The following is a 288358-nucleotide window of genomic DNA, read 5'->3' as shown; positions in this document are numbered from 1 at the left end:
CCAAATATTTAAATTAGATGTTTATCTGTTACCCCCAGGGCATCCAGGTGTATGTGACTTTGTTTCTTCAGTAGAACACAAACCAAGAATTTTAACACAAACCGTTGCAGTCTGTCAGTTTTATAATGCAAGTGGATTGGAATCACACATTGATGTGTAAAGACATATAAAGATCATTCTGTGTAATAAACTGAACACTATATGTATTTTACCTTTGAGTCACGCAATTTCCATTCACAACAGCAGGTGCATGAGACGTTGTCTTCTTCTTCTTGCTTTACAGCGGATTGCAGAATTATAAGTGCATTACCACCACCTATCTCTCAAGTGGGACACTCTATCTACAATCTCAATTAGAAGTGCCAATGGTTCACTTGAGAGACAGGTGGCATTAATGCACTTATAAGTCCGATCCACCATAAAGCAAGAAGAATTTGCCTCAAGCGTGAATCAGAGGTAGAAACAAATATATAAAAATGTATCAGTTTCTTGCACAGATCGATCGTTTTGGTGTCTTTAAACATCAATGTATTATCATGAACCGCAGGGTTTAATTTGGTTTTGTTTGTGTATGTCTTTTTTATTTGTTTTATTGTATGTTTTAGCCATGATTCCCATCCACTTACATAATAAGATGATAAACTGCAATTGTTTGAGCTAAATGTAAATCTATTGTTACATAATTTGTCATTACTGTTACTTATGATAAATCTAATGTGTCCTTGATTAAATATATATATATATATATATATATATATATATATATATATATATATATATATATATATAAAGCAGAAAAACTGTTTTCAACATTAATTATGATAAATAATTATTGAGCACCAAAATCTGAATAAGAAACAAGAAGAAACAAAGTCACCTACATCTTGGATGCCCTGGGGGTATGCAGATTATCATCAAATTAGCTTTTTTGGTTGAACTATCCCTTTAAACTAAAAGCTACTTTTCTAATATTAAAGGGGGGGTGAAATGCTATTTCATGCATACTGAGTTTTTTACACTGTTAAAGAGTTAGATTCCCATGCTAAACATGGACAAAGTTTCAAAAATTAAGTTGTACGTTTGAAGGAGTATTTCTGTTCCAAAAATACTACTTCCGGTTTGTCACAAGTTTCGGAAAGTTTTTTTTCGAGTATGGCTCTGTGTGACGTTAGATGGAGCGGAATTTCCTTATATGGGTCCTGAGGGCACTTCTGCCGGAAGAGCGCGCGCTCCCATATAGCACAGCACTGAGAGCACAACAGACTTCACTGATCAGAGCTAGAGCGTCGCGAAATGTCACAAAAGGAGTGTGTTTTTGGTTGCAAGGGCAAGACAACCCTGCACAGATTACCAAAAGAGAAACAGCATTAAGGGACCAGTGGATGGAGTTTATTTTTACAGAGCATCAACTGAGTTGTGCAAGTGTTTGTGTTTGTTCCCCTGCATTTCGAAGATGCTTGTTTTACAAACAAGGTCCCGTTTGACGCCGGATTTGCACATCGCTTATTTCATAAGCATAATGCAGTCCCAACGAAAAAGGGTCATGATCGTGTGTTGGAACCGCATGCGGTGAGTAAAACTGCTTCAAATATCTCTGTGTTATTAACTTAACTATCGGCGTGTAAGCACATCAAGTAAACAACATGCAATGTTGTCATCAAACTGCACTTTCCACATGTACAGCTTAAAAAAAAAAAAAGACGACAAAGTGGAACTTAGTCATTTTCCAAAACCGCTAAGCAAATATATACAGTTTCAGTACATACCACATAGAGACTGATTGCTCTTGTTCAATTTCAGCCTCTGGATCTGATTCTGGATCATAAATATATGCTGAATCTGACTGTTAGCCATGGTTTGTTTTGGTTGGTTTTGTCCTCACGGTGTCACAGCTTCCAGACCCGCTCAACGCAAAAGCCTACTGGCGCTCGTGATTATTTAGCTCCGCCCACACGTCACGCCTCCAGCCACTCATGTTTTTTCCGGGAAAAATCGGTACGGAATATCTTTCTCTTATGAATATAATAAAACTAAAGACTTTTTGGAGTTATGAAGCATGCAGTACTAATCTATAGGTACTCAAGATTAACAGGATATGTGAAAACGAGCATTTCACCCCCCAAAATATATATATATATTTTTTTTTTGGTTTAATATTGGTAAATATTAAAGTGTTAATCAGATTCACAATAGCACTTTTTGCCTACTGTTTTATTATTGTGAATTTGCTCTGTTCACACACTGTTTTTTGCCTGCTATATAATATGGAACTATGCGATTTCAGATGCAGCCATTGACTTCAACTATAAAGCTACTAAATGACTGTTTAATCATTCATATTACTAAATACTTAGCATGTACCTGTGCATATTACCTGTGCAGTTCAAATTATTTAAAAATGCTTCATACTGGTGTTAAAACTAGTGCCCCTCTTATATTTTACAACATTTATTTACAACATTTACAACATAATTTAATGTGTTACTTGACTTTCTTTGTAATTATTTGGGAGGATTATTAGCAATTTATATGTGAAAACTGTTTTAAAGTATTTTTTCTAATGTAGGAAATGTCTACTGTTAAACGTATGCATAATTTTAAGCCACCTGTAATAGAGACATAACAGCTAATAGGTTCGGATTCGCCACATATCTTCCTTGTAACCTGATGTTACCTTCTATGTCCTTTTAAACTCACTGCCTGCTTTAAACATTCACTGTCTGCATTGATGGATTGAGTCAAATGGAGGGTGACAGGCCAAAGTGAAAAAAGACTGATGCAGGGGAAAGACTTGAGGTTACACTGAACTTTGGGAACAGCACAGAGTTTCAAATGACAATGGTTTGAACTGATGCAATCAGGAGAAGGAGATGTGTGTGTGTGTGTGTGTCAACTATGTGCTTTATCTCTATTAATTAGGTCTATCCATAACAGGCTGAAGCTTTGCCTTCCTGTTGGATACAATATTTAACACAGAATAAAAAGACCATACAGCTTTCAGAATGAAACAATCCTTAAAATATGGATGAACAGTTGACGAAATGTCCATGATTTCTGGATGAAATGTCCATCATCTTGTTTTTCTCAATCAATTCACTGAACTAAGATTAATGGTCTTAAAACCATTCTAACCATATATAAGCTATTTAACCAGATTCATTGAGAAATGGGAAACTCTAAATAATAAAATGCAGTAATTGTTCATATAGTTAGGGAAGCCAAAGAAATAAGCTTATTAATAAATACATAGTTTTGTTCGACCAATCAAAATAGTTCGGAACACTGAAATAATATATATTTCTTATTAACATTTTACAGTTTTAAAACCTGTAACGTCTCGGTTACTTATGGTAACCCTCGTTCCCTGAAGGAGGAAACGGAGACGCCACGTCGGTGACCGAAGCAAAATGGGATATCAATTCGATAGACATATCTACTTCAAGTGTAAACTAAACGAGCCAATGCACATTGGCATGCAATTATTGAATCCAGCTACCGTTGATCACTGCGTGAGTATAAGAAGGCAGCAGGTGCAATGCATACAAGGTTTTTGCTGAGGAGCCGAGCAGGAGACCTGGCAGCTCAGCAGCGGTACAGCTCAGCAGCGGTACAGCTCAGCGGCGGTACAGCAACCTTGGCGACGGGACGTGGCGTCTCCGTTCCCTCCTTCAGGGAACGAGGGTTACCATACGTAACAGAGACGTTCCCTTTCAGTCAGTCACCCTTGACGCCACGTTGGTGACCGACGCAAAATGGGATCCCTACCAAAGCGCCATGGTTGCTGCCCCTTCCACCCCTATAAGGTATAGGCAGGGGCTCGGAACAAGTAGTTCCACTCACCATTGTCAAAGCACTACCTCATTGGGTGAGATTGGATAACACTGGGAAAACATACGCTGGGGAAGCCCCATCCTTCCCGAATGAGGTCTCGGGAGCAAATACACATATAGCATCCATTTAGGAGTATATGGAGAAATTTGAGATGATTAAAACCCTCTTGGAAAGGCAGAAGTCTGCCGGGGAAACATGGGCTCTAAGGCTATACCGTGGACTATGCACATATGATTACCGCTTAGGTCTTAATATGGAACCCAGCCTTCCATGGTTCCCATCGATTCATCATGAAGGCCTGGTGCCAGACGTTCCGCCGCATCCAGCTGCCTAGGGTGATGGAGGATCTCAACAGAGTTTACAGTACGGACAATCTGGAGCAGTTTAAGCAAGCTGACACTAACCGGGGCCTCGGAGTCCCACTACCCGTTTGAGGTGAAAACACTGGAGAATACCGGCTCTACACAAAGGCTATAGAACCTAGTGAATGTGTTAGGGGTCGCCCAGCCCACAGCTCTACAAATATCTGTCAGTGAGGTGCCACGAGCCAGTTCCCAGGAGGACGCAAAACTTCTAGTTGAGTGAGCTTGCAACCTGAAGGGGCAGGGCACACCCTGAGCCTGATAAGCCAGGGTTATGGCATCCACAATCCAGCGGGCCATCCTCTGCTTTGAGATGGCACTCCCCTTCTGATGGCCTCCATAACAGACAAAGAGCTGGTCTGAGGTCCTGAAGCTTTGTGTCCGGTCTACGTAGCACCTTAATGCTTGGACAGGACAGAGCAAAGCCAGGGCTGGGTCTGCCTCCTCCAGGGGCACCGCTAGCATGTTCAACACTTGGTCTTTGAAGGGTGTAGTAGGGCAAAGACCTGTTAAAACTGAAATGGAAGTTGCGATAGTCTTTTCTTCCCTATTGTGATTAACAATAAATAGACAATGTAGGCTGTGATTTAGGATGTATTCACACAAGTCCTCTAGATCACTTGCTTTGGCCGGACCAAATACAATGTTTTTTTTTTTTTTTATGTATTTATTTATTTTTTGGTGCGGTTCGCTTTCACACTGCCCTTTTTGCAAGTGAACCAGAAACTGCTAACAGAACCACATGTGTGCTTAAGGTCATCCATTCATTGGTTCATCCATTCATCTGTACCAGAGTTTGTTTAGAAACATTCCCCTGAATATCTCAAATCTCATTCCCCATTTTAAACTGGCATGCAATGTTTTATTGTGGCAAGTGAGAAAGAATTTCTTGAATTGGATTATTTCTTGAATGGATGTAAATTACATTGGCTGACAATGCCTATCATTCAACTTCAGAAGATTGGAATGTAATAAGCAAGTCTCATAACGAATTGGCCGTAACTTAGCATTTACCATGACCAATGCCAAGAGTGACAGTCAAGTGAAAGCTTCAACTAATGCAGGCAGAGTGAACATGGAGAATTTTGGGAACTCTTGCATACAATTATTATAGTTTTATTTAAATCATGCACTAACACTATCAGCACTAACCTCAACCCAGGTTTATACTGAGTTATTCAACCCAGTATCAGTTTATTCACCTGACAGCATGGCCAACTGTCACCTCTGTCACCACTCACAGCACGGAATGATGGGAAGACACCATTCCACCTTATTTATATCAGGACTGAGACAAGTGACTGTTGAATGATAAATAAATAATATTTGTTCTTCTGGCCGGTCGGCATAAGCAGAAATTTCAGTAAATTTCTATTCTGGCCCTTCTATATAGAATGTGCAAAACTCCACAAACTGGTTATCTGAACAAGTAGATGTCCAGTCAGTTTTAAGGAAGTCCTGCTGTGTAATTGGGTTTGCATATTAGTCAGTCATGTCCATTTTAAATTCACCTGGGATGCTACAAAACTAGAAAACTACGCTTTAAGTAGCCAAATGCATCTTATAACGTTTACAAATTAATAATCTACAGAGGTGGGTAGTAACGAGTTACATTTACTTTGTTACATTTACTTGAGTAATTTTTTAGGGGGTAACTAATACTTTTGGAGTATATTTAAATATGGGTACTTTTTTTACTCTTGAGTAATTTTTTTGGGAAAATATGTACTTTTACTTCGTTACTGTGGTCGACGCACCTCTCGTTACTTTATCTTAATGCAATTTGTTATAAATGCTTCAGTTTATTCCAAACAAGTTGTCTACTTTACTCTGGGCAATGAGCGATGCCCATTCGAGAAGGATTCATTCTTTTGAGTCAGTTCTGTTCAAAGGCTTGATCAAACCAGTTCGCCAATCAGTTTGAATGATTCGTTTCAGTTGCCTGCCACGCGCTCTGATCTTTGTCTGAAGCAGTTCACCCAGAGTTGTAGCAGAAAGTTTAAGAACATCAAGAGCATTGAAGACGAGGCTTTGGATCTGCACTGAATTGAAAGCAAATCTGCAAAGGCTATTTTTTGCTAGCGATGATGATCATTATTAGATGAACACCGAGTGTGCTGTCTACGGTTCGCCAGGTATAACTTAGGGTACATTCGATTACAGTACACAACGTTAGTTTGTTGTACGTGTAACTTATAACAGAGGGGACCCAAGTTGAGTGCAGCTTCCAAGAAAACATAGCAGATTAATATTTTCTATATTTGAAATCACACCGGCGTGAGAATGTTCAGCGAGTGTATCATCAGTTGCTAAGTTGCTAATGTTTCAAATAAAAATAAAAAAATGTAATAATGCTTAATAATAATTTGCCAAATGCTCTTTTGGCTGCTGTATATATATATATATATATATATATATATATATATATATATATATATATATATATATATATATATATATATATATATATATATATATATATATATATATAAAGTAACTAGTAACTAACTACTTGAGTTTTTTTTTTTTTATCCGATACTTTTTTACTCTTACTCAAGTAACTATTCAGACTAGTACTCTTACTTTTACTTGAATACAATTTTTGGGTACTCTACCCTCCTCTGATAATCTATAATAATCTATGAATTATATATTAATACTCTGTATTATATTGCTGCTTATTGTAGGCAAATTAATAGACTTTAATTGTCTTGAAACTTGTTGAAGGCAGTGAATTTCTATCAGAACCTGGGTTTTCTCATTTGAGCTAGTAATTAGGGCTGTAATTAGCCATCTTACATTTGTGCAGGATTAAAATTCTACATGTATCACATTTAATGTCCAACAACAAATATTTTAGTGGATTGTATATTTTATTCAGAATTATTTTATTCTGCTCCATCTGTTTAGTGCGCATGCTGGTACCAGCATTCACTCGCTCGCATAAGCCTCACCCACTCCTGACAGCAAAATTGATATACAGTATTTGCATGACTTTGTAACATTTACAGATGAAAAATATACCTGTGATGTGTCATTTATGCACTTAGGAAAACACAATATTTTTTACACACAAATGCATTAAACAGCACAAATATTCGCTGGTGGATCGATTTGCTCCATGATCGACAATAAGGAATAAGCATGCACATCAAATTGTCATTGAACCTGGATCTAATTAGTGAGATTGTGTCAATTTAAATGGTCATTTATTAAACTATTTTGTCTAATGGTTCAATAAACTGCCAGATTTTCTGACTATTATTTCATGTCAGTCTTTACAGGGTAAGTAATCTGAAGGAAACAGTGTGAATGTTTTACGATTTTGTCATTTCTTATCAGAATCATTAACTTGCATTGCAGATAATAGACATGATTTCATAAGCTCCATATTACATGACTACACCAAATCATATCAGCATTCAATTTAAGAATACTGCAAAAAATCTAAATCCAGCATAATTTATTGGGGTGGGGGGTCTCTTTCTTTTCTGCTTTTTTGAAAATTATCCTTGCTTCAAAAAATTTTGTGTCAAGACTCATTTAAGCACAATTAAAGGCAATCTGATTAGTAACAAGAGTGCTGAAAAGAAGAACTGCTGTAAGTCAAGGTTTCTGCTAAATTAGCCCATCAAGCTGTAAAGCCAAAAGAGCCCTGTTCCTTTTAATTGCCTTTCTGACTGAAGTCTCTGCTTTGAAATACAAAACGAAATATAGCATTATTTATTTTTAGTATGTTCTTGGTTTGCAGGCGAATGTTGATGAATAGATTTTGCAGACCTAAAAATAAAAAGGTTGATGATTTTAGAGACTTTCAGTTGTCAACATGCAAAATCGCTTGTGTGTTTGAATATGTGTAAGAATGCTATATTGCCACCCCATCATTATTTTAAGAGCATTTATTAGTTTTCTTCTCTCTGAGTTTGAGGCTTGCAGATAGTTCTGTCACCCCAGAAGGGAATGTATTTTGGAAGGAAATGTATTGTCTTTGCAATCCCTTCTCCCTTCTTACTCGTTCTCTTCCATAGATGTTTCCTTTTAAGGTTTGGTGTGAGTGTTGTTGTCCTCTTTCTTACTACTGCCCTCCCTTTCTGTCTCCTTGTTTTTCTCCCTCCTCCCATCTGTGCTTTCTCTCTTTATTATCTAATCTTATGTCTCTTTATCTCAGTGTATATCCGCATGCACAGATGATACAAAATGTATAAAATTAAATCGGTGAAGAGTGGTGGAGGATCCTTTTGGGCCCAGGTTGTTGAGTTCAGTACATCCTTTACTGAAAGTTGGAATGTTCCATGTCTATACTGTTCCTTATATGTCTAGCATTTTCTGAAGACATGGGCGTAGGTTTAGGGGGGGGGGACGCTAGGTACTAGTCCCTATCAATATTTTGAGATGACAAATTTGTCCCCACAAATTTGGCCACGACGACAGTACAAGAAACGCTGTAATTTGATTAGCTCCGGGGTATCTGACAGGCTACACGCGCAGGCCGGGACTACTTTTGTGCTTGCACTAGCAGCGAGCGGGTGGTGTGTGTGTATACGCGCACACATGTTGACGACTACCGACGGTAAGTTACCAGGGCTGTCTCTGTGCCACATGCAAAGGCCAGTAAAAAAAAAAAAAAAAACAGATTTATTCTACTGTGGAAAATAGAATGCTACGTTAGCAAGTAACTGAATGTCAATAAGCCTGTGCCTTGACTTGGAATCTTGCAGTCAACATAAACGTGAGTGTACTGGAGGGTAAATAGTGTTTATAATAGAAAAGGGTTATTATATTTATTTATTTAGATTTGTTTCCTTGTGGCAGAGTATTTTTTGTTAGTTTAAATACTAATGTACATAATAATTCATGTTAATAAAACGTTTGGTTGTTCAGCATTACACAGTCTCAGGTTTTTATTTTTATTTTTTGAGAGTGCATTTTTGAGATTATACAGTTATACTAGCTCTTTAGGAACAGTATACATGGTATATGGGGGTCAGGATACAATATAATGAGATGAAGTAGATTCACTTCTAAATTGTGCTATTTTGGGTGGGTGGGGGGGGGGGTGTTTCCCGGGGTGTCCCCACCAAAGCTGAGACCAAACCTACGCCCATGGCTGAAGGTATGCTTACCTCAGACATAACGTTGTTTTGGCTTATACTCAACACATATGTAATCTATATCCTATTGGTTTAAAAAATTGTTCCACCCTTTTTTTTGTCCTATATAAAGTCAGTGTAAAACAATAAAAGATTGGAAGTGAAGGTATATTCAGATTTTGAGTCTGCTGTGCCTTTTCTTTCCACGGCCGTGAACACTTCAAAAGGACTGAGAAAACTTGTGGTGGCAGCGATGTAGAATGGGACCATTCTAATACTTATAGTATTTTAACAAGTACATAATCATCCCTCAATGGCTTGCTATAAGTCTATGAATATCACAATGAACAGAATATGCCAGATTAAAAAAGAAAATCTGTAAAAAGGTTGGAATGCACGACATGACAAAAAAATAAAATAAAAATAAAACCTTACCATGAAATTAAATCTAAACACATTTTTAAAACATTGCACATAATAGCTACTAAAAATGACTAACTTTATACTGAAAAAAAAAAAAAAAAAACATGATACATACACTAAACGACTAAGAATCACACACTACTAGACTTTCATGTCATCGAAAAACTAAAAAACTAAAAAATAAATCTTGCATAGAAATGCTAGGACTAGAAAGTGTATGACAAATTAATAAATAAATGTATTTTAAAATCGACCCAAAGTATCAAATATGTTTGAAATCATGGCCAGAACTAAACCAGTACAAACAAGTTCAATGGTGGATAAGCTTAAAATGCAAGCTGATCTAAACTATGATTTCCCCCATTATGTATTTGGTGTAAGACACATTTTCAGTCTCTGCCTCACACTCACACTATCAAACGAACACAAAATAATTGCTAAATCTCTTCACTGAATTTTCTGACTAACTCTTGACTGGTTTGTTCAACCACAGATGTTATTTAAAATTTAAAAGAAAAATAGATGCTTTAGCCATATCAAAATCTCATTTCGGGCAAACAAAGTTTTTAATTCTGCCTAAATTCAAAACCGTAATTTGGCTTAGTGTATTGCAAATGAATATGCTTATATCAGTCTGGATAAGGCTAGTTGTAAACCCATTGTAAATACATCTCCTACATTCACATGTAAACATAATATCCAACAGAGTCTCATTCAGCTAAACTTGCAAATACAGTACTTAATTGAAATACCAACATTATAAACAGAACTTTTTTGAAAATGTTAGCTTTCTTAGGTAATGGATTTCGCAAAACATTACCCCATTATGTTAATTATGTTATTGCAATTCACACACATTCGCTTTAAAGCTGCAGTAGGTAACTTTTGTAAAAATATATATTTTTTTACATATTTGTTAAACCTGTCTTTATGTCCTGACAGTAGAATATGAGACAGATAATCTGTGAAAAAATCAAGCTCCTCTGGCTCCTCCCAGTGTCCTATTGCCATTTGAAGTTACTGAAAGAAAACAACCAATCAGAGCTGCGGTCCGTAACTTTGTTTGTGTTCAAAATGTAGAAAAAATTATATAATAAGCAAGTACACCATGAATCCATTTTCCAAACTGTGTCTTTAGCTTGTACTGAATCACTAGGGTGCACCTATAATAAGTGTTTATATCCGGACTATTTTAGATTGCTTCGGGGATACCGCGGCGGAGTAACCCACTACCTTTGTGATTCTTCATAGACATAAACAGAGAGAAGTAGTTCCGGCTACGATGTTCTTCCGCAAGACGCAAGCAGTTCTGTTTATTAACCGCTAGAGCGTCAAAAGTTACCTACTGCAGCTTTAAGACAACAGCTAAGTGTCTCCTGTATTTATAGCAATCGTTAATTTTCAGAATTTGTTTTGGCAACAGATGGCAAATTGGCCACTTTGAACTATATCAATCATTATAGGGGATTGTATTTTTTATCTTTTTGTAGTTAAATAGAATCCCTGCAAATTGGAACAAATGCAATGGTCAAAAAAGAAAACCTTTTCAGACTATCTTGCACTTCTCTTGCCTCTGAGCACAGTTACCAGAGATGAAAGGTGTGTTAGATCCTCCTTTGGTGTATCCAGAGCTAGAAAACTAAAATTTTAATTGGTTCTTTTGTGTTCCTCACAAAGAGTCAACGTTTGACTGGTTATAGTAACCCATTTAGCTTTTTACCATTACGTGTAAATGTAATATATAGGCAATTTGATATATATATATATATATATATATATATATATATATATATATATATATATATATATATATATATATATATATATATATATGATAAAAGTAATATGATTAAACATAGGTTATTCATGACTAACATTCATTTTAAAATAATTACAAAATATTTAATCATATTGTAGTAGGCCTAGATGCTTTAACAATTTTTGTATGTGTCTCTGTGTACACCTTTTAAGACAATAGAATAGACTTAAATTTTGACCAGTATATGGGGCCTTTCCCAGCGCTCGATAGAAAGTGAAGGGTTTTGAACTGTCCGGTAATAAACAGTAACAAAACATAAATTAAAAAGAGAACGTAATTTCACTTCAATTTGGCATCCTTATATATTTATTTAAAGTTTAATAATGTGGATAAGATCAATTATAAAGGGATCAACATGAGTAAATATAAAATATAAGTAAATATTTGTTATATAAACGGAGAAACCAAAATAAAGATATATAAGATTGTACGAACCCCTGTTATAAGATGCTCGTTGAGAAAGGGGTCCACAACATAAAAGGAGACGTGATGCCAACTGCAATTTAACCATTTATTATAGGACTAATAAATGATTACCCAAACTCACATCTCTCATCATCTCAACTCTCCACATGTAACAATAATACTTAAACTATACCAAAGTCAAATAATATACTGAACATACACTGACAAATAGTTCCAAAAACCCAAAAAAATAAACATCAAATAGAACACAGCTTTCTTCAACGGCTGGCTGGACATCATGATGCGCACGGAATTCACCGCTGCATGATCTCATTCTGGTTCACTCTTCTCTTATATACTTTAGTTTGAGCCATCGGAGCAACAGGACACATGTGTGTAGGGGTGGAGCCTAACACTCAGAAGACAAAAGACTAATCAGATCACAAACAAATACACACAAAATACAGATACAACACTCAGAAAGGCTTAGGCCGTAACAAAGTTAAACGCAGGTATATAAAATATATGCAAAGCAGTGCTAGCTTACCATTTTGAATATCCGTAACAGTGATAACTTGAACAATTTTATGCAGCTCATGTTGTTATGAAAACATTGGAACATTGAATTGGAATGCTTGGGTAAGATCATGTCACATGATGAAAAAAGCCATTTGCCTTCATTTACTTTTCCGTTTTAATCACTTTCACTTTAAAGGGGTCATATAATGCGATTTCAACTTTTCCTTTCTCTTTGGAGTGTTACAAGCTCTTGGTGCATGGAGCAGATCTGTGAAGTTGCACAGACTAAAGTTTGAAATCCAAAGAGATATTCTTTATCAAAATTATGATGGCTCATTCAAACTCCCCCACATCTACCTCACTATGTAAAAAAAAAAAAATTGCGTAATGCCGCCCGAATGTTCACAAAGAAAGAAGGCGTGGTTTCAGTAACCACAGTTTGTGTTGAAGCTGTCAACACAAGGAGATGCTGTGTGTATCTAGGCGAAAGCAAGAGCACTTTATTTGGCCTTTCGAAAGTAGATTAATTTCTTTAAGATTACTTAAAACAGAACAGCAACTCATTTTATGGACAACTTTTTCGTGAATTTAGGAGAAGAGGTCATTCTGACTTTAGAACAATCTGGAACTTCTGAATCAGCTACTGTAAATATGTTTTGTTATTAGTTGAAGTATTTGCTTTATTAACTGTTCAAATGTGGAGTTTTGTGCATCGCACGTGTGTGTGTGTGTGTGTGTGCGTGTGTGTGTGTGTGTGTGTGAAAGAGAGAGAGACAGGGTCACACATTGGAGTCATCTGCCTTAACCGTCTGTCGCTTGCAAACACATACAAGCTTCATCACTGAGTCTGTCACACCACTCTGTTACCCTTTCAGGCTTGAACTGAAGGTAAAACAAAGTAAATTTTTACCTGTCTTAACATTTATTTTTAAAGATTAAGCTCGCGATTATGAAAGGGGCGTTTCATTAACGACAAGTGCTTGTGGTGTTCTGCAATGTAAAAAAAGTCCATAAAAATACAGTACAATATACTGTAATAATTTAACAGAATTGTCTATTTTCTTTTTACAGGCGTTTCTCCGTATTTTTTAATTATTATTAGTACAAGAAGCTCAGCCGACAATCAGCGTGAAACCAGTGCTTGAGCAGGCGCCATTACTCACGGAGATAGTCTCGGTCAAAATCAAATTTTAAAGTCGGATTTAGGATTTTGAGAATGGTTTTTACACTTCCTTTATAAACTATTTTATTGTTAAATGTAACAAACTGTATCGTTAACTTAGTTGCTGCCTGGCTTGTTTGGTGAATGAGTGACGTAGCCATCGCATTCAACATTTTCAGCATACCGTCACATCTTAACGTTACTCGACATGGAGGTACGTGTTACAGTGCTCACTTTTAGTTTTAGAAATAAAGGTTTATTAACTTTTTATTGTTGTTGTTGTGGTGGTGTAAAATATTTGTTAATGAGTGTGTCGTAAAGCATCCGGAATAGTAACTTTTCTGAGGCGACTGTTTTTAGCAGCTGTTAACGTTAAATCTGAATTGCTTTACAACTGTGTTTAGAGCGCTTTATGCCTTCAACAGGAGCTGGCAGACTAATTGTCAAGAAAAGAAGACACCATTAACATTACGACTTTTTATTTAAAGAGATTATACGACTAGGTGAAGATCTGACATCACGGAGTTCTTCAAGGATTACACACCTTTTCTGCCATACGAGGTAGGTGTAGACATTTCATCAGCTTTTTTATGTTAAACACACACACGCACGATAAGTTAATTCTGTAACTTTACTGGCACACTGTATGTGAACCCACACATGTCATGCACACGCAGAGAATGCCGCTTCATACAAGTTCTCTCACTCTTACACAGACAAAAGCACACACAATTGTCAAAATTAAATTTTTTGGCGAGTGAGAGCCTCAAATAAGTTAATAAGTCTTGACTGATGTAAATATTAGGGATGTATTAGATGTCCGTTGATGTGAGTCATGTTTTAAAGGGACAGTATTTCATGACATTGATGGTGTTTCTGTTTCTTTTCATTTTCTTTTCTAATGGCAGGTCATAATTGCTGCTGTACTTTGCATCCCAAGCAGCCCCTTCATTCTTATCATGGGTTTGTATTCTGTATTATTTATTAAGTTTTTATTAATGAAAGCATATGTGTAGGAAAATTGAATTAGAAATGTAATATGCAAAATGGCAATGTAATATGTAAAACGGCAACGTGCAGGGACTTTTAACCCTATGTCATACACTTCTTGTCAAATATATTGATTGATTGATTGTGTTAAATCTGTCATGGAATAAAATGACATTGTTAGCATATGCTACACTGAGATTCTGTTATTGCACTTACTAAAATGACAGTTACTAAGGGCAGTATATTATAGATGTATGTTTAGAACACTCATTACAAAATATTACAAAATGTACACAAAAGTAAACGTTTTACTCACCCTGAAAAAGAACTTTGCACTAAATAAAAATATCAGTGGCATCAACAAACAAATGCTGAGACCTAACAAACTTATTTTCATTAAATATTTAGCTTTATTTTTAAAAATGCCACTTTAATACATCGATACATTTGTATAATGTAAAGACATTTAAAAAAATTATTTATTTCATTTGTGCCGATTTACTATTTTTATTATTATTTTTTTATTTTTATTTTTTTCATATGTTTTTGTTTTGTTTTGTCAGTGCTGAATCAACGTGTTATGAGACACCAGATTATCTGTGGAGAACTACCTGAAATGAACTGGACAGGCTCTGTTGGGTCTCTCAGATCACACTGTTCCCACAGGAGACGTCTTGTCATGTCTTTGAGATGAACTAAGCTTCATCACTGAGGAACACACTGGAGTGCTCTCTCAAACTGACTTACATGCTCATGTGAGTGTGACATGTTGAGGGATTATCCAGCCTCCCAGAATTCATGACTGAGAGGAAGCCAGATTCACACAGACAAAATGGGCAATATGAAGAGCCGAGAAACAGAATGGATTGTTTTTAGAGCAATGTGAGCATGAGGTGAGACGCTGATGTGTACTGGTGTTTTCTTTGAAGCTGCTTCTTATGTGTGTAATCCGTGCAGTGAGGATGTCACTGCAGAGAGTCATAATCATTTTTTTTTTCTCATTTTATGATGAGGATTTGCATGATCAATAAGAGTTGCTTTAAACGATGTTGTCATGCATAATGCCATGCTTTGATTAACTTTTTTATTATTATTATTATTATTATTATTATTAATCGCATAAACTCATCAAGATTTGCAGATTGACTAAGGCTTAACAGTACTTAAATCTAAATCATATCACATGATTGCTTTGTGTTTAATTCAATGTTAAATGGGTATTTTTCTTTGTGTGTGTTTACTAGAATTACTGTCTGCGGAATTTTTCATAAATCTACTCTATCTTCCTGAATATTGTTAATCCATCCCACACATTTAACTGAGTCTCCTTGAACACAGTTTTCACCACCACAGCGTTCCTCAATTCAAATTATCATGAAACCATGTGAAACACTTTCGGATAAAAGTGGCTCTGTTTCAAAACATAATGAGTGGCAAAGTAGGTGGCATTTTAAGGTGTCCGCATTGTGCTCCTAAACATGAAGGATATCCAAAAAGTAGGCAGCATGATTTTGCTGCCTATTAAGATATGTAATTTTGGCTTATTTGGGAGTAGCATTGTATGTATTTTTCATGCAAGCAATAAAAGTATGCATTTTGATAAGCTCAGTGAAAAATCAGTTCAAAATGGAGGAAAAGTATTTATATAAATATGACTGACTCAGCAAGTAATTTGAGTTTGGTCCATAACTGTCTGTTTACCCAATCAAAATTTTAATGTAAGCCTGCAGAATCAATGGCAAGCATTCTTTCTTGCACCTTCATCCACTGATATTCACAGTAGTTTCAAGGGTTTGTGATTTGATTCGATTTGAGAGCAAGAGTGTGACTGAAACAGGCATTGTAAAATTCAGAGAAATTTGAAGAAAAACAGCAGATATGTTTAGTTGGCAGTGAAGACAGTGTTCATATGGCCCTCTTTAGGCCACAGCACAAACATGTCCTTTATTAATTTATAGCAACTGAAAAATCACCTAATCAGCTTATTGTGCATAGTAATGTAATTAAAATTATACAGCCTAAATGTAGAAACACGAGTAATTAGAAATATAAGAAAAATAGTTAATATTGTCATAATGAAGCTTATTCAGACAAATTGACATGCTTTCTGTAGACATCATCATTAAGAGTTATTCCTGCCTAAAATTAGTGAAGCATAACATAATAATTATTCATCATCAGAAACATTTTTCCCCTTTTCTTTTTTCTCCCCAATTTTGCCATCACATTTATCATGGTCTCTGAACAAATTCTCACTTGCTTTTCATTTATTTGTATCATTTTACTATTATTCTTATTTATTTATTTAATTAATTTTTATTTTTTGCAACATTGTACAAAAGCATACCAATAATTGCAATTACAGTTTGCAAAAGAAAATCCACTTTCTCTCTAGTTGTTATGGCAGTTGTGAATTCCTCTCATTAATTCAGCACTGAAGTATAAGAAACTTATATATAGTAGGCAAAATAATAAAGTATGAAGTCCCAGTAAAAAACAAACAAACAAAAAAACAATTAAATTGCTTATACAGATATATACAGCCTAAATGTTTTATCGTGTTTATATATGGCACCAAAATAAATATTTGCTGCTTACCCAGTGTAAAATGGCCCTTTATGTTTCCCACTGATGAACTGCTTTCACATTAGTCTCCATTTGTATGTTGCTTTAGGTAAAAGCATAAGATAAATAACTAAATGTAACATGCTAAGTAATAGTGATGCTTTATTATTTAATGAATGTGTGTCGTTCAAAAGAAATAAAAATAAACTTATTTGCAGAACGTCTTGGTTACGTATGTAACCCTCGTTCCCTGAAGGAGGGAACGGAGACGTTACGAATGGGATCTCGCCCGAGAGCCCAATCACCTTCGAGTGGTACAAAACGAGCCAATGGTACACAAAGTACCTTGGTCTGCGGAATTTGCATCGCGAGCTCCGCCCCGCAGAGCGGGTATATAAGGAGCAACGCGAGCAACTCGCATTCAAGTCTTCGCTGAGGAGCCGAGCCAGTGACCCGGCCGTTCAGCGGAACAGCGATGTGGCAAGGGGACGTAACGTCTCCGTTCCCTCCTTCAGGGAACGAGGGTTACATACGTAACCAAGACGTTCCCTTTCAGTCGGTCACGTTCGACGTTACGAATGGGGTCCCTTACAAAACGCCACATGGCTGTCTTCCAGCGACCCGTGTGAGTGATAGCACCCTGTCGTGAGGCCAGCACGAGTGAGGGCCTACAGCTCGCACAGAATACGCTGGGTAGCACATTCCAGCTGGACATATGCTAGCAGGCTGCCTGCCCGTGGGAGGACTTACAGAAGTAGGTATCTACCAAGGTGGTGATACATAAGAACTCTGAGGTACCCAGCCCGCAGGGTGGAATTTTCAACGACAGAGCTGGCAAGGGCTTGCCAAGGGAAAGACACATGCTGCGGAGAGACTTACTGTGGACATACACACGTGGGATTACCCAGAAGGGGAATCACGACACATGGAGGCACCTAGTCCCACACATGGCTGACCAAGGGGCATGTACGCAAGTGTTGGACATCAACAGTGCTGGAGGAACCCAGGGTTCTGACTGAGGAACTCACCTGAGGGGAATAGCGCACGCATCCAGTCCGCGGAGTGGAATGGCGCAGCAAGCGGATTGACACCGAGCAGGTCCTTACTGGCCCGAAGGGGCGAGTATCTGGGAGGACACGGGCTCTACACGGAGATTATAAAATCTTGCGAATGTGTTAGGTGTCGCCCAGCCCGCAGCTCTACAGATGTCTGCTAGCGAGGCGCCATGCGCCAACGCCCAGGAGGAAGCTACGCTCCTAGTTGAGTGAGCTCTCACCCCTAGGGGGCATGGCAGGTCTCGAGCCTGATAAGCCAGGACAATAGCATCCACTATCCAGTGGGATAACCTCTGCTTGGAGACAGCCTTTCCCTTCTGCTGGCCTCCGTAACAGACAAAGAGCTGGTCTGAGGTCCTAAGGCACCGAGTTCTGTCCACGTAGGTGCGGAGCGCACGTACTGGACAGAGCAGCGCCAGGGCTGGGTCTGCCTCCTCCAGGGGCAGCGCTTGCAAGTTCACCACCTGATCCCTAAAAGGAGTGGTGGGAACTTTGGGCACGTACCCAGGCCGGGGTCTCAAGATAACGTGAGAGTTAGCCGGCCCGAATTCCAGGCACGCTTCGTCAACTGAAAATGCCTGCAGGTCCCCGACCCTCTTCACCGAAGCCAAAGCCGTCAGGAGCGCAGTTTTCAAAGATAAAAACTTTAGCTCTACTGAGAGCAAGGGTTCGAAGGGAGCTCTCTGCAGTGCTGATAGAACCACTGCGAGGTCCCAAGAGGGGACTTGCTGAGGGCGAGGCGGATTGAGCCTCCTTGCTCCTCTCAGGAACCTGATGATCAGATCGTGCCTTCCAAGAGACTTACCTTCAACAGGGTCATGGTGAGCCGAAATGGCAGCCACATAGACCTTGAGGGTGGAAGGAGACAGCCTACGTTCCAACCCCTCCTGAAGAAAGGAAAGCACTGACCCAATCGGGCACTTCCAGGGGTCCTCACGCCGTGAAGAACACCAAGTGACGAAGAGGTTCCACTTCAAGGCATAGGCATGTCTGGTGGACATGGCTCTAGCTGAAGTGATGGTAGCTACCACCTGTGGTGGCAAGGTACCTAAACCTTCCGTGACCCGTCCAGAACCCACACATGTAGGTTCCATAGATCGGGACGTGGGTGCCAGAGGGTGCCCCGTCTCTGAGAAAGAAGGTCCCTCCTCAGAGGAATTGGCCAGGGAGGGGCTGTCGCGAGGAGTACAAGTTCGGGGAACCAGGTCCGGCCGGGCCAAAAAGGCGCAACCATGAGGACCTGCTCCTCGTCCTCCCTGATCTTGCACAACGTCTGTGCAAGAAGGCTCACTGGGGGAAACGCATACTTGCGCAGGCCCAGCGGCCAGCTGTGTGCCAGGGCGTCCGTGCCGAGGGTGCCCTCGGTCAGGGAGTAAAACAACTGGCAGTGGGAATTTTCTGGAGAGGCAAACAGGTCTACCTGGGCGTCTCCGAAGTGTTCCCAAATCAGCTGAACCGACTGGGGGTGGAGTCTCCATTCCCCGGGGCGAGACTGCTGTCGTGAGAGCTCGTCGGCTGCACGATTGAGCCTGCCTGGAATGTGAATGGCACGAAGCGACCTCAGATGCTTGTGACTCCACAGGAGGAGATGGCGAGCGAGTTGCGACATGCGGCGGGAGCGTAGACCACCCTGACGGTTGATGTACGCTACGGTCGCCGTGTTGTCCGTACGAACCAGAACGTGCTTGTCCTTCAGCAGGGCCCTGAAGCGGTGCAGAGCAAGACGTACTGCTAGCAACTCGAGGCAATTGACATGCCACTGAAGTCGGGGTCCTGGCCAGGAGCCTGACGCAGCATGCCCATTGCACATGGCACCCCAGCCCGTGGCAGAGGCATCTGTTGACACAACAACATGTCTGGACACCGGTTCTAGGGGCACGCCGGCCCGTAGAAACGAGGGGTCCAACCACGGGGTGAAGTATCGACGGCAGGCCGGAGTGATGGTCACTCGGAGCGTGCCCTGTTGCCATGCCCATCTCGGGACTCGGTCGTGAAGCCAGTGCTGAAGCGGTCTCATATGGAGTAGCCCGAGCGGTATGACTGCCGCCGCGGACGCCATATGCCCCAGGAGCCTCTGAAACAGTTTCAGTGGAACCGCTCTCTTGCCCTCGAATTGTCTCAGGCAACTCAGCAGTGACTGCGCGCGCTCGTTTGTAAGCTGCGCGAACATGGCGACCGAGTCTATTTCCATACCGAGAAAAGAGATCCTCTGCACAGGGGAGAGTTTGCTCTTTTCCCAGTTGACCTGAAGACCCAGTCGGGCGAGGTGTCTGAGCACCAGATCCCTGTGCTCGCACAACCGCTCTCGAGAGTGAGCTAGGATCAGCCAGTCGTCGAGGTAGTTGAGGATACGGACACCCTGTTCCCTGAGAGGAGCCAGGGCCCCCTCCGCAACCTTCGTAAAGACGCGGGGAGAGAGGGCCAACCCGAATGGGAGAACCTTGTACTGATATGCCTGCCCCTCGAAAGCAAACCGAAGAAACGGTCTGTGTCGAGGAAGAATGGAGACATGAAAGTACGCGTCCTTCAGGTCGATCGCTGCAAACCAATCCATCGGACGAATGCATTCGAAAATGCGCTTGGGCGTTAGCATCTTGAACGGGAGTCTGTGTAGAGCTCGGTTCAAGGCACGCAGGTCCAGGATTGGCCGTAACCCACCTGTCTTCTTGGGTACTATGAAGTAAGGGCTGTAAAAGCCGGACTTCATGTCGGCTGGAGGGACCGGCTCTATCGCGCCCTTTGCCAGCAGGGTCGCGACCTCCGCGCGCATGACAGGGGCATCTTTGCCCACCATCGTCGCGTGGACACCCCGAAACCTGGGGGGACGCCGGGCGAACTGAATCGCGTAGCCGAGCCTGAGCGTCCGGATGAGCCAGCGGGAAGGCCTGGGGAGCTCTAGCCAGGCTCCCAGGAACCGAACCAGCGGGGTCAAGGGGACTACAGGCGTACCCACAGTGGGGCAGCGTGGTGGAGCAGACAGCCCCGGCATGGGAGGCATAGCGTCCCTTAGCGGGGGCGGAGTGCGGGCACTCGTCTGACTCCAAGTGGCAAAGAGGGCATGAGAAGGCGAAGCGTTCTTGAGCCGTCTTTGCATGGAAATTGGCAAGGGGAGAGGGGAACGAGAGCGGCGAGGAAGCACGTCGCCAGCTGTCATTCGTGGCCTCTTGGGACCCGGAGGTAGAGGAAACAGCTCTTTTAGTGAAGATATGGGTACCACTGGCCGCAGGGCCAGTGGCGGAACAAAAGGAAAACGAGAACAAAGGATTCTCCCCCGGCCCTCCTCCGGGGGAAGGAGTGGTCCTGCTACCATCTCCTGATGAGCTGACGTCTCCAACTCCAGGTCGCCCGTCTCAGGAACGCCGCTTGGCCTGGCGTTTGGCAGGTTTAGGGGCAGAGACGGGTTGCGCCGCCCTTCTGCGGCCGTCTCCTCGCTGCGGCCGGGGTGAAGGCTGCTGCTGTGGCCGAGCGGGAGTGGAGGAGGCCGCAGGGGGGCGCCCTCGGCGACGAGCAGGCTGAGGTTGCGCCGGCGGCGGGGTGGAAGCAGCAGAGGGCCGCCGGGGCAGGATGTGTCTGAAGGCCTCAGACTGCTTCTGGGCGGCAGAGAACTGCTGGGCAAAGCTCTCTACCGCGTCGCCGAAGAGGCCATCCTGGGAGACCGGGGAGTTGAGGAGCTGAGCCCGATCAGACTCCCTCATGTCTGCCAGGTTCAGCCATAGGTGGCGCTCCTGGACCACCAAAGTGGACATCACCTGACCCAAGGAGCGCGCAGTGACCTTCGTCGCCCGGAGAGCGAGGTCGGTTGCAGTGCGCGCCTCCTGCAAAACCCCTGGGTCAGCACTGCCCTCGTGCAGCTGCCGGAGCAGCTTGGCCTGATAGACCTGCAGAGAGGCCATGGCATGCAGGGCAGAAGCGGCCTGGCCCGCAGCTCTGTAAGCCTTGGCCACAAGCGTGGATGAGAACTTACAGGCTTTGGAGGGCAGCTTGGGACCACCACGCCAAGCGGAGGCGCTCTGTGGACACAGTTGCATCGCAACAGAGCGCTCCACCGGGGGAATCCCAACATACCCCTTGGCCGCCCCGCCATCGAGGGCAGTGAAGGCGGAGGAAGAACCAGAACGGTTTCGGGCAGTTAAAGGTGCCCTCCATGAACTAGTTACTTCCTGGTGCACTTCCGGGAAGAAAGGAACCAGAGGGGGGTGCTGGCGATCCGCACGAGCAGCCCCCAGGAACCAATCATCCAGCCTCGAGCGCTCAGGACAGGGCGGAGGATTCCACTCAAGCCCGATGCTCTCCGCTGCCCGGGAAAGCACGGCCGTCAGCTCGGGATCAGACTCGGACAACGCTGGCACTCCCGAGGGAGGCAACGCAGCCGAACCCTCATCTCCCGAGGACTCAAGCCCGCCTTGTGATGCGGCGATCGACATACGGTCCTCTTCGCGAGCCCCGAATGAGATGTCAGGAGCCTGAGAGGGTCCAGCAAACTCATCCGGGAACTCAACCGGCTGCGGCGTATGTGAGGGGGGTGTGGCCCGAGGAGGTTCGCTCGTCGGGGAAGCCCACACGGTAACCCTCAGATCACCCTGGCCACCAGCCGAAGTAGCTCTCTTACGAGAAGAAGAGCTAGAACGGGGTGTGGCAGAGGGGACTCTATACCTTTTAAGGTAATCGAGTCTCGATCTCAACGCCGAGATGGTCATGTCCCCGCAATGAGAACATGAGCCATCCACGAACGCAGTCTCAGCGTGCTGGAAGCCCAGACACGTGACACAGCGATCGTGACCGTCACGAGGAGCGATATATCGACCGCACCCAGAAACACACGGGCGAAATGACATCTTTAAAAAGACGCAAATCGGCCCGTAACTCTTTTGTGAGAGAAATTTGTCTCTTTTAGAGGTGTTGAAGCGCTCAGGGGAACGCGGGAGCTGTCGCAGGAAACCCAGACGAACCGCTGAATCGCGCCGTCACACCAACACCAGCTCTTGTTTGTAAACACTCCGGTGATTGCAGCAAGCGATGTGCTCGGCTCCGAAGCGAAAGCTTGAATGCGAGTTGCTCGCGTTGCTCCTTATATACCCGCTCTGCGGGGCGGAGCTCGCGATGCAAATTCCGCAGACCAAGGTACTTTGTGTACCATTGGCTCGTTTTGTACCACTCGAAGGTGATTGGGCTCTCGGGCGAGATCCCATTCGTAACGTCGAACGTGACCGACTGAAAGGGAACAATAATGTCCACTGCATTAATTCAGGGTGAATTCAGCCAAGTGTGGCCTACTTGTACTTTTTGAACTAACATTCAGCAATGTTAACATGCTCTGGTTGTATTATGAAAATCTAAATAGAAGCTCTCTCATATTACAGAAGTTACAGTTACATTTTACATTTACAGTTGTGCCTGCATATATATTCATGTCAGAGTGAAGTGTGAAATGTCTACAGCTGCAACTGACCCCTATGAAAACGTGTATCAGATATCTCAAGGTTGGCAATTAAGAAGCAGTTTTTATTATTATTTGTTTGAGTAATGGAACCAAACATATTCATTATTCTCTAACAGCTGAATGCTGAATCTGCAGCGTTATGGTGAAGGAGCAATGTTTTAGCCAATTTGTGTGTTCAGAACTATATGCAGTCAGATATATTGTTTTATTAAATAAACCGTTTTTACTGAAGGAACAGTTTTATTAAATGTTTTTATTCACATAGAAGATGAAATAACCGTTTATTGTATTAAATTCTATGTTTTAAAATAATATTAATAAAATGATAAGGAAAGAATCTAAATTAAAATGTGTTCTAATGAGCATAAGAATAATGATGAAGACACAGACTTGGGTCAGATCAGTCACAGTCCCTCATGCTGTGACAGACAGACACATACTGTGTTGCAAACACACTTCATTCATAGTTTGGTAAATTATCTAATTTGTGGCACATCTATTTCTGAGATTAAACTTTTTCCAGATGATAATGCAGCTCTTATTTTTGCTTTGATGGCAGTAAGTAATTGTTAAGGAACACACACTCACAAAACGTTGGGAAACATCTGAGGGTGAGTAAATGATGACAGTTTTCCAAAAAACAGTCACTGTCACAACTCTAACTTTCTTGCATCTGTACACATAGTATCAACTATCAATTTGAAGACTTTTCATTCATATGAATTGCTGGCCATCAGTCAACCACAGGAAGGGCACCTGAAAGAAATCTTAATTTCAGCTGTAGCTGAGGTCAGTGAACTGGTGTGTTGGTGATGGCTCTCCGATTGCTTTGTCAGCTGTCAGCTAGTTCCCTCAGCCTAAGAGAAGCTTTGCACATGGTTGTCTGCTCTCATTAGACTCAACTGCTGAAAGTCTTTCCCAAATCGTCACTGTGCCTCTGACAATTCCTCGTCCCACTAGCTATGAAACCTCTGCCAAACAGACCCTATTTCTCAAGCATACAGACACAGCTGATCTCTGGGTATAAGACAGTGGCCCTAAAGACATTAGGAAATTTCATTGTATTATATAACAATATCACACCAAATGGTGTTTATTTTACAAAAAAAAAAAAAAAAAAAAAAAGGTTTCTTCTTTCTTTTTTCAGGTTTAGAATTCTAAAATATTTGTTTTGGAGAGTGTAGCTGCCTCTGGGTATGAAGTCTCTGTAACAGCTGGTCAAAGTTTCTTCCCAGTTTCAGGCATCAAAGCTTTCAGTTTATCCACACCATAATATTGACATTCTGACATTTTTTCTCCTAGATGCAGATGTTCTGGGCTCTGGGATGGCAATTCTAAGATCTTCATTTTCTTTTGATTAAAGCTGGTGTGCTTTGGTTCTCCTTCTGATGGTTCTGTCACCTGGATTTTTATTTTTATTTATTTTTTGCAACAAAAAAAAGATAAATAATAATAATAAAATAATAATAATAATAATAATAATAATTAGGTAAACATATGCATAGAAACACACTTGCATACCTGTTATTCACTTCATTAGGGGACACAATGTCCCCAAAAATATAGTAATACCAGTTAATTTTGACCTAGTGTTGATATTTTTTGCTTATAAGTCATACAAAATGAAATGTTTTGAATATCTGTCTACAGTATGTACACACACACACACACACACACACACACACACACACCAACACACATATATATATATATATATATATATATATATATATATATATATATATATATATATATATATATATATAATATATATATTATATATAATATTATTATTATTATTAATAAACAAGTATTATTTGGTAAGACTGTTTCCATGTATCCATCGACTTTGAACTTCATGCAAAATTTGTGCTATATATATATATATATATATATATATATATATATATATATATATATATATATATTTATTTATATATATATATATATATATATATATATATATATATATATATATATATATATATATATATATATATATACAGGATTGTCACATAGTAACTCATCTATATGAAGAAAGAGTTAGCAATGATTGTATTTGGACACAGCATTGACCCATGTAGGTTAAATTTGGCCTTAACTTGCTAAACTCAAATGATATCCCAAGAAGAACAAAAAGTATGTGGTTTTTATACTTTGATTACCATTCATGGCAGAATTTAGTGAACTTTTTCGATACACATACATCATAATGCATATCCTTGTCAGTGCAAACTTTTGTGAATGCAAAGTAGCTGTATTTGCATTTCAGAACTGCTGCGAGACAAGATCACCTGATGCAAATTTGGTGAGGGCTGCACAAAATGAGGAAAGTTTTTGATTTAGACAATAGACAATATTGCCAACTCTGGAAAAACAACAATTATATCAGGCCAAAGGAATCTTAATAGAGCAAAAAGAATGACTCAGATGCTTAGAGGATGGTGACATCTGCACAGATTCATTTCAACACTCCAAAGCATTGCCAAGATACAGCATTGCTTCCTGTTCATCATCTGTGTTATTCGTCAGCACTTTAATAGCTGTCAAATAACAATAATCTGTTCTGTCTCCTTAATAGTCAGTGTTATTTGCCGGATGTAATTAAGATTGCACTAAAGTTATAGTCTGCTGCATCCCAACTTAGAATCAACCTCAGAGATCAAGATTTTTGGCATGTAAACTCTAGTCTGGTGCTTAAAACAGCACAGCCAACTTGTGCACATACTCACACAGTAAAAAAAAAAAAAAAAAAAAAAAAAAAATTATATATATATATATATATATATATATATGTTTTCACATCATAACTCATCAAATTGATATAAACAATATCCACTTACAGTAGACACTGTAAAAAAATTAATTTGATTTAATTCAGTTTGACTTATGCAGAACTTTTTGCTCTTGTCACAGGTCATCGTGTAAAGTTCTTCTGCAAATTTCATCCAGATTTTCATATTCTTCAAGCAAATGAATGCTTTTCTCCACATTAATCTCCCTCACTAGCCACATGTATTGATCTTACTTCAAATGAAGTCTTTGCCATTTTCTCCTGCTTCTTATTGTTTTGCCCAATTATTCTATACTGTCTGGTGGTCTTTCTTAGTCCAGATACGTTTTGAGGCCACTGTATGTTTATATCCACGGGAGGTTTCTAAACTGAAGGATCTCAGATTATACAGACTGACAAACTCAGTCACTCAAGATCACTAAAAGACTTCTATTCCACAATGACATACAAATATATTGACATCTAAAGACACTTTTTATATGTCCTGTGTTTTGATATTCCACAGTAATATTTTCAATTGATCAAATTCTAAGCAAATATCTGTATATGTGACTTGACTGATTCATCAAATAAGACAATGTACTGCAGTTTTTATGTACATTAACTGTTCCTACAGACAGCAAGCTTTAAGATGTACACAATAATGAATTGTCTTTAACTACTCGCTTTCAGTCACAGAAACATGCTTTTTTGTTGTTGTTGTTGTTGTTGTTACATCAACAGCACTCCACTTTCAGCCAAAACAGAGAACAAACAGAGATGATTTGCTTTCAATCACAATTCTATTAATGTATCATAAATATGGAGCCAGAAGAGTCTCAATAAAGATAAATGCACACACTACAGTCACATATGCACACATAGGATTCATACATGCACACACATAATTCATAAATACACACACAGGATACACAATTGCACACAAAATTCACAAATGCACACACAAAATTTAAAAAGCAGATTTACAAATGCATACAAAATTCAGAAATGCACACAAAAATCAGAAATACACACACAATTTAGAAATGCAAACAACATTTACAAATGCACTCAAGATTCACAAATGCACAGGACAAGATTCAGAAATGTATTTCTGATGCACACACACATATATCTTGATTTACAAACTGCTTGTGGTCTGTGAACTTCACTGCACTTCACTTTTTTTAAACAGGGAATGATCTGCAACCAATCAGATATCTCCCTTGTTTTAGCCAATCACAAGAATGCACCCCACGTGGGGGATTGTTTACTTATAAGCCAATCAGCGAACGACTCACTTTCCTCACGCAGCGAACGACTCACTTTCCTCAGCGAACGACTCACTTACCTCACACAGCCGGCGACTCACTTTGCGCAGCCAGCGACCCACTTTGCGCAGCGAACGACTCACTATCCTCATGAGTCACGCAGCGAACGACTCACTTTCCTCACCCAGCGAGCGACTCACTTACCTCACGAGACACGCAGCGAACGACTCACTTTCCTCACCCAGCGAGCGACTCACTTTCCTCAGCGAACGATTCACTTTCCTCACGAGTCACGCAGCGAACGACTCACTTTCCTCAGCGAACGATTCACTTTCCTCACGAGTCACGCAGCGAACGACTCACTTTCCTCAGCGAGCGATTCACTTTCCTCACGAGTCACGCAGCGAACGACTCACTTTCCTCACCCAGCGAGCGACTCACTTTCCTCAGCGAACGATTCACTTTCCTCACGAGTCACGCAGCGAACGACTCACTTTCCTCACCCAGCGAGCGACTCACTTTCCTCAGCGAACGATTCACTTTCCTCAAGCAGCGAAGTTGAGCGAACGATTCACTTTCCTCACGCAGCGATCAACTCACTTTCCTAAGCGAACGACAGCCGGAGACCCACTTTTCGCAGCCAGAGAGCCAGTTTCCTCTCGCAGCGGACCACTGACTCTCTCTTCATGTAGGGACTGAATATTATAATTAAAGTGACTTCTATATTGCATCCAAAAGTATATTTAGATATATTTAAATATTCATAAAGGTTTAAACATTTTTATTTTTTTTTTACTTTCATTAAAATATTTCAATAAAATGAAATAATTGCCTATTGCAAATTTATGAATCCATGGTTAACTTTTTTTCTGCAGTCACTGGGCTATATGTATTGAGACATTTTTAAATTTATATTTAGTAAAAAATAATAAAAAATAAACCTGAATTGTAATCTAAACATCTGTATTTTCATACAATTTAATACAATTGCTGTGTGAACACGTTCATGTGATTGGCTTATAAGTAAACAATCCCCCCACATGGGGTGCATTCTTGTGATTGGCTAAAAGAAGGGAGATATCTGATTGGTTGCTGATCATTCCCTGTTTAAAAAAAAGCATTTGTGTGTTGAGCCAAGTCAGGGGAGTCTCAAAATTCACACACAAATGCAGTGAAGTTCACAGACCGCAAGCAGTTTGTGAATCAAGATATATGTGTGTGTGCATCAGAAATACATTTCTGAATCTTGTCCTGTGCATTTGTGAATCTTGTCCTGTGCATTTGTGAATCTTGAGTGCATTTGTAAATGTTGTTTGCATTTCTGAATTGTGTGTATTTCTGATTTTTGTGTGCATTTCTGAATTTTGTATGCATTTGTGAATCTTCTGTGCTTTTTAAATTTTGTGTGTGCATTTGTGAATTTTGTGCATAGTTGTGCATCTTGTGTGTGTATTTATGAATCATGTGTGTGCATCTATGAATCCTGTGTGTGCATATGTGAATGTAGTGTGTGCATTTATCTTTATTGAGACTCTTCTGGCTCCATACATAAATGTGACAGGCCACTTCACCAGCGAAAGCACCTGCATTGTTCTTTTGAAATCAATAACACTTGCTCACTTTGCATTGGCAAAACTGTAGAGTTAACTTTATACTTCATGTTGAAAAAAAAAATGTTGCCGGCAGATTTCTTTCATAAACACAAGTAAAACTGATAATTTAGTAAATAATTTGTGCTTACACATTGTGTCATTGTTACAGTGTAATTATACATTTAAGTACTGAATAATATTAATTAACTACATGTACAGTACATCTACAGGTAAAGTGTTACCTAATTTCTAATAAATAAGTAAACACATGATGGTTGCATCACAATGCATATGCTTCTTTTTTCTGATGTAGTAAACTTGCTCTGTAGCTCACCTGGTAAGGCATTGAACTTTTCAATGCAAAGTCCCTTGAAAACAATAAAATAAATAAAAGAGCTCAAATACATAAAATATCTTTGATACTTTAGCAAATGGGCTTTTATAAAGTGTACCAAGCACATTCTGAAAAGTGCAGACATAATTTGGATTAGCTCCCTTGTGGCTGGCTGCAGTATATGTCAAACCCAGAATTCTCCATGTAAAGAAAATTGTGCAGCAGGCATACTAAAAACTACTGTGCAAAATGATAGTGGCCGGTTCTGGGACACTTTGGCTTTATTTGTCTGCAGTGGAAGGAAATACATAATCCATTATTGTACAGTCTATGGTTTTATTTTCAAATGTGATATTTTTGGAAACTTCCTTTTTTCCACTTCTAAAGTTATAATTACGAGTTTGTCATGTTGTCATTGACCACAGACTTTTGCCTGTTTCTTGGGTAAAGGTTATTAAAGCCAAAAGGTATGGAAAAAATTTAGAGTAACATTTTTTGAGTAAAACCTGTTGAGCTAACCTAAAGTTTCACAGTGCAATCTAGATATTCAGCTGGTTGAAGATTCCTAATTTTTATTTGCATCAAATGGTTATTTATTTACGTCAATATGCATGATTGTAATGGCAGGGAAAACAAAGCAAAAGCTATGTTTCTCTCCGTCACCATGTTCAAAGTTATCAGAAACTGTAGTATCAAAATTATCTTTGAGCTTCCAATTTGTAAATATGTAAATATATTAATAAGCATTTATTCATTTTGTAGTATTTTATTTCATTTAGAGTGCTTTGGCCCCCTATAGAATCACCCCTGGATCACTCTCGGATCACAGCTTGAGAGCATTACTTATTCACATCCGCATCGCCAAAGTAAATTGTGGCAGTTAATTGATTAGAGCATTTTTATTTATAAAGCACATAGGGGAAACCTCATGTGTTTCATATGTGTATGTGCTGAAGACGAAGATCAAGGTGAAATGGAAGTGAGCGTGAATCCTCTTGGAGCCATGGCCTGGCAGGCTGGCACAGTGAGTGGCATCTCTGTGTGTGTCCACTGAGACGGACTGTTGAAATGAGCTCTGGTGCTCAGGGTCTGGCATCATCTCTCTCCTCCACCTCCCTCCAGTAGCATCAACCCACAAAACCCAACAGCATCTGCAAGCCAACACAGCTCTGCCAGACCCCCTCCAACTACTCTTACAATAGAAAGACATAATAATAATACAGGAGGAAAAGAAAAATACAGATAACAATTTTTGTTTAAAATAATTAATTGAAAAATGAACATGAATGCTATGCCGTTAATTAAATTTAATTAAACCAATCCTCATAATATTAGTCAACAGTCTTTGCAATTTTATGTAAACTGTAAAAAGTTAAAAGTTGCAAATACAAAATAGGATTATTGGGGTATGTTTAATAAGAAAAAAAAAAAAAAAACGTCTCCAGGTTATATATGTAACGAGACGCTGCGTTGAAAAATGCTTTGGGAATGTCCCTACATGACCACGTTCTGAAGTACATGTAAAACAGCCCAATGGAGCAGCTAGACATCATGAGCAGGGTGACATGAGTAACCATGAAGTATAAAATCGCATTCAGCAGTCACGCAAGTTCGCTTCGATGAAGTAGCGCAGGGAGTATAACAAAGAGACGCAGCGTCTCGTTCAATCTGAGAACCATTGTTAAATACGTAACCTGGAGACGATCCCCTTCAAGAACTCAAGCTGCATCGAGAAACGCTTTGAGAAAGAGAATACCCACTGTGCCATACAAGCAAGTCCCTGTCTTTGTGTATTTCTTGAGCACATCACGATAAGAGAACTTTGGACCCTGGAGTAGATACCAATTCTAGGTTATAAAAGTGGTCAAAAGTGTGCAAAGAGGACCAACCCGCTGCAGCACAAATGTCCTGCAAGGCTACACCCAAGTTGAAAGCCTTGGATGCTGCCCTACTCCTGGTGCAGTACGCTCTGACCCCCATAGGGGATGGAAAGCCAGAGTCCTCATATGCCTCATAGGCCTCATAAGCAGATTAAGCCTTTCATGGCCTACTTCCTGGAACGGAGTAGAACAGAATGCCTGAAGTACTATGGGCCCTGGTGAAGAAGAGGGCACCTTAGGGACATACCCGACCTTCAGATAAAGGAATGCCCTAACCATGTCTGGAGCAAATTCCAGGAGTGCCTGGAGATCCCCAATCCTTTTAATAAGTGAGGAAATAGCGAGGATAAAAACAGTCTTGAAAGTGAGAAACTTGACTGGAACTTCTTCTATGGGTTCAAAGGGGCGATGCACAAGCCCTCCAGAACCACAGCCGGTTCCCATGTAGGCACATTACTGCACTGTACTGGCCTCAGCCTTAGGGAGCCACATAGGAAACGAGTGACAAATGGGTGTCTTAACAATGATTGACCACCCAGAAGGGTGTAGTAAGCAGCTAATGCCGCCAAATTTATCTTCAGAGTGGAGGGAGATAACACTGCAGAGAATCGCTCCTGCAAAAACTCCAGAACTCTATCAACTTGGCAGTTAACTAGGTCTTCCAGTCATTCTCAGCACCAAGAAGTAAACACTTTCCACTTTAAGGCATACAGTTTCCTTGTAGATGGAGATCTGGTTTGGAGAATGGTCTCGACAGCCTCAGTTGAGAGACCAGATGCTAGGAGCTGTGCCCACAGGTTCCACAGCTCCAGTGGGGGTGGACAATGGTGGCCCCCATCTGAGAGAGGAGGTTCCACCTGATTGGAATTTCCAGCGGAGAGCTACTAGCAGCAGAAGAACCCCATCCCTGTGTAAAATCTCCAGAAATCCTGGGAGCAGATTGATCAGGGAAAAGCATACAGATGAAGCTTCAGACACGTCTGTACCATGGCATCCAGCCCAAGTGGAGCTGCATGCATGAGGGAGAACCAGGGTGGACAGTGTGTCATTTCCTGAGATGCAAATAGATCTCTTTCCGCCTTGCCAAACTCCTTCCAAAGGATTAACTCGATACGAGCAGGAAACAATGTGCCTGCATCGTGGTTGAATCCCACACCACACCTTAATAAGTGGTTCTCTTTAGTGGAGAAAGCACACTTTTCTTGATGTTTAGTCTTTACCTCAGCTCTCTCATATGAACGAGGATGACATTTTGATTAATGAGCTGACATCTGCTCCAATTGAGCTACTAACCGATCACCTAAGGGAATAACTCAATATTGGTATGATTTGCCCCCGAAAGCAAACCTCAAGAACTTACAATGTTGAGGAAGGATGGAAACATGGAAATAAGCATCTTTGAGATCTAACGTAACAAACCAGTCCTCGGACTGGATATGAGATACTATCTGCCTGATAGTGAGCATCTTGTAGCCATTTTGACATTTGATAGCACAGTTTAGAAGACGGAGATATAAGATTGGATGAAACCCTCCATCCTTCTTTGGAACGATGATGTAACGGCTGTAAAACCTGGATGCGGAAGACGATCTATGGCCCCTTTCCTCAAGAGAGTATTTACTTCTTGTTCCGTTACCAGAGCCTGTTTGGAGCCTACTAGTATGGGTCCTGATTGATCCTGTTGTAATGAGAACCCAACTGGATTCTGTAACCTTTCTCTACAAAATGTTTCTACCCTGCCAAAAAATCTACAAAGGGAACCAACCTCTCGAGGCTGGCCTCTGGTTTTTATTAGAGGAGCCAGTTCGGTGCCCTGAAGCAGATGACCGGCAGGGAATGACCAACCTGACTGCTGTAGCACCCTCCCTCTAGGGGACGAGCCCTCCCATGCTGTACCACCGCCGGGCAGTTGCTGGGAATTTAACTCATCGGAGCTCAAGGTCCGCAGATTTCAGTCTAAAAGACCCCAACTGAGAGCGTCGCCCTGAAAATCGTTCTTTCTGTGGAGGGATGCGGGTTGCAACACTCTGCTTTTGAGACTGGCAAATCTGTGGCCCAACGCAGTTTGGCTACTATGTTGGATTCCTCCTCCCCCCGTCATCCAGGTCCCTGTGCAGGTCAGCCTGGTATGCTTGTAACACCACCATGATGTTTAAAAATGCTCCAACCTGACCTGCTGTCATATAAGCTTACCCAACCAGACTTGATGTCTAATGGGCCTGGTGGGAAGAGGATGGGGAGAGATAGCTCGCAAGCGTCTGCTTCACCATTGGTATCGCCCCATATCCCTTATCATTCAGCCCCACGATGTTGGAATAATTTGAGACTGTGGGGCTGTAAATATGGGATGAGTACGGTTTCTCCCACAATCTTGACACCTCAGCATGGAGATGGGGGGAGAAACGTAAGGCCCCGTCATGAAGGCTGTGATCTGGATCTCAGAAAACTCTCATCTAATTTATTCTTTGGATGAGTGATATTTAAATTGGCTACAGAACGAGTAACAACCTCCACGAGTTCCCCATACGTGAGGGACTGTGGTGGTGGGTCCACAGTTTCCTCTGTCTCAACACTCATAATATCCACCTCCTCAGAGAAGGATAAACATAGTACTTGGCTCTCTCTAGTGGGGGAAGAAACCTCAATGCGGGCTTCCAATCCATGATAGGGAGCAGTGGATCTGGATTCTTGGAGAAATGAGAAAAGCAAGAGGCCATCTAGGATCCCCCCACCAATGATTTCTTATTTGTTTTAGACATATTGAATGAATGCTTGTGACTGACAGACAAGAGTAAAGAAGACTGACACATACATAGAGCGCTACTGAAGAGCAGAAGCTAACTTGCGAGATTGCTTTTATACTTCCTGGTTACTCACGTCACCCCTCTCATGACGTCTCACTGCTCCATTGAGCTGTTTTAAATGTACTTCAGAACGTGGTCACGCAGGGGCGTTCACAAAGCATTTTTTGAGACAGCTGGAGTTCCTTAAGGGGAACTATTAAATACCAAATGTCATACTTAATTCAATTATTTATTTTAATTTATTTATTTTTATTTTTTTTTGTGAAATTGGCAATTTCTGAGTGAAAATAGTTTCTACACCAAATATGTAGCTGTTCATAAAGAGGAGTTTACAGAAGGGTTCACTAAAGCATAACGTTGATATGATGGCTCTAGTGTAGCAGAAAACAAGAAGTGTTCTAACTCAGGCAGTAAATTAATGCAACAGTGATGACTTTAAAATCAGATGTTGTGAAAGGCGTCAGCGATGTGCAGGAATCATAAATCAGGAATGTCGGTTAGCTTTGTGACAACCCTTCATTTGTCAAGGAGTCCTCCCATCATATGAACAACCTTACAACGTAATTGCAGAAAACAAGTCTGATTGGTATGCATTAGATCGAGTCTTTGGAATACCATTAGGAGTGAGCTTTTAACCTCATGCTGAACCCTGGTTTGTAATTAAAACTGTGATTAATGCTACTTATTATCAGGTCACTTTCACCACCATATGCCAGTGACAGCAGTACCATTCTCAGAGAGAGAGTGCAGTGTGGATGTTCAATAGACTGCTAAAGTAACCACGCACTTTTTCACCAGCTTTAGTGCTAGATTTTTTTTTATTTTTATTACCCCATTTAAGTTTACCAAATGGATTTAAAAATTGTAAGACCAAAGCAATCAAGGCTTTCTTGCTAAAAAGATTTAAGAATTAAATAGATCATAGAAGCCTTTGGTGCTGGTGATCTCTACCAGTGTATTTTTAATTTAATTAAATTTTTTATGTTAAGGCCCCTTGTTTTCCAAATCAATATCTAAAGAATTAGTGTCATTTCAGGATTCCAGAAGTTATAAGAGTTGAATGTTCTTTAGGTTTTGTATTCTTTTCTAACCAAGGAATTTACTTGTCCACCATTCGTGATTTACAGGAATTTCAAAAACATTTTATAATCACTATTTCAATACAATAAATATTTTAAAGCTTGGCATAACTACAAAAATGCACATGGAATTTATATTTATACTATATTAATTTATTGATAATTTACTATCTGTACACTGTACAAGAAAAGAAAAGAAAAGAAAAGAAAAGAAAAGAAAAGAAAAGATATAGTGCATGGCAATTAACAATTTTTTGTTAATTGCAACGCTACTAACAAGTACAATATGTTTTAATGACATACAAAAACACAAGTTGTTTGAAAGTGTTTAGAAGCATAAATCATCACATAACATCAGAGCTTATAGTTGGTCTGTTTTGAAGTGTTTATTAACATTATTAATATAATCAAATGCTTTTTTTTTTTTTTTTTGAGAAAACTGAGATTTTTATTTCCGGAGCGCTACTGTTATTCTAATAGTGTATTCATTTGTTACAATCAATAAAGATATGGTTATTTGGGTTACTAGGAATTAGTCACAAAACATTCCCATGCTACTGATTTGGTCTTATCCAACAGAGTGGATGGATACAATTATTTCGGTTCTGTATGTAATCCAGGCCTTTTCTGATACATAATAATTGGTTTATTCTGAATGTTGCCATGTGAGCCAGTTAATCTAATCATTGTGGTTTTACTTTGATGTGATTCCATGACAACATATAAATAGAATGCATTGGGTGATCTTGGAATTGAATCAAGTTGAAGTTCTGGGCAATTTCACAACAGTTGCACCATTTCTGAGTGAGGTTCTTATTTACTCAATCCATCATAAATTGAAACTAAATGCACAAGTAAAGCACAATCCACCTGATCAAATGAAAGATAAAAGCATTATAACTAGACATATATCCATTAAAATGCACTTTTGACATTTTAAAGAGTAATTCCAGGTGTTTGAACAACAGTAGTGAACCAATGCTGTGTCACTTGAATGACATCTTTGATAATAAAGATGACACCGATGATTTCTGGCATTTAATTTAAACATGAAAATAAACTATATTATATTCCAGAGCTCATTTTATTTATTTAATTTATTAAAATGAATAATTAAACCATATTAAAAATTATCCTACAGACCTTATCCCCTTCACCCCTTTTCAGCGCCGCGCCAGTATTTTCACAGAATGAAATTACGTTTGTACGAGTTTTAAAATCTTCCCAGGCTATTCTGACACTTGTTATGGCATCCACTTCAAACATTACAGTGCATATGATAATGTTTGTGAACACTATAATAACTAAATCCACTTCAACGGCTAATAACACTTCAAAAGTGATGCAATAGAGAAACCGCAAAAATTGAAGTTCAAAGATAAAAAACCCTAAAGATGGCTGTGCATTTGTTTCAGATGCATAATATCCATGTAGTGTACTCGTGGTGACATTCTTTATCGTTCTTCACTTAGGGGTAAAAAGAAGTTTGAGTTACCTGATTAGCGACATACTTTTAGCAAACATCCCGACTCTGCCCGCATTGCTGATATGTAGCTTCCTGGGGCATTTATACAAACATGTAAATATGTGCTGCTTTGAAAGCAGTGAGAAATGTGCAAAAAAAAAAAAAAAAAGCCAAACAACAGACATTAATTAATTGCAAACTACTACTGGTCTTTTCGAATTTCTCAGATTTTTATACCATTTAAATTATTTGTCACAATGTACATATAAACATTAACGTAACATTTTTCAGCAGACATGAGATTTAACATATCTTTATAGGCTTTCTTACATAATTTCACAAAAAAATGCTTAAAAATGTATAAAATATTGTTCCCTTTCAGTCGCTCACTCTCTATGTCACATCGGTGACCGACAAACTGGTATCTCGCTTCGAGAGACTAATTTACTTTGAGTGTAAACTAAATGAGCGAATGCATATTAGCATTCAGTTATTGCATCCAGCTGCAGCTGATCACAACGTGAGCATAAAAAGGCATTAGGTGCAGTGCATACCAGCTTTTTGCTTGGCAGCCGAGCAACAACACCGTTCTGCTCCATCCAATATCTTAAGTGAGCTATGAGTTCAACTCGCTCTTGGAAGCTTTTGGCATTTGCGACATGACACTTCAGTGGTGGTCATTCCTGTGTCGAGTGGGTTGCGCACTTCAGGTTGCACTACCCCCTGTTGTGCTGCAAGTGACATTCCCCTGTGCGCCTCAGCACTAAAAGAGCATTTTCCTGAAAGAGTGATTCCTCTTAAAGAGCTCACACGGGTGGGTATTTGTAAAGACAACGGATAGCCTTTTCTGGATGTGGTCGTTACCTGGCGCCAGGTGATGGTAATGGCTGTGCCTGGTCGATATGAGGGACGCAGACAAAGTTCAGTTCCTTAATGCCCCGGGTGTCCCAGACCGGCCTCTTCGGTGATGCAGACAAGAGCCTAGGACAGAAGCTCTCAGCTGCAGAGAAGCAGACTGAGGCGGTTCATTACACCCTGCCCCGGTGGGCAGCTGCTGCCTCCACCCGGCCACCAGCTGTAGCACCCCAGCCTGCTAGTCTCTGAGGGTGGCCCCCTGCATCCACCCGCATTCCCGCACCACATCCATGGCAGACTTCAGCAAGCAGCTGGAAGTAGGCAGGCCACCCTACCCATCCTGGACCTCGTCAAACTCGTCAATGCTGCTCTTTGGGGGATGGTGAAGAGTGATGTGAGAGTGGTTTCTGTATCCAAAGGAGATTCACGGATGGCCCATTACTCACTCATCCTCCTCCTTCACCAACTAGCAGCAGCAGGCAGTTCGAGAGTGACAACAAAGGCCCTATTCATGCACCCTCTACCAATCTGTGGAACCAGATAAGCATTGCACCACACACTCAGACCCCTCTTCAGTCTCCTCACAAGCCGTCCGAGTTTGGTCTCTGTGTTCCACCTCACTGCCCCACTGTGGGTATGGTCAATGTCAATGTCAATTTTATTTATATAGTACTATTAAACATAACCACTTGTTGACCAATGTGCTAAACAACAACAATAAAAAAAATTCAATAAGACAAAACATAATAATCCTATAAAACAATGCATTAGAAAATTCTCAGTTTTAAAACGCTAAATCAAAAATGTATGTTTTCAACATAGATTTAAAGACAGATGGTGAAGGTGCAGATCTAATACAAAGGGGTATTGCATTCCACAATATAGGGGCAGCTACCGAGACCTGTTTGTCTCTCCATAGACGCGGTCACCCCTACATTTCAGCCTCGACTTGGGGATGTATAATAATCTCTGGTTGGGCGACCGGAGAGACAAGAGAGGTGGGTGTTCAGTCAATAATTCAGAAAGATAAGTAGGGGCAAGACCATTTAATGATTTAAACACTAAAAGTAGAATTTTAAAAGTATAGTGGTGGCTCCATTGATCATGCTTGCACGGTATCTGAGTGCTTGGCTAGAGTTAACCGGCCATCTCGCTGGCTTCTGCAGACCATCTGCCTCAGCTATGTGATTCAGTTCACCTGGCATCCCCCCAAGTTCAGTGCCATCCGCTCCATGAGAGTAATTTTTATTCAGGATTCAGGATGTGATAGAGCCGGTCCCTCCAGCTGATATGCGGATGGGGTTTTACAGCTCCTACTTCTTTATACCCAAGAAAGGCAGTGGGTTACAACCAATCTTGGACGTGAGTGTCCTGAACCCAGGCCTTCACCGGTTACCATTCAAGGTGTTGATGCAGAAACGCATTTTTCGGGTCAGTCCATCCCCAAGATTGGTTTGCAGTGACCGTGACCATTTCTGCGGTTTGCATTCGAAGGACAGGCATATATGTACAAGGTCTTGATCTTTGGGCTGTCCCTATCTCCCCATGTCTTCACGAAAGTCATGGAGGTGGCGTTTGTTCCTTCTACTAGCATAGTCTTGGGATCAGTAGTGCGAGCACAGGGACCTGGACCTAGAGTTGTTAAAAGGGTGCCTTGCCTTGAACCCTCTCAAGGTGAACTTACGAGGCAAGCAAATGCTGGTCAGAAATGGACAACACAGTGACCAATGCATACATCTACTGACAAGGTGGTCCGCTCTACTGTTGCATGTCAGAACTCAGCCGCCACCTCCTCCTTTGGAGTCAGAAGGTTCTGAGGTCACTTCTTGCCATTCACATTCCATGCCTGCTCAACCGTATGCCCGATGAGCTACACTCCTGGGAAAGTTGCGACTCCATCCTCAGAGATTCCAGCTGATTTGGAGAACTTTCGTGGCCACTCAGGTAGACCTGTCTGTCTCTCCATAGACCACTCACTGCAAGTTGTTCTACTGACTAAGGAAACACATGTTATGGACATACTGGCACACAGCTGGCCATTTCCCCCAGTGAGCCTTCTCATACAGATGCTGTGTAAGGTCATGGAGGATGAGGAGCAGGTCTTACTTGTAGTGCCGTATTGTCCTACTCTGACCTGGTACCCCAAACTAGTGCTCATTGTGACAGCCACTGCCTGGCATATTCCTCTGAGGAAGGGTCTGCTGACTCAGAGACAGGGTACCCTGTGGCACCTGTGTCCAGACATCTATGGAAACTTCATGTCTGATCCCTGGATGGGACGCAGAGGTTCTTGGTGACCTACCCCAAGAGGTAGTGGACACCATCACTTCAGCGAGAGCACCGTCTACAAGAAACGCTTGTGCCTTGAAGTGGAACCTATTCCTTGAGTGGTGTTCTTCTCATCAAGAAGACCTCCGGAGATGCCTGATCGAGGTTTTGCTTTCTTTTTTGCAGCAAGGGCTGGAGCGAAGGCTGTCTCTCTCCACCCTTAAAGTCTATGTCTCTGCGATCGCTGCTAACCAAGACCCAATAGAAGGGAAGTCGGTATATAAGCATGACCTGGTCATCAGGTTCGTTAGGGGGACTGAAGGATAAATCCTTCCTGGCCCCCCTCCATACCCTCTTGGGACCTTTTTCTAGTGCTTGAATTTGAGCCTTTGCACTCAGTCGAGCTAAAGTTTTGTTCATTGAAAACTCTGCTCCTGCTTGCACTGACCTCCATTGAGAGGGTAAGGGACCTGTATGCATTTTCAGTGAACAATTCATGCCTAGAGTTTGGGCCGGCTGACTCCCAGGTAATCCTGAGGCCCCGGCCCAGCTATGTGCCCACGGTTCCCACTACTCCCTTCAGGGATCAGGTGTTGAGCCTGCAAGAACTGCCCCCAGAAGAGGCAGGCCCAGCCCTAGCTTTGCTCTGTCCCGTCGGTTCACTGAGATGCTACGTTGACTCGACACAAAGCATTAGGACCTCAGACCAGCTCTTTGTCTGTTATGTAGGCCAACAGAAGGGGAAGGCTGTCTCTAAGCAGAGGATGGCCCACTGGATTGTGGATGCCATCCCCCTAGCTTATCAGGCACAGGGTGTGCCCTGCCCGTTCAGGTTGCAGCACACTCTACTAGGAGGGGTTCATTCTCCTGGGCACTAGCTCATGGCGCCTCACTGACTAATATTTGTAGAGCTGTGGGCTGGGCGACCTCCAAAACATTCGCTAGATTGTATAGCCTTTGTATGAAGTTGGTATCCTGATAGGCCCCATTTAGTGTTGGCTTGCTAAAACTACACCAGAGTGTCCATAATGTAGCCCCTGTCGAGCTTCTCCATCCCCTCAGCAGATACTGTGGAATGTCCTGAGCTAGTCCTTCACTCTTTGAATCCTTGAGAACATGATCAAAAGTTTTAAATAATAAAGGCTTTTTATTTCTTTATTTATTTGAAAGAAGGCTGCAATTATTTGATCAAAAACATAGGTAAAAAAGTAATATTATGAAATATGACACTAAAATAGTGGTTCTCAGTTAACGAACAGCCTTTATTTGAAATATAAGTACTTTGTAATAAGTATTAATATCTTTCCTTTCACTTAAATCAATTTAATGCAACCTTGTTGAAGAAAAGCCACGATCATATTTTGTGCATGTTTTTCGCAGCTTGTAAGTGAACAACGGCTCTGTGTAGTAAATGCTGCTCCATGTTAAAGCATGCATGTGATGGAGATTTACCGCTGATTACAGAACCGGCTTTACTGACAAGATGCGCATCAAATACCGCATGCAATTTATTGTGCAGCCCTTCTTGCTTCCATTGTGTTGTGACTGGTTTCCGCTGTATTGTAATTTGTTTTCCGTTGTGTTGGGGCTTGTCTCCATTGTGTTGCAAATTGTCTCCACTATGTTGCAACTTGTGACTTGATTTTCACTTGCTGACAGTTTTCAGGATATAGCAAAAAAAAATTTAAAGCTTAGGCAGCTGACTTGATGCCTTGCTGTATTTGCTTACAAAGGTACCTCACATAACTGATTTCAGACAGACTTCTGAGGCAGCATAATGGTTTAATGATCTTGTCGGAAACTGTGGTGACATGCAACCATAGCTTATTACTTCTGCCAGTTGTATTCAGGCTTTAAAATTCATAAAGTTTGTGCTCATTTGTGAGGATTATCATGATGAACCAAACTTGTAAGAATCATAAACTTGTATTGATCACAGAGCTAATTTCTGCAGTAATCCAAAAGCCAATGGAAAAATCCTGTTAGTTTTTTGTAGAGAGAGCCAGTGTGATCGTAGCTTGGTTGGTCTATAAAAACACATCATCATTGCAGCAGAAATAATTACCCAAGTGAGATCTCAACAGTGCATTTTTGCCAGATTGAGAAGTATTACGTCAGTTTACATGTTTTTGTGAAAGTGCGTTAAGCATTTTAATCAAGTTAAATTATTTGGATATATTTTTTTACATTATTTATAAAGCCATTTTAATATGATCGGACAATCTGTTTGACCATCAGGCATTTTTCCTATGGTCTAAAACAGCTCAAAATAAAAATAAAATCACACAAAAAAAAAGACAAGGAAAAGGGAGTGTGATACATTTTTCATTCTTTCCCCAAGACACTGCTACTTTGTCAAAGAGAATATCTTAATTTTTCACTCAGGTCAGTGGAAGATTTCTTCTTACCCTATCTCATTCTGCTCCATCATGTATGGTCCATGCCCTCTCCGCAGACAGGAGTTTATCCTGGAATTGAGATGCAACCCCCTATCGTTTGTGATCAGTTTTTACCACCCTCTGACCTGGAGTATTGTAGGTAAGTTAGCCCTTGTATGAGGAGGACAAGCGCTTGTTAGAACCAAATGCTGTTGGGTAAGATAGGCCTGAGATGGGTAACCGTCAGCCAGGCCTGGGGCTGTATGACATGATGCTCATTTATTTTAAACATTCAGCAATCTTGATATGATCACACTCGACAGGAATACGAGAGAGCTGAGAAACACATGGAGCCAAATTTGAATTTCACACGTCATTATATTGCCTGTAGTATATTGTACAGAAGCCTGTGAACTATTTGGATCTGCTATACTCATATTGAAAATTGCCTTAATAATGCAAGGTGAAATAAAAAAATGACATGATGACAAAGTAAAAATGAAAAAAAGGTCATTCTGATAATGTCAAATGTGTGCGATATAAAGTTACACTTTTATCTTTTTTTCACTTCTCAAGACATCAAGTGGTGGACTGGAGTCACACTGATTACTTGTGGATTATTGTGGTGCTTTTATCAGCTGTTTGGACTCTCATTATGACAGCACCCATTCACTGCAGGGGATCCATTGTTGACAATTGATGTAATTCTTAATTTAACTCATCTGCATCTTGGATGGCCTGAGGGTGGGTAAAGTCTTTTTCCCTCAGAATTGCATGTTTAATTCATTGTGTTATTTGCCATTTCTTTGTAATTATACAATATAATACAATACAGTCAGTGTTGCCATGGACACATGCATTATTATTGTACCGCTATGTGCTACAGTTGGTCAATCAGAAAATAACAAGCCAAGTCTGGTGTCTCTAGATATTGTTCAATAAAAGTGTAGTGATATAAACTTTTGCTGTAAAGGCCGTTCAGTATATAGTTCAGATCAGTTAACTGTACCATTTACATTTTTGTTGTAACATGCTAGACTGCATGACTGCTGAAAAATAGCAAATCTTGGTGCTCATGTTAAGTGATCATTACTGAAACTAAAATATGTAACTGGCAAGAAGAGTTTATTCCTGTAGTGTGAAGAGACATGGATGGAGTTAACTGTGATTACATACTGATCACTGTACTATTATCCAGCATAATATCAGCTCATGCATTCACTGGGAATATACATTTACGAAAGTTGTAATTTGCTCTTATTCAGAATTCAGTTTTCAATATGTTTTCAACAAGTGAAGCATCAGAATAAAAGCATATTGTAGTCATATTAGCACCATGTTCTGACTATTATGTAATAATTGTTGTGTTTTCTTTATGATGATTATATATATATATATATATATATATATATATATATATATATATATATATATATATGACGAGTCTTGATGCACGCATAATCAGCTTTAGCCTATAGCTTTTCTTTATTAAACAATTCTCAGCCATGCAACATGAGTGCTAACTCCTCAGCAGCGAACTCACAACCAAACCTCTGATTAATTTGCACTACCTATACTGACATGTGATACAGCCAATAGAAACAGAGTATACATGCTTTTGACACATGATTGGTTGAGCAAAACATAAGAATACTACATCTCCCTTCTTATAAAATAATACAATAAGGTACAAAATACTGAATAACATATTAAGTAAAAGAAGGAATTATTTCATATAATTTTTCAAATCATATGCACAAACTAGTATGTTAATATACTATTAATATACACCCTTGTAGAATCACAGAGCCAGAACGACTCTGGGTTTTATCTGTTCTCCATATCTGGTTCTGTAAGTAGTGCATATGGGCAGCCCATCAGTGTGGTCTACTGTTGGTTGATGTTGCACATAGTTCAGCACCCTCATTCCTTACTGATACGTCAGAACTGTCCATTTGAGATTCATGTGTGTCCAGGAGGTGGTGTCTGTTTCGTCAGTTCTCCTGTCCATCAGCAGTATGCAGATGATATGATCTCTCAGTGTTGGCTGCTCTGATGATAACAGCTGGCTTCCAGTATCCTTGCTCCTGCACTCTAACTGCCTGTCCATTCTTGAATTGAGACAAAAGTCTTGCCGATCTGTCATAGTTTCTCTTTTTGGTGTTGTTGCTTGTGCAGCCTCTTTGCTTTGACATACTTGAAGGTGACAACCTTAGGAAGAAGCTGCTGATTGGTGTTGGGTAAGGTTGACCGCAGACGGCGACGCATTAACAGTTGAGTTGGGTACTTGAATCCAGCAACTGGGCTATTACGATACTCCAGGAGACTAAGGTATGGATCACTTTTGTCAGCTTTGGCTTTTTCCGGTAACATCTTTGCAGTGGGCACAGATTTCTCTGCTAACCCATTAATTTGTGGGTAGTATGGGCTTGTGGTAATATGTGTAAATTCCCATGTTTTTGCAAATGATTCAAACTCACCAGAGCTGTACAGGGGGCCGTTGGCTGAGATGACAGCTTCGGGCATGCTATCCTGTGCAAAAGAAGCTTTTATCACAGCAGCAGGGGTTGTACAGTGGAGTTTGTCCAGCTCAACATATCTGCTGTAATAATCAACTGTCACAAAGTAGTCCTCATTGTTCCAGGTGTACAAATCAGTAGCCGCTACTTGACATGGCCTTTTCTGGGATTTTGTGACTGATCATGGGCTCCTTTGTGTCAGAGGGGCGATATGTGAGGCAGACGGAACACTTTCTGATGATGTTCTCAATTTCTTCCCCCATCCCAGGCCAGAACATGATGTCATGGGCCCTCTGTTTGCTCTTATCGATGCATAGGTGACTGTATGCATGACAGCATGTCTGAACGAAGGCTTGTGGGAACAAAAATCTTCTCACGTTTGAATATTTTTCCATGCAGGTATGAAAACCCATCACGGTGGTTCCAGAATTTAGACACACTCAAGGGACACTTTCTTTTCTCTTCAGGCCAACCTCTTTGTATGACTACTGCGGGTCCTTTTTGGTTTGAACTCTGATTTCCTCCAATTTTGAATCACTTACAGGAAGGCTGCTGTACACTGTGTGCACCAGAATATCCATACCTTAACTAAGGCTCGTATCCTGGTCAGATCATGATTTTCTGGATAGTGTGTCTGCGACAGGGATGTCCTTGCCTGATTGATGTATAATGGTGAAGTTATACTTCTGGAGCTGAAGGATCATCCTCTGAAGCCTCAGGGGAACTGATGCCAGAGGCTTCTGCATTATTGACTCAAGGGGCTTGAGGTCACTCTCAACAACACCTTGGTGGCCATAGATGTATTGATGGAAACGCTTACAGCCAAACAGTATAGGAAAGAGTTCTTTCTCTATCTGAACATAATTGATTTCGCTCTCAGAAAGTGACTTTGATGAGTATGCGATAGGTCTTCCATTCTGCATCAGTACTGCCCCAAACCCATACTTGGAAGCATCATCCTGTAATCTGAACTCTTTGCGAGGATCAAAATAGGCTAAGACTGGGCCTGGTTCACATGTGAGTAGCTCTTTCATCTTCTTGAAAGCTTTGTCATGTTGGAAATCCCAAACAAACTCACTTGACTTCTTAAGAAGGCCAGGTGCAAATTTGGAGAGGTAATTGATCATACATAGCTCTGTCTCGAGTTCTCCTTTGTCTTTAGTCTCTCACAGCAGTGACTTTGGCTGGGTCTGGTTTTACCCCTTCTGCAGTAAGAAGATGCCCAAAATATCTCACTTCTGTAGCACAGATTGCGCTTTCTTCTGGATTAAGCTTAACTCATCTTTCTATTGAACACTGAAGCATGGCCAGGGGCGTTGGACTGGGGGTGAAACCAGTACTGATTACCAGGGCCCCAAAGGAAGAGAGGGCCCTTGAAAAGTCTGGAATATATATTTTCAGGGGGGGACATTAGGACTGCCTATGCATAGGGCCCAGGATCTTGTGCAGTGCACCTGAGCATGGCATGGAGGTTTTCACCATGTTCTGCTTTGGTCTTTCCATAAATGAGAATGTCGTTGACTATGGCCATGACCCTATTCAAAGCTTCATATGTTTCATAATTTTTTTTACTGGAACTCATCTTGGGCTGAAATCAGTCAGAAGGGGAGGCATAAGAAAAGTTCATAGTCAAAAGTTGACTATGAACTTTCAACACAAAGACCGTGTTGAAAGTTCATAGTCCTGATGACTCCTCAGTGAGCTTAATGGCCCAATAACCCGATCTGTCATCTAGAATGCTAAAATATCGGGCACCAGAGAGTGTGGATTTTATATCTTCAAGAGTGGGTAGAAGGTAGTGAGGTCACTTAATGGCCTTGTCAAGGTCCCTTGGATCCAGGCACACCCTCAGCTGACCTGTGCGTGGTTTTTCTGCTACAACCATGGATATAACAAATTCGGTTGGCTCTATGACTTTAACAATAATATTCTTTATTTCCATGCTCTCAAGCTCCTCTTTAAATGGTTAGTTCACCCAATGATCAAAATTATGTAATTAATAACTCACCCTCATGTCGTTCCAAACCCGTGAGACCTCTGTTTATCTTCGGAACACAGTTTTAGATATTTTAGATTTAGTCAGAGAGCTCTCAGTCCCTCCATTGAAACAGTGTGTATGGTCTACTGTCCATGTCCAGAAAGGTAAGAAAAACATCATCAAAATACTCCATGTATCATCAGAGGGTCAGTTAGAATTTTTTGAAGCATCGAAAATACATATGAAAATACATTGGTCCAAAAAAAAGCAAATTCAGCATTTTCCTCTCTTCCGTGTCTGTTGTGAGAGTGTTTAAAACAAAGCAGTTTGTGATATTTGGTTCGCGAACGAATTCGATGTAACCGGATCTTTTTGAACCAGTTCACCAAAAGAGAAGACAATGCTGAATAAAGTTGTAGTTTTTGCTATTTTCGGACCAAAATGTATTTTCGATGCTTCAAAAAATTCTAACTGACCCTCTGATGTCACATGGACTACTTTGATTATGTTTTTCTTACCTTTCTGGACATGTAAAGTAGACTGTACTCACAGCTTCAATGGAGGGACAGAGCTCTCGGACTAAATCTAAAATATCTTAAACTGTGTTCCGAAGATAAATGGAGGTCTCACTGGTTTGGAACGACATGAGGGTGATTTATTAATGACATAATTTTGATTATTGAGTAAACTAACCCTTTAAGAAGGCTGTGTAATGCAAGAGGAATGTGTCTGGGTGGATGAACTACTGTGGATGAACTACTGGGGTTGCATGTGGGTCAAAGTTTATGGTACACTCACCTGGAAACAGTCCAATCCCTTTGAAAACATCTTCAAACTTCTCCAAGGCTGGCACCTCCTTCTGTGTTTCTGTAACTGACAGTACCATCTTAATGAGGCCAAAATCCTTTTAGCCCTAGGGCAGGGAGTGCATTTGTGCCGAGTACATAAAATGTCATAACCATCTCAATGTTTTTGTGGTTAAAATTTGGGTTAAATGATTTCTTATTTGCTAGTAAAGAGACTGAAAGAAAGGCTTTGGGTGTAACAGACTTCACAAACTAAGCTGTGTGATATGGTGACATTTTGGAATCTAATATGAAATAAAAAATATTACTGCACATTAAATAGGGTCATAGGGTCATATTTAAAGCACTATATAAATAAAGGTGATTGATTGATTGATTGATAGCATTAATAAAACATACATACTTTATCTGAACTTTTGGCCACATAAGGTAATTTTAACATTTACAGAGGCTATTCTGTGATTTCATTGCCATTCAGATCCAAAACGTCTGTGTTTTTCTCCCATCTCCCCTGTAAAAATCTTTTTCCCTTTTTTTTTTTGACAAACCCCAAGGTTGTGTGTTCAGTTAATTGCATGAATCTGAATCCACATCTGTGAATTTATAAGAAGGGATCATTCCTAAGTAATTTTGAACGTCCTTACTGGCCACTGCCAAGACAAATTTCCAAACAGGTTCAAGCTTTGAAGTCACTGCTCCACAACAGCTAAAATAAATTAAAAGAAAATAAAATCAAACCTTTTATAATAGGCATTACATATTTTAGAAATGTATGATATGCATTTATATAAATTAGTGCTTGCACAACTAATCATTTTACTAGCTGAACAAGTAGCTGGGTCAATGTTTACAATGTCATCAACATGAAACTGCTTTGGATTGGTTTTAAAAGTGGCTCATTCAATGATTCAGTGTGTATGTTTTCTTTTGAGTCAATAATTTTATGCACTAACAATAACAGACATTTTGTTTACATCTAAACATCTGACTGAACATTTGATCAGTGCATTCCTGGGTTCGGAGGATCACAGAACTCACTCATCTATCATGAATAGAACAAATACATGACTTTTAATCACTGAGCCATGCAAATGTATTATTAAAGATGTCCCCATGAGAAACTATTTCTGTCTGAATAGGGCTCATATTAGTACTTTGTCTTTTTTTTGTTGCAAAAACAGTCATAATCTATAATGTGACCCTTAGAAAATGTTTTATCTTTTGCTGCTGTGCCTTATATATGTACTTGTTTTATTTTTTTATTAACTTGTAACATTCTTTTTGGCCCACAGCTAATTTTTCAGCAAGGCTGGAGCTCTGGCACTGTTGAAAGCTATTTCAAAGCCAAAGAATTAACTTTTCATTGCCAAATGCAAGGCAGCGCTCCACAAGACCAAAGGGAAGTCCTGATGTCTGACTACCCTACAGCCTGTCCAGATGAAGAGGTCTAGCTATGTTGTGAATGGCTGTTACAGAGCTCTAAATATACCCAAAATTTGAGTTTTTATCCACTGAAAATGCTATAGCATGTTAAAATCATGTATTTATTGTCACAATCAGTAAGGAAATTCAAGAACCAGTGGGGTTTGGTTTTCATTGCTGTCAAACCTGCCATCATATTGATCTGTATTTTCCAATATAAAGGTCAATAAGAGGATTTTGTGTGTGTTCAGTTTTTGGGTTTTGTTAGAAAATTAGACTTTGAATCACCCCATTGTCATATTAAACACATACTTTAAATTGGCTGAGATAACCCAACCTGAACTGGGCAGAAGGTGAAATACAATATGTATGACTTGGTTCTGTTTTAAATCTTCTAGGTTGGCTAGCACTGGTCACTATAGAGTTTCATTTTACTGGAAGGAGAAATGTCAGCATTCTTCAAAATATGGCTTCAGAGGAAGAAATAAAGTCACTAATTAATTATTTTAACCGCAATTAACAGTACAGAGGAAAATATATTGTTCTGTTTACCTGATGAAGCATCTGGGTTTCTAATGAACAAAAAGCTGTTTGAGGCAAAATTTGCTGTCTGCCCCAAGGAATGTTAAGTCAAGTCAAGTCCCCTTTATTTATATAGCGCTTTAACCTGTTGACCAGACCCCACATTATGGGACTCACAGCTGAAAGTGCCCTACCGAACTTAAAATTGCAACAGTTCCTTACTTCAGTGTGTTATACACATAATTTTGATGTCTTTGGAAAGAAGACCCTTTAGGCTTTACTTCTGATAAATCAGAGCTGATAATGCTTAAAAATATTAAAAGTTATAGACACTGAAGTGCCTTGAAAAAATTGTACCACACTGTTTATTTTTTATTTGATCTATAAATATATTAAATCAGTTCTGGAGCAATCTAGGAAAGGAATGGGTTGAAAGTCACATGTCTCATGAGTTTCTACTTCAAATCTGAAGAAGATACCATGAAAAATTTGATTCCTGCAACCATTTTTCTGAGATTATATAAAAAACATTTACCAACTGTATTGAAGGGTTATACAAACTATTTTCGTCATTAAACATACCACTGCATAGTTTTTCAATAATGAAACAATAGACTAATGAAACTAACTAACCATAATAAAAATAAATAAGATAAATAAAAAAGATTTAATGTATGCCAATTATAGTACATCATGCGATTGCTAGACATTCAGTATTTACAATGATTTCTGCTTATATAGTCACTTATTACGTGATGACGTGCTGATGGCCAGTTATAGAGATGGTTATCACACAAATGCACCATAAAGTCAATAATCACACTCTATTCAAATAGACAGCATTCACATTGATAGCTGTGATAACACAGTAATATCATGCTGATTTGCACTCAAACAGATGGTAATCATGCCGATACAGACACATTCCCCACAAAACACATTCACACATATATGAAAAATAGTGGGGGGGGGGGGGGCAAACAAACAAAAACAAAGAAAAAATGATCGCTAAGTTACTCCTCCATCAGATGACTTGGATTCAGATGAGGTTCAGTTGGTGGAGTTGGGTTTGGAGGAGGGAGTTAATTGCAAGCAGCGATGCGATGGAAGAGACGCTGAAGAATGGGAATTTAAATAGACCGCAGGTAAAAGGTGTCAAGACTGGATTGGTACAAATCAGGAACAGCTGACTGTCAGCTGATGCAAGCGTGACTAACGTGGCCTGACTCAACTAACGCGATGCTCAATTTCAGTGAGATTGTGTCAGATTGTGTCAAAGCAACTGAACAACATTAATTAGGAAAACAGTGTGTCAATAATGTAAAATGAAAGTTAAAGGCAGTTCCTCATTGAATTCGGTGATTTAATCATACAGCTTAGTTCAGTTTAAATACTATCTGTGCAATTATTTGCAATCAAGTCAACGATATCGCTGTAAAGGAAGTGTCCCCAACTAAGCAAGCCAGAGGCGATAGCGGCAAGGAACCAAAACTCCTTGAAATCCTTGGGAGAAACCAGGTTCAGTCAGGGGGCCAGTTGTCCTTTGGCCAGACAAAACCAGAAGTTCAGTTCCAGGCTGCAGCAAAGGCAGATTATGCGAAAGATTCATCTGTTTCGAGTGGTCTTGTCCCTGTGGTCATCTTATACAAGGTCTTTACAGGGGATCTGTATCTGGAGCACATCTAGTTGTCCTGGTCTCCGCTGTCTTTCAGGGCTGTAGAGGTGCTGATCCACCATCTGGGCTGGATACATACTGGATCCGGGTGACTGCAGTGACCATCTGATCTGGATACAGACTCGATCTGGTGGCTACGGTGACCTCAGAATAAGACAGAAACAGACTAATATTAGCGTAGATGCCATTCTTCTAACGATGTAGCAAGTACATTGGGTGTTATTGGGTGTTTTCCCATTTCCCATTTACCTTATTAATGCAGCCTAAAAATCCTCTAACGGATTTGTATATTAGAGGTGTTTTATGTCTAAGCCAGGTTAAAGAGATGGGTCTTTAATCTAGATTTAATCTGCAAGAGCGTGTCTGCCTTCCGAACAATGTTAGGTAGGTTTTCCAGAGTTTAGGCGCTAAATAGGAAAAGGATCTGCCACCCATAGTTGATTTTGATATTCTAGGTATTATCAAATTGCCTGAGTTTTGAGAATGCAGCGAACGTGGGGGACTATAATGTAACAAAAGCTCATTCAAATACTAAGGTGTTAACCATTCAGGGCTTTATAAGTAATAAGCAAGGTTTTAAAATCTATACAATGTTTAATAGGTAGCCAGTGCAGTGTTGACAGAACCGGGCTAATATGCCAGCTGGACCAGCTGGAGTTTGTTTATTAACCATGCAGAACAACAACCCAATAAATTTTTATATCGACTATGCATTCCGCTACTTTTTCAAATGTGTATGTTTTGCTGGGCCACGAAGAAATATAGAGCTGAATATCATCAGCATAACAGTGAAAGGTAACACTGTGTTTCCTGATGATATCTCCCAAGGGTAACATGTAAAGCATGAAGAGTAACTGCCCTAGTACTGAGCCTTGAAGTACTCCATACTACACTTGTGATCAATATGATACCTCTTCATTCACTGCTATGAATTGAAGGTGGTCATATAAGTACGATTTAAACCATATGCATATGCACTTCCATTAATGCCCATAAAGTTTTCTAGTCTATGCTAAGGAATGTTGTGGTCAATAGGGGCGAACGCAGCACTAAGATCCAATAGGACTAATAGAGAGATACAACCACGATCAGATGATAAGAGCAGGTAATTTGTAAGTCTATTTAGAGCAGTATCAGTACTGTGATACGGTCAAAATCCCGACTGGAAATCCTCACAGATACCCTTTTTCCCTAAAAAGGAATATAATTTCCCTAAAAGGAATATAATTGTGAAAATACTACCTTTTCTAGTATCTTGGACAGAAAAGGGAGATTCGAGATCGTTCTGTAATTAACTAGTTCTTTGGGGTCAAGTTATGTTTTTTTTTTTTTTTTTTTTTTTTTGATAAGAGGCTCAATAACAGCCAGTTTGAAGGTTTTGAATTTGAATTTTGAATTAATAATAGTCAGAAGAGGATATATGATTGTATCTGTAATAGTATCGATCTTAGAAGTAAATTAGTTCATAAAGTAATGCTTGCTGTGCTCTTGGGAAATGTTAACACTTGTTGATGCTTTACTCTTCATTAAAGTGGGGGGGGGGGTGAAATGCTAGTTTTCGGTTCCAACACACGATCGTGACCCTTTTTCGTTGGGACTGCATTATCCTTAAGAAATAAATTATATGCAAATTTTTGGTAATCTGTGCAGGGTTGTCTTGCCCTGGCAACCAAAAACACACTTCTTTAGTGCATTTCGCTCTCTCGTTCTGAATGTCTCTGCTCTGCTCTGCTCTACGGGAGCACGCGATCTTCCGGGAGAAGTGCCCTTAGGACCCATATAAGGAAATTCTGCTCTATCTAACGTCACACAGACCCATACTCGAAAAAAACTTTCCGAAACTTGTGACAAACCGGAAGGAGTATTTTTGGAACAAAAATACTCCTTCAAACGTACAACTTAATTTTTGAAACTTTGTCCATGTTTAGCATGGGAATCCAACTCTTTAACAGTGTAAAAAACTCAGTATGCATGAAATAGCATTTCACCCCCCCTTTAATTTAGCCACTGTATTGAATACATACCTGGGGTTATGTTTGTTTTCTTCTAAAAGAGACAAAAAGTAATCAGATCTAGCAGTTTTTAATGCTTTTCTGTAGGATAGGTTACTTTCCCACCAAGCAATATGAAATACATCTAGTTTTGTTTCCTCCAGCTGCACTCCATTTTCTGGGCTGCTCTCTTTAGGGTGCAAGTGTGCTCATTATACCATGGTGTCAGACTGTTTTCCTTAATCTTCCTTAAGCGTAAAGGAGCAACATTATTTAAAATGCTCCATACTCCTGTTACATAATCAAGTTGTTCTTAGGTTTTGAATAAGCTAAGGAAATGGGATACATCAGGAAGATTACTCACAAAGCAGTCTTTTGTGGTAGAAGTGATGGTTCTACCGTACTTTAAACAAGAAGTAAAATTTACAGTTTTAGCTATATGAAGTTTGCACAAAACTAAATAATGGGTCTCTGATATATCATCGCTTCACTGCATAATTTCAAACCATTAACATCAATTCCATGTGACAATATGAAATCTAGAGTATGATTATCAAACCCCAATAGAGTTCAGAATGTCTATAAATGTTGATCCCAATGCATCTTTTTCATTATCAACATGGATATTAAAATCTGCAGCCAGCACTAACTTGGATATAAAATCAGCTAATTCTTTAATAAAGTCTGTATGGTGCCATGGTGGCCTGTATACAGTAGCTAGTACAAGCATCACAGGGGATTTATCATTAACACTTGTTTCTCTGGATAATGTTATATGAAGCACCATTACTTCAAATGAGTTATACTTGAAGCCTGCCCTCTGAGAAATACCAAAAACATTATTATAAATTGAAGCAACACCTCCCCCTTAACCTTTTGGAAACAGCTCATGTTTATAACAGTAATCTTGGGGGGTAGACTCATTTAAAATAATGTAATCATCAGATTTTAGCCAGGTTTCTGTCAAACAGAGCACATCTAGGTTATGATCAGTGATCATATAATTTACAAAAAGTGCTTTCGTAGAAAGGGACCTGATGATCAGTAAGCTAAGCCTTATCATTTGTTTATCTGTATTGCATCTGTTTTTTATTTGTTGAACCTCAATTAAATTGTTACTCTTAAATTGGTTTGGAATTTGTTTGTATTTTCTAGTTCGTGGAACATACACACTCTCCATAGAGTGATTTTTAGGTGAAAGAGTGTTTATGTGCTGAGAATTAACTGACTTCCGTCATGTGAGGCAGCTAGCAGATGGTCGGTTTAGCCAGTCTGTCTGCTTCCTGACCTGGGCCCCAGTCAGTCAAGTACAAACTCTAAGACTATGTGCCATATTTCTAGAGAAAAGAGCGGCAACACCCCAGGAGGGATGAAGACCATCTCTTTTCAACAGGTCAGGTCTGCCCTAAAAGCTTATCCAATTGTCTATGAAACCTATGTTTTTCATATTAAGATGAGCAGATTATCCCCTGCGGTGTTGATTACATCAAGAGGAGGGTAAATGGGCGGATCCCTCTGTTGGCGTCAAAACACAGGTGGGAGGGCTAAAGTCATCATGCACTCATCATCTCATCTCAATGAGGTATTGCGTTTACAGTAGGAGTCGTCAAGTTGTCTCTGTACTTCGTTTTCTGCCCACACAGAGATGAGGCACCTGGTCTCACTGGATGTCCAGCCACGAGGATCCATTGTTTCTTTTTTGTGTTCTCAGAAAATAATACTTCTGATTCGGCCTGTTAATGTTTAAATCCTGTCTAATAAGTGCACATCTTTGTGAGTCTCGCAATGATTACATGTCCATTAGGTCAGTAGGCGCTCTTTTGTGGCTGCTCGAATACATTCGACCGCATCAGTGTCTAACACCACGAAAGCAATCCGATCAAATGGTTTTGACTACCTCTGAAAGTGGTCAAAAGTGGACGACCTCAAAACATTTCAAACCTCATTTACACCTGTATTTAGCATTGTCCACTTGTGATCCAATCGACCAAAATGCATCTTAATACCAATTGTAAACACGCCCTTAGCTCTATTGTTGACAATGTTCATATGATCAATGTAGGCTTTTGGGAAATGACCCCCTGGTATTTTGTCTATGTAGATCCTTCATTTTTAAGTCTACTCTTCCCAGATTTAAAATTTAGTTCAACTGTTGTTGTTGTTGTTTTTCTGAAGTCACATTCGGTCAAAACTGTCTTATCCCACATGGAAAGAACCTATATGTGGATATATGCGCATATATGAAACCTATATGCAGTGTATATGCACAAATATGCTGCATATATGCACATATATGATAATGTATGCCACATATAGGCAAAATTGAGGTGCATATATGTGCATATACAGGAAATATAGGTCACCTGCATTGCTTCTTCATATCCACATATAAGCCCTATTCATACAAGATATGTCTTCTATATAGCTAATGGCAGGATATGGTCATTTTGTAGCTCATATCTCATTTTTGACTGTCATACATGATGCCTAGCTCATATTTTTCTATTATCAAGGCAAAAACTAAGAATTAACGAAAAAAAATTATGCAAGAACTTCTGTATGTGCGAACACGTGAAATTGGTATCACATGTAATTGGCATGTTATGGATTTTAACGATGGCAATATATTAACAGGATATACAGAGCCGGACAGTAACAGAGTACTTTACTCGAGTATAATTTTGGGGGGAGTACTCATGACTTTACTCAAGTAAATTTGAGAGGCAAATATTGTACTCTTTACTCCACTACATTTCTATCCATAACCGTCAGTACCCGTTACTTCTTCGTCCCCGTCCACACGGAGACGGACCCCGATTTTTTTCCCTTGTCTCAAGAAATAATCAGAGTCCACACAAAACCGATGTAGTATGCATGCCTGACCAGCATGTGGCGCTGTAATTCTGCCACAGAGATACACTTAAAACGGAGAAGAAGACATGGATTTGCTGATAAACCTTGCGTGTGGTACACAAACAAACAAGGAACAATACATTTATTAATCCGTGTTAATGTTAGTTAATAAAAAATACAATCGTTCAGTGTTTGTTCATCTTTTTGTTGCTGTTACGTGATGTAGTGGTGTTTGACTAGGGGCGAGACACGGGCTGATGACGTTATATTTTCAGAAAATGTACGGATTCGCCGTCCAGACGAAACGCAAAGACGGTGTTTTTCCAAATATATCCCCTTTGGACGCGGTTTCAAAACATCGGTTTCACTCTTCCAAAATGCTAGATCCGTGTGGACGAAAATGCCTATCCGCTAAAAAATTTGTGTTCCAAAAAAAAAAAAAAAGGAAAAATAAAAATCTCGGACATCCAATCAAACGTCATTGGATAGTGCAGGAAGGAAGAGGAAGAGGAAGATGAGGAGGCGGCGGAGGAGGATGATGAGGCGTGTTATGACAGAACTTCAAAGAATAATAAAGATATTTTTTTTTTTCTGTTCAGTTTTTTGTCTTATTTTTGTTTTTGTACTATTTGATTGTTCTTGTAAACACATAATGTACATTTCTATATTTGGGACTTTTATTTATGTTGCCTAGCAGGTTTTTTGTCTTTTTTTTTTTTTTTTTTTTTTTTTTTTGTTCTTGTACTATAATTTTTGTTTGTACTATTTGATTGATCTTGAGTAAATAAATAATGTACATTTCTACATTTTGGACTTTTATTTATGTTGCCTAGCAGCTATGGATTTTAATTTTACTATTATAGGTGAACATATAGGTGCATATATACTGTACATGCATATATGGGTATATGTATGTGTGCATATATGTACATATATGTACATATATGTACATATAATATAGGAAAACGGCCAATTTTATATATGTCACATATATTAAAAACCTACATCAAAACCTATATTGAAACATATATGTTTAGATATTTTTTTTCCATGTGGGATTTGCTGGGCCATGTTCTTGGAATCATGGAACAGCTTATTGTTTTTCTCTTTTGTCAAGAAAAAAAGATACATTTTATTGTGAGCATATTGGAGAGGTAAGGCAAAAATAGGCAGGCAGGTTTGAGAAATGACACAAACCAGATTTGAACGTGAATCACCCACAAGCAGCATTGTGCAATGTGTCAGAATCATATCACCAGGCCTTTGAATTTAAACCTATTACTGTCAGTGTGCTTTTCTGTGAGCTTTGCTTCATGTGCCCAAAAGCAGAAGAGTAGCACAGTCAGAGAACACTGCCCACATGAATGAGATCTGACAGTCACCAAATTATCTTCCCATGAAGTGTCCCTGGGGTAAGATGGGTCTCCTTGGACCCTACCTCATTCGTTCTCAGCATCATGAGAGCTGGCTCCATTTGAGCTGTACTTCATCAGATGAACATGTTCCCACTGGATTCTGAAGTCGTTTTCATATCTGCGTTTGTGCACTTTGCATTGAACTTGTGGTGTAAATCAAATGCTGCTCAATAGATAATTAATTATACTGGTGGGTTTATGAATTTACACTACAACACTACAAAATTCATTTTCAGGAAGTCATCGAACAGTTTAAAATGTGACACATCCCCACCCCCAACATTATGATACCCAGATTGTAAATTAAATTTCTGGGATTTTTCTCAGTAAATAGTCAAGGATTCTCAGAGGAGTTTATTGTGCCTATGAACCTGGCAGGAAGCCCACAGGTTGTGCTGAAAAGAACTGTGGGGTGAGTATAAGCCATAAATGATTATACAAATAAAAAAAAATAAAAAAAAATAAGTACATAAAAGATACATAAAAACACATATTTAAAAAAATCCATTAAGAACAAATTTTAGAAAAAAAAACCTGATTATTAAATTACTCTTCACACTAAGAAAAAAAAAAAAAAATTATATATATGTATATATATATATATATATATATATATATATATATATATATATATATATATATATATATATATATATATTTTTTTTTTTTTTTTTTTTATTATTATTATTATTATTATTATTATTGTTTATAAAAGAACATAATATTTTTTAGATGCAAAAATGGTGCTTCACTCTTTAAAACTAAGGTTTTTTTAGAGTCTGTCATTTTAAAAATGGGATATCCAGGCCTTGAAAAATTATATAGTAAATATCAATTGTTGTAGGTATACTCTGCTTAAAAAAAAATAATAATAATAATAATAATAATAAATGTAAAAAACTGATTGGCGAGAAATTGCTCTTTGTGAATGCAATTTCGAAATTACACACATTGTCAAGTGTGTAATAACACACTTGACAATGATACTTCAAGTACTTCTGGAAAAGAGGTGTTTTGGATTACAGCAAATATGTCTGTATGTGTGGTTGAAAGAGTTTCATCAGGATCAGCATGTGACGAATATGTGTGGGTTCACAGTCCCAATTCATCAATATTACCATGTACATTACCAATCGTCATTACTGATGTTGTAATAAGAACCTTTCTTTTTTCATAATTATTATTATTATTTTTTTACTTTAAACATGTCAGGCTATTATACCTCTGAAAACATATGTATATAATCAAAAATATGATGTTTGTTCGTTTGAAACCATACATGAAACTTTATAATAATGTAAATTAACATAAGCATATATTTTAATACTGTATAATGATTATCAGCTCAAATCTGCTTCTATGAAGAACCTGCAAACATATAGTTCATGATAATTTCATACTACTTGAAGTTCATCAAAATTAAGATGTTTTTCAAAATAAATGTCTTATACTCACCAAGTTTGCACTTAACCAAAAATACAGTGAAACGGTAATATTGTAAAACATTATTACAATGTAAAATATCTGTTTTCTATTTGATATATTTGATGGCAATGCTCAATTTTTAGCATCATATCTCCAGTGACATGATCCTTCAGAAATCATTCTAAAATGCTGAGGAAGTATCTTTTTGGGGGCAAAACTTTAACTTTTGCCCCCAAACTTTAACTGAATAACGTCTCTTTGATTTCATTTGAAGTTTGTAGTGGCTTTCATCTGCTTAACCATGGTGCCTATTATGAACAATTTCTCTGTTCTTCAAAGACATCTCGATACTCAAGATGATGCCTCATGTTGGTTGCATGTATTTTTAGATTCTCAGCGTGGCCTCTGCCTTACGTGACGCTAAATTAAGATTCTATGGTCTCGCCCGGGTAAAATCAAGGTTGGGCCTGAGGTGGTGAGGCAGGAAGCCGGAGGTGAAGTGTGTTCTGGAAGCACGAGCAACTCCCACACATCTGACATCACGCTGAGCCCTGGTTCCTTTGACTGCTCTTCGTCAACACGTCACCCTGCTGGTTTCAAAACAGCAGCAGACAGGAGAGATCATAGTTATAGACTTCTGCAACAAACGTGCATGGTGACAATGGGAAGTTGTTCTGTACCAATGAAGGAAAGAAAGTAGTAAAGAATCATTTTACTTGTTCCTAATTTAAAAAATGGGATTTAAATTGTTTTAGTTCAGACCAGAAAAGAAAACTTGAAGTGAGTGATGGATATTTGAAAGTAATTTGAAACGTCTTGAAAAGTTTGGATTAATTAAGATATTTGTTTTTTAAAAGAAGTATGTCAGCTCACCATGGCTATATTTACTTCCCAAATACAGTACATAAAACACATATTAAAAAATAAAATTTCTTTATTGGCGTCCATGGTTCCATGAAGAACAAATTTTAACATCCATGGAAATATTCAGCTCCACACAAGGTTCTTTATAGTGAGAAAAAAAATATATATATATATATTATAAAATGTTCTTCACACTAAAATTTTTTAAAAGAGTACCTATTATTTTACATTTTGAACTTGCTTTAGTGTGTAGAGTTGCTGTCTGAGGGAGTTATTCTCTATAGCAATAAGCGCTGTTTGGACATTCAAACAATAAAACCTCTTCTAGTAGACTCCAAAAACAAAATCAAGACTTTTTAAAAGAACATAATATTTTGGGGATGCAAAAATGGTGCTTCACTCTTAAAAATTAAGGTTCTTCATTTGCATTTATGGCTCCATGAAGGATATATATTAATATATATATTATATATTATAATATATATTAATATTCATGGAAGCTTTAAATTCCACACAAGGCTCTTTATAGCAAAAAAAAAAAAAAAATTGGCTATATTTACTTCCAAAATACAGTAAAAACAATAATATTGTGAAATATTATTCTATTTAAAAGAACAGTTGTAATGTATTTTAAAATGACATTTATTCCTGTCATTTATTTCCTGTCTAAAAGTTTTTGCTGCTTAATAATTTTTATAAAAAAAAAAAAACCATGATACACAACCATTCAAAAGTTTAGAGGAAGTTACAAAAGATTTCTATAAAAAAAAAAAAAAGTATTTTTGATTCATCAAAGAATTTAAACAAAAAAAAAAAAATGGGGGGTGAGTTTAACCCTAATCTTAAAAAATCATAAGAATTGATAATAACTTACTAAATCAGCATATTAGCATTATTTGTGAAATAAGTGACACTGAGGACTGTAGTAAAGATATTTAAAATGCACAGGATTAAATTAAATTGTATAAAATATATTCAAATAAAAAATATTTAATATTATTTAAAATAATTGCTGCTTTTGCAGTATTTCTGATCAAAATAAATGCATCCTTTGTGATCACAACATATATTTTTGTTTAAAAGTTGTTTCAAACTTTTGACTGGAAGTCTACATGAAGCAGACACAAAGCTGAGTTATTGTGAGCCTTATCTCTGACATTTGTAGCAGTGTTCTTTTTCATTAGTGAGGTTTAGCTGTTGGATGACAGCATCCCCTATAAAGCACAAATGCTACAGTCTTACAAATTGAAATGGACACCTTTGGCTCTCACATATCACACTGTTTTTTGAGTGGCCCACTTTAAATTCCCAACTGACACTGTAGACATGCACATGCAGACAGATATCTGGCCCCATCTGATATTGGTGAAACATATTTGGCAAACGCTCCCATGTATATTTGCGTTCTGAAGAGTGTCAAATATTCAGTCACTGCACCACTCAAAACTTAGAGTTTTTGCCAAGTTCAGATTCTTGTGCAGTGCAGAGAGCTTCATTAATTAACAGAACCTTGTGAGGTTGTGATGAACTGAAGTGAATGACAGGCAGGATTATAAAGTGCAAAGAGTAATTGACAACTTTTACTGATAGTAGAGTGATGCTCTTTGTGCACTTTCTAGGCTCTAAAATCCTTTCTGACTGCCTCAGAATGGATATATTTACCTCAGAGAAGTATTGTGTTTCGAGTCATTATTTTATTTGTCTTGATGTTTCAAAATTACTTGCTTGTGTGCTTTTCCTATGCGCACATGTGAGAACTGGTCTGCACTCTTACATATGCACAGACACCACTGTATGCCTTCAGAACACTTGGGATATGGAATATGGGATAATTTTATATTTTAATCCTTTATGTAAAAAGATTGAAGAAGGATACAATTAATTAAATGGACAAGTGCAAGCATTGCTTTATTATGTCTTCTTTTAAATGAAAAAAGGTACTTTATGTGGCTTTAGAAGAGCAGCAGGTTGACTCAATTATTTACTTAAGTTGTGAAGTGATAAATAAACTACAAATTATGAGAGAGAGTGCGAGAAAAAAAAAAAAAAGGTTTACGTATAAAAGAGCACATAGTTATTGTGTTGGGGCCCCAAATACCTGAAATTTGCTTTTTGCTCTCCTTTTAAGGAGATCCTGATTTGTAAAAACTGTATAAAAATATAACAAATATAAATTTGGGTGTGTGTGTGTTTGTTGTCACTGACAATTCTTCAGAAATTACAGGTCAGAATATTTCTTTCTTTCTTTCTTTCTTTCTTTCTTTCTTTCTTTCTTTCTTTCTTTCTTTCTTTCTTTCTTTCTTTTCTTTTCTTTTCTTTCCTTTCTTTTCTGGGAAGTTGTGGCCTAGTGGTTAGAGAGTTTGAGTCTAGGGTTAGGTCTAACCCTAGGGTTGTGGGTTCAAATCTTGGGCTGACAATACCACGATTTAGATGCCCTTGAGCAAGGCACTGAACCCCCAACTGCTCCCTGGGCGCTGCAGCATAAATGGCTGCCCACTGCTCTGGGTGTGTGTGTGCACTTTGGATGGGTTGAATTAAGAGCACGAATTCTGAGTATGGGTCACCATACTTGGCTGAATGTCATTTCACTTTCACTTAAAACTACAAGCTTTTTAATGTCAAAATGGAAGCAAGCAGATGAGCTTGTTACTGTTTAAAATAATTTGAATGGTGTTAAACATATTTAAATTCTGTGTAACCCAATTAATTGTATTTAGAATGGAAATAAAATAAAAAAAAATAGATTAATGGATTGCAAGAATTTAATATTGTATGAAAGGATTTGTTAATGTGTCACTTCAGCTCTGTCTGATTGCCTCCCTCCAGCTCTCGCCTGATAAATAGGCACTGTACTGAAAACTACAGTCCATCTGTTCTCTGGATGTATTGTTTGCTTTCTCTACAATTTGTGGATATTGTATTTACTGTTCAATTCATCAAGAACTAACTGCACCAAGGTCACAGAAGAAAGAAGTAGAAATACAAAAAAGTACATGACATCTAACTTCCAACTGTCAAAGTGAGTGTTCCCATCACTTTATATTTCAATTAAGACATTTGAGCAGATTTCCAAAGTGCCAGCACTTGTAATTGGATATTCCTTATGCTGTAAGAAGATGATAGTGTGTGTGAGTTCTTGAAGTTCTTGAAGTAATATTTAATATAAGGTGAGCAAGACTTGGTCATCTTTTGGAGGGAGAATAATAATAATTGAGGAACTTTAAAGCCAGTTGTTTGATGGAAAAAAAGAAAGAAACAACTTGGATATTACCTTTTTCTTATTGTCGAACTAAATGTGTAACATATCAGTTTAATATAATATTTGCCCATGCTACAGCTGGTAATCTCAATATTTTCAAATACAAACGAATACTAAATATTGTACTGTAGCACAGAAAAACAATCATGTGAAATAGACAGAGTATATATAATAATGAAGCATATTTCTAGAAAAGTTCTATGTTCTATTTGAATAACTTCCCTGCATGCACGCATTTATCAAACATTCCTATCAAGAACTGACCCGCGCTGCTTTATTGAGAGTTCATGAACTCTTTATTAAAAATATTTTGAATAGATTTTTATTTACAATCTCAAGGGAGCAGTACATGCACTGATGACATGGTTCAGAACAGACTGTCAGATGTTCATAGAGCCTCAAAGTCATCATTAGCGTTTTAACATTTTTGATCTCTGTTTGTGGTGCTTTTTCAAAGAACCAGCATGACTCTATTTGGTACAACAGATGCGATTACACCCTTGACATTTTATTGTTTGTTTTTCTTTAAATGTTTTAATTTGTAATTTTTCCACCTATTCATATGAAGTATTTCATTATGATAAAAAAAGAGCTGCTAAAATCTCAGAGCTGCTACTACTGATAAAATGCTTGAGCTGTGCCCTTTTCATTCAGCATCTAATGTGGTCAAACCAAAATATCAAATGTTGCTCTTTAATAACTTTGCCATGAAATTGTGCAAATGTATTGTATTAGAATTGTTTGTTAATAATTGATTATTAATATTTTATAGCATCAGTTTGACTCAATTATTTACTTAAGTTTTGAAGGGGTAGATAAACTGTAAAACAGTGGTTCTCATACCTATCCTGGAGTACCCCCAGCCCTGCACATTGTGTATGTATCCCTCATCTATCACACCTGATTCAACTCATCAGCTCATTAGTGGAGACTGCAAGACCTGAAGTGGGTGTGTCAGATAAAGGGAGACATACAAAATGTACAGTGCTGGGGGTTCATGGAGAGGTTAAAAGAAAAACAACTGGCATTCTCAGTGGGGGGAAGAAACCACGGGGCAAGCTTTCGATCTCTGAGAGGGAGCAGTGGATCTAGAAAAGATCTATTTGAAAACAATTGGTAAATCTAACAAGCTCAAATTAATATTCCAAATGTAGGTTTTTGCAGTGATGTCATATATTAACCTTTCAGTGAACAGTTCTTATTTTTTTTTCTTCTTCTTCTTCTTAGTGTGAAGAAAGTTTGAACAATCTAAATAATTTTATCACACTATCTGTCCATATTTTGTGCACTGAAAAATGTAATGGATATTGATGGTTCTTCAGAAGACAATAAATGGCAATAAAGAACCTGCTGATCTGAGCTTCTCTGAGGAACAGTGGTTCATGACTTCTGACTCAAATCTGAGGCCTAAGGTCCAATCACAGCTAAATTCTGGTTGGTGTGTAAATCTTAATAATGTTAAATTATAATTAATAATGTTAAATTATAATAAATGTCAGTTTTGTGTGTGTGTGTGTGTGTGTGTGTGTATGTGTTTCAACTACAGAAATTGTGTTGTATGTATTGCTTCTGGTTAATAGAATAAAAAGTCTCTAGGTTATGTATGTAACCCTAGTTCCTCGAGGGAACGATACGCTGTGTCAATGCGCTTTGGGGAACGCGCCCAGCGTGCGCGACTCTGAATATCGTGTGAAATCAGACCAATGGAAGAGCGTGACGTCACCGGCAGAGTGACGTAAGCGACCAGGAAGCTATAAAAGCACGTGCCACGCAGCTGGCGTCAGCCTCGAGTACCAGAAAGCGCCGGCAGGGGTGCCGGGGGTATGGCTCCAAGACGCAGCATCTCGTTCCCTCGAGGAACTAGGGTTACATACGTAACCTAGAGACGTTCCTTTTCAGGAACTCAAGCTGCGTTTTGGGGAATGAGTACCAACGCCGCCAGACTACCAAACCCCTGCCTAGTGTGTATCCGAAGAGCACAGCTTAGGACAGGAGGACAGAAGCGCCTGGAGTGACTGGCATGTCTAGGCGATAGAATTTAACAAACGTAGAGGGCGTGGACCATCCCGCAGCATTGCAGATTCCAGCATGGATATACCTGCTAAGAAGGCCTTGGAGGCCGCCATACCCCGAGTAGAGTGAGCCTTGGCTCCCGACAGCGGGGGATGACCAGAGGACTCATAGGATGCGTTGACAGCCTCGACTATCCAACGACTAATAGTCTGCTTAGAAGCAGGAGAACCCCTCTTGGGGGGACCGTAGCATACAAGCAATTGATCTGTCTTTCTCCACAGGGCAGCTCTGTGGACGTATGCGTCCAGCGCTCGAACTGGACACATACAATTTAGCTTCACCTGGTCGGGCTCCCGAAAGGGAGGAGGACAGAAGGCCTGCAGCACTACAGGTTGTGGTGTAACAGAGGGAACCTTAGGAACATATCCCGCTCGAGGGTATATGAACGCTTTAGTCATGCCTTGTGCAAACTCAAGATAAGTAGGGGCTCTGGATTGGAGAAGGTTGTGCCCCCTCAGGGGCCACACCCACAGCTTCCACAACTCCGGGCGAGGGTGAATTATCATACCCTGTGCCTGCGAGAGTAGGTCTGTCCTGATCGGTATCTCCTACGAAGAGCCGTCGAGGAGCGAGACTAGATCTGAGAACCATACTTGGCCCGGCCAGAACGGGGCTACTAACAACAGACGGACCCCATCCCGGCGCACTCTCGCCAGAACTCCCGGGAGCAGAGCGATAGGGGGAAATGCGTACAGACGAAGCTTCGGCCAGGTCTGTACCATAGCGTCCAGTCCCAGAGGAGCTGGATGAACTAGAGAGAACCAAAGGGGGCATTGTGACGTCTCTTGAGATGCAAATAGGTCTACTTGAGCCCTGCCAAATACTCTCCATATCTGCTTCACTACTTCTGGGTGAAGTCTCCATTCCCCGGGCCTCGGCCCCTGCCTCGACAGTATGTCTGCTCCCATATTTTGTTTCCCAGGAATATATACTGCTCTTAATGAGAGGTGTTTGCTCTGGGACCACACCAGGATCTGGTGTGCCAGCTTGTACAAAGGGGCGCGAACGCAGACCTCCCTGGTGGTTGATGTAAGAGACCACCGATGTGTTGTCAGTGCGCACCAACACATGTTGACCCCTTAGGTCTGGGAGGAAGTGCTTCAGTGCACGATAAACTGCTAGCATTTCTAGACAATTGATATGCCATGTTAGATGGCGATCGCTCCCCAGACCATGGGCAGGGTGGCCACTCATGACTGCACCCCAGGCGGTGAGGGATGCATCCGTCGCTAGTGTTACACGGCGACAAGGAGCTCCCAACACCGGGCCCTGTTTCAAGAACCAAGGTTTCTTCCACATGTCTAAGGCACGGAGGCAGTGCCGCACTGCGTGACCTTGATAGTGCGAAGTAGATTGCCCCTCTGGGAAAATCCCTTGGTCTTGAGCCACCACTGTAGGGGTCTCATGTACAGCAGGCCAAGAGGTATCACGTTGGACGCAGCAGCCATCAGACCCAACAATCTCTGAAATTGTTTGACAGTGAGTGACTGGCCTTCTTTGACTCTCTCGACTGAGATGCGGATCGACTCGATACGGACGCAACCCCCCATCCTTCTTTGGAACTATGAAATACCGGCTGTAAAATCCGGACTCCCTGTCCTGAGGAGGGACCACCTCGATGGCCTCATTCTCTAATAGGGTTTTCACTTCCTGTTCCATAACCAGACCCTGCCTGGGGCCGACTATCGTCTGAACGACCCCGTTGAATACTGGCGGCACGGAGCCGAACTGAATACGGTAGCCTTTTTCTACTGTGTGCAGGACCCATCGAGATACATTTGGCAGTAGTTTCCACGTTGCTAAATAATCTACTAAGGGAATCAGTCTCTCGAGACTGATCTCTGGTGTAAGAGGCCCCCGCAGGGGCGGCGAGCGTCTCAGCCCCGCTACGCGCACAGGCGGAAGATACTGAGAGTGATGCTCGCTGGGACCTGCTGCGCCCTGGAACACTGGCAGGGTTGGCAGACCGGCCCCCAGAGGGCGCTGAGGTGAGATGGGCACCGTGTACTGCGGTGTGTACCGCTCTGCCCCAGCAGAGGCTGCCCTCTGAAACCCTGGGCTCTTGGCGTCAGGGTTTCTTGGCCGAGGACTTCTTAGCTTCGATAACTGCCCTAAGATCTTGTTTGGGCTGGGAAGTCCTCGGCCGAGAGCGTCGTCGAGACTCTCGTTCCCGACGCGGAGGAGCACTGGAGAGGCTCTGTTTTTGGGCCTTGCGGTACGAGGAGCTAGGGTGTGGCTGGGGCATCTCACGCCCAGATGCCCCAAGGGAGCAACGAGGGAGGAACTTATAGAACGCCGCCACTTGTTTGCGGGCCTCCTGAAACCTGTCCACGACAGAATTGACTGCGTCCAGGCCAGTCGGCTGGATCGGGGCGTCCATGAGGCAGACCCTGTCCCACTCTTTCATGTCGGACAGGGTCAACCATAAGTGCCTCTCCGCGGCCACAATAGCTGCCATGGACCGCCCAATCGCTCGAATGGTCTCCTTGGTGGCGCGGAGGGAGAGATCAGCGGTCCTTCTTAGCTCTGATATATTGTGGGACTTGATCTCCTCTCCCTCATCTAGCTCCTTCAGCAGGTCGGATTGGTACGCCTGTAACACCGCCATGGTGTGGAGACACGCACCAGCCTGACCTGCAGCCGCATACCCTTTGCCCACCAAAGCCGATGTTGCTCTGAGTGCAATGCCGGGGCCTTTAGAGACGATGCCACACCAGGGGACAGATAGCTCTCGAGCGTCTGTTCCACCCGGGGCATCGCTCTATAACCGTGCTCTCCCATCCTACGTTTCCATAGTAGTCTGACAAGGGGATGTAGAGGCGGGCAGAGAATGGACGCTTCCACGACCTGGCGATCTCTTCGTGCAGGTCGGGAAAGAATGGCAGGCCCCAGCTGGGAGGTGGCTGACTTGCGCGCAGGAAGCTCTCATCGAGCTTGCTTCTCTGCGGTTCAGTTGTTTTCTCGGCGGGCCAATCAATGCGTAATTTGGCCACCGCGTGAGTAACCACCTCCAAGAGCTCCTCATACTGCAGCGAGTGGGGTTGCGAATCCCTGTCGATTGACTCCACGTCAACCTCCTCGGAGGAAGAGAGGCGGAGCGTCGACCCCTCTCCCTGAGTGGAAGGAACCGCTGAGCGTGCTTCTGACTCTAGGGATTGGGTGCCAGATCTGGCAGAAGTGGAAGGAGATAGGGACTGGCCCGTCTCCATTCCCTCCACCAGATCCACTTGCAAACCCCACGAGTGCAGCCGCCGTTCTGCCTCAGCAGAAGCGGGACCATCAACGCGGGGAACGCTGGCGAATGCCCCCTCCTCGAAGAGGGACCTCCGGGAACGAAGCAGCCGCACCAACATACGTTCACAGTGCGGGCAGTCGGCCCCCTCGAGAGCCGACTCAGTGTGCTTCGAACCCAGGCAAACCACGCAAAGGCTGTGTGTATCCCCACCCGTTATATATCTCGGGCAGGGAGGAACACACAACCTATAGCGCGATTTGGAATCGCCATCAGTGTGTTTGACTTTCGCCTTGCTCTTTGGCATGTCTGGGAGCTCTAAACTGGACAGACAACAGTAAATAAGACTCACAAAACAAACAGTTTGACATTCACACACAGAGCGCTTGCTGAAAGACGCGAAGCTGACGCCAGCTGCGTGGGACGTGCTTTTATAGCTTCCTGGTCGCTTACGTCACTCTGCCGGTGATGTCACGCTCTTCCATTGGTCTGATTTCACACGATATTCAGAGTCGCGCACACTGGGCGTGTTCCCCAAAGCGCATTGATGCAGCTTGAGTTCCTGAAGAGGAACTACTTTCTCAAAAAACAATTATCATCATGAATAATATCATGATTCACTTTTAATCATGTAAAGCCTAACAAATGGAATGGTAAAATTTAGTTTTTTTTTCTTCTTCTTTTAAATTAAACTGCTTATTTAAAGGTGCAATATAATTGTCTTCAGAAACATTTTTGCTATACCATTATTTGTCTTCATACCTGTTTTTATTGGCTAGAGATTTGATAAATCAAGCTTTTATGGCTCATATAGTATTATATATTAAGAATATGAAGCTCATGTTCAAGGAGGAAAAAAAATTACTTGAATTTAATTATAAATATATATATTGGTGTCGTTGCTAATATTTTTATAACCAAAAAGTAATATTTATGATGCCTTAGCACTCTAAAAAATGCTGGGTAATTTTTTTTAACCCAAATGCTGAGTTGAGACAGCTGGGTAGTAAAGTAGGTTGTTTTAACCCAAGTTTTAACCCATAACCCAGAGACACTCAAGGTTGGGACCGCAGACGTGAAAGAGAGCACGCACAGCACATTCACATCCTATATGACACCAGTGCGAGCAGCCGCCATTTTCTCACCTTAAAAGAAGCGAGAAGTGAATGAAAGACATTATGGTAAATAAAGTTTCAAAATGTAAAGTTATCATTCATTGTTTATGTCCGGGGAGTATTTTGAGGTTTCATGAAAGATGGAAATAAAAGAGCTTATACTGAAAAAAAAAAACACTTATGCAGTCTTTGCATCAGACATGGAGGTCTTAATGGCCTCTTTTACTGAACGGAAGACTAGGTGACGTCACTTTTAATATAATGTCCGTGAATGTCGTATGTCATATTTACATAAGATTTTACAATATCTGCACTTTTTGAGGTGTTAATAGATGGTTATGGTTACAGTTACATGCATGTGTCACAGCCACACCTTCTACACTCCCGGAATCGGACACTTACGCCACACCCACTCGTCCCCAATCACCCGAATTCTGAACTCCTGTGCATCATCACCAGAACCACATATAAAGCCATCAGTCACCATCACTCATCGTCTGGTCTTGCACCGATCTCCTCACTTGCCTGAACGCCATTATTAAACCTACCTGAACTCTTGAACCCTCTTCATCCTCGTCAGTCTTCCTGTCCCCATCGTCTTCATCTGAGCACCATCTGGATCACCGTTCACCATTAGGGAAGTTGTGTTGTCACCGTTCTATCCACGTGTCAAGATTCACCTGTGTCTGAAACCTCTGATTCACATTAAACTACCTTATCACTGAATCCTCTGTGTCCTCGTCTGTGTCTGACAGCATGTTAATTTGTTATCTTATTTTTCGCGGTTAAACTGAATGTACATTAGTTTCCTAAAGGAAATGGCGTTGAAAATTATTTTGAGGCTGTTGAAGTGGTAATTGTTAAAAGTAATGTTTTGCATGTATTATTTCAGACTTGTTGAGCTTGTGTCTTCACAACACAAATGAATATATTTTTTATTTTTTCATAATTTTTTTGTTAATCCATTGAGAGTCTAGATAATCTGTATTTTCAAGCCTCATAAATACAGAGTTATTGTAGAAGTAATCCATTCCAATGTTTAAATATTAATAAATCTTAAATTATATGATAGAGAACATGCATGTTCAAAAGAAAATTTTGGTCTCCCTGACTTGCAATGGAGGACAAAAATTAAGAGAATATTAAAAATATTTATTTGTTTTCCAAAAAATTAGCAGAGTTTGTATGGGTCTGGAACAACATGGGGGAGTGTAAATTATGACCATTTAAATTTTGGGGTAAACTAACCTTTTGAAGAGCAGCCCTCCACGTATGAAAATTTGTGAGGTATGTGAATGTCATGTCTGTTTTAATATTTCAGTAAATAAGTAGCGTTCTGAAAGAAATATATTAATTCAAACAATATTACATGCCCTCACACTAGTGCTGCCATTATAGAATTCTGGAGCGCTGTGGTACACAGAGACATTAAACAACCACATGAAGTGTTGAAACTATAAAACAGATTATTTACCTGTCCTTACTGATGTGAATACACCTCCACCTGAATATAGATAGAGTTTAATTAAATGTTTTCTTTTTTTCAATTGTGTCTCTCTTTTTAGTTCACTGATGAAGAGCAGGCGGTGACTGGGATGAATGCTGGTCAAAGAAAAGAATGTCCTTTCCTCTAAACTGATGCAACAGTGGTTTTAAAGGAGGACGCTGTCCTGGATGATGTAAAAAATGTCACATGTGCTGATGGAGCTTCTTCATGACTACATCAATTATGCTAAAGAGATTATGAAAACTGACAATGCATGATCTGTATTCATGAACTATGAAACAAGTGTATAATTTGTACAAAACAAAATGTTAATACCTCAATACTTGAGCTTGCTTGTAGTTAGTTCAGGTCGTGAAACTTCTCTGGGAAAGATTTAATGGCAAATGTATTAATTAAATAAATCCAGATGGGACATTTAAGAAAAGTCATTTGCACTCGTTTTGCATTTAAATGTCATAGGAAGTCCAATTTTAAATATCATCCAAAAACAAATGCATAACCATTAGCAAAGATATTAATAAAAAGACACTGCATTCAAACCTCAGTTTGATCATTGTATTTAATTATTATGCATGCATCCCTTACGAATTCATATAAACACATTTCATATAGGCCTATATTTAATCCAAAAACTTGATGTTCATTTAAAAACAATAATCATACATATATTATAAATCAACTCATTTCTTGTAAGGTGGAAGAAGTTTTATGCATGTGGGCCACATATTTAATACCAGTAAAACTAAATCTATAAAATCTCTTGGAGTTACAAATTGGATTAAACATTTAATTAAATACAGGCCTAGGTCTGAGAGTGAAAGGATTCAGAGAAAATCTAGTTAATGCTTCTCGAGATAAGTAGCAAGTGCTTTTATTCCCTAACTCTGCTGTTTTGATCTGTCCAACTCAGTGTACATCCTCCTAGACAGTGAAGCCATTAAGTGGAAATGAGATGGTGGGCTATCTGAAGCTAGGACACATAGCTGTTCTGTCCCTTCTGTGTGCTTTATATGTGACCCCGGACCACAAATCCAGTCCTAAGTCACCCAGGTATATTTGTAGCAATAGCCAACAATAAATTGTATGGGTCAAAATGATAGATTTTTCGGTTGCACTTTATTTTACAGTACGTGTACTAACATGTACTTACAGTGTACTTACATTGTATTTATCTAAGAAGGTTCTGGTAATACAGGGTAACTACATGGGGTAGGGTTAGGTTTAGGGGTTGGTTCAGGGTTAGTACCTAGTTATTACATAGTTATTGTAATTACTATAATAAGTACATAGTATGTACATGAGGAACAGGACTGTAAAATAAAGTGCTACCGATTTTTCTTTTATTCCAAAAATCATTAGGAAGCAAAGATCATGTTCCATGAAGATATTTAGTAAATTTCCTACTGTAAATATATCAAAACTTAATTTATGATTAGTAATATGCATTGCTAAGAACTTAATTTAGCCAACTTTATAGTTGATTTTATCGATATTTATTATACATAGTTGTGTCTTGGCCAAATAGTGTCCTATTCTAACAAACCATACATCAATGGAAAGCTTATTTATCTAAATTTGTCAAATTTACCCTTATGACATGTTTTTTTTGGTCTTGGGTCATATATATATGGCAAAACACAATAGAATTATTAAAACGTAAAAAAAAAAAAAAAAAAAAAAAAAAAAATCTGTTATTTCCTTTGCTAAAGTTATAGATTTTTCAATTTGTTTGAGTCCAACCAACAAATGTTTTACTTTCGATATTTTATTATATGAATATATTTTGTCTGCTCTGTCTCAGTGGTGCATCTTGGTACCCAGCCAGTCAAGATTCAAGATTAAAGGGGATCAATTGGTGAATGCGTACAGCCATTATATGGGCAATAGCTCTTTATCCCAATAATTCTACTTTAATTGCTAGTTAGCTCAGTGGTGAAACTTCTCAAAGAAAGATTCATTGACAGATGTATTAATAAATTATCCAAATGGGTTATTTAAGAAAACTAAAGTCATTTGCACTCTTTTTTATTGCTAATAAATACAATTAATGAGCATAAAACTATTTGGTTAAATAATTTTAGAAGAAAATGCATCACGTTTTTATTTTAAAAAATATATTCAAAATAGGTGACCATGCTCAAACAAAAATTCAAATGCAACCTTTTTATCCCTGTCAAGTCTGAAGGTTGATCTCCAGGATCTGTATTGAGAACTGCAAGGTTATGAATTTGTACAGAATGACAACTTTATGAATATAAACAGGCAGTGTAAGCTGAAAATAATTTGCCCCTTCCCTCAGGTGTTGTTCTTCCTTTGTGACTCATTTCACCCTCCATTTTAACAAATGCCAGTGCCTCCACTTAGTAGTATAAAAGGCTTTGATTACCCTGCTAAACTCTACTAAATCTATGAACTTAAATGCACTCAATTCAATTACCACATGAGATATGCTATTAAATGAAATAACTTCTTACCAAAATTTTGAAATATCATGGTGTCAAATGTCATCAGTAAAAATTAGTTTAAATGTTTTTTTTATTTTTTTATTTTTTTATACTTTCCCAAAATCAAGTGCTTTGCACTTTCTGCACGAAAAACACAAGTGACAAATGCATTCACAGATATATATTCACACAAAACACACACATTCTGAGGTAAAATAATTACAATAAAATTAAAATACTACATTATCTTATTCACCTTTTAAAGGGGAAAATTAATAAAATAAACATTAAATAAATAGGTGCTCACAACATGAGGTGTTAAATATCTGACTGATATAAAAATACATCAAAAACATTTTAAACTGTCACTTCTACCCACTGGTCAGGAAAATCCAAAATTCATTTTTTAGACTGTCCTCGCTTGTAAACAGGGCTTGATCTGAGTATATTTTTCTCCTGAGGTGAGATGAGACATGAATAAAGAACTCATATTTTAGCGAGATGCAAAAGTTTGAAGGTAAAAATGCCTTAATGATGAATTTGTTTTTTTACAAACATGAAGCTTTTCGCTCCACAAAACGTTAACTGATGGACTGGAGTCTTGTGATTATTTGGGGGATTATTGTGATGTTTTTATCAGCTATATGGAATCTCATTCTGACGGCAGAGAATCCACTGGTGAGCAACTGATGTAATGCTGCATTTCTCCAAATCTGTTCTGATGAAAAACAAACTTATCTCATCTTGGATGGCAAAAGAATGATTAAACCATTTTTGTAAACTATTCCTTTAAAGATGTGTACTTGTCTTAAGTGGTGAAGATAACCTCTATGGGATGCTTCTGTGGATTGAGATGGTAACCACACTTACAGCTGCATTTCCAGGTCTGTTCGCCTTCAGTCACCAAAGAATATGTGTTTTCAGCTCCTGAATTGGAGGAGTTTTTGAGTCCAGCAGTAGGATGTGGGCATATATTCAGCTTTTAATGTTAATTAGATAATGATCATTAAGTATGCATAATGCACACAGCCATATGCACATGCTCAAAAAGCCATAGAGATGTTCTTACTTGCAGTTATGGTCTAGTCTGCAGAAAAGAGGAGGAGATGAGGGAGAGAGTTGGAGGATGGCTATTGCGGAAATGCTGCTGTAATTTCTGAATTGTGTCCAGCAACCTGATTGAAACATCACTGTGATCTCTCCCAGTGGACCCAGAAGAGATGTGTACCTTGTGTAAAAAAAATAAATAATAATAATTAAATAAATTACCACAGAGTTGACAAAAAATGCAAATAGCATGTCCAAAATAGTTTATTTTTGTTGATTGTTTAATTTGTTATTATGATTTAGACAAAAAATCTGCATATTAACAACCAAGCTGTTAAAGGGTTAGTTCACCCAAAAATGAAAATTGGATGTTTATCTGCTTACTCCCAGGGCATCCAAGATGTAGTTGACTTTGTTTCTTCAGTTGAATACAAACCAAGATTTTTGACTCAAACCGTTGCAGTCTATCAGTCTTATAATATATAAGTGGATGGGAATCACGGCTAAAACATATAATAAAAAAAATGTAAAATAAAAAAACATACACAAACAATACCAAATTAAACCCTGCAGCTTGTGACAATACATTGATGTGTAAAGACACAAAATGATCGGTCTGTGCTAGAAACTGAACTGTATTTATATGGTTTTTTTTTTTTTTTTTTTTACCTCTGCTTCACGCAATGTCAGAACTGTTCAAACTCTCCTGAGCATGTCCTCCTGTGTGCGTTCTCAGCAGCAGGCACATGAGGGGTCTACTTCTTCCTGCTTTGTGGCGGATTGCAGACTTATTAGTGCATTACCACCAGCTATCTCTCAAATGCACCATTGACACTTTATCTACAATTTCAATTAGGAGTGTCAATAGTCCACTTGAGAGATAGGTGGCTGTGTATGGTTTATTAGTGGTGCTTGCCGGAGGCAAAGCATCACTATTATTATCTCACATACTTATTATTAGTGGTGCTTGCCGGAGGCAAAGCACTACTACTATTATCTCACATACTTATTATTATTAGTGGTGCTTGCCGGAGGCAAGGCAACACTATTACTATCTCACATACTTATTATTATTATTAGTGGTGCTTGCCGGAGGCAAAGCATCACTATTATTATCTCACATACTTATTATTATTCTTCTTACTTCTTCCGTACAAAACTTCGGCGCGTAACTCGTCCCGCAGTTTTTGTCACAGACCAACGAAACAGGCGTCAAATCGTGCGGCCTATTGAGGAGAGGTGTGCTATGACTTTTATAAGCGATCGGGCGTACGATGTTCGTACAGCGGGCGAAAAATCGGCCGAAAAACGTCCCATAGGAAATGCATTACAAAAAAATTTAACGGAGCATAGCTCTGAGAGAGAATTTCGCAGAAACATGTGAATCACCACATTTGGAGAGGCTATAAGGCTGTGCGAGAACATACCTCGCAGAGGGGTACAAGTTGTACCCCTGGGGCGCTAGAGACCCCCAAAGTTGCCCCATAGACATACAATGGTGCGGGATCGCCCATGAAACACTGTGTTTTTCCTACAATGGGAAATTACATAGGGATATTGTATTGAACATAACTCGGCATCACAGTGTCATAGAGACAAGGGGGTGGGCTCATTTGAATCAAGCAACCAATCAGACTCTCAGGATCATTATGAAGCTATCAAGCCACGCCCTAGCAACCATATAGAGCACCATAGCAACAAGCCCCATAGACTTCCATTGAAAACGATCAAATGAATAACTTTGGATAGAAGTGTCATAGAAATATGAGGGTGGGCTCCTTTGACTCGAGCAGCAAACGGCCAATCACGTATCACCTTCAAGACTTCCTAGCCACGCCCTAGCGACCATTAAGAGCTACCTAGCAACCTAAATCCAAAGATAGATATCTTAACATCTGAAAGACATAGAAGCATGGGGGTTGGTTTATATTGTCAAGCAGACTTTGAAGTATCATCATTGGCAGCTGCCAGGCCACTCCCTAGCAACCAAACACAGTACCCTAGCAACCGTTTTGCAAGATCTATATCTCTGCATCAGAACATCGTAGAGGCATGGGGGTTGGTTTATATTGGCGAGCAGCCTTTGGAGTATCACCATTGGCAGCTGCCAAGCCGCTCCATAGCAACCAAATGGAGTACCCTAGCAACCGTTTTGCACGACCTATATCTCTTCATCAGAACATCGTACAGACATGGCGGTTGGATTTTTTGACTCATGCTAGCACACTGGACTTCCAACATGCTAGTCATGCTAGCAGTGATTAGCTACATGCTAATAGTGATTAGCTAAGTGCTCAAATGGGCTAAGAACTCTATAATAACTACATAGTGACCATCTGTGACAACAGCCAACCACCTAGTAACATCATAGCAACCACCCAGGAGACCATAGCAACTGCCTAGCAACCAGCCAAAACACCCTAGCAACCGCCTAGCAACACCTTAGCAACCACCCCAAGTACCGTAGCAACTGCCTAGCAACCACCCAGGTTACCATAGCAACCGCCCTAGCAACCACCCCGGGTACCCTAGCAACCACATAGCAACACCCTAGCAACCGCCCCGATTACCCTAGCAACCACCCCGGGTACCTTAGCAACGGCCCTAGCAACCATCATGGGGACCCTAGCAACCGCCCTAGCAACCACCCGGGTACCCTAGCAACCGCATAGCAACACCCTAGCAACCGCCCCGATTACCCTAGCAACCACCCTGGGTACCTTAGCAACGGCCCTAGCAACCATCATAGGGACCCTAGCAACCGCCCTAGCAACCACCCCGGGTACCCTAGCAACCGCATAGCAACACCCTAGCAACCACCCCGATTACCCTAGCAACGGCCCTAGCAACCAATATGGGGACCCTAGCAACCGCCCTAGCAACCACCCCGAGTACCCTAGCAACCACATAGCAACACCCTAGCAACCTACCCGATTACCCTAGCAACCACCCTGTGTACCTTAGCAACGGCCCTAGCAACCATTACGGGGACCCTAGCAACCACCCAGATTACCCTAGCAACCACCCTTGGTACCTTAGCAACCATCATGTGGACCCTAGCAACCACCCAGGGTACCCTAGTAACCACTATAGCAACCTCATTGCAACACCCTAGCAACAGAGGGGCGAGTTTTGCCACTGCAAGCACCACTCACATTTTCTTCAGGAAATGTACCTTCTAGTTCTTATTCTTATTCTTCTTCCGCCAAAATTTCGGCGCGTAACTAGTCCCGCAGTTTTTGACACAGACCAACGAAACAGGCGTCAAATCGTGCGGCCTAATCGGGAATGGTGTGCTATGACTTTTATAAGCGATCGGGCGTACGATGTTCGTACACCGTGCGAAATAACGGCCGAAAAATCGCATAGACAATGCATTACGGCCAACTTTGACGGATCGTAGCTCCGAGAGAGAAATTCGCAGAAACATGTGAATCACCACATTTGGAGAGGCTATCAGGCTGTGCGAGAACATACCTCGCAGAGGGGTACAAGTTGTACCCCTGGGGCGCTAGAGACCCCCAAAGTTGCCCCATACTAAGTCAATGGTGAGGGATCGCCCATGAAACAATGTATTTTTCCTACTGTGGGAAATTACATAGGGATATTGCATTGAGCAAAACTATGGATCACATAGTCATAGAGACAAGGGGGTGGGCTCATTTGAATCAGGCAACCAATCAGACTCTCGTGATCATTATGAAGCTATCAAGCCACGCCCTAGCAACCATATAGAGCACCATAGCAACAAGCTCCATAGACTTCCATTGAAAAATAAAAAATTAATAACTTTGGATAGAAGTGTCATAGAAACATGAGGGTGGGCTCGTTTGACTCAGGCAGCAAACGGCCAATCATGTATCTCCTTCAAGACAACCTAGCCACGCCCTAGCAACCATTAAGAGCTACCTAGCAACCCACAGTATAGAGAGATATCTTAACATCTGAAAGACATAGAAGCATGGGGGTTGGTTTATATTAGCAAGCAACCATTGGAGTATCATCATTGGCAGCTGTCAGGCCACTCCCTAGCAACCAAACACAGTACCCTAGCAACCGTTTTGCAAGATCTATATCTCCGCATCAGAACATCGTAGAGGCATGGGGGTTGGTTTATATTGGCGAGCAGCCTTTGGAGTATCACCATTGGCAGCTGTCAAGCCACTCCATAGCAACCAAATGGAGTACCCTAGCAACCGTTTTGCACGACCTATATCTCTGCATCAGAACATCGTACAGACATGGCGGTTGGATTTTTTGACTCATGCTAGCACACTGGACTTCCAACATGCTAGTCATGCTAGCAGTGATTAGCTACATGCTAATAGTGATTAGCTAAGTGCTCAAATGGGCTAAGAACTCTATAATAACTACATAGTGACCATCTGTGACAACTACCAACCACCTAGTAACATCATAGCAACCACCCAGGAGACCATAGCAACTGCCTAGCAACCAGCCAAAACACCCTAGCAACCGCCTAGCAACACCTTAGCAACCACCCCAAGTACCGTAGCAACTGCCTAGCAACCACCCAGGTTACCATAGCAACCACCCTAGCAACCACCCCGGGTACCCTAGCAACCACATAGCAACACCCTAGCAACCGCCCCGATTACCCTAGCAACCACCCTGGGTACCTTAGCAACGGCCCTAGCAACCATCATGGGGACCCTAGCAACCGCCCTAGCAACCACCCCGGGTACCCTAGCAACCACATAGCAACACCCTAGCAACCACCCCGATTACCCTAGCAACCACCCTGGGTACCCTAGCAACGGCCCTAGCAACCATCATGGGGACCCTAGCAACCACCCTAGCAACCACCCCTGGTACCCTAGCAACCACATAGCAACACCCTAGCAACCACCCCGATTACCCTAGCAACCACCCTGGGTACCCTAGCAACGGCCCTAGCAACCATCATAGGGACCCTAGCAACCGCCCTAGCAACCACCCCGGGTACCCTAGCAACCACACCCTAGCAACAGAGGGGCGAGTTTTGCCACTGCAAGCACCACTCACATTTTCTTCAGGAAATGTACCTTCTAGTTATTATTACTATTGTTTTTTTTAGCCCAGATTCCCATCCACTTGCACTATACGACTGATAGACTGCAATGTTTTGATTTAAAAATGTTGGTTTGTCTTCTACTGAAGAAACAAAGTCACCTACATCTTGGATGCCCTTCGGGTAAGCAGATAAACATCAAATTTTTATTTTTGATTGAACTATTCCTGTAAGGCTTACAAAATATTTGATTTTATGAATCTCACATTACCAGTGCTGTTTTAGTATCATTAATATGCTATTATAGTTTTGTTATGATTTTGAACTATGTGTTTGTTTTGTGTTTGTTTATATTTAAAATTGGATATAAAAGTTATAGAGATTTTGTTGTGTGCTTTTGTCACTTTTTATCAGTTTTTCAATGTCTGTATACTTTTTATATATTAATATTAAGTTTTACTTTATTTCGTTTTAGATATTTTATTACTTTAAATTATATATATAACTAAATAAATCTACTTAAATCACAAAAAATACTTTTTAGAGTTTTCAACAGCCTACTGTTATTTTGTTGTGTTTTGCCCCTATCTTTGTTCCTGGATTGTTTTCCTTGTGGTCTTTTTCCTGTCCTTGTTTAGTTTAATTATGATTCCTGGCACCTGTGTTTGTTAATTATCTCCAGTATTTAAGTCCTTGCCTTTGCGTTCTACAGTATGTTTCTGTTCTACTTGTTATGTTTGAGTGTTTCCTGCTGTCTCCAGTGTGGATGTACCCTGTATTTCTTGGATTAAAGAATTTACTCATGCCTCCTGCGTGCTTCCTAAATAGCCAATTGTGACAGAAGATCTGACCGAAACTGTTTCTTCTGTGTCTACGTGCCGTTTTTTGTTATTGTACAGTGTTTTTATTTTTATTTTTTTTTATTATTATTTTTTTTTATATACGGACCCCTTCGCCCGCCCTGCATACATCTCTCAAGGGTCATGTGTTTTGCCGCCTTTGTTCCTGGTTTTCACTTTTTCTGTCCTTGTTAAGTATTATTATTATTCCTGTAGTTCCTTTAGTTTAACTATGATCCCCAGTATTTAAGTCCTTGCCTTTGCTGTAAGTGTCAGCAAACGGTGACACACACATTTTCGAAACTTTGCTTCTTTTTTTTTTTTACTTTACACAGCCATGTCAGTAGATCCTTCCTCTGAGGATTCTGCCAGGTAGGGGCTGTCACAAGGAGCATTAGTTCCGGAAATCAATAAGGCACCACAAGCAGGACCTCCTACTTGCCCTCCATGATAATAATAATTAATATTAATTAATTCATTACATTTATATAGTGCTTTTCTGGGCACTCAAAGTGCTTTACATAGAAAAGGGAATCTCCTCAACCACCAGTGTGCAGCATCCACCTGGATGATGCAACGGCAGCCATATTGTGCTAGAATGCCCACCACACACCAGCTTATTGCTGGAGAGGAGAAGGAGTAATAAAGCCAATCAGAATATGGGGATTATTAGAAGGCCAATGGGTGAATTTGGCTAGGATGCCGAAGTCACACCTCTGCTGTTTTCGAAAGACATTGTGGGATTTTTTAATAACCACAGAGAGTCAGGACAGTTTAAAATATCATCTGAAAGACAGTGCTTTTTGACAGTATAGTGTGCCTACACTGGGGGGTTGGGGCCCAATTATTATTATTTTTTGTCCTTTGTTTTTTTGTGGCATTCCAAAGAAAGTGTGTGATCTGAGAAATTTGATATTTTACAAGACAGGCTTATTTTAAAAGAAATGTGATTTATATTGAATGTGACAATACATTTAATGTGCTTTATGTTCTTACAAAAATAAACAAACAAATTCTGCTCTATGTGTTATAATATTTCAGTCTGTGGTCTTTTCAACCCACTTCAAAAACCCATCTAATCCTCTATTCTGCTGCTTGTTCTGAATCTGTACAGATGCAAGAAGTTCAATCTTTGAGTCATGTTGAACAAATGAAAATCTGCTCACTAGAAAAGAAAAAGAACAGGAAAGAGGAAGTGAAGCTAAAATTACAGAATATTTCTGAGAAAGGCCAGTTTATAAAACCTGATTTGTTGCATTAACATGAATTGAGAAGTAAAGTTTTAGCACTCCAAATGTTCATTTATACAGAGCCCCTGGTGATGGAAAAAATATGTGATGGGAGAAAAAATTATATGTCAGTGACAGTTCCCAAAGAAACTTTGCATTCACTTGCAAAAAGTATTGTGTTCACCCAAAAAAACTTTGCATTGAAATATAGTTTCATATCTGCAAGTTTCCTTAGAGAATGCCAAATATTTGTTGCACTGAAATAAATTGTTTTCTTCTCATCACATTTATGTCCCTTATTATGGAGCCCCTAAAGGTTTCCATCCACCTCTTATTTATATCACCAGTTTTGCATTCCACGCAAAGTTTCTCAAAGGAGCGAAAAAGTTTTGTGAGCAAACAGCTTTAGAGAAATATTTACATAAAATTACACCCTCGGGACATCCCAGATGTAAATTAGTTTGTTACTTCATCTGATAAAAACATAACAATGAAACATAAAAAGACTCCAATGCATCAATTAACGCATTATTGAAGTAAAAAAGCGTCTCTAGGTTACGTATGTAACCCTAGTTCCTCGAGGGAACGAGACGCTGCGTCGAAACGCTTTGGGGAACGCGTTTAGCGTGAGCGACTCTGAATATGATATCTAATCTGTCTTATAGAAGAGTGTGACGTCACGGGCGAGGTGACGTAAGCGACCAGGAAGCTATAAAGGCACGAGCCGCACAGCTGGCTTCAGCTTCGAGTACCAGCAAGCGCCGGCAGGGGTGCCGGGGGTATGGCCTCGAGACGCAGCGTCTCGTTCCCTCGAGGAACTAGGGTTACATACGTAACCTAGAGACGTTCCTCTTCAGGAACTCGAGCTGCGTCGAAACGCTTTGGGGAACGAGTACCAACGCTGCCAGACTACCAAACCCCTGCCTAGTGTGTATCCGAAGAGCACAGCTTAGGACGAGGGGAATGAAGTGCCTGGAGTGACTGGCATGTCTAAGCCATAGAATCTTTCAAAAGTAGAAGGCGTGGAAACCCCGTAGCATTGCAGATGTCCAGCATGGACGCACCTGCTAGAAAAGGCCTTGGAGGCCGCCATACCCCATGTAGAGTGAACATTGGCTCCCGACAGCGGGGGATGACCAGAGGGCTCAGAGTGGCGTTGATAGTCTCAACTATCCAACAACTAGTAGTCTGCTTAGAAGCAGGGAAACCCCTCTTGGGGGGACCACAGCATGCAAGCAATTGGTCCATTTTTCTCCACAGGGCAGCTCTGTGGGCGTATGCATCCAGCGCTCGAGCTGGACACACACAATTTAGCTTCTCTTGGTCGGGCTCCCGAAAGGGAGGAGGACAGAAGGCCTGCAGCACTACAGGTTGTGGTGTGATAGAGGGCACCTTAGGAACATATCCCGCTCGAGGGTATATGAACACATTGGTCATGCCAGGTGCAAAATCAAAATAGGTAGGGGCCACTGAGAGGGCCTGTAAATCTCCTACTCTCCTCAGAGAGGTAATGGCCAACAGAAAGGCAGTTTTAAGAGTCAGATGTCTATCTGAGATATCTTGAATCGGTTGAATGGAGATTTGTAAAGAGCCTCTAACACCACACCCAAGTCCCACGGGGGAATACGGGACCGTACTGGAGGTTTCAGCCTCAGCGCACCGCGGAGGAAACGTGTAACTAGGGGGTGTCTTCCCAAAGACTGGCCATCAAGAAGGGCGTGGTAGGCCGCAATAGCCGCCACGTGGACCTTCAACGTGGAGTGGGTCAACCCTGCAGAGAGCCTAGCCTGTAGAAACTCCAGAACTGTACCAACCGGGCAGTTTGCTGGGTCTAACTGGCGGTCTCTGCACCATGAGGCGAGGAGTTTCGACCTCAGGGCATACAGTTTCCTCGTTGAGGGAGCTCTGGATTGGAGAAGGGTCTCAACAACCTCGGTTGAGAGACCGGCTGCTAACAGTTGCGCTCCCCCTCAGGGGCCACACCCACAGCTTCCACAACTCCGGGCGAGGGTGAATTATCGTACCCTGCGCCTGCGAGAGTAGGTCTGTCCTGATCGGTATCTCCCACGGAGAGCCGTCGAGGAGTGAGACTAGATCTGAGAACCATACTCGGCCCGGCCAGAACGGGGCTACTAACAACAGACGGACCCCGTCCCGGCGTACTCTCGCCAGAACTCCCGGGAGCAGAGCGATAGGGGGAAATGCGTACAGACGAAGCCTCGGCCAAGTCTGTACCATGGCGTCCAGTCCCAGAGGAGCTGGATGAATTAGAGAGAACAAAAGGGGGCATTGTTCTACTTGAGCCCTGCCAAATACTCTCCATATCTGCTTCACTACTTCTGGGTGAAGACTCCATTCCCCGGGCCTCAGCCCCTGCCTCGACAGTATGTCTGCTCCCGTATTTTGTTTCCCAGGAATATATACTGCTCTTAATGAGAGGAGTTTGCTTCTGGGACCACACCAGGATCTGGTGCGCCAGCTTGTACAAAGGGCGCGAACGCAGACCTCCCTGGTGGTTGGTATAAGAGACCACCGATGTGCTGTCGGTGCGCACCAACACATGGTGACCCCTTAGGTCTGGGAGGAAGTGCTTCAGTGCACGATAAACTGCTAGCATTTCTAGACAATTGATATGCCATGTTAGATGGCGATCGCTCCGCAGACCACGGGCAGGGTGGCCACTCATGACTGCACCCCAGCCGGTGAGGGATGCGTCCGTCGCTAGTGTTACACGGCGACAAGGAGCTCCCAGCGCCGGGCCCTGTTTCAAGAACCAAGGTTTCTTTCACATGTCTAAGGCACGTAGGCAGCGCCGCGTGACCTTGATACTGCAAAGTAGATTGCCCCTCGGGGAAAATCCCTTGGTCTTGAGCCACCACTGTAGGGGTCTCATGTAAAGCAGGCCAAGAGGTATCACGTTGGACGCAGCTGCCATCAAACCCAACAACCTCTGAGATTGTTTGACAGTGAGTGACTGGCCTTCTTTGCCTCTCTCGACTGAGATGGGATCGACTCGATACGAGCAGGGGACAATCGTGCCTGCATCGTGGTCGAATCCCATACTACGCCTAGATAGGTGGTTCTCTGAACCGGAGAAAGCACACTCTTCTTGGCGTTCAGTCTCAAACCCAGCTCCCCCATATGTGCGAGAACGACACCTCGATGCCGAGCCGCAACCTGCTCTTGACTGAGCTTAACTCAACCAGTCGTCGATGTGGTTGAGAATGTGGATGCCCTGCATGTGCAGGGGGACCAGAGCCGCGTCTACACATCTTGTGGACATGCGGGGTGAGAGTGCAAGGCCGAAGGGAAGTACTCGATATTGGTAGGCTTTGCCCCCGAAAGCGAACCTCAGAAACTTCCCATGTGGAAGGATGGAAATGGGGAAGAATGCATCTTTGAGATATATTGTGACAGACCAGTCCTCGGACCTGATCTGATCTACAACATGCTTAATTGTGAGCATTTTGAACTTCAATCTCATAACTGAACGATTTAAGACCCTCAAGTCTATAATCGGACGCAACCCCCCATCCTTCTTTGGAACTGTGAAATACCAGCTGTAGAACCTGGACTCCCTGTCTTGAGAAGGGACCACCTCGATGGCCTCCTTCTCTAATAGGGTTTCACTTCCTGTTCCATAACCAGACCCTGCCCGGGGCCGACCATCGTCGGAATGACCCCGTTAAATATCGGCGGTACAGAGCCGAACTGAATACAGTAGCTTTTTCTACTGTGTGCAGGACCCATTGAGATACATTTGGCAGTAGTTTTCACGCTGCTAAATAATCTACTAAGGGAATCAGTCTCTCGAGACTGACCTCTGGTGCAATAGGCCCCCGCAGGGGCAAGCGAGCGTCTCAGCTCCGCTACGCGCACGGGCGGAAAATACTGAGAATGATGCTCGCTGGGGACCGCTGCGCCCTGGAACACTGGCAGGGTTGGCAGACCGGCCCCCAGAGGGCGCTGAGGCGAGACGGGAACCGTGTAATGCGGTGTACGCCGCTCCACCCCAGTAGGGGCCGCCCTCTGCAGTCGTGACCGAAACGTGTCAGGACTTCTTAACCGAGGGCCTCACAGCCTGAAGTACGGCCCTCAGATCCGCCTTCGGCTGGAAAAAAAAAACCCTGGTTCAGAGCGTTGCTTCAGCCTCCGGTCCCGACGCAGGGGGAGCGCGGGTGGCGACGCTCTGACTACAGACTGGGAGGGCTGCTCTCGCCCAACAGCCCCTCCAGTATATATACTTTCTCAGAGTGAGATAAGTGTCATTATATTCCTCAGAATTTAATGCAAACAAACAATCAGACGAGTAAACACGGTCTGCATTGTTAATATAATTCATATCTAACCTCTCATAGTCAGATAGATACTGAATTTAATTCCTCAGAATTAATGCAGTTAACCAATCAGACGAGTAAAGACGGTCTGGATTTGGTAAGATTTACATCAAAACTGAAAATGATGTAGTACACGCGCTGCCTCGGCAACACGCGAGCCGCATAGTCACACAAACAATATAAATCTCCTCAGAGATAAGTAGCTGCAGCTGCGAGTTCACAGAGGGGGAAGGAACCGTTTCGCGTGCTTCCGAACCTCGATGAACTCTAAATCTAGGGAATACGGGTGGAGATAGGCAGAGCCGTCTTCGATCCGTCCTAGATATGCGAGAAGCACAGTCAGCCCCCTTATTTTTATTTATATTTCGAGAGCTGGCTGCGTGAGCTGCGCTCCTCATTAATGCTGCTCGTTATACAGTTAGGCATAATATGTTTGTGAAACTGATGCTTGTGTAACTGTTTGTCTGTGCAGCTGATGTTTATGCAGCTTATGTTTGTGCAACTGCGAGCTCATCGACGCCCTCCGTTTTAATCTCCTCGGAGAAAAAAAGGCGGTGCGTCACGGCCGTCACTCGGGGGGAAGGACCGAGCACTCGGGCTTCCGCACCCGGAGATCGGGCAGATCTGGCGGGTGAGGTAGGAGATAGGGACGCTCCCGTCTCCCTAACCTCCAGCAGATCTATCTGCGAACCCAGCGAGTGCAGGCGCCGCTCCGCCTCGGCGAAAGCAGGACCGACACCGCGAGGAACGCTGGCGAAGACTCCCCCTCGAGAGAGTCCTCCGGGATCGAAGCGTCCACACTGGCTTGTACCAGTGCAGGCAGTCGGCTCGCTCAAGAGCCGAAACAGCGTGCCTCAATCCCAGGCAGACCGCGCACAGACCGTGTATTCTCACTCGTGATGAACACACAATCTGAAACGCGATCTGGATTCGCCTTTCATATGTCTCGTCTTAGCTTTGCTCTTTGACTATTGCTTACTTTTCAAGGAGCTAATAGTGACAAACAACAATAAATAAGACTGACAAGACAGAATGACATGCATACACAGAGCGCTTGCTGAAAACGCAGAAGCTGAAGCCAGCTGTGCGGCTCGTGCCTTTATAGCTTCCTGGTCGCTTACGTCACCTCGCCCGTGACGTCACACTCTTCTATAAGACAGATTAGATATCATATTCAGAGTCGCTCACGCTAAACGCGTTCCCCAAAGCGTTTCGACGCAGCTCGAGTTCCTGAAGAGGAACTGGATGTTTGTAAGAAACAAACCCAACAGTAATAAGCTTTTAACTTCTAATTGTTGCTTACAGCTGAAATATGTCCTTTATCACTAATATTGCTTTTATCCTTTAATAAACAGGCCTATTCTAATGTATATTAGTGATATGACACTGAAGCTTCGAAGCGTGTATCGAGTAAGCAGCACACTTTCTCACGATGCTCTGTGCCGGAACACATATTGTTTTCAGAGAATCACGTGATCAAGGAAAAACTAAGCCTCACGTTCTGTCCAATCACGCACAGGTGTCGGAACGTTTGAACCCACAGATCTTACTTTACGAGTAAGTTTTCATGCAGGCTTATTCAGGCTCAAACTGCTACGTGAAGCAGGTTGATGGCTGGCTTGGCTCTGGGTCTAACATACTTTAACCAAAATAAAAATTTACAAAATTAAAAAACAAAACGCAGGAACACACAACTCAGACTTTTACTTTCAGGTCTTCTGTCACAGCTAAAGTAAATTAAATGCATGAAGACAATGAACAATGCAGATAGTCTTTAATACCACAATAGGCCAAATATAGGACGGACAGGCAGGATCACACCTAGGGGCGTAATAGACCGGAGAGGGAACACAGGACTGAACACAACTTTAATACATTGGTACTGTAAATGAGGATAATAATCAAGATACACCTGAACCAAATGACAAACAGATATAGACGGAAAACTGTGTCACACAGAGCACAAAGGGGATGAAGACACAACAAACAGTCTTGGGGTGTGACAATATGAAAGATAAGCTGATAACACTAAAGAACAAAAATAAATTAACTGATCAAAGATCAGAAACTATGACAAAAAAATTTAAGATCAAGAAACAGACATTAGAAAAAAAATAATAAATAACGTTTTTTGTCATGATCCAATTTCTTTTTCTCTCTCTAGAGCCCTGTTCTGACAGTAAGTATTGCTGTTTTTTTTCTGCTGATTCGTCTTTTCCTTATTGAAGGCTTGTACAATCAGGTGTGTAGCCAGAAACAAACTTCTCTCCCTTAGTAACAATACCCTTATAAATATAACTGCATGTTTTCTTATATTTTGGTTTTTGCAGCTGGATACTTAATCTTGAGATTTCAGGGAGGATTTGTTACATCTTGCCATCAGGTCTGACTCCATGAGCCATGAGTTGATGGTCTTGTTTTTGCTCAGCATTAGCTGTACTGTACATGATGCTCTCTGTGTTATTCTGTAGGTCTTGGGGGGGTGGGACAGATGCTTCTGGTGACATGATCAAAATCATAATAGTGAGGAAACACAGATAAAGAGAGCTGGTCAGCTGATTTTGAGAACATCGCCAGCTCTCTAAGGAATTCTGTCCACATTGACCTGTGATCTGTGCAAAAAAAAAAAAAAAAAAGAAAAAGAAAAAAAAAAGAAAGATAAACCTCACAGATCCAACAAAACCTCCTCTGCCGCATCACTTTTCTGGCTCGTGTTACATGGGTTATTCAACTATCATCCTTGCTAAGATACTTGCTTGGTAACATTAGTTAGTGTGCTAATAATTCAGTAATAGTCATATTTGCTTAAAAAAATTATAATAATAATAAATAAACTTTATGGATTTTTAAGAATAACCAATTATGTATTTTATTGCAATTATACACTAGAGATTTTTTTATGTTTTTGAAATAAGTCTTATAGTCACCAAGTCTATCTTTTTAAATCAAAAATACAGTAAAACAGAAATGTTTTTGAAATATTATTACAATTTAAAAGAACTGTTTTCTATTATGTTAACTTGCTGCTCAAAAACAACTCATATTTCAAATAAAAACTGTTCTTTTGACATTTTTATTCCTCAAAAAATGCTGAACAAAAATATGAAGCAGCAAAAAGTCTTTTCAATATTGAAAATTATGAGAAATATTTCTTGAGCACAAAATCAGCTAAATCTTAAATTTTTAGATATGGGTAACACTTTAAAACAAGGTTGTATAGTTAACGTTAGTTAATGCATTAGTTAAGATGAACTAACAATGATCAACAAATCTGTTAAACATGACCTAATTTTTGTTCATGTTAACTTATTCATATACTAATGTTTTAGTTAATACATTAGTTAATATGAACTAACAATGAACTATGCCTGTGGATAGCTTTATTTAATAAGCTTTATTTAATTATTGTCATGTTCATTAGCTGGGGTGCCCATGATCTCCAGTAGAGGGCACTCCACTCAGAATTTTTGTATTTGGTGTCCATTTCCATTCCCAACTCCATTTCCCAAAATCCCGTGCTTAGGGCTAATCACCACCAGGAGTTCCGCATTACTACTCCCCTTTATATACTGTATTTGGACTCTATGATTGCGAAGTTTTGTTTAGCCCTTTCTAGCATTTCCAAGAGTTTTCCTAGTGTTTGTTCTTCCCGTGTCTGATTTTGGATTGTGTATACCGCCTTTGATTCTCTGCCGCCTTCCCCGACCTCTGCCTGGTACTGTTACTGATTTTGGATATTCCTTTACACACTTGATGCTGCTGTTGGGTTACTGTCTGTTTGACACTCTATAAAAACTACTGCATATGGATCTGACCGTTTCTGACTCCATGATACAATTATAATACAGTATGTACACATACATTTATTTAGCAGCTAACACACACAATGGATAAACAATACCAACTCTCCATTTGGACACTGATTTGGGCTATTGGTAAACTTGGAAACCATCTAAACATCAACTAATAATGCTTCTCATGTTTGTAGACTGTTTATTAACATGACTTATTACTAACAAAGGATTATTTAAAGGAATTAATTTGTGAAACTTATTGTAAATTTTACACTAGTCCAACATTAACTGATGTGTTACTAATATTTGTACACTGTTTATTAAAACGATTAAGGCATACCACTAACAAAAAAAAAAAAAAAAAAAAAAACTAAAACAAAACAAGCAAACAAACAAATATAGATTTAATAGTTTTGTTCTTATAGTGTGGCAGTTTTTTTTAACAGTCTATGGTGACAGCACACCACACACTTAAATGTACAGGTTGTAGTACCTGACACTAGAGGGCGCACTACCAAAACAATAACAATTGCGTGGTTTGGTGACGATAAAGAGGAGCGTGGAATGATGGGATTTGTTGTCTTCTACCCAACCACTGACGGCCATCAATCAGACGATATGAAAACGATTACCACTTGTTCAAAAAATATATACACTCGTGTACATTCAAACACAGTAATTGGGCATACATAGCAAATGTAAGTTCAATGATTTGTGCGAGTAGATTACATACAAGGTCAATGCAAAGGCGCGATCAGACTATCGCATCCTTGCACTGGTCTAGAGACGCGATGCCCCGCGTTTGCCGTGTATGCCCCATAATACTAATCTTGTTGATCGTTATAATAGCATACATTTTCTGTAACGATACGAATCAAAACAACTCACCTGTCAAGTAAAACAAAAAGTTTGTCGCGAAGCTCTCTCTGTCTAGAAAATGCAACACCGAAATTGATCCTCACTCTTTCTCTTCTCTTGTCCCAAACTCTTCTTGGGTCGTTTGGTTGGCAATTACTGATATCTTTTTAGCTAAAGTTCACAAAAAAAAAGAGAAAAAGGTCTGGATTAAGTCATGGAAACGGTGTGAACATGAACTTTATATATAACAGCACAAGCTTGAGGAAATTAATGCTTCCGTTTTCCTTTGGAAATCGCTTCGTTCCACGTGACGATCTACTGAGCGCGTGCACATTTGTTCTCGGGGTTCGGCAGTTAAATCGCCCGCGGGAACAGGACAGACTGGTCCTACAAGAAAAACGTCTGATGTAGTGGATTAACTGACTTGGAAAGCTGGATAGAAATGATCCTCTTGGACGATTTTTCAGTGACATTCATCAAAAAAGCAGCTTTAAAACACAAAAGTGATTACTAACTGTTTGTCCATCCTGACCATGGTTGCTCACTTCCAGTTAACATTAGGAAAAACACCTTCTTCTTCTCTAAATTTGTTTATTTATTTAATGTTACATGAATAATGTTACAGTACATGTTGGTACCAAGTAAGCCAGAATTTAAAAAAAGGGCACGACACCCCTTTCAATAATCAAATCCACTTATTCCTCAAACAAATACAATAACTTGTATCTTAAACTCAAGAGACTGAATTGATTTTTATTATTTGGGAAAGACTGAGCAGAATCTGATGACCTGTCATCTCTGCTGATGTGGGTCAGGTGGAAGTGCAGTGGGTGGGTTGAGGCTACACTGAACTTGTGAGCATTGGTAAATATTAAGGAATGAAGACAAACAGAGAGGAAAGAGAGTTTAGATGGTATTGAGCAAGGGGATCTGATAGCAGCCATTAATATAGGGTAATCTGGATAGTTCAATATGGGAATAACAAGAGGTGAGAAAAGAAAGGTCAAAGAATGTTGACTAGGAGAGAAATGGATGACTTTCCATTATCTCTTATACATTTCATTCTCTTGACCTATATATGTCTACATTTGGCCAGAGAGAGTATTTACATAAATCCAAAACATGAAATATTCATATCATTTTATGAAATATCAATACATTTCTCTGACTTTCAAAACTCTTGAGATTGGCCATTAAATTCGAAAATGTGTGGACAGAACTTGACTCCAGATTGCCGCTGAGCATTCAGTATTCATTGATCATACATTTCTTGGCATCCTTGTAGATGTTGTGATGTACATTATTCACCAGCAAATGGCACTGTGTTCTCTTCAACTCCTCTCATTGAAAGTAACGATTAAGCTAAGTGGAGCAATGTTCTCTTCGGTGATGAATGCAATGGAACAGGAATTATTATTTTAGCTGGAGAGCTGTAAAATTAAGAATTAACATGCAAAGGGTTCATATCAGTTGCATAATTTTTGTTCCGTTAGCAAATATTCTGATCAGTCTTAAACAACTGGGTAATTAAACCTTTTATTTTATTTTATTTTTGTCTGAGGGTGGAGTTTTATAGTTGGTTGAGGGTGGCAGGCTACTCACCACATCTTTAATTATGAGTTCCAGGTTTTTACAAGACCTGGACAAGAACAGTATTTACAGAGCCTACCATTGCATGAAATTCTGTTCTTGGATGAGCTACGGCCCCCTGGCCCGTTTACTGAGAGGAGAAAGAGGCTGCAGACACCTGCTGTGGTGGACATGATTTCTCCAGTGTGACGATTTTGGACTCTCCACAGCATCCTGGTTCAAATAGCTTGTCACAAACATCAAAACAAGAGCTGTAAAGACTCAAGTTGGTTTCTGGTTTGTTTATGCTTCTGGAATCACATAGTCATACTTTCCAAAGCACCTATGGACTATCACACTTACCAAATAATAAAATATTTCAAGTTAATTTTATTAAGTATACTTAAGTAAAGTTCAAGTATATTTTTAAGTATACTTTATGTAGCAAGTATACAAATATCAGTGTTCTAGTAGTATACTGTAGTGTACGGTTTCAGTACTCCTTGGGACTTAATTGTCCCACTTTCTAGAGTATACTTTTGAGTACATAACTAGTTTACCTCTATGTTTGTAGTTTGTACTTCAATTAAACTAAAAGTGAACTTATAGGTATACTGACAGTTTTCTAATTACATACTTTGTACACTTTGAAGTATAGTCTCAGTAAACTACTTTAGTAGGTAAGTTTTCTTTAAGTGAACTTTACATCATACTTTAAGTATACTGCTATGTCCCTCTTTCAGTTTTAATTTGTATATATTTTGTTATATGAATATCTGAATATACAAAACATCCAAAGAAAGAACAGGGCATCTGCTAGTAATAAAAAGATTTTAGTCACTTTAAGCCCATTTCTGAGAAGTATAAAAAGTAAACTAAAAGAATACTTTCCTATTTTTAGTTTAAAAGAAGTATACTAATAGCACACTTGAATAAACATATTTTTCATAAGGGCAATTATCATGAACTGTTTAATATCAGAAAACCATTTTTTTTTTCAAGTCAGTAATAAACATTGCTAGAGGTGGGCAAGATTTACATTTATTCATTTAATTTTTTTTTATGTCAATAAAAAAACAAGGTTGTTTAGTTGTGTGTGTGTATATATATATATATATATATATATATATATATATATATATATATATATATATATATATATATATATATATATATATATATATATATATATATATATATGTTTGTACATCATTATCATCAGTACCCAGGACAAAAACCAGACTGAGATTCCTTATGAGACCTTTTAACCTTTTTATTCCTCACAAAGCACATCCTCTGAGAGACTGTCTTTTACAGATGTAGATGCACCAAAATGATCTCAAAATTCTACTAAATTAAATTCTGTTTCAACAAAGTAAAATTAATTAGTTTAACCCAAGCTAAAGAATAATAATGTTCATTTGATCAGATACAGCTGCAGTCACAAATTATGAGATGCATTATTCGAATACTTGGTGAAAGAGATGTGTTTTTAATCTAGATTTAAACAGAGAGAGTGTGTCTGAACCCGGAACATTATCAGGAAGGCTATGCCAGAGTTTGTGAGACAAAAGTGAAAAAGCTCTACCTTCTTTAGTGGACTTTGCTATCCTAGGAACTACCAAAAGTCCAGTGACCTTTGGGAGCGTGATGGGTTGTAGCGTGATATAAGGCTAGTTAGGTATGCAGGAGCTAAACCATTTAGGGCCTTATAGGTAAGTAATGATAATTTGTAACTGATACAGAACTTAATAGGTAGACTGTAAAATTGTGGTAATATGATTTACATTTTCTTGACCTGGTAAGGACTCTAGCCGCTGCATTTTTGATTACCTGTAGCTTGTTTATTGACGAAGCAGGACAACCACCTAGAAGTGCATTACAATAGTCCAGTGTAGAGGTCATGAATGCATGAACTAGCTTTTCTGCATCAGAAACAGGTAAAACATTTTCTAGCTTGGCAATGTTTCTAAGATGGAAGAATGTGGTTTTCATAACTTGGGAAATACAGTTTTCAAAAGACAAATTTCTGTCTAATATGACACCCAGATTTCTGACTGTAGAGGAAGTAACAGTACATCTGTCTAGTTGCAAACTGTAGATTCTGTGTACTGTTTTTTGTTCCAATAAGTAATATCTCTGTCTTATCAGAATTTAATAGGAGAAAATTATTAGTCATCCAATCTTTTACATTTTTAACACACTCTGTTAGCTTAGATAATTTAGAAGTTTCATCTGGTCTCGCTGAGATATATAGTTGAGTATCATCAGCATAACAGTGTAAACTACTAGGACCTAGGCCAGATCCTTGTGGCACTCTATATTTTACTGGTGATAAATAATTGTAAATAATTATCAGTCCATTGCTTAACTCTATATCATGTATGTAATTCACACATTTGATTTTCATATTCTAATCACTAATTTTTTTTTTTCCTGTGGCTCAATTGGTAGAACAGTGCAATGTTGTGGATTTGATCCTCAGGAAACACATGTTAGGTAAAAAAAAAAAAAAAAAAAAATGTTAACCTGAATGCACTATAAGTCACTTTGGATAAAAGTATCTGCTAAATGCACACATTTTTTTATTTAATTGTGTATATATTTTGTATAACTATTGAATAGTTTATAGGTTTATGTTGGGTATGTAGGAGCTTGAAAATCCATGCTTTAAATGTTTCTATCAATCAATACTTGGTAAAATGTATTATATTCTTGTTATAGGAATGATGTCCAAATCATACTCTGCAAGAGAGGGAAAATTTAGACTGATAAGATAACATGCTGTTTTATGTATTGGGTGGAGAAACAGCAACACCCAGAGATAAGACAATGTCTAATTGGGCAATACACAATTTGGATGTGTCCACCAGCCCAGTTAAAATATTCAGGATAAAATATGTTTTTTGCCTTATCGGCTTTTGGGTTCAGATCATTTGTAAAATAAGAAAAATGCACTTAAAATATTATTATTAATATTATTATTATATATATATTTTTTGCCCATGAGATACCATAAAATGATTAGCTATTAGTTCATTTATCTAACGTTCTGCCAGTTTTCACCTGTGATATTATAACACTGAGAAGAATTATATTTTTATTGAGTCTGAAGTATGCAGATGGCTTTTTGGCAGGAGCTGTTGCCATTGTGAATCGTAATATCAGTGCTCCATTGATAATGGCTTTTTATAGTTGTGGTGCACGCGCTTAACTCAGAGTCAGTCAATGCAGAGTTGATTAAACCAACTACTTTCAGCTGTTGTATAACCGAAAGCTCAGAGTTTCCCATATCAGGGTAAGTCAACTCAGAGTTCAAGTTTAAATGGGCCCCAGGTGATTAGACCAGAGACCCGACAGTTTATATTGTCTTAGATTTATCCAATAAAATCTTATTTATATTGAAAAGAGAAGTATCTTGTGTTTTGTGCTTACAAGTAAAAGTCTTAAACTGCCGATCTTGTTACTGTGCTGATAAATAGTGTTTTCACTATATTTTGGATTTTAATTTCCATTGCAGGGTTGATTTTATACAGCTCATTCAATGAACTTCGTTCCATGATTCAGCTGATCAGCCACAAAACATTGATTCTGTTCAAAATCCCTATAAAATAAAAAATAATGGCCTTTGAGCTAAATTTACTTGTTTTCCTTCCAACCCTAACTTGAGAAGCCAGCAAAGTTCATTCTGATTTTTTTTTTCTCTACATCATTTGTTTCAGTTTGCCTCTTTTTTACATTATAATCGTATTGCAACATGTAAACAGTATATCTTTTGTGTTTCTTTCAGATAGCTGTATTATTTTGAAATAAAACATCTTTGTTGCTCATTGTCACCAGTTCAGCAGACAGCACAGTACTGGATGAAAGCCTGAGTCTCCCCATACGAGTCGTGAGCAGCATGTCAATTCTTCCCGCTCACACTCAGTGTGTGTGTGTTTACAAGTGTTGACAAGAACAGCTCCAGTTTACACTCTATGACAGTCTGTGTGGATGAACTGAGAGTGAGAGGTAGGTCACTAGTTCACTTCAAACAGAAAAGACCATGCATATCTCCCCAGTTGCGTAATAATTGTTTGAGATATATGACAATATAGTTAAATTGATAATGGCTTATTTATTAATAAATTTATATGTAGTCGTTCCCACATACTGCACCACTTATATGGTGAATTTGATCACATGTCATTTAAAGAGTTACCTCTTGAAAAAAATTAACATTAGAAAATCATTTAATCACTCTTATCATTAACAGTTTTATTTGGCTGAAATCAGAAGCCTAAGGTGCAAACATCTCTTTTATGCGGTTTGTTTGACAGTAAAGGCTGCTTCTCACAAACTCTTGATTTCTGCATCCACTGTGATTTTAATGCATCATATATGCAGCATATATTTTTATCTGTTTACCTGCCTGTCATATGCCACTAACCAACATCAGAGAAAAGAAAATAGTTAGTAAAGATAACAGGTGTTATACAAAAAGTTTTATACGAAAAAGTTTACCAATTCCTGCCATGGAGGAAGATATCTGACTGTAATTTAAGCCCTTCACATTCCAGTGATGTGATTGGCTGATGAATTGTCCACACAGTAATACCACAGTAAAAAATAAACAATAATAATAATAATAATAATTTCTCCAGTCTAATATATACAGTTTTAACATATTTTTAGAAAGGTTTACCAATCTATTACTACCAAACCACTTAAAACAACCTAGAGACTGTGCAGAAAATATTTTTATGCAACAGCAATCATTTTCTGAAGGAATATAAATGAACACTGCCAGTTTTGAGGAATAAAAGTATGCCTATAACATATGAGAGAGTAGTCATTATGTATGTAATAATATTGGTAATCATTATGTTTTGGGGGAGTCGTACCACTTAAAAGTTTTACTATTTTGCCTTGCAATTTTAATATAGAAAATAAACAGTAACCATAGCTTTCAGGGTGTTTTTTTAAGTCACTGTATGATTTTTTTTTTTTTTTTTTTTTTTTTTTTTTTATATATATATATATATATACTGGTTTCTAAAAAAAATTAAAGATGTGATTCTTAATCATATTTAGTTAATTTTAGCATTCAGTTTAATTCAGCATAACACAATCTGGCTTTATTGTAAATGTACTGTAGCAGACAATTTGAAACATAAAAAAGTAATAAATAAATTGACTGATGTAGCCGTGCTGCTTGACAAAAGTAGAAATTGAGTGTCCAACTGAATGAGGCACCACATTGGTTTCTTGAAGTTTAGACAGACTCGTTGATTATAATGGGATCAATTAATTATAATTAATTAATTATAATTAGCAGCAGGTTCTCTTGGCAGGCCTTCCTGCATGTACTATCAAGCCTCTGCAACTGATTCAGAATGCAGCAGCCAGAGTGGTCTTCAATGAGCGGAAGAAAGCTCACATCACACTTCTCTTCATCAACTTGCACTGGCTGCCAATAGCTGCTCGCATTAAATAAAAGGTATTGATGCTTGCTTACAAGACAACCGCTGGCGCTGAATCATGTGGTGGTATGCCTAAACTTGCTAGTTCAGACCTACACGCCCTCCAGAATTTGCAAAGTTCTGCAAATGAACGTTGCCATCCCAAAGAGGCAAAAAAAAATCACTCTCATGGGCCTTTTCCTGGACTGATCCCAACTATCTCAAACCAAGCAGCTGAGGCCCAGTTTACACTAGTGTGTTTTCGTTTTAAACAAATAACTTTTACTACAGCCATTTTCCACGTTCGAAATTGGTGACTTCTGAAAACGCTGCTGACCCCGTTTTACTTTGAAAACTCTGGGGTTGCATTTTAGTATAAATGGACCAAAATGGAGACTTTCGAAAACGATGGCATGGCTGCCCACGTGATCTCTGTGTATACTTGACAACTGTGTAACTGTATCATAAACCGTAATCATGCTAATTGTTGAACCTGCCAGTAACTAGCAAACGACTTCTTGTTTAGGCTACACTTTTATGCACATGCCCAGTGTGCATGAATGGTCACGTGACATGCGTTTTTGGATATATACTGTAGATGGAGATAGTTTTTCAAACGCAGCTAAAACGCCAGTGTAAAGATGAATAGTTTTAATTCTAAAACAGTTTTAAAATGAAAACGCACTAGTGTAAATGGGGCCTGAGTCTTTAGCCATTTTCAATAATTTACTTATTTAAAAAAAATAATGATAATAATTACATAAAATAAAAAATCCTTTCTATGTGCACTACTAGAATAACTCAGACTTGTAACAGCACTTGTATTTTGTTGTTCTCTCGTTGTTCTGTTTTCTTCTACTTTGTAAGTCACTTTGGATAAAAGCATCTGCTAAATGTAAAAAGATGTGAAGACATTATCCTGCCCCTCAGCCTCTGCTGTTACTGGTTCAGAATCAGTGGGTTTGACAGCCAAGAACATAATTTTCTTCTGTGGAGTTCTATGTATGATCTCCATTTAAACCCCTAAGAGATTGTTTGTTAGTTGGGTCCCACTTTATATTTGGTGGCCTTAACTGCTATGTACTTACATAAAAAAAATAAGTACAATGTACTTATTGTGTTCATATTGTATTGTAAAACACTTTTGCTGTTATTGAGGTGGGAAAGGGTTAAGGTTAGGGAGAGGGTTGGAGGTATGGGTAAGTTTAAGGGTGGGTTAAGGTGTAAAGTATGGGTCAACAGTGTAATTATAAATGTAATTACAGAAATTACATACAGATGCAATTACATGTCATTTTTTTTTAAATATAAGTACAATGTAAAAACATGTATGTACACAATAAGTACATTGTACTACATTATTAATTAAAATGTAAGTACATAGTTGTTAAGGCCACTTAATATAAAGTGGGTCCGTTAGTTGTTTTATCTGATGCAAACAGCATTTGTTAGTCTTAGTCTAAAACAATCCAGCCCATTGAAGTAAAAGTTTACCACTGTAGTGGTTGAAAAGAGATTTTGAAATGCCAGCTTCACTGCTGCCCACAACAAATGTAACATTTATGACATCAGTGATTCTTAGCTGGTTTCGTTTCAGGACTCTGGCTTTACACTGGACATCAAATGGCTACGTGGATGACAGCATGTCACGCAACCTGTCCATGTTGGCATCTGCCTGATTTGGCTGCTCCTAACAGGTGACAGATGAACATTTAACAAAATACAGCAGAGTTTGATTTAGGATGGAAAGACCTTAATGCAACCATTTTTTTTCCTTACCCTATTTTGTTATCCCTTACCAAAAAGTAGTATACTTCAAGTTTATTTAACTAAGTACACTTAAGTAAGGTTCAAGTATATTTAAAGGGGGGGGGGGGTGAAATGCTATTTCATGCATACTGAGTTTTTTATACTGTTAAAGAGTTGGATTCCCATGCTAAACATGGACAAAGTTTCAAAAATTAAGTTGTACGTTTGAAGGAGTATTTCTGTTCCAAAAATACTCCTTCCGGTTTGTCACAAGTTTCGGAAAGTTTTTTTCGAGTATGGCTCTGTGTGACGTTAGATGGAGCGGAATTTCCTTATATGGGTCCTGAGGGCACGTCTGCCGGAAGAGCGCGCGCTCCCGTATAGCAGAGCACTGAGAGCACAACAGACTTCACTGATCAGAGTGAGAGCGTGGTGAAATGTCACAAAAGATGTGTGTTTTTGGTTGCCAGGGCAAGACAACCCTGCACAGATTACCAAAGAAAAAACAGCATTAAGGGACCAGTGGATGGAGTTTATTTTTACAGAGCATCAACGGAGTTGTGCAAGTGTTTGTGTTTGTTCCCTGCATTTCGAAGATGCTTGTTTTACAAACAAGGCCCAATTTGACGACGGATTTGCACATTGTTTATTTCTTAAGGATAATGCAGACCCAACGAAAAAGGGTCACGATCATGTGTTGGAGTAAAACTGCTTAAAATATCTCTGCCCCCCTGTTAGTGCGTCCACCTCCCATCGGAGACCCAGGTTCGAGCCAAGCTCGGAGAGAGTCGTTGCTGCTGCTGCTGCTCTTGTTCAGTTTCAGCCTCTGGATCTGATTCTGGATCATAAATAAACGGCTGAATCTGACTGTTAGCCATGGTTTGTTTTGGATGATGTTTTTTTTCCCCTCAAGGTAATGTCACTCACAGCTTCCAAACGCTCTCAACGTACAAAAAGGTTACTGAAAGGTTTACTGATAGTTTACTAATTAAATACTTTGTACACTTTGAAGTATAGTCTCCGTAAACTACTAGTTTAATAGTTTTATACTGTCCCTATTTAGGTTTGAATTTGTGTATATTTGGAGTCGATCAACACCCCAAAGATTGACTTAAAGGTCCCGTTTTTCGCGCTTTTTTGAAGCTTTGATTGTGTTTACAGTGTGAAATATAACACGTGTTCATGTTTCGCGTGTAAAAAAAAAGTGAAAAAAATGTTTTCACTGTCATAACAACGGGCTGATGACTTCCTTGTTCTATAAAGTCCCTCCTTCAGAAATACGTAATAAGTTCTGATTGGGCCAGTGGTTCCTGTGTTGTGATTCGACAGCAGCTGAGCGCACGCTGCCCTCCTGGAAACGCGATTGGACTAGTTTTGGAGTTGTTTTGAGAAGCAAGTGGGCAGGAGAATGTGCTGGAGATGAACTTATACTCACAGGAAAGTTTTTACTGACGAGATTCACATGAAAATCGCACTAGTTTTTTTTTTTGCACAGCCCTAACATCTAGTTAACAAAGCTAAACAGCATTGCCCTTTGTGTAATAAATTACAGAAACAGTTAAACGCAACTTAAATAATAAAATACACTTAGCGGTTGTGGTTCATAAACAACGCCTTCTCCAGACAAAGAGGGAACTGCTCCATCTTTCAAGAATAATCTTTGTGCGAATCCGGCATTAAACTGATTGAGATTGAGGAAGTTGTCCTCAGCAAAATGTGCTGCACATAGTTTTACATGTGGATTATAATTTTTGGGAACCGAGTTAAACATAAATTGTAACCATTTATCTCCAAGGACTGTCCCTGGGAAGCCCAAACAAAGATGATTGGACTCCGAGATGAAAATAACAGCGTTTCAACGACATGGCGACAAACACAAACAGCTCTTCCTTCTTCTCCGTCGGAGCACAACAAGAGCACGCCTCCCTTTTTGTGAATTCATGTGGATGGAGGTTAGTTAAAAAACTGTTTTAGTGACGTCATTACTGCAGGAACTAGAGGGATGTAGTCCAAACGGGTCATTTTTTGTAGGCGAATTCTGTTAAATAAAATATCTCGCTTGGCATTGAACTTTGAGCTTTAGAATTTTACAGATATTATTTATACTCTAACAACAACATCACACACTAACTAAAGTTTAAAACATGGTATCATGAAGAAGGGGACCTTTAATTATTACCTCTTCATCGGTCGACATTTTATTCCATAACATTACAGTTTTGATGTTAGTTTGATGTTAGTTTACATGTGTTAGTATCTGTTGTTTCTTTTTTCTTCTTCACTTGTGTTTTTTTGGAAATTCTGTGCAGAAGATGTTTACTAGCGCCCTTTACCGTATAATAATGAAAACACGTGTTCTAGGAGTATAGCTCAAATATCTTTTACTATGGATGAGAAGATACCCCCTGACAATGCAAAGCACTTTGAGTGCCTAGAAAAGTGCTATATAAATGTAAGGAATTATTATTAATTGTAATTATTGTTATTACGATGTGACACAAAATTTCTCTAAATCTGTTCTAATGAAAAAACAAACTTTTCTACATCTCGGATTCTATGAACTTAAGTAAGTTTTCAGCAAATTTTGGTGAACTACTCTTTTAAGTATATTTAAAGGGGTCATATGACGTTGCTAAAAATAACATTATTTTGTGTATTTGGTGTAATACAATATGTTTCTGCAGTTTATGGAAGAAAAAAATTAAATAATAAAATAAAATAACATTATTTTCCACATACTGTACATTATTGTTTCTGCTATATCCCCTGCATTTCTGAAACACTTCGATTTTTACAAAGCTCATCATTCTGAAAAGTGAGGTGTACACTAATTGGCCAGCTATCCAGTGCATTTTTATTAGCCAACTGCGAAAATGTGAAAGTGAAATGTGAAAGTGAAAAAAGTATCGCGACCCATACTCAGAATTCATGCTCTGCACTTAACCCATCCAAAGTGCACACACACAGAAAAGTGAACGCACACACACACACTGTGAACACACACCCGGAGCAGTAGGCAGCCATTTATTCTGCGGTGCACGGGGAACAGTTGATCATGATATTGCCAGCCCGAGATTGGAACCCAGAACCCTAGGGTTAGGAGTCAAACTCTCTAACCACTAGGCCACAACTTCCCCCACAATGCCCCTTACCATACTGTCATGCCCGGCGCGACGACATAAAACCAATAAAACCCATTACAAACAAGGTATTTGTTGCATCCAATGGGGACATAATTACTGATTATTATGACCTACCTGTACAGTTTTTTTTACGCATTGCAATGCAATATCGCGCCACGTGAACATAAAACAATGTTGTGATCAGTAAATAGACAAACAAAAAGCCCTACTCTACAATGCTCAAAGCTCACATTTAAATCCTCAGTGGCAAATGCTTTTAATATGAAAACGTACTTAGAGGCTGTGAGTCAGACGTGCCTGACTGTCCTCACAAAGTTGGAATTGCCTCACTTTATAGAAACAGCCTTTTTGTGTAGACGGCATTGTAGGCTACTTTCCTAGGTTTCCCAGTCCTCCGTAAAATGCACTGCACACATCTGAATATTTGGGTTGAACTGTTCCAGAACAGTGTGGAACTTAACCTTATTTCTAGTTGTGTCCTTGTGGCATGGGAGGCGTGGTTCAGCGAGGTCTGCGACGGGAGAGAGAGTGAGAAGATGAGCAGAGGTAAGTGGGTCAAGTGCAAAATGAAGAGGAGAGAGAGCTGAGGACTCGTGGGGATGTGAAGCCGAAGCCGGAAGAGATGAAGGCTGCAGATTATTGTGAAATAAGGACATAATTTTAAGTAAATGCGCATGTGCTGTGATTATTTTTGTTTGAGAAATAAAATACCCATGAGCCTCAGAGAGCCAACCCTGATCTCCTTCCTTCTCACCCATACAGCTAGGAACTGTATTACAGTCTTCAATTAGAAGGCAAAACAAAGCAGTTTTGCTTTCACAACAAAACACACAGCATCTCCACAACATGGCGGCGGCAGCAACAATACTGCAGCAAGAATACAAATTATGCCTTCTTTCTTTGCGTGAACATTTGGGCAGTGTTATGCAAATCTTCCCACACTGTGATGTAGACATGTGGATGTTTAAATGAGACATTTTAGGGAGGCATGGTCGAGTCTTAACTTTTAAAAAGAATATCTCTTTAGGTTTGAGACTTTAGTCTTTGCAACTTTATGGATCTTATCTATGCACAGACAGCTTGTAACACTCCAAAGAGAAAGGAAAACTTGATATTGCATCACATGACCCATTTAAAATATTTAAGTGTAACAGAAATGACTCGAACCAGACAAATTAAAGAGTCGATCAGGGCTGTGTTTAAAAAACACGAGCCGAATTCCTCAGGAAGTCATAAATCAGTTCTAGTGCCACAAGCCCCAAGCGAGATGACCAACCAACTCGTTCACACAACAGCTTTCAACATTAACACCACTAGAACAATTATTTACAATTTCAATATCGAAGAAGATAAATTTGGAGTCAAATTTGTTGTTCGTAATGGAAATGCAACGCTGGACATCACATGTAAACCCATGAGAGTAAACGCTTCCATTGACTTCCTCCCACCTAGCAGAACCAGAACTGAAATTCCTAAGGGGAGGGGGGGGGGGGGGACTTGTAACCTCTGGTCTCCTCAGATCATCCCTATGTCAGAGAACGAATGACAAAGAAACTGTCTTTGTACATATATATGGACCAGAATGAACTTTGATGTTAAACGGTTCATTCAGTGAATCGCAGGGCGTCTCAGTGATCAGCCGTGAAACAGTGATTCTGTTCAAATACCCTTTAAAATCTTAAATGATTCCCTTTGAGCTAAATTGACCTGTTTCCCTTACATAAGTATGCTAAAGTATGCTTTTCGTAAGAGTGGTTAGTTGCATTATTTGTATTTAGTGCTGTTTTATTTCCCTGTTATCTGCAACAACCACAACCCACCATCTAATCAGAACTGCTTATTTAGATCATAAAACATTTGCTCTGGTCACGTGTGACAGCTAATAATGAAGAAAATTCTTGTACACTAACGGTTAAACTGTCATCATATGAGATGAGCTTCATTGCCTCCTCATTTCCCTCCTCATTTGTCATAGTTAAACCTTTTGCAACACTTTCTGCTCTACTGGCAGTACAGAGAAGGCAAATCCATTAACAAATCTTATCTATTTGAGAATCTAACAAATAACCTGCAGTGAACAAGGTCTGAGTCATTGCACTCAAATTCAATTGCACACTGACTGATGTGATTTTTCTCTCTGGTGTTGATGCAGCAGACAGGTTTGGACTTGTTTTGTTCTCTAGCTGCTCAGAGATCTCTAACACTAATGGACTAAACTCCTAAGACTGGGATAAGAAGTGCATAATCCATTCCTGAGTCTGATTTGAGCCACAATAAATGTTTTTTTTTTTTTTTAAAGCACTTTGGTGTTGCAAAGCAAGATTATCAAATTTACTAACCAACAAGTCACAAATGTTTCCCTAAACAGTACTAATATGGTTGCACCTATCGTATGAACCACACTGGTTTAACAATATAGGACTGCCGTTAATGAGGTCTTGCACACAGGTGATGGAGTAATAATTTCTGCTAATTAATCCTTTTAATTTCTCTGGGATTCTGCTAATGAACATGGAAACTGACTACTTCAATGTTTTTTTTATTTGTTTTTTGCATAATTTTGCTTTATTTGATGTTCGATTCATCAAAGGTTCCCTTATATGTCATACTCCTTGCACATTTATGTACATGTGTACTCTTCAAAACTGCACTTATTGTTGACCCACTAAAATAAATACATTGAAACATATATGTATTCAAATGTAAAGAATATTTAACAAAAAATTATACTTCTAAGCAATGCTGTTTTTACCCCAATGTTCTTCAAAATATCTTTTGTGTTCCACAGAAGAAAGGAAAGTCACTCAGCTTTGGAACGACATGAGGGTAAATAAATGATGACATAATTGTAATTTTTGGGTGAGCTATCCCTTTAAGTCCAACTCAAAGCATAACAAAACTTTGACTATCAAATAAATATAATGTAAATATTGTGATCTACTGAAAGTCAAACCATGGGCAACTCACAAGAAACATTGCATGATTCAGTGAACTGACCAGTGTACTTCATCTACAACAGCAAATCATTAGAACATTGGAAAATGATCAGCTTGATTCTCCATTAAAATTAACTTGAAAAGATGCATTATGATTTTCATTTCTGCAAACTTTCCCATCGAGACCAGGCAGTGCATGCCTTAATTCATTATCATTTGAATGCATAGCGAGGGCGTATAACCTCTTCTGACTCATGGCATTTCGTTTGAAAGTTTCAGTCCTTTTCAAAGTTTCTTTCATACAGAGAACTTCGACCACATTTGCAGGTTTAATAATATTACAGTATGAATCTGAATTTGCTAATGTTTAGTCAGGGTCAAGCATACATTCTGAAGCCAGGAAGAGACTGATTTTTTATTATTTTTACAAATATAAAAACATATTAATATTAATAAAATGAAGTAGGCAGACAGACAAAATCACTCTAGCAGTCTCACGTTTTAAAAGGTTACGTGTTTGCATGTCCTAATTCATCCTTTTATCCACATCTGCTGTCATTACAGACATGAATGAGGATGAATGTTTGGATTAAAGTACCAAAATACAGCGTAACAAATGGCAAGAGCGGGCAGATTAGAACAGTGGGAAAAGAACATGCATGTTGTAGTTTATTCAAAGGTTTACACAGGGCTGGCCCGCGGCATAGGCAGTATAGGCAAATGCTAAGGGCACCACTCATCCATAGGGGCGCCAGAATGAGTGAACGAGTGAATTTTTTTTTACATTTTTTTTTTCTTATAATAGGCTACTATTTAAAAACCATTAATTCGAAATACTACCAAATAAAGCAAAAAAAAAAAGTCCGGCTCTTCAATCATCCCCCGCCCATCGAGTGCTTGAAGTGCGTCAGAAACATAGACAGTAAAAGAAATGGACACAGCGACCCCATTGGAACTCAACTGAGACAACTGAAGCCCATTTTAAGCGTCTTTTAGCACTTCCGTTTCTGACGCGCAGGCTCAAACGAAGCTTGACGACGTCAGCAACCTGTCTGACAGATGTAAATGTTCTAGTAGCTGTGCGTGCAAACTGCCATCGTTAATCTTGCAGAGACGGCGAGCTTGAGTGGGGAGTTCTTTGGCGTGAGTGAGCAGGAGTAAGTATTCTGATTAATTATTTTGTATAGTATTTTAAAATGTAACACCAGTACGCCATATTTAGTTAATTGCCTGCGAGCTTCTCCTCCTGTCTGTACGGTAATGCGACAGAGAGTCGAGTGGTTATGACGCAATCGTTAGCCTATTTTTTTACAAAAACTGTTTCTACGGGGCCATAATGTAACATAGAAGGTAATGGAGCCCTTTATACATTGTTGTGTATCTTTACAAATAAATAATGGACAAACAGAGTCTTTAAATGCCTCAGATGTAAAGTTATTCGCTGTCAAAGTGACGCCAAAATGAATGGGAGTCAATGGGAATGCTAACGCAAGTGAAGTTCTGCTACAAGATGGCAGCACGCAGCCGACTTCAACTTCCGGTCGACTCCCTTGCCGCCTGGTCAGAAACAGAGCGCGCGCACGATCAATTGTTGGTAATTTGTTGTGTAGCGTGCCCGATGCCGCATCCAATGTAGACAGCACTGCTTTTGTTAACACACAGCTCGTAGAAACGGGCCTGGCAGCTCGCGCCAGTTCTAGACACGGTGAAAGTTTCTTGATTGTGACGGAAGGCCGAATTTACATGACACATTATAAATGAGCATGGTCTGCGATGGATCCAGTGCCAAAAAGAAGAGAAGAGGATAAAGACAGAGGTAAAGAGATGTAGTGAAAGAACAATTTATTGCATAGGAGTAAGATAATAATATAATTTCATGGCAGTTATTTTTACCTTAAACTTAATGTTAGCAGTTGTTCTGAGTTCTGAGTCCCCAGACTGTGATTTTGTACAATCATGTCAGTTTTAAGACGCATTTTTTATTATCACTTTTTTTATTAATGTTTTACTCTACAGTTGAGCAGTTTTGGGGGGATACAGTACAGGCCAAAAGTTTGGAAACATTACTATTTTTAATGTTTTTGAAAAAAGTTTCTTCTGCTCATCAAGCCTGCATTTATTTGATCAAAAATACAGAAAAATGTAATATTGTGATATATTATTACAATTTAAAATAATTTGTTTTCAATTTATTGTACTTTAAATTATCATTTATTTCTGTGATGCAAAGCTGAATTTTCAGCATCATTACTCCATTCTTCAGTGTCACGTGACATCCAGTCTATAACATGATCCTTTAGAAATCATTCTAATATGATGATTTATTATGAGTGTTGGAAACAGTTCTGCTGTAATGTGTGTGTGTGTGTGTGTGTTTGTATATATATCTATATATCTATATATATCTATCTATATATATATATATATATATATATATATATATATACATACATATATATATATGCTAAATCATGAACACAATGACAGGGTGAAATGGGATGTGATGCATGGGGCGCCAGGTAAAATCTTGCCTAGGGCAGCAAATTGGTCAGGGCCGGCCCTGGGTTTACATGAAGTATGTTGATTAAGATATACATAAATAACCCCACAGTATGTGTGTACAGTCATTGCCAAAAGTGACATAAATTTGGTTTTGCAAAGTTTGCTGCTTAAGCTGTTGTGGTGTTCATTCACTTTGTTTCAAGATTATTGTGTAAACTGATTAGATGCATTTTAAATAATTGCTAAAAGCTTCCCAGGCCAAAACAAAATACTTTTTATAAACAAAATAAAAATTATTTTGACCAGCTAACATTAATTGACTAATCATATCAGCAGCCCATGTGAAAATGTGAATGAGTACTAGTCAGGTGAAATCACTATCATACTGTAGCATGTTCAAAATGTTGTTGTGTTGTAGATAACAATGTGCTTAATGTTAATGTTGCACTTTATTAATTATTGTGTTGTGAACTGTTATTGGATGTTCAAACTGTAACGGCGCTAATGGAGGACAGGAGACAAATGCAAGTACGAGTAAGTTTATTAGAAGTATGATGATGATGAAAGGTCGGAGAGTAACGCAGGAACCACGATGGCAGCACAGACTGGTGGGTTGAGACGTGGGGTGCGTTGAACGACGATGACAGCGGTGATAATCCAAGAGTGGTGAGTGTATTCCAAGCGTGACTACAGGATCCGAACAGAACGGCGACAAGGCAAGGCAGGAACAACACGAACACGACATCAAACACCAGGATCTACAAACAACGATCAGACAAACAGGAAACGAAAGACAGGGTGTTAAATAGTCTTTGGGAACTAGCCGCACCTGCCGCTGATCAGTGATCAGCGACCACACCCACATGAAACAATCAACATGACGTAACCTGACTACAGCTGGAGACGGTGCATTCACGAACCGTGACAGTACCCCTCCTCCTAAGAACGCCTCCTGGCGTCCCCAGAATCTCTTACCTGTCGATTGTAATCATCGATAAGGGAATGATCCAGGATGTCCCTAGCAGGAACCCAACTTCTCTCCTCCGGACCGTAACCCTCCCAGTCCACCAAGTACTGAAATCCGCGTCCCCTCCTTCTAGAGTCCAGAATACGATTAACCAAATAAGTGGTCTCCCCATCTACGAGACGCGGCGGGGGAGGGACCGGGGTAGGCGGATTAATGGGAGAATAAAATACAGGCTTTATTTTGGATACATGAAAGGCGGGGTGAATTCTCCTGTACGTCGGAGGGAGTTTGAGGCGGACTGTCACCGGACTAATGATCTTGGTGACAGTAAACGGGCCGATAAATTTGGGAGCCAGTTTATTAGAAACGGAACGGAGAGGAATGTTCTTAGTAGAAAGCCACACCTTTTGACCCACGACGTATACGGGAGGCCTAGACCGGTGGCGATCGGCTTTGGCCTTGGTGCGCGCCCCCACTTGGAGTAGAGTCTCGCGGGCTCTGGTCCAAGTGCGGTGGCACCTCTGGACGAAGGCGTGAACGGAGGGGACCGCAACCTCGGATTCCATACTGGGAAAAATTGGTGGCTGGTACCCTACACTACACTCAAAAGGAGATAGGCCCGTAGCCGATACTGGTAAGGTATTGTGGGCGTACTCCACCATAGACAATTGTTGGCTCAAGGAGGAAGGATTCTTGGAGACCAAACATCGCAACACCCTTTCCAAATCTTGGTTGGCTCTCTCGGTCTGGCCATTGCTCTGGGGGTGAAACCCTGAGGACAGACTTACAGTCGCTCCTAGTAATTTACAGAATTCTCGCCAAAATTTAGACACAAATTGGGGTCCTCTGTCAGAAACCACGTCTATCGGGAGGCCATGTAAACGAAAGACGTGGTCTATGACGGTCAACGCTGTCTCCTTGGCTGAGGGCAACTTGGCCAAAGGAATAAAATGGGTGGCCTTCGAGAACCGGTCCACCACGGTTAAAACAACCGTGTTGCCCTGGGAGGGCGGGAGGGCGGTAATAAAATCTAGTGCGATATGGGACCAGGGTCTTGAAGGTACCGGCAGCGGTTGGAGTAACCCATCCGGAGACCGATTGGAAGCCTTACCAGTGGCACATACCGAGCAAGCCAAAACAAAATTGTGAATGTCGCGAGCCATAAGTGGCCACCAGAATCGTTGCTTGACTAAAAATCTAGTACGGTTAACCCCTGGATGGCAAGCCACATTAGAGCAATGTCCCCACTGGATAACGTTGGACCTTAATCCCTCCGGCACAAATAAGCGGTTCGGTGGGCACCCGGGCGGAGGCGTTACCCCTTCTAAGGCCGTTCTGACCTTCGATTCGATCTCCCATGTGAGAGTGGAGACCACTAATGTCTCAGGAAAAATACACTCGGGAGTGGACGGGCGTTCGGAATGGTCAAAAATACGAGACAAGGAATCGGGTTTGATATTTTTGGAACCCGGGCGGTACGAAATAGTAAAATCAAAACGTCCGAAAAAAAGTGCCCATCGAGCCTGCCTGGAGTTCAACCTTTTGGCGGTGCTAATGTACTCTAAGTTCTTGTGGTCAGTCCATACTATAAAAGGAACCCCCTATCCTTCTAACCAGTGTCGCCATTCCTCCAATGCCATCTTGACTGCCAACAATTCTCTGTTACCAATATCGTAATTACTCTCAGCAGGAGATAGACGATAAGAAAAATACGCGCAAGGGTGGACCTTGTCGTCTGAGGGAGAACGTTGGGATAACACCGCTCCTACCCCCACCTCTGACGCATCGACCTCCACCACGAACTGCCGTGTGGCGTCAGGGGTAATGAGAATTGGAGCTGAAATGAAACGGCTCTTCAGTTTCGCAAACGCAGCTTCCGCTGTGTTTGACCACCTGAAAGCAGTCCTGGCGGAGGTCAAGGCGGTCAGAGGCACGGCTAGTTGGCTGAAATTGCGAATGAAACGCCGGTAGAAGTTAGCGAACCCCAGAAACCTCTGTAGGGCCTTACGGGAATCTGGACTTGGCCATTCTACCACAGCCCTAACCTTCTCGGGATCCATGCGTATTCCCTCAGTCGACACGATAAACCCCAAAAATGGAATAGACTGTGCATGAAACTCGCATTTCTCCGCCTTGACAAAAAGCCCATTCTCTAGCAACCTCTGAAGCACTCGTCGGACGTGCTGCACATGTTCCTGGAGAGAAGAAGAAAAAATCAATATGTCGTCCAGGTAGACATAAATGAACTGATCAATCATATCTCGCAGCACGTCGTTGACGAGTGCCTGGAAGACCCCTGGGGAGTTGGAGAGCCCGAAGGGCATGACCAAATATTCAAAGTGCCCTCTGGGGGTGTTAAACGCGGTCTTCCATTCATCTCCCTCCCTGATCCGAACCAAATGATACGCATTGCGTAAGTCCAGTTTTGTGAAAATAGACGCTCCCTGCAACCTCTCGAAGGCTGAAGACATCAACGGCAAAGGATAAGTATTCTTTACCGTGATGTTGTTCAGCTCTCGGTAATCAATACAAGGTCGCAGTGATCCGTCCTTCTTTCCCACAAAAAAGAACTCCGCCCCCGCCGGAGAAGAGGAAGGGCGGATGAATTTGGAAGCTAGAGAATCAGAAATATATTTCTCCATAGCCTCCCTCTCTGGCACAGAAAGTGAATAAAGTTTGCCTTTAGGCGGAGACTTACCTGACAATAACTCTATGGCACAGTCGTAAGGACGATGCGGAGGAAGAGAAGCAGCTTGAGACTTACTGAACACTTCCTTCAGGTGGAGGTACTCAGCGGGCACGTTAGATAAATCCACCGCCTCCTCCTGTAACACAGACACAGACACAGACGGACAAGCAGACACTAAACAAGACTCATGACACCTACGAGACCAAGAAAAGATGGAATTAGAGGACCAGTCTACTTTGGGGTTATGGAGAAGGAGCCAAGGGTGCCCGAGGACAATGGGTGCCAGGGGAGTGTCAAGGATGTGAAATGAGATAGTTTCGGAGTGGTTGCCAGAGGTGATGAGTGTGATCTCCTCCGTGCTGTGAGAGATAGTGGGGAGTTGCTGTCCAGTGAGGGCATGGACCGTGCTGTGGTGCGGCAGGGCTTTGAGGGGAATGTGGAGCTTGTGTGCAAGGTGACGATCCATAAAGTTACCTTCTGCCCCAGAGTCCAGTAGTGCTTGACAGTGGTGTGTCTGTGCTGACCACCGCAGTCTTACCGGAAGGAGCGTAGATGATGGCGGTGATGAGGTCTTCTCGGCAGAGATCCCACCCGATAGTAGCCTCATGCGTACTACCGGGCTTGGCCTTTTACTGGACAGGTATGGGCTTGATGTCCGGCTCCCCCGCAGTACATGCAAAGACCCAGGGATCTCCGCCTCTCCTTCTCCTCCCGGGAAAGCCGAGCTCGCCCTACCTGCATGGGCTCGTGATCGTAGGTGGGGCTGACCACGTCTCCGCCACTGAATCGCCCGTCCGCCGGTCCCCTGGATGGGGTGTTGAACAGCCCCCTCCTCTCCATCCGAGTAAGGCGGGCATCCACCCGTAACGCTAGATCAATGAGTCCATTAAGAGAGGGGGGCAGATCAAGGGCGTAGATCTCCCTCTGGACGCGGTCAGCCAGCCCATGCAGGAACATGTCCCACTGCGCCTCTTCGTTCCAATGGCACTCCGCCGCCAGGGTTCTGAATTCGATAGAGAAGTCTGAGACGGACCTCTCCCTCTGGCGTAACTCCGCCAGCCTCCTGGCCGCCTCCCGTCCTGTGACGGCCCGATCGAAGACCCGCCTCATCTCCTCGGAGAGCGCCAGGAACGAGTCGCAGCATGGGTCCTGGTTCTCCCACACCGCCGTCCCCCATAGTGCCGCCCTCCCAGAGAGTAAGGTGAGCACAAAGGCCACTTTCGCCCTCTCGTTGGCGAATGTCCTGGGTTGCAGGGCAAAATGCATATCACAGCGGGTTAGAAATGCTCTACAAAAGCTGGGCTCACCCGAGTATGCTTCCGGGATAGGAAGACGCGGTTCCGGCTGGGAGGTGGTCACTGGTGGTACCGGGAGAGCGGGCGGTGTGGGTGGCGCAGTGGGCGCTCGAAGAAGATGGAACTGCTGGGTGAGCTCGGACACCTGCGTTACCAAGGCTTGGACCGCGCGACCAGTGTCATTAAGAGTCCTCTCCTGGGAGTCCATCCTCCGAACACTGGCGCTGAGAAATTCCTCCAGAGATGAAGCTTGAGTACTCGCTGCCTCCATGATGGTCTGATCGTTCTGTAACGGCGCTAATGGAGGACAGGAGACAAATGCAAGTACGAGTAAGTTTATTAGAAGTATGATGATGATGAAAGGTCGGAGAGTAACGCAGGAACCACGATGGCAGCACAGACTGGTGGGTTGAGACGTGGGGTGCGTTGAACGACGATGACAGCGGTGATAATCCAAGAGTGGTGAGTGTATTCCAAGCGTGACTACAGGATCCGAACAGAACGGCGACAAGGCAAGGCAGGAACAACACGAACACGACATCAAACACCAGGATCTACAAACAACGATCAGACAAACAGGAAACGAAAGACAGGGTGTTAAATAGTCTGTGGGAACTAGCCGCACCTGCCGCTGATCAGTGATCAGCGACCACACCCACATGAAACAATCAACATGACGTAACCTGTGACGAACCGTGACACAAACTGGATGTGAAAAGAGGCTCAACCCCTGTGTGTGTGTAAGGGGAAACCGAGAGAAGGAGGGAGCAGAAGAGTGCCTCGCTGGTTCAAGTGCAGTTCTGGTTCAGTGTGTACGCCATGGATTGTGGCCAACAACAGCCCAAATAAACACTCCTTTTTTCATTAAAATGCCTTGTCCTTATCTGAGAACACTACGATACTAAATTCATTGTAAGAGCAGACTGATTGCTATAAAGGGAGGGAACACGTGCTTCCAATCATTGTGTTCTTGTTAGAAAATGGTTACCTCCAAAGAAATGTGCAACCATCATAAATTTGCATCAAAATGGCCTCAAATGCAAGGAAATTGCTACAAAGAATATTACACCCGAAAGAACCATTTACCGGATCATCGAGAGCATCAAGGAGAGAGGTTCATCGTAAACTCTAGAAGGTGAGGCTTCTAAACTAGGGTGTTTTTAGGAGCGTGATATTCAACTAACGATTGTTTTCTGCCACCACATTTATCAATGTGCGATCATTCGTACAATCAGATTGGCGGTAAGTTGATTTGTGTGCAAGGATCTGCACTTGTTTCTACATTAGATTGATAAATGTGGCCCAATAGGCCTACACTGTGCTTTTATAGTAATGTAAATAAGGGTTTAGATCTTACCTAGTGTAGAACCGTATGCTGTTGCATTCTTAAAGTGGCCCCTGCAGAAGGAGTGTGTCCATGCATGCGATCTTGCGGTTGTGACCATCACATGAAAGAGCTGAGGTTAAGACTTAACGCCAAGAAAAGTGTGCTTTCTTCAGTACAGAGAACCACTTATCTGGGCAAGGTGTGGAATTCGACCACGATGCAGGCACGTATGTCACCTGCTCGGATCGAGTCGATCCTCACTGCTGTCGCGAGAGTGAAAGAAGGCCGGTCACTCACTGTTAAGCAGTCATGGAGATTGCTGGGTCTGATGGCAGCTGCGTCTAATGTGAATACTATTGACCTGCTGTACATGAGACCCCTACAGTGGTGGCTCAAGACCAAGGGGTTCTCCCTGAGGGGAAACCCACTTTGCATGCTAAAGGTCACGCTGCACTGACTACGTGCCTTGGATATGTGAAGGAAGCTCCTTGTCGCTGCGTGATGCTAGCGATGGACGTGTCCCTCACTGGCTGGGGTGTGGTCATGAGTGGCCACCCTGCCCACGGTCTGTGAAGTGGTCGCCATCTGACATGGCACATCAACTACCTGGAGATGCTGGCCATGCTTTGTGCACTTTATTATTTTCTCCCAGACCTAAGAGATCACCATGTGTTGGTGTGCACTAACAACACAGCGGTGGTCTCTTACATCAACCACCAAGGAGGTCTGCACTCATGCCATTTATACAACTAGCGTACCAGATCCTTGTGTGGGCCCAGGACGAATTCCTCTTGCTCAGAGCAGTTCACATTCCTGGGCATCTTAATATGAGACAGCAGATATAATAGCAGACAGCCTGTTGAGGCCCGGGGAATGGTGGCTTCACACCGAGGTGATGAAGTAGAGTTGGAGAGGTTGGCCAGACTCGGGTGGATCTGTTTGCGACTCGAGAGAAAATCGCACTGAACCCTCTGGCTTCCTCTGATTCATCCAGCTCCACTGGGGCTGGATGCCATGGTACAGACGTGGCTGAGGCTTCATCTTTACATTTTTCCCCGATTGCTCTGCTCCCGGGAGTTCTGGAGAGAGTGCGCTGGGACGGAGTCCGGCTGCTGTTAGTAGCCCCATTCTGGCCGGGCCGGGTATGGTTCCTGGGCCTGATTTCTCTTTTTGACGGCACTCCATGGGAGGTTCCCGTCAGGAGAGATCTCCCCTCGCAGGCGGAGGGAGGCTGTATGTGTGGTCTCTGAGGAGCAGTGGTGGACAGTAACGGAGTAGCTTTACTTCGTTACTGTACTTAAGTACATTTTTCAAGTATCTGTACTTTACTGGAGTAGTTTTATTTTGAGTAACTTTTACTTTTACTTAACTACATTCCAAAGCATAAAATCGTACTTTTTACTTCACTACATTTCATAAAACATATCGTTACTCCCTATATATCACGTGCTCCGACACGCAGAAGCGGTGTCTGATTCATCATGAACGAACTGAGTCTTTTCAAAATAAACTTTTAAATCGGATCGCGAATCGCACCAAACGATTCGTTTACGAATTAGAATGATCCGATTGCAGCTGTTCTGGAGTCGACCACTCACTGATTCAAATGAACCGTTTAGTGCGAGTCAGTAAGAACCGGGAGATCTTGTGAGCGCGCGTGCGTCTGATGTTGCTAAAAGTAAGTTATTAATGTCGAAATTTAGGATTAATTATTGTAACTGAAAATCATATTTAGGTCAAAATTGTCAGTTGTTTGGGAACTAAACCCGCTGTAAAGAGTGATCTGTTTAAGCCCACTGAAATGCTCCAGTGCAGACGATGCAGACGATGCAGACACAGCAATCAGCGTCTCTGTGTTTTAGGTAAAAAAAAAAAAAAAAACACACATTAAACTAACACAGATTACATAAAATAACTTGTGCATGTTCAAATTCCCCGCTGCCGTAATATTAACAGTTTTATTAAAATGCTACCATGTCCTATGGGACGTCTGTTTTTATATTGTTTATCAACAGTAACGTTATACATATGTATATTCTTTGGATTAACTAGACAAGTAGACAGACATGAATGTTTATTCATAACCGTACTGAAAATAAGTAAATATTGTTAGCTGATGCTAACTGTCTACCTAACAAGCTTGCTGGTGCTAACTTAAGGTAATTTTTTATGAATAATGTCCAAATATTTTTATTCAACCACCTATATTTTAAATTTAAATGTATATATAGTTTACATCTAGGGACAAAAGAAAGGATGTGATGTTCAGAACATGGTAACTACAGTAATTATCAAAGAGGGGAAGAGATGCACCCCGTTTGGCCAGGGGTGTTTTTACACCACAGACAAGATTTGAGAAGGAAAAAATCATTATGAAAATATAATTATATTTTCCTTAAAATGTTCTTCCTAACTTCAGGCCTTATTATCATGTCATATATTACTGTGATGTTCTGTAAAACAACAAACTTTAAAATACTTTGTTCTTACTGGTGAAAATCAGATGGTCATCTATGTTTTCTCTCAGATACATCACAGTGTAAGCTTCACAGTGAATATTACTCTCGTCAATGAAGTCCATATCAACAACAAAAATATATCTTAACTCCATATAGTGGTTATTTTGGAAAAAATCCCTGGGCCCGTATTCATGAAGAATCTTACTGCAAAAAGTAGCTCCTAGTGACAAAATTCTAAGAAAATTCTTAGAAATGTGGGCGTTTACTCTTAAAATTAAAGAAAAAAGTAATTCAGAAAGCATCTTAACCCTTAAAAGAGGTCTTAAGGTCAAACTTGTTAGGAGCACAGACGAGGACTTTTAAGAGGCTTAAGAGTTTCTTTAGCAGAGGAGAAGAAGAAGAAATGTGTTGCAGACAATGGATGACAGTGAGTTAATAAGACGGTATAGATTATATAATAATTTATAATTTAATATATAAATTAAAGTAATCACTACATTACGATATTAAAATGCAACAATGCAATAGTGATGATTTGGGTCTGTCACAACCTTCTGTAAGCAGAGTGATCACACAAACAATTACAGCACTTTCAGAACATCTTATTGTGTCGCAGTTAATTTAGTTTCCACTGGACATTCCCACCTTGCAGGCTCAAATAACTGCATTTATGAATGTAGCAGGCTTATAGGTGCGCACAGGCAGGGAGAATGAACCGTTAATAGTTTGTGCTATACGCTCCTATGTCTGCTTCTTGTCTCTTGCTGTGACACCTGGCCCAAATTTTCCTTTAAGATTGGCCTTGTGTTCATCCACTAACTGGGCTAACGGTAAAGACTGTTCCTCTGTCCAGTTTGGCTTTCTCGCCCTTCTTGGTTTTGATTCCATGTTTCATGCATTAAAACCACCATTCAAACCGCCACTTAAATAGGACAGCAATCACTGTAATTAGAAAGAGTGGAACAATTTTTATCATTCTAGGCCAATCAAATACCTTATAGGAAATTACAAGCATGGTAAATAAAAAAAGGATTTATATACACACTTATAATGTGTGTGTGTGTGTGTGTATGTGAGAGAACAGTCAAATAGGAAAAATTATGCATGTAAATTCAAAGTGAGAATTAGAATAGAGCCTATACATAAATCACTCTTTTTTTCCTTCTTGGACAACCAACCAATCACAGTCTTCAAAAGATTGTGTCATACATAGCAACGGGGTCAACCCCGCCTCCTCACTAAGATGAAAGTTTTTGTCTTTTCCTTACTCAGAGTTGCTCTCAGATCGGTCCCGAATCGCTTTTAAGCTAAGACTCCTACGTAAAAGTTTTTAAGCTAAATTAAGAGTTTTCTGAGAGGATTCTTAGAATCTTTATGAATACGGGCCCTGGTATTTTGAGCAGGATTATTTAAAAAAAAATATGTGCTAGTATAAAACAAGTAGCCTATATAAAATTTCAAACATCTATCTTTCAGTACTTTTTTACTTAAGTACATAAAAAATTTAGTACTTTTGTACTTTCACTTGAGTAAAATTGAAAAGGGAGTACTTTTACTTTTACTGGAGTAATATTTTACTATACGTATCTGTACTTTTACTCAAGTACTTGATTTGTGTACTTCGTCCACCACTGCTGAGGAGTCACATCTCTTAGCTTCCGGTCTCTCAACTGAGGTTGTTAAGATCATTCTCTAATCCAGAGCTCCCTCAATGAGGAAACTGTATGCCTTGAAGTGGAAGCTTTTCACTTCTTGGTGCGGAGACCACCAGCTCGACCCAGTTAACTGCCCGGTTGGTACAGGGCTGGAGTTCCAGCAGGCTCTCCGCAGGGTTGACCCACTCCACCCTAAAGGTCTACGTGGCTGCCATGGTGGCTTACTGTGCCCCTCTCGGTGGCCAGTCAGTGGGCAGAAAACCTCTGGTTACATGTTTCCTCCATGGTGCACTGAGGCTGAGGCCTCCGGCCAGAAGAAGCTTATGCTAAGCGGTGATCAGGATGCTATCCTAAGCCTCGAGTCCTCTGATCTCCTCTCTCCTGGGGGTCAAGACTCACTCCTTCTGAAGTTTGGCCATTGGACGGGTTGTACCCCATTTCTGTCAGGCTCCTTCTGCTTCTCTTTCTTTAGCTGTGCTCTTCCACACTAGGCAGAGATTTGAAAGTCTTGCGGCATGGACATTCTTGTTCCCCATTCGTTCTCAACGCAGCTCGAGTTCCTGAAGAGGAACGTCTAAGGTTACGTATGTAACCCTGGTTCCTCGAAGGAATGATACGCTGCATCGCAGTGCCACACTTCCGGCATCTCTGGCCGGCGCTTGCTTCATCCTTTGAGGCTGATTAACGGCTACGGCGCTCAAGCTTTTATGCTTCCTGGTCTCTGACGTCACCTGCCTATGACGTCTCGCCCTTCCATTGATTATATATGTTATTCAGAGACTTCACACTGGACGTGTTCCCCATTCGTTCTTGACGCAGCACAAAATAATTTTGCCACAACCTGCGCAAAATTCCTTTTGTAATATCAAATCAGCAGAAGATTGTGCGTACATGAATCTCCACCCCATCTCCTCCCCGAAATAGCCATTCATGGTGCTTGCAGCCCACAGTTTTATTATGCTAAACGTCCTCTGCATATCATTTCCGTGCATATTCCTATCCACGTGACACCATGTTTAATGCAGTTAAGGGTACAATACACAAGGAAAATATGAGATCCAGACTATAAATGCATTTTGAGACATCACTGTTCTTATTTATGGAATTTGCCTAAAAGGAAAACATATATTTTAGAATGTTTATAGTCCATATTTTTATGAAAAGAGATTTTTATCCCTTTGTAACACAGTTCCTAAGTCGGGAAGAAGGAGGTTGTAACCGACGGACATTTAAATGAAACAAATTCAATTCAATTCAAGTTTATTTGTATGGCGCTTTTTACAATACAAATCGTTACAAAACAACTTTACAGAAAATTATGTTTCTACAATATTTAGTAGTAGCTAGTAGTTTGTGCACGTTTGACAGGTTTTTAGAAAAAAAAATAATAATAATAATAATAATAATACAAGACGTAGTCAGCTAGACAACGAACTATCAATATTATTAATTAATAGTTATTTATATGATGCAGTCCCACATGTAGCAATAATTGTTAGTTCTAGCATCATCTGGGGTCCTCTGAGGGTCAGCATCATCTCTTCTCAGGTGTTCTGGATCCATACTGGAGCTTGTGTAAATCCTAGTTACCACGGGATTAACATAGAAACAAAATCATCATTAGCATAGCTGCTGATCCAACAAAGTAAAATTAGTTTAACCCAAGCTAATGAATAAAAATGCACATTTGATCAGATGCAACTACACTCACAATTTAAAAGATACATTATTCGAATGCTTGGCGAAAGAGATGTGTTTTTCATCTAGATTTAAACAGAGAGAGTGTGTCTAAACCCTGAACATTATCAGGAAGGCTATTCCAGAGTTTGGCAGCCAAATGTGAGAAAGCTCTACCTCCTTTAGTGGACTTTGCTATCCTAGGAACTACCAAAAGTCCAGCGTTTTGTGACCTTAGGATGCATGATGGGTTGTAGCGTGGTAGAAGGCTAGCTAGGTACGCAGGAGCTAAACCATTTAGGGCCTTATAGGTAAGTAATGATAATTTGTAACTGATACAGAACTTAATAGGTAGCCAGTGCAGAGACTGTAAAATTGGGGTAATATGATCATATTTTCTTGACCTCGTAAGGACTCTAGCTGCTGCATTTTGGACTACCTGTAGCTTGTTTATTGACGAAGCAGGACAACCACCAAGAAGTGCATTACAATAGTCCAGTCTAGAGGTCATGAATGCATGAACTAGCTTTTCTGCATCAGAAACAGATAACGTGTTTCGTAGCTTGGCAATGTTTCTAAGATGGAAGAATGCAGTTTTTGTAACATTGGAAATATGATTTTCAAAAGACAAATTGCTATCTAATATAACACCCAGATTTCTGACTGTAAAGGAAGTAAAAGTACATCCGTCTAGTTGCAGATTGTAATCTACAAGATTCTGTGTAGTGTTTTTTGGTCCAATAATTAATATCTCTGTCTTATCCGAATTTAATTGGAGAAAATTATTTGTCATCCAATCTTTTACATTTTTAACACACTTTGTTAGCTTAGATAATTGGGAAGTTTCATCTGGTCTCGTTGAGATATATAGCTGAGTATCATCAGCATAACAGTGGAAGCTAATTCTGTATTTTCTAATAATATTACCAAGGGGCAACATGTATATTAAAAATAGAAGGGGACCTAGGACGGATCCTTGTGGCACTCCATATTTTACTGATGATAAATGAGATGACACCTCATTTAAGTGAACAAAATGGTAGCAATCGGACAGGTAGGATCTAAACCATCTTAGAGCCTGCCCTTGAATACCTGTATTGTTTTGTAATCGATCTATGAGTATATCATGATCTATGGTGTCGAACGCAGCACTAAGATCAAGTAAGACTAGAAATGAGATGCAGCCTTGATCTGACGCAAGGAGCAGGTCATTTGTAATTTTAACAAGTGCAGTTTCTGTGCTATGGTGGGGCCTAAAACCTGACTGAAATTCTTCATACAGATCATTTTTATGCAGGAAGGTGCTCAATTGAGCAGACACAACTTTTTCAAAAATTTTAGACATAAATGGAATATTTGAAATAGGCCTATAATTTGACCTAGGATCTAGTTTTGGTTTCTTAATAAGATGATTGATAACCGCCAGCTTGAATGGTTTTGGGACGTGACCTAAAGATAACAACGAGTTAATGATATTGAGAAGCGGTTCTTCGACTACAGGTAACAGCTCTTTCAGTAATTTAGTGGGTACAGGATCTAATAAACATGTTGTTGGTTTAGATACAGTGATAAGTTTATTTAGCTCTCCCTGTCCTATATTTGTAAAGCACTGCAGTTTATCTTTGGGTGCGATGGATGAAACTGAAGTGTTAGACGCTGTAGAATCTACATTCGCTATTGTATTTCTAATGTTATCTATTTTATCAGTGAAGAAATTCATAAAGTCATTACTATTAAACGTTGGTGGAATATTTGAATCAGGTGGCGTCTGGTAATTTGTTAATTTAGCCACAGTGCTAAATAAAAACCTTGGATTGTTTTGGTTATTTTCTATGAGTTCGTGTATATGCTCTGCCCTAGCAGTTTTTAGAGCCTGTCTATAACTGGACATACTGTTTTTCCATGCAATTCTAAAAACTTCTAAGTTAGTTTTTCTCCATTTGCGTTCAAGACTACGAGTTACTTTCTTGAGAGAGTGAGTATTACTGTTATAACATGGTACAGTTCTATTTTCTCTAACCTTTTTCAATTTGATGGGGGCAACAGGTTCTAATGTATTAGAGAAAATAGTGCCCATGTTGTCAGTAATTTCGTCTAATTCATGTGTATTTTTGGGTACAAATAGCAGTTGAGATAGATCAGGCAGGTTATTTGCGAATCTTTCTTTGGTGGCTGGAACAATAGTTCTGCCCAGATGATAACGCTGAGACATATAGTTAATATCAGTTATACGCAGCATGCACGATACAAGGAAATGGTCTGTAATATCATCACTTTGAGGTACAATATCTATAGCAGTAAGATCGATTCCATGAGATATAATTAAATCTAGTGTATGATTAAAACGATGAGTGGGCCCAGTGACATTTTGCTTGACTCCAAAGGAGTTTATTAGGTCAGTAAACGCAAATCCTAATGTATCATTTGCATTATCAACATGAATATTAAAATCTCCCATGATTAGTGCCTTATCAACTGTAACTAGAAGGTCTGAGAGGAAATCTGCTAATTCTTTTAGGAATTCTGTATATGGCCATGGTGGTCTATACACAGTAGCCAGAGCAAGAGATACATTAGATTTCTTTTGCATGTCTGACAGTGTAACATTTAGCAGAAGTATTTCAAATGAGTTAAACCTGTATCCGGTTTTCTGGGAAACATTGAGAATATCACTATATATTGTTGCAACACCTCCGTCACGACCAGTCTGATGGGGCTCATGCTTATAATAGTAGTTTGGTGGAGTAGACTCATTTAGACAAAAATAATCATTTGGTTTTAGCCAGGTTTCAGTCAAGCAGAGTACATCAAAACTATTATCTGTGATAATTTCATTTACAATAACTGCTTTTGGTGTGAGTGATCTTAAATTTAAGAGCCCAAACTTTAAAAATTGTTTTTGTTCATTTACTTTACATTTTTCTGGTTTAATTACGATAAGATTTTATCTAGATCCTACATTATATTTATATTTTGACCTCACTATTCGGGGAACAGACTCAGTCTTAATAGTTTTTACAGCGCAAGTACTTATATCATTTAAGCGGGTGGAACAAAACTCATCATAATAGTTATCTGAGAATTGTCTTACTAGTCACAAGGAGCGAAGTGTCCTGGAGATATTGTCAGAGACCAGCTCCGCTCCAATTCTGCTGGGGTATAATCCATCAGCGCGAAACAACCTAGGACGCTCCCAGAAAAGATTCCAGTTATTAACAAATAGCAGTTTCTGTTCTTTACACCATGACAACAACCATTCATTTAAAGCAAAAAGTCTACTGAACCTTGTGTCCTCGTCGATACGTGGGCAGTGGTCCTGACACGATAATCGTCGCCGCGGGCGTCGTGCTGCGAACCGTCTCGATCAGGCACCTGAAGTCCCTCTTCAGCGTCTCCATCTGCTGCAGCGTGGTGTCGTTAACCCCGGCGTGAAGCACGACCACTCTGGGGCTATCGTCGGCCTTCAGGATCGCGGGTATCTGCGCAGAAACATCGAGAACATGAGCACCAGGCAAACAATGAGTGTGCACTTTACCTTCGGCTAAAGTAGCACTTACGTGTTGGACAATGGATTCTCCGATGATCACAGCGTCGCGTCCTGTCTCGCGGAGGGGAGCGAAGCGGTTCCGGATGGAGATCTTGAAGGCAGGAGGGGGAGAAGTCGTCGCCCAGGGACCCGGCTCGCGTCCTCCGCTATGGATGCACCCAGGGTCCTTTTTGTCCAGGCGTCGCAGTGAAGGACATCTGGGAAGATCGCGTCCTGGGTGCACCGGGCCTGTGCATAGAAACACCCGGAGTAGACGTGGTAGGACTGTTAACAGCACACTGTATACTTACCCCGGACTTGTGAGCGTCAGCCCGGGATGATTCCAGCCCTGCTCTCCGCTCTCTTAGCTGGGCCTGCCTTACCTCCAGGTCGCGAATCTGCTTCCCCACGGCCTCGAGCTCAAGCTGCACAGAGTGGAGACATTCATCCGCCATTAAAGCAAGTAACAGTGAGTACAGCAGTGGTAATGTGTGTGAATAGAGTATTAGCAATGTAAGCACAGTTAGCAGCAACCACGCTTGCTGATGCTAACGGGCGAAAAGCTAATAGCGGACCCGGGAGATCAAAATAAAACTAGTGATAGCGAGGCGCTCTGATTGTTTTTGTTTTAGAATACAATAGAGGATATATTCACACATTATATAAATGGAAACGATGATGTATAAAATTTATTTTTAAGTTAAAAATAGTCAATGAAAAGAATATAGTGACGGAGCTCACATGCAGTACAGCCGCCAACAACAAACAGGAAGTTTTTTATGTAGTGTTGTTTTTAATTTGATTACGTAATTAATAACAAATAAATCTAGAAAAATAAAAACAGTGGACGACTTTCGTGCACAAACAAAATCAAAATACTAAATAAAACCCAGGCCTGGTCTTCTCTCTTGCACTGCCTTCACTCCCCCTTTTATCCTTCCAGAACTCCTCCATGGGACTCGAGACCGGTGAGTGGTGCAGGTGTCGCACTCTCACTCTATCAGCCTCACTCCATTCCCACGGCTCTCGGCCCCGGGGAATAACAAAACAATTTGAAAATAAAACATGCATATATTATATTTTCCATGGTGGTAGTCACAATATTGGGAAGAAAAAGAAAGGGGTTATCATTAGGCTACAGTCTGTGCATGACACCTGTGAACAGAGGTTCTACTGTCATCGGATCTGTTCTAACAAGCCAATCGACTGTTTGATCAATGAGTGCATCATGTCTGTCATTACCGACTATGTTCCAAAGTCATCAGATGAAGTAAAGTTCACATCAATGATCATTATCTGTGCAAAAGTATTTTCTCAGAACATGAGTTTTGCTATTTAGAACACAATTTAAAGAGGAATTATCTATACGCCAAACAATCCTTGCTGTGAATAAAACTTTAAATCACATACCACAAGAAAATTGTTCGAAAGCAGAACATCCACTGCAAATATTTCTGTTTAAATTCATATACAAATTTTATTTCTGGATAATTTCATTAAAATATCATTCCTTAACTGCATTATTCAGAGTGTCATATTTAATCTAAATGTGCATGTCAAATGTTAAATAGACTTACAAATCATTCTGTTTGCTTCCTTGTTTTGCTCAATTTATTAAAGATTGCATATGCATGGTCTAGAGCGTCCGTATGGTGTGCACATTTTCTCCTAGTTTATTTTAAATCCTGATATGTGCGTGGAAAAGGCCACAGGGTAGAAGTTATGAAAAACCAGCTCTATCAAAAATTCTTGCAACCCTTCATTTTTTGGCCCCCAGTTCTTTTTAACGTAGCCTACTGTGGCTTATTTATTTCATTATTCTTTACTTGTATCTACGATAATTTGCGCTGTGCTTGTTATTGCATTGGTCAGTATGTTAATGAGATGTTCTTCAGGTTGCATCTACTGTATGTTTTTTAATTTGTGCATTGTTATTAAATCACCTGCATTAATTTCCATGCCCATCTGTGCTTTTTTGGAACTGCACTCTCGCGCTAATTTGCCCAGTTTAGTAAACCTGGCCCTAGATCTCTTAAGGGTTAATAATGGAACACTTTTTTTTTAAACTATTTTTACAACAGGATCTGCAATTTCATGAGCTTATTTTTTGTTATAAAAGATAATACAACAACTTTGTCTAACACTTCTTTCCCGGTTACAAAGAAAAAGAAAAAAAGAATACCATAACGATCCATTTGTTTTCAAATCTACATAATTTTTATATCACAACATAAAAAAAACTTGCACAAAACATGGTAATTTTTAAAAGAAGAAGAGGTCCATGGAGCACAGGTGAATTAGAAATTAGAATGTCGAATAAAAGTTCATATATTTCAGTAATTCATCTCAAATTGTTTAACTCATGTATTAAATACATATTTAAAAAGTGCACATAGACTGAAGTATTCTAAATCTTTGGTTCTTTTAATTGTGATGATTTGGCTCACATTTAACAAAAACCCACCAAATCACAATCTCAACAAATTAGAATATGATGACATGCCAATCAGCTAATCAACTCAGAACACCTGCAAAGGTTTCCTGAGCCTTCAAAATGGTCTCTGACAATCATTGACACCCTTCAAAAGGAGTGTAAGTCACAAAATTGTTCACAGAGTGCTGTATCCAAGCATGTTAACAGAAAGTTGAGTGCAAGGAAAAAGTGTGGAAGAAAAAGATGCACAACCAACCGAGAGAACCGCAGCCTTGTGAGGATTGTCAAGCATACTTGGAGAAAATTTAGAGAACTTCACAAGAAATGCACTGCGGCTGGGGTCAAGACATCAAGAGCCACCACACACAGAAGTGTCAAGGAATTTGGCTACAGTTGTCGTATTCCTCTTGTTAAGCCACTCCTGTACCACAGACAACATCAGAGGCATCTTACATGGGCTAAGGAGAAGAAGAAATGGACTGTTGCCATTGGTCCAAAGTCCTTTTTTCAGATGATATCAAGTTTTGAATTTCATTTGGAAACCAAGGTCCTAGGGTCTGGAGGAAGGGCGGGGAAACTCATAGCCCAAGTTGCTTGAAGTCCAGTGTTAAGTTTCCACAGTCTGTGATGATTTGGGTGCAATGTCATCTGCTGTTGTTGGTCCATTGTGTTTTTTAAAAACCAAAGTCAGTTCACCCGTTTACCAAGAAATCTTGGAGCACTTCATGCTTCCTTCTGCTGACCAGCTTTTGAAGCTGCTGATTTCATTTTCCAGAAGGATTTGGCACCTTGACACACTGCCAAAAGCACCAAAAGTTGGTTAAATGACCATGGTGTTGGTGTGCTTGACTGGCCAGCAAACTCACCAGACCTGAACCCCATAGAGAATTTATGGACTATTGTCAAGAGGAAGATGAGAAACAAGAGACCAAACAATGCAAATGAGGTGAAGGCCACTGTCAAAGCAACCTGGGCTTCCATTCCACCTCAGCAGTGCCACAAATTGATCACCTCCATGCCACGCCAAATTGAGGCAATTAAAGCAAAAGGAGCCCCTACCAAGTATTGAGTACATTTACAGTAAATTAACATACTTTCCAGAAGCCCAACAATTCACTAAATGTTTTTTTTATTAATGGTTTTATGAAGTATTCTAATTTGTTGAGATGGTGAATTGTTGGGTTTTTGTTAAATGTGGGCCAAAATCATCACAATTAAAAGTACCAAAGACTTAAACTGCTTCAGTCTGTGTGCATTCATATATAATACATGGATTTCACAATTTGAGTTAAATTAATTAAATAAATAAACTTTTCCTCTACATTCTAAATGATCGAGAAGTACCCAAATGCACTTCCTGGGAAATCCACACTAAATTATTACATCAGCACTTTCCGAGAAAAAGGAGAAAATTGTGACCCGAGCGGCTTCAACATGCTGTCTGTCAGACGCTATAACATGGGGAATACATAATGCACATGAGTAGAAACCGGTTTCAATTGACTTAACTGATTTTTACTTTTCTCTGCTTCTCAGTTTCAAAAGATCAATGTATCAAAGTTTGCTAAAATATTGTTTATTTTCTAATAAAAGATTATACATTTTCACATCATTTGTTACATTCAATTACCTCTTTGATTTTGAGATGAAACATTAAAGTTTCTCACTCATCTAATAATCTTCCTTGTGTAAACATGCAATTTGTGCATCCAGTGCTTTAAAAACAAAGCAGTCCTCATGTAAATTGCCTGCTGAAAACATTCTAATACTTCTGTACAAATGGTGCAGCAACAAAAGCTAAACAGTAAACACAAAACTTCATTTCAGACTTTTTAAAAGATCTACAGCCAGTGTGAAGTCTCTAGGCATTAGAACATCCATGAGCTCCTTGCATTAAATCCATTTGCTGTGGAATATGATTCTAGCTGAGCCATTTTGCCTAGTTGACTTGTCGGAACAAAACCAAGGGAAGAAATGCCATCATGATCAGTGAAAAGCACAGATAAATGCTTCCCTGGAGAGGCATTTTAATGCCCCATCAATGCTCCATCTTAATTATTAATCATGTATGTATGTTTAGTTTGCATTATCACGCAGGCTGCAGTATGAATGATGGAAGGTTAGCCTTTGATCAATCACTGAAATGTTAGAGGACCACTCAAGCGGAAGAGATCAATCCATTGTTAAGTGTTGGCTTTTTTTTTTTTTTTTTTGAAGATTTAAAAAATGCAAATGCAGAGTGATATCCCTCTGAGCCCCAACAATGAATCATTCAGCAAATCTGTCTGTGTCAGAATTTAAGGATGGTGGTTTTCTGCCTACAGCAAGCTTGTGTTTCTCACCCTTTCCATGATATAGCTCCATAGAGGAGATAACATCACCAAGCTTCACAATCTTCATTTTAGCTTGTTTCTGCTTGTTTTCAAATTTCCCTCTCATAATGGGTGTATTTAAGGTACATTAAAGCGATATTTCACTTACAGTTGTACTGAAATGTGAGTATCTTTTCAATGTCGCATTATTCCAAAAACAACAAACTCTAAAAAATAAAGATTGCAATGGGGGGTTTCACAGTCACTCTATAGAAGAACCATACTCGGTGCCCAAATTTTGGGCACCCATATCAAGCGCTACATATTACTGATATTGTTCAAAATTAGCTATTATTAATGTTTTATATGTACAATTATACTAGCTTCTGTTTGTTTGTTTTGCTCTTTTTCCTGTAACTGTTGTGTTTTAACAAAGAATAAAGCAAAGGTGAAAATTTGCTGAAAATTCACTCACTCTCAGGCTATCCAAGATGAGTTTGTTTCTTAAACAGATTTGGAGAAATTTTGCATTACATCGCTAGGATCACCAATGTATAGAGGCCATCAGAATGAGAGTCCAAACAGCTGAAAAAAATCACTACATCAATCAATACATTGTGAAATAAAACATAATAATGTAATGAATTCATCAAGATCTTTTTAACTTCAAACAATAATATACAAGTCTTCTATAATGTTGCTTTCTCCAGTGAAAAGGGCATCTCGTTTGAATCAGAAGACAAATATGCACAGATCAGGCCCTCTTCACAAGAGAATACAGTTCAAGACTGTTCTTAACAATTATTTTGGCAGCTTTTGATGTGAGACTTTTTCACTGAATGAAGTGTCTTAATGATAGATTTGATAAAAGATTTTAATTTTCGGACTGAAGTGGTGTGGATTACTTGTAGTTTTTTGTGAAGTTTTTTATCAGCTGTTAGGACTCTCATTCTGATGGCACCCATTCAGTGCAGAGAATACATTGATGAGCAAGTGCTGTAGTGCTAAATTTCTCCAAATCCGTTCTGATGAAGAAACAATCTCATTTATATCTTTGATATTTCACTTAAATGTGAACTGGAAGACAATGGAACAAACTTTACACTGTTCACACTGTTTTCACACAACATTTTGACCACCACTATCATTCTGACCATCAAGACACCTCTCTAGCTTGTTTTTTGGCACACACCTGCTCTTTTTCATGTAACTTCTGTCGTTAAGGCACATTCAATTTCAGGATTTCACTTTTATTGGTTGCAAAGCACTCAGTAAATGTTTGGTTCAAGCTCTGCCACTACAAGGTCAAATATAATTGTAGAAATGGCTATTTGGCAACAGCAGACACTTTCTCAATCAGCAGCGTCTGTCTCTCCTCTCACAGAGGGATGTTTAGGCCAATCACAAAGCCATTCAAAGTTAAATGATGCAAAAGAGTCTTATCAAATTTCTGTGAAAGCAAGCAGCCGATCAGCTTTAATCTCTTTTGGGAAGGTTTGGAAAATCCTTTTAAGTCTTCTTTCTCCGTTTTATTTTTTTATTTTTATATTTTCTCCTCCTTGACAGGGTGAAGGTGAGTGTATCTGACTTGCAGTTTAGCGATGCTCTGGGACCAGTGGACCATGCCAGGATCTCAAGGTGTTTTTGTTTTTAATTTCCTGAAATCAATGATACATTAGAAGCATTACCATTTAGCTGAAAAGAGAAAGATTAGATCTGTTAGTTTTCAGTCATTTCTATGATTCTCAATTATGTCACATTGTTTAGCAAATACCTGACGTTAATTTGAATGCTTTTGCAGGGGTGTCCATTGTAGCCATTTATAGTCAGTATAAGACAGTGGATGTAGCCAGCACACAAATATACAGTTGAGATAAAAAGTTAACATACACCTTGCAGAATCTGCTAAATTTGAATTATTTTACCAATATAATATATATATATATATATGTGTGTGTATATATATATATATATATATATATATATATATATATATATATATATATATATATATATATATATATATATATATATATATATATATAAAAGTAGTTTATTGTGCACTTCTTTTTTCATTTAAAAGTAGGCCTACTGCTTTATGAACTGAAGTGTAAAAACATTTGGTTTGCAAACACTTGAAAACACTAAACAGATAAGGTGCTTTTTACAGCAGTGTTCCTTTTACATAGTAGCAGTTCAAATATATTTATTGTATAGACCAATTCAGAGTAGATGTCACAGTTACATCACTTGCAGCTGCACGCATAGTGGCTGCAGAAAAACACTGGGAACAAGTGAAGGTAAATGGCTATAAGAGAATAAGAGAAAAAATATATATATTTTTTTGCCTTTTGATGTAAAGATCGGAATGCAAATAAATTTTATAGAATACTGTCGTCAAAGACGCCATTTGAAGCTAAAAGCTGATGTTTAAATGGACATATTTTGGATGAAAACTGCTATGATTACTCTACTTTTAAAGCATACATTTGATTTAAACAATAGGTTTACATAATATTCACATTTGCTGTTCATTGATGTATTGTATTAGCCCTACAAACATTACTAGTAACATTTTAACATTTATTTATTTTATCTCACAATTCTGACTTTTTTTTTCATAGCAAATGCAAGTTTATATATCCAAATGAAGACTTTATAACTCGACTTAACTCAAGAATAGTGAGTTGAGTTTGTCAATTCTGAGAAAAAAAGAAAAGGGAAAAAAGTCAAGAGCTGAGGGGAAAAGAGAGAATGATGAGTTGTTTTTCCTTATTAGAATTGTGAGATATAATCTCGGAACTGTGAGAATAAAATCAGAATTTTGAAATATAAAATCAAATTTACTTCTTTTTTTTTTAATTCTTTTATTCCAGTTGAAAACCGTTATTTTCTGCCACTAGATAGTCTCCACACACAAAAAAACGTCATCCCTGTTACAGATCTGTAAGACTATCCCACTATCTAATGTCAATTTCACTGAATAACAGTGCTTATCGCTAAGTGACAAGCTCTTGTAATATGCAGAGAACATTTTAAAAATGACATAATCAATATAATCTGCAATCTTTTTAAACCTAACAATGTATACTGTATCTGTGTAATTCTCTATCCATAAAGGCTATTCGCTCCCGGGTTTTCTGCAACCATGATGCGCACGCATCCTGAATGTTTACAAACCTAAAATTGGTCAAAAGATCAGTGAGTGTGAGTCCTAACCACTCCGGAGTGCAGATCTTCTGATACGTGGTGCATGATTGCGTGAATATTTCTGAGAGGCAAAGGCGATAAATCAAAGCAATATATTTTGAGAGGGACGTGTGTTACCATGTCCAATACAACTCAAAATATTACATCACAAAGTTAGCACAACAATTCACTCCAATGTTTTGAGCAAGAGTGCTTCTCTGCTGTCTTCATGTGCTATTGGAAACTTCATATTTCCAATTTATAAAGTCATGATTACGAGCTAGTTGCATTCTTTTCCGTTAAAAATAACAGTGGACAGTGTTTTTTGAATGCTGATGCTTAGCCTAAATAATTTGATCGGGAGTATCCCCTGTGATTTGTCTGTATGTGTATTCAGAGCCAGTGAGCAACGGACTTTCATAATAAAAAACGTCTCAGGTTACGCATGTAACCATGGTTCATTGAGAATAGGGAACGAGGCGCTGCGTCCTCTAGAGGGTGCTTTGGGAATGCTGTCAGCATAACCAGTGTCAATGAACTTGACCTTGGTGGAAGCCTATGACGTAAGCTAATGAGCGACTATGGATATAAAAGGGCAATTGTAGAACACATCATCCTCTTTTTTGTCTGAGGAGACAAGGGCATGATACCCAAGCATGGCACAGAGACGCAGCATCTTGTTCCATATTCTCAGGGAACCATGGTTACATGCGTAACCTAGATGAGGGAACTCCAAGCTGCGTCCTCTAGAGGGCGATTTGGGTACAGTATACCAACGCCGCCATGCTGAGGGATAAGTGCCAAGGTAACTGTTTCCCCAAGTCAGCACTTGAGGAACACCATTTCTATTAGCGAAACCGCTGGGCTTTACAGCAGGCTCAAGCTCATCATAGATTAACTCACCCGCCAAAGTCTGGAGCTCTAAGAGTGGAGGTCTCAGCATAATGACTCTCTAAACCGAGAGGAGACCTAGCCACACTCAACAACAGAGGCAGGTATTGAGGCTCAAATAAAAAGAGCTCACTACTCACATTACTGCCTAAGCGGTGCAGAATGACTCTCTAAAACGAGAGGAAACCTACCTGCTCACCCCTGTTAGGGGAGCTCTAAAGAGTGGAGGTCTCCGCATAATGACTCTAAACCTAGAAGAGACCTGCTCCACTCCACGCCAGAGGCACTTAGCGAGGCTCGAAGAAAGAGCCAACAAACTCATATCACTGCCCATGATGGAGCTCTGAAGAGCGGAGGATTCAGCAGGATGACTCTCTAAAAAAAGAGGAAACCTAGCACTCAACCCTCTTAGAGAAACTCTTAAGAGTGGAGGCCTCAGCATAACAACTCTCAGTGTGAGAGGAGGTCTGACAACACTCAGCGCTAAAGACAGTTAGCGAGGCTCACAAAAAGAAGAGGAGCCTACCTACCAATATTACTGTCCAAGCAGAGCTATGGAGAGTGGAGGCTTCAGCAGAATGACTCTCTTAAATGAGAGGAGACCTACGCACTCAGTCCTAGTTTGAGCTCTTAAGAGTGGAGGCCTCAGCCTAGCCACACTCAGCGTCAAATGCAGTAGTGAGGTCTCTCAGCAGAATGACTCTCAAACAAGAGGAAACCTACAATGCACCAAACCCTGGCAGGGGAGCTCTTAAGAGTGGAGGCCTCAGCATGATGACTCTCTAGAGCGAGAGGAGGCCTAACAACACTCAGCGCAAAAGACAGTTGGCGAGGCTCACAAAAGAGGAGCCTAAGTACCAATATTACTGTCCAAGCGGAGCTATGGAGAGCGGAGGCTTCAGCAGAATGACTCTCTTACTGTCCAAGCGGAGCTATGGAGAGCGGAGGCTTCAGCAGAATGACTCTCTTAAATGAGAGGAAACCTACACACTCAATCCTAGTTTGAGCTCTTAAGAGTGGAGGCCTCAGCCTAGCGGCACTCAGCGTCAAATGCAGTTAGTGAGGCTCAAAATAGAAGAGCCTACACCCCTCTACTGCCTGGGTGGAGCTCTGGGGAGCAGAAACTTCAGCAAAATTACTCTCTTAAATGAGAGGAAACCTACACACTCAATCCCAATTTGAGCTCTTAAAAGTTGAGGCCTCAGCCTAGTGACAACTCAGCGTCTAGCGTAAGAGGAGGCCTGACAACACTCTAAAGCTAGCGCTAAAGACAGCTATCTAGTTTCACAAAAAGGAGCCTACACACCAATAGTACTGTCTAAGCTGAGCTCTGGGGAACGGAGGCTCCAGCAGGATGAGTCTTTAAAATGAGAGGAAGCCTAACAACACTCAACCCTGGTAGAGGAGCTCTTAAGAGTCGAGGTCTCAGCATAACGACTCTTTAAACCGAGAGGACACCTGGCTACACTCAGCACCAGAGGCAGTTAACTAGGCTCAAAGAAAGAGCCTATAACTCATCACTGCTTATGACTGAGCTCTGAAGAGCGAAGTCTTCAATAGGATGACTCTCATAAATGAGAGGAAGCCTAGCACTCAACCCTCTTAGAGAAGCTCTTAAGAGTGGAGGCCTCAGCATGATGAACCTCTATAGTGAGAGGAGGCCTGACAACACTCAGCACTAAAGACCGTTAGCGAGGCTCACAAGAAAGGAGCCTACAAACCAATAATGCTGTCTAAGCGGAGCTTTAAGGAGCGGGATAACTCTCTTAAATGAGAGGATGCCTAACAACACCCACCTAGTTGAGGAGCTCTTAAGAGTGGATGTCATAACATCTCTCTTTCTAAGTGGCTCCACAGAGCTCAGTTGAGAGCACCAGGAACTGTGATCTCAGCCTAGCAACCCTCAGGACAGCCGATGAGGGAGGCTCACAGAGAGCCTCACAATCTGGGCTAAGAGGAAGAGGAGGCTCAAACAAGAACCTAACAACTCAAAAAACTTTTTTTTTATTATTATTATTTTATTTTTTTACCAAGTCAGGAGCCTCCTTCACCAAAAATGTAGATAACCCACATTATACACAGTTCCTATTCTATATAAAAAGAATTCTTGGAAGAAAAGCATTCCTCTCAGATTCCTTCCATGCCCCGCCTACAATCCCCGTGCACAGCCTGAGTAACTGCCTTGGCAGCCGCAAGACCAAAGCGCGGGTGAGAGGCACTAAATTCTCAAAAGAATCAGGCATTCTCAATGCAATCACATCTCGCAGTGTGGCTATCTCTCCTGAGAGACGTACACACTTGGAGAAGTCATGGCCTAGTGGTTAGAGAGTTTGAATCAAAGCGCTAGGGTTTTGGGTTCGAATCTTGGGCCGGCAATAACACGACTTAGGTATCCCTGAGCAAGTCATCGAACCCCCAACTGCTCCCCTGGTGCAGCAGCATAAATGGCCGCCCACTGCTCCAGGTGTGTGTTCACAGTGTGTGTGTGTTCACTGCTCTGTGTGTGTGTGCACTTTGGATAGGTTAAATGCAAACCACAAATTCTGAGTATGGGTCACCATACCTGGCTGAATGTCACTTCATGTCACTTCACGTCACATCGCATCATGTCACGTCACGTCATGTCACATGTAACACTCTGATCAAATACTTAATTTCCTCAAGAATCAGGCAAGAATAGAAACTGCTGCGAATGCATCGCATTAAGCTTGTTCGACTCCCCCGAGAGGTGAACGCACTCATGCAAATGTTGGCAAAAACTTGAGTACAAACTTCTGCTCTAGTAGTTCCGCGAATGCAACAGTGACCGCATCCTACTCTCCCTTGAGTCAAATGCACATGAGGCTTACACAAGGCTTGAAGACAAAAAAGAGGATGATGTGTTCTACAGGTGCCCTCTAATAACCACAGTCGCTCATTAGCTTATGTCATAGGCTTCCCCTGCCAATGTAAAGTTCATTGTCAATGCTTCAGACACTGGTAATGCTAACAGCGTTCCCAATGCGCCCTCTAGATGAAGCAGCGTTGAGTTCCCTTTCGAAAGGGAACTATGTTAACGTGCAATAAAATATTTGTCAGCATTAATGCATTAACGAGATAATAACGTGTTAACTTGCTCAGCCCTAAATATAATATAATATAATATAATATAATATAATATAATATAATATAATATAATATAATATAATATAATATAATATAATATAATATAATATAATATAATTAATTCAATGTTCAAGTTTTACAATGTGTGTGTAATGTATTTTTACATATATATTATATGCACATATATATTTATATGTAATGTGTAATGTAGTGCCCTACATAAGTAATGGAACGGTAAAGACAAAATTGTTCTGTTTGCTGTGAAGTCAGGAAATCTATAAATATAATTTAAAAGATGAATATGAGACAAAACTACAGAATGTCACATTTTATTATTGGGTGATTCAACACAACAATGTTTTACCAGCTAAGAAGATAAGCGCTTTTAGAGTTTCATCACCATATGTGAGCATGAGTATTGTAACAGTTGCCTCACAGATCTTTCTAAGTGTTCAGCTGTGTCCTGTTGTATTAATTCTTTGTATATTAAAAATCAGGGAATGTATCTTATCAGTTATATCCATTGCTTCTGCATTCTAAGTCTTGCATTCGATGGTGACACACACAAACCAGGATGAAGACGAGGAAGCCAACTCTGAAAGAAAAGCAAGCAATTTGGATGCTAAAAGAAAAGAGTAAGTCAATTAGGACTATATGAAAAACAAAGAGCATGGAGAAATCAAGAGTTTGGAAACTACCGGCCATATCAGCAACCAACAACGACCTGATTGGCTGAGAAAAACAACAGTAGTTGATGACAGACAAATCATAAAAGCTGTGAAAATTAACCCTAAAATACATGTCGGTAAAATCACCAATAACTTCCAGAAAGCTGGGGTGATGCTATGTCAATCTACAGTCCGCAGGAGAATCTAGACACAGAATTACAGAAGCTACACAGCAAAATGCAAACCTCTGATCAGCACCAAAAATAGAAAGCGAATCCACGATCCTACGCATACAACCTCATCTGTAAAGCTTGGTGGAGGTAGTGTCATGGCATGGACATACATGGCAGTAGCAGAATGAATTTGGAAGGGTACAAAATCATCTTGGCTACCAATATTCAAGAAAATGCCACCAAACTCATTAGAAAGCACTTCATATTGGATCAGGACAATGAACCAAAACACTGTCGGTTCAGTCAAGGACTTTATCAGGGCAAAGAAATGTAAAGTCTTAGATTGCCCAAATCAGTCTCCAGATTTAAATCAGACTGAACATTAATTTCACCAGCTGAAGAGGAGACTAAAGACAGAAACTCCCCAAAACAGGCATCAGTTGGAATTTGTGTAAATATTAGCTTTTAATCTTTTACATCTGCCTTAAATTCAACTGTTCCAATACTTATGCTTACATCAAATAGTGGGATGAACTTTAAAAGTGTTGTCCTTTTTATCTGGTAAAACATGTATCTGTTGAAAGACCTAATGATAAAATGTGACATTCTGTAGTTTTGTTGCATATTCATCTTTTAATCATATTTGCTATTTTCTTTACTCCACAGCAGAAAAAGCAATTTTGTCTTTACTGTTCCAATACTTATGGAGGGCACTGTATATCAAATAAATGATGTTCATTTGAATTATTCATCAAATAATCTTAAAATCACCCCATAAACATAAGCAAGCCTGAAAAAAAGGTCAACCACCCCTTTAAGCAGCAAAAACTTTTTTTTACATTGATAATTATAAGAACCAACATTAATAACTGAGCACCAGTAATAATTCATTAGCAAATCAGCATATTAGAATGATTTTTTTTTTTTGAAGGACCACACTTTGGCCAGTATTGCATAGCCTTATACTGTTCGCCCCTTTTTTTCTAGTAAGCTCTTTGCTAAGCTGAAGGCAAAGATAATTTTAACTTGACATGGTGCAGTGCAATTTATTAATAAAAATGTTGAGGACTTTTCTTAAAACTTGTCCTTTTCGAAGTGAAAAGTGCATCAGTAACATGACAAATTTTGAAATTCTGCTATGAAACAACATGTAAGCGATGGCAGTGTTTTTCTTTGACTACAAAAGCCAACAGAATAGCAGTCAGCCATTAGGAGCTCAGGAACGGAGCGGGAACAAAAGCTTTGATTTGTGACTTGAACACACACAATAACACTCCCCCAGTTTTTGTGAACTGCAATGTAACATTACTGCAACAATTGCTGCAGTCGGCAGATGGTTAGTGGTAGTACAACAACAACAACATCAACAAGAGTGTTTGGATGAACAGCACCCCCGTATTTGCCTGGAATGACTAATCTGGAAACTTTTTCTTGGGTCAGGTACTCTTTAGATGAACTGAGATGTCAAATTAGCCTTACTGTTAAAATTTCAGACCTGCCTTCGCTTCATGCGTCTCCAGATGCCCTTGAAAAAATTCATCATAGCAGTGCAGAACAGATAAGGCTGCTGAGCTATAATCATGGCAGTTGATCAAGTCTCGGAGGAGGCAGAGATGGGTTCACTCAAAAGCTTTTTTGTTTTTGATCAACATCTTGTCTCATATATCTGAAGCACGGTGTAAGCATGCAATGCACCGCTGATGCAACAACCGCGCAACAGGAAGCCCATTGAGATCCCATTGTCAGAGTTAAGCCATTGGTGTATTTATCTGGATTATCTCACAAATGCTCATGGGAGTTTAAACTACTGAGTAAATGAGTGAAACGTGAAATTACTGTGTAATTAGTGGGTCTTTCAACTGATGAACTCTATGAATATTGTGTGCACAATTAAAAGGTCATCTAAGTACTGATAGCAAACATAGTTATTTACACTCTAATCTTTATTTATAGTCCGACTTGCATTAAAATGCAATAAATCCAGCCAAGCTTTACACTGTAACCTTATTTTTTTTCCTTTAAAATACTTTTTTTGTTTTTGTTGATAATAATAATAATTATTATTATTATTATTATTATACATTTAGGAATTATTTTATTCATATAATTAGGAAAACTAATTATTTTCACATTAACACAAATTGTATGAAACTAAGTGTAACCCCAAACCAGCATCACATTCTGCATCTCCACAGAGCATCTCATCTCCTGTCCCATCCTACCCAGCTCTATCATCCTAGTCCCATGGAAGAACAACAACAAGACCCTTCACCCACAAACCCCAGGGATCCATTTTGGCTCCTATTATTTACTTTCTTTGTACATGCTCCCATTGGGTGATATTTTTAGGAAGCATGGTCTATCTTTCCATTGCTATGCAGATGACATTTTAATCTATACCTGCCCTTAAAACTGAGTTAAAATGGTCTGGTAGCACTTATGTCTTGCCTGCCTGATGTGAAAGCCTGGTTGTCTTTAAATTTTCTTAATTCCAATAAGAGTACGCCTTGAAGCCTTTGGTAAAAAAAATAAAAAAAAAAAAAATCTGAGTTTTATTTTTGATGTTGGTTTAAAAGTTGACAAACAGATTATACGGTGATCAAGTCCTGCTTTTTTCAGCTTCAACTTCTAGCGAAAGTAAAACCTTTTTTGTCTAGTAAAAAATTTGAAGTAATTTGTGCTTTTTTCACATCTAGGTTAGACTACTGCAACTCACTGTATTTTGGGATTGGTCAGTCAGCCCTATCCCACTTGCAGATAGTTCAAAATGCAGCTGCAAGGCTTTTAAAGAGTACCAAAAACGGGATCATATTACACCAGTTTTACATTCTCTGCACTGGTTGTCTGTGTGCTATAGAGTTAATTTTAAAATTATTCTCTTAGTGTTGAAATCATTAAACCATTTGGCCCCTGCTTATTTGTCAGATTTATTGACTGAACATTGGCTGAACATTTTATTGTGCAGTACATTGGTCAACCCATGTTTATTTTTAATAGTGCTATATAAATAAATTTGACATTGACATATTAATATAGATATATAAACAAATCATTCTGTAATATCTTTCATAATATTTTTGAGAATCTACGTACAAAATAGCTATACTAATAACAGAGTTTAGAATAAACTATATTTATAACTTGGGTGCTTTTTTAATATATTTCCAAAGCAAAAACCTAACCCGTCTTGGCCATCACCACAACGGAGTACTTCTTTTCAATTAATATGGCATTACATCTTAAAATCCTTGTATAAGTCGACTGATCATGCCTATAGTCTTCATAAGTAGAAACAATTTAACTTCAGCAATAAAACCATAACATTGTGTAGCACAGCATAACACAACTGTGTTTAAATTCAAAATCCAACAATCTGCAAAATGCTGGAAGAACTGTGAGCTTTTTGAAAACATTATGCAAATGAATTCAGTCTATTTCCATACACCATAACATTCTGTTCTAACACAACATTACATTTAGCTCACAGATATACATTTGGGAATTAAATAAATAAAGCAGGCTAGCTGTTAGATAAAATTTGCACAAAGTTCTGGACGTTCTTTTTTTTTTTTTTTTTTTTTTTTACTATTTTAGTCTGATCTATGATAAAAGAAAGCTGTTGACATATGAGATTGAATGAAAGCTTTCTAAGATAGAGGTGAACCGGAAGTTTGATTTCCATCTGCTGAAATGACTTATCATAAGTACATTTCTGAATGGGTTTGCCAATCAAACACGTGAAAATTCATTGCATTTGGCTGTGTTTTATATCTGGGCTCTCCAGGGGTATTGCCAGTGGGGGGAAAACAGATTGACATGGGCCCATGAGAAGATGTTTTCTGTCCCCACTGAACATGATTATGAGAGGGCCCGATAGCAAAGTCAGAGCACAAGTCTCAGAATTCCTAGCGACACCTCTGGGGGAGACCCAAACAGAAGTAATTTACATTTTTCAAAGAGTATGTTTTTTATAGAGATTTTCTGTTATCAAGATTATTATTATTTATTCTTGAAATAATCTGCTCTTTAAAGATTAGAAGTTATTAAGTTTCAATGTAATACTTCATCATAAATATCAAAATGTGGGACACAAGTAAATATTTCATTTCAGTAATTTTCAAATTAATTAATAAAGTATCAAATTTAAAGTTATTTTTTAAGTATAATGTTTTTACTAAAAAAGGATGATTATAAATTCAATAGATTATGTCGATTTAAAAAAACAAAATAATAATAAATGTATAAATGGATGAATCAGAGCAAGTTGGGACGTTTTGCAACAAAATCAAGACATTTTAAGCCAAACAAGCCAAAATCATAATTTTAAGGGATAAATACATGTATTTTTTAAGACAAAAAAAGGGTTTCAAGTTTCAAGTTTGTCATGATAAAACAGACAATGGACAATGAGTTCTGTTGACAGAACTCCCTCCAAAATTGAGATAAATTGTGGCCCATGATCGGAGACTACTGTATGTCAGAAGGTAGCCCATGGATTCTAAAAACATGAACAAATATTGTTAGCGCTGACTCCTTAACAGAGGAGAGACTGGGAAGGGGAACAAAATGGGCCACCTGGAAAAGCGATCAGTAACTGTAAGAATTGCAGTGTTCCCCACGAAAGGAGACAGGCCAATATCGGAATCCAAGGTGATGTGCAAATTAGGATGAGACGGAATAGGGAGGCGTGAAGCAGACCGGAAGGTGGGGAGTTGCTAGACTTAGATTCAGCACAGACTGGACACAAAGCTACAAAATGGCATGCATCACGGACTAAAGCATGCCACCAGAAATGTTGGCGCACAGTAACTAGAATCCATCTCACTCCAGGATGTGCAGCGACTCCAACAGAGAACAGCTGGACACATGGACTTGGGAATTAACAATTTTTAAGGGAAACACACCGATTCAATTTGCAGGTTCCACTCAACTTTATTTAAATCTCAAACACCACTCGGCTGGGGCAGAATTCAGAGAAAGGAGGAGGGGAACAGTTAATATGAGCCTCCAGCCCCTCCACTAGTCAGGGTAGATCATGAAGACCAGCGCACACAGTCCCAGAGTCAGTGCCAACACAATGTCAGAGAGAGAACAGCTCACAGAGTCCAAGCGTCGGTACTGACGCAAGGTTAGAGCAGAGAGTTCCTTGTAGTGCGTGCAGCGTATTCTGGTAATATCAGCAACTAGAAGAACTAGAGAACAGAAGTCTGGTGAAACAAGAGGCTGAGAGTAAGCAGAAGAGAAGACAAACTGAAAACACTAAGCTTCACTTGGAGCCTAAGAAAACATGACAGGACATGACAAGACTAGTTGTAGGTCACAAAGTGTAGCACATTAACTGGACAACGGTTGGACACAAGACTACACACGAGGGGAACTTACAAAGAGGGTGAACCCGACCAAGCGTGTAAGGAAGCTTGAGCCACACAGAATCACGGTTTTGCCTTTTGATGGGGGAAGGCCAGAAACAAAATCAAGGGCCAGGTGTGACCAATGATGAGGGGGAATGGGCAAAGTCTGCAACAGACCAACAGGAGACTGGTTAGACGTCTTATTCTGAGCACACACTGATCAAGCCAACACAAGTGCCTGACATCGTGGACCATGGATAGCCACCAGAAACACTGACAGATGGCGGCCAGCAATCTCTGAACCACTGGATGACAGGCTACTCTGGATTTGTGACCCCACCAGAGGACCTCAGGACGTAGCACAGCTGGCACAAACAACTGACCAGCAGGACACCCCCTCAGGACCTCCCCCTCCCACATGGCCCTTCCCACCTGCTGCTCGATATCCCAAGAGAGGGAACCCACCCCCACCCCCTTGGGGAGAATGGTATCAGGAGCCACATCCCTCCTAGGACCCTCAAACAGACGAGAAAGGGCATCAGGCTTGGTGATCTTGGAACTCGGCCGATACGAAAGGGAGAAGTTAATCCACCCAAAGAAGAGTGCCCAGCGGGCCTGGCGAGCATTGAACCTCCTGGCCGAACATAACTTTTCCAGGTTCTTATGATCTGTCCAAACCATGAAGGGCTGCGCTGCTCCTTCCAACCAATTGCACCACTCCCCCAGAGCCAGCCTTACTGCCAGTAGCTCCCTGTTACCCATGTCATCATTTCGTTCAGCAGGGCTCAGGCAGTGAGAGAAACAGGCACAGAGGTGCACCTTCTCATCTCTGGGGGACCGTTGGGACAGAACCGCACCTACCCCAACCTCTTAGACATTCACATCAACAATAAACTGACATTTAGGATCTGGAAGACAAAGAACAGGAGCAGAGATGAAACAGGACATAAGAACATCAAAGGCCTCCTGAGCCTGAGAATTCCACCTGAACGGTACCTTGGGTGAGCTGAGTGCTGTTAAGGGTGCAGCAACCAGGCTAAAGTTCCAGATGAATCGCTTATAGAAGTTGGCAAACCCCAGGAACCCCTGCAACGCCTTCCAAGAGTCAAGGATTGGACACTCGGCTAAGACCCTTACCTTAGCAGGATTCGCTTTGACCCCCTCCACTGAAATAATATGCTCCAAGAACAAAACTGACTTGGCGTGGAACACACACTTCTCTGCCTTGACATAAAGCTGGTTCTCCAGCAGCCGGTGTAGCACCTTGTGAACGTGTTGAGTGTGTTCCTGCAAGCAGGGGGAGAAGATGAGGATATCATTGAGATACACAAAGATAAATCTGTTTACCATGTCTCTCAACACATCACTGATCAGGGCCTGGAAGACAGCTGGGGCATTGGTAAACTCAAAGGGTAAGACCCAGTATTCAAAGTGTCCCATAGGGATAATGAAGGCTGTTTTCCACTCATCCCCTTCACGAATACAGATCAAATGGTAGGCTTTGTGGAGGTCTAATTTAGTAAAGACCCTGGTAATCAATGCAAGGATGCAGGGAGCCATCCTTCTTAACAAAGAAGAACCTCACGCCAGCAGGTGAGGAAGAGGGATGGATGAGGCTGGCATTTAAGGATTTCTTAATATACTTGTCCATGGCCTCTTTTTCAGGACCAGACAGGGAGTACAAACACCCTTAAGTGAGACTCCTCCGTGACAATGGCAGAGCTGGAGTGCGAAGACCAAGGAGCACTGGGACAGGAAGGCTTAAATTAGGATCTCCATCATAGGGAGGAGGACTGTTGGCATGGGGTTCTGGCTCAACCAAAGGTGGAGAAAAAATAACTGAGGAAGCAGATCGACTGGCAAGGGCCTCCTGGTGTAGTTATTGCACCCAGACATTGAGTTAGACTACTTGGGCTGTCAGTAGGTCAACTTCACTGGTGGTGGCCGTTAACTGGAAGGAATGCGGGCAATGGAAGTCATGACGCAATCTACCTGTCGGACAATATTGAGGAATAACTATTCAGATCACATTACCATCGGGAAGGATAGTCTCTGTGGATAAGCCATCCTCCGAAAAACCGAACTGACAAGATGTATAAGGTTTAGTATTCTTAGATCCCAATTTGTAGAAAATGGTTAAGTTGAACTGTGCAAAGAATAGAGCCCACCATGCCTGTCTAGCATTTAATCTCTTACCTGAACAGGTATATTCGAGATTACGGTAATTAGTCCAAACTACAAATGGGTGGGCTGCCCTCTCGAGCCACTGGTGCCACTCGAATAGAGTTACCTACATCGACTAGTTACCTACATTGTAGTTACGTTCTGCTGGCGAGAGGCCATGATGAGGAAAAAAAAAATGTCATTCCCACCCTAACATTAGACGCATTGGAAATAATCTCTTGTGATGGTCAAAGCTACTTGAGCAGCTTCAAAGCAAGAGAAACAAGATTTAGTCGAAGTGAGGGTGGTAATGAGGGCAGCCACTGACTGAAATTCAGAATAAAGTGATGGTAAATGTTTGCAAACCCCAAAAATCTTTGGAGAGCAGTGCCTGAGTCAGGGATGGGCCAATCGATAACGGTGCACATCTTGGCCGGATTCATACTAATGCCCTCGATGGACATGACAAAACCCAAAAATGTAACCAAATCAGCATTGAAAATGCACTTTTCAGCTTTAACAGCTTTTTTTTTTTTTTTAGCACACAACGCATGTGCAGAACTTATTCCGTCATCCAGGTACACGAAAACAATGATATTTTGCATGTCCCCAATACATTGTTCACGAGCACTTGGAAAAGAGCTGAACGATAACACGCGGTATTCAAAGTGACCAAATGGGTGTATTGAAGGCTGTCTTCCATTCATCTCCCTCCTTGATGTGTAACAAATAAGAGAGAAGCAGCCCGGGAATGACTGAATACCACTCACAGATAATGGTACTCCTTCAGAAGACCAGATAAATCACCAGGTTCCTCCTGAAACACAGACCAGGACACAGCCTGTGGGCACCACAATACATGCAGATACCCCCTGTAATGTGGCGCTGGCACTCCACATCAGAGATATGGAGACCCCCTAGCTGCATGGGCTCGGGTTCAAATGATGTAATTACTAGAGGTGGGACGGCAGACAAAATCGCCAGTTGCTCAGGAATGGGGGTACAAGCGCGGCTGTGCATCTCAAAGTGATTGTCAATAAGGATGGACAGTTCATCCAGCTAGTCCAAGCAGGAAGGCAGAACACGGGCGGAAATCTCCTCCCTTATCTCACCAGAGAGACCCTCCAAGAAGTGAGCAGTGAGGTTCGGCTCGTTCTACTCGCAAGTGGTGGCTAGGGTGCGGAACTCGATTGAGTATTTGGCAGCAGACCACCTTCCCTAGCGAAGTGTTGCAAGTTGTCAAGATGCCTCAAGACCATAAACAGAGTTGTCAAACACCTTTATCATCTACTCCTTAAAGAAAAATGCTTTCAGCAGTCTGCCTCCAACTCCCAAATTGTTGTTCCCCCGTCACAAGTCTGTCCAGTCAGGACAGAGAGCACGAAAGTAACCCTGCAGCGATCCTTGGCATATGTGATAGGCTGGAGGGAAAAAAACACCTCACACTGCATCAAAAAGACTCGGCACTCCGTGGGCTGTCTAGAATAGCAAGGAGGATTGCTAATGTGAGGTTCAGGAGGATTACATGGCTGGGACATGGGTGGCCGTTCAAGGCGCAGGTTCTGCAACAGATTAGTTAAATCCATCACCTGGGCTGACAGGCTCTCCACGGTGTACCTGGCGGTGTGAGTTCCTCCTCGTGTTGATCCAGCATTGTGCCCTGCAGCTCCACGGCTGAACGAATAGGAGTCTCCTTTGCTGGGACCATCCTATGGCCAGATTATTCTTTCATGATAAAAGGACCCAAAAGCAAAGACAAGTCAAACTTATTGGATTTATTGTCCACAAAAACAAAAATTAAGCAGTCTGCCATTCACTGGCCGTACTTAGCATTCACAGAGCTGGAAACTAACACAGGAGAACTGGAACTTAGGATTGACTTGACTTGAGAGTTCAGGATGCCATGCCAGACTGAAGGGCGAGTAGCTACTACATCTCTGGCTGTTTGGTCCGGAGGACTGCATCTGGAGGAAAGCAAACAGCTGGCATTACTGTAGGTAACTGGGAGACTGGGCAGAAATCCAGGTAAGTCACATGACAGGATTCGTCTTGACTATATAGAACTGGACACAACTAATTCACAAAAAAACGGATGGGAAATAGTTTGCTTAGAGATAGACATCAAAGCACAATGATCTGGCAAAAGGCCACGTAACACACAAAGAGAAATAGGGAGGAAAATCAGCGTAAAGCCAGAGCAGGTGCAGTCACAATCATGTGTGCTGATTGTGATCGTGAACAGCTGAGTCTGGGATAGCACAGAACAAAATAAAGAAGAAAACAAAACTAGAGAGTAACCTGGCTCATGACAAAGATAAGGTATTTTTTGTTAGATTTGTTAGTTTGTCTAACAATTTAAACAGTAAAAAAAAGGATGTATTTGTAAGAATGGGATACAAAGTGTATTTTATGCTTGGTTAACTTTGACTAACATTCACAAACATTCACTATATGAACAATAAAAAGAGACAAAGCAGATAATGGGAAGCATAGACAATGAAAGAAAGACTCATTAAAATGTAGGGGATATATAAAATGTCACTATGAGCAGGGGGATTTGACATGTGGTGCATGCGGTGAAATACAGCCCACACGCTGATTGTGTATCTGGAACGTAACACTGTTCATCACGCCAATCTATTGTGCCTGTGACAGCTGTAGGGACGTCTGCCATTGCACACATGATGCAGATGATACATATTTTTTTCTTTGTGTGATGCTCAAACATCCTGCTCATAATGAAATGGTTATATTTCCAGCGGCGTGCAACAGAGCTGTGAGTCATTTGCACATTTGTAGTGGGTGTACGCTTTGGGCAGAATACAAAATGTGAACCACAGGCGACCCTGACTACAAAGTACAGTGAGGAAAAGGTTCAACTGATCTTAGACCAGAGCAAATGGGCAGCACCACAATTTTACAAATGTCACAGCTGCAAATCAAACACTTTAAATTTCAGGACATAACAGCCCTAATCTGAAGACTTAATTATCAGTCATTGCAACACATTCTCACTCCCAACTTGTCAAATATTGACACTTGGTCAGGACCCCTTGGCATCAATTTTTGACATTCAAGGTATCCCTTTAGCATCATTTTTTTTAAGCACAAGGTACCCTTTTAGCATCACTTTTTCGACATGCAGGGTTCTCAATTGATTTCAGTTGTTTGCCTTTATTAAATGGTTTGCATGCATTTGTAGAATAGAAATCATTTTATATTAAATTATACTTTAATTGGAGCACCTAAAAGTAAAAGTACAGTCACAGGTAACATTATTTATTGCAAAAACTGACCATAAAAAGCAGTATAAAAGTATTACAAATAAGTCATATTGCGACTTGTCCAAGTCTCCAAGTCTTCTGAAGCCATACCATACATATCTTTATGCGAAGGAGAGTAAAGCATTTCGTTTTAATAAGAGAAAATGATCCCACTCCATTTATGTGCTCACGTCTCATTCAAAAAGATACTCACATACTTTAGCATGACCCACAAAAGCCAATGGCATTTCACAACCAAATCTGACGCTTTATGGCAGATGTAGACAATTATTATTCCTATTTTTTCAATAAATTATGACTGTAGTTGTACCTACCTGTTATACACTCACCTAAAGGATTATTAAGAACTCCATACTAATTCTGTGTTTGACCCGCTTTCGCCTTCAGAACTGCCTTAATTCTACGTGGCAATTCAACAAGGTGCTCATAGCATTCTTTAGAAATGTTAGCCCATATTGATAGGATAGCATCTTGCAGTTGATGGAGATTTGTGGGATGCACATCCAGGGCATGAAGCTCCCATTCCACCACATCCCAAAGATGCTTTATTGAGTTGGGATCTGGTGACTGTGGGGGCCATTTTAGTACAGTGAACTCATTGTCATGTTCAAGAAACCAATCTGAAATGATTCAAGCTTTGTGACATGGTGCATTATCATGCTGGAAGTAACCATCAGAGGATGGGTACATGGTGGTCATAAAGGGATGGACATGGTCAGAAACAATGCTCAGGTAGGCCATGACATTTAAATGATGCCCAATTGGCAATAAGGGGCCTAAAGTGTGCCAAGAAAACATCCCCCACACCATTACACCACCACCACCAGCCTGAACAGTGGTAACTCTCATTCTGTTTACGCCAAATTCTGACTCCACCATCTGAATGTCTCAACAGAAATCAAGACTCATCAGACCAGGCAACATTTTTCCAGTCTTCAACTGTCCAATTTTGGTCAGCTCGTGCAAATTGTACCCTCTTTTTCCTATTACTAGTGGAGATGAGTGGTACCCAGTGGGGTCTTCTGCTGTTGTAGCCCATCAGCCTTAAGGTTGTGTGTGTTGTGGCTTCACAAATGCTTTGCTGCATACCTCGGTTGTAACAAGTGGTTATTTCAGTCATAGTTGCTCTTCTATCAGCTTGAATCAGTCAGCCCATTCTCCTATGACCTCTAGCATCAACAAGGCATTTTCGCCCACAGGACTGCCGCATACTGGATGTTTTTCCCTTTTCATACCATTCTTTGTAAACCCTAGAAATGGTTGTGCGTGAAAATCCCAGTAACTGAACAGATTGTGAAATACTCAGACCGGTCCGTCTGGCACCAACAACTGTGCCACGCTCAAAATTGCTTAAATCACCTTTCTTTCCCATTCTGACATTCAGTTTGGAGTTCAGGAGATTGTCTTGACCAGGACCACACCCCTAAATGCATTGAAGCAACTGCCATGTGATTGGTTGATTAAATATTGCATTAATGAGAAATTGAACAGGTGTTCCTAATAATCCTTTAAGCAAATGTATATCCTGCTTTATTGACAAATGGTAGGTTTAGGGTCAGAGGTTGGGTAAGTGGTCATAAATGGTGTAAATAGTGTAAAGTAAATAAAAATGTTGTGACTGTTTACATTGAAAAATCACACCCTAACATATATGCAATAATGACAACATTATTACCCAATATATAATTTAATGATGACGTTAATATTCCCATTACCTTTCGTGTTGCCATATTGATGCAAAAGGTTTATTTTTTTAAAGCAATGGAGCCGGAGGACCCTGCACATCGAAAAAGGACACCAAAAGGTTCTGACCAAGCGTCAATTTATGACAAGTTATGAGTGAGAATGTGTTGGCCTTTCCAGTTTGTTAAACAAAACTATAAATATAGGCAAATAAATATTCCAGAATTAATAAAGTTGTTTAATCAACAGCATTTTTATCTTTTCAGTGTACATCAGTGGTACTATTATTATAAGTATATACTGATATACTTCTTCTGTTTATTTATTAGGGCTCAACTGTACTGTATTAACATAAGGGAATAATTTATATTAATTAATAATAATTTATTTTACAGGTGTTTTACCTGTATTTTGCACTGCATTGTTGTTAAAAAATTTCTGTAAAAAAAAGTCATGATAAAATAGATTTTTAAACTGTAATTTTTATTTAGTTTTTATTATTTTCATAATTTGTAATGTCTATATATTTTAATAGTTTAAATTTGAATAATTTTAGTATATCAAAATGAAACTAAATAAAATAAGAAATGGTTTCTTGGCAAATATGCTACAATAAAGTTTAAAAAACATAACATTTAATTTATTTATTTACTTATTTATTTATCTGTTTATTCAGTCATTCATTTTTGTCACAAATTATTTTGTTTGGCATTAACTTGTACAAAAAATTAAACGTTTTACCTAATATTTTACCCCACAATTGTCTCCTGTATTTGTCTGATACCTGTAGAGTGTCACTTATCAGGCTCTATTTAATTTAATATGTAGGCAGTAGACGGTAAACTCATTGAGTTTTGAAACAGAGTCCAAACCAAGTCTTACTTTTGCATCTTTTATTTGAGAACACCTGCATAGCGCATTCTTCGCACACAACTGAGATTGTATAACACATCCACCTGGTGGAAAGCTTTGAGAGACTGTCAGATTCAGTTTCATCATCTTGTCCTCAGGGATGGGAGATGAGACCTTCAGACATTGATACTGATACACTGAAGCCCGCAAAGCAGTAACAATCTCATTCTTGCCTTAAGCTACCATGCATTTTGTCCAAGGAATCAATAGTAATAACGAGAATCCATGGCCTTGTTTTGTGAAGGGCAGTCGACCTGAAGACACACCACTATGTAAAAGTCAGGCCTTACTCAAGAGACTTTCTCAGACTGAAGGCCGCAAAGCATGCGGATCGAGGCTTAATGCATATCATTCAAGAGAAAGTGTCTATCAACAGTGTTTTTAAGCTCTTGAGCTAATAATAAATCAGCCTGAGCACAGACACAAGATATAATTTGTAGATTAATGGATTCATATTATGGGTTGAGTGGAGCTTTATCTGCTAAAGGACTTCAGGTTACAGTTCAGCTGATGAAGCCCTGAAGCTCATTAGCGGCAGCAGTAAATTCATCATCTTAACCATGTGTCTTTGAAGTAGAGGCGGACAAAATTAATAATTAAGTGTGAATTGGCCACAACAGGATTTTGAATTGGATATGGTGAGGAATTTAGTGAATTGCAGGAGAACTTCAACAAACATTTTGTAACAAAACATAATTAGTTAACTATTTTTTGTCAATTATTATGTTATAGTGTGCCACATTAATTGAGCAATAATTGACCAGTGTTGGTTTATTAATCATTCATTTAGTCAATCATTTTATGTACAAACTTTTAAATCTTGAGTAAATAAAAATACTGTAATTAATAAATTGTGTACATTTAAAATGTGTTAATTTGACAAATTAGAGAACACAGATCAACCGTTATGTTTAAATTTAAATATATAACATATCATGAATAAAGTAATTAATATGTAATTTATTACACACACACACACACACACATACACACACACACACATATACATATATATATATATATATATATATATATATATATATATATATATATATATATATACAAATGTGTTGTAAAACAACTTTCATGAAAACATTTTAAAGGTAGAAGTTTTTAAGAGCATTTTAATAATGTAAAATCCTTTTCAATTATAAAGAACCTTTAATGTATTGAAAAGTTTTCATTGATGTTTAAAGTTCTTCATGGAACCATAAATGCCAATAAGGAGCCTTTATTTCTAAGAATCTAAGTTCTTTGAATTCCATTCCAATTTAGTTTAATTATGAATACACAAAAACCCATCTTTGAAAAGGGTCGAGGCTATGATATTGCAGTGGCCCTCAGAGTTTTCACCTGTTTCTAAAATGTATCTGTCAAAGACTGACAGAAAACATATGATATGGCAATTTCCTGGATGTGAGTGGAGAGTTTAGTTGTGTAAAGTATTTTTACAGGCCCATGGTGGAAGAGGAAAGCCCTGCTGTGGATATTGATGAGGATCCTGTTGTTTTATTCAAATGTCTTCAAATGTACTCCTACATTTGAAGACGAGAAGGACAGAAGAGGAACAGGACTACAGTAGCTGTCAATCAAAGCTTGGTTTATTTTTCTTCTGCAGTCAGGTTAATCCTTCATGTTCTCTCTCAAACAAACACTGTAATGTCTAAGAATATTCTAGAGCAGAGAAATAACTAGGCAATCCTTTAGCATACTGACATTTAATAAATCTATAGATCACATTTTTCCATCTCAGCCAGGTACAAAGCCTTATAACTTTGGGCATAAATGTCTCTTTTGCTATATTCCGCACATTGATTAAACTGCTTGTTGCACAATTTAAAGGCTGAGGGTAAAGCAGAGCAGACTAGCTGTAAATTCAGTAGTTTTTCAATCTCTATTGTGGTTTACGCTAATTGGTCTCAATTGTGCTGCAAGCTGAAGCTGTTGGTGTCTGATTTGTAGTTTGAGTCATCATTTATTATTAAAGCGGGTCAGAAACGTCACCACATCACCAAGTTCATCGATAAAAATAGGATTTCCAGCCGGGATTCCACCTAGCAGAACCAGAAAGGTCACCGAATTGATTGCCTTTAATATACATGAGATCCAGTTTTTCATTTCAGTCTGCTAGCATTGCAACAAAAACTCTTTAGTCGACAGGGCTGATCGGCAGTACGGTGAGCGTCACTCTCGACTGCGTGGAGTGTTTGTCTTGTGGAGCAGCGATCCTCAAGATCGGGCCTTGAACTTTACAGACAACCTCCAGCAGTTGAGCTGAAAATAGACTGAAACTGAGAGTGGCACACATAAAAATGGCTTATTGATTCTTGATCGGCATACAATGACATTCAGCTCATCTGTGGAAATTCTAAATGCAATTTATTTGGAAATGTCACGCTTCTTTTTTCCACTCAAGGAAATCAAATCTTCCTGTATATGAAAGCATGAGTGTCTGAATGTGTTGCGGTGGCTAAAAAGATTGAAATCATCAATTACACATTACTGAAAATAGCATCTCACAATGAGGCCATGCAGCTGAAGAATACCATGTTAATGAATGCCGTTTAATGTATATTTAATTCACAAGCCCCTCTATAGAGCCTATCAGTGAAGGCATCTGAATAAAGTGCCATGGAAATTTTACGACAAACTAGTGACCTTGTTGATCATCCGCAGATTAAACCCCTCTGTAATCTTTCTAGAGCCTGCAGCACATTTTCCAGATATGTGCACACAGAAATCTCTCTCAGGATAGCTTCAGACATTACAGGCCATGGGGAAATCGGTACACAGCACTCTGTCGTATTATGTGTCAGTATAGCGCTTGCTTGGATGTCCCAAAAGGACAGTTACTCTGACAGGACTCAATGCATTTGAAATTGCTGTGAAATCCCAGACTGAATTAGAGCTCTTTATTCCTAGCAGCGTTCCTGGTGAAAAATCACCTCAACAGCGAAGTAAGACCTGGTCATCGACTGGTCTGTCACCTTCATTGACAGAGACAGACAGGGACATGTGAGCAATACAGTGGTCTTATAAAGCTTTTCCTTTCTAACATGAAGCCCATTCCAACCTGCCATGGTTATCTGAGCTTAGTGCATTATTATAAATTAAAATAAATTCCATTTTGATATATTTCTTCATCATATGACTTATAGGCCATCTTCAGGTGGAATAAAAGCCACAACATAATTTATGGGCTTCTCTGGAAGCCCAATTCCACTGGTAATAACTAAGATTCAGGCATTTTTAGGATCAACTGGCTGTTGTGAACAACCTCCTTTCAAAAGCATCAAAATTTCCCATGATGATGAAGCGCTAGTGGTTTGCAGTCAAATTTATGGCAAACAGTTTTGGCTTTTCTCTTAGTGATGCAAGTACATAGAAAACAGCAAAATGGTTCAGAGAACAAGATATTGTTTCTCTTAAGAGAACCGCTTTAAGAGAACACACTGGTAATAAATAAATCTTAATAACATACATAAAATAGGGTTTATAAATAGACACAACGTTATATATGCATATCTTAACACTGACGAAAATGTTGGATTAACATGCATAAGATATTAAGGTGACTCATAGTTGAGTAGGAGAAATAATAATGCTTTATTTAGCAGCCTGTTCACACCAAGGAATATAACTATAAAGTTTTAATAATTATTCTAATACTTTGAGAATAGGGAAGTTCACACCACAGCTATTGACATCAAATCAGAATCCACCCAACTTTAAAGTTTAATAATAAACAATATCATTGTGAGTTGGTGTGGAAGGTAATGTAATTATTGTTAGCTATTGTTTAGGGCATGAGTAGGCCTCGAGTCTTTAAAGTTGCGGAACTGCTAATTCAAACTTTTACACATATAGAAATGAACAGCACCTTTGAGAAATGAGAAACATCATTAAAATTATGTACAATACTAGTTAATACTATTCATATTGGTCTCAATGTTCCAGGTGCTTTAAAAAGCCTAAATGGAAAAGTCACACATTAAATACACACATTCTCAAATATTCAGCTAACCTGCATATTTTTGGATTGTGTGAATTATCTGGACCAAACAGGTAAAATACTTTTCTTGTTAGTATTATTTTAGCTGAACAAACAAACGTGATGATACAGTAGTCAAATTTTACTGCTGATCTGAAATATGTTATTGAAATGATATAAGAAATATAATTAAAGGTACATTTACACATCACTGGTATATTACAAAACAGAAAAGCTTTGCGTAGACAGCAGCATTGTCAAAACAATCCCTGTTCACACAGATCCATGAAAACTACTAAAAATCCACTTCGCATTTTTATATTTTACATGGAGATGACAATAGCACTGATTATAACTTGCACTTTAAAACCTGTTTTCTAAAGTTTGTGTTTTTTAGGCTCCCAAAATGCAGTTGTTGTGTGAATAATGGCCAAAATGTATAACAAGTTAAGTTTTTGGTCCCACTTTATATTAGGTGGCCTTAACTACTATGTACTTACATAAAAAAAATAAGTACAATGTACTTACTGTGTTCATATTGTATTGTAAAACACTTTTGCTGCTATTGAGGTGGGATAGGGGTAAGGTTAGGGAGAGGGTTGGAGGTATGGGTAAGTTTAAGGGTGGGTTAAGGTGTAAAGTATGGGTCAACAACAGTGTAATTATGAATGTAATTACAGAAATTAAATACAGATGTAATTACATGTAGGTTTTTTTCAAATATAAGTACAATGTAAAAACATGTATGTATGTACATAGTAGTTAAGGCCACTTAATATAAAGTGGGTCCAAGTTTTTCTCTCATTGTCCATTCCCCTACACCTATTACAGACAAAGAAGATAGCGCCAAGATGTCCACCATTTGAACTGACTTCTTACGAGGCTTTGTTCATACTCAAATTCTGAAGTTTGCTTATGACGGGGATCACCAGACTTGGCTCTGGAGGGCCGGTGTCCTACAGTGCTTGACTCCAACCCTAATCAAACACACCTGAAGCAGCTAATCAAGCTCTTGTTAGGAATGCTAGAAATTTCCAGGCAGGTTGTGTTGATGCCAGTTGGAGCCAAACTCCGTTGGACACCGGCCCTCCACAATCAATTTTGGCGACCCTTATTTTAAGAAGTTTTGGATCAAAAAAAGTTCAAATATTTGTAAAGATAATTATTCTTGAATTCTTGCCTTCGCTCTCAGTCATAAACACAGCATTTGAATCCATTACATCTTTCAGAAACCAAACGTTGGATGGTCTTCCTCAACAGCACCAAGTTCACTATCAATATTCTGCGGAAAAGGTTTACAACATTTTTCTTTTCTTTTTTGAGTTGGCATCACTCGGGAAAGAGGTTGACAGAATTAGAGCATCTTATCTAACACTTTTGGCCTTGATAAACTTTTTTTTAAACTCCCTTGGCCAGATGAGAGGTGAGGTGTAAACACGGTTTCGATGATCCATCTTATTTTTTGTGACTGATGTCTGAACTTTTGTTCGTACTTTGCTAATTTTAATGACACATTCCAGAAGTAAGAGTCAAGCACATACTATATACATCAAACAAATACTGACATTCAATTTGTGCAGTGCGTTTGTTTCTGTCTAATGTCTCTTCGGCAAAATATCTTCTTGAAGACTCACCATGTGAGTGGATTTTGAGCCGCAGACTTACCACTGGCTTGTTTTCCTCATCTATATTTGATGAGCAAGGTTGATTGTGGCAAGGGTTGATACATGGAGCAAAAGCCTTGGGGAGCACAGATTGAGTCGAAGCCAATGCTGTGCTGGTCTCTACAGAAATATGATTCAATAATGAGGAGAATCAGTTTTGTAAGTCGTTACTGTACTAAATTTGAACGCAGTTTTCAGTTTCCGGGGTTTTGCTCAGACTTTTTTATTAAGGATGCAGACAGCATGAGATGATTTGCTAAATGCTTAATTGCCTGATTTAGCAGATGATATTATTCAACAACATCAAGTTCTCTCTGGGAAATGAACTTTATAATAGAACCCTTCACAGAATGCTGAGAATATCAATGATGCTGTGGTAACCTACAATTGTAAACTTAAAGAGCTATTTCTATCTGATTCCACTCATAAAATACTTTTGTTGGTATAAATTGATGTATATGTGATGTTAATATTTTCCTATAATGAGCCTTAATAGGTTAAAAAATTTTCACCAGTGTGTACACTAAACAGGACTCAAGCATGCTCTCCAAACTATAAGATCTTCAGCAGGAACACAATATATGACCACTGGTATAGACACATCAATCAATGAAAGAGAAACTGCATCGACAATAGGTAGTTAAAAAAAGTTTCAAAGTTTTGTGAGGATGTTTGAGTGGTGACATGATTTTTGGCAAGCCTGTTGTTTCTGCTACAATGTACGGACACACAAAAAATGATCCTCTGCATTATTCAAAGTTTTAGTCATTGTGGTGGCTCTGAACCAAACCAGTCTACTTAATTATCCCTCAGATATCTCTTAGGAGATTTCATTAATATACACTTAAATCTCCTCAATAATTATTGTGCACAAATGCATAGTGACTTTGAACAGTGTGTCCAAACCTTCCTTAAACAACTTTGGGAACAAATTATGTTGCGGGAATACTTTTCCACATTATCTTCTGGGAAAGTTGGCAGTGAAAAAAAAACAGGAAGTGTCTTTTTTTATTTACTAAACATAGTAGACAACATCTCTGAAGCCTGCAAGGCTTTTTTTCTGATAACATCCAGGGAAGCTGTGCACTTCTGACTGCCTCGAAGGCCATCTAAATACTCTGTACATGCAAGCTTGCATTATTTATAGCTCTGTTAAAACTCATAGAGTCACAATGGAAATACAAGCACACACTTAATTGCTTATTTTACAACAGAATGCAGTCCATATACTGGGGGATCTCAGCAATGTCTCAAGATGTGCTCGGATTTTGCATCTGCATTCATAAATAAAAGATTTCAGTTTGAACTCAAATATTTCTCAAGTAATTCTTCCAAAAGCTAATTATTTGAACTTGAATTATGTTTAAGAGAAACATCTAAGACTAACTAAATGAGAACTCATTATCTCTTAAGTTCTTATCAATTTTCTGAACAATAAAATGTTCCTTTGGGTGAATAATTTATAAAAGAAGTATAATTGCGCATCTTTCCTACCCGAATCAGACTGCATGTGAAACTTTTGAAAATGACATTGCAGCATAGTCACTCCATATTCAAGTGGGGTCCATGTAGCCCCCACACCTTCCCTTGCGATATATTGGAGAGTGATGCACCAGACGGGCTCCATGGTTTTGGATCCCAAAATTCAATCACCCAGAATCATTACATCTGAGCTGTCAGTTTACTGACAGCCATATTTGTAGGACGTCACTCTTTTGGCTCCAGAGGAACAGTGAGTAAATTATGAAGCATGGTTATTAAGAGAGCTCCCATTCCTCATACCTCATGCACGCCTGGAAAGGACCCCACGGAAGGATGCATTCTCTTAATTGCTCATTATGTTTTCCAAGAGACAAATCTACTGCTGAAATATTCATTCTTCTGGGGAATCTGAGGCTACATTTATCTGCGACACTGTTCATTAAGACTGTATACAGCATTTGGATGCATCTAAATATATAGTGTTTATTCACGTTGTGAAGGTTTTTGGCTCCACCAAGAGGACATTATGATATCTCTGATCATCACAGTCCTGGTTTTGCTTTGAGCATGAGCTCTCTCTCTCTCTCTCTCTCTCTCTCTATATATATATATATATATATATATATATTTACACACACACTATAATGCTATCTTAAGTTAAAAAGGGCATTTTCTCCAAAGTATCTGTATGAATCTGCTATTTATTGGAATTTTAGAAATGTTTAATCAGACATATAAAATTAGCCAAGGTGTCTTTAAAAAAATCTAACCACCATTTTGGTCAACATGCAAGATATTATAATAAATTAAATGTAAAAAAAAAAAAAAAAACATTTCAAATGTATGCAACTTTCAGACTCTTGTCTGGATGAACTGTATTACTGGATTAATGTGTTTTATTGTGTTTGCTTGCTATGCAACAGCTACTGAAATATGATGAATTTTAGTTTTGAGGACACATAAATTATATTTTCATTTGAGAGGGCTTTTAACTTGTGCTTGGAAATAATTTAATACATATTTGTCTAATCGGACTGTGTTGTGGCCCTTGTGACAACTATAGCCTCAGTCAATACACCTAACATGTTGTGTCTAAGAATAAATATAATCTGATGTGTGATAGTCAGAAGTAAGCAACCCACAGTGGTTTAAAAACATTAAAAAAATCTCTCTGGTTTTTGTAAGACTAAAGAAATACGTAATGAAAACAAAATGTTTGTCTGTACACATTCTAATGAGTATAGTTGCAATATGCTAAATAAAATAACAGGAAAAACTACATTTTCATAAATTATTCATTTCTATTTTTATTATTGTTATTTACTATCATATTTATAGATGTTGTGCAACAAATATCCCCCATGTCTATTTTTTTATGATTGCAATCGGTCATAAAATGTAATCTTTTAAATTATGCCTTCTTTAAGGATAACAAATATTGTAATTAGACTAATGTAGAAGTATTCATGAATCAAATCATATTCTGAGCTAAGCTTTAAATAAGTGGTCTACCTTTAACATAAGATTTAATCTGAAAATGATTTCTATAACAATACATTTATCATTGTTTTTTTTTCTACTTTATGGTGTAGAAATTTGTAGCACCTTTAGGTAGTTCCAATAGTTTCTAAATGAAGAGATCTACAAAATACAACACAAATGTGGAAGCTAATTTATATTTAGTTTATTTATTGAGTGCTGCAGCTATGATGTCAGAACCCAGAAGAATAATTTGCCACTGCTTCCTCCAAGATTTTCCAGTGGGGTTTTTCAATTCAAGGGTAAAATTAAGTCTTTTATATTGGATGCGGTTAATCAATATGAATCATCTGACAGCCCTAGTTTCTAGTAATAATTAGATAAGACAGTTTAAGATGTCAGTTTAAGTTTAAGATATGTTTACCACAGGCTTTATTTTACTCATAAATTGGAAAACCCCATTATAAACCCCATAGGAAAATATCGAAGGAACCAGTGTCGAATTGGTCTTCTGTTTCAATCACATCTACAATGGTTTGTCAACAACGAGGAACGGTGTGGTGGTGGCTGTGAGCCAGAAGTACAGCGATAACATCATATCTGATAAGAGCATCTTAGCCCACCTGACGTCAGTCAAAATTGAGACGGGCAACGTCATCCTTTGAGTCCTTTCTTCTTACGCACATTGGGTCGCACGGATCAGGAGAAGGATAAGTTCTGAAGCTTTCCATTGATCAATGCAGGACATCAAACATGTCAAAGACATAAATGGTTAGCTCTTGAAGAATCCACTGGACATCCATCCTTCACCAGTGGAAGGGGCACTCTCCCAGGTCTGCAATGAAGAGTAACAGTATGCACTGATACAGGTCCGTTCCTGCAGATCACAGCAGCTGAAGTTATGGTTACTATCAGAAAGATGAAGATGGGTAAAAATAACTGGACCAGACAACCTCCTGGAAGCTTATGGAGATGCATGGGGCAGAAACGCTTGTGATGCTCTTCAATACGATCATGGACTCTTGAAGCGTCACGATGCTAATATGGAAGAACAAGGGTGATGTCACGACTACACTGAAGCTACAAAGCTTGTATCGAGTACACAGCATTAAATTAAATTCATTTAAACTAGCCATTAATAAAGCCTGTTTTTTTATTGTACATATGCTAAAACTATGTTGTGAACAAAACTGAATGATATTAGGCTCTAAAAATGCTAGGAGGAACTCATTATAGTAAGCTAGCTCAGTGCAGGTACAGTAGGCTTGCAAAGCCATAATATGACATGACTGGTCAAAAGACATCTCGATCCCTGTGAGATAACATATTCAACTTCACTTCAGTCACTCATGAATATTGAAATGACACATGGGTCCCCCTGGCCAGGTGCAGATGAGGAGAGACAAGTAGTTCAGACCTGGCCGGTCATACATGTGATATCAAAAAACCCAATGATGAATGTGTGTGTGTGTCTGTGCATTAATAACATCATCTTACACCCACTCAGATCAATTTAACACATGCAGTAGATACGGCATGAGTTCTACACCAGTTTACCGCTTCCAGTCACCCTTTCCACAAAGATGAGCCCATTACTGATCATCATAGTCAACCTTTAAATATAATGACAATTTAAAGACATTAATATGGCTTAATTTAACACTGAATTAAAAATGAATAACAAATGAGATTTGCCTTTCCAAACACCACTAACTAATAACGACATTACACGCTATGCTGCAGTAATTTTCTGTCTCCAGAATGGGAGTGATATTAAAGTAATAGTTCATCCAAAAATGAAAATTTACTCACCCTTAGGCGATCCAAGATGTAGATCAGTTGTTTCAACAGATTTGGAGAAATTTAGCATTACTAGTCCAATCAGCTGGTAAAAACACCACAATAACCCACACTCGTAACATCTAAGGAAACAAAAAGCTGTATTTGTAAGAAATACATTTATATATATTTATTTTTCCGGTGAAAAGTCTAAATCAGGAGAGATATATGCAAGCGAAAATGAATTGAAACAGTTTTGGTGGATTTTCATATTTAAGATCAACGGAGAATTGACTTTTTACTGGAGGATTTTGGACTATGGACTCTACTAAAAGCAGTTTATAGTTAAAATGCCTTGCTGGATTTATTTCTTACAAACATACAACTTTTCACTTCACAAGATGTTAATTGAAGAAATGAGGCCAAGTGGATCAATGAAGATGACATCTTGGATGACCTGAGGCTAAATGTATTTTCATTAAGACTATGTGCGAGTTTTGAAAATCCCAAGTCTGAATGTGTAAAATATTCTATAAAATGAATACAAACAACAAAAATTGGTATTAAATGTAGGTTTTATTAATGAAAAATTGCCAGATATACACCCAGTATCATCCAAGTAAATACTAAGTTCATATGTCTATATTCAAAGGTGGTAATTTAAGAGAACAGTTAGATCAGGGTTGAACAGACATTTCTCCAAAGACTACACACTATACAGGTCAGTAAGCATCAGATTTGCTTAAACCAATGTTCAGTTTTGAGTTTGTTCACTTTTCAGTGACAACTGCCCAATACAACAAACGATTTTCAAGAAAGATCACTATTAAAACAGTTCAGGGCTGCGATTCTACTCGGGAAACCATGGCTAACATTTGAATACAATTTTTATTTGGAAACCATAATGTTATGACATTTACCATAATGTTATGGCATTTGAGTTGGTTATTATTTGCAGAATTCTGTCCTCTTGTATTAATCCCCATGTTTATGGAAAGTTTAAGACAGGTTTTCAAAAAATGGACGTATATTGAGACAAAACTAACCCAGGCCTGTATATTTCCACATATTGAACAGCAAGCATTAGGACGCCAAAGAGATATCATCATATCTTCCAGAAAATGAATGCCATGGAAATATTCCTGCAGTTCCACCGAACAAAAGATCTAGCCAGTGTACAAATGTTGATGTGAGGGTTTAGACTTAGTTTGTCCATTTGTTGAGATTTAACAGTTTCATGCCCTTAAATAAGATTGATCAATTTCTTCCACAGGAAAATAATATCCAGTCTCACTAAAGTGCTTTAAGCACCACACATACAGTAGTTCCTAATTAGGTGCTATATACTATTATTAAAAAATAATAATAATTATATAAAACAATCAGAAAAAGAATCGACAGATCATTTTTAGTAATTAACAGAAAGCATAAATGTACACAATATTTTAACTTCCTTTCAGTGCATAAATAAGACAATTAATGGACAATAATTATTGAGTTATGCATGTACGACTATATAACAATGCGTCTTTGTCCAGATAACCATAAAGGTAGAATGTAAACATGACATCAGTTCATTTATTTGTGAACAAAAGCATACTGTAATGGAGAGCACTATATATAATCCACTTTCAGTTCTTGAGGTCCACTGAAAACCTTTTATACACCAGGAACTATTTTTGATTTGATAGGCACAAAGAAAATTTTAAACTTTGCCCGAAGACAAAGTATAATATAGAGCTATGCTATTCGTGCACTTTTTGTATTTATGGGTACAAACAGAAAGCAACTTTCCTCATGTTGTGCCACTTTAAAGGTGCATGTGAACAAGAATGTTACATTGTTTTTCGTACACTTGGCGCAGTCTACAAACTGTGGTCGTTTCGACATCCATCTCAACCAAGCTAATGAAACATAAAACACAAATAACACAAACAAGATAAACGTGAAAGTTACAAAAGGACACTATTTTCTGAGGAGTTCAGTGAGACACTTTGAGATGTAAATGAATGAATGTTATTCATGCAAGCATTAAGAACCAATTTATTAAAATGCTATGCCTGAGATTTAAAAAAAAAGGATGCAAACAGGGTTCCCACACAATAGACCAATGAATTTCCATTCTTTTTCATTTCATTTCACTGGATACACTCAAAATGAACAATTACTAGCTGATTAAGTTTTTTGAGTTAACTAAATTAATGATACCAATAATAAAAGTGGCTTGTAGAATTTTTTGTTTAATTCTATAAGTTTTAATTCTCTAATTAATTTTTAATGACTGTGGGCACCCTGAATGTTCCTTGTTTTTGTTTTTTAAAGCTGCTAATAAACATGTAAACCACAAATGCAAAAAACACAAGTTAAACAATTACTGACAAATATGTTTCTATATGCAAGATGAATTATGTTAAAGTAAAAAGAAAGAGATCGACAACAAAAGAAAAAGAAAAATCTATTTCTGAGATTCAAATGTTTATGATTGAGGGTATCCTTGTTTTCCTCTTACATCGAGCAACATCCATGTCTTTTTTAGTTCCTATCACATCCTATGCTGTCACCAAATAAATGTGTACAAACAATTTAAAGAAATAACTGGACACCCAGTTAAATTAGCTCATATTCCAAAGAAAGACTGTATTATTCAAATCACAATTCAAGTTCTTTTCATTAATGGAAACTTTGGCATTTGATGTAGACAAACCTCAAGGGCTGTACAATGGAAAAAGAATAAATGATCTCAACCTTACTACTCTCACTGATATTTCAGTCATATTGCATCAGTAATCACAGAACATGAACACACTCACAGAAGGTTTAATTCTTTTCAAATCACATTTTAAAAAATGAGATAAAATTCAACAGGTCTGAAACAGGCAGGGTCATAATGGCAGCATATGCAAAAGAAACATCAAATATATTTTCCTACATCAACACTCATGAAATTCATTCCTATTTTCAATTACATTGATTTAAAAAAAGGAAATGGATAAAAAGAAAAAAGAAATCCTGCAATGGCTCTGGAAACAGGAACTAATAGCAATATCAAAGGCATAATATGATGAGAGTGTTTCTTCTTTGTTAGGATAAATATACAAGTATTATAGATTCATTTACCTGAGTAAGATATCATAAACTATACAAAGCTTTTAAAAGACTAAAGCACATACATTAGAGGAAGGATTCCAAACATGTTACTCCACTGATGGTGTAGGTAGTGCAGATTAGAGAAAGGCGGGTGGACAGACGTGAAAGTGGCTACACGGTTCATACCTTCAACAACTTCATCACTCCTCCAGAATCTGATGCAGGACCTTCAGTAGGTTCTTCAGGCCGTAGATGTAACCCTGGTCAGGAACGTCACTAGTGAAGACATGTGCAAAGTCAATCATCTTCACCTCCACGTCACTGACCATTTCCTGTCCCGCTTCGCTCTTGCTCTCCTTCCTGTCCTCTTCCAGTCTTGCGACGCTGTGGTTGCCGTTGGGCTGCTGCGAGGAGCGCCAAACGCCATTGTCCTGTTTGGCTTGGTAGTGGCTCCGGCCGCAGCCTTTCTTGTGCAGGGAGTACATGGAGAGGCTCTGATTGATGTTGTTGTTCTGCTCACAGGCCTCGGGTGCGATTGGGTTCTCCCGTACGGTCTGGGAGACGTGATTTGGCGTGCTGACGCCTTCGTAGACAAAGAGCAGAGAGCTTGCATAAAAGCTGAACCGACTCTGGCCCTCAAACCATTGAAGGATCTTCTGGACTTCGAGGATGCTGGCAGTGATGGCGTCTTTGCGGAGAATGTCGCCGTTGTAGAAGAACTTGGATAAACCTGCAGGACAATGAGAATATTGTTAGAAACTGAATTGGTACACAACCGTTCAAAAGTTTGGAGTAATTAAGATTTGTATGTTGTTGAACGAAGTCTCTTATGCTCACCAAGGCTGCATTTATTTCATCTAAAACACATACAAAAAGTCTGTACTATTGTGAAAATACGAAAATACAAGATCCTTCAGAAATCATTCAGTCTAAATTTTAATCAATTATTATTAATGGTCCTTATTACTATCAAAGATTGCTGCTAAATATTTTTGTGGAAAGTTTTTTTTTTCTTCTTCAGAATACCTTGAAGAATAGAAACTGCAAAAGAACATTTATTTGAAATACTTTTTTTTTTTTTATTATTATATAAAAAAACTTCACTCATTTATGATTTCTTTTACGATAACCTTTTAGTGCCATGTTAAAAAGAAAATATTAAATTACAAGATTAAAGTTGTAATATTTCAAGAATGAAGCTGAAATACTATGAAAATAAAGTTTCAATACTACGAGAATAAAGTCGAAATATTGCGAGAATTTAAATAATAGAAATTCAAGTTATACGATTTTGAGAGTTAAGGCTATATTGCGCATTCAAATGGCCCGGATTGAGAGGACCAGGAGTTGTCGTCGGGCCACGGCAATAGAGAATTTAAATATAGATGTGTCCAAGTGGCCACATCATCTTACTAGGATGAGGAAGAGTCAATTTATAGGACTCACAAAAACGGCTTAATATCAAGAATATGATATTTATTAACAGACTGAATAGGAACATTTTATCTTAACTTAGACTTTGAAATATCTCCAGACGCTCCCAATCCAGGCCATTTTGCATGTGCAATAGGCTAGAATATACTGTCAGAACATGACCCTGGAGCACAAAACCAGTCTTAAGTCTCTGGGGTATATTTTTAACAATTGCCAAAAAAACACTGTATGGGTCAAAATGATCGATTTTTTTTTTATGCCAAAAATCATTAGGATATTAAGTAAAGATCATGTTCCATGAAGATATTTAGTAAATTTCCTACTGTAAATATACTGAAACTTAATTTTTGATTAATAATAAGAATTGCTAAGAAATCATTTGGACAAATTTAAAGGTGATTTTCTCAGTATTTAGATTTTTTCGCACCATCATTTTCCAGATTTTCTAATTATTGTATGTCGGCCAAATATTGTCAGATCCTAAAAAAAACCATACATCAATGGAAAGCTTATTTATTCAGATTTCAGATGAAGTAGAACTCTTCATTTAAAAAAAAAAATTACACTTAAGACTGGTTTTGTGGTCCAAGGTCACATATTATAACTTTATTCTCATAGCCTACTAAGTAATTTGACTTCATTTTCATAGTATTTCAACTTTATTCTATTTTGACTTTATTCTCATACTATTACAACTTTAAACTCGTTATCTTAGATCGTAATCTTTTCTTTACGTGGCACTTAAATGCTGTTTTACAATTTAACAGACTTTGCTCAGCAAATTATTATTATAAATCTTAATCCAAAATTAAAAAAAATACATAAAAATAAGTTAAAGTAAAAAAAATAAGTAAAAATACATAATACATAAAAATAAGTAAAAAAAAAAAAAATAAGTAAAAAAAAAAAAAAAATATATATATATATATATATACTTTCAGAACTGAAAATGTTAATGTTTCTTGAGTAATGGCTGCTGAAAATTCAGCTTTCTATCAAAGGAATAAATTACATTTTTAAATACAAAAAAAAAAAAACAGTGCTTTCAAATGATTAATCATGATTAATCTCATATAAATAAAAGTTTTTGTTCACATAGTATGTGTGTGTGTGTACTGTGTATATTCATTATATTTATCTAAGATATTAACTGCAGTCTGCTATCAATGGCTCAAGCCTCAGTTACTTGGTATTAAATTATGTTTTGGATTTAGCAATGGAGGCACTGGATGAGATGCATTAAAAAAATCCTACACACAATAGCATTTTAAGTACAAAAACCAGATATGAAATCTTGAAATATATTTTCTGATCAATGTCTTGAGGCCTGGTAACCATAGTATAAGCGGAATAATTGACTTTGGTTAGTTGAATTCTCAGAAAATAAATGCACACATTATTTTCTAAGAATTCAATGGACCAAAGTTAATTATTCCTGACTTAATCTACTTGGCAACAATGGTAAATATTATCTGTCCGTGACTAACAATAAGCTACAATAAGATAACACCTAGTTATCTGCTAAAAAAAATAAAAAGATAGAGTCTTTGATTTTAAACAACTGGATTTTAAAAGATAAATGTCAATCCAGGAAAGAATACTGTGCTCATCAGGGCGTCTTTAAGAGTAAATCAATCTTGTTTTCCTCATTCATCCTAGATAAATGCAACAAAAGCATGGTCTGCTTTAGGTAAGAGTGTTATGGTGTAAACAGTATGATGCTTTGACCCTGTGGTTGATCTTACCTTCCTTGATTGTGTCCTTCACGAGACCTCTTCCGTAATGCTGGTCATATGTGTCATAGCTGTCTGAGCCAACTTTATACACCTAAAAGACAGAAAGAAACATTTTAAACTAGAGTTGAATAAGAATGGTCTCTTCACAGGTCTGGCTCTCCCTCTAGAGGACATTCAAGGTGATTGCAGTATCTCCTCTGATTGAATTAATTCCAGTGGGGAAATGAAATTCAAGTTGAACTTCTGGAAAGGGTGATGAGGGAGCCAGTATAATATCGTACTGTGTAATTTGGGTTTATTTTCTGAGGGGCATTAAGTTCCTTTCTATATCATCCAAATCAACAGCGCAATTATGAGTAATGGCTCTGTTTGCTTGGTGGTTATGTAGATCGGCTCTTTTCATCCATCTGTTTTTCCGTACAGGCTGGCAGAGAGCTGAACCCCTGGGACGGCCTGAGACTGAGAATTTACATACCGTCTGCTCCCCATCAATATTTCACCAAGAAACTGGACCTCGCTGCCCTTTCTGTGTGTAATTTTAGACAACCCCAATCCTGAAGATTTCACATTTCCATTTTGTTTTATTTTTTTTTACATAGTAAAAGGTCAACCAACCATTTTCCTTAAACGACTGGACTGTGCTTCCTTTACTTAAGCTTCCCTTTGAGGCAGAGTGGTAAAAGACCTTGTAAGCATCTTGAAATAAAGTATCTAACACATAAATTTAACTCCTAAAATATGTCAAGCTCCATAAATAAGGGATAGACACTGAAAAGAAAACAACAGATGCATTGTTTCTGTTCTTATATAAAGTACTATGCAGAAGTCTTAGGCTTTTAGTTTTTTTTTCACCAACAAACAAAAAAAATGTTATAAGACACTTATTTCTATATTTTGCTTTAGTGGGCCAGTAGGAAATATCATTTTATATTTCCAAACTTTCCTTTTGCCATTAATTATAATAATTCAGTAATCCAATAATCTAGTCTGTCTGGAATTACTTGAAGAAACAGAAAAAAAAGAAAAAAAAAACTGAGACAAGACTAAATTCTGAAGAACTGTGAGACAAGACGCTTGAAGAAACCTTCCTACAAAGCTATCTGAAAAACTATGCGCAAGTGTTCCTAGGACAGAAGCTTTTAAATGCAAAGAGTGGTCTCAGGAAATACTGATTTGATTTAGTTAATAAATAAATAACATCTATTTCATGACATTATTTTAGTAAGCATTCTCACTTTATAGTTTTTTCTTCACACAAGTGCCTAAAACTTTTCCCAGTACTGTAGCTTTGCAGGTAGGTTTCTTCAGGTGTCTTGGAGACATTGTCATGGTTCTTCTGGATTTACTCTGTTACTCAAAGTTATTCCAGAATCCAAATTTTAAATACAAAAATACAAAAACTACACTGACAGATTAATACTACACTGAATAATTAATTTTGTATTTTTTTCTAATATTAGTGCACAATGAACTGTATTAAATTGAAAATTTTCTGTATTGGTTTTGTTTTTACACACATTTTATCTTTATTTTGAATTTTGCACATGCACAACATTTGGCTTTGTATTGTAGGGTAAACAGAAATATCCGTAATAATTGATAATGTCCTAAATTCTTAATTGATAATGTAGCAGTACATTTTCCTTTTTTTATTTTATTTTTTATTAATTTTTTTACAGTGTATATTATACTACAGGGTTGTTGAATGCTTGATTGAGATTTTAGAAGGTAATAAATCACTCACACTCTGAACGTTCTTCTGTAGTTTCTTACTAGAAGTAGATTTAATAGCTTCAAATAGCTTGTTTCAGTATGGGTGTGTATATTGTAGAATAAACATCAAAGTATTGTCAAGTTTTGTTGACCACAGACCTTATTTTACTCATGATATGAAAAAGCCCATTATAAAAGCCCATAGGAAAATCTTAAGGGAACTCATGGCAAATTATTCTTTCGCATTTTGACTTAATATCTGTACCACTCTATTAACACATGATTCACACATCTACAATCACTCTCTGTCACTCATTCTAATAACTGCATTAGAGTTTATTAATAACTGCATTATCAATGGCTCAAGCCTCTGTTACAATCTCTATAATGACATTTCGGAAACAGCAACAGAGGCTTGAGATGAGATGTGCAAGTTGCCCTACACCCAAAAGCATTTGAAGGACAAAAACCTGACAAATGCCTTAAAATACAACATTTCAAGGTGTGGTAATTGTAGTAAAAGTGGAACAATTGATGATGAGCCATTTAATTCCTTGTTAAGTTAGGTTATTGTCATTCTGCTATATGTGGAGACATAAAAAAGGAATGAAATATTGTGACTCACAGGAACACAAAGACATAATAATAATAATAATAATAATAATAAAGTATGTACATGTAAATATGTTTTTGTTTTTTATTTTCTCACGGAAATCATAGGACCCTATATATGGCATACAGGCTTAGGTATATCTACATATACCCATATAACACATGCATATAATACCTATAACATATATAGGGCCCTGTGATTTCTGTGATGCAGAAAACGGACATAATTGCAGAATCCAGTCATAAAAATAGAATTAAATGTATAATGCGGTATTTCACGGAATTTGTCAAACTTTGGATGAATTACTCAAAAGTTCATGAGCATTTTAGAATTTCATTTGAGAGAAACTATATCATATTCACTCAGAAACTTAAAAGATATTCACGGCAACCCTCAAAATAAAAGTTTGGTTTAACTTGAAGACATTGTGCCAGAAATATATTAGCTTACTATTGTTCAGTAACTGTACTACTACTAAAAGTATTAAAACTTTATTTTTAAGAAATAATCATGAAACATTTCTTCCAGTTTGTAATTTTAAAAGTAAATCTCCATTGTTTGCCAAAAAAATTAAAAAAATAAAAATAAATTAAGTTTGTTAAATGTTTCTGATAACCAGAAAATTTTACATAACACTTAATTCATAAGGCTATTCTAAGAATCAATTTGAATAAATTAAGTTGCTTTTATGTATTCAAATAATTAGAGATGTTAAAACACAGAATTTGGTAATAATAAAACATATGGTGTGAAAAACATTTCATAGGCCCTAAATGTCATTTTTGTTACACTTTTTATAAATAGATGTGAAATTGTATAAGCTTCATGATTTGAATCAATCAGACATGCTTTGATTAATAAAATGTAATTTAACCATTTAAAAAGAAGCCTAGAAAAAATGTAAAAACAAAATCAATTAAAATAGAAAAAAATTAATTTGAAGAAAAATAAAACCGAATTTGGGAAATATACAGATTTCATAGGGCCTTACATGTATATGTAAATGGCCCATCATCAATTATTCCTTAAATTAATAATATATTGTATTACACTACAGACATTTATTTCAAAAGGTGTTTGGCTTTATTAAAGGGAAGATGCACTTACACATCTTACCTTGCTCTTGCATGCAATGCAATCAGGAATGTTTTACATTACATATTAAAATCCATGTACAAATGAAGAAAGGCGAAAAACATAAAGGCTGTTCTCAGATGACCAGCACATTTGCTCTGAAATAATAAACAATGACATGGCTCTGCGTAAGTGAAGAGTGTTGAGTAAACCTCATCCATCATGAGCTGATGATAGAGTTTAGAGGTCTCCACCCGTGTTTCTCAAGGGAGAAGCAGAGGACCCTGAGGATGCTGGGAGAGGCCACGACTTGATAAGCTCATCCTGTCTGATGGTACAGATATCCTCGCTCTCTCTCAGCTGAGGTTTGGGTTTTTACTGTCACTGTTGATCAATGTAATGCATCCTTGCTAAATTCATTATTAATGTCTTTTAAAATGGCGTGTTATGGTTCACAAATATAAAGAGAAAGCAGCAAATCAGCATATTAGAATGATTTCAGAAAGAACATCTGACACTTAAGACTGGAGTAATAATGCTTCAAATTCAGCTTTGCATCACAGGAATAAAATATATTTTTTTTATATTTTAAAACAGATATCATTATTACATAATCTACAATGGTCATTAGGTCATTCTTCTAGTTTTTGATGAACAAATTAAAAAAGATTTCCCTGACAGCATGACTCACCGCATGAACTTCTCTCATCTGTTCAGATTTAGAATGTGCAGCAGAGGAAGATCGAATGTTTTCAGAGACCACAGATGAAATTCTTAAACTACTTGCACAACATAGTTGATGATTTGGTGATTAATTCTTTTTGGAGATGTTACTAGAATTGCTCACCCTTTCTACATGTAATAACACAATAAACGAGAAGAGCTGTCATCATCTGCGTCAATCCCTAAAAGTCTGTCTAGCTTTTGAGAAATTACAGATAGCTCTGGAATTTTCTCTCATTTCCAAGATTGATTCACATATGCATGCTGCCAGGAAAACGTATGACGAAACAGGTCAGATTGGTAGCGCAAGCTAAATGAACAGGATATGTTGTTACGCAAGACATCTGGTGCATTCAGATCTACACAGAGCATTTACAGAACATGGATATAGCAAACAGATACAGATATAAGCACTGTATGCTCATCAATAAAATAACTGACAAATAGGGATGTAACGATTCACTGAAAGCCAGTTGAAAATCAATTCAAAAGTGACGATTAAAATCGGTTGGTCAATCCCGGGACGTGTTTGCGTTCACACAGCAGTAAGGGCAGTAACAGCAGTTATATAATAAAAAAATAAAAAATAAAAAAAAAAGATTACATTTGAGATTAGTTTTTTTTTTTTTTTTTAGTTTTTTTTTTTTTTTGTGGTCATTTAAAACCAACAACATTCCACTTAACTACACTTGCTGATATTATCATAATTTTTTTAACTAGGCTTCTTAATGCATGCTTCGTTTGATTAAACAGAAAGAAATGTCCCTCCCAAGCTATTCAAACAGTTCACTACAGCAGTGTTGATGAAAGTGCTGCTACTGCCTGTTGTGTCCAGGGCTCAGTTAGTGTGTGACTGTAGTGCACACAACACTGTGGCTTTAACACTGAGCTTTACCACTGAGTCTGCTCTAAAGCTGTTAATCAACCTCTTAAAACACAAGACTCTGGCACCGGCTGTTATCATTAGATGAAATGACAGAACCGCTGAAAGAGCAAAGCCACATTCTGGATTGAAAAATCCAAAAATATATTCAAATATATTTGTTTTGAGCTGACTAATAAAAACATCTGCAGACATCTTAAGGACAGCAGTGTTTGGGTTGTATACAGGAAGTAGAGATGATTCAAAAGGGTCAGTAAAGAGTGGAACAATCACCTCTGAGCGTGTTAGGGGAGTCTTTGACACCGGCTGTCACACTTCTACCTATAGCCACACTTTAACCCCAGCAGTTCTGCTTCATATTACAAAGCATACACGACCCGCATGCAATTCGCAAGTTTCAAAATGTCAATGTGACAGCAGCTAACAACTAACCTTTGCAGCTAACACGCATTCAAAAATAGACCTATTTTTGACCTTGTTTAGATCTGCACTCTAAAAAGAACCCTTTATATCAGCCCGACTAGATGAATGTGTAGTGCTGCAACAACCAAAGGCAAAGTGAATACTATAACGACTTCGTCACAGTTTTGATAAGTTGATTCTAGTTGCCAAAAGTCAAAGCCAGTCTGTATATGTGAGTTGACAGATTTCATAGAAAAATAAAATCATGTAGTGTAGGATGGTCACAGAGTCTGATTTTTTTAGCTTCAGACTATGAATCCCATCCAGTTAGAGGATATCAAACAGGCTTGATATTTTGAGTGAGTTTTAAAATACATTATTTTCATTGTCACTAAGCTAATGTATGACAACGATGTCTTAAAAAATGCTCGGTTTAACATTTTGTGTAGTGTATTCCAGCCTTAAAAGGTTAGCTCACCCCAAAAAAAAAAAAATTATGTCATTAATTACTCACCCTCATGTCGTTCCAAACCCATAAGAACTTGTTCATCTTGAAACACAACTTAAGTTATTACTGATGCATTCCGAGAGCTCTCTGACCCTCCCATAGACAGTAGGGCTGCACGATAAATCGCATGCGACATTTAACGTGCATCTTGTCAGTAAAACTGGTTCTGTAATCAGCAGTAAATGCCCATCACCTGCGCACTTTCACATGGTTCAGCATTTACTACACAGAGCCGTTGTTCACTGATAAGCTGCCCAAAACCACAATCATATTTTGTGCACATTTTGCGCTGCTTGTCAGTGAACAACGGCTCCATGTAGTAAATGCTCCATGTGAAAGTGTGCAAGTGATGGAGATTTACTGCTGATAACAGAACCGGCTTTACTGACAAGATGTGCATTATCGCATGCAATTTATCATGCAGCTCTAATATACAGCAATGTAATTACCATGAACAAGGTCTAGAAATGTAGCAATGAGATTGGTAAAATAACCCATGTGACAACAGGGGTTCAACCGTAATTTTACAAAGCTATAAGAATAAAAAATTTTAATGCAAAGAAAACAGAAATAATGACTTCATTATAAAATTTGTCTCCGCGTCACGCTGGCACTATCTTGGAGCGTAAACAACATACGTGTGTGATGAAGCTGACACAGAACAGCATACACCATTTATGTTCAGTTTTGGGTGAACTATCTCTTTAATCAATAAAAGAGGGGGGGGGGGGTCTAATAATTCTAAGAAAAAACTTTTTCTCCTCTCAAATATTTAATATGTAAATACACACACAAACAATATATATTTTGAATATATGTACATTTATATTAACAAAATTATTTTAAAAACAAAAACATACCCTCATCCCCAGAAGCAAGAAGCCGATCTCCTCCATTAGCGGGTACTTCCTGATCTGCTGTTCCCGTTTCTCCTGTGAAGCGAAGGGGTCATAGCTCTTCTGGCCGATCTTCACGTCCATGATGCATGGCTTCTGAAACCTGCGTGTCACATCCTCCAGCTTGAGGTACAGGTCTGCGGAAAAGAGTGAACAGACATGCTGACTAAACATGCTGTACAGAATATCCACCAATCTCCTCATAGCTTCGTGCATCCATCTTTGTACCTGTGGGAGCATCTGGTGAGGACCACGTGCCATAGTACTTGGGAAGGTGAGTTTTAAGGTCTACAAGACAGGGGTCGCAGTGGTCTTCAGCACACACCTGACAAAAACAACAAGATCACTCTGTGAAATTTTTGTATTGGAATGTATACATCATTTACTATTGTAAATGTGTCGTCACTTTAGCAAAACTTGGCTACATTTTGCAGACAAGAAAAGTCTATTAGTATATGCATGCAGCACAGCTCACACAGATTCCTACATCTTTACATTTTAAAGCTTCTACTTTTTACATTATATGTATATGCATGCTCAGATACTGTGATTTCCTTCTCACATTGATAATTTCACCATTAACTCTTCACCTGAATAGTTTATGTAGCTTTATACGGTTTTATTGTAATCCAAGACCATCAAAACATAAGGGTAGACATCACCTTTTCTGTGTTTTCATGTTTGGTTCAGGAGATGAAACAACATACTTGATTTGGTAATGGCATAAAGTAAAATTGTCAACATGGCAACCACAAGGTGTTTTAGTGATGGCTCCATTTCTGAAAATTTTTAAGGCTGCAAACTATACAAGTGTACCAGGTAATGCTTTTATGAAAAAGTGAACATTATTTTCACATCATCTGGGGCCGGTTGCACCAGCTAGACATAAAAAAGCTGGGTGTAATTCCTATGCTGGGCTTTGCAACATCCAGCTTTACGATAAATATTTACACCTGTTGCACAACGATCAGGAGCAACTATGTCCGGTGCAGACAAGGCGCATCCATGCGACACATTCTCCCGCATCTATCTGAGATGACGTTCATGCCACAATGACTACAACTACTAATATAGAACTGAATTGCTTAAGACATCATAACCAGTGAAGCCACCGCGCCATGATTTCATTGAGTAAACATTTCCTAACAAGTCTGCATTTTTAAATCTGAAGTCTCTCACATTCCCATGGCGGATTTAATTAGGGTTAAGTAAAATATAATACATGTAATATAATGGTTCTCTCTAGAGTTATTTTTTATAGCCGACTATCAAGTTTATGTACAATTAATGTCTTAAATGCGACTTTACATGACATTGTTTTTTACTGGTGTCTTTCTGTGGCAGAAAACACGTTTATAGTTTGTATTTTGTGAAAATATTTAAAAGCAAAATTTGAAAGTTGACCATTTATTTCTGATTAAAAGTAACAAAGCACAACACTCATTGCAATTATTGGATGGCAAGCACGTTACAAATAATGAATGCAATTAAAGTAATTACATATTTCCAAGCATTTACACTGTCCAAGATGTTTCTTTTAATAATCCCAGTTCATATATAACATTTTACTGCATAATTATTAAGCTACATGACTTACAGGAATAGATTTTGTATTCAATTACTGTCAACAGTGTGGTAGGCTACATCGAGCTTTGCGATTATTTAATATCCTGCCCAAAAAGACAAGTCCATAAGCATTACAGTTCACATCTGCAGTAAGAATAAACTAACAGACGTGAATCCTGAAAACAAATAATGTCCGAGCAAATCATGACTTTTCACTTTACACCTACCTCTGACTAGGCGCAAGATTTAGTCTCAGACATAGCACTACGCAGAGATGGCGCAACGGGTATAAATTCTATGCACAACTTAAAGTGCATTTTACGTCCAGCCTAGTCTTACGACCGGGTGTACGTCCAGCTGGTGCAACCTGCCCCAGGACTATAAGCAAACTATGAAATAACTAATGATAAATATAATAATTAATATTAATTTATTAATTTACAAAGTATGGTTCATTCAGTACTGTTAAAGATTTTATTTTTTAAAGAGTTAATCACGGTTTCCATTTAAAAAAAACTAAAAACAATTCATTAATCTGTATACGCCAGTGTGGTCCAACCTAGCTATCTGTATTGGTAAAATCCATTATCGGTCAACCTCTAATGTGCATGTTTTCTGATATGATGGTAACCATATTTTAGCCACATGTAACTAGCCAATATGACTCACATTCGCCTACTTTTTGTTTTGTTTTGTTTTAATGCCTCAGAGTGGCAACCATCAGTGTTCAGAAAATATACATTAATCTAATTTTAATGAGATTTTGGAATACACTTTAAAAATATCCTCTAAACACATCAATCTTAAACTATCCTGCGCTATATCCGGTTTCCCGCTTTATAATTTTCTCTGTATACTGTAAGAATTTTGTGTTGCCAGGATTTTCCTTGAAAATATATGATACCAAGTGCTCACAAACTCAATTATTGGGAATACAGTCGATTACAGCCCCACTGTAATTGTATCATATCATACGTCAGCTTTATATCAGCTACCTTGCTGTGTAAGATATCGGCACTAGACACCAAAAAAATAAATAAATTATATATATATATATATATATATATATATATATATATATATATATATATATATATATATATATATATATATATATATATATATATATATTTATATATTAGGGATGTCAAATTTCGATTATTTCCATGATCGATCGTCGTTTAAATTAACGATCAATTAATCGATTAATCGTTAACCATAATACTGCAAAATGCGTCTATTGCAGGCACGCAGTCAGCGGTATGACAGGATGTGCAAAAGCCACACACACACACAAAACGCTTTCTCACTTGAATTAAAGAGGTTTTAGTCTGAATAAAATGCTAGTAGCAGGATTATAAAATGAATAGATGCGATTATGATCATTTGATAAAATGAAGAGAGCGCGCCATAGGCCTACTTTTGAGGTCATTTTACTTTGTTGACAGTTTCCAATCCCGCACGGAGAACGCTGAACGCGCCTCTTTAAATGGTTTTGTGGTGCTCGTTGTTGTATTTTAAAGCACAATTGCAATGTTTTCAACTGACATTATTGTATAAAATTATCCGAAATGTGGAGCGCGTGTGACTGCGCTGCACATTAAGTGAACTACATCGGCGCTGCTGCACCAAAACACAGTTGCTCACATTAATTTGATCCTGCTGGATTCTGTCCTAGAAAATGTCAGATTTTTAAAAATCCGGCATTCAGCGCATTAGATCGTGACAGTGCATGCGTGCAGACGAGGATGAGCGAGCGCGGCTTTGGCTAGATTTATTTGGAGGTTATTGCTCATGTCTCATTCGGCACAAATCGAAATGTTTCCATATTCGCAATGTATTTGAATGTTAAACTATTATTTATAATGTAAACTAGGCTTGTACTTAACACGCATTCGCATATAGACGGAAAAGATGATCCTCTTCATATGAGCAAAAACGTCCTTGGCATAACAGCAGAGTGGACCGGTATACTACGGTCGATTTAAACTGACCAGTGTAACCTTTTAATGTTTAGTTGACATTTTATTTTGATAATGAACAGACTGCGATGTAAGTTTGAATCGCTAGAATATACGTGTGCAGCAGGCTCCGGGGCGATCGAAACAGCTGAGACATTAAAAAAAAAAATATATTTTCCGCAAAAGTGTTTACTTTCATTTGTGCACACCCACAATAAAAACAGAAGATTTGTGCTCTTGTAAAATAAAGCAAACAAACAGAATGCGTTGTCATCCTTTTTTTTTTTTTGTGAACTTATGGAGCGCCCACACTTCTGTTTTAAATCCGTTAATCTTAATTAGCCTATTTAAGTCGGATATATTTCGCATAGCCTATTAAAAAAAAAAAAAAAAAAAAAAAAAAAAAAACAACATGAAAACAAATTGTTATTTTTATGTTGGGCCTATTACTTAGTAGGCTATAAATTTTCCTTAAAGCATCCCATTTTGTCCCAGGGCTTAGAACCTGTGCCCTAGTCAGGTCCATGCAGAAACTTGTGAACGATGCTCGGCGTCACCGTTTAGTGACAGCAGTGAATGCTCCGGGAATGTGTCGGTCACAGCGCCTATTAATCGCTGTTTTGAATCCAGCAATTATTTATTTAGAAATGATAAGATCTGATTATGACAAGTGTGGTATAAAAGCTTTGTTTATTAGAGGAATAATAGGTTAACTGGAAAATGTTAGATCGCGACCATGCTTTTGGACCCCATAGTCTTCATTTACGCGGCTTTGTTCTGGTTTGCCGGTTGGTCACGAATTTCCACAAATTCAGTATATTTAGGCATTGTTTCTTTTCCTAAATCTTCATAGTCTAACCCTCTAATTTCCCAGGTTTATTTTATTATCTTTCGCTTTTAATAACTGTTTTCGCATCTCTTACTGTGGTAAACATGGGAAGGGAAATTAAAGATTTCATGAATTAAGAATTCGTTCGATTTATTAATTTGTTCCCTTATTTCACTTAAATCATGGGTTATTTAGGGAACAAAATTAATGAAACATGGACAATTGCCACATTAATAATTCGTAGGAATGAATTAACAAGTTGTAGGAATGAATAGACTACCTGTCCTGTCACTGTGTCCCGCAGCCCTGCAAAGCGCACGATATAAAACAGTTATCTGATGAAATGATTAGTAACTACATTTCTATTGCATTTAATGTTGAAGAACTTTTATGTTGTTTCTATTTTAATGTACTTTAAAGTTTAAATCACATTAAAAGCTTAATTTGTACATTGTGAATGAATGATGATGCTTTTATATATCGTCACCGTCACTCACAGCCGCTCGCACGTGTTGAGTGCGCATGAGCCGCACGCAGCCCAACATTGAATCGGTTAACCGACCATCGATAGCCTTAATCGATTGCATCTCTTATCGACAATTAATCGATCATCGATTAATCGTTGACATCCCTAATATATATATATATATATATATATATATATATATATATATATATATATATATATAAAACCGAAAATTCTGGATCCACTTGGTTTATTGTTTTATTAAATAAAACAAAGGTATTTATTTTAATAACTCAATTTTAATGATACTGAATTATAAAAAACTAAAAATTTTTACTTAAAGTAACAATAAAATTGGATAGAATTTATATTTATAACACATTAAAATATGGCAATGTCAATGTGGTATCAGTGTGGTATGAGAACAGCTCCAGTCACTTAGCTGAGCACATCTCAGAGTCTGCTCTTCCCTCTCTGCAGGACATCTACCTCAAACGCTGCAAAGGCAGAGCTGTTAAAATCCATCTAAAACTCCAACCATCCTAGTAACTTACTTTTAACTTTGCTGCCATCTGGTAAGTGCTTCCATAGCCTGATGGCAAAAACTGAGCAACTTAGGGGTTTCTTCCCCAAGGCCATCAGGCTCCTAAACTCAAAACCATCCTCTTAAAATCCACTTGTCTCCACTTTATATTCACTTAATCAGTAAGATATTCATCATTCTCTACCTCACACTGACATACTGACAGTGTCACAACCCGTTTACACATTTGCCTCTTGTACAACCCTGTGTATCTTAATATTTAAGACTATAGTATACTTCCATGCACATTTTCTATTTTATAATTTAATTTTACAGTATCTTTTTATATGTATTTTATTCTTATTTGTGTCGTTTACTTTTATTTGATTCTTTCAAACCTTTATGTATATTTTCATCCGTGTTGTATTCTTTAATAATTGCATTGTCCATGCAGCAGACCTGACTCACATTTCACTGCTGGTTATATATGCTCAATATAATAGTGTATGTGACGAATAAAAATCTTGAATCTAGTCTTAATTAAAACCTTTAAATAATAATATTATGGTTGTTAACAGTTAATGTACTCTGAATTAACATAAACTAAAGGTGAACATCTGTATTCTCATTTACTAACATTAGGAAAGAAGAATACTGCATTTCTTTTAGAAATTACTAGTTAAGTTGTCCAAAGTAATTTAATGATACCATTAACAGCGTTATTCAAACAGACCTTTTCACTGACGTAATGAATCAATTACATGCACTTGCTAACCTGTTCCATTTACGTGTTCTCCGTATGCTAAAGAGGAGTCTCAACTAGCCTCTGAAGGAAGTGACTTGGAAGGATCAGTCCTACCAAGGAAGTATCCTTGACATTGAGAAACGCCTAATGAATTGTTCATGTTAGTTAATAGGCTACATATTAATACTTAGTTATAAGGATGTATTCACACCAGTCTTGTTTGTTTCGATTGAATCTAACTCAAGTTCCTTTCCCCTCTCGGTGCGGATCTTTTGGGCAGGTGTGAATATAAGGTGTTTGAACACAGTTGTGTGGCCACAGTGTGTGAAAACAACCAGCCTCTTGGCTCTCTGTAAGGCTAATGTTGCTAAAGCTACCATCATCTGGTTTTCACTATGCTGCTTTCACGTGCTACTAGAATGATTGTAAATAGAAATGTGGTGGTTAAAATTGCATATGGAAGGAAAGTGAGGTCAGTTACATGGTCACCATGAGTTAAACCTGTGTACGCAAATAAAATTAACCCTTTACAATTCCGAACAATATATTATTCCTTTATGAGCAAATATGAGGGCGTACCAGAGCAAGTGAACAAGTGAGCTAGTTTGAATACACCCTAACACTAACTAATGGAATCTTATTGTAAAGCGTTACCTTGATATATTATATATAACTATATTATTTTATTTTATTTTTTTCAGTTCCATGCAACAGAATAATTTAAACTAATTATCCAAATGTATAATCCTACAAAGCTATTTTTATCAGTGAGCAGAGCACAATAGGAACAAATATAGGTGCATCTCAATGATTGATGATTTCAGCTCACATTTAACAAAAACCCACCAATTCACTGTCAACTAATTAGAATATGATGACATGCCAATACGCTAATCAACTCAAAACACCTGCAAAGGTTTCCTGAGCCTTCAAAATGATCTCTCAGTTTGGTTCACTAGGCTACACGGTCATGGGGAAGAAGGGTAAGCCACAAACATTCATTGCCAAAGAAGCTGGCTGTTCACAGAGTGCTCTATCCAAGCATGCTAACAAAGTTGGGTGGTAGGAAAAAGTGTTGAAGAAAAAGATACGCAACCAACCGAGAGGACCACAGCCTTATGAGTATTGTCACGCAAAATCGATTCAAGACTTTAAGTTAATTTCACAAGGAATGGACTGAGGTTGGGGTCAAGGCATACAGACGTCTCAAGGAATTTGGCTAGTTACGCCACTCCTGAACCACAGACAACGTCAGAGGCATCTTACGTGGGAAAAGAAGGACTGGACTGTTGCCAAGTGGTCCAAAGTCCTCTTTTCAGATGAGAGCAAGTTTTGAATTTCATTTGGAAACCAAGGTCCTAGGGTCTGGAGGAAGGGTGAAGAATCTCATAGCCGAAGTTGCTTGAAGTCCAGTGTTAAGTTTCCATGGTCTGTGATGATTTGGGGTGCAATGTCATCTGCTGGTGTTGGTCCATTCTGTTTTTTGAAAACCAAAGTCACTGCACCAGTTTACAAAAAAAATTGAGCACTTCATGCTTCCTTCTGCTGACCAGCTTTTTGAAGATGCTGATTTCATTTTTTGTAATCTGCAGAGTTTAGACTTAAATTATGAGACTACAGTGTTTCCCATACATTGAGTATGGGTGTTTTTATATCACTGTATTTCTGAAGGAAACCAACTGTCTTCAGAAAAATGGATGTCATTTTCATTTAATCTTGCATCTAATGTCTGATAAAGCATTTTTTTTTTTTTTCGAGCAGAGCACTGCTGTGTGTACAGAGGTTACCAGGGAAACCTTGATCTCTACCACTCCAACAGCGACTCCTGCTGGCAGAGAATAAGTTTGCATATATATGCCGCCTGGGAAACGAGAAGGGTATAACTGCAGCCTGTAGATCTCCAAATAGGGGCGGGAACTCCAAAATGGGGTGGGAGCTCCAAAATAGGGCATGCCTTCCTCCCATTGAGAGACAGGCGCATGGCACCGATGCACAATATTTCCCCCAATCCACTTCAGTCCAAACTCCACTCCAAAACTGATTCTGAAATGTTTATTGGTTGTGTCAGTTGAGCCCCTTTCACACTGCACGTCCGACCCGGCAAATTTCCAGAACTAGCCGGCTCGCTTTCTGTGTGAAAGCAACCACGTCCCGGGATTGATTACGCCATTAAACCGGGTCGGGGACCTAGTAACATAACCGGGTTCAACCCGGGACGAGCGCTGTTTGAACAAAAGCCAGATCTAATGCCGTGTCGAAGTGATGACGCACGTTATCGCGTGACTCTTTTACTGGCTGTTTTCAGAAAGATCAACGTTCGCGATGAAAAATATGTGCAAACTGTAATGAAGCAGAGATCAGTTTGTTCCACGCTGACGCCGAGATCGTTCACTTGCTTCAGTGATAGTATAGCATGGCTAGCGTTTTTGACTCGTACATTAAACGTCACGCCCTGATGTCATGTGCCATTACGGGATCTTTACGGGTTGTGTGTGAAAGCACGCACATATCCCGGGTAATCACTGGCAATGTGAAAGTGCAAAATCTTGCGACCCGTGAACAATTGCCGGAACACTTTACCCGTGTATTTGCCGGAATGGCAGTGTGAAAGGGTTTTTAAAGTGTTTCCTAAACTATGCAACAAAAAAATGCTAACCCCTAAACCTTCCCCACACCTTACCTGAACCACTGAAATTGACTGAATGGCAGGATTGGCGCTGAATTAGGGATGCACCGAAATTTCGGCCACCGAAAATTTTGTTTCGGCCGGCCGAAATGTTGTGATGACGCAAACAGAAACCGCGACCTGCACGTGCACCTGCATAGCAAAGACCACGAGCTCCCCGCGACATTCACTTAACACCAGTGAGAACATTCTCTCTCTTCGTATTCCTTTATTCGCAGCACTAAAGCGTCTCCTAACAAAGAGATTAAGACGGACCACGAAGTAAAAACAAAGAAAAGTACAGTCTTATAAAGTCTGTGAGCACACGTCTCACTGAGATCTTTTCGGATCCTCTGCACTTCATCGCGAATGTGCTTGATCCGCGTTATAATGACCATTATTTGGATGCGGAAATAAGGCAGCGCGCACGAGAAATGATCCAGGCCGCGCTGGATGCGGAGAACCCGCATGGAGACGGAGAAGCGCCAAGCGCAGGAGACAGATCAGAGCGCAGAAAAGACTCGTCTCTGCACCAGATGAGTGGCATGCACCATCGTTGTCTGATATGTTCAGTGGAATTATGCAAGAAAGTGCCTCAAATAATAATAAAAGGTTGGCTATTTTGTTCTTATACACACACACAAACATATATACATACATAACATCAGACTGTAGCCATATTTATGCTAGATTTTCTGCTAGATTTCTGCTTTAATTTGATAAAAATGTTCATTTATGCCCTGGCCCTATTTAAATACACTTTCTCAAATATTTCTCAAATGTCAGGCAGATGACAAGCTCAACTGCTCAACAGCTAGATGGTTATCTGTCTGAAGTCCCCATCCCCAGAAGTGATAACAGTCTTGCCAACTGGAGAAGTAATGCACTTTCTAGTCCTACATAGAAAAATTTCAAATGCACTTCACCTAAATGCACTTTGTTTTTATGAGAGAACTGTTCATTTTAAAACCTTTCTGCAGGCCAGTAGGCCTGTACATTATTATTAAATATACACATGAGTGGGATAAATTTTTAGTTTGAATTTTATTTTATACTGTGCATTGTTGCAATGTGCTTAATAAATATTTACATCATTTGTAATTATGTATTTTTATGTTTTTTTTTTATAAGTTATGTAATTGTAATTATCTTTGTAACTTTAATATTAATTTATGCAATTGCAATGTCTTAATTTTAGTAAAGTTACACGGTCATAGCAATTAATGCAATGGTACTAATAATTGGCATAATTTATTTCGGTGTTTTCAGTTTCGGTTTTCGGCCTTGGTTTTCTCTTTTTCGGTTTTCGGTTTCGGCCAAGAATTTTCATTTCGGTGCATCCCTACGCTGAATAGTTAGGTAAAGAAAGTTCAGGAGGTAAAAAGTTAATAAGATAATGTGATATGTGGACAAAGGCACATTTTTCGTGCCCCGGGACGACCCCGTTGCTTGGAATAAAGCAATAGAGTAAAATATTTCCCCTCCGATGGGTATAGCTCCTGAGTGATTCCCGTTTACATCATGAAGCAGAGGTTCAGACTTGGGTCCAAACACCACTGGCCACAAGCTTTGGCTTCTGCTCTCATAGAGAATATTTTTTTATATAGCATATTTTATTTTAGATGAACTAGAAACAATGTTTAATTTATAAAGTTTTATTTTGAAATGCAAGTCAGTAACAATTGGCTGAAGCCACAGCCAATGATGAAAGTCTTTGCGAAAGGAGACCCCACCCCATTTTGGAGGTTCTGCCCAATTTTGGAGTTCACGCCCCATTTTGGAGATCTCCGGTCTGTTATACCCACTTGTGGGAAACACTATGGTATAAATAAATTCAGTTTCATTGCAATTTATGTTATAATGTTAGTTTAAATAACAATAAAAACAATAATACATATGCACTTATCTGCACATAGTAAATGCAGTTATTTTTAAGCAGTTTTTCACATCCTATCTAAAAGGTGATTTAGCCCCAAAAAAATCTTACCACTTAAATGAACTTAATATCTCTTGCAATATCTGTGCGTGCAAAAGTTCTGTGCAATCCTCTTGTTCAACATTCCTCTGGGTCTTAATCCAACTCAAACTGATGTGTCAATATTGACTAAATTGTAAAATTCACCTGGAGTTGGAAAATGAGCCTATTCTCAAAAACAGTGGAGTGTTCCTTTAACCAGTCTTGAAGCCAAAACATCCCAGTAATGCTCACCATACTGTAGAACTGCATCTCTCTGGGTCCTCTTGGAGGAGGCTGCAGCTGTTTCAGGACCGTACCATCAGGATGTTGCAAGATACCTGTAATTAGAAAAAAAACAACCCATAATCACAGTGCAAATGCCAAACAACAAGCCCACACTAACATTTTGTAAATAGGCATTGATTTATACAGATGAATAAACACTCCTATCCACTGAGTTAAATGACGGTCTGTGAATAGGCCCTTTTGAATCTGATGCGAGGGGAAATCACAGCAGTGTGTGTAATGACATCACAGGCTGGCCTATATGGTGCTGAGAACTAGGCTGGCAGGGCTTAGAGATTACGGTCAAAGACTGTGAAGCTCTGGATTTAGGTCAGGCTCCCCCTCTTTAAAAACAGCTATTTTAAAATCTATTCACATCATTGGTATACAAAAGGAAACATGACCAGGATGAATGTATGAAAACAAACATGATATACCACAAGGAATTTGCTACCACAGACACTATTTAAATAAAGCATTTATTGAAATGAATTCCATACATCTCATTTACCTGAAGGAGCAATTCTTCCAGTGACTCACAGTACATCTAGTTTAAACATTCACACTCTATTGTCTACACCCTAAATAAACAAATACATGTTTTTGTCATTGTAATAACACTATCATGACAATCAAACATTTCCCTCTAATTGCAATGCATCTGGACGCTTTATTATTCAGTTTGTTTGTTATTTTATAATCCTGAATGATTATGCACATTCATAAAAAAAAAGAAATTACTATGACACATTTACTATGAAAAAAAAACACGTTTATGAGGATCAAATTAAATAATGGAATAAAAAAATAAAAAAATACAGTAATAAAAAATTATTCAGTCCACACCTTTTCATTAAAAGCAGCATAAATTATGCCAAAAACATAAGTGCAATATGTACAAAAACAAAAAAAAAGTATATATATATATATATATATATATATATATATATATATATATATATATATATATATATATATATATACATTATGTGCGGCCCAAGCAAATGGGTGACAGTCTCTGTGAGGATCATCCAAAAATATTATTGCAGTAATACAGAACTACAGCGGACGCAAATGCAAGTCAAAAATTCCCTGCGTTTTACCACATTGGTCAAATTCTGTTTAAAACTGCGTTATCACTGACTCACTATATGGATTATACATATAGAACTGTTTTCGCATGTCAGCAGAGAAATCCAACCGAGTCAGCAACAAAACCTGTCAGCCCATTCAACTTTTTCCTCTTAAATCTGTAGCGCATCAAGATAATTACTAATCAGAGACCAAGGCTAGTTTTCACATGAGCTTATGTCAGTAATATTTAAAGTCAACTCTAAATAAACAATTACTTGTTTTCACAGTATTTTTATATGATTGTTTCAAGCAACTAATGAAAAATTATATTTGAAAATCCAATATGAATAGATGTTGTGTAAAAAAGCCATGCATTCAGGTACAATTCAACAGTAAAACTAAAACAGATTTTTAACTGAAACAGTTTGTCTATTAATTTTGAATGAAATGTTAGCATTGGGGCTATTTACATGGCAAACACAAGGTCAGCACAATTATCCATAAAATGCAAAATAAAATATAAAATACATTCAGGTGACAAATTACAGAATATTCCACTTAAACACATTTCTGAATAAAAACGTTTTCAGCCAGTATTATGACAATTACAGTCCACTGAAACGGTTAGGATGAGAGTATTTACTTAAATTCCCATCATATTTCACGTTTTTATCATTATTATTCATTTATTTATTTTTTTGTGTGTGAATTTTCATAAAATTTTGCAATCAGAATATTTGCTAGCCAAAAGAGCATTTTAAAAGCTACATTTAAATGCTTTCATGTATAAAGAAGTATTTATATTTTTACATAGGTTAAGTTACATGTTAGCTTTTCTTTCCTAATGTTGACAATTCTTCATAATTATTTTACGGTGTAAATTTCACTGAAAAAAAAACGACAGTAAGTAACATTTATATTTTTAATTTGACATTATTTCTAAATGGCACATTATACATTTAGTTTTCTGCTTCATAATTGCTTTACGGTTTCATTTGAACTAAAAGGCATATGAAAGACTTTTTAATGACAAGTCCCATGGTGACATCTCACCCCATACAGTGTGACAGACAGCATGTAGTCTTGCAATCCGCCGGATCTTGTCCGTAGATAAAAACGGTAACGTAGTATTTAAAGGACAGCTTTACACAGAGAAAACCTAAAAGTATACGCATATGCTGTATAAAAACTGCCCCCTGAGAAATGTTCACTGAGGTAAAAATTAAGACCGCTAGCCCCATACACAATTCTAAACGACAGACTCCTGGTTCAAATGAAAAGGAATGACATCAAATGTGTACTGACCCACTTTATCAACGCCGTACTTGTGTCCGGCCACTTGATGAGAGAGCGGCACGCAGCCGTTCAGGTGAGCGCTCTGCCCGCCCTCCGGTAAACATGAGCCGCGGGTCATTAACGGACGCGCGAGCTCCAGCCTCCCCAGCGCCACAGACGAGTCCATTATGATGCTGAGCTGACACTCACGCCGAATACTTCACTGCAGTGGCTCGTTATTTCTCTGAACTACTGTCCTCCACGCAAGAATTCACATATTGAACGCACGCCCTCGACGCGTCATCCTGATGTGTGTGACCGATAGCGTGCCATCAGTCACGGCGCCCACGCTCGCGACCATATAACGAGCTTTTCACCTGGGCCACATCCCACTTCCTGACTTCAGAGATGTTTACACTCCTCCCGCGGTAATTGGTATGAGATGGTAGATAAGGAACGAGCGGAGCACAAAGATTGACGCGATATTCTGACGGAGTGAATCATATCGCACGCAACCTCGCAGTAGTAAGAACGCTTCGCTGTTTGTTTCCGCCCCGAGAGACCCAGCGTGTGACGTCACGACGCACAGCGAGCGCAAACGTCACGGAATACGTCGAGCTATATTATTATTATATATTATAATATATTATAATTCCTCATGTAAGGTCTACATTGGGAATCATTTCCTAAATGTAAAAAGCTTAGGAGCAAAAACATGAACTCTTAACAGTAAAAATGTTTCTATGAATGGCAGGCTCGCCTCTAAATACTTCCGGGTAGGTGTAATCTACGAATACGATAAAAGTCTGTTTATGTCACTGAACGTTCAGTTATTGTGACTTATGGGAACGCTGATAAAAACAAACTACTAAACAAACCTCAAGATGGAAAATGTTTTACATAATGATATGATGCATGTTCTCAGACTACTGAGCAATTAAGAAAATCCCTCAGGCATAATGTGTGTCATCCTACTGGGGATATCGTTGTAATTATGGATAATATCAGGAACTGTTTACAAACAGTTGCCAGATATATAGCTAAATATTACTTCAATACCTAAGGTGATAAATAAATTAGCCCCAATTAAGTATTTTGTTTGCGGTATAGGTTCTAATGGACAGAGAAAATGTTTCAGAAAGCAACAGAACAAATTAAAATCTTTGATTAGGAAGGATCAAAGAATTAGCTAAATTAATTTTGAAATCAGAGACACTTGCAAGACTGCATTGGACTTATACTCAAAGCCGGTTTAAAATGCATTTTAACAAAGCAAATAAAAACACTATTGTGTACAAACATGAGCAAATGCAAATTAGCATATGAGAAACACAGATGCACGCTTTTAAACAAATTTTAATGCAAAATAAAAAAAAAAGAAAAATATAGATCCAGTATAGTTGCTCTTAACTATACAATAAAAATATCTAAAAGAAATGTAATTAACTGAATGAGAGATACAATAAAAATGTTTCTAATTTCTTAATTGCCCTTGTGTAGGGTAACTGTTGTTGTATAACTTCATGCCAATCTTAAATAGGATTCATAAAACAAGAAAAAGTGCCCAACACCACTGCTGGGAATGACCAAAATGCACAAAACCAATAAAAAGCTCAGCACAGTCCCCTTCAAAATACTAGTTCAGCTATCATTATTGGTCATTTCAGATGGTAAATGTTAACAGTACAATGTGTTTAATAATATAACCTAATCTTACTTTTAGATGCTAGAATTTACAGTGATTTGTGACTTAAAAAAATGTCCATTAAGTCTTCACATTGCATACTTCTGGGTCCATTCTCTTGCTAGTCTGTTGTACCTGGTACAAGAAAGTCAAAAATTAATAAGTTCATAAACAGACTAGTTTGTCTAACCAGATTTTCCAATCTAACGTAACACGTATGGTCTATGTCACTCGAACTCGTGATGTTCCAAACCTATTTAAATGTTCACAAAGGGTGAATTCCTGAAGAATAACCCAGTGATTCTTGTCAATATAATGAAAGTGAAAACACTGTAGTCAGTGCAATAAATTACAGTCCTCTGAAGTCATATGATGGCTAGGAATAAACCACAATTTGAGCAACTGTTTAATAAAAATCTTGATATCTGCCCTAACTCTTCTTCATGCATTCTGAAGCACAGTAGCGACACCCAAGATGTAAACCTCACACTGGATTATTACAATGAATCAAGTTCACAAAACTGGTCTGAACTCATTCATGAACTGGACTGATTCACAAATTCACTGAGTCAATGGGTGCTACTCAAATCTCATATAGGTGCTTCCTCGTTTCTTTGCTCTTCAATCCAAGTTGGCCATCTTGAATGACATGTTGCACTAAGAGTAGGCAAGGATCAAGGAGTGAGGAATCTTCCAGTGGAGCGTGAATACACAGTGTGTCTTGACGAAAACCTTGACACTCGTATAAATTCTTCAACCCTTCACATTAGTCCCAATTTTGATTTACGTTTCACCTTTCCAGTACATTTCACATACACTCAAATAATATGTAAGCTTAAATATATACCTTTGAATTGCACATTAAATTTCCATTCATTTGAATCGCATGGTTTTTTTAAGACTTTTGGAATAGTACTAATAAACTAAATGTGTTTAAATACACAGTAATCAAGTTTATATAAATGTATCCTCAATAAATCCATTTTTTTTTTGCACAGCTGGCCATATTTAAAATATGTTCATACTTTTCAAATAAATTTTGTTTTGTTGATTCTAAGCAATCAGCATCAATACATTCTGAAATGATCAATTTATGATTTAGATGTTGGATACTATGCCTAAGTGCAGTTTCTCACCCACTCCTGGAGTGCAGTGGGGGATGCTTTAAATTACAGTGGTGATTAAATGATCAGGAATATTCCAATATACAAATCATTTATTTTGATTCCTCGATCCTCATTTTTCCTTGCATCCTTTCCTCATATTCTAATGGGGGGGGGGGTACAGTGCAGGGAAATGAAACAAGGATGCACAATGATCTGAACACACTGAAGGATGGTATACGCTCATCAATTTTGGCCTTTTACACACCAAGCTAATATATGATTTCAGAAGACTTGAAATACAGCACACAAATTTCCAGCACTTGACTTGAGCACTTTTTGAATGCTTTTGTGGTGCTTTAGGATCCCTTTGATATGTTTTCAGTGTTGTATGGGTTTGGAACAACACGAGAGAAACAAATTAACACTTTTTTTTTTACATTATACTTACTTTTCTTTGTCTGATTTGTAGATGTGTGCTATGTCTGGGACTAAGGGGTCATCGGGATTTGGATCACAAAGCAAAGAACATATGGACAAAAGAACTGAAAAAGAGATGAAAACCAATCACAATCATGAAATCATAGGCAAACAGGATTTTTACTAATAAAGTACAAAGAATTAAAATACACACAAGTACCTTTTGAAACTGTTAGAGCTGGAGACCACTGCGACCTCAGGATGTCCAGGCAAATACTTCCATTACTATTAATGTTGGGATGGTAGATTTTTGTTGTAAACGCAACCTGTTAAATTGATATGGGTGTCAAAATGCCATTTTAAGATAACACAGCAAGTACACGGAGGTGGGGTGTAGCGTCACTACCTTTGGTGGCTTGAAGGGATAGTCTGTTGGAAAGTGAATTGTGAGAAAGAAGACCCCTCCTTGGTATGGACTGTCACTCTGCAAATCAAAAGAAATGACACTAAAAGTTAGCAAACTGTATGGGTGTATTAAAATAGGCTACATATTTCTCAGATCGACCTTTAACAAAAGATGCTTTTGCCTAGTAACAAATATGCATAAGTGAAGACACAACAGAAGTTAAGACAGAAAAACATAAGAAAGCAGCGGTCAGGTTCACTGATTTGTTTGCAATGTATCCGGCACATGCAGTCACAGAAACAAATAAAAAACTATTATATACTGTATTTATTTGAATATGTTCAAAGCTGGGACAGTTTGACAACTGTGGCCTGTTTTCTCTCTAAATTATTCTTAAAATTGAATTCACATCTTCACATTCAGCATGTATTATTTAGTAAAGCAAACTGCTAAAGTCTGAGGTAAGTACTTACAGGTCCCATTATTGTTGCCTGCCAATGAAACACTAAAAATAAAAGAAGAGGCTTATTGAAATTTGTGTTAGATGTTATTATGGAAAGCAACTCAAAGAGACTGAGAGTGAACTTACAGTCATCTCCAACCGGTCCAGCAGAGCACTGGGCAGGAGGGTCCCTCTGCAAGTCTTGAAGCTCCTGAAACAGAAGAAGAAATTCAAAAATGAAATTATTACTCCACAGTTATGTTTCTAAATATATTTAGATATGCACTTCACATTAGAATGGCTATGTGAAAAAAATTCTTTCTAATTTCAGTTTTCAACTAATTTCATTTTTTTTAAAAAACTAATTCTAAAACTAGTGCTTTAAACTAATTCTATAGTTTAGTTTATTGACGTCATAAAGCCTGCAGTATGATATTTGATATGGGAATTTCCAAGGCATCTAAACTCTCTGCATGAATAAAACTTTTGCTGAAAAATCTACCATGTGCATTCTATTTTATGTATTTTTGTAATGTGAAATCTTTAATGATTTTAATGAAGCAAACATAACTTGTTATATTCTTACCGGACTAAAGCATCTTAGGTTTATGTGGTCATTTATACATCAGAAAAAAATTGGTTTAAAAATCTAACATGATGCATCAGGCTTTTAAGGAATATTTATTTGTTCATGGTCAGAGGGACAAGATGTCCCATTTTGTGTCTGCATCTAATTTCATTTCAGTTATCATACAACATTATTATATTTTAAATGATTTAATATGACAAATTGGTAAAACATCGTGGTTTGAAGGAAAGTGGCAAAGATTGGTAAAAATTTAAAATTACAATAAACGCTGTGATCCTTAAACTCGTTTAAATGTCATCTAACATGATGCCTGTTCTAAATATGCCTGACAAGATATTTTCAGTTTACAAACTATTATTACGCTGAATGACATTCTTGTGGGAGTCTTCTGTAAATCATGCTAAAAATGTGATGTGTTGTTTTAATTGTTTGTTTTGCCTCAGTATAAATATACACAGTGTGTGTGTATGTGTGTCTGTGTGTCTGTGTGTGTGTGTGTGTGTGTATATATATATATATATATATATATATATATATATATATATATATATATATATATATATAGGTGCCATATAATGCAATAATCACTTCTATAAGGTGTCTGAACACAGTTGTGTGGCCCCGGTGTATAAAAACAACCAGCCTATATTGGTAAAAATCCACTCACTCATTGTTTATAATCCCAATAATTCATAAACAGTCTCTCCACACGAGCAGTCCCAGATTTCTCACGACTATAGCGCCATAGTCGGTGAAAGTCCTGCCCATTTGTGATGCTTTCTGCCCTATTACCATATACACAGCTAGAGTTGTTCCGATTCCGATACTAGTATCGGAAATATCTCCGATACCACAACAAATTCTGGCATCGGCATCGGCGAGTACATGAACCCATATACCGATCCGATACCATTTTCTTAAAAAATACCTAGTTATGACCGCAAGCTTTGCCTAACTGCTGCACGGTTCTTCTTCGCTGCTCAAAATGCATTGAAAACACAGGAAGTTGTGCTGTGTTGCCACAAGCAACCCCTGTTTAGAGCAGCGAAGAAGAAATGAAAACGCGTTAGCAGCCCTGATCTATATATGACTGGATCACTCATCACATTCTAAACTGCCAAAAGACAGTGAAGCCGCTTCTATATTATAGATCAGTGGTTAGCAGTATGTCTCTGTAGTACCGGTAGTTACAGACTCTCGAGTATATTCAGTACCGGCAGCTGCGTTCAGTCGCTTCCGTGTAAGTCAAAGCGCAGGGCTCCAGACAGTAGCCGAATATATACTAGTGTCTGTGAATATTAAACTGCAAAATACTATTTAAATATTACTCCCGCAAAATCTACATCTCTGTGGGTGACTGGCACAGATGCGCGAGAGCTCGCTGTTTTGTAGTCTCTGCTGTGTGTCATGAGGACACGAACGCATAAACCGTCACTTCATGAGAATTTACCGTTTCATTTGAGAATACTGTCATATCATAAACACAGACACTCAAAGATCTTCATGGCAGCCCATTAAAATAAATGTTTGGTTTACATGAGTAAATTGACAATATATAAAGCTACTGTTGTAGCCTACAGTAATAATAATACGTCTCTATAATAATAATAATAATTATGCCTAGATGGTTGCTTGTTTTTTACTTGTTTTGTTGTAAAGAGATTATCTGATTAATAGATCTTTTTTTATATTCCTAGACTTATTTGTTGCAGTTTTTTTATACAGTTATATTGTAAAACTTAAATACCTTTTTTAGTTTGCGGTGTTAGATTTTTGGCTGCATTTGAAGTTCTTTTTTGCATATGAAAATAAATAATACTGTCAAATTCATGTTAGATAATAAAAATACTGTAATAAATACAGTAGTTCACCATGTATTTGTTCATGTTTTATTGAGGGATCTGTCTGAAGCACACCATAAAAAGAATTCTAGCAATTTACACAGGGCTAGTAGTATATACAGCTGTATATACAGATACACACCCAGGTATCGGATCAGTACTCGGTATCGGCCGATACCCTGAGCCCAGGTATCGGAATCGGTATCGGGAAGAGAAAAAGGGTATCGGAACATCTCTATACACAGCCCTGAGTGAGAAGCTGCGGCCCGCCATTACTGATTTCTTGCTGTAGCTGCTGGAGATACACTGCCAGCACTGTACTGACTGCTGAGGACACGGTGGTGACATCTCATTTTTGAAGGAAATATCCCGAAAAAACAAAACTCTTATACGTCTGTCCTAAAATTTCACGCCAGATTGCCTCACAAGCAAGAGTCAGTTCAGCAGTGGAGTTGTGCAAAGATAGCTTCTGAAAGAGGGATTGATACCAACACTTCGTGCGCAAACGTCCAGACTCCAGACATCACACATCATATTTTGTTTTCCAAAAGAGCTTCTTGGCTCTCTGTAAGGCTAACGTTGCTACAGCTACCATCATCTGGTTTTCACTATGCTGCCTTCACCTGCTACTAGAATGATCATGAATAGAAATGTGGTGGTTAAAAATTGCATTTGGCAGCAATATGAGGTCAGTAACACAGTCACCAACAGTTATACCGTAACACAGTTATGCCCGTGAGCATGAGCTCTTCTGAAAAGAGAGGTGGGAGCACCAGAATATTTTCATTTAAAGGGGACAAACACAAAAAGACAGCATGTTTTGGCTCTTACCCTAAAATGCTATTAAAAAAAATATCTGTGGGGTATTTAGAGATAAAAATTCACATACACACTCTAGAGACACCAGAGAACTATTTATAATATTGAATCAATGCATTGTATGACGTCCTTAAACTTTTTATTTTATGCCTGAAAACCCAGTTTCATCTTTTACCTCCATGTCTCTTATCCAACACTGTATTTTTGTATTACATTATATAGTTTGTCCCAACAGCAAAAACTACAGAGATTTGGTCAATTACAGAAAATTTTAAGACATTATCGAAAGATAACCTGACATTTGATATCCATTTGCATTATGAAAGTGGTCTGCAAAACAGTTATAAAGATACATTATGAGAACTCCATCCATGTAAACAACACGGTTTTTATTTTTAATAAAAACGTTTCATAAAATATTCAATAAACTCTGCAAACAATATGCACTAATACAAATATATCAGTACATAATTATTACTCTTAACATAAGCCCATTTTAATAGACGTAGACAATCTGATTATGTTCCTTCTGGCAAGGACTTTGGGACTTAAGTTAAAAGGGTGTTTAACAACACTGACGGAGTGTTGCGAAACAGAAACTGTCAAAATGACAAAGTGATGGCGTCACGCTTGAACTTCAGAGAATCAGGTTGTGTTGCTTTGTGCCAAACACAACACAACAAACACAACAGAGCCAACCGGCCATATTCAGATAAACTACATCAAATCAATTGTAGCCTAAGTCCCCCGAAATGTCATATCAGCTGTGATGTATAACAAAGCACACAAAAGTGGCTGAATCCACACAAAGCTTGGCCTCGTTTAGTGCGGCTGCTGCCGGAGCTGGAGCAGGTTTGCGGTCTTTGTTCAGTTCTGGGCCTTCTCGAACACGGTTGAATAGACCACATAACAGGTTTATTATTTGAATATTATATATTTTCACTACGTTTTCACGGCGAATAGCTGAATAAACCACGCGTTCTGATGTAACCAATTACACATTTACTCACTGTTTGTTTTTTACACGTATAAATGTGTTTGTGTGCTAGCAGCGATACATTACGATGGTTGACTGACAACATTGACGGGTCGATTTAAGGTCTGGGTTACCAGCTTTATTAACAATAAATGCTATTCTACATTTATTTACATCACCTCAAACAAACAGTCAACAAACAGTAAAAAAAATCGTCATGACTGAGCGCAGATACACTGCTAGCTAGCCGTTATATGCTACATTCCGTCGACTAAATAAATAACGTTATATTAATCAGAAACAGCTTCACTTGATTCACACTATCAACACCAAACAAAACACAATATAAGTAAGTAAGATAAATCTTATTTTTAACCCCGGTATTCCATATAAACAACTCCTTAAGGTTAAAAAACGTAGCTAATGTTGGTCATGTACGCACAAAGGTCTTACCTTCTGTATTCTTTTTAATGCCATGCTGCTTTACTGTGTATACCGCCCCAGATTTACGCGATTATATTATGTGTCCGATATTATTGCTACGAAACAGCTCAGCAATACTGTGTTTCCCTGAGTAAGAAATTAACGTGAGAGGCGAGAGAGACAGCTGTAGCACAGCTAGCTGACACTTCCGGTGCGAAATGGGAAAACAAAATAAAAGTCATTATGTATTATTTATTCATTTTAACATTTAGTCATTTTGCAGACGCTTTTATCCAGAGCGACTTACAACTGGGGGACACATGAAACGATTGTTCTTAAAGAGGCCAACAGACACAGGACGTGCTTGTAATACCAAGTTTTAGGCATTGTTCAAAAAAGTCCAAAATAGAAAGAGAAGCAATAAATAAAGAGAAATACATTATATATATATATATATATATATATATATATATATATATATATATATATATATATATATATATATATATATATATTTGATGAAGTGAAGTACCTTAGAAAGAGATTCGTTTTCAGCTGTCGCTTGAAAATTGTCAAGGATTACACATTCCGGATAGACTGGGAAGTTCATTCCACCAGCCAGGAACGGTGAACGAGAATGTTCTGGAAAGTAATTTTGAGCCTCTATGTGATGGTACCACGAGGCGTCGCTCACTAGCGTATCTCAGACTTCTGGAAGGCGATGTAGATTCATAGTAGTGTGTGGAAGTATGCGGGTACTGAGCCTGTGGCGGTTCTATATGCAAGCATCAATGTCTTGAACTTAATGTGTTCACAGAACTGCCAAAAAGTATAAATTATGTAAAATTAAAGATAGAGAGAATAAAGGAACGCAAACAAATACTTAAGAGAAAAACGAAAATGTTAAAGTTAAACAACAACAACAACAATATTAAACCTACAAAATAAAAGATAAGAAATGTCTTTGGCTCTGAACATAATTTAGTGATTACATGATAATCCATCTGACCAGAAAACAACAAACTGGACCCTAACCAGTCAGGATTTAGGAGTGGCCATTCAACTGAAACTGCACTACTGTCAGTCATGGAAGTAGTGCCCTAACCTTAACCCTAACCTAGACGTGAAACAACAAAATGTTTTTACCATACAGCTAGGTTTCTACAATTACCCTATCAACTTTGTTTAGAAATCTTGGTGTAATCTTTAAAGACCAGCGGACCTTCAAGACCACATTACAAAGACTGCCTGATCTTACAGGTTTGCATTGCACAACATCAGAAAATCAGTCCCTTTCTAACAAAGCATGCTGCAAAACTTCTTGTCCAGGCCCTTGTCATTTCTGGGCTGGACTACTGCAATACTCTTCTGGCTGGACTTCCATCAAGCACAATCAAACCTCTACAAATTATTCAGAATGCAGTGGCCTGACTGGTCTTCAACAAGCCCAAAAGTGCCCATGTTACACCTCTCTTTATCTCCTTGCACTGGCTACCGGTTGCAGCTCGCATCAAGTTCAAGACATTGATGCTTGCGTATAGAACAAGCTTATGTACAAGATGTACAAGCTTTCCCGCAAAAATAATAAACTACTATAAATAAATAGGTAAATGTTGCTATTCCTCAAATGTTATTTAAGTACATGTACTTCTGTGTAATTTTAAACGAATAATTCTCCCATAATGCACTTCGCTTGGATGGCAGATGGAATGGCGCCTTTACCGGAGGAGGTGGAACTGTAATTCACAACCATAACATTCATTTCAAGGTCTTGTTCTCACCGTGCATATTAAATATTTGCCTCATTTTATTGGGAAGATCACAGTCCGTGTATGATGGCTCCGTTCAGTTTGATGTCAGTCGGTGCTAATCTTTTGGTAAAGTCTTTGGGTTTGTTCTCGAGTGCATCTGTTGTGAGGTGAGCATGCTTCAAGTTTAAGGTTATTGATGCATGACTGGTTTATTAGTTAATATATCATATCTAATGCATTTTATTTTAACAACATCTTTAAATGCAACTACAATAGAGACAGCTATACGTTCATATTTTCACATCTGAAAACACTAACGTTTTGTATATATGACAAAGCTGCACTAGCTCAATTGCTAAAGTTATAATGTAACTTTTTTGTAAGGTGTAAAAAAATGTTTTCTTTTTTTTTTAACTTGTTTTTACGAATAATTAGTCCATAACATCCATGACATTTTTTGTACAGTGACAGTTATTTGCAATTGTAGGTGTTCATGTGTAGCTCCAGTGTTAAAGAGTTTTAGCACCACAACTGGGGGTCCACCCAAAAGACCCCTGACCGCATACATGACGTATGTGAAAGAGATGCATCCCACCATCAGGAGCCAAAATCCAGGTATCCGCTTCAGTCGCAAGGCTACCTTCCATTTCTGGTTTGTTTTGAAACAAGATAACGAACAATTTGTTTTGTTCAGGAGTCAAAAATGTGGATATTGTCCGAAAGTTAGCACAGCAGTGGAAAGTTCTGACTCCTGAACAGAAGCAGGTAAATTCTTGCTTCAAGTATGTGTGTGTTCATATGTTTAGTGTGTTTTGAGTAAATGTTGTACATATACATGCATCCAGGGAACAGTATAAGTTTGCTGTAGATTAAAAAAAAAAAAAAAAAAAAACACCAATCAATATTTATAGGGATTTTTTATCTAGGGCTGTGTTTTGACAGATTTCACAGATCTAGTTATTTAAATGTGATTGTATATATTATGTACAGAAATACACTTGTATATCGGTTGTGTACAGTGATGTATATTGTACATAATGTTTTTAATGATACATTTACAGAATATTTATAGAATATTTTTGGATGATCTGCTCCTTCACTGTTATATGGGACACCCTGCTCTTTAGTTATTGTTATTGACATTGGCCATTGAAAAATTCCTCAGTCATCCACTAATTTGAGCTATATCACTTGTGCAGCCATTTCAGGATGCATCTTCAGCATCCAGGGAGCAATATAAGCTTGCTCTGGAGAAATACAAAGCCCAACTGACTCCTGCACAAACTGCTGCTCTTGCAGTAGAAAAACGACAAAAAGTAGCCAAAAGAAAAGCACTTAGGAGGAAGAAGGTGAGTTTTGCCTTCCATTAAGTAACTACTACACTAACCCACCAATGAGACACTTTACACTGACTAAATATTTATTTCTTCTTCAGAAATGAAGTATTTTAATTACCTTTATAGTAAAGGAACATTGTACTTCACTTGTAGGAGCTGAACAGTCTTGGCAAGCCGAAACGTCCCAGGAGCGCCTTCAATATCTTCATGTCAGAGCACTTTGAGGAGGCGAAAGGAACTAATATGCAGGTGAAAATGAACTTTAGTTCTACATTTTCAAATTTCAGTTTTTATACAGTATACAAACATTTTTGCATTTAAATAACAAAAAAACGTAAAAAACTTGGGGTCAGTAAGAAAAATTGCCTCTTATCCTCATCAGGATAATTTAATAACATCACATTATTACAAATAAAAATTATTACAATTAAAAAAAGTCTGTTAATGTATTTTGAATGCAATTTATTCCTGTGATGGGAAAGTTTTTCAGTGTTACATGATCCTTGAGAATTTATTCCAATATATGCTGATTTGCTATTGAAGAAACATTTCCTAACTTCTTTATTTTCTTGTAAAAACCTTGGTACTTTTTTCAAGATTCTTTGATGAAAAGAAAGTTCAAAAGAACAGCATTTCTTCTGTTTATTGAACCCTTTGTAACATAAATATCTTTAAAAAATTTCAGTTTAGTGCAACCTATCTCCCCCACAATCTTACTGACCCCGAGCTATTAAACTGTAGTGTGTTTTGTATAATTTCAATTATTTGAATCTGGTGTAATAATGTATTTGAAATTCACAGTTTAACCAAAGGTACTACAGACCATTAAAACTTAAAAACATTTGTGTAATATGCAATTGAAGTATTTAACACTATATTTATTGGTTGCAAACAGTTGGTTGAATGTAATTTACATTTTTTTCCAGACAAAGATGAAGTCTGTGAGAGACGACTGGGAGCGTTTCAGTAAAACACAAAAACATGTGAGTTTTTCCTTGAGCATCAAACGTAGCTCACACTATGGCTCTGTTCCATCATCCTGTGAGCTGCCTGCTGTCTTCTGCTGATTTCAAAACACCACAAGCATTATCTCTGTGAATCATAAATAACACTTACAATTAGTTATGCCATGGTGAGGACATATTAGGTTAGTGATGTTTAGGATTGCATCACAGGATTTAAAAGGAACTGTATGTAGGATCGACACCGAGTGGTTGAACTACGTATTGCAGTCCAAATTCAAAATATTGGAGAGGGTTTTTTTCACCTGACCCCTCCTCAGACTTGACACACACACGCAGGTTTCAGATTGACATTTTCCACCAACTGGCAACCCGTGGTGCTGAAATACATTTGGGTAAACTGGCAGTGGGTGGGTTTCACAAAGCAAATAAGAGAACGACATTCCGGCCTGGAACGCACATTTTCAAAGGAGAAGAACTGACTGAAGCATGTTTTTCAGATAAACGACTATGTTAACTCAGCATTTCTTAAATATCTGGAAACATCATATGGTATTTTTATGCTTCAGTGGAGTCAAAAACACCTTTAGCAGTAGCTCTTAACATCTTTCCCTTTCTTTCAACAAAATTAATGCTTGAAAATGGTGGGTTCATTATTATTCTAAATGAAAAACAACAGCAATAAAAAAGTACATTGACAAACTCACTTAATCGTAGAACAAGATGTGTGACATACAGAGCACTGCACGGCATGCAGACAAATATATATTTATTAGGGTAGCGACTACATTAATTTAATTGTTCCTATACTAATTAATTCCCTCAATTTTGATTAAAAAACAATCGCTACGAGATGGACATGATTTAATAAACTGAGCAAACAAGCCTTTTGGTGTTTGTCAAGTAATGCCATTTGTGTGTGGCCGAACACCGCTACCGGGGAATTTCTACTCCGTTAGCTTATAAATAGAAAACAATACAACATTATAAAGCAATTGAAAGATTGCTATGTTTTGCAGCGGATCCATTATCTGACTTGTGTCTCTTCTTTATTTTCAGATGTACATTCAGCTGGCAGAGGACGACCGAGTCCGTTACAAGAATGAAATCAAATCGTGGGAGGAGCACATGATAGAGATTGGAAGGGAAGACCTTGTTCGGAGAAAGGAGAGGAGAGCCATCAAAGCCAAAACCACTAATGGCATAAAGAAGAAATCCAAAGTAACAGTGGTAAAGGCAAAAGCACCAAAAAAGAAGACTGGAACAGCAGTGAAAAAGACTGTGAAGAGCACCAAGAAGTGAAACGATCTATGTGACTGTTAGACAGAGTGTGTTGTACAAAGGCTAGTACCGTCCTCAAAAAGCCTGTGCTTTCTGTTACTATAGCTGCATTTATAGTGCGCAAAGCATGAAGGCTTTACAACTGTGAAGAGTCCTTCATGATGTCTCATCTTTTCAATAAATCCCTTTTTGCTGGTTTCATCTACTCACTGTATCATGTAAACTATAGTTTAGATCCTGATTACTTTTTATAGTACTTGAATTGCTTTTAAGCTACTCAAGAACTCAGTGTTTCTTGGCTGGCTATGAAACGTAAGACTGACATCAGTTTCCATTTGCTTCTTAGAATGAGTTTGTGTATCATGCAAGAGGATGCCATGTTTTGTATAATGACTTTACTTAAAAAATAAACATTAAGATTTTCTATAAAAGCAACAGGAGCTATTTACAAAAGAATGCTACACAACTTCATCAAAACATTTAACATTTCATAAGTGTGCTAAGGTTAGAGATATTGTACATCCCAAAATGAAAAATTAGTCATTTACTTGACCTCACTCACACATCAAACCTGTATGACTTTCTTGATCCTGTATAAAAAAGATTCAGATATTTTAAAGAATGTCTGAGCTGCTCTTTTCCACAATCTCCAAATGGGCAAATGTACATATAATTATATGGAGGGAAAACGTCTTGAATATTTTTCAAAATTTCTCTCTTATAACATGAAAAGTGAGTAAATGACCATTTTCATGTTTAGGTGAACTATCCCTTTAAACACAAATCAAAAGGCTTTTTTACATTCAAAGGTTTAAGATGAATACTATCTTATAATGCAATTTTCAACTCAGAACATGAAACCTCACATTTTTTTTACATTTAAAATCGGTTATTTACAATATAGTTTTAAAGAGTGGGGTAAAATCAGGACTTTGAAGCCGAGCTGGGATCAGATGGCAGTTTGGCTTCTTGTAGCAAAGTCTCAAAATCAGGTGAACACACCAGTTTGTGTGTGATGTTTCCAAGCACAGTCATGTCTCCGGTCAGGCCCTCCGACATCCGCACACAGACTAGTTGCTGCAGATACAAAAATGATTATATTTCATGAAACACACTTCTTGTAAATGAGATGCACAGTCCATTTGTTTCTTCATCAGAATAAATTTTGAAAAATGTAGCATTACGTCACTTGGATCCTCTGCAGTGAATGGGTGCCGTCAAGACGCAGTCAATCCAAACCGCTGATAAAAATATCACAATATAATTATAATCAACAAGACTCCAGTCCATCAATTAATGTCTTGTAAAGCGGAAAGGCTGCTTTTTTAACGGTCAATTCTGGCCAAAATAAAAAATGATTTAAATATAACAAAATAACAAACAAAAAGCAATGGGATTTATTACAAACAGTTTTTCACTTCACAAGACATTAATTGATTAACTGGAGTGGTGTGAATTGCTTGTGGATTATTGTGATGTTTTTATCAGCTTTTTGGACTCAATCTGATGGCACCCATCCATTGCAGAGACTGGTAAGCAAATGATGTAATGCTAAATCTCCTCAAATCTGTTATCCTGGATGACCTGATGGTGTGTACATTTTCAACAAATTTTCAATTTGTTTGTGAACAATTACTTAATGATAAATAAAACAAATCCAGTTGACCTTAATATTGGGCTCTGCTAAAATATCTTACCAGAATGCTACCATAAAGCCCAAATCCCTCTTACTTAATTTCTTCCATGGAACACAAAAGGATTGTATAATTACATTGTTTAAAAAGGCTGAAAAAAAGCATCCATATGACCACTTGTGTTATATAGTTGTATGACAACCTTTAAGATATGTACTTTTTGACATTTTGGAGATTGACAGGCCCAGTTGTCATCTATTCTATCATATGTTAAAGTTGAAAAAAGGAGAGAAAAAAAGAATAGCAATCAAATAATCTGTTATAAACATACTGAAACTAGATGAAAGCTGATGAGAAGAATAAAATAATATTTGCATATTCTTGCATTATGATTTGACTTTCCATTATGATTTATTGTAGTAATATAAACTTGTCATACAGATATTTTTGTTTGTGTCTGTTTATTATTATGTTTGCACAACTGATACTTTTATTTTTAATTTTGCTACACTGCATCTATTAAAAAGGTCAATGTGTTAACTCACCTGTAGGAAAGAGAAGGCCGCTCCCTCTGAGACATCTAATGTAACATTTCCCATGACCAGCTGAACTTTACCAGATTTTCTAATCTGCAGTTTTCCAATCAGACCCTCTGAGAAGTCTGACAGCACAGGTACAGGGGCTTTATCAGGCTGATCCTGAAGAATGATATCACAACAGCATTAAAATCCTTAAAGAGGGTACTGTAGATGATATGAAATGTTTATAAACATATGTGGTTGGCTTTCAAATGCTCATTTCATGAGGAAATAAACTACTTGATCTTCATAATTAAGAGTACTATAAAATCATATTATAAAATTCAGCAGCAAAAACAACTTGTGTAATTTACAGTAGAAAAAAAAAGTTCAATAATAATAAAAAAAGTTCAATATTCACAATTAAGGTCTTTGAAATTTTTAAAATTTTTGCAAGTAAAAAAAAATGAAAACATCCTCATGTTGTGTCAATTAAGTTTACACACTACCTCCGAAACTTTCGTCCACTAAAAAAAGAAATAAGGTTCATGTTGCATTTTCACATCTAAGCATTTTGATAGGAAAGGATGATGAATACGAAAAAACACATACGAAAATTTCGGACTTAAGGTCTTTGCACACAGAGTCAGAAATTTTTGCTTTGGTTTTTCCGTTTTTCTGTATTCATCATCCTTTCCTATTAAAATGCATACTACGAATGCAAAAACGCAGAAAATCTAATCTGATCCGAATTTTTTATTGACGGATGAAAGTTTTGGAGGCAGTATGTGAACATGATTGACACAACGTGAGGTCGCATTTATTTTTCAACATGCTAAAATTTCAGACGGAAATTTTGGACTAAATGTGCAAAGACCTTTATGCTACGTTAACATGACAATGATGTATTCAAAACAGAAAAATTGTACCCTTGCGTTTTTAAAAAGTTTTACGTATAGACAATGTTTTTGAAATGATTTGCGTTCACACAAATATGCGATACTGCCAAAAATGCTGTATTGCGTATTCCAGGCCAGTAGCTGGGACTGTCAACTTATTAGTAAACAATACCTGTAAGGAAATGACGATTATATGTTGTATATGATGCGTCTCCGTTGTTGGTTGTAATATTGGTGAATTAAATCCACACTTTGCTGAAGAAGCGTTAGCAAACTCTTGAGCAGCAACAACAGTACCATGTACTCCCCCATTGTGGTGTATGTTTGTTCGTGCTTGGCTTTTTAAAATCGACATGTACTGTGCATGTCTACATACCTAACATGTACTAGTACGCACACACATGACGTAAACATTTTCAAAGATTTCTGTATTGGGTGTTTACACGGAAATGATAACGGTGGCACTAGCATCTTTAAAAACTTGCACTTTGAAGCCCGTTTTCAGAAATACGTGTTTTCAGTCCTCAAAACGCCGCTGTAGTTTTTTTTTTTGGCTAAAAATGTTCTCATGTTCTCACAAAATTATATATACAACAATACAGTAAATATATGATATCTTTAAGGCATTGTGTGGAATATAAACTCACCAGAGCTTTCATTTGTGAAGAGCGCTTATCTTGGGTCTTGCCTTCCTTTTTGGGTTTCTCTGGGCTCGAGGTTTTAGGTTGACCAGGTAAGATATCAGGAAGTTGAATAAACAGTAGTTCTTCCTTATCCGAAACACTCAGCTGTTGGAACAGTTCTCCAACCGTTGGCTGCTGCGGACATGCAGACGTGTGCCTCACTGGCACAGGGTATTTCTGCTCAGCTTTGGCTGATTTCAGTGCATTATCAAATGCTGTATCTTCTTTAACTGCAAAAAATGCCTTTGATTCAGTTACTTGTTTAATGTAAACAGAAAAAAAACTAGCAGCAAAACAAGCTAAATAAAAATTACTGTTAGCATAAACTGTAACTTACATGAACTAGCTGCATCTGTTGACAGGAAGTTGCATGACTGATAGAGTGGGAGTCTGATTGGTCTTTGCTTGGGATCATTTTTTAATCCAGGGTCATCCAAAAACTGCTCAATTAAACCAGGAAAAAGCATTAAAATCCTTCTGATTAACTTTCAAGACATGCAATTTGTCAAATGATAAAGGGTCACTGAGACGTACATCATCTCGTTGGAGTTTTTGTAAAATTTCATTATCATCATCCTCTGCGTTTTTCTTTTCCCTTTTAATGCATTTTGTGACGAGGGCAGGATCACAATCACTCAGGTTAGAACCGCTCCAATGACCTGCGAGATCAAAAACACACCCACAAATGTTGACTTGTTGAAATTTGATTTGATATTTCATATTTATTGTACCCCCATGAGTCAGCAGTAAGTGCAAATTTATTTATATTTTTAGCACTTTTTACAATACACATATCTTCATGCTGGGTGATATTGTACTCTAGTTGGATATAAAAATTAGTGCCGTGAAACTATTAATCGTGATTAATCGCATACAAAAAAGTTTTTGTTTACATAATATATGTGTGCATACTGAGTATATTTATTATGTAAATATAAATACAAATGCATGCATGTACAGTACAGACCAAAAGTTTGGACACACCTTCTCATTTAAAGAGTTTTCTTTATTTTCATGACTATGTAATTGTAGAGTCACACTGAAGGCATCAAGGGCTATTTGACCAAGAAGGAGAGTGATGGGGTGCTGCGCCAGATGACCTGGCCTCCACAGTCACCGGACCTGAACCCAATCGAGATGGTTTAGGGGTGAGCTGGACCGCAGACAGAAGGCAAAAGGGCCAACAAGTGCTAAGCATCTCTCGGGGAACTCCTTCAAGACTGTTGGAAGACCATTTCAGGTGACTACCTCTTGAAGCTCATCAAGAGAAGCCAAGAGTGTGCAAAGCAGTAATCAAAGCAAAAGGTGGCTACTTTGAAGAACCTACAATATGACATATTTTCAGTCGTTTCACACTTTTTTGTTATGTATATAATTCCATATATAATTCCACATGTGTTAATTCATAGTTTTGATCCCTTCAGTGTGAATCTACACTTTGCATAGTCATTAAAAAATAAAGAAAACTCTTTGAATGAGAAGGTGTGTCCAAACTTTTAATCTGTACTGTATATATTTAAGAAAAATATGTTAGGTTTCTATATTAAATATACCGGTAATATAATAATGTACAATCACTACATTCTTTAAAAATGTGCTTTACCTAGCTTCCTGTAGGTGTCTGCTGGACCCTGCTCAAAGATGGAGTGAGACTGAATGGTCTGAGGTTTTTCTCGTCGCCGTCTCTCTCTTTGTCTGTCTTCCCTCTCTCTTCTCTCTTTCTTTGGTGCAGTGTGCGTCTCCTTCTGTAACCTCCAGAAAACAAGGGATTTATATGACAAACAAAGCCACCTAGTTATATATCTTTTTTTTTTTTTTTTTTTAGATAAGAGCTGAAGATGATGTGTTAGTCTAAAATTAATCTCCGGTATTTAAACTTTAGGACAAAAGGGATTTGAATTATTTATTATGTATCAGTGAGCTGATTAGAAAAATGCATTTGTATCTGTAATTAAAAATGTTAATGGAATGTGAATGTGGTGTTTAGGATGAGGTATAAAATACTTACTCATCTTTAGTTTTGCGGACAGAGTGAACATTTGGTACAAAAGTTTTCTGTAGGGGGAAAAATAATACATTGAATATCCAAAATCTTAACTATATTATTGCACAGCTCTATATATAAAGTTGGATAAAGTTACTGTGTAACCATGAATTGATGGAAAGCTTATTCATTCAGCTTGTATATATTATGAATAAATACTGACTTGACTTTTAATATCTTGGTGTTTTAAACAAAGTTGAGAGCATTTGTTACTGAACCACTGACGAAAGTGCAACCTTTTTGTATCCACCCAGGGTCAGATCTCTGGAGCGCAGGGAGGTCAGTCTGCCTGGTGGGGGTGGATTCAGTGAGATTCGGCCTGGTGGCAGAGCTCTACCCAGAGAAAAAGAAGTTCTGAGAGTGTCAGATGAGCTCGCTTCTGCATCCCCATCCACATCTCCATGTTCACACATCCTGTCAAAACCCAGAAACACTAACTGAGAACACCGACTCTAATCGATTTGTTTGGGGCATCTTACGCTATTTTTCAGACTTATACAACGGCAAAACGAGCCTCGGAGAGTGTTATGCGTGTTAAAACAGACGCTCGCTCATTCAAACACAACTGCTGCTGCGCGCTCAGTCAAGAAGCGCGCGCCTCCATTTTGTTAGCAACCTAAGCTATCAAAACAAAGACTTTATTACCGTTAAATGCCGTTTGCACCATCGCATTTGGAAATGCGTAGAATGATTATGGTAATACAACTGTCTTTAATACATAAAACTGAAATTAAAAATCGTACGTACTTGAAATTTGTATAAACACCTTAAGTTATTTCTGTTAAATTCCTCCAGCTGAGCTGACAGCTACATCCTCGCAAAAGCATCATGGGTCACGTGATCCGGATTTACAAAAAAGTCACAGAAGAATTTATATTATATTATATAAAGGTGTATGTACACTATAGGCAGAACTATGAACATGTGAACATAATTTACACTATTGCAATGGACAGTAAAGTGCATAGAAAATATTCCAGTGCGCCAGTCACTTATCATAACTAAACAAATTATATTATATTATATTATATTATATTATATTATATTATATTATATTATATTATCATTATTTAAATATTTATTTTTTATTTTATTTTTTGTGTAAAATAATACAAATATGTTATTAGTCTATATTTATCTAATATGGTCTTATATTGTGGCATAATTTTCTTACTATTAAACTGTAAACTGTTTTATAACTACTATATTATTTATATTATATAACATCTTTAAATGTATTAATATTATTTTACTAAACTTTTATTCTTTTATCACATTAATGAATAATTTATACTTATAATGTACTTAATATAATTATACATTATAGCATTTATATTGTAAAATACTAATATGTATGTATATATATATATATATATATATATATATATATATATATATATATATATATATATATATATACATATATATATATTATACGTACACATTAGGGCATCATAAATGTCTCAGTAGCATATTTTAAAACTACTGTTTATTAGGTTAGATTAGATTTTTAGAAACTTTATTGTCACTGCACATGTAAGGTACAAGTCAACGAAACGCAGTTAGCATCTAACCAGAAGTGCAATAAGCAGTTAAGCAGTAAGTACAGAATATACAAGGTCCACTGAAAAAAAAGATTTGTTGGATTTACTCAATCGAATTATGGACATTGGTTCCACACATTCAATTTGAGTTCAAAGTATCCTATGCATTTATGTGGTTTCATTATAATACGGTTGTGTTAATCCTATGCAATTTCAAAAAGTAATGTGTACATAGTCTTTTCAAGTTATACTAACATGATTCAGTTATGCTAGTTTAACATTATTTTTTTATTTCAGATATCTGCTTCAATCATGTTAATTCTGTGCAATTAAATCAAGTTATCTTAACATAATTTTAATAACTTCACTAAAATTAAATTTTAATACATTTCAATGGTTTGTTGTCGCAGGTTTCATTTCACGTAACACAAAACTTTTGTAAATCCTTTATTTAACAATTTGAACAATGTTTAATTTAAATGGCATGTCTAAATAACATTGTGCTTTCAAAAGCATAGCATAAATAACTTCTCTGATTATTAAATTTAATAAAAATACATATCAGTTTTAATTAGACTAGTATAAAAACAAACACAGTTCATTTTGTATGCATAACATGTAGATCAACAATATATTTAAACCTTCATAAGTTTTACAAGATTTCTTTTTTTTTTTAAACAATATCATAAACATTGTTTATGATAAAAAAAGTAACATTATACTGCATGTAACTGTGAGTTTAAAAACTAATACAACATTGTAACACTAATTTATTTCATTTCTCTCAGAAACCTTAAAACTGTACCCAAGAACACCAGTACCTGGAACTAGGGCTGCACGATAGTCACATCGCAGGATGTGCGATGTAGGCTGTCGTAGTTGATTCGTTATTCATTAACTGTACGGGCCAGCTGCTCTCCAGCTCTTGACGAATGTGATTCGCGGATTAATTGTACAGCTTAACCATCATAGAGTGAAAGTTTATCTTTTATATGTGTTTTTAAGTCCTGTCAGTTTAACAGGGCAGAAAGAGAGAGCACGAGAGAGAGCATGCAAGAGAGAAAGAGAGAGGGAGAGAGAGAGCGAGCCCCGGCCGCAAGCTCACCAGCTTCAAACAACACGAGCGCTGTCTTGCTCTCTCTCCCTCGCACATATTAATCAATTGACACGATGGTGTCGATGTTTACATCATTCAAAATGAGAATGTAAGTGTGCTCACCCAATTTTTGTTTGTAAGAAAAAAATAGATTAGATTTCATATCGCAATATATAATCGCAGAAAAATAAAATATCGCAATGTCATTTTTTCCCAATATCGTGCAGCCCTACCTGGAAATGTTATTTCAAGAAAAACGCTTTAGTTTCAAAGATAATTATATATAGACATTACAAAACAATGTGAAAATACAGTATCTGACCCTTACCTAAACTATAAACAAAGTATCTTATTTATGCTAGTTCAACCATGTTTCATAGATTCAGCTCTCTAATCAATCAACTTCTGAGCCAGTCCAAAGAAGGGCCAAATTCAGACAAAAAAAAAAGATAAAGAAACGAGAGCAGGCAAAGGGGAACAGTCTAAACAACAAGATCACAGTTTACGGTGGTCTTGCATGAAGGCTGCTGAAATTTTCCGAGGTTGATTGTTTGTAGTCTCAGTAGTCATTCAAAAATCAGATTTGAAATTTTGGGCCTTGATAGAGAATTCACCCGCATCCAAGTCCATGATGAGTTTTTGCTAAATTTCATATGTAAAACGCAACTTTGTGGGGTACTGCAGGTTAAGAGCATAAATTAGACCAAAAACATTGGAGTTGCAAAATCCACACTGTCGATGTCCTGAAGCACTGCTACACCCTCTAGCACAATGTCTACATCATGGGGTTCATAGTCTGCAGTGTGCTTTATCAGGAAGATGCCCATGGTAGTCTTCTCAATCGCACACTGTAAAAGATCTTCTTCCATGTCCTAAAGACAGAAAAAAAGATGAATATGTATTACAATTAATGCTACATGTCTAGTGGATAAAATTATAATTTTTTACATTTATGTTGCAGTGTGCATATTTGATGAAACCATGTTTTTTAGATGTATTAATATTTTGCTTGTTGAACATAGTACAGATTCCATCAGTTAAGCTCTAACTACTCACCGCATACTCCTGAATGAGATCTTTAGAGTCCTCATTAAGATAGATACACAGTCCTCTGATGGCAAGTTCACAAGCTGCATCAATGTCATCCTTAAAAATAAGCCAAAGCAGAAAAAGAAAGGTTAGTTTAAGACATTACTCAAATCACAATTAAACAAAAGAGCACAATGGGTCTCATTCACTAAAAGTTCCTAAAAATGTATGTGTATGGCAAATATGTTGTGGTCTAGAAAAATATAATAAAGATAATAGCTTGATTTTATTATGTGAAATGTAATGCTAATAAGATCAATTACAAAAAATAGAGTGTGAATACATGCAAACAAACAAAAAAAATTATAGTGTGCTAACCTGCTATTTTTACTTTTTTATTCCTTACCTTTGCAGCAGAAAAATCTCTTTAACGTTACCATCTGCACATGTCCAATCAAATAGTCAGCCAAACTTCTACAAGGCTAACTGCCTTTGTTGGGGACTGACTTAGCTCGTAATTTGTCTGAACAGGCTTTGGAATTCCAAATGTACAGCAAATGTCACTGTAAAGAGAGAACGAGCAGAAATTAGTCATAAATAACAGCAACAATTAATGATTTTAAGTAACAATTTACTGTACGCTTCCAAATTAAATACAATGCTATTTATAATATTACCCCCTTTTAAGATGTACCTTTTTGGAAAAAAGACTTTTTAATTTTTTCCAAAATGTATGGTAAATACTAGAAAATTAACCAACATTCACTTTAAAAAACAATTTATAGCATACCATAAAATAACCTTTATTGCAGCAGTCATTTATATTAATTATGATATCCATCTCAAAGTGTCAACCATGTTAGTTAGCCAACAAAAATTTTATTAATTTAGATGTGAAATCCTAATATTGTAATCTAAAAACCTGCCTGAGAGATTTTTGTGAGTTATGGGCGAGGGCCGGGCTATCGAGTATTCGTTTACTTGATAAAATAGGTCCCTGCACTAAAAACATACTGTATGTTTAACCAGTGGTGGACGAAGTACACAAATCAAGTACTTGAGTAAAAGTACAGATACGTATAGTAAAATATTACTCCAGTAAAAGTACTCCTTTTTCAATTTTACTCAAGTGAAAGTACAAAAGTACTCAATTTTTTATGTATTTAAGTAAAAAAGTACTGAAAGATAGATGGATTAATAGAGAAAGATATATAGATTAATTTAATTTTATATTAGCACATTTTTTTTTTTTTTTAGAATCCTACTGCTCAAAATACCTGAGATTTATTCCAAAATAACCACTATATGGAGTCAAGATATATTTTTGTTCATATGGACTACGTTGACGAGAGTGATGTTAACTGTGAAGCTTACACTGTGATGTACCTGAGAGAAAACAGAGATGACCATCTGATCTTCACCAGTAAGAACAAAGTATTTTAAAGTTTGTTGTTTTACAGAACATCACAGTTATAAATGACATGATAATAAGGCCTGAAGTTAGGAAGAACATTTTAAGGAAAATATAATTATATTTTCATAATGATTTTTTCCTTCTCAAATCTTGTCTGTGGTGTAAAAACAACCCTGGCCAAACGGGGTGCTTCTCTTTTCCTCTTTGATAATTACTGTAGTTACCATGTTCTGAACATCACATCCTTTCTTTTGTCCCTAGATGTAATCTATATATATGTGGTTGAATAAAAATATTTGGACATTATTTATAAAAATTACCTCAAGTTAGCACCAGCAAGCTTGTTAGCTAGACAGTTAGCATCAGCTAACAATATTTACTTATTTTCGGTACGGTTATGAATAAACATTCATGTCAGTCTACTCGTCTAGTTAATCCAAACAATATAACGTTACTGTTGATAAACAATATAAAAACGGACGTCACATAGGACATGGTAAGTTAGCATTTTAATAAAACTGTTAATATTACGGCAGCGTGGAATTTGAATAAATGAGTTATTTTATTAATTTGCGTTAATGTTTATTTTATTTTTTTTACCTAAAGCACAGAGACGCTGATTGATGTGTCTGCACTCGAGCATTTCAGTGGGCTTAAACAGATCACTCTTTACAGCGGGTTTAGTTCCCAAACAACTGACAATTTTGACCTAAATATGATTTTCAGTTACAACAATTTATCCTAAATTTCGACATTAACAACTTACTTTTAGCAACATCAAGATGCACGCGCGCTCACAAGATCTCCTGGTTCTTCTGTAGACTCGCACTAAACGGTTCATTTGAATCAGTGAGTGGTCGACTCCAGAACAGCTGCAATCGGATCATTCTAATTCCTAAACGAATCGTGTGGTGCGATTCGCGATCCGATTTAAAAGTTTATTTTTAAAGTTACTCAAAATAAAACTACTCCAGTAAAGTACAGATACTTGAAAAATGTACTTAAGTAAATGTAAAGCTACTCCGTTACTGTCCACCACTTTCGGTAAATCAAAGACATGCACTGACAGAGCATCCAGCGAGCGCTTTTGCCCATTGCAGTGATATGACAACGGCTACGAACCCCTCCTAAAGTCCATGTTATTATTATTCACCTGATGAGAACTTGATTTCCATCTGTAAATTGTTTAATCGGATTGTAGAAGTTTGATAAACTAATGTTACCAGTAATATTCATGGTTTATTAACCTGAACGTTACCCACCCAAAAAAAAATAAATAAATAAAATCTGCGACGACACTCGACGAAATATACCATCGATTTAAAAGCGTGTGGGGTTATCTTAAAACATTATTGTTGCATTTAATCTGACAATGAATGCATTTGTATAATATATCATACGATAGATACTGAAATTCTTACCTTTTAACGAGCTCTGAAAACAAGACAGTCAGTACCCTCATGTGTCCTTTCCAAACCAACGGTCCTGGTGTGGTCTGGATTTCAAAGCGCATGCGCAGACGCTCTCGCGCGCGTTGCTCCCGCGCAAACGACGTATTTCACAAACCTGAATTAAATTAATTATAGCCTACACAATGGAATTAAGTTGAGAAGAAAATACAAAGTAATTGTGTGACATGGGCCTATTTTAATTAAATAAATCAAACGGCAGAAAAAAATCATTTTACATGAACACCATTTGTTTGACATCTGAAACAATTTGAACATTTTCTTGCAAAGTGATTATATCATGTTTTGATGATTATGTTGAATTTCATTTAGAATTAAAACAATACAATTATGTTTCCATCTTAAACATAAATGTATTAAGTAGATTGTAAGTGTATCCTTTTAGTAAATTCAGTAAAACTGCTTTTCCTTTTTTTCAGTGTCTACAATATGTACAGATAAGTATTATGGACATAATTTACAGATTTTAAATACTATCAGCATGATATACAGATATGTGTACTTATGAAAATACTATACAGATGGATTATAGGTGTATGTACACTATAGGCAGAACTATGAACATATGAACATAATTTACACTATTGCAATGGACAGTAAAGTGCATAGAAAATATTCCAGTGCGCCAGTCACTTATCATAACTAAACAAATTATATTATATTATATTATATTATATTATATTATATTATATTATATTATATTATATTATATTATATTAGATTATATTAGATTAGATTCAACTTTATTGTCACTGCACATGTAGGTACAAGGCAACGAAATGCAGTTAGCATATATTATATACTAATGTAAATTGATCACGTTAATTAATATTATATAATTATATAATATTTATATTCTATACTGTATGAAATAAACTATAATGTTATATTATATTATATATTTATATTATATTGGTTATATATGTTTATAATGAAATTCATTATAAAAGTATATAGTATTTAAAACAATAGTGTGTGTACACACACTAATTGTTTTGTTATTGAAATCTTTGTTATTAATCATTTTATGAAATCACCACGCATCAAATCATGCTTGAGTAATTCTCCCTTCCAATGGTACAACTTAAAAAAAAAAGAAAAAGAATGAAGGAAAAAAACTGTATTAGGCTACAATAGCTTATATGAATTATCTATTATATATATATATATAAAATACAAATATAACGATAACCAAATATTAACATAAAAACGTTAAGATGTAAAAAAAAAAAAAAAAAAAAATTGTATATATATATATATATATATATATATATATATATATATATATATATATATATATATATATATATATATATATATATATATATATATATATATATATATAAAGTATGCTGTATTTGTATACAATGGCCGTGTCTCAAAACTCAGATCGTGAGCTGCTTACCTAGACATAAACCGCAGGCCTTTTGGGGGCATCATATGCTGACTCCTAAAACCAACGGGCCAAAAATGGTGTTTAGAAGACACCATAAGTTTTGTGACAGACCCCTTCCATCCACCCTTCCCCCGGCTCATATTGAACAAAGGGCGGCGCTCTGCTTCTGCCTGCCCTCACTTTATAGTCCTCCGGTCAGTGTAAGTCACACACAGAGCCCGTGGCCGCAATGACTGGCGCTCGCTCTCCGCGGGAATGATCTGATCTGACGGCTGCGGAGAGTCAGCGGTGCTCTGTGAAGTCATGGCCGCTCAGTGTGAACCCTTAAGCGGATACTTACAGCAGTCCGACCCGGGCTCCAACAGCGAGCGCAGCGCTGATTCCCCTCTGCCCGTGTCAGAGGATGACTCCAGCGGACCCACGGCGCCTCCGGACCCCGAGTGGACCGAGGAGAGGTTTCGAGTGGACCGGAAAAAGCTGGAAATCATGCTATTAGGTAAAACTGTTTCCATGACAACTATCACCAATTTTTGAGTTTAAAAAGTTTAAAAGAAACAAACAAACACTCCTGCAAGTAAAGCTCAGAGTTTACTACTCAAATTGCACATGACAATTGCTGTTAATCAGTGTTTTATTTAAATGAACAGACACTGTAATGTAAAATCGAATGCATTGTTTCCAGCATCTGCAGATCCAGTTATGTTTCTCTTCTTTTGTTTAACTCCTGTGTGATTCCATGGCCATTTTTGTTTTAAGAAATTCGTTTAAATAAATAGTAGACCCTAATTAAAATTATATGAAATAATCCAGCGGCCCAGATTTAGAAAAGCAAGTATAGTTGAGGCTCCATTGTTCAGTTTACATGCATAGCTTCCAACTGTTTTAAAGAAAGTTTGTATATTTTGGAAATGGATATAACTATCTGTCATTTAAACATATTTAAGGATTGATTTTTCAAATTATTGGTTGTAGGCTATAGTTTTCTGCTTTTTTATTATATACGCTTGGAAAATAGGCTAAGTACTTATTCCAAAATATTATTGAATATAATATAATATAATATAATATAATATATATATATATATATATATATATATATATATATATATATATATATATATATATATATATATATATATATATATATATAATATTATATATATATATATATGTGTGTGTGTGTGTGTGTGTGTTTTTTTTATTTCGGAGTTCTGATATTCAGGTATTTAGTGTAAAATCCCAATTTTGTTTTGTTGTAAGGAAGAGAAATGTGCTGTATTCTTTCAGAGTATGTGTGTAGTGACCAGCTCAACAAATAGAGGGCAGTGTTATCGCATTTCTGCTTTTGACATTAGCCTTGAGTGTTGTGTTTTCCTCAATCTCCTTTTGGGACAATGAGTTTTTGGCTTATGATTCACTTAATAAAATAGGACTGAGCAAAGAAAATGTCGCATTGGTTTAAAGTAGAGGCACAATTCATTCATAAATGCCTCCCTGTCCTTTGTCTGTTGTAATTTAGTTTTTCAACTAGTGAATTTATCAAGAAGTTGATAAAAATCGACAAGGACTTCTCATTCTCCCGGCTCTTTAGGGATGGTAAAACGCTTTGAAGCTCTCTGCTGTAATACTTTGTCCATGTCGGGTCATGCTTTCCATGTTGTTTCATGATTCTGAGCGAGTTCAGAAAGGGAATCATCATCATCATCATCATCATCCTACAGTCACAAAGTCTCTAAGTTCAGTTCACCACAGCAATCCTTCCAGCTGAGGTCATAGAGTGTATTTGATCAATCTTCTTGCTGAAGGAATGCTATTAGGATTGGGATTTTCCTAGAAGACAGTATTCAAGACAGAGAAGCTTGTTTAAATTATGAGATATATTTTCCAAATGAAATGATAGGAATTCAGCTTTACCCAGTTTGATATCAGTATCAGTAAAACTAGAATTACAAACACGACTTTGTGTCACATATCCAAACCAACCATTCTATGATCCATATAAGTAGAAAAAAAGCACTTTTATTTTGAGAGGGAAAAATATTTAAGTTTTTCTTTGATTATACATTCTATTATGTCATATTGTGCAATTTTGTCAATGGATGCATAATTAATTGGCAGCTCTTACAAGATTAAGTGTTGTTTGTAATGTTTTTCTTAAAGAATGACTTAAACGTTGTTTATCATAAGAGCAATGTTCACATATTTTAAAGTTGCAGGTGACTGGTGAGAACTGCTCACTGTCTTGTTTTCAGAAATGTTAATATCACAGGTGTTCGCTCCAAAAGTACTTAGTCCATCAGATATAACGACAACCGTTAAACAGCATTCAAAACTGCTTTTATGGGGTTTATTATACCTCTTGAATGGCAACAACTATAAATCATTTCATTTTATAACTATTTTAGCTGGCTCATGTTGGAGGAATGGCTCACTGTCATTATGGAATTCTCTAAAATCAGTAATGAATCACGCAGAGGAGGCCTGAAATTGTTTTCTGTCCCAGATGTGTATTAATTTTTACATTTGTGTAGATTATGTCGAGCAGGAATGTGTTGAGACCAAGATGAATTGTGAGCTGTGTCTGTTTAATCTTATGTTCACTGCACCGGTGTCAAAATGATATACATGCTTCCGTGCCTGAGAATCAGCACCCATATAATGAAATACAGTATACATTCTGTTGAAGATCTAGTGAGCTGCCTACATATAAGCAGCATTTTAATTACAAAAAATCAATTGGCCATTGTTAAAGATAAATAGTAGCTACAACTGAACCTTCTTTATACATAAGATTTTTTGGTAGCACTTTATTTTACAGTCCTGTTCCTCATGCACATACTATGTACTTATTATGGTAATTGCAATAAGTATGTAATAACTAGGTACTAACCCTGAACCTACCCCTAAACCTAACACTACCCCATGTAGTTACCTTGTGTTACCAGAACTTTCTTAGATAAATACACTGTAAGTATACTATAAGTACATGTAAGTACACGTACAGTAAAATAAAGTGCAACTGATTTTTTAGCTGATTCTTGTAACATCCTGCTTAATTTACGCTGAGACCAAATGGCAAAAAGACTCATGGAAACAATCAAGATGGATTCAGAGTTGGGAGCAGTCAACCCAATTGTTCACGCTGTAATGTAGGAATGCAGTGGTGACGCTGAAAGCCGTCTTCATGGGTCAAGAGAACTGTTTAGTAGTCACTGACTGCGTATTTTGGAGATTGTTTATTATTACAATTTCTTGACTTTATAGATAGAGTTTTCACAATAAAGGAGTAGTTCTCTCTGCCCAGTCTACATCAAGGACTTTGGGTTTTTCCAAATTTCCAAAGCTCAGACTGTTTTGCATTACGTGTCTTAGATGAGATGGAAACGGTTTCTCTTCCAAAATTTTGGCAAGAGATTTACAAAAGTACCCTTGCAAAAGACATTCCCAAACAAGTTTACATGACAGCTCACAGAGTCAACGTCTTTGATCAGTCAGACTCGGGCACTTTGAGAGTCCAAACAGGAAGGGATCAAATGCCTTGTTTAACAAGCATAACTCTTATCACAGATGGGACTGATCCATTCTGGGGAGCCCAAACATAATATTGTTGCTGCCTAGTGATTTTGTAAAACACTTCAGTTTTTATAGCATGTTTATAATGTGGGAATTTTAGGTGAGCTGTTTCTCCGAGACATTAGCTTTTGGGTTTGGCTTTAGAGTTATTTTTCCCATTTTAAAGACTTCTGTTTACTAGGACTATCATTTATTTACTATGTATCCTTACTAAATTCCTAGTAAACTGAGACATTAAAGTGGCCTTCTATTTATGGAAATACAAAGAGTACATTCTGAAACTGCATGTGTGTTAAGTGTATTTTGGCTAGCTGTGTTCTGGTATGTTTGTGCGTGTGCTTGGCTGAGGCCTGGTTAAAAAGTTCATCTTTTTGTTGTCTGTTTGATGAAAGTATAGAGACAGGAAGTGAGTCCGATGAGGAATGTGCTTGGGGCTAACTGTCCTCTGGATGGAGGCCTAGGGAAACACAGTTCTCTTTAGCTTTCAGAGGGTAAACGTGGCATTTTCCCCCAGAACTACTGCTGAGGTCAATTGCTTGTAGCCTTGATTTTTACGTTCATAGCGGTACAGAGTTTTAAGCATGTCGGACAGACAAAGAAACTCAGCTGGCACGTAGCAAGCCTAATACAATGCAAAAGGCCAATAACCGTTGAAAAGACTGGAAATCAGTCTGTAAAAGGTGGTAGAATCAAGTATATTGGGACCATTCAGGAAATCCTGGTTTGTGTTGTTCGGGTCTGAGAGACCCTTGAGAGATGGTGGGCGGAAGAGTCCCAATGCTCATAACACATAATTCACTGCAGCTGTTGGAGAGTCTCTGTTTTTAAAAAATGCTGGCGTGGACCAGAGACTTTGTTATGACAAGGAAAAGAACGAGCCATTACACTACAGCTACTAACTCAGCTCATCTGAGTCGAAAACCAAATGGTTGTTTTTCAAGGCAATCAAACCTGTAAATGTGGTCACATTTTGTTTATAGGCATGCCTGTTTTGTTGAGTAGACAAAAAATATTTTATGCATTGGCATTGACATTATATACAAAAGTAATCAGTAATTACATTTCCTAGTTCGTGTTTAGGTGATCTCTCAGTTCATTTAAAACAATTTTGTAGAATCCACCCAAGAGTTTCTCAGTAGAATGAATAATGTCATTGGCATTTTAATTTTAATACATAGATTGTGCTTAAAAATTTGCACACTTTAAGGTTTAAGTTATAGGATGATTTTTGTTTTCCAGGATTTCTGCTTTTCCCAGATATTGGCAAAAAGCAGCATTTAGGCTTACTGCAGGGTTCAATGGCATGGAAGAGAAGTTACATTAAACATCCCGTATGGTTACATTCAGACATGCAGTGGGAGATAGTTTTAATCTCTACTTTCATGTCACATAATTCATGTCGTTTTTATTATTCGTGCTATTTTTCACATTTGAATGCAATTTATATAGCACCAAAGTAAAAATGTCATTGTGTTACCAAAATGTAGAAAAGGCTAAAATTCTTTAAAAAAAACTACAAGACAGTGTGACCGTTTTTGAAGTGGCAAGTTATCAATAAAAGGGACTCTGAACATTTTTTGAAAATGTTTTTGAATGTAATGATTATACCACTTAACATTAATGCATTAAAGTTGCAATGTAACAGAAGTACCGACAGATCTATATTTTACATACATCCAGGTGAATCTGGTTGTCATAAAGAAAAAAATAAAGGGACGGGGCTTCGTTATATCCATCAGTTAGTCTCAGTCTCAGACATCCCGCCCACGGACCGTTGGCTGAACATATAATACTGGCACACAAAACTAGGAACACTTTGGGAGTTTTGAAGTCGTCATCTGATTGGTTGAATAATACAGGATTTCCATGTGTACCACATTCTTTAGTGTTCCACCACTAGACAAAGATGCTGTGATGCAAACCCCCCTCATGAAAGGAGAAAGTCAGTGTGTTTACAACTGTGGCTATATCCCCTTTCACACATACAGACTTTACTGGTAAATTACCATTGAGAGATCATGTTTGAACAGGACCTTTTCAAAAATATCAGTAAATTTGTTTACCGGTATGAGAAGTTTGGATTGATGCTGTGTGTGAAGGCAAATGTTTTGTTGATCTAATGATGTCATCATCAGCTAAATTGCCTGTGCATATTACTTTACCTTCTGAGTCTTACCAAGTGTGCATCAGAGTCATTGGTTCACTTGAACCATTCCACATTTCCACTACAACCGAACTCAGAGCATCTCCTTCAGATAGTCTGGGTTCGGTACTCCAGTGTGCTTCCGGGTCCACATGACAGCTTTTACATGAATATCTTTTCATACAAACCACGGCCTGTTTAGGACTAAGGTGCCAGTGTCGAACACACTCTAAATGATCTAAAACATTCATTTCGAAAGTAAATAAATTGTAAACATAAAATTTTCACATGTACACTTACAATTATTTATTATATAGCCCCAAAGCAGATTACCTCCAGTATGTCTGGTTTTAAATCGGAGACTCTTAAACTGCACACTCTTATTGATGGATCCTTATCCCAGCAAACAGAGCCAAGAAAGGCAGCTGCCGATAATGGTTTCTCAATACACTGTTGAGTCCAGCTTTTGGTGGATAGTGCTATGGTGATGGTATGTACCCTCCATCCACAGATAATCTGGAGAAAGCGTGCATTCTTCCAGACTGACTCGCATGTGAACAATGTGCCACAATCTGCAGACAAACTGCAAGCTTTGTTTATCATTTTTAATGGTTTCCGTTAACTCTCTTTACGGGTCAGAAACAAAGGATATCCGAGTTGATGAAAGGAAAAATCTTGTAAAACTCAGTATTCGCCTGCCAAGTTCATGGAAGGGTAATCTTTGTAGTCTATTCATGTTTGTTTCATAGTTTTTTGCGGAAATGTTTATTTCATTTTTAGTAATAGGTTTGATTTAAAACATTTTGTTCATGAGCAAAACAAATTTTTGCTCAGTTACTTAAAGTTTTCTGCTTTGCATAAATAAGGTCCAATTACTCTAAAAATATCAAATGGTGCAACCAATTAAAAGTGATAAACAGTATTTGTATTTGTACCTTGACTGAAAATCATAAGTATTTTATATGTAAATACATGTTTTTATTTATTTTCAAAGTATTATTTCAAATATATTTTAACGTTAAATTATCTTGAGGCGTTATTCCATCAGATATCTGAAAACCTAAACCTAATAAAAACCCTACTGATCTTGAAATACAGTCAGGGGGATCTAGAAAAGTCAAATAAATTGGCTTCCATTATTTTGGTTATATATTATATATATATTATTATTATTAATATTATTATACATTTTAATCGAGTAGTTGTGAATTCAGAATCTTGGACTTCAGTGTCTTCATTTCATTTGATGAAGCACCCATAATTGCAGGATTTAATATTTCCTCCTGCATCTATGGGGATAAGAATTATTTTATTGTTTAGTCATCTGTGCATTGTGAGGTATGAAATACTTTTGGGCAAAATGTGTCATTGTACGTCATTAATTGTTCCAAACCTCTGTGCTCATGGTCTAATATGGTCTCTAGAGGCTTTAAAAATGTTGTAATTTGTGATACGTTTAACTTGCAACTGTTTATGCATGCAAAACCATCAAGACCATCAGTATTCTGCTATTTGCATTATGCAACATTTCCATGACATCAGTTTGAAAGATCATGATATTGTAGCCAACAGTTATGAGGTCAGCAAATCCAGTCGGAGCCTTGAACCTGGCAACATCACACATCTGTGCGATTGTTTGGCGGTTTCCAGGCAACAGGAGGCCGTTGTTCCCGCAGAGGTCCATTGAACCAGCGTAATGACATATTTAATAGATAGGTTTTCCATCATAAGCAATTTAAAGTGCACAAATAAAAGATAGAGTCCCTCTGAAGCAAACTTGTGTCCAGTGCCAGAATTCCTAAAGAACTGAATGGGATCTCATTAATTCTCAGTTCATGCGTAACTCCCACCTGTAATTGAACTTATAACCTTTGTTTTTGCAGGCTTGAACTTTGACCATTAAGATTCCATTACCTTAAGTAAGATCAGGGGTGCTAATAACATGTAATAATGTTAACAGTTGTGACAGAGCAGAATTAAACCACAGTATTTTTCTATTTCAGAATCTACTTAAGACTACTTAAGGTTTAGCAAGGAGGCATATTATACCTGGAGCTGTCTGTTAGGATTCCCATTCATTTGAATTAATGAGCATTCCTGAAAACTGACATGATAATAAATGAACATTGCTTATGTGGAGAATATAGTGTAGAGTTGTAATAAAAAAACTCATTGTAAAAAAAAGAAAAAAAGAAAAGTCCACTAAAAAAATGAAGATTAGCTGAAAATGTACTCACGGCCAACTAAGATTTAGATGAGTTTATTTCTTCATCAGAACAGATTTAAAGAAATGTAGTATAATCACTTGCTCACCGATGGATCCTGTGCAGTGAATGGGTGCCGTCAGAATGAGAATAAAAACAGCTGAAAACATCAGTATTCCTCAAGCAATCTGCAGTCCAACAAATAACACCCTGTGAAGCGAAAACCATGTGTTTGTAAGATACAAATCCATCAAGGCATTTTAATAATTCTTTCTGGCTAAAATATGTGTCCATAATCCATAACATTGCTTTGTTCAGTGAATATATACAATTTTACAAACTTATTAGATAATAGGGATTCTTTAAATGATGCATTTGTCCTATTGTTACATTTATTATATATTTATATATATTTATAATATCTTTATAGATGAGGATGTCCCCAAAATGTCATCTTTTTCATTCTGTACAGTGTTGTGATTCCTAAATTCTTACTAAGTATTAAAAATGATTATGAAAATCATTAATTTATCTGCCATTGGCTGTAATTTTAAAATAATTATTGCCTCATTAATAATATCAGTACATGCAGTTTTTTTTTTTTTTTTTTTTTTTCTTAGAGCATCTCTACGATTTCAAATTCATCCTTTAAATACAAACTGGAATAATTTGGTTTCTAGATGCATTGTCAGGTATCATAATACATCCTAATATAAGCTGACATAAGTGGAGGAAATGAACCAAGATGAGTGCTGTTTAGCTTTCCCTTAATGGTGTGAGATATTACATGAAGATTATGTTCTCTATAGAACACGAACCCATTTCTAAAAGCCTGCTCTCATAACGGTGTATGTAACCTGGTGGCCTTCTTTGCTTACAGTGAGGTTAACCGCCAACCTTGCATGAGAGGATGTTGGCAGCACTGTGTTCCTTAACTTTGCACTCTGCTCCGAAGGGAAGAAATCTAGTCACAAAGAAGACATTTGGGCTACTACCGCTTTTGGGGAAGCGTTCCCTGAACACAGCCCATCTTGGAAAAGAATGAATGTTTTACCTGTGCCAACAATTCATAGATATGTTTTTATATTCACTGTATGTGATGACGGACAAAGTCTTGACATTTATCTGTAGAGCTGAGCATTTTGTTGATTTATTCTTATGTTCCATAAGGCTTTGGCTTATGTTGGCACGCTGCGCTAAGCAGTAAGACACTAAGTGCCAAGTAAAAATCATGTCAACTACAAAAAAATATCTGTCTTTGAAGCTATTATACAGAAGTTGGCGTGAAGAGCCTGACCTCCCAAGTGTAGTTATGATGAAAAATGCGCTAAATGTACCTTTCTGAGGACAAACCCATTATGTGTGGTAAAATCACAGTAACTCACTGCCTTGTGTGGCTTACTGCTGTTATAAAATGGCAATGAAAGCTATAGATAGTTTTCAGAGGTGTTTTTGTGTGCAATATCAAACAGTGAGAGAACAGACCACCCTTGTCATTGTTACATGGCGCCAACACATCAAATGTTTTGAGCAACATGGAGTTAAATGGTCAAATTCTGTTCATTTTTTTTTTTTTTTTTTAGAAGGTTATGGTGTTTATGAAAAGTTTCCCGAGGTCTTTCCACAGTCTCATAAATCCATTAGAGTCTGTTTGGGTTTGTTTCTTGGCCAATCACAGAAAAATGAGTAATTCTGTTTTCTCTCTGAACGTAGTTAATTTGTAGAGTTCAGTTTTTTTTTCTCAGGGCTTCCAGAGGTTCCTCTACTGGATAGCATGTCTTAGTGGTAAAGCAGGACTAGTTTAGCCGGTGCCTGTGGTTTGAGCAATTTTTAGTCAATCTGCTCTGAAAAAAACTCTCCCTGTAATTCACTGGATATAAATAAACATGTCACATTTGCCTGGATTACAGCAGACACACATTTTAAAGCTTGGCCCGACAAGACCATGCCTGCATCTCTAAGTCTAGGTCACGTTCCTGATCTGGAGAAATCTGAACCAAAATAGTTGTAGACATCTGTCCACAACTGTATTTTGTGGTTTTGAAGTCTTTAAACAACATCCAAATTTGCTGAACAAGTCATGGTTTTGTATTTTATTGATTCATTTAAATCATACGTTCTTGGAAAACCAAACACGCATGTCAGTTTACTTGTCTAATGTGGGTTACGTTTACATTTTCACATTTAACAGATGCTTTTATGCAAAACCGTGAATTTAGTGTACATGTCGATTTGTGGAGAATCTGATTCACTTGCCGTTGGTAGTCCCTTGATCTACAATAGGCTTTCCCAAATCAGCTGATGATAAGCTAATAATTAAACTGAATATACAATTAAAATAAATCTGGCTAGTGGCTGCACAACGGATTGTAATAAAAATCAAATCTAAAATATATTATATAAATTATATAAATTTAAATTTTTATATTTATATCAAGTCTAGTTAAAACATCAAAATAAGGACTCAAATGTTAAACACTTGTGTGTCGTGTGACCATTTGCAAACCATGAACATGCAAATGTGACAATAAATTATTGAAATATTAACTGGGTTACTTTAAGTTACGCTAGATGGGGTTCAAATCAGCCCACAGCTTTACCCACTGCACCACACAATCTACATTAAAAAGATACACTTCATTTAAACCTTCTAAATGTAGGATCACAAAATGTATTACAATACTGCATAAACCTTTAAAAAGTAGAATGCATAAATTTTTCTACAGAGACGACTTGCTGCAAATGGACAGGAAAATGACCCGCGCCCTGCCTAAATTGCACAGACATTTTTCCACCCAAGGCCATGTGGAAGAATGTGTTGATATGAATTGCTGATTTTGTTAATATGCCAGCATAAGTGATTCCTGATGTTACGCTTTTTCTGAAATGTCCCATTCTTCTCCGCAGCTGCCACGGAGGGGCGAGTCAACGGAGGTGAGGACTTCTTTCAAAAGGTAAGGAAAACCACATTGCTTTGGCAGCCGCATGCAGCGGTCGAAAATAGGTTAGCATCATGTTGCATGTATAATTATTTCTGCTGAAGGACATACAGCAATTAGTACTGCACGATACAGCAGTGCAACAGCTTTGCGGTTCTCAAGCCTCAAAATTCTACCATTGCGGTAATAGAATAAATATGGGACTTATAGCGTTGTATAGTATGCCCAATGTGTTTTTGCTCAGCCAAATTTCAATCAAAATAATGTATTCGGCAACATAAAGAAGCTCACTTTTTCTCATTTGTGTAATTGCAAATATTGTGCCTGTTACAGTTTAGTATATGCATTTCAAGGGGAAATGTCAGCACTTTTTTGTTCAAATATAAAAGAAGCATATTTAGAAAACTGTCAGTTACAAAAACACAAGATCTTATTTCAGTTTTCTATGAAGATTTTACTCCCCCTAAATCTTTGAACGGTAGTATGCCTTTGGTGCTGAATTATTACCTTATTAAACAATACTATTTTATTCCAAATCAAAAACAAACAAACAAAAAATTTTCAAAATTTACATGAGTGATATATGTGGTACTTTACTTCATTTACTTGGCAATGCTAAAATCCCTGTTAAAAATCTGCATCATAAAATGGATTTCGAAAACTGATTTCTGCAAAAGTTGGCAGAAAATCCGTGCAAAAGTGTGAAGTGTGTGATAAATCACATTTACTTCGAGAGCCTATCAGTGACTCGTGACACAACTGCTTTTCCTGAAGGATACTCAGAACAGGTCTCCTGTACGTTTATGGCCCCGCCAAAACAAGCACACTTGGCGTATTTGGATTCAGTGGGGTAGAACAGTCTTTGGGGCGAACACTTGCTGGCCTAATTGGCAGGCTGTGAATAAATACAGACTGGAGAAGCCAGACAGCGCGGGGCAGGAATGATATTCAGCACCTGAATCAAAGCATGCTGGCCTTCAAAATAAACACACTCGCACTCGCAGGCAAGTCGATATTGGTAAGAATTACAGTCCATGTCAAAGTTCCATTTGTTTTAACCTGTAAGGTGTGGGAAAATAATCAGACGCAGTTAAGAGAGCTTGGAAAGTGCCTGTTCTGGAAGATATGGCTGGCTGCACCGTGAGCCTTGGGCTGCCACAAATTTGGGCAGTCGCAGCTGCAGCAAAGCTCCAGGAACGCCAGTTCCTGATTTTCAAACAAACATAAGCTACCATATCACGAACAGTTAACAATGACCATTTCTCAAACGACACCCTAAATGTGGATTTATAGCCTCACGGACTTTGCTCGCGTGCATCCATGAAGTCCATGCTTCCATATACACACACGCACAAAATGGAGTAGGATATAATTTGAAACTATTTTCACTCTGAAACTGCTAGTACATTTCACAAATAATTACAAATAATTGGCATGTTATGTGGAATTACATCCAAAAATTAAAATTTGCTGATAATGTACTAACCCCCAGATGTAGATGAGTTTGATAAATTGTTACTTCATCAGAAAAAAAAATCACCATTGGACCCTCTGGCGTGAATGGGTGCCATCAGAATGAGAGTCCAAATGACTGCAAACAAAATCACAATAATCCACACCATTTATTTGTTTTAGAACTATTTTGTACTGTTTTCACTTTTAAATGTTGCTTGATCTCTGCAGATTTCTCTTCTGATCCCCCCCGGAGAAAGCATTTTATAACTAAAGCGCTTAAATTTTATTCGGAAACAATTATTTGAAGATATATTCAGTTACATTACATGAACACACAGCTTTTCGCTTCATGTGTCGACTGGGATTATTTATCACATTACTTGTGGATTATTTTATCAGCTGTTTGAACGGTCTCGCTCAGACGGCACCCATTCACTGCAGATAATCCATTGGTGATGAAGAGATGTAATGCTAAATTTCGGAAAACTCATCTAAATCTTGGACAACCTGAGGGAGAGTACATGTTCAGCAAATTTTATTTTTTTGGTGAACTATTTCTTTAAATGTTTAATTTTGAAGTAAAAACCAATAATTTTTATTTACAGCTTACAATGTAGGTCATCCAATTGTCAGAAGAACCATGTACGCATCTTTCTTCTGCAAACTTCTGCTCATGCGCCAAAGTGTAGACTTTTAGACCGGCCATGTTTTGCATCTGTATAAGGGGATATTAAAAATGAAGGATGTGATAGTTCTTCTGTGAAATAACACAGTGTATCTCCTAAGGAACCTTGTAAATTTGATCAGCAGATAAGAGTGGTATTTTTCTGCTCATGTCAACATACTTGTGCTGAAAACAAATACTTTATCTAAACACACTATGTAAGAATGTGAAATTCAGCCTGCACCCAGAGACACAAATGGATTCATGGAAAATGACCTCAGAAATTATCTCACAACAACAAACCATTAAAAGAAAAGTTTCTTAAAAATGGTATAAAAGGGACTTCTTTTAAAGGAGTCTTTTGACTGTGAGGAAAATATTTCTGCCAACTTAGCATCCCACGCCCCAAGAGCATGTCTTTGGTAGAGTGATACCAGTCCGCTAAAATTGCGTGTGTTTTCATTAACAACATTGCGTTCCTGTCTATCATGGCTGCTGCGTTTTCGTGTCTGCGCCACCGGGTATTCCGTGATTCTGCACAATGATGGGATTCAGCCCTCTTTCCTTAGTCGTTTCCCTCACGCTGAGAGCTCTGATCAGGTAACAGCGAAACCTCAGGAAACCTCGCCTCATCTCTCTGAAAGAATGCAGCAATGTTAACTAGTTTTCTAAGAGAATATTGGCTTAGCTACTCAAACTGCTATCTAAATACTCGTTTTGTAGACTGTTCTAGGTGCCAGATAGTTTTGCTTTTGTTGCTTTGTGCTTTTTCAGTATTGAATGAAAGAATGGCTCATTGATTTCATTTATTTGAGGTGTTTGAAAATACATACATGCATCACTATTAGACCTTTTATTGTTTGTACTTAGGGTTGGTGGGGGGAAAAAATGTAACGCTACCTGATGTTACCTTAAATTTTTTTTGTTGGTGTAAACTTAGCTCAGTGGTAGAGCATTCCGTTAGCAGCGCAAAAGGTTGTGGGTTCAATTCCCAGGGAACAAATGTTAAAGAGTTAGTTCACCGAAAAATGAAAATTATGTCATTATGACACGAGAACAAGTCAATCTTTTGTTCGTTATCTGGCTCGGCTCAGTGTTCATCTTCAGTTCTCTCTTCACATCAGTTCAGTCAGTGTACTGTTTGAGTAAATGAATTACTCCGGGATATTGGTTTGTTTTAACTCAGAGGGAGGGTCAGCCACATTAAAAAAAGTTGACAGCTCAAGTCATTTGTGGATTAATGCGTATTGGAGACGTGAACCGTTTTAAACGATTCAGTTCGATTTGCTGAACTGGTTCGAGAAGATCCGGTTACATCGAATGATTCGTTCGCGAACCGGATATCACTACACTGTTGTGTTTTGAACTCTCTCACAAAAGACACAGAAGAGAAGACAATGATGAATAAAGTCGTAGTCTTTGCTATTTTTGGACCAAAATGTATTTGATGCTTCAAAAAATTCTAACCGACCCTCTGATGTCACATGGACTACTTTGACGATGTTTTTCTTGCCTTTCTGGACATGGACAGTATACCGTACACACAGTTTCAATGGAGGGACTGAGAGCTCTCGGACTAAATCTAAAATATCTTAAACTGTGTCCCGAAGATAAACAGAGGTCTCACGGGTTTGGAACGACATGAGGGTGAGTTATTAATGAAATAATTTTCATTTTTCAGTGAACTAACCCTTTAAGTAAATTAATGTTAGTCTGAATGCACTTTAATATCGCTTTGGACATTAATTTTAAACTAATTTATTTAGATTGATCTTGTGATGTTAAATAATATTTTTGACTTGAATAAAAATGTATATATTTTGATTTTAAAACACAGATATAAAAATGACCTATTGACATATAATCAAAAAATCCCAACAAACAAGCACAGTTGCAAATAAGCATTTTTTTTTTTTTTGCAGATTTTAATTCGCAGTAACACTTTTTATGAGAAAAACAAAACTGCTATTGTTTTTTTTAAGCCCTAGAAAATACTGTAAGTTCCATATTTAGGGCCTAGAATATCATAGAGGCTCTTTTAATTTGGGCAAGTAAGCAATCACGTACACACCTCTCTCAACACTCACAATGGCATAGTAATTTGCTAATGAACAATCAGAAGACATTATCGATGTTTACAGCAGTGCTCTGACACCATCCACCCTAGCACTGTGGCGACACAGGCTTGCGTGAGAAAATGTAAACATCTGTGTTTTAGTATAGTTAGATTATTTATTTTAGGCAAATGAAACAATGAAATTAATAGATAAATGTTTGTCTGGTCTTGCATGATGCAGTTTTTCATCTCTGGTATGGATTACCGTCATTGCTAACTCATTTTATAAACTCTTCTCTGCCCCTTCAAACCCTCAGTTGTTTATAGAATGAAGATGGATTGTAAACTGTTGTAAAGTTATTTGTCAACAGGCTGATGTGGAATTTTGGGAGGGAAATGAAAAGCAGGTGCATGCTGGCTGGATCAACTATGAAAAGCCTTAACAAGAAGGGTGGGTGCAAAAAGTAAACATGGCACTTTTCTGTACAAAGACCTGTATTGTACTGTGTGCCATAATTTAATCTATTTCGTATTGGGCTTTTAAAAGTGTCTGAAATCTGAGCTCCCTCTGAGGTACATTTGATGTATTTTATGATTATTAAAGGAGTAATTTCCCAGAAATGAAAATTGTGTTATCATTCACTCATCATGTCTTTCATAATAAATTTGTATGAATCTCTTTCTTCCATGGGAAGCCCCCCCAAAAAAGTTATTTTTCATAATGTCCATGAGGCATATTTGTAGGGCATTTCAGAAGTTAATATCACCCTGGTTCCCCTGACAAAAAAAGAAAAGAAAAATCTCACTTTTGGATTATTGTTGTTTTGCATGTTTTGTGCGAATGGTCTAAACGGGCCGTCCCTATTCTCCTAATGAGTAATGGGTGTTTTTTGGGCGTTACGTGCAATAAGCCAATCCCCTTTAAAAGCCAGTTGCGCCATGGTGGGTTCGCTATTTACATGGCGGAATGTAATTTTTTTATATATGTGTTTGTGTGCTGCTGCGTGTCATGTGTGAGTAATAAGGAAAGTGTACATGTGTTGTGCACCCACTCATATTACTAACGCGCTCTTTAAATAACAAAGAAAAATTATTGTGCCAGACTTTAGACGAGGTTCGAGTTGGACTATGATGCAGTCTAATTTCAGTTCCTCAAGATAGCAACGCACCAACAATCCGCCTGAACAGACCTCTTTTTTAGACCAGCACTCCCATGGGCGCACAAATGGACGCAAATGCATTTGCTTTTTAAACAATGTGGAGGACGATGGGAAAATGAGAACTGCGTTGAGCTGAAACTAGCATAAACACTTACGCCACACCTTGCGCTGCATTGCACTGGGTGTGTGATAGGACCCTTAGAATATTGCGCAAAAGTCTTTCATGATGATTCTATAATTGTTTTTTTGTTTTTTGTTTTAGCTTCTGGTTACCATTTATGTTCAATGCATGGAAAAGAGCAATGTTAACATTCGATAAAATATCTTTAAATTTGACTTACTTACTAATTTGCACCTGTGATGTTCTCACCCTTTCCTGATCCTTCCTGGTTTGTATTTCTCCTCGCTGCTGAATCCTTGTTTTTGTCTACGAGTCTGTGTTTTGCCTATTTATGTGACAAGATGTCATGATTTATAGAAAAACAAACACGATTCGTCAGTCGTGCAGGATGCCAATCTCAACGCTGCACAGGGTGAGCAACAACATCTTGCACAGTACGCTGAAGCCGTGCGCTTATGGAAACACAGATTTGGGCCGTTTCCTAGCCCTCCACCCACAATCCTGTTCGCTGGATGTGACACACGAGCTGTGAGGTAAGCCTCCGTGCTCTGGCGCGATGGATCAAACTTCTGGCCCTCAGCGGGTGTTTGTGCCTCACACAGATAGAAGGGAATCTGTTTGCGACAGGGATCATTTGGAATTACTCTGCCAATTTGTAATATTGCCAGGCTTTTCCTGCGCCTCATGATAGATGACTTGACAATGCTCTTGCTCACTGTCTGTCTGCCTGATTTCCGCTGAACGTAATAATGAAGTGCTCTGGTTGGCTGGACTGATTTTTGACCTTTCTACTGAGCATTTTTCCCAAAACAAAAGGCGAGGGATTTTCCCAAGCCTGGATCTCAGGGTGTGTGTGTGTGTGAGGTCGGGAAATTATTTATAAGTTCTCGTTAACTCAAATCGAGAGAACTGTTTTGAATGTGATAGTACATTTCCTTTCGTTGGACGCCGTTGTATCCCTTCAAAGGAGCAAAATGCACATCTTTGATGAGTTAACAGCGCTTTGGGCCTCTAGAGACTCAATTCATCTTACAGAAACCGTGCTGTAAACATTTCCATTGTGAAATGTTCTACAGTTTGAAGAATGGCTTGCTTTCTTGCCTTGATCCTAAGCGAAGTTCTTTGAAATGGGGTGTTGGTCAGTGTGAGCGTATTAGATGATGATTGATTTAAAAAAGCAAGTAGTCAAAGTTAAAAACGGAACTCTGTGCCACTGAATATTAAATCCTCTGAGCTCATTTTCCTTTGGGATTTGTAACATTTGTCATAAAAGCATGTTTAAGTGAACGAGTCACTCGCTCATACTGAAGCAAGCTGGTTACATATCGATGGTCATAATATATGTTGAACGTTCTGTTTTTTTATAATAAAACGGGCTGGTTTCTATTATGCTAATGAATAATGCTCCACTCAGCCATGCAAGTGACAGATATCTAGCCATTCAGCCATGTGCTTTTTGATCATGGATACCATCAATGAAAATAACGGCCTTGTCCTGTCCAAGTTTCTAAGTGACTGATTTGATTGTGGGCAATTAACAGCGTAGGTTTGCTTTGATCGTTTGTCTAGAAGTTTAAGCAGCTTGGAACCTCAGCGATGCATCGATGCAGAGGTTTGGACGATGTGCAAAACAGCACTGGTTCAAGATTCAGTGGCTCATTCAATCTCTTCTTCAGTCTTCATAGAACTGCAGCTAAGAACTCTGAGAGCCCCGAGTGCATTTTTGATGTATGCTTGTGTTTACATTCATAATCCTAAACCAGTTATGCTTATTAACCTTAGCACTTTAAATTGTGTTACTTTTATCAGGTAAAGGACCCAAACTGTAAATTTGGAAGAAAAATTGACAAAAGCCCGGTAATTGTTTCTTATGGGAATGTAAGCTATTTCCAGGATTTTCATGGACTAGTCTTTGATTTTATTGCTGCCTGAATCCAAAATGTCAGAGTTTTTTTTCACCACCCAAGTATAAATCCCAGCTGAATTACCTACTGTTTTTACTAACACCAACTGCAATCCACATCTCCGTGTTTACAACAAGAAGGAATCAATTCAAAAATTCAGTTTAATCCATTTTGACCTCTGCTGAGAACTGTACAGTAACTGTTTCTCTTTCCTGTAATTTTAGAGATACACTTTTTTATACTGAAATGCTGGAAAGTATGAGAGTGGGAGCTGTTAAGAGCAAAAAGAAAGGCAAGTTAAAATTTGTAATGGGCCATTACTATGGCAACAACAGGATTTCAATACTGTTTTAAAGTGTATTATATATACTACAATTATATGCATTAAAAATATAATCCAAGAAGCTTTATGATTACCAAGAGGTTGCTTATTTCTGATAATTTACCTATTTTTAATGACATCCATCATTTTAAAAGATACAATGCAAGTCCCAAAAAACTAAAAAACTGTAGCAAATCAATTTTCCAGTTATAAAATAGGAGATTTTAATAAAATAAATAGGATAGATATACCTTTCCAGTAACATGTTACAATGGCAGTACATTAATAATCATGTAGCGTATTAAATATTAGTTTAATATGAGTGAATGATGAGTTAAGGCATGCACTAATCAAGAACGAACCTTAACGAGTCATATGAATTCATGTGTGAAAACTTACCCCGAAGTGTTAATTAATACATTAACTAACAAACAAACATGTAGTCAAGGTATTTATTATTCACACATGGATTCTTATGACTCATTTTATAAATAAGGCTAGATTAGAACATGCCTATTGTGTGAAAGTAATTTATAATAAATAAATAAAAAATGGGACTGAACAATTTTGCTCCATTTTTTTTTTTACAACAATTGTGTACTTGCTTAGCAATTCAGTGATTTACATGCATGTCAGTATTCTGTTAATCAGAATTATTAATCAGAATTTGGCAATATTCTAATTAGTATTAAGCCATGTAAATTCCACAATTTGATTCCCTGAATTTGTAAAAAGAAAAATTCTGATTCCCTAAATTCTGATTCCGATTCAAATTAACAACTGTCCGTCCTATTCCATTTGTTGTGTGAGGGCTAAAAGTGTTTGAGTCCTTATTGTTCAATAATTTTTAAAAAGTAGTTCTATTGTGAAAAACTATATTAACAAAAGTAACATTTTGCTTCAAAACATTATATTCAGAATATGGCTGCATCCTGATTATAGGTGTGCATGTAAATATAATCAGTCTATAACAATTAAGATCTGATTTGAGTCTGATTTGAAAAAGTAAAGTAAATATCACCCTTGGAACAGATGACTTTAGACTCCTGTTAAATTATAATGAGAGTATTCACGAGTCCAGAACAGAGTGAAGCTGTACTGCAAGACTCAAACAGTCACACAAAGCTGTATAAACATGCGGTGTCAGCTTTGTTGGTTATAACAGGATGGGGGCGTTCTAGTTTTTGTCTTGTTTTGGTCGCTTTCTCTGTATAATTCATTAAAACTAGCAATAGTTTGTTTTTCATTCTGCTCAGAGGGCCAGCATGACGTTGAGTGGTTAGTCACTGTTGATTTGAGAGCTTTTAGCAAATCGTACGGTTTCTTTGCGGAGCAGTAGATGTGCTTTTGTTTTCAGTGAGCACGAATAGAGCACCCTGGTTTGTTTTTCAACTCCCCCGATGCTTTCTGTTTATGGAAGGGAATCTTCAAAGATAGCAATTTTTTGAGGAGATCAAAAAAAAGAGGGTGATATTATACAGTTCCGGCCTCCGCTGTAGAAACAGGTTGAGGCTTTTCCTTCCATTCCATATGATTATGTAAAAAAAACCCTGAGGTTTGTTTCTTACCCTGCAAGTCAAATGTCTCTGATGCTAAGGTGAGTTTGTATTACGTGTCTCTCTCACTTGTGTAAGTTCACGGTCCTTACGTACCCAAACTTTGATAAAAACAGGAACATTATCACCCCGACCCATTGGACCAAACACACTTCAGAGCCTCAGCTGTGTCAATAGAAGGTCCCTCGTATTTTATAATGACACTCAAAGCTGTGACTTTTTTTTTTTAACTAAGGCCCAAATTTGAGTCTGGTCCTGTAAGGCCTAGAATTCCTTGCCGAACACCTGTGGGACTGCACAGCAGGAACGGGGCAGGAAACAGGAGGCAAACACAGTCTTGCATCATTTTGTCCATTCTCACAGTGGAGCGCAGCAGGAGTGTGCTCGCACCAAAAACATAGAGTAATCACATGGTTTAATATATAACGCAAAGTCCTTAGTAGTCTGGCACATGGTGTACACACAAGCTTATTTGCTGCTTATTAATAATTTATAAGGTAGTTGTTAAGTTTAGGGTATTGGGTAGGATTATGGATGTCATGCATTATATGTACCCTATAAGCACTAATAAACAGACAATATTTTAGTAATAGACTTGCTAATAAGCAACTACTTATTAGTGTGAATTGGACCCTATACTAAAGTGTTACCAAAGTTATCTTAGGCTCTTTGTACTTTTGTCGTCACCTGAATATTCACATCCTATTTGATAAATTCATAGAATAATATGACATTTAATCTGGCTCTAAAAACACAATATCCTTGAAATGTCTCTGGGCAACCAGAGCTGAGTATTAATTCTGGACTTGTTAAATGAATAGTCCATTTAATTTGTAAGAACATTAGAGCTGTTAAAGATTTGTCCAGTAACATGGAACATTTGGCTGAGTAAGTTTTTTGGAGCTGTGTGTGGTCTCTTGAAATCATCTTTTAAACGGGCACAGCTTTGCCAAAAACAGCATTCACAGAAGCATTTAAGCGTGTCATTGTCAGATAGCAGGATGCCAGCCCATGTTCTCTTACTGAGTCTGTCTAAAACAGAGCAAACAGAATTCTTCAAAGTCATAATTGATAAAGAACCATAAAAGAGGAATATGAGACCAACATTGGGACCACGAGCATTCAACACACTGTTCCAAAACATTACATACTGCCTTGATATTAACTACCTTCGAAAGCAGCATCTGAAATGAAATCATATTTTGAACACTGTTCATAGGCAACAGATCCACATACAAGTTACTGCAAAATGATGTTATGTTGCTTCTTACACTTTTCACGGGACTTTTAAAATGGCCAGTGAGTGGTGTTAAAAGCACATACATTTTTATCCAAACCAGATTAACGCAAATTAGGCATCGTTTTATTGCATTTGTTGTAATATGTCATGGCAGTTCGGAAATGAACATACCACCAACACTAAACCTTACCCTAAACCTAACCAATAGAATTAGCAAAAGCAAACAGGAGATAAAAAAGCTTTTGTTGAAGAAACCATGCCATATTAACTTGATGCTAGAGGATTTTGAACTTTCACTGTGACTTGTACATGTTCTGCTTCAGAAGTGTAATGCTGTACCGGGTGAACTATCGAGCAAGTTTACTATATTTGAAAAGCCATACATATAGAGTTGGTTATGTGATGAAAATCTCATAATGTATTAGTTTACAAATCATGTGCTCTGGTAATAGCATGTTGAAATAATAACATATTATTGTGGAAAGAACATATAAATTCATTAATCGGGTAAACTGCCCAAAGTTTTTGGAAAAAAAAACTAATACAAGTTTTACTACTTCTAGTGTTCATTTCAGTTGGAAATTGCAGTGAATTGTATATATACGGTAGGTACGTTTTTGGGAAAAATATAGAGTAACATAGGCTATTTCCAATTATTTTTTGTAATAATGTGCGATATTGATTTTGAATTCAGCAAAAAGAAGGCATCTTAAAAGGCATAATAATGCAGTTTAGTGCCAAGCATTTAGACCAGCCTTCACATCTGGAGTATTTGTGATGCCCACAGAGGGCTTACTAGGATTTGGAACAGAGCCAGAGGTGACATCTGCTAGTTACAGTCCTTGGAATTTCCTACTGCCCAGAAGTGATATCAGCTTATTTGCTTCTTACTTAGTTGAGATCGTTCAGAGTCAAGACTCTGTAGTTATCCAGACAGCAACAATCTGACAGCAAAGGGACTGTACTGGCCACTGCTGGTATCGCTAGATACAGCTGCACAATGACTTTTACAAGCACTTTACTGGCCCTCACATCCTGTTCAAACTCTCTCCCGATGGCTGTGGACTTTTACTTTCTCCATTTGTAATGCTGAAAATATTCAGAGGGATATTTTCTGTTTTCCATTTATAGTCCCTTGCTTGGATTTGCTTACTGCAATTAGGTGGTATTATTTTACTCTTACTGAACAACAAATCTGACAGAGCGCAATGGATCATCACAGTTTCAACAGATCGCTTTTGGATAAAAGCATCTGCTAAATGACTAAATGTAAATGTGAATATATTACGTACAGTTTTATGTTGGGGATTGATGTTATTTGGCAAACAAATGGTAACTTGTTGTTCATAAGTTCAATATTTTCAAATCCATTCATTAAAATTTTTATTATAATGTTTAGACCATATTGATGTACCTCAAACAAATTATTGAAAAAATTACAGTTTTGTCATTTACTCACCCTCATGAGATCCTAAGTGTTTATAACAGTCACACACCAAAAAATATTGTTTTAAAAAATAAATGAATCTGTAGGTCCATTCAATGCATGTGTAGTTGACCAATAGGACAGTTTTAAAGCAGTCGATACCCTTATGTGTCTTCTGAGGTGGTCTAGTTGGTTTGAAACTTCTTTTGATTTTACATGCATAACAAAAACCTAAAAATCTTTAACACTTTTCGTTTACTGTCTTACTGAACACAGGTGTTTCAGTCTGGTTAACCACATGGAATAAAGTTAGTTTGTCCAAATAAAATTCCCAAAGCATCATGTTGTAAAGGTTAAGGGATAAATATTTTGATTATGAATTACCTGTATATTCATGTTGTTTTCTTTTTCGTGTCATCTAAATCTCAAAGAAAGGTCAAAAACCCCTCCCCTGTTCAGTACTGTGAAAATGTAATCTTGACACGAATGCACATTTCTTTTTCTTGGCTCTTCTCTGATGTTGTTAAGTTATTAGTGGTATGTCATTATTAATAACATATTAGGCAGACAAGCTCTTGACATATCATTCAGATGACCAACATCAGATCATTGGAATGTGAATCACCATGGTGGTCCCAATTTCGGATGTTGACCGTTACTATGGAGAGGATGAGAAGACAAACAGCAGTCCTATACATGCAGCAACTTTATCACATTTTTTGATAGTTAAGATGAAGTTATACATATAGTCGATGTACCTTTTTTGCAAGTATTTAAAATGTTCACATAATGTGAATATTATAAACTGTTGGTCAGAAGATTGGAATAATTGAAAGAAGTATTTTCCTGCTCACCAAGGCTGCATTTGTTTAATCAAAAATACTGTTAAACAGTAATACAGTTAAATATTTTTGAAATTTAATGAGCTGTTCTTTTATTATTATTTGAATGCATTTCTGCATAAATGTAATTCCTGTGTATTCTTGTGATAGTAAAGCAGAATTATTTCAGCTTTATTACGTCAGGGTCACATGATCCTTCAGAAATCATTCTAATATGCTGATTTTGAGCTTAGTGCTCGGTTATAAAAAAAATAATTTAATAAATAAATAAATAAACTTCACTAAAAATATTAGTGTATATGGAATTTCCGGAAAACCATGTAGAATATGGTCTTTTAAATAGGTTCCTAATTTTCTGTTCCACAGGTCATGGAGGAGACAGATACTCAGATTGCCTGGCCTTCCAAGCTAAAGATCGGTGCGAAGTCAAAGAAAGGTAAGACCTGTGGTGTCCCTCATCTGATCTGAAACATGCTCTGCTGAACATGTGTGTGTGTGTATATATATACTAGTTTCTTAGTTGTGGCATTTTTCTGTTACTCATTTACATGCACTCACTGGAATGAAAGCAATCCAATTTGAGATTCTGAAAGTTCAGTTCATATGAAACTTTGCAACCCGATATTTGTTTATATGTGCATTACATATATTCTAAACAAGATGTCTATGCACGTGAAATGCCCAGAAAAAGCCACTGCAAAAATCTTACCATATCTTCAGTACATACTTGCCATTTTTGCCTTGATGATATACCTAAAAAGGAAATTAACATATCTGTCAGAAAAGCTTTTTAGCAAATATGACAAAACAATATGTTTACAAAACAAGATGAAATTTTTTTATGTTTTTCTTTTGCATTCTTGAACAAATTTGCATATAGGTAGAAACATTGTCAAAATGATCCCGTTTACATAAATCCACAAAAATGTCCAATATTACTGCATTATGCATGCCTGGCCAGTAGTTGGCGACGCCACTTTGTAAAGAAACACCACGTCTCTGGATGTATGTAACAAGTAAAAAGCAATTATGCATACATATGACGTCACCATTTTACCAAATTCATAATTTTCATAGTTTACACAACAACAGTATCGTTTCCAAAAATGTGCATGTTGAAACCTGTTTTAAAAAATTTCAGGCACCCCAAAACATGTTGTGTCTCATGTAAATCACTTCTCACCCTCCTCGACTGACCAATAATCATCAACAATAAAAAGAGCTAGCTAGTTTAACTGATTGCCTTAAAAGTCTATAGATATCGCCTTAATCTATAACACATTCTCCGACAAGCAGAAGATATGAGAGCTGTTTTCTGGGTTTGGTCAGATGATGTTCAACATAAACTAGGGCTGCGCGATTATGTCAAATATTCATCGCATTGGTTTCTTGTTTAAATTATAAAAAAGTAAAAATATAAATGTTATTACAGTGTTATTCTAAAACTAAAATTAAAACAATGGAAAAACCTTTGAGATAACATGTAGAAAGAAACGAAGAAAGGAAACGCAACTTAAGCACATAGACGTTGAACAATTAATTGCCACTTTGAATGATTACGTAATTGTGGCATCCATAATTGTAATCGTGATTAGAAATTTGATTATTTGTGCATCCTATTTTTCAGATGTGCTGGTAATATTTTCATATGTATCATACAGTACAAACTAATGCCAGCCAGTCCTAATGTGTGCAAAGTACTTTTTAATCCGATTAAGAAAGTAGTAAAATCCTAGGGTTTACATGGTTAAAATTTTCACATTAAACAGATTATTTATATAAATCGAAAATCAGTTCACATGAATAATCAGTCTGATTATAAATTAATTATTTGGTTGCATGTAAATGCACCCCTGGTACTGTTTAGCATTCAACACCCTTGCTCTTGTTTCACTGGAATTTGTCTTATCGAAGTGTTACATAAATGACATTTACAACAACATTTTAAATATCTTCACATAGTCATCCCTGACAGTATCTTGGCTTCAGGGTCAGATGAATCCTTCTAGTAGTATCTCAGCTTTGGTTACCCTGATTACTTCTGTCTAATCATTGTAAGAAGAGGACAATTTGCGTGTTAGATTATCAGTCCTGTTTTGACAATGTTTGTTTGGAATATTTTCATACTTACAGTTTATCACTGGATATTCATGAGGTTTGCACTGGGCTGCTTCATTTGTTTTGGAATCATCTTAATCACTAGTATCATGTTCGAGTCCAGTCAGTTGTTCCGTTTTACCACTTTACATATTCAACTCTGGCACATAAGTCGACCTGAACTGCTGCTGTGGAAAAAGGCATGCTACGTAAAAATGAATGTTGAAATGAATGATTAAATCATGTGGCTTTTTGAGAAGAGGTACACTATTGCTTTTCTAAGCATTCCGACTTAGAATATTTGACTCTTTTGACTTGGAAAAGTAAGCAACCACCCAGAACAACATGCATTGCAAGCAAATGGCTAAAATGCACCCTGTTGGATGTTAACACATTTAGCAGATGTTTTCAAGATGTTTATGGCTTATAATGTATGTGCATTTGTGCTTTTTTAGTAAACTGACTACTTACATTAAAAAAAATTTTTTAAAGAAAGTAATATTTTATTCAGCAAAGATTAATTAAATTGATCAGGTGTAACACTAAAGACATTTATAATTTAAAAAAAGATTTGTTTCAAACAAATGCTGGTCTTTTCTATTCGTCAAAGGATCCTGAAAAAGATGCATCACAGTTTCCACAAAAATATTATGCAAATGTTTCTTAAGCGGCAGAGCAGCATATTAGAATGATTTCTGAAAGATGATGACACTGAAGACTGAAGTAATGATGCTGAAAATGAAGCATTGCATCACAGAAATACATGATTAACACATATAAAATAGAAATCAGTGTAATAATATTTGAGATTACATTAATGTTTTTACTGTATTTTTGTCAAATAAATGCAGCCTTGATGAAAATTAAAATATGAAAGTTTTACCAACAAACATTTAGATAATAGAACACAAAGTATAAATACCAATAATACCATATTAGATTTATTTTGGACCTGTAAACATATGTTTTGGCATATACCATGGTAATAATTTTCTGAAAGTAACTTTATTCTTGGAATACTCTGGTAAACCAAGAAGCAATTGCAGGACCATAGTATGACCATCTGAAACAACACTGTACCATGGTAATTCCACAACACCTAACACCAACACCCAATTCAATAATTTCCAAATGAATCACAGAGGTCACCGCAAACTGTACTGAGTGTCCTTTGATACCGAAATATTTTCAAAGCCATAATGTTCATCAAACATTTGTTACGCAATCATACAAGTGTTTCATTTCTCTGTAAAGTTTTAAGAGCTTATGGCAACAGTAATAATATTGCGATCAAGAGGACGGAATGCAAACAATGACAACAACAGCTTGGCCATTCCAAACAAACACCAGATCAAGTTCATATGGGCTAACAATGTGTTTTCAGGGTCACGGCCCAAGTCAAAGGCCATTCGCATTCCTGTGTGTGGTTTATGTTGGCGTGCCGCCACGGGCATTGCCTGCGCTGACAAAAATGTTACATAATCATTTGCGGTTATCTGGTGACCGAATGCAGCAAACATCCAAGCTAATTAATGATGAAAAACACATGCACAGTTCTGACATGTGGACTGCACCAGGCCCGGCTTAGTCTTTGTGGCCTTCAGGGACCTGCTGTTTCCTGCGAGTCTGTCTGCAGCTTATTATGACCGTTAAGATGTGTTGATCCTGCGCAACACCTCTGGAAGAAACCAGGCACCGTTCAGCTAGATAGTGCAGCATGCGATTAAGCCAACAGCCTTGACTTTGGGTCCGCCTCTTTTGTGTGTATGTGATTGTTGAGAAGCAGAGATGTTTGTAGTTTAAGGGATTGAATGTTGTAGCCCTAAACCGATTATCTACATTCTGATAACTTTTAAAGGGGGGGTGAAATGCTATTTCATGCATACTGAGTTTTTTACACTGTTAAAGAGTTGGATTCCCATGCTAAACATGGACAAAGTTTCAAAAATTAAGTTGTACGTTTGAAGGAGTATTTTTGTTCCCAAAATACTACTTCCGGTTTGTCACAAGTTTCGGAAAGTTTTTTTCGAGTATGGCTCTGTGTGACGTTAGATGGAGCGGAATTTCCTTATATGGGTCCTAGGACACTTCTGCCGGAAGAGCGCGCGCTCCCGTATAGCGAGGCTGAACACAGACTCACTGATCTGAGCGATTCACTGATCAGAGCAAGAGCGTCGCGAAAAGTCACAAAAGAAGTGTGTGAAACCCTTCACAGATTACAAAAAAAAAAAAAAACAGCATTAAGGGACCAGTGGATGGAGTTTATTTTTACAGAGCATCAACGGAGTTTGTGTTTGTGTTTGTTCCCTGCATTTTGAAGATGCTTGTTTTACAAACAAGGCCCAGTTTGACAACGGATTTGCGTATCGTTTATTTCTTAAGGCTGATGCAATCCCAACGAAAAAGGGTCACGATCGTGTGTTGGAACCGCAGGCGGTGAGTAAAACTGCTTAAAATATCTCTAGCTCCTTGTTAGTGCGTCCCCTCCCATGCCAGAGACCTGGGTGCGAGCCCCGCTCGGAGCGAGTCGTTGCTGCTGCTGCTCTCGTTCAGTTTCAGCCTCGGGATCTGATTCTGGATCATAAATAAACGGCTGAATCTGACTGTAAGCCATGGTTTGTTTTGGATGATGGCTTTTTCCTCACGGTAATGTCACAGTTAGTTTCCACATGCTCTCAAAGTAAAAGCCTACTGGCGCTCGTGATTCTTTAGCTCCGCCCATATGTCACGCCTCCAGTCGGTCGTGTTTTTCCGGGAAAAATCGGTACAGACTATCTTTCTCTTATGAATATAATAAAACTAAAGACTTTTTGGAGTTATGAAGGATGCAGTACTACTCTATAGGTACTCAAGATTAACAGGAGATTGAGTGAAAACGAGCATTTCACCCCCCCCTTTAACAAAAATAGATTATACAATTTCCTGTGAATTGGCCCATAATGTTATAATTTATGTGACTGAATAGATTAATATGTTGTCTAATACTTTTAAGGCCATTAGATTTACCGTGTTTGTGCATTACTTCAAACTGTTTTATAAATTACAAATTACATATTACATTTTTTAAGTGTATGTACTGTACACTTAAATGTATGTATGTACTTTATGTAAGTGTATGTAGCTACTGAGCAAGTTTACTACATCAGAAAAGCCATATAGAGCTGGTTTTGTGTTGCAAGCTTCAAAATGTATTCATTTACAAATCATGCACTATGGTAAAATCGTTTGAGTTTAGTTTGCATTTTAACAGTCCACTGTTTTTCACTGTGAGCGTCATTACTGGAACCAGCATTTACCGATTTTATTTTTCTGCCAAAAAACTGAAGATTACTAATAATTTAATATTTTCATCTGTATGCTAGGCATGTCTCTTGGTGGCGGAAAGTGCTTAGTAATATCAAGACCTCAGCTGCTTAATAATGACAGATACTTTGCAGAAACATTTACAGGCTCCTAAAAGTCTCTGGAACCATGGATCATCTGGGATTGGACCAACACCCACAGTTATGTGCTATTATCCCTCTCCTCAATTGGCCAAAGAGCCATCACAACTAATGCAGTCATCATCGCCTTTGGATGGGCCATAACGGGAATGCTAGGAACTAGAAATGGCCTCGAGACTCTTTTGTGTGTTAAAAGTGGAAATGCAGCTTGCGGTATATTTATGTGGCTCCTGAGGACGCATTCCATTTCTGCAGAGTCTGAACTGATGTAGGGTATTTTCATCTTAGTCTCTGAAGTCTCTCGCTGTCTGTTTCACTCATTTGCCATCGTAAAGCTCAGGCTGATGCTCCGCAGACCTTCACAGAGCACTGTCACAAGAAAAGGTTGAGTTTGATTTACTCTGAAAGACTTTGCTTCTTTCAGAGTTTTCATTCGGTGTTTGCATGTTGACATTAAATCAAAATGATATCCACTTTGTTGTATCTTAGCGGCATGCAGTGAATGTCCTGTTCTAAAATTAGCAACATTTCATGTGTTGCTGGAACTTTTCAAGTTGGGATTCAGAATTGACCCTGTATTTATTTTGTTAATGCACGTTCATTGTCTTTTCGAATGAGTCATCTGTGCATGTTATTGTAAAAAGGAAAAAAAGCCAGTCTTTCTTATCTTTCTTGAAAAAAGAAAGCACTGCTAACTAAGCACTGCTATTTGTCAACCTTTTTGTCAAGAACCACTTTTCACAATGTAATTACCATGCAAACTTTTGGCCTGTTTTTTTTTATTTTTATTTTTTTCAATCGCAAATACATCATATTACAAAAATAGCATGTATTGTGAATGCTGCTTTGTTGACATTTAAATAAAATCTAAATCACTGTAAATCGAAGAAGCATCAATTCAATTAAATGTCAGTCTTTTGACAGCTAAATTTTCTATAAAATGGTCTATGGATGGATGGATGGATGGATGGATGGATGGATGGATGGATGGATGGATGGATGGATGGATAGATAGATAGATAGATAGATCTAATACATGTATGCTGATTTGCTGCTTGAGAAACATTTTATATCATTATCAGTGTTAGAAAAGTTATGTTGCTTAATATTTTTGAGTTCATTTTTTTAATGAACAGAACGTTTTATAACATTATTTTCTTTGGTAAATAATTTTAAAAAAATATATCTATATAACACCTTTTGAAAAAACATTGCCCCAGTGACAGCTTTTGTACCTTTTCTTCTGAGAGTGTTGAGCGACCATTATCAGTTCAGCTATGCTTAAACAACACAGACTTTGAGTGTTTCGCTGCTCTCTCTGCCTGGGCCGTGCCATCTTCTCACACAAAGATGGAGAAACCTGGCTGACATTTCTGACTCACCCTCACTCCTAGCCCATCTTGGCCAGTCCAACTCAGAGCCCTGAATAAATCTCAGGCTGCTGTATGAAGAGATTTATAGGAGGACAGGAGAACAGAACTCCCACTGGCCTGCTCTTAAAGGGGGGCAGCAGCTGTAAAAACAGTCCGAAGCGCTCCGTTCTTCCAATGCTTATCACCCGGTCCACCACACGGTTGAATCAGACCGGGCTCTTGTCTCCATGGAGAGCTGTTAGGCTGCTGGCGTGTGCGGCCCAGTATGCTCCCACAGTGGACCTAGAGGGGATTTAAGGTTCCCTCCTTTAAATGAACGTCTTTGGCTCTTTTGTCGGTAGATTTTGGATACAATAGACTCGCCCTCTTGATCCCAAGGAAATAAATTTCTTCCCAGAATGACTCTGTTACAGTGTGAGGAGCAAATGAGACATTACCATAACAACAGATATGAGGAACATTGGGATTTTATGGGTCCAACAGGATTTTATAGCTGATACAAAACAAGTTCTATAAAAAAGGTCATAATCACAATCTCTACATAATCTTTACTGAATATCCTAATTATTTTTGGCTTAAGAGAAAAATCTATAATTTTGACCCATACAGTGTATTGTTGGCTATTGCTACAGACTACAGACAGGCTGCGTGACTTAAGACTGGTTTAGTGCTCCAGGGTCACATATTATTATATTTCATAATATTGCATTGCTATTCTTGCAAATTATACATTAAGCAATATATTTTGCATTGTGCTTTGTTTTTAAAATATTCAAATTAGGCATAATTATTTAATTTTTATTATTTTAGTGTATTATTATTTGGTCAACAGCAGATTTTTAAATAATTAGAAATGTATACTTTGAGACTATTAATAATGTAAAACATAACATAACATAACATAATATCATATAATATAATGAAGTTCTATAAATAGTTCCTTAGTTGTATTTACTAATTTGACATGCAATAAACTAAAAAAGAAAAACATGAACAAATAAGATTTCATGCATTCGCATTTTTATTAACTTATTATGTATTTATTATACCCAAGGTTAACATTTATTTAATTTTTATTTTATTTATTAGTTTTTTATTTTTTAAAATTAAACATCAAACTACACATAAAACAATATACTTTGTATTGACTTCATTACAATAGTTTTTATTTTATTTCATTTTATTTTATTTTAATGATCTATTCAACACCACTACAGACTCTTTTGCCTGAAATAAGTTATAACTTATAAATTATAATTTGAAATGTTTGCTTCATAAGAATATAATAAATATCATATCATATCGTATAATTATATAATACACGATTACAAAAAAAAAATATTTTTCATATTTTAAAAAGCAAAACTGAAACTTTGTTGTTTCTATGTTTTATATATATATATATATATATATATATATATATATATATATATATATATATATATATATATATATATATATATATGAGCAATAAATGCTAATGAAAGTGGCAAAAATTATTTTAAATCATTTAAATGTATAAATTATTATTATTATTATTATTAAGCTTTTTATTTGGTAGATGCAAAATACTGCAGAAAGCCAAGTTATTTAATCCTTTCAAAAATATGTGTGTGTTTATTTGAGGTTGTAATGTTGCAGTGAGCACACAGCAGTGTTCTGCTACATAATGAGACATTCAAAGCTCACGTGTATGTTCTCTGGGACTTTATTGCAACACAACAGCAATAAACATCCCGAATCACTTGGGAGGCCTCTTCGCTGTTTGGAGGGCCACAGGAAAGTCTGAGCCTCTCCATTAAGGTCTCAGTATTATCATCAAACTTTCTTTGGTTGCAGCCCTCACACAAGAAGATGTTATCACATCTCCGTTGCTGCCACAACATCTGTCTGCTCATGATGATGGTGGAGCAATCCAAATTATGTAGTAGAAAAACAGAGCAGCTTCCTGCTTTTCCTTCATGCAAAAAGGCCTGTGTGACCTCAGAGCTCCATTAAAAAATTACTGTCGTTTGAAATGTTATTAATTGCTAGCCTCCATAATAAATTTCCCTCTTTCACGTGAACTATGCTGAATTGAGCCAGAGTGTGTGAATGTATTTTGTTTTTGTTAGCTCACGAACATCTGTTCGGTCACACACAGCAGTAGAGGCGAATAGTTTTCGCACTGTTTGTTGTGCAAGATGTCGTGACACCAGATGTGCTATATCACGTGACTTATGAAGCACATGAGAACACAAATTTAAAAGCTAAGGAATGGAGCAGATTTATATAACCTGTATGTTGTGGAATCTTAAAAACATGGATGCAAGGATATTATTTTTCTGTACTTGAAGCCTCTTGGAAAAATTGGTGAACATGGTAAGGATACTTTCCTCCTTAGACAGAGAAAGTCTTGAGGCTGCCACCTAGTGGTACAGCAATCCTAAAATCCATTAGTGAATTCCATTAGAATCGAGCATGTGGACACCCAACCCCATCATCACAGTATGGGTTCAAACTAAATTGAATCAAGTATAAATCCATATTAAATTACATTTGCCTTCCTGTAGTTTAACAGCATGATGCTAGCAACGCCAAGGTCATGGGTTCATTTCCTTTGGAATGCATGAACTTATGAAAATATGTATATATTTAATATAATGTAAGTCTTCAGATAAAATCATATGTCAAATGTTATTGTAATTGAATGCATTATTTGTAAATTATTGTGTACTTTACAAATGAATGCATTCATTTATTCATTTCATTTCATTGCATTTAACTTGTAAGGCATGTAATAATTGACAAATTATAGAAATTACAATAAAAGTTCAAATAAAAAAAATGTAGGATTAAAAATAGCTTTGCAGTATTTAAAAATTGTGCTGCAGGACTTTTTTTAAAGTTTTTTTTACTACATTTATGCAATTGGCAGACACTTATCTTATAGAGGAACATAAACAATTTGTCACAAAAATATTATATAGTTTATTAAAAGGCTATGTTAGGAAACAATGCAAAGAAAAAAGGATGTGTGCGTGTGTGTGTGTGTGTGTGTGTGTGTGTGCGCTCGCTCTTGTTTTTGTGACTCTGTATAATGACATGAGTATGACACAGGTATTACAAGGAGAGGGTGACTTATGAGAACATAACCCATGTCCCCATTTTTCAAAATGCTTATAAATCATACAGAATGAGTTTTTTTTTTTTTTGAGAAAGTAAAAAGCACAAAGTTTCCTGTCAGGGTTAGGTGTAGGGTTGGTGTAGTGCCATAGAATATACAGTTTGTACAGTATAAAAACCATTACGCCTATGGGATGGTAAAAACAACAAACGTGTGTGCGTGCGTGCGTGCGTGTGTGACTTTGATATTAATGTATATTCCTCAAACACACATGCTTCTCAGGATGCACATTCTCCTGAATGTATTTTAGTTCTAATTGCTATTGCTGTCTTTTACTACTGCTGCTTTCACTCTCAGTGGCAGCACTGCAACAGTTTGCGGGTCTCTCAGCACATGACACAATCCACTGTGGGCATTTCCAAGCAGCCCATAAAACGCTGCGGCCTCCAAAACAGCATGCTCCATTTAGCTCATGCCACCCCCTGTGTGGATAAACATCTCTCTGAAGAGACATTTCCCTATTAAACCCAGCTTCTCCACTAACTTGAAAAATTATAAGAACAAATCAAAGGATCCTAAACCAATCATCAAACAATCATGCTTTCTATAGCCATTAGCAGTCAAACCCATTCTTTCCACGTGATTCAGCATGATGAATCATGAGTGTAATGCACTGATTTTGGTGTATCCAGCTTGTTGGTTGTTTATTTTCTCTCCTTTTTCACATTCCCTCTGCTCTGTTGGAAATGACTGATTTAGTCTCTCAAAGAAATGTATTTCAACAGATGTGTTTCTCCCCCCACAATTGTGAGTGCACCAGATATCAAAGCCAGCTGTGGATGGACGTGTGTCAGCAAAGCATCTTTAGATGGAGCTATATTTAAACACTAGTCAAAGGGTGTGAGGAAAGCATGCGAAAGAAGATGTGCTTTTCTAGTCTGCTAGTGGTTACTGTAACTACACTATTACGGTCTTTCTTCACTGATATCCTTAGCATTCTGGCCACACACAATATTACATTTACATTTATCCAACGCTTTTATCCATTTTATCCATTTATCCAATGCTTTTATCCAAAGCGACTTACAATTGCTATACATGTCAGAGGTCACACGCCCCTGTAGCAACTAGGGGTTAAGTGTCTTGCCCAGGGACACATTGGTGTCTCACAGTGGATTCGAACCCGGGTCTCTCACACCAAAGGCATGTGACTTATGCACTGCGCCAACACCACCCCATAATATAGCTGTGTGTGTGTGTGTGTGTGTGTGTGTGTGTGTGTGTGTGTAACTTTATTACAAATTCTTAAGATTTCTGTACCACCATTCATAAATGAATAGCTCAACCCACCAAAAATATTATTATTATTGCAGTGAATGGGTGCCGTCAGAATGAGAGTCCAAACAGCTATGAAAAACATAATAATCCACAAATGATCTACACCACTTCAGTCCATCTGTTAGCATCTCGTGAAAAGAATAGTTGCATGTTTGAAAGAAATAAATCCATCATTAAGGCATTTTAACTTTAGACTATTGCTTCTAGCCAAAATGCCACTCCATAATCCATAACAATGCTTTCCTCGCACTGAAACTATGGTGTTAAATTGCTAGAGTGTTTTGCTACAAAAACAATAAAGGTATGCCTCATTTTTAACTAATAGATAATAGCAAGTGGGATTTCAATATTTAGTTTTTAATTTCAGAAATCTAGTCACCTTAGTTTAAATATTGTAACTTGGTTGAACTTTTCACTTTAGTGTCATAAACTGCGAAAAACATCTAGTTAAAGCCTAGATTTTTCCATGAAAATCTCAGGAATCCCAAACAATTTGTCTGTGCTTTTCACAAACCCACCCTCTCTCATGTGTATAACAATAAATGCACCAACGGCATAAAGATTTATGGTTATGGTTATTTTTGCTTTGCATGCACAAACTTGAAAGTTTGGTGCATTGTGGCAGCCTTGAACACCATCCACACCAGCATTGTTTCGCTCTAGATGCAATAGACATATTACATTTCAACGTTTTCACCACTCTTGTAAATCCTACCCTTAAGGGGATGCCTCTCAAAACTGGTGAGGTGGACAATAATTGCCAGCGTGGAAGCTGAGCGAACCTAATCATTGGGTGTAATCCTACATCTGTTAAACTACACTCAGTTGGCGCGTTTGCATGGGACAAACCCCTTTGTATGCGATTATATTCTTGTTTTCCCCCTAACACCACAGTATAAACTGTAAAACCTCTATTGAGCACTTGAGTTTCACCACAGAAAATGTTCACATTACATGCAATTTTAACTAAGGCCAGTCTTACTGTAGTGGCTATAAACGCTTGGTATGTTTTCTGCTTCATGGAATGTTGCTGGAGCCGGGCTGGAGTGATTTCCTCCCGCAGTGTCCGTCCAGTCAGGCCGAATGGGTGTTTGCAGGATTCTGTGGTGGAGAGATTCGCTTCTGCGTGGGACAGTGATTTAGCCTGGCTTTTCCACTCATTCCCTCTGGCATTGAAAGCTCTCATCACAAGCTTCCTTTAAGCACCGGAACAGCAGCTATAGCATGGAAAGCCAGACGTGTTTCGCTAGACCTGGAGCCTTGTGCTTGTCTTCCTCCTTCGCGGAGAGAGAATTACATGGCTCGGCGTGTCTTGTGGCTTGCTTTAGATTCTAAACTAGTTACTAAAACATGTGTGGGGTCATGAAATGAACTGTGATGAAATGTAAAATTTGTTTTATTTTTTATTCCCATGTTACTAGTTTTACTTACATTTTTTTACATTTGAATAAATGTAAGAAATAATCAAAAAGCCCATCTTCTCCACTTAGTTCATGAAACTTTAACAATGTATTAATTTATGAAGCTATTAAAAATAATGTTGAAATCCTGTGTGTTCTGCGTATTTAATTACCGTATTTTCCGGACTATAAGTCGCACTTTTTTTTCATAGTTTGGCTGGTCCTGCGACTTATAGTCAGGTGCGACTTATTTATCTAAATTAATTTGACATGAACCAAGAGAAATTAACTAAGAGACATGAACCAAGAGAAAACATTACCGATTACAGCCACGAGAGGGCGCTCTATGCTGCTCAGTGCTCCTGTAGTCAACCACTGAGCAGCATAGAGCGCCCTCTTGTGGCTGTAGACGGTAATGTTTTCTCTTGGTGCTTGGTTCTAAATAAATGCGACTTATATATGTTTTTTTCCTCATCATGACGTATTTTTGGACTGATGCGACTTATACTCAGGTGCGACTTATAGTCCGAAAAATACGGTAATCTTTTAAAAATGCAATCAAATAAAAATGGAACAATTCCTTACATTTTTTTGCAAACAAGGTGGGTCTAAGTGGGCGTTTGTCGGGTGGAAAAGTTTTAAAGTGGACCAGACATTGTGCCGTTACCAGAAGTCTTTCTGTGGGACACTAAGCAGAGGTCTACTTCATGTTGGCATGAAGGTTGGGAAAGTGGATTAGTTTAGGGGAATTTGGGGGGTTTTTGCAGCACAATGAGACAGATGTTTATGGTGCGGAAGTCAGTGACAGAATGAGCAAGTGCTGGAATGATATAAATATTGTCTGGATTTATTTAACCGTGAAGCACTGTATATGCAGTTTTCTGCCAGCCCTACTTGAACCCAACATTATTCATGTGAGATAGGACTTACCACATAATTTATATGAGTAAATGGCCATATCGTTGATGAAGGTTTATGATGAATATAATAACTGCCTGACTGCCTATGCAGAACTGACTTACTACTTGAAGGTATTTTGGGTGACGTTGTTTTTTTTACATTTAATACTGTTTAGAGGTTTGAGGTTAGTAACATTTTCTAAATGTTTTGAAAGAAGTCTCTTATGCTCACCAAAAAAAAAAAGCAAAAACAGTAATAATGTGAGAATTTATTACAATTTGAAATAACTGTTTTCTATTTAAATATATGAAAATTTCATTTATTCCTGTTATGCAACGCTGCATTTTCAGCGTCATTACTCTGATCTTCACATGATCATTCAGAAATAATCATTTTAATATGCTGATTTGCTGCTTAGTTAGCTGTTTGTTTAACTAATTATTTTTCGAAAATGCTTTAAATAGGCACATAAACTTTATGACATGCCTTATGCATTATATATTTTTTCTCTTTCAGATCCACATATCAAAGTTAGTGGTAAGAGAGACAATGTGAAGGAGGCCAAGGAGAAGATCATGTCTGTCCTGGACACAAAGGTGAGCATGTCAAGTCAGATTGGGGGACTCTTATTTGATATGTCATTGTGCATTTCAAAAAATGTCTCATTCATCATCCCTGCCATTCTTGGTTGCTGTAGTAGCTGGATGCGTTTGGTTTTACAACTATGTGGAGCTTGACATCAGCAGCTTTATAAGGAATGAGCCATGGCTTAAATCGTATTAGCAAAAGGAAGAAGACACATTATAGAATTGGCTGACCGAAGCCATTGGGGGATCAGGGGCATCTGACATCTGTGACTTCTTCTCTAATAAAACATTTCAGACTATATTCATTCTTCTGGTAATTTATGATGCAGAACATCCACCAAAGCCAACTGAAGAGTTTTTTGTAGTTTCCCTCAAACGTTTGACGTGAAATGGGAAATGGTGTGTATTGACATCTCTCGGTAGATTTGATGTAATGAAAATCTGACTTGGCTCTAGCTCACAGATCTAATTCAATCTGTCACAACTTTAATAAAGCTGCTCAGAGGAGCAGGATCTGTTTCCTGTATTTAAAACTGAAGCATTTGCACCTTCAGAACTGAGGTGAATATGGAACCGCAGTTAACACAATCCAACACCATTGTTTCCTCAGAGCAATCGCGTGACTCTAAAGATGGACGTCTCACACACCGAGCATTCACATGTCATCGGCAAAGGGGGAAACAATATCAAGAAGGTGATGGAGGACACGGGCTGTCACATCCACTTCCCCGACTCCAACCGCAACAACCAGGCTGAGAAGAGCAACCAGGTGGGATTCTGACTTACCCAGCCTACTCAGAAAAAAATACAAGAAAAAGCTGAAGTTTGTGCATTAACAAAAATGACACCTTTTTTTTTAGGACTGGTAACATATTTAGTATTGCAGTGTTATTTTTTATAGCAATTAAGCACAAGTTTTAATTTACATAATGTATGTTTATATTTTATTTTCATGTAATTGTTATTATGCTCGGTATACTGAAATACAGTGGTTTTTTTTATTATTATCATAAGATAATTGCATAAATATCACAACAGTAATGAGAATGGAGGTATGTTTAACTGTCACACAGATAATGATAAATGTAAATAATCGCAGTGTTCATTAGTTTTACTTTCCGAAATAAATCGGTTGGTGATAAAAAAAAAATCTCTTGTGCTGCATTCATTCAATTTAAAACAGTACAAAACAGTACTGTTGTTCAATATTATTAGAATTTAAACTTTTTCTGTTTAAGTGTATTGTAAATTGTAACATATTCCTCTGATGGCAAAGCTGAATTTTCACCATTATTAATTTAGCATTTAGTGTCACACGGTCCTTCAGAAATCATTTTAAAATGTTCAATTGAAGGATTTATTTCCGTAAAAAATCTTTTGAATGGAAGAATATATGCAAACATAATATTATTATAATCATAATAATGTAATTTATACGTATAAATTTGTTTGTACGCTTGTTATTTTAGGTCGAAGTATGACCTGGGCATGTTTCTTGAGATATTCCCCAAAAAGAGTATAATTTCCATTTCAGGACCTGGAGCTGTTTTGATTTCTAAAATGAGTTTATGTATCACTGAGCTTCTGATTGTATGCATATTGCCTGCAGCCTAAGGGAGGATAAGGACTGAGCCATAATTGGACGCGAGACATGTTTCCAGACTTATTGAAGTGGGGAATGTGGAAATTGAGCAATGACATGGCCCTCCCTCAGTGTGGGCTCGTGTGTTGGGTTCAGAGTGGCTGGTACTTGCTGACAGGTGAATGAGAGCCAGCCAGGGCAGAATGAAGAAACCTCACCTCCTAGTGGTGCTCGTATGATAACGCTTGGCAGTCGAGTATTTTTCATTCTTAAGGGATTAGTTCACGCAAACCCCCCCCCCAAAAAAAAAAAAACAAGAAAATAATTTACTCCGCCTCATGTCGTTCCAAAATCCACGGAACTTCTATTCTGTTGAAAACAAATAAAATATAACTTAAAACTTGTTCTCTGTGAATATACATCTGACTTTCTTGTTTCTTCTCTGCAGGTGTCTATAGCCGGCCAGCCAGGAGGAGTGGAGGCCGCCAGAGCCAGAATTCGGGTAAATAAACATTCATACTATGATTCCAAATGTCTGTGTTGTTCTGCGATAAAGTCAGGAAGTAAAAGAAGGAGGCTGTTATTCATCTTGAGGAAGTTGACAGGTACAGGGGGTGTTAACATAAATTATTTTTTGGATGAGATAGACACATTCCTCAGCATCCCAGCGGACACCCCGGCAACACAACAAGCAGCATTCATCTTTCTCTGGATGTTTCTTGTTGAGAACATGGTGCTTGAATCAGAAGCGCTGCCCTCTATTGGTGTATTTTATAAGCATTATAGCCAATTCAATGGCATAAAAACCTTCCTTTCACAAAGCTTTACAGGCAAAAGCCTTTTAATAGGATAGAACATGAGGAATTAGAAGGCTGTAGGAAGGTCTTGAGTTTTACTTTAATAACGGCTTGATGCGGAACACATGGTGCCAATTGAAGCTGGTTTGAAACTGCGGCTCGAGTGATATCTTGACTGTTTGGCCGGGTGTCGCCTGTGCTCTCTTTCTCCGTCCAGACTCTCTCCTCGGATTTCACCAGCGCCAGGGCTCCGCGCACGTGCTTCCTCCTCAGAGAAAACCAAGAAAAACAAGCCCGAGCATTCGAGCACAGCCAAAAAGCCATAAAGACCGAGCCCCAATTAACTCGAGGACGTTCTACACCAGAAACTATCATAAGCATTCTCTATTGTTTCACGAAGCAATTTGTATTAAATGAGTACCTTTTGAAAAACCAGGCTGCTCCATTTTTCATGTCCAAAGCATATAAAGTTCTGCGGGTGAGGGAAGGATGTTAGTGGGGCAGCCTCACGTTTTCTCTTCCTCATACGCATGACCAGAATTCTTCTTTTGACCACCTAATCATCTCCACTTCTTCCTTTTTTCTCTCTTCAAAAGAGATTTCCAGCCACAGTCGTTTCGATGCTTTATTGTGCCGTTACACCCATGTGAATGGTATAGCACGAGCATAAGTCTCACACTTAACCTCAAGTCAAGTTTCAGGCCAACTGAGATTGTTGCGGTAACGTTAGAATGCAAATTAACATATTTCTATGAAACCTGAGAGGTTTCTGTCCCTCCAATACAAATCCAGGTAACCAAAAGTTAAAAGGTTATAAGGGAGGCGTAAATCAAATATGATGACGAATAAATGATGACAGGATTTTTATTTTTGGATCTATTTAATGTTCTGTTGTACAAAGGTCAATGATGGATAACTGCGTCCACAATAAAGAAAAGGAAACATTTCAACCTCTTTTTTTATTATTATTTTAATTTAATTTGTGATGGTTTTGAGAAAATGTACTACCATTTTCAAGAAAAACTTCAATGTATAAATGAATCGAAAAATGTTGTTGCGTAACAATAAAGTAAAAAGTAAGAACTTATTTCAGTGTACACATTTTAATCATTATTTAAAAATAATAATACATTTATTATTTTTTGTTTATTCAATTATTTTTATGTATAACATAAAATAATTAATTAATAAAAATGAATACATTTCGGGCAGTTGCACCACCACATTATATTTTACAACTTGAACTAACCTTGCCTTGTCATAAAAAGGTCAAATAATCTCAAATTAGTAAAAAAAAATATATAATAAAATATTATTCCAAACTTAAAGATCTTCTGCTGAACACAAACAAAGTATTATTTTGAAGAACAGTAACCATTGACTTCCATAGGATGGAGGGAAAGAAAAAAATACTGTTGACGTGAATGGCTTTTGTCAAATTTTTGGAACATAAGGTTAAGTAAACGATTACAGAGTTTTCCTTTAAGGAAGATTTGTGATATCAGGACACTATGTTATGGTCCTACTGTAAAAAACTATCAAAATGTATATTAATTCAAAATATTATGAACATCATCATAGTAAGGCTGTATTCAAACATTGAACATCATGTCATTGGCCCACAAGCAAAATGTTTGTATTGCATGTTTGTGTTTGAGACTCTTTGGATGCATGTTGTCTGAGAAAACAGAGAGCAAATACAGAAGTTATTGATTTTACAGAAGGTCGGAGGAAAGCTCAGACTTCTTGTCTGTAAAAGATCAGAATACAGAGCTCCCCTCCAAACTCCTTATTAACAATAAGCAAAACAAAACACAGCTTTTTGTTTAGAAAGCTTTGCTCATAACCAGTGCATAAGCCTTTGGTAAAAAATAACCATGCTTATGGTTGTAATAGCTCAAGAATGATGAGAATATTAACAAAGATAAATGATTGGAATTCCTAAGCTTGCTCCATGACGGATGCCCTGCTCCCAGCTAAAGCTGAACCTAATAAACCTCTCCTTGTCTAAAGGGAGAGTGTCTGTCCTGACCACATCTAAAAGTGCAGAGAATGTCTTTCTTTTTGGCCCCCGGTACGGAATATGAGGGTGAGCAGAGCCCCCACATCATATGGGACTGATCAGAGCTGCATTTTTAAGGCTTGGCTATTCAATCTGTTTACCAATTCAGTTTGGTAAGGCACTGTTTGCTGGCCCTAAATCACAGTAGAATGATGGGAAATATTTTCTTATTCCGCTTTGTTTCTGAAGACTTCATGGCTTGAATGGCATCCAAATGGCCTTCTAGCAGTAACTCTAATTTTGGCCAGCATTCATTTAGAGCAAACCATGTTGTTTACATTTAAAGCCAAGCACACACCATGTTGTCACCCTGTGCACATTTCTTTGTTTCCCTTTGTCAAAATCATTACGTGCAGCTAATTGTCGACTGTGTGTGTGCTTCAGTTAAAGTCGCTCTCTTCATCAGCTGTGGTCATAGTCCTGAAATGGGATTCTTGCTCACAGCTTTTGATTTGTTGAGTTGATTCTTGAAGCTTTCAACCAAAAATTACAATTTGCAGGAAATGTACCAGTGTGATCCTCTGCAGTGAAAGGGTGCCGTCAGAATGAGAGTACAAAAAAAATCTAAAGAAATCCATAAAGGTATTTAACTGTAGACCATCACTTCTGGACAATATATGAGCCCATAATATCCATAATAATGCTTCCTCCAGTGGAAAAAGTCCATCCCCTGTTGTACTCTCACATCAAATTCCACTCACACCGAGACTCGAACCGGCGACCTTCGGGTAACTAGTCCAGCTCTCTAACCATTAGGCCACAGCTGCTCCCAAAAACGGTGCATCATTATAGATAGAGGACTTTTATTTTAGCTGGAAGCAGTGGTTTGAAGTCAAAAAAATCTTGATGAATTTGTTAATGCAGACATGCAGCTGTTCACTTTAAAACATGTTAATCGATGGACTGGAGTGTTGTGGATAACTTGTGCTGTTTGGACTCTCATTCTGATGGCACCCATTCACTGCAGAGGATTTTTTTTTAAACATTTGAGGATTTTACACATGTGCATTCAATGCAATTAAATGCAGTTTTGTCACAGTGAAAATCTTGAGCTTTTGCTTGTGTGGGAAACGTGGATTTGAATCAGTTTCCAGTTTACTCTAGTAAAATGTTTCAAAAGAAAAAACCACTTGAGCTGGATTGGTTCTGTTGATTAATTACCCATAATCCTAACCTGTCAGCAGCAGAAATAACACAGTTGATATCAGTTTAATGACTATAATTCAATATAAGTAATTCAGACTGCATTGACTGATGGGTTTGGTGGTTTTCTTTCAGGAGTTACTTCCTCTGGTGTTGATGTTCGAGCTGCCAGTCATAGTACAGCTGAACCCTGACCCCAGCTCTCCTGCCATCCAGCACATCTCCCAGACCTACAACATCTCTGTGGCCTTCAAACAAAGGTCCAGACTCTATGGAGCAACAGGAGTAGTGCGGGGCTCACAGAATAATGCTGCAGCCGTGAAGGTGAGACACTCACACACTCACATATGTCAAAAATAACATATTTCCCTCCACTGCACCTCTCAGATCTCATTTGTGTTTTTGCATATTCAAATATAGCACTTAATGGGTTTCAGGGCAAAAATCTGAGAAGCAGATGGATTTCTATGAGCATACAAGTTTCTTGGCTTTAAGGGCTTAAAGGTCTTATTTCACCATTCCACAAAATAAGACTTTAAGAAATCTTAAGAAGGGCATAAAATGTTGCATGCATTGCCAAAAGTTAATATCTTCCTCAGTATTTTTGTCTTGTTTTTCAGTACAAATACCTAGACGTCTTTAAAGGGATAGTTAACCCAAAAATGACATTTCTACCATGTTATACACCCATGCTTTCCTCTGAATGAAAACAGGGTGATGTGCAATGCTTGTTCTGCGTCAGCAGCACCACACAAATGCGTTGTTTTCCTGCAGATCAAATATCGTGCATGTGTTGTGGTACACTCCAAAATGGTGCAAGGGTGACACAGAGGAGAAGAATTGTTGAATAAAGTTATTTTGGTTTTTTGTCGCGTACAAATGCAAATTATTGTTCGCAGCTCATTAACATTGAGAGAACATAATGACTTGGTCTTAAAAAGGTCTTCAAAAAGTATTACATTTACTTTCATAACGCCTGCAGAAACCATATATTTTAAAGGAATATTCCTATAGGGTAATATGTTTGCAAAGCATTTTCATCTCCTAAAGAGAACATCCTCATTAGCTCCAGAGAAGATCAGAGTGAATCCTCCAGCATACACCTACACAGCCTTTGATCTCTGTGTGTCTGTGGTGATTGCTGGAGGCACCGAACTCTTCATGTTGTGCTAATGACTGCTGGCAACACTTGAGACTGAGCATCTAGTGTAGAAGAAGCCTGCTTTTCTTCCCAAAGAGAATCTTCTTCCATCGCTGGTCTTGAGGAAGGGTCTTGGGCTGGAGTTGACCTGTGGGCTACTGGCTATGCCTGGTATGTGTTGAGAGCCAGAGTGAGTAGTTTGTTGCAAAAAACCGCCAACGAACACAGCAAGAAAGGAACCCCTAAAGACCCCTCTGCCTTTCCTCTCTTCGCCAAGTTTTATGGCACGCTGAAATAAACTCGCAGATCTAGGCCATTTTCAGGGTCGTATATGCCAGATGGAAAAGCAAGAACATAGAGAGGTTCTTGTTTACTAAAACACGCTCCATTAGTGTCAAAAGCAGCAGTCGTATTGGAAGATCGTAACCAGGGTGGTTGTGATTGACGTGAGCTTGAAAAAGTCTGTGAGGTATTCATGCTTTTGTTCAGGTTAGGAAATAAGCTTTTCCATTAAAGGGATACTATTTGTCCCCTGAATTGATTTCCAGAGGCATTTTTTTTTACCTTTGTGAATGCATCTTTTATAATTACCTGATTAGATGTATATGCGTTGTCTTTTATGTCAAATACTTCAATTTAAGCGATTACTTCCATCAATTAGAATACTGTAAACTGTTAACAAAAAAATGTGATCAACAAAAGTCTTTACATTGAAACATATCACATTTTTTTTCGCAATTACGAGTTTATGTCTCACAATTCGTGTGATTTTATACCTAGCAATTGAAAGTTATAAATTTGTCATTTTAAAAATGTAATTTTAAGTTATAAACTTAATATTATGAGTTAACATCTTACAATAATCTTACAATTTATAATAAATGATAACATCTTACAATATGACAAAAGTGACAGTTTTCTTAGAAATTGAAGACTTTTATCATCTCGCAGTTCTCGCAATTGCGAGTTATAAAGTCAGAAATGAAACAATTGCAAGAAATAAAGTATAGTGAAATTAATAAATTCTGAGAAATAAAAGATGAGAGATGCAGAAGCTCAAAGTTGTGAGAAAAACTAATTTAGCGGTCACAATTGCAGAAAAAAATAAAATCTGAATTGTGAGATAAAAAGTTGTAATCGACTTTTTAAAATGTTTATCCTGTGTCAGAAATGAGTTTTCCCAACGCTTTTTATTCATTTTCACATTGTATTTTGATTGTGTCAGTTGCAATAGATTTAGATTTAATTTAGGAGGCAGCTTTGTTCATTCCATGGCATTTTTCCCCCAAGTCCCCATTCATTTCCAACCCTGGTGTCATTGCAGAGGGGCACAGCGGTGTTACTGGAGCACCTCGCGGGCAACCTGGCCAGCGCCATCACGGTCAGCACGCAGCTTGACATCGCGCCCCAGCACCACCTCTTCATGATGGGCCGCAACGGCAGCAACATCAAGCACATCATGCAGCGCACAGGAGCGCACGTCCACTTCCCAGACCCCAACTGCCTACAGAAGAAATCCACCGTCTACGTGCAGGGAACCATTGACTCTGTGTGTCTGGCTCGACATTACCTGATGGTGAGACAATATTTAGTTCTTTATTTCTCATGTAACAGTATTTGTGGCTCTGGTTTGTCTCATTATGTGGTGGTTCTTTTCAAATTAATTGTCTCCAACCAACACAGAAGAATATTAAACTGGCAAAGGCAGGGGGACCAGAAAAACAAAAAAAACATAATTATTTTAAGGAACACACAAGTAGAGCATTCTCTCATTCTGAAAACAGAGTAATTAGCCCTCAACCTCACTGTGGTTCTCTCTGGAGACAGATATCGGCCTGTCTGTTCCCACAAGTCCAGATTTAAACACTCAGCTGGAGGCAGAGGGAAGAGACAGTACTCACAAATAATTTATTCACAGTTTCTGGCTCAATTTAGATCCATTAAGGACATTTTTAGCATTCACAAATAAGACTGTCATAGCAGGCTTTCTCTAGAAGTTTTCCTGCATATGTAGCAGTTTCTTCACTGCCTGCTGAGTTAGCTGTGTCGGGAGAGGAAAAAGGAGGTCAAGGCCCAGTAAATGAAAGCCTTGCGCCTGGATTACCTGCTGCTGTTTTTCTTTTCAACATGAGAAGTAGGTGATGGATCACTGCTGAATAGCTGTAGCTTTGCTGCTTTAGGACAGAGGCCAACAGAGTCCTTTAAAAACACTTAAAGTTCAACTCTATGAATGATTTACAACGGTGTAGAAAAATCTTTGTTCACTTCTTTTTTTCTTGCTTTCTCCCTTGTGCTTTCCGCAGGGCTGCCTGCCACTGGTGCTGATGTTTGATATCAAAGAGGACATCGAGGTGGAACCGCAGTGCATTACTTCCCTAATGGAACAGCTTGATGTGTTCATTAGTGTCAAACCCAAACCCAAGCAACCCAGCAAGGTTAGCACCCTCACACTATTTACATGAACAAACTCGACCTTACATATGCAACATACAGTATATCACTCATGGTGGTGGACACTTTTAGATGTTACACTTTGAGCTTTTCTCAGAACTCACTTTTTGTTTTTGAGCCATTTGTGCAATGACTTTTAATGAACTAGTTTCATGGGGATTTTTAGTGTATGTATGAAGTCAGTTCACCTCAAGTTCACACACAGTTGTTTTTACTCTAAAATTATATTAAATGTAAGGTTAATTCTGTTACAGTTATATGCCAGATAAAGGAAAATTATTATTAACCAATTTACAGGTTTTCGCCATAGTGTTGTAGGCCCAGATTTACTAAACAGGGCAAATTAGCTGATGGGTGAAAATTCTGCGATGATTTACCAACAATGTGCACATCCTGCTTTAAGACAGGCTTTTTTTGGACGTTAAATAATTGCGCAAATACCAGTAATTTGATGAGCGTAAACATTATTAAATTGCATTGCTTAATTCATTTTAATACTCTTATCCCATAAATTTTGCATCTTCAATAAGTGTCCACACCTTTTCAGCGCTAATTCTTCACCGACAGTACTATTATAACACCAAACCAAGATGGTTTGCCCTGGCGCAAGCTGTTAGTAAATCTTGCCCATAGTCTTTTATCATTAAATTATAGATTTGAAAAAAAGCTTATATATTTCAAAGATTTTTTTTTTTTAAACTTTGTATTCATAAAAGAATATTGTATAATAGTGATGCATGGGTCATCTCATGAGGTTGGGGCGGATAAAGAAATTGGCATTTTATTTGTGGGGTGGGTCATTAAAAACTAAATAAAAAAATCCATGTTGCGTGCAATTCCCTATAGCTTATATAAAATATTTGGAATATATATTTTCATATTTTAATAGATTTCTTAATAAAGTCACAATACGAAGGTCTACGTAGCAGCATTGTGTGATGTCCCCGATGCGCAGGTCATCTCATAACACGCGGACCCTGCGGGTAACCCGCGGGTTGGGGCGGGTAAAGAAATTTTACTTTATTGCTGGGTGGGCCAAATAATTTCATAAAAGCGGGACCCGCGGGTTGGACAAATATGTGACCCGTGCATCATTTTTGTATAACAATGTTTCCACAAAACAATGAAGCAGCATATTCAGCATTGATGATGATAATACAAAAATTTTCATGAACACCAAATCAGCATATTAGAATGGTTTCTGAAGGATCAGGTGACACTGAAGACTGGAGTCATGGAATTCAATTACATAAATTACATTTAAAAATATATTCAAGTTTATTTCAAGTTGTAATAATATTTCACAATAGTACTGAACTATTTTACTATATTTTTAATCAAATAAATATTTGATGAACATAAGAGACTTTCAAAAACATTGAAAAATCTTATTGACCACAGTAGTCCCTGTAGTGTAAAATAAAGACATTCATACATTTTTAAGTGTAGACTAAGTCTCCAGCTTTTTGATGCCACCATGTAAGATGCCTCGAATCCTCAGATCAAGCATTAAAGCCTAGTTCTTTCAGAGGCTTAAATTAAGACGCCTAGTCTTGTAAAATAAATGTATGGAACGTATAGGATTTGTGGGTGGTTTACTAGCAGGATGTGGAAACTGGGAACGCTTCATGTCCTTGGTCATGGTCAAGGATGAAATCTTATCCTGTGTTTTAAGCTGAATGGCAGCACTGTAAATTATCAGTCTTTGTATAAACCTGTTTTTCCATTTCAGTGATTTGTGTTGATGCCTCTAGCTTCTCTTCTTTCACCCAGCTAATAGTTTGCTACAGTAGTAGCCTTGACTAATATATACAGCACATATGCTAAGGAGAAAGTACTGTATATACTACCAAATGAAAGGGTAATTTGAGATCATGTAGAATTTCAGTACATTCACAGAAAACCTCCTCTCTCAGGTTCAGTTAGGTTCAGGAAGTTCACCACTAATAGATCTTTACAACCTCAAACTCATATTCATATACTCATTCACATGCTCATAATTAAAGGGATCATGAGAAATAAGCGTTCCAATGATCTTTTGAAATGATGTTAAATGAAAACATACTGAAATCAGAACTTCCTTCCAAGTGAAAAAAGACCATGTATTGAAACTACATTTACTCCTAAAGAGCAGAAGAATTAAAAATGAAAATGAAATATGGTAAAGTTCACCAAAACATGTGCTGTTTCTTTCTGTGTGCAGCATCTACAATAAGTGGACCTCAAGGGCAAAAATCTTTTTTCAAAAATCATGAATTAAATCTCTTTAAAAGGAAACACCTTCCACATTATATTCATGATGCCATTATGCCAACACTAGATGAGTTTTTGGACTCGTTTTCTGAACTCGGTTTTCTCTGAATCTGAGCACAGTTTAGCCCAAACCATCTGTCACCTGACAGATCATATGCAAGATGGAAATACAAACACATAAGAATAGTGCATGTTTACACAAAATAAAAAATAAAAACAATTGAAATCAGGGCAGTGGAATGCAAAAATCTGTTCTGTGTGAATGCCGCCTTAAATTAGACTAAAGGCCAGTTCACACAAAGCATGATAACTATAAAGATAACGATAAAGTTCTACAAATCGTTCTCAATATTAAAGAATAGCAGAGTCCACACCACAACTATAACGATAAAGGCACACAGAAATGATATCATTGGAATCACTTTCAAAACTATTTTACCAGCTGAACTATAAAAACACTGACAGCCAATCAGAATCAATCCCAGTGTGACAAGCTCAAGAGTTTAAAGCGGCAGACACACATGTGCTTAGAATAAACAGACGATATCGTTCGCTGGTGTGGACGCTAATAACGTTATCTTTATCGTTATCATTCTTGGTGTGAACAGGGCTTAAGAACGAAAACTATAACAATAACTAAATTATCATCCACACCAGTGCATAATAACTTTCTCTTTATTACAGATTGGCAGTCGATGTTTAGATTATTCATCATTTGAAAAACCAACAACATTATTCATCTGCGTTGTTATTGATATAGTCTAAATAGAGAATGATTTTTAAAGTTAACGTCTTTGATGTGAATGGGACTTTACTGTCTTTGTGACAATTAATTACTCTATTGTTGATAAACTGTGCTAAAATCCACCGTTGTTGTTTTTTTGAATGACACCAAACAAACACTGTATGACTTTTGCATGGTCCTGAAATATAGCACCTACTAGTGGACAGGAGCTGATTTCTAAACTCTAAATCTCTTTTCCTCTGGGCTGTCAGTCAGTGATAGTGAAGAGTGTTGAGAGGAATGCTCTGAACATGTATGAGGCCAGGCGTTATCTGTTGGGTTTGGAGAGCAGTGGGGTATCAGTCCCCACCAGCAGTAGCAGCAGTCCTCCCTCCGCCCCTGCTCCACCTCCACCTCTCAGCTGCCCTGTTGGCCTTGACATATTGGCCTCTGCTGGCCTCGGCCTCACCAGCCTGGGTAAGAAAACAGTACATTTATTTCTGGCGGTTATAAAAGTACATTATTCTTCTAATCAGCTTGAGGATAATTAAATAAATACATCTGAATCAGTTCCTGAATCTGTTTTTTTGTGGACTGATACAGGAGTACACTATACAGCAGGGTTCCTCACATCCTGCACTGGAGGTCCAATGCTGCAGAGTTTAGCTCCAACCCTGATCAGAGTCACCTGCCTGTGATTTTCTAATGACCCCAAAGACATTGATTGGCATTGATTAGCATGCTCAGTTGTGTTTGATTAGGGTTAGAGCTAAACTCTGCAGGAAAGTGGATCTCGACTGCTTTACAGTATTCAAAAATCCAAAAAGCAAGGGAATATTATTGTCAGCTTGACTTATGAATATTTATGTAACATACTCCCAAGAGACTGTTAAATATTGAAGAATTTGGAAGCAGAAAAAGTTAGGGGAGCTAAATCAGTTAGAATTTCTGTCTCCCTGCTAAAATATGACTAAAATTAAAAGAATTCAGTCAGAAGTCTAAATCGCTAGAATTAGTGTTGTCAAAATGAACACGACATTAGCTGAACTGTTGAATGAGATGTGCTACTTGCACAGTAAGTGCTTTCAAAAACGAATGTTTGTTGAATATTTTCCCACCGTCAGGCCATACTAAATGTGCAATAGATGGGTTTGTTATTTCATCTGAACAGATTTGGAGAAATGTAGCAATACATCATTTGCTCACCAATGGATCCTCTGCAGTGAATGGGTGCCGTCAGAATTAGAGCACAAACAGTTGATAAAAACACCACAATTAATCCACACCACCCCAGTTCATCAATTAACGTATTTTAAAGTAAAATGCTGCGTATTTTTAATAAACAAATCAGCTGTTAAGACTCTAATTCTGATGGCACCCATTCACTGCTGCATCCATTGATGAGCAGGTGATGTAATGCTGAATTGTTCTGATTAAGAAAAAAACTCTCATTCATCTTAGACCACCTAAGAGTCTGTAAATTTGCAGCAGATTTCATTTCTGAACTATTCCTTTACATGTACAGAAAATGTCTTTTGTTGAAATTATGTTTTTGGTTTATTGTCTCATATTACCTGTAGGTCTGCTGGGACCTCCGACAGTCTCCATGACAGGACCCTCCACCAACTCCCTTCTAAATGCTCTCAACAGCTCCATCAGCCCATTACAGACATCCACCTCTGGAACACCCAGCCCCAATCTCTGGCCCAATTCACTGGCCAGTCCTGCCAGCACTCCAGGTAAGACTGGCAGACATCCTAGACTTACACACTCCGTATGGATTCTACGTACCATATGTTTACACTTTAGTTCACACTTGAGTTATATTGAAATAAAATAAAACTTGAACTTGAAAGTGATTATTTAGGTCTCAGTCCACTTTACATTCACATTGTTGTTATTTAGAACCCAGTCTATTTGATTTGATTTTATTGTATTTTATTTAGAAGATAGTCCATTATTATATTATATTATATTATATTATATTATATTATATTATATTATATTATATTATGTCATTTTATTATACAATAGTAAGATACATCTTTTAAAGCAAACTGGATAATTGTTTTTTTTTTCTTAGGTTTCTCCTCACACTTGATGATCCACCCAGCCACCCAGGCCACTCTAACTAGCATCTTGCTGTCAGGGGTGCCAGGCTACACCCAGAACACTCCATCCCCTCCACCTGGTCTCGCCCCCATAGACGCCCAAGTCAACGTAGTATCAGACTGCAGTAAAGCCGTGTCCCCTCTTAGTAGCAAAGTGAGACTTCTTTCACCATCATGAGATGATATATAGTTATGCTAAAAAGCAGTCCTGTATATCTCTCATAGTTAGTCTTCTTTGACTTTCCTTGACCGGAATATTGTGTGCATGTGTGTTGTGTAGCAGCCCAGCACCATGTACAGCAGAATGTCTGCAGCGTCTCTGGCAGATAAAGTTCTGACCGCGGTTCATGGCGACTCTGTGCAGGAAGCCAGTCCCCACTGCCCCTCTGAACCGCTGTCCAGCAAGTCCAGCCAAGACCAAGGTCTGCATTACCCACAGCTCCTCATTATGTACTCAATACAAGGCATATTACATTTTTCTGCACTGCAAAAGACATTTAGCTTTTATCTTAGTAAAAATATCCATAATGTAATATAGATAAAAGTTTGCTAGTGGGATCAGAGAAATAAACTCATTGTAAAACATTAATATTAATTTTAATGTATATGGTTGGTATACATATACATACTACCAAGACTTTGGTTCCTTTGTTTAAATAAAAAAAAAAAATAATAATAATAACCCTTTTATTCAGCAAGGCACATCAAATGGATAAAAAGTGACAGTAAAGACATACATAATGTTACAAAAATTTGAAATAAACAAAATAAATATCATTTTGAGATTTATATTCATCAAAGAATTCTATGTTTAAAATTCACAATCTATAAATCAGCAAAACTGTTTTCAATATTGATATAAGAAATGTTTTTGAGCACCAGAATGATTTCTGAAGGATCATGTGACAACAAAAACATTTAGAAAAATTAAGTATATATTAAAAAAATTAGGTAAAACAGAAAACTTTTTTTTTAAACTGTACTAATAATATTTCACAATATTATTGGTTTTAATATATTTGTAATCAAATAAATTCACCCTTTAAAAATTCAAAATCTTACTCAAAACTTTTGAACTTCTACAGTCTAAAGCATGTTGTTGTTTTTTACCTATTACACTCAGTCAACTGTGATGGCATATTCACCAAGACTGATCCCTGGCGTATGTCAGAATTGAGTAATTTTATCTGGTAAATGCCAGCTTTATTTATACTGCAGTGTAAGCCATGTGAATCAACATTTCATGCATGCCACTTTCCAAGGCTACATTAATTGAAGGATATATTATACTCTCCTTTATTCGAGCCTGATGCAACCAGTGACATTCACCGCTGAATTATGTCAACCTTTTGATTAGCACTTGAAACAAACTCCTCGACCTTCTCTAGATTGAAAGCGAGAATTTATGGACGTTGGTCAGTCTAATTATGGATAAATATAAACTCCGTTCCAAATGATTATACCTTTCCTTCCTGCTCCCTGAATGGGGCATCTGTGGAAACACAAGGCCAAGGTTTTCCGTGCTCCAGCATTGTTAAAGCTATTTGAGTTGGCCTAACATCCATTTAGTCAGTCTGTTTTTGCTTTCAGATGAGGCGAAGTCAATTCAATCTCGTTATTCCTTAAAAGCAGCGAGGGTAAATGGCGTGTTAGATCCCCTGATGCTGAGTGCTGCAGGAATACAATCTCAAACCTCTCAACTGAAACGTTCAATATGGGGGCTTGTGGAAAGAATAACACCGTTTCGTCTCTGTGCGTGTTTCAGGATCGGATACGTTTGTGGAGGTGGGCATGCCTCGAAGCCCCTCTCACTCGGGGAACAGTAATGAACTGAAGCAGATGTTGGCGTCTTGTAAGACGACGTCAGGAAAGAGGCAAGCCCTGGAGCTGCTACAAGGCACCAAGAACTCTCTCCTACAGTATGTTCACATGCACAATCACTCAGCAGTCAATCACAGTCAGCGTTAGAGTTAGCCACTGATGCAGCTTTTATTTATCTGTTCTTTTATCCATGTAGCTCAGACTGTCTGTTGTCAGACTCGGACTCCAGCGCCTCAGAGAGTCCGGTGGCTGATAAACGCGCTCCAGGCAGTGAAAGAGCAGCCGAACGGGCCGCTCAGCAGAATTCAGACAGAATCCGACTGCCGCCCCAATCCTCCTTCTCCAGCATGCAGGTAATGAGCCCAAACTCTTTACAAGAGAGAACGTGCTGCCCTTAGTTACAAACCCTGCTAGTAAGTTTTGTAAAGCATTTCCTTTACTCTTTACTAAACAATCTAAAAAGGGTAATATTTTATGTGTTTGAGGTCTGGGATGTGTGACCCATCCTCAGAATTCGTGCTCTGCTTTTAACCCATCCAAAGTGCACACACACAGCAGTGAACACACACACATACTGTGAACACACACCCGGAGCAGTGGCCAGCCATTTATGCTGCGGCGCCCGGGGAGCAGTTGGGGGTTCGGTGCCTTGCTTAAGGACACCTAAGTCGTGGTATTGAAGGTGGAGAGAGAACTGTACATGCACCCACCCACAATTCCTCCCGGCCTGAGACTCGAACTCACAACCGTTCGATTGCGAGACCGACTCTCTAATCAGTAGGCCGCGACTTCCCATAATCAGCCAATATTTTCTTAAATAGCCTGTAAAGCAATTCATCTTTTATAATGTGGGATTTGGACCAAATATATTCAATACTGATTTCTGTAAAAAAAAAAAAAAAAAAGTTTTTTTGTGTGTGTGTGTGAAAAATTTCAGTTTTGGACATACAAGGTAGTAAAAAAAAAAAAAAATTTAAATTCTATGTGGAGCATGCCCCCGGTTCTCACATTTTGTATTCCCCTTACCTGTTTGCATTTGTTTGCTGAGAAATAATTCAGAAATGGCTAGTAATTATTATCTGTTATTTATAATGGTTCTTATTCTTGTCAATGCTGAAAGCAATGATACTTTTTATTCAGGATTCTCCAGTTCATTAAGTTCTAAGCATAATATTAATCTGAAATAGTCATCTTTTGTAACATTATAAATGAGTGCTATACATAGTATTTGTGTGTGTGCTGTGTATGTTTGTTAATTATATATAAATACACACACATGCATTTACATATTTGAGAAAAATGTTACATTTATATATAAATTATATTTATATATTATATAAACTATATGAATATAAATATATGCAATTTAAATATTTTAAAAACACATTCTGTATGTGTCTTTATATATACATAATAAATATACACAGTACGCACACATATATTATGTAAACAATTATTTTTTTTGGATGTGATTAATTGCAATTAATCGTTTGACTATTAAAAATATATTTACTGTACTTTTGATGAATTGAATGCATTCTTGTGAATTACTAATCTTACTTATACCAAACGCTTGAATGGTAGTGTTAAAATGTGATTTTTTAAAGTTTTTCTTTTACTGTTTTAATAAGAAATCTTTCTTAAGCAGCCAATCAGCATATTAGAATGATTTCTGAAGAATCATGTGACCCTGAAGGCTGGAGTAATGATGCTGAAAATTCAGCTTCACATTAAAGGAATTACATTCTAAAATATAATCAAATCATATATAATTTCAAAATATTATAGTTTTCAATGTAATAAATGCAGCCTTGTTAAAGATAAGAGACTTCTTAAAAAATAATAATAATAATAATAATCTTGATTATTCCAAACTTTTGACGGGGTCTGTGTTGTGATCTCATGCCCTGCCTCTTAATACAATGCCGTGTTTTCTGAAATGACAGAAAGTCGGTACTTTTCGGTTTGCCACGGTCTGTTAAATGGTTTTGACAGAATGAGGCAGTGTTTACAGTTTGCCTTTCTCGTTCTATAAACCAAACTGACAGGAGAAATGAGGGACATAATTCTTAAATCCTTTCCAACAGCCTAAACATTCTTTGCTTTCTCTCTGTTCACCTCTACAGGCGTTCGACTACGAGCAAAAGAAGTTACTGGCAACCAAAGGTATGTGCTTGACAAATCAAATCACAGTTAAATCTATAAACCGAGCCTTAAAGAGTGTCTCCCACCCATCTATATTGTTAAAAACAATTCTGCTGGTAGGCTGCTGGGGGAATTGGAAACTAGTTGTGTTTAGTCTAGTGTGCCTGCAGTGAACAAAGCAGGACTACAGTGTCCTCACAGGCTGAATGTCTGGCAGTGAGTCGGGTGTCATTAAAGCCCTGTTTCACATTTACGGTAAATACGCTCTACCTCATAAAGCTTCTCCACACCTCATGTCCTGTGTCCAGCGTTCTTGCTGTAAACTATGGACCTGAGAATGAGGAATGTACCCAGTGGTAACTTCTTAACACTGTTCTTCTTGCCCGCACACTGTAAACAATTATTATTTTGGTTAATTATTTATGTTGGAACTGTATGGAAATGTGGCACACACCGCTTTATTGTAAAACTTTAGAGTTTTAACCGATTTAGCACAGTGCAAGGGAATCTGGCAAGAAAAAAATTCTTGATCAATTAATTAGAATTCCTGATTCCTACATCACACACCAGGAACATTCACATTATTGAATACCACCCAGGTCACGGTTTGCCAAACATTGCCAGAAACAAAGTTTATTTTGTGAGTATATTAAACTCTTTTAGAACTATTTAAATATTTTGTGTTATATTACTTCACATTCCTCCTACAAAATTCTCCATATTGTAAAAATCATCAAATCAGTATTGTAATGTGTAAAAATTATTATATATTATTGAAATGAATAATTAAATAACAGAAATATATATTTTTTTTATTATTAATATAATAAATAGTTATGCAGATTTCTGGTAAAGTACTAAATTTTACACCATGATTTATATATATATATATATATATATATATATATATATATATATATATATATATATATATATATATATATATATATATATATATATATATATATAATTATAATTATAATTATACATTTTTTGTGCATAGAGTAATATTATTATATTGGTATATATTATTATTTTTATTATTTAATTTTAATATAAAAATATAAAATAAATGTTAGTTTTTTTTTTTTTTTTACAAAAAAGGGACAGTGTATATTAATCAACATTCATGAAAGTACTGTAAATGCACCCAAATTATCCCAAAGGCTAGTTTTCATTGGTAGTGCCTTTGCCAGATGTTATTAGGCCAGAAAACTAGTGAAAGAAAAGAAACAAAATAGAAAAACAATAGAAACGAAATTCAACCAAAAATCATACATGATTCTCTAAAATTTAGTTAAACAACAAATTATACAAAATAACAGATTAAAAAATAGAGATAAAGATAAAGATGCTCTGAATGAAAAAAACAGCTTGACCAAACAAGATTTTTATATGTGGAATTATGCAATGAGTTAATAAAATATAATGCCATGTAATTATTATAATTTATTTTTTTAATACATCATCATCATCTGTTTCTATATTCAGCCATGTTAAAGAAGCCAGTGGTGACGGAGGTCCGAACCCCTACTAACACGTGGAGCGGTCTGGGCTTCTCAAAGTCTATGCCTGCAGAAACCATTAAGGAGTTGCGCCGGGCAAACCATGTGTCTTATAAACCTACCATGTCAACTACATATGAGGTAAAAGCACACCAAGCAAAAGGGCTAAGCACCTCTCTCCTATGAATTGCTGTACACTGATAGTAGTTCATTTGGTGCATTCAGTGTGTACAGAACCATATATTGCTGTGTTCTCACTGGTGATGACTAGCTCTATTATTATTTTGTACTGATGCATCACTGTGGGTTTTTAGTGGAATAAACTTGATATGATTTGTGTTTTATAAGGGGTCGCCTCTAGCCCTGTCCCGCTCCAACAGTAGAGAGGGGGTGGCGAGTGGCAGTGACTCGGATAACTGGAGGGAAAGGAATGGGAGCGGGCTCCCAGGACACAGTGACTTCCCCTCTCCCATCAGCCCCAAAAGGAAGCAGAACAAAACAGGTGTGCTCTTCAGTCAGAATGACTGAGCTCTGTGATTTTTTTTGTTTTTGTTTTAGTTTTTTTGTGACATGAATTCAAAGACATGTTTTAATTACTAATAGTTAAATATCTCAATTACAAAATATCTAGTGATATTGAAGGTCATTTAAAAGATCATTTAACTTCACAAGTGAAAGAATTGAGACGATACATGGCAACTCTGTTAACAAGCACTAATACTGCTCCTCAAGCAAACTACACAAGGAGATCTAACTAGCTAACACTTCCGAGTTCAATATATTTTGAGGTTCGAATGATAACCTCAGTTAGCATCCAGTCATTTTAACACTGTAAATCACATTTTATCATGTTCTTACAAAAGTGTACTTACTACAAAAATATTATACTTTAAAGGATATGCAATCTGAATGTAATGATTTTGGACACTTAGTTGCATTTCATTTGCAGTTACAGTAAAGGAAAATGTATTATAGTTTACATTTTTAATAAATGCAGTTAGTTGTATGTTTTTGACTTAACTAGGACTTAAGTACATCATTATATGTTATAATTACCTTTATTGACTTTGAAATATAGTTATATTGACAAATCTACTGACAAGCATTTACTGTATGGTACTGTAAACTATGATTTAATGTTAATGTTCTTTTGAATCCTGGATAAATGTGAAAATATGTCTACTTTAAATGTAATATAACACACTTCAGTTCAAAATTAAAGTGCACTTAAATTAGTCAAAATCAAGCTTTCATATACTTTTTATGTTACACATTAAAAAAAAAAAAAAGTACTTGTTTAAAGCATAAAAAAATTACGACAAACTGTGATTTTAGAATGTACCTAAAAAGTAAACTTTTAATTTGACATGAATATAAAAGTGCTCTTTTTAAAAGTTTATGTGTGTTCTGCTCTCTTTAGTGCTTGGTGTTTTTATTTCATCTAAATATGTATTATCAGCAAGAGCAGTTTATATATATATATATATATATATATATATATATATATATATATATATATATATATAAAACAAAGTGATATACACTTGTAATATACATGACATAAAAAAAAAAAAAAACATTTTTTAAATATATATATAATTTTTTTTTTAATGTCATGTATATTACAAGTGTATATCACTTTGTTTTTCACAAGACTATGAATGCAGTTTGGCCAAAACAACATATCTGCAAAGCCTTAAAGTGCTGATTGATAACCAGGGAGACGCTTAACCATGATTTGATGTATTTTGGATTAGAACACTACCTAAGCAGCAGCAACTACATGGACTGCATCTCGTCAGTGACGGGAACTAACGGCTGTAATCTCAACACATCGTTCAAAGGATCAGATCTGCCTGAGCTCTTCAGTAAACTTGGCCTCGGCAAATATACAGACGTCTTCCAACAGCAGGAGGTACAGACGGAGCTGCCGATATCTTCTCTATCAGTGTTCTCGTTTGAGATGAGAACATTTAAATGAGCTCTAGATGATTTCTGCCACGGGGAGGTTGTTTTTATGTCTTGGGGCTATTAGCGCTTAGTCTGTTTTAGCTGCGCAAAGTGCACGGAACTCATGTTGGAAATGCACTTTAAATCAGTCTTTGGCTAAATAGGCTTTTATGAAGCAACATGAAATACTGGAGCGAACATTTTTTGAATGGCTTGACAAGTTGTCAAGCTTGAAAATTTCTGCACATAATGAGTGTGAACAATTTGGATGTATATTTTCCATTTCATATATATATGCATTGGATTTCATGACAGTCAGGTCTGTAATAATACTGAATGACCAACTCCAATTTATTGGGTTCTAATAAAATAAATACTCAATGTGGTAACAAAGAGATGACTTAATATTATGTGGAGCCACAGCTCTGTTACGCAGCAGAAACACTGTCAGTGTGACAGCTCTATCTGGCTTGCATGTATGCTGTCAAACTGGCCCGAGGTTACAATGACGCAACTTCCAGCACAGAACTGAAACCCTCAGAATAGCCAAAAAGATCTGCAATTCACACATTATGCCAAGTCCTTTATTTCAAGATGCCAGAGTTAACATTGAGGAGTCCAGAATTTGGTTCTGGCTTTTATCTTATAAACATATCATCCGAAAGTTAGAAAGAGCGCTGTGGTGCAGTGGTCAGTGCACATGCACTTAGACACAGGTTTGATTTTGCACTGTTCTACCATTCTCCCTCTTTCTCCCTACATCTCATTTTTTCTGAAAGTCCAAGCTAAAAATACAGTTTGTGTCTGTTTCTCAGATTGACCTTCAGACGTTCCTCACGCTGACCGATCAGGACCTGAAAGAGCTCGGCATCACTACATTTGGAGCCCGCAGGAAAATGCTGCTGGCCATTTCAGGTCAGTTCCCTTCCGAACACACAACTGGGGCTGGCACAGTAGCATTACCAGCAACAGTTCACAATTCTTTATACCTTTCTCGATTCCATTGCAATCAATCAGTGAGTGCAGTCAATCGATTAAAAAAAATATCCATTTATTGCTGTCTATTACCATGAATTATAAATTGTCCAATATCGCCAGTTTCAAAACTCTTACTGACGCTTCTAAATAGATTTTATTCAATTTTGGGGGGGTAAATAGAGAGACAATATAGCCATTAAATTATAGTAAGATTTGTGCCATCATTTAATAGAACTTAACTGTTACAGAGTGTTAAAAACTTTTAAGTGAACTTAAAACAATGTTCACATAAACCCATTATAATAAATGTCACATTTATTATTGACTTTAATATAGTACAGTATGTAATATGAATATTGTGATGCTTCTGTTGATATCATCTGTTTTTCTCACTATTTTTATTTTCTGAATTCATTTTCATAAGAAAATTAATAATTAAAACTATCTGGATCAATATTTTTATGCGAGCATCACAAGTATTTACACTTATTTCTGCAATTGCACCTGCAGGTCTTCATCATTGCGACATTATTATGCCCTCAAGTTAACAAATAACAATACAGCATGTACTGTATTTTTAGGTATATCTCTATTTATTTATTTTTCAAATAAAGTCAGTAATTAAAGAAGTCAATCAATGTATTCACTTTTTTATTGAAATTGTTTTTTTTTTTATTAATATTAATGGCAATAATAGACAGGCAGCAAGTCTGTTGGGTTGATTGTAATACACAGATCAGATTTTTGTTTTTTTTGTTTTTGTATATTCACCATACTATAATGTTTGCAGTAATACCAAGAAGTTCATTTGACTGTTCATGCACACAGCTGCATTACCGTGAGCACTCATACATATGTGATTATTGGAAAACAGCCACTTGTTGTTCAATATTTACTGCAGAAAGACCGGTCTTGATACATTTCTTAAGAAAGTTTAGTATCAACTTAATACCAATCAACACAACAATAACCATGATGGAAGATGGACACAACATGCCATGCAAGATTTTCATTTTTAATAGCCTTGAGTAATTTGGACAGCTGCAGGGTTTTGGGATTATGATTATGATTTATTGAGGTGTCAGAGATGAAATTGGATTTGGCTTTCCACTTACGTAACCAGCAATGGTTGACTGCCTGTCCACATCCAAGCATGACAGCAAGTGGAAGTGACAAGCTTGGCCATTTCGAACATCTGCGATATATTTTGACCACCCACTGCTCAATAACCACAATGACTTCCTGAAATCTGGCAAGGATATTTACTAAAACAAAAGCATTGTTCCTGTTTTATCAGCCCTGTGGCTTGAGAATAAAACACAATGCCTGAGATTGAGCCGTTAAAAATTAAATTGTGGTGCAGATGGGATACTAAAGTGTAGAGGTACGAGGAAGACAGGAAATGACTGCAGGCCTGTGTTTATTTCTCTGACTGACCTCGGACACAATTTACTGTAATATGGGCTGATGCAAGCTTGGTCCCAGTGAGAGAAATGTCCTGCCTTTTGTCCTCTACAGCAGGAAAATGGAACGTTGGCACTGTCAAGCCCACTTACATAAATGAGATCTGCCATCTAGAAATCATAATGCAAAGACCGAGCTGTCAAAAATAAATAAATAAATAACTAGTGGGCTGTCAACACTGGCAGCATTTTAAGGTTGTAAACAATTTTTAAAGCACACTGCAGGAGAATGCCAGAAGCTAAATCCAAACAAACCAAAAGAAAAATGTTGTTTGGAAATGTATTATTCATTCTTTGCTGAAAAGTATTTAGAAAAATAAGATATATATTTTATTATTTATTGCTGTTTTGCAGAATATTTGAGTGTAAATCTGTATGTATAACTACTAATGTATTTCATGTTGTAGAACATGAAAATAACTTGAGCTTCAAAATATCCACTGATTTCGGGAAGATGGAACTGCTAACTTGACAAAAATGCTATCTTGTTTTCAGGTTTCCAAATCAATATTAAATATTTGGTAGAATATTTTTTTATATTTTTAAAACCTTGTTATTTGCAATATGGCTAAAAGATCTGTCACTACTCCAGTTTTCTGTGATATTAACATGCATGTATGCAGTATAAACTATGAATATTTAAGTCCTCTTTTTGTTTTGACAGAGCTGAACAAGAACCGAAGGAAGCTCTTTGAGCCGCCCAACATCCGCTCCTCATTCCTGGAAGGGGGTGCCAGCGGTCGACTGCCACGTCAGTTCCACACAGACATTGTCAGTGTGAGCGGGCGCTGGTGATCCCATGCCAGTGCGCCAATGGACAGCCTGAAACTGCACAAATTCCCATTCCCAACTCCAACCTGATATCCAGTACTGGACCAAAACCCGGACCTTCTGAAACTGTGCCAAATAAACAAAGTCTATGGATCAGAGGCTAAGGGTCAAAGAACTGTCGAATATTATATGCAGTATGGTACATTACGCAATATGGTACTCATGTTACAATGAAGGATCATTGGAGCTCCTGCACTGTGCTTGTATATGGAGCAGGCAGATTGTATTTATATGCTTGTCTTAGGCTTCGACACACTAATTCTTTGCACTTTAAAAAATGCGAAATATTTTGTCCATGGACAGATTCGCCTGACTAGATGCGCCTGGATTTTATTTAAAGCACTTAAATGGATATCAAGCCAAAGTGTTCCGCACCAATTATCCATAAGGGAAGCTTATCTCATCCCACGGCTGAATTACAGTGAAATCACCAGCCTGTTGTTATTACTTCTGGATCTTAGTCAGAGTAGACAGCATATTGCATTTGACAGAAATGAGATGGAGTGTATGTCCATGCCTCACTTGCTTGTTTTCATTCATGTCAAATTAAAATGGTCTACCCTGACTGAATTCCACAGTACATTGTATATATAGTATTACTAAACCTATAAATAGTTTACTTTTAAAGGGAAAATGAAAAATCTAAATACTTTTAGTGTATGACTTTAGTTCTTCTATGGAACTCAAAAGAAGATACTTCAAAGAATGTTTCAACTGTTTTTGTCCATACAGTGAAAGTCAATTGAGTGCATTAACTGGTTCCAGAAGTATTTTTGCCATTAATTATTTTTCCCAGAAGGATTATGTAGAAGAAAATGTAAAAAAAGAAAAAAAAAAGAAAAAGAAAACTTATTTTAAAGTGTTAAAAGCTAGGAACCATTTTTTTTTTTTTTTTACAGATTTATTAACAGGTAATTTCTACTGTTTTTTTTTTTTTTTTTTTTGAGTTGAAAATACAGCTGAAATCAGCATTTACTGGGGTTTAATCACTTTAAAGAATTTGAACACATATAAAATAATTATATGTATTATTATTTAGTAACCACCTAAATCAATTATTTAAAAGAGCATTTCTGGTAATTCCAGGTCAGTTACCATAGAAATGTGATTTATGGCTGTTATAGCATTGTATTGTAGTCCAATATCCATAAAAGTTTGCATGCCTCTTTAGTAGGGGTGTAACGGTACCCAAAAATCACGGTTCGGTACGTACTTCGGTTTTAAAGTCACTGTTCGGTTCATTTTCGGTACAGTAAGGGAAAGAAATGCAAACATTAAACTGCAGGTTGTTTATTACTATAAACTTGTTTTTTTTACAATTTGTTTACACTTAAAAAAAAATACTTTTTAATAAAATATATATAAAATTTAAAAAGAATAAGAAATAAAATACTGCTGCAAAGTTCTCCACTAAATAAAATACTCTCAGTCTCAAAACAATATCATATAATAAAATATAATGAAAAATATAAATAAATAATTACAGTGCAGCATTACCAATCCCAGCTTGTATGCCTGTTGTATGCCATATTTAAAAAATATATATCACTTTTCCAGCATCAACAGTTTCAGTTTTAAGACCTGCTCAGATGTCATTATTGCGTTGGACCGATCGGAATTAAGAGCAAAGGTCTGTTTAAATGCCGACGGGAGCTGCGTTTGAATTATGGTTGTTTTTTTTCCTAGATGTAGTGATGCCTGTAGTTTCCTCTCGTGATGCCTTTTCAAACCTTAGGCCGGTGACAAACTGGCATATTGCACCTGTCAAACATAGTCTATCTTGCCTAGGCTTTATATTTATGCTCAACATGAAGTATAGATATTGTTGTCATGCAGCAGAAACGCCACGCTCGTCACTCACGCCACGCAGCCAGTGCGTCACCGGCCTCAGAATCAGCTGCAGGGAGGGATTTGCGCTGAACGCGGAGACTTCCGCAACTTAATATTTTCGTTTGGAAACAGGAAAACGTGCCTACGTTCCGCGTACAAAATATTGCATTTGGTCATTCGGTACACATGTGCACCGTACCGAAAGCCCTGTACCGAAACGGTCCGGTACGAATACACGTACCGTTACACCCCTACTCTTTAGTATTATATGCTGCATGGGCTCACCTAATTTCAGAAAGTTCTGAGTTTTTGTTCAGGAATTGTAGGCTTCTAGGTATATTTGGCCACGTTCATATTGTAATGACCCTGTTATAGTTAACATTTTAAATCTTTTTGATAATTATTGTCCCTAGAGAGTCCAGAGAATTGTACTGCAGTGGTTTTGTTGAGATTGAGTAAAAACCTAGGACAAGTTTGTAAAAGTAGGTTTTTAAAATAATCTTGAATAATTAATGAACGATTTGATTGACAGTTGTGGTTCTTGAGGAAAAGTTGTTCAGAATGAGGAGATCTAACATATGATACGAATATTGTGTGTGGGGGTAAAACGCTCCATGATTTTGTCATTAATCACTCACCCCCATGTCGTTCCACACCTGTAAAAGCTTAGTTCGTCTTCGGAACACAATTATATTTTGGATGAAATCCGGGAGGCTTGTGACTGTCCCATTGACTGCCAAGTAAATTATACTGTCAAGGTGCAGAAAATTATGAAAGACATCGTCAGAATATGTCTTTCATAATTTTTTGGACCCTGACAATATAATTTACTTGGCAGTCAATAGGACGGACACAAGCCTCTCGGTTTTCATCCAGAATATCTTAAATTGTGTTCTGAAGACAAACAAAGCTTTAACAGGTTTGGAATGACATGGTAAGTGATTAATGAAAAAAAAAAATTGGGGTGGAGTAATCCTTTAATTCTTAATTCTCTTGCACTCTTTAGGGTTTAAAACAACATTTGACCCTACTGACTTTCAAAGTATGGACAAAATATTGTTTTTCACAGTAGAAGGAAAGTTATGCAGAATTATAATTTTTGGATAACCTATTGATTTAACTGTTAGTTTTAGAGCTTAATGTCAGCCTGTCAGTAGCAGCTTTCTCAATAGCATCTCAGTTTAGCCACTGACAGAATTGCTCTCTTTCAACCACCTTCCTGAACGCCACAGACCGCAAATCTTCACAGGCCTCACTCCCCAAACCAAGCTTTTTGTGAAGCCTTGGAATTCCTTTCAGACCCATTCACGGCTTAATCCATGGCTTTTCTCCTGCACGCGACCAAAGTCTGTGCTGCTTTCTTCAGCTCTAGTCTTCCTACGCCCTCTAAAGTGCTTCGTTTGCTTCTCTCTTCTTCATCTTCTCTCATCAATCAAACGCTCGTCGTATTTTTCCGATATTTCCCAAAGCTAGTTTTTTCGATTCTGTCTATATCTAAAGCTGTGAATGTTGCCAGATGTACTCCGAAGGATTGAAACCACCAAGTGCCTTTTGCCTTGCACTGACAACTCTTCCAAAGTAATCAAAGACTATCGATCTCTCAAAGGTACAAATGTTTTACTAGGAAGTACCACTTACAAGTAACCTTGCAGTGCATTGCTTTATCTTTACATGTACGGTATATATTTAGTATTTTCATTTAGCTCTTGAGTACGTTGAAATTGTACCTCACGTGATAGAGTTTCCGTTGTGTGTATTGTCTTATTATGAGTGTTTATAGACTTTTTAGCAGTTTGCTTTGATAATTTGATAATCAATCAATTTGTGTAATGGTTTGTAATGTTTGTTTTTTAATCAGACTGAGATGGCAAATGAGTGAAACGATAGCTCTTGGTGTTGCCTAAAAATATTGATAGTGATAATAAACTGCAACAGACTATGCAAAGAATCACTTTGCCATTTTAGGTTTAAATGTTTCTGTTTAAGCACTATACTGTACGCTTTTATTGGTTGGAGTTTTATAGACTTTGTTTTCAGTAAATTGCTTGATACTGTATATCTTAGATTAGTGCCTTTTGTATGCATCAAATGCCACTTTAGTGAGAGACCAATTGTAATTAGTATGTAGAATTGTTTTGTTCTCTCCCTAAGAGGGAAAAATGACGTCTTAATATTCTGACATGGCCTTCACATGGCCAGCACATTTTTGAGTATTTTTGGTCAAAGTCAAATGCGTAACCTTTATGGGCACAAATGTACAGGGCAGTGAAGTAAAAACAGGACATTAAAGCACATTAACCAGTATTCTTCTTCCAAACACACATTAGCTGGCCAGTGCCTTGGAAATGACTTTTAAGATCTGTGAGATTGGCACAGATTTTGTAATATACTCCATTCTAATGTTCAGTGATGATACATTTGCCATAAATGTGGTATTGCCGAATGTTCCAACAAGTTGAAGGTATTACGAAAGAATAAAGCATATGCAAACCTTTTCCATCTTCTGTATCCTGCTACTGCTTTGTTTGTACAATGACATTTAAAGGCATAATTCACCCCAAAAAAGAACACTCTGTCATCATTTACAATCCCCCATATTGTTCCAAACATGTATGAGCTTATTCCTTCTGTTGAGCACAAAAGAAGATATGTTGGTAACCAAACAGTCGCTGGTAGTCACTGACCGAAAAAATACTATGGAAGTCAATGGCTGCTGTCAGCGGTTACCAAGCATTCCTAAAAATATCTACATTTGTGCTCAACAGAAGACATGAGGGTGAGTAAATTATGACGAAATGTTCATTTTTTGGGCCTCACATCTGGTTGGCTTTGTGTATTTAGAAATGCGTACTTGTTTCATATTGACTCATTTCCTTCATTAGTGACAATAGCATCTGGAAATGTCTGACTAAACTAGATGTAGTGGCAGTAGAGAGGAAAGACTAGCGTAAAATGTGCTTTAAGATGAACCGCACCCAGTAATAGCTTATGAGGCTCTGACTGATTACAATAGGTCACAAATATGTTTGTGATCTCAGTGAAAGCCTTTGCTTAAACACACACATGGACTTTTGGGAAAGGGATGTTCTTTTCATCTGTTTTTATGTCACAAGCAGATATGAATCTGTAAGGAACCGAACAAAGAAGTGTAGTCTGAAAACTGGGTGTAACCGTTTCGATATTTTACTAGATTGTGTTTTTTTCTGGATTATCTCTGTGCATACTGTAAGTCAGACCTGGACTGGAATGGGAACAGGACAGCTTGTGGCTGGAACGAGAGGAAATCATATTCATTTTTCTCTGGCAAGCTCACATTCCAGCTTTTGAATCTGGCCACGTTGTCTGGATCGTGGAGACAATGTGAAGAGAGTGTCCAAGGGTTATTGGGAGGATGAAATGTTGATTTCACTATAATAACATTTAATCACACAAAAATGAACTCTGAATCATCAAGACATCTTTTCAAAAACACATAAACAGGAAAGAATGGAAGTTATTTATTCATTTAGACAGACCGTGTGTACTTAAACTGGACCAAAATCCACCACCAAACCTTCATCTCAAAGGCCATCTTTTGTTCGTTTTTTTTTTCTTCAAATATTATATGATATATTATATTATATATTAAGAATATATGATTACTCTTTATTTTAAGGTGTCCTTGTTACAGTGTAATGATATATTTAAATATTTAGTAATATTAATAAACTAAATGTACTTACTATATGGTTAGGGTTAGGATTACTTGAATGTAATTATGCATAATTTATTGTTATTAGAATACAAAAGTACATGTAACGTGTAATAAGGACACCTTAAAATAAAGTGTTATCAAATAAATGAATTGTCGTTTTTACAGAATCAATTATGAACGTCATATATTCTCTATATTTCTGTAAGACGTTAATGAGCTTTGTGTTTATGCCTTTATCAATGCAAATGCATTACTGTAGTTTGTTCTCCAACAGGGGGCGCTAAGGCATGAATTTGATCAAATTGGACTGGTCCACCAATGTATTGCTTTATTAATTATCTGCGTCTGTCAGTAAGTTTTCCTTTTTGGTCAGTTAGTGTCAGATTTATATTTCAGTTCTGTCACATGAAAGCACTGATTAAAAACAGTAGCCCATTTGTACATGAGAATAATAGATTACCTCAGAGCAGCAATATTTTCATCATCTATTATACATGAATGAGATATACCAGGATCTCATCCATCACCTCACGTGCCTGGTGTGTTTTGCCTGTGTTTTGCATACTGTATGTGCTCATGCACCTTATTTGCCTTCAGCAGCCCTACTGCGTCCCTAACCAGCATAACAATCATTTGTATGTTAGATTTAAACATCAGTAGAGAACTGGACTGAAACATTTCACCTTGTCTGACACTGAACTTCATGCATTGACATGAAGACTGGGCCTATTAGGTGTCCTGATCTATTTATGGTATGTACAATCACTGTGAAATAATATCCCCCCCCCCCCCCTCCTCCTCCAAACCACTGTCTCTAATAGACACGCTCAAACCTGGACAAAACAGAATATGCTTTATTTTTATTTTCTTTCTTTCTTTAGCATTAAATCCTTGTCCTGATTAATTTTGCCACAGACAATGCAGACTTTAAATGCACACACTATAATCAATTGTGTGTTACTCTAGTCATTACAGCCCTTGGCAATACAAACAAATCATTTAAAGCTTTGTAAAATTAATTTTTTATGAAGGAAATGAAAAATCTACCATCAAATATACGTAATTCAAGTGGATTCAATTATATAGCGGAGTGGGGCTAGTTGAAGGAAAAAATATATAAAATAACAATAAAAAATAATACATTTTAAAAAAGAAAATTATTTAAAATTGATTTAAAAGGTTTAAAATTAATTTAAAACAGTTAAGAATAGAAATGATTATACATAAAATATAGTGCAATCAGTTCTGACATTGCACAGTGCACATTCAATAAATGCATAGCTAAACAGATGATTTTTTAGTCTGGATATAAATGTGAGTAATGTTTCAGCACATCTGTCCAAACTGCTGGCGAAATAATAACTAAAAGCAGAATGTTGACAAAATATTTAAAAAAATCATTCAATATGTTATTAGATTATTCTCTATTTCTACTCAAATTAGAAATAGTGATCATATATACTCTGAAGTGCAAAATGCTTGCTGGAAAACATAATTAATATATGAAATTCATGCCCGCTTGAGAGACTCCCAAACTATAAGAAATGCTAGGAAACTCTGATTAGATGATGCACTTAAAGAAAGGGCTGTAAAGGACGGCATGTTGTGTTTTGTTTGGAATTATAAATGACTGGGTCAGCTTAAGCAGTGTTGGATGCATTAAACCCCATAATTAAAAAATGAACCACAAACCCATGGCATATGTCAGTATGCTCTGAGAGCGTGGCCTGCGTGACTGTTCGTGCTAGCATGCTCCAGCAAAAGCCCTCAGCCCATTTACTGCTGTGTAACTGTACAGCAGGAAAGAGTAGGTCAGAAACACATGTGTATCCTCTGTCTGCGGCATCACAAATCCTCACTGCAGCACAGATTACCATTACAGCTCTGCCTCATAAAAATCCCTTCATCATATCAGCGTGAGTATGTGTGCGCACACCTCGCTTCAACATCTCTGATCATGAATACATTGCTGTAATACATCCAGGCTGTTTTGTTACTGTATCTGGCTCTGCCGCTCCATGTGGTTATTTCTTTCCTCTGCATAATAAAGTCTTACCATCTGCCTTCTTCCCCTCACATTTGGCAGTAGATGAAGATGCAGCATTGTGAATACTTTAGTCTTAACATGTGACCAGAAGCAAAACATTTGAATATAGGGCTGATAAAGATGATTGGTAGCCTGGGATCAGTGTGAAAGCGAACCCTGTAAAGCCTGACATATGAAATAATTATATAAAATCATTTTTTTAAACCTAGACATAATAATAATATTATTCATAATAATAATAATACATATAAAAATTGATATAGCCTGCTATTATAGCTGATGTAATATGATATAGTGATATACTGTATAGAGGACCTCATGAATGAGGATCATGAAATCCAACTGAATTTTATTCAAAGACTAAAACTGAGCAAATGTGCATTTTGGTGCAGTTGCTGATATTTATATGGCCAAAAAGTAAGATTAAATTATTACTGTATCTTTATAATATTATTACACATAACTTAATTAAAATGCATAAATATCAGTTGCCACTCTATACACTGTAAAAACAGTTCTGTAAAAAGTGTGCTGTGGTTGCCAGAATTTTACCATAAAAGTATGGTATCATCATTTTAAGTTCTGTATCTGTATCCTGTATATACAATTAAATTAAATGTCCATTACAAATGTCCAGTAGTAGGGGAACTTGCTGTTAACCAATTAATAGGTTTTTAATGAAGCATTTTTAAATCTTTACAGTGTATATTTCAGTAATATGTCTTAAAATTATATTTGAATGCTTAGAAAAACACTGCTGTACCAGGTGAGGTAATGAACAAGTTTACCATGTCAGAAAAGTTATATATATATATGGAGGTTGTTATAAGGTATTAGTTCAAACTAATTGCGCGCTTTGGACAAAAGTTTTTTTTACCTGTTAACAAGAAGCATTCTCACAACTAGGCACATGTAGTTTAAGAACGCAAAACGTTCTAATACTACATTTTTGTTAGCTGGGGTGAGGTAATAGTATTGTGCATTAAAAAAAATGTCATTGAAAATCTGCCTTGTTATCATAATTTGTGTGAAAAGTAATATAATTTGTTGGTGTTTTGCTACTACTGATGTTCATTTCAACTGGAAACTGTGGAGAATTGTATGTACTGTATAAGTACATTTTTTGTAGCGGCATATTTTTCCAATGATCCTGTGCTGCAACATCAGCAGCACGTCTACAACACAGAAAGCTGTGTTGTGTAATGTAAAATATTACTTTTTTCTGACTAATACAAATCTATTTCTGAAAATAAAATGTAGGCCTGTTTTCTTTTTTTTTTCTTTTTTTGGACAAACAGAGGCAAAGGTATATATGGAGGGATGCTTAGAGGGGGATGGGTTTGTAGGGTTTTCATAGGCTGCTTTAAAATGCTGGGGGAGGAGGATCCTACCAGCAGATTATTAATGGTTAGCAGGGTGGGGGTACTGGATTAGCTGCCCTCTCAGGGGTTTATGACAACTCTACTGTATCTCCAACCACTTTACATCACCACACACTGCTCCTGCTTCAGCTGGCACTAGAAATGCAAGTTAAGATGTGCTTTCTGTTTGATCTGAATGAAAAGCATCTATAGTGTGACCATTCAACCATGTGACTTTGGTTCATCCCGGCATGATATTGCACAGTCTATTGAACTACTTAATCATGTGCATAATTTATTTCATGCTTTATGGGCACAGTTAGAAATGTTAACATTTAAAAGCATTCCTTAATCTTGTGCTTTTAGGAAAAAATGCTCATATCTTTAATGTTGCCATCACAAGGTTAACACCAAAGGGCAAACTGCAAGACTGATAATACTGTTCTTATACTATAGGTACATATATAAGGATTTAGCACTTTGTTACAGAATGATTATTCAAATACAGTAAAGTCAAGGACAATTACAAGCAAATGGAATTAGAATAGAAATTATAGCAGCAAGCAGTGATTACCAGGGTTCAAGCACTTAAGGCATTTAAGCACATAAGGAAAAATACAGAACATATTATTTAGCTTGCCTGTAAACACCTAACTCAATGATAAAAAAAAAAAGAAAAAAAATTTTTTTTTGGGCAAATCCAGGTAATTTACTATAGAGATGTGATTTTCTTTTTCTTTTAACATTTATGACTGTTATAGAAACTGCTGTGGTCTGATCTCCTCAAAAATTGGCATGCTGGTTTAGAATCACCTGTCACATGTGCTCACCAGGTTTTGTGAAGTTTGGAGTTATCCTTTAGGCTTTATAGGATTTGGGGTTAATTTGGATAGCTTCCCATCATAACTTCCCAAATGGTAATTTTTAACATGTTTTGATAATTATAGACATAGAGTGTCCAGAGAATTATACTGCAGTGTTTTTTTTTTTTTCAGATTGAGAGAAAAACCTTGGACTAGTTTGCAAAAGTAGGTTGTTGTTGTTTTTTACATCTCAATCGTTTAACAAATTATTTGATTGACAGCAGTGGCTCTAGAGACATAGTTCCAGAATGGGGAATTTTATGATACAAATATCATGCATATATGCGAAAAACTGAGCAATTTACAATCGTTTACGCCCTTGAAAAATGCGATAATGCCCCCCATTGGCCGGTTTCTTTCACATTTCTCACAGACCTTTGGGGCCCACTGAGTGGCCCACTTGTTCCATTCTGCCTACATTAACCTAATAGGTGCTCAAACTTCATCAGCCAATGGCAGCCTTGTTTTTTTATGATACACAAAAGTCCTCATAGACACTTGTGGTACTTTGGACCAAGTGCAAACTGAAAAATGGTTGCGCAGTTATAGCCATTTTTATGTTTTTTCCCTCTTATAGCACCACCAAGTGGCCAAGCTTCACAATTTTTTACTGTTAGTTCAGATTGAGCTTTTACATAAGTGTTCTGAGTTTGGCAATGTCTCATTCTGTTCAGGAGTTATAGGTATTTTACTAAAAGTGTCCCTACCCCTTGGATGTTTGGAAATTTCCTAAACTGGTTTGGTTCCGATCAGGCGAAAAATCAAGGATTAGTTCCCAAAGTTTTTTTTTCTTTTCTTTTTTTTATCCAAAATACCTGAAAATTCCACCAAAATTTCACCAGCTCAACAATGACAATTTAGGAGTCATGAGCAATTCATACTTTTGATTGCCGTAGCACCGCCCTCAGGCCAATTGGGGCGAGCCTTGGTCACATTGACCTTTGGCCATTCTAACAATTACAATAGGGTTTCAGCTCTACAGTAGGTGCTTGAACCACTAATGAATAGAAATGAAAGTAGAAGTGCATCATTCTGAGGCAGAAGAATCATTGAGCTAAACTGAAGTCAGGGAGCATTTTAAACAAGTGTCTCAGACGCTCCCTGTCTTCCACTGGTTGGACAAACAAATATTCCTGCCCGAGACTTATGCCATCAGTTGAGCCAGTGTTGGTCAGGATGCTCAAACAGAGAGAAATATTTTGAAAGCACCAAAGACAGTGTTACACTTTTCAGATGAATCCACCTACAATTTACTGATAGCTTCCTCTGCATAATGAACTGAGATTACAAAGTAAAGTAGGGGATTTCAGAGAGGTTAGCAAAAGAAAGTTAGCTTTGAAAGCATAAGATTCCCCCCTCCCTGCACAATCACTCTCCAATGCCATGCCTCCTCTAAAACACATGAGTGCGAACATGCAGAGGCACACCAGTGACATGATGAGCGACAGTGCTGGTGGAGAGTTGAATGCAACACTGTCTGATTACCTCATGTGAGAAAACATCATAGTACAA

At 38.0% G+C, this 288358-nt stretch overlaps 5 protein-coding genes and 1 long non-coding RNA gene across 8 annotated transcripts; 2 read left to right on the top strand and 4 right to left on the bottom strand.

Moving 5' to 3' along the window:
• Positions 1-160627: 160627 nt before the first annotated feature.
• On the bottom strand, positions 160628-187076 carry LOC127968997 (inositol polyphosphate multikinase). Its single transcript, XM_052570547.1, has 6 exons — positions 186516-187076; positions 184104-184189; positions 173368-173464; positions 173104-173276; positions 166337-166418; positions 160628-163887 (listed from the first exon to the last, which is right to left on the bottom strand). Exons 1-6 carry the CDS (start codon positions 186670-186672, stop codon positions 163358-163360), a joined length of 1125 nt encoding a protein of 374 aa, XP_052426507.1. The 5' UTR covers positions 186673-187076; the 3' UTR covers positions 160628-163357.
• Positions 187077-187823: 747 nt separating this feature from the next.
• Positions 187824-195416, bottom strand: LOC127969002 (ubiquitin-conjugating enzyme E2 D4). The gene is made up of 7 exons (XM_052570554.1): positions 195219-195416; positions 190688-190751; positions 190572-190603; positions 190099-190176; positions 189913-190018; positions 189724-189817; positions 187824-188304 (listed from the first exon to the last, which is right to left on the bottom strand). The coding sequence occupies exons 1-7, from the start codon at positions 195240-195242 to the stop codon at positions 188259-188261; spliced, it is 444 nt and encodes a 147-aa protein (XP_052426514.1). The 5' UTR covers positions 195243-195416; the 3' UTR covers positions 187824-188258.
• A 1443-nt stretch (positions 195417-196859) lies between these two features.
• On the top strand, positions 196860-200724 carry LOC127968999 (transcription factor A, mitochondrial-like). 2 transcript variants are annotated; one of them, XM_052570549.1, is made up of 8 exons: positions 196871-196918; positions 197007-197106; positions 197427-197554; positions 197634-197704; positions 198139-198288; positions 198430-198525; positions 199203-199259; positions 200298-200724. In XM_052570549.1, the coding sequence occupies exons 2-8, from the start codon at positions 197021-197023 to the stop codon at positions 200538-200540; spliced, it is 831 nt and encodes a 276-aa protein (XP_052426509.1). In that variant the 5' UTR covers positions 196871-196918; positions 197007-197020; the 3' UTR covers positions 200541-200724. The 2 variants fall into 2 exon arrangements, with proteins under 2 accessions (XP_052426511.1, XP_052426509.1); XM_052570551.1 differs by having other exon boundaries at positions 196860-197106.
• Positions 200725-200899: 175 nt separating this feature from the next.
• Positions 200900-207141, bottom strand: LOC127968996 (DNA-directed RNA polymerase III subunit RPC4). 2 transcript variants are annotated; one of them, XM_052570545.1, is made up of 9 exons: positions 207045-207141; positions 206534-206711; positions 206262-206308; positions 205857-206005; positions 204788-204912; positions 204591-204693; positions 204218-204483; positions 202699-202851; positions 200900-201596 (listed from the first exon to the last, which is right to left on the bottom strand). In XM_052570545.1, the coding sequence occupies exons 2-9, from the start codon at positions 206708-206710 to the stop codon at positions 201444-201446; spliced, it is 1173 nt and encodes a 390-aa protein (XP_052426505.1). In that variant the 5' UTR covers position 206711; positions 207045-207141; the 3' UTR covers positions 200900-201443. The 2 variants fall into 2 exon arrangements, with proteins under 2 accessions (XP_052426505.1, XP_052426506.1); XM_052570546.1 differs by having other exon boundaries at positions 207064-207136.
• Positions 207142-209495: 2354 nt separating this feature from the next.
• On the bottom strand, positions 209496-213234 carry LOC127969405 (uncharacterized). The gene is made up of 4 exons (XR_008156260.1): positions 212802-213234; positions 210373-210529; positions 209994-210083; positions 209496-209809 (listed from the first exon to the last, which is right to left on the bottom strand). It is a non-coding gene; the product is annotated as an uncharacterized LOC127969405 (long non-coding RNA).
• Positions 213235-214426: 1192 nt separating this feature from the next.
• On the top strand, positions 214427-281382 carry LOC127969131 (protein bicaudal C homolog 1). Its single transcript, XM_052570842.1, has 21 exons — positions 214427-214741; positions 225073-225119; positions 238217-238286; positions 252024-252103; positions 252705-252863; positions 254125-254178; positions 257814-258002; positions 260144-260395; positions 261123-261254; positions 264520-264724; positions 265828-265986; positions 266331-266512; positions 266639-266780; positions 268124-268277; positions 268376-268532; positions 270306-270345; positions 271816-271970; positions 272178-272331; positions 273587-273744; positions 274595-274694; positions 276885-281382. The coding sequence occupies exons 1-21, from the start codon at positions 214549-214551 to the stop codon at positions 277013-277015; spliced, it is 2913 nt and encodes a 970-aa protein (XP_052426802.1). The 5' UTR covers positions 214427-214548; the 3' UTR covers positions 277016-281382.
• The last annotated feature ends 6976 nt before the right edge of the window (positions 281383-288358 follow it).

This window comes from Carassius gibelio, chromosome B12 (assembly GCF_023724105.1).
Source record: "Carassius gibelio isolate Cgi1373 ecotype wild population from Czech Republic chromosome B12, carGib1.2-hapl.c, whole genome shotgun sequence".
NCBI classification, from domain to species: domain Eukaryota; kingdom Metazoa; phylum Chordata; class Actinopteri; order Cypriniformes; family Cyprinidae; genus Carassius; species Carassius gibelio.
The sequence above is the reverse complement of the archived record's forward strand: the minus strand, read 5'-3'. Positions and strand labels throughout refer to the sequence as shown.

Coding starts and splice junctions, on each gene's coding strand:
- LOC127968996 (XM_052570545.1), bottom strand. CDS start 206,710: ATGTGTGAACATGGAGATGTGGATGGGGATGCAGAAGCGAGCTCATCT. Junction 206,006..206,261: donor GTCCGCAAAACTAAAGATGA/GTAAGTATTTTA, acceptor TGTTTTCTGGAG/GTTACAGAAGGAGACGCACA. Junction 204,484..204,590: donor AACAGATGCAGCTAGTTCAT/GTAAGTTACAGT, acceptor CATTTTTTGCAG/TTAAAGAAGATACAGCATTT.
- LOC127968999 (XM_052570551.1), top strand. CDS start 197,021: ATGATGGCTCCGTTCAGTTTGATGTCAGTCGGTGCTAATCTTTTGGTA. Junction 197,555..197,633: donor CATCAGGAGCCAAAATCCAG/GTATCCGCTTCA, acceptor TGTTTTGTTCAG/GAGTCAAAAATGTGGATATT. Junction 198,526..199,202: donor CGAAAGGAACTAATATGCAG/GTGAAAATGAAC, acceptor ATTTTTTTCCAG/ACAAAGATGAAGTCTGTGAG.
- LOC127969002 (XM_052570554.1), bottom strand. CDS start 195,242: ATGGCATTAAAAAGAATACAGAAG. Junction 190,177..190,571: donor AGGCAACAATAATGGGACCT/GTAAGTACTTAC, acceptor TTTGATTTGCAG/AGTGACAGTCCATACCAAGG. Junction 189,818..189,912: donor AGCTCTAACAGTTTCAAAAG/GTACTTGTGTGT, acceptor TCTCTTTTTCAG/TTCTTTTGTCCATATGTTCT.
- LOC127968997 (XM_052570547.1), bottom strand. CDS start 186,672: ATGGACTCGTCTGTGGCGCTGGGGAGGCTGGAGCTCGCGCGTCCGTTA. Junction 173,277..173,367: donor CTCACCAGATGCTCCCACAG/GTACAAAGATGG, acceptor TCTTTTCCGCAG/ACCTGTACCTCAAGCTGGAG. Junction 163,888..166,336: donor GAAGGACACAATCAAGGAAG/GTAAGATCAACC, acceptor ATTGTCCTGCAG/GTTTATCCAAGTTCTTCTAC.
- LOC127969131 (XM_052570842.1), top strand. CDS start 214,549: ATGGCCGCTCAGTGTGAACCCTTAAGCGGATACTTACAGCAGTCCGAC. Junction 238,287..252,023: donor CGGTGCGAAGTCAAAGAAAG/GTAAGACCTGTG, acceptor TTTCTCTTTCAG/ATCCACATATCAAAGTTAGT. Junction 252,104..252,704: donor TGTCTGTCCTGGACACAAAG/GTGAGCATGTCA, acceptor TTGTTTCCTCAG/AGCAATCGCGTGACTCTAAA.